Source organism: Oncorhynchus nerka, linkage group LG12 (genome assembly GCF_034236695.1).
Source record: "Oncorhynchus nerka isolate Pitt River linkage group LG12, Oner_Uvic_2.0, whole genome shotgun sequence".
NCBI lineage: Eukaryota > Metazoa > Chordata > Actinopteri > Salmoniformes > Salmonidae > Oncorhynchus > Oncorhynchus nerka.
The window spans coordinates 71,461,227-71,749,584 of record NC_088407.1 but is presented as its reverse complement, the minus strand read 5'-3'; the positions used below and the strand labels follow the sequence as shown (position 1 = coordinate 71,749,584).

The window sequence follows — 288,358 nt, the reverse complement described above, 5'->3', positions numbered from 1 at the left end:
CAGCCAAAGACAATAAGAACAAAATGAACTCAACTGAGGGAGGGAAGCACAATAGGGAAGTTATCCAAATTTAGATGTGTTCTACAAGCCGGATGTTCCATTGTCCTGCTCCCTAACTACACATTAACTGAACATCACCTCCACTACTACTACCACTACTAATACCACTACCACCACTACTACTACCACCACTAATACCATTACTACTACCACCACTAATACCACTACTACTACCACCACTAATACCACTACTACTACCACCACTAATAACATTACTACTACCACCACTACTACTACCACCACTAATACCATTACTACTACCACCACTAATACCACTACTACTACCACCACTAATACCATTACTACTACCACCACTACTACCACCACTACTACCATTACTACTACCACCACTAATACCACTACTACTACCACCACTAATACCACCACTAATACCACTACTACTACCACCACTAATACCACTACTACTACCACCACTAATACCACTACTACTACCACCACTAATACCACTACTACTACCACCACTAATACCACTACTACTACCACCACTAATACCACTACTACTACCACCACTAATACCACTACTACTACCACCACTAATACCACTACTACTACCACCACTAATACCATTACTACTACCACCACTAATACCACTACTACTACCACCACTAATACCACTACTACTACCACCACTAATACCATTACTACTACCACCACTAATACCACTACTACTACCACCACTAATACCATTACTACTACCACCACTACTACCACCACTAATACCATTACTACTACCACCACTAATACCACTACTACTACCACCACTAATACCACTACTACTACCACCACTAATACCACCACTAATACCACTACTACTACCACCACTAATACCACTACTACTACCACCACTAATACCACTACTACTACCACCACTAATACCATTACTACTACCACCACTAATACCACTACTACTACCACCACTAATACCACTACTACTACCACCACTAATACCACTACTACTACCACCACTAATACCACTACTACTACCACCACTAATACCATTACTACTACCACCACTACTACTACCACCACTAATACCACTACTACTACCACCACTAATACCACTACTACTACCACCACTAATACCACTACTAATACCACCACTAATACCACTACTACTACCACCACTAATACCACTACTACCACCACTAATACCACTACTACTACCACCACTAATACCACTACTACTACCACCACTAATACCACTACTACTACCACCACTAATACCATTACTACTACCACCACTAATACCACTACTACTACCACCACTAATACCACTACTACTACCACCACTAATACCACTACTACTACCACCACTAATACCACTACTACTACCACCACTAATACCACTACTACTACCACCACTAATAACATTACAACTACCACCACTAATACCACTACTACTACCACCACTAATACCACTACTACTACCACCACTAATACCACTACTACTACCACCACTAATACCACTACTACTACCACCACTAATACCACAACTACTACCACCACTAATGCCACAACTACTACCACCACTAATACCACCACCACCACTAATACCACAACCACTACCTCCACTACTACCACCACCACGACCACCACTTTAAAAGAAAATGTATTTACCTAGGAAAGTCAGTTACCATTACCATTGCCGCTACCATTACCAATACTACTACCACTACCAATACTACTACGACTACCAATACTACTACCACTACCAATACCACTACCAATACTACTAAGACTACCAACACTACTACCACTACCACTACCAATACTACTACGACTACCAATACTACTACCAATACTACTACGACTACCAATACTACTAAGACTACCAATACTACTACCACTACCAATACTACTACGACTACCAATACTACTACCACTACCAATACTACTACCAATACTACTACGACTACCAATACTACTACGACTACCAATACTACTACCACTACCAATACTACTACGACTACCAATCCTACTACCACTACCAGTACTACTACGACTACCAATACTACTACCACTACCAATACTACTACCACTACCAATACTACTACGACTACCAATACTACTACCACTACTACTACGACTACCAATACTACTACGACTACCAATACTACTACGACTACCAATACTACTACGACTACCAATACTACTACTCCCATTATGTCTTTGTCTGGGAGTCAGGGCACTTGATTAAGTGATTAGTATCATGTTCTACATATCACTATACAAAGTTAAACTGGTCCCAGATCGGTTTTTGCCATCTTGCCAATGCTAACTCCTAGGGTCATTGTCAGGAGTTGGTAGGTGCAAGACAGCACAAACAGATCTGGGACCAGGCTAGTACATAACATAAGCTCTCTTTACAACTACAACTTTCATAAATAGTGGAGCAGACTGATGGCAGCACTAGAATCTTTGCGTTTCAAAATCTGACCTCCAGCGGTAGATAAACTTCTGATATCCTTTTGGATGGGCGTGACCGGTAGTTCCTCACGACGTCATAACGTCCTAGAAACAGTGGAACAATCCACTAAAGCGTTTAGTTTAACTGCCCAGGCAGCTGCCTGGATTGTTTTATGACTAACTTTTATCTGCTGCAACGGAAACAATAAAATCCACTAACCTGGCCAGTGCTTGTCACATGATGCTAGTACAAAAGGTCAGCACTTAGATAGAGTTGTACTCTACCACTGCTTCCATAATGTTGTTGAACACAAATATACACTGCTCAAAAAAATTAAGGGAACACTAAAATAACACATCCTAGATCTGAATGAATGAAATATTCTTATTAAATACCTTTTTCTTTACATAGTTGAATGTGCTGACAACAAAATCACACAAAAATGATCAATGGATATCAAATTTATCAACCACGGGAGGTCTTGATTTGGAGTCACACTCAAAATTAAAGTGGAAAACCACACTACAGGCTGATCCAACTTTGATGTAATGTCCTTAAAACAAGTCAAAATGAGGCTCAGTAGTGTGTGTGGCCTCCACGTGCCTGTATGACCTCCCTACAACGCCTGGGCATGCTCCTGATGAGGTGGCGGATGGTCTCATGAGGGATCTCCGCCAACTCCTGGACAGTCTGTGGTCTGGTGGATGGAGCGAGACATGATGTCCCAGATGTGCTCAATTGGATTCAGGTCTGGGGAATGGGTGGTCCAGTCCATAGCATCAATGCCTTCCTCTTGCAGGAACTGCTGACACACTCCAGCCACATGAGGTCTAGCATTGTCTTGCATTAGGAGGAACCCAGGGCCAACCGCACCAGCATATGGTCTCACAAGGGGTCTGAGGATCTCATCTTGGTACCTAATGGCTGTCAGGCTACCTCTGGCGAGCACATGGAGGGCTGTGCGGCCCCCCAAAGAAATGCCACCCCACACCATGACTGACCCACCGTCAAACCGGTCATGCTGGAAGATGTTGCAGGCAGCAGAACGTTCTCCACGGCTTCTCCAGACTCTGTCACATGTGCTCAGTGTGAACCTGCATTCATCTGTGAAGAGCACTGGGCGCCAGTGGCGAATTTGCCAATCTTGGTGTTCTCTGGCAAATGCCAAACGTCCTGCACGGTGTTGGGCTGTAAGCACAACCCCCACCTGTGGACGTTGGGCCCTCATACCACCCTCATGGAGTCTGTTTCTGACCGTTTGAGCAGACACATGCACATTTGTGGCCTCCAGGAGGTCATTTTGCAGGGCTCTGGCAGTGCTCCTCCTTGCACAAAGGCGGAGGTAGCGGTCCTGCTGCTGGGTTGTTGCCCTCCTACGGCCTCCTCCACGTCTCCTGATGTACTGGCCTGTCACCTGGTAGCGCCTCCATGCTCTGGACACTACGCTGACAGACACAGCAAACCTTCTTGCCACAGCTCGCATTGATGTACCATCCTGGATGAGCTGCACTACCTGAGCCACTTGTGTGGGTTGTAGACTCCGTCTCATGCTACCACTAGAGTGAAAGCACCGCCAGCATTCAAAAGTGACCAAAACATCAGCCAGGAAGCATTGGAACTGAGAAGTGGTCTGTGGTCACCACCTGCAGAACCACTCCTTTATTGGGGAAGTCTTGCTAATTGCCTATAATTTCCACCTGTTGTCTATTCCATTTGCACAACAACATGTGAAATTTATTGTCAATCAGTGTTGCTTCCTAAGTGGACAGTTTGATTTCACAGAAGTGTGATTGACTTGGAGTTACATTGTGTTGTTTAAGTGTTCCCTTTATTTTTTTGAGCAGTGTATATATAGAGTTTAGGCTTAAATAATGTAGCCTGTGGGCTGTCAGTAATTTCCCTACTTTAAATTCCAGGACAAACAAGTGCGGCATCAAAACTGTTTTGTCACGCCCATGCCATAGAGAGGCTTTTATTCTCTATTTTGGTTAGGCCAGGGTGTGACTAGGATGGGCATTCTATGTTCATTTTCTATGTTTTGGATTTCTGTGTTGTTTGGCCGGGTGTGGTTCTCAATCAGAGGCAGCTGTCTATCGTTGTCTCTGATTGAGAACCCTTCTTAGGTAGCCTGTTTTCCCACTATTAGTTGTGGTTGGTTATTTTCTGTTTAGTGTTGGTTGCACCTTGCAGAACTGTTTCGGCTATTCTTTTTGTTATTGTGTATTCAGTGTTCAGTCAGTTAAGCTAATAAAGATGAACACGTACCCCGCTGCATTCTGGTCCAATGACTCCTCTTCTTCCGACTGTCACGTTCTGACCTTTATTTCCTTTCTTTTGTATTTATTTAGTATGGTGAGTTGGGTGGGCAGTCTATGTTTGTTTTTCTAGGTTTTGGGTATTTCTATGTTTTCGGCCTAGTATGGTTCTCAATCAGAGGCAGGTGTCATTAGTTGTCTCTGATTGAGAATCATACTTAGGTAGCCTGGGTTTCACTGTGTGTTTGTGGGTGATTGTTCCTGTCTTTGTGTTTGCACCAGATGGGGCTGTTTTAGGTTTTCTCACGTTTGTTGTTTTTGTTAGTTATCTCATGTGTAGTTTCTTTATAAATTAAAGAACATGAATAACCACCATGCTGCATTTTGGTCCGCCTCTCTTTCACCAGAAAACCCTTACACCGACGAAAGCCGCGACATGTTAATTGAAACCAAATAGAAGCCAAATGCTCCTTGGTAACAATGGTATGAGAAATATGCTGTGTTAAACCAGTCAGGGGGCAGGGTTGAGCAAATTGGGGTCTTCATTATCACTGCCTGTGTTCCCCATCCTCCTGATCTAATGCTATCCTACACCAGTAGCAGCAGCAGCCCACAGATTCCCATCCACACTCCACAGGAAATTGGTTTAAAAATAAACTGTGTTTTATTAAATCCATTCATCACAAGGCTAATTCAGTCAGAGAAAAAAAACAAAGAATCTACTATCGCCCAATGATATGACCTTGACTGTTGTGCTGGTGACTGAACCCAAACATCACAGCCAAATCTATTGCAATGTTCTGGTCGTTTGTAGCTAGTATCTACTCTGTCATCTATCCTGTGTGGAATAGTGTAGGTGCCCTATTCCATCCTCAGCGGTGAGAGGCAGAGGCTCAGGCTAGTGCTCTGTGCATCCTAAATGGCACCTTATTTCATAGACTTACTTCTGACCAGGGCCAAAAGGCCTGGCAGGCATAATTACAGTAGTAGCCCATCCTCCAGCAGCTGTAACAGTTACTGCACTTTGTCAAGAGACCAGAGCATCCGAACCAACTCATCAATTTCCAGCCTAGTGTGTTAACTGTCCTTCCTTGCAGCCCTCTGTGCCCATAAATCACCAGCCCTAGATGCAATGCGGGGGAGTGACTAGTCTGTGTCCCAAATGGCACCCTATTCCCTATATAGTGCACTACTTATGACGTAGTACTAGGGCTTGGGCAACAGTAGTGAATGTTAAAGGGAATACATGAGCAACCAGACACCCAATCCTCACACACACAACTTCAACACTGACTCAATAGCCAGACACCCATTCCTCACATACCTCTTCAACACTGACTCGATATCCAGACACCCATTCCTCACACACACCTTCAACACTGACTCAATATCCAGACACCCATTCCTCACACACACCTTCAACACTGACTCAATATCCAGACACCCATTCCTCACACACCTTCAACACTGACTCAATATCCAGACACCCATTCCTCACACACCTTCAACACTGACTCAATATCCAGACACCCATTCCTCACACACACCTTCAACACTGACTCAATATCCAGACACCCATTCCTCACACACACCTTCAACACTGACTCAATATTCAGACACCCATTCCTCACACACACCTTCAACACTGACTCGATATCCAGACACCCATTCCTCACACACATCTTCAACACTGACTCAATATCCAGACACCCATTCCTCACCTACCTTCAACACTGACTCAATATCCAGACACCCATTCCTCACACACACCTTCAACACTGAATCAATATCCAGACACCCATTCCTCACACACCTTCAACACTGACTCAATATCCAGACACCCATTCCTCACACACACCTTCAACACTGACTCAATATCAAGACACCCATTCCTCACACACCCCTTCAACACTGACTCAATATCTAGACACCCATTCCTCACACACCTCCAACACTGACTCAATATCCAGACATCCATTCCTCACACATCTTCAACACTGACTCAATATCCAGACACCCATTCCCCACACCCACCTTCAACACTGACTCAATATCAAGACACCCATTCCTCACACATCTTCAACACTGACTCAATTTCCAGACACCCATTCCTCACACACCTTCAACACTGACTCAATATCCAGACACCCATTCCTCACACACGCATTCAACACTGACTCAATATCCAGACACCCATACCTCACACACCTTCAACACTGACTCAATATCCAGACACCCATACCTCACACACCTTCGACACTAACTCAATATCCAGACACCCATACCTCACACACACCTTCAACACTGACTCAATATCCAGACACCCATTCCTCACACACACTTTCAACACTGACTCAATATCCAGACACCCATACCTCACACACACCTTCAACACTGACTCAATATCCAGACACCCATTCCTCACACACACCTTCAACACTGACTCAATATCCAGACACCCATACCTCACACACTCCTTCAACACTGACTCAATATCCAGACACCCATTCTTCACACACACCTTCAACTCCACTAAAGCCACACTAACTCAATATCCAGGACCAGCCAGACAGGACACTTATAGTAAGCACAATTAGAACTAAGCTTCATAGCTGGAGTCTTTTGTCATCCGAGCGAGGCAAGATTACCACATCATTGATCCCCTTATCAAATGTAATTTGGTCTCTACCGTTTGCAGTGAAATGGTCAAATAACCCAGCAGGACAGTGTTGAAACAATTTAAACACTTGGACCACAAGCTTGGATAGACAAGACACATGACTGCTTCTCTCCTCGCTGGGGCTGAGTGAGCACACCCTAATCCAGTTTGCATTCCATATGGCATTCTATTCCCTATATAGTGCACTACTTTTATCCAGAGCCATTTGGGCCCTGGTTAAAAGTAGTGCACTAAATAGGGAGTAGGGAGCATTTGGGAGATAGCAGCAGAGTAAAGGAGTGAAGGATGAGCTCATAGACGTCAGGCCCAGGTGCCAGAGCAGAGCGCTGTCTGTCTGAGTGTCTGTATGTCTGTCTCTGGACGTAAGGTGTTATCACACAGGAATGTGTACAGATACAGCAGAGCGGGCTGGAAGAAAGCAGCAACTCTTATCTGGGGTCTGCAGCACAGTGCTGTCCCTCATGCTGCTACTGCTCTGACTAGAAGAGAGGAGGCAGTCATTATCATTTACTTCTTCTCTCTCCCTTTCTATCTCTCCCCCTATCCTCTCTTCATCTCTCTACCTCTACTTGTCTCTCTCTCTCCCTCCCTCTCTCCGTCAGGGATGATAGAGGGCTGTCTGAACTGACTCAGCTATACAGTAAACCTGGGCAGAGACTGGCTAATCATGAGAAGAAGGAAGAGAGATGGGTATTGGAATCCATAATGACAAGTCTGGTAACCTGACCATGTTACCTAAAGCCACCACTGACGTACAGTGAACAGGGTAAAGAACTGAGCAAATTGTTGAGCTCCAGGCCAGCCGTCAGTGTAAAATCATATTCTAGTTGCTGTATAGGCTGTGTCATAGGGCTCTGGTCAAAAGTAGTGCACTATGTAGGGTATAGGGTGCCATTTGGGATCAAGGCATAGTCTATCAATTAACTAAGACCCTTAGTATTAACAGAGCAATAATAACCACAAATTGTCAGACTGATATTGATGGCAAAATGATCTCTACAACAGCCTAACATATAGCTAAGTGTTCATTAAGTTTTCCAGTGGCTTGTTGTTGTGTGTTGTTGTGATCACTGGAGCTTGTCTGAGGTGTTAGCCTGGGACCAATCCTCAAGTGAGACTACGGTCAGTCAGACCCTATTCCCTATACAGTGCACTACTTTTCATAATTGGTCAGAACCCTACGGGCTCTGGTCAAAAGTAGTGAATGCACTTTGTAGGGAATAGGGTTCCATTTAAGATGCATCCAGTCAGACAGCTCCTCCTCCTCCTGTCACAGACGGTAGTGGTGGACATCTGTCCCTCTCTGAGCCAAACTGACACAACCACCATCGCATCATTTGATTCAACTCATCTCAAATTTATCATGAACAGATGGGGCACATTTTAAAAATAGACCCTTTACTTCTCAAACTGTAGCAATTGCATAATAATTTGCAGTGTGTGTGTGTGTGTGTGACAGTAAATGAGAAAGATGTACATCACTGTTCCACTTTCCTTACACCTCTCTCCCTCTCTCTCTCTGCCCCTCTCTCTCCCCCCTCTCCCTATCTCCCACTCTCTCTCTCTACCTCTCTTCTCTCACCAGGGACAGCAGTAGCAAACCAAAGCTACATAAATTATCTTATTGTAAAATATTAACAGCTGTGTGGCCCATTAAATATCCTGGCCTGGATATAATAGGATAGAATGTGATGGACAACAAAAAAGGCTTGTAATAAGAGAAATCTGAATTCCTCTGAACAGTGTATTAAAGTTGACCTAATAGGAACACAGTGTATGATAAGGCCGTGCTGATAATCTACTGAGGAATATACTTCATCATGTTTTGATGACATTAGCCATAGATATTGACGTTGACGTCACATTAACATAATGACTTTCTGATCAACAGCTAGGCCACATTATTTTGCTTCCTTAAACTTTCTCAATACTTGTCTTTTTTGCTGGCAGGTTAGACAAGTATGAGCCTGTAAGTAAGTATTTCACTTTGAGGTCTATACCTGTTAAACTGTGATTTGATTTGAGTAGTTTGGTGGATTTGTCTGAAAAGTGCCAAATGTACTCTCATTCACACACACACACACACACACACACACACACACACGCGCGCGCGCGTCTAACGCTAATCACACTAGGAGTGTTAGAGAGGCGTATAACACAATGATCCGCACATTCAAACACTTCACTCCAGCATCCCTGAGAAGCATTCCTACCTGGGGTGAAGTAGCTATGTTGGCTAACTGTGTGATATGTGGAGGACTACAAGTCAAGCCACGATGCCAGGGCCTCTCAACTTCAAGCATAGAGCCATGAAAACTGTTACATAAACAAGACTACATGTTCTATAGTGTAACAGTGTGTGTGTGAGCGTGGGTTAGTACATCGCTCAGGGTTATTTAGCCCTGGCTGACATACCAACAGTTGTTGAAGAACAGAGAACAGGAACTCTAGTGAACTCTGTGCTTTGGGTGGGTAGGGCTGGCTGATGACTGATGGAGCCACAGTACAGTTACTGCGTCCCAAATGGCACCCTATTCCATATGTAGTGCACCATACTCAACCAGGGCTCTGGTTACAATTAGTACACTATGTAGGGGATATGGTGCCATTTGGGACACAAGCCAGTGTTTAGCGCCTGCTGGCAGGGAGTATTCTGTTCAGGCAGTGTTGTGTTGTTCTGCCATTGTGAGGCTGACGTCACGGGGAGCAGAAGAGGCACACCCCCCCCGGTGCCTGTGGTGGGGAATCACTAGGGAGGGACGGAGACACTGGCAGGCAGCTCTGAACAGGGTTGTGTTCCGTAGGGAGAAAATGTTTTGAATAGGTGTGAAACAAGGAGGCACCACCTGATCTTGTCCAATAAGAATATAGATTTGTGTTTTGTGTTGCGTGTTCTACTGAACAAGACCCATGCCTGCTGTTATACACCGGGGCCTCCTAGGGCCAGCACCAGACTAGAGGAGGAGGAGGTGGAGGAGTGCTTATCACCAGCCAGCCCAGCCTGCTTGCAGCCACAGCTAGAGAAGAACGGGACCTGATTCGTGTAGAGTCGACAGCTCTGTCATATCCAACTCACTCAAGCTCCCTCTGTGACATCCCCTGGCTCCACACTGAGGGGAGAAAGCAGAACACGCTGCCAAAGGGAATAACAGGAGATTGTTTTGTTCAACATGGACAGCTAAGCGTTCGCCCTATCTGCCAAGACCTTGATAAAGCAGCCTGCCGCAGCATCACAAACTTCCCCAGCTGCAGCTGGTCTGTAGCAAGGTGCTTGTGTCACATCCGTCAGGGGAAGAGAAGAGACAACACAACAGCAGCAAAGCAGGGGTCAGATCCTCAGTTCCAGTATTAGTTTAGAGAGAGAAGCCCCAACAATCAATTATCTGGAGCACAGGGCTTGCAATGTCATGCATCCACAGAGCAGAGCCCAGCCCCACAGAGCAGAGCCCAGCCCCACAGAGCAGAGCCCAGCCCCACAGAGCAGAGCCCAGCCCCACAGAGCAGAGCCCAGCCCCACAGAGCAGAGCCCAGCCCCACAGAGCAGAGCCCAGCCCCACAGAGCAGAGCCCAGCCCCACAGAGCAGAGCCCAGAACCACAGAGCAGAGCCCAGAACCACAGAGCAGAGCCCAGCCCCACAGAGCAGAGCCCAGCCCCACAGAGCAGAGCCCAGCCCCACAGAGCAGAGCCCAGCCACACAGAGCAGAGCCCAGCCCCACAGAGCAGAGCCCAGAACCACAGAGCAGAGCCCAGAACCACAGAGCAGAGCCCAGCCCCACAGAGCAGAGCCCAGCCCCACAGAGCAGAGCCCAGCCACACAGAGCAGATCCCAGCCACACAGAGCAGAGCCCAGCCCAACAGAGCAGAGACTAGCCTCAGTACCAGAGCACAAAGCCTGCAATGAAGCTTAACAAGCCCCAGAGGCTACTGCTGGAGCTGGATGGAAGGGAGGCTTGGCAAATAGATCTGATCATGGCCCTACTACAGCTCCTCCCTCCTCTCTCTCCTCCTGGGCCTGGCTCACCACTAACCGGGAAACATGACTCTACAGCTCCTATCTCTCCTCCTGGGCCTGGCTCACCACTAACAAGGAAACATGACTCTACAGCGCCTCCCTCCAGCTCTCTCCTCCTGGGCCTGGCTCACCACTAACCAGGAAACATGACTCTACAGCTCCTCTCTATCCTCCTGGGCCTGGCTCACCACTAACCAGGAAACATGACTCTGCAGCTCCTCTATCTCCTCCTGGGCCTGGCTCACCACTAACCAGAAAACATAACTCTACAGCTCCTCTCTCTCCTCCTGGGCCTGCCTCACCACTAACAAGGAAACATGACTCTACAGCTCCTCTCTCTCCTCCTGGGCATGGCTCACCACTAACCAGGAAACATGACTCTACAGCTCCTCTCTCTCCTCCTTGGCCTGGCTCACCACTAACCAGGAAACATGACTCTACAGCTTCTCTCTCTCCTCCTGGGCCTGGCTCACCACTACCCAGGAAACATAACTCTACAGCTCCTCTCTCTCCTCCTTGGCCTGGCTCACCACTACCCAGGAAACATGACTCTACAGCTCCTCTCTCTCCTCCTGGGCCTGGCTCACCACTAACCAGGAAACATGACTCTACAGCTCCTCTCTCTCCTCCTTGGCCTGGCTCACCACTAACCAGGAAACATGACTCTACAGCTCCTCTCTCTCCTCCTGGGCCTGGCTCACCACTAACCAGGAAACATGACTCTACAGCTCCTCTCTCTCCTCCTTGGCCTGGCTCACCACTAACCAGGAAACATGACTCTACAGCTCCTCTCTCTCCTCCTGGGCATGGCTCACCCCTAACCAGGAAACATGACTCTACAGCTCCTCTCTCTCCTCCTGGGCTTGGCTCACCACTAACAAGGAAACATGACTCTACAGCTCCTCCCTCCAGCTCTCTCCTCCTGGGCCTGGCTCACCACTAACCAGGAAACATGACTCTACAGCTCCTCCCTCCAGCTCTCTCCTCCTGGGCCTGGCTCACCACTACCCAGGAAACATGACTCTACAGCTCCTCCCTCCAGCTCTCTCCTCTTGGGCCTGGCTCCCCACTAACAAGGAAACATGACTCTACAGCTCCTCCCTCTCATCCTGGGCCTGGCTCATCACTAACCAGGAAACATGACTCTACAGCTCCTCTCTATCCTCCTGGGCCTGGCTCACCACTAACCAGGAAACATGACTCTGCAGCTCCTCTCTCTCCTCCTGGGCCTGGCTCACCACTAACCAGGAAACATAACTCTACAGCTCCTCTCTCTCCTCCTGGGCCTGCCTCACCACTAACAAGGAAACATGACTCTACAGCTCCTCTCTCTCCTCCTGGGCATGGCTCACCACTAACCAGGAAACATGACTCTACAGCTCCTATCTCTCCTCCTGGGCTTGGCTCACCACTAACAAGGAAACATGACTCTACAGCTCCTCCCTCCAGCTCTCTCCTCCTGGGCCTGGCTCACCACTAACAACGAAACATGACTCTACAGCTCCTCCCTCCAGCTCTCTCCTCCTGGGCCTGGCTCACCACTAACCAGGAAACATGACTCTACAGCTCCTCTCTCTCCTCCTGGGCATGGCTCACCACTAACAAGGAAACATGACTCTACAGCTCCTCCCTCCAGCTCTCTCCTCCTGGGCCTGGCTCACCACTAACCAGGAAACATGACTCTACAGCTCCTCTCTCTCCTCCTGGGCCTGGCTCACCACTAACCAGGAAACATAACTATACAGCTCCTCTCTCTCCTCCTGGGCCTGGCTCACCACTAACAAGGAAACATGACTCTACAGCTCCTCTCTCTCCTCCTGGGCATGGCTCACCCCTAACCAGGAAACATGACTCTACAGCTCTTATCTCTCCTCCTGGGCTTGGCTCACCACTAACAAGGAAACATGACTCTACAGCTCCTCCCTCCAGCTCTCTCCTCCTGGGCCTGGCTCACCACTAACCAGGAAACATGACTCTACAGCTCCTCTCTCTCCTCCTGGACATGGCTCACCACTAACAAGGAAACATGACACTACAGCTCCTCCCTCCAGCTCTCTCCTCCTGGGCCTGGCTCACCACTAACCAGGAAACATGACTCTACAGCTCCTCCCTCTCCCCAGCTATTCTCTCTCTCCCTGGGCCTGGCACACCACTAACCAGGGAACATGACTCTACAGCTCCTCCCTCTCCCCCTGGGTCTGGCTTACTGGGCCCTATCTGAAAACTCTTGCCTGGATGGGCCGTAACAAATCACCTGAACATTTAATTCCACCGAGGCTCAACGGCAATGTGCTGCAGGGCATTATGGGAGAGAGAGAGAGAGCGAGAGGAGAGAGCGAGATACAGAGAGAGAGACAGAGAGAGAGACACAGAGAGAGAGAGAGAGAGAGAGAGAGAGAGAGAGAGAGAGAGAGAGAGAGAGACACAGAGAGAGAGAAGAAGTCTAACAAAATATATAATAAACCTAGATAAGAATAAGTTAGAATATATATTTAAATCTGTTGTTTGACATTGACGGCTGGCGTGAGTAACTCAGAGACTAGCATGACTGGGGCCTGACAATCATTGACCCATTGAGGAGCAGAGTAATCCCTGAGGCTGAGGAGAATGCTAAACAGGAAGCCGCAGCCCCATCTTCAGATCCAGGGGCTAAGTGTGCACACACTCATGCATACACTATTGTGAAGAGCTGACTGATGCTTTTCCACTCAGCATGAAGTCACTTTGAATCCTGAAAAGCCATATGGTCATTTTAACTGCATCAAATCAAGCTTTATTTATACAGCACATTTCAGAAATGGAATGCAAGCCAACGTGCTTCACAGGAAAAACACATGAAATATTTACTACTCAACAAACATAAAATAAAATCCAAAAGAATGATAAAAACTGAACGATTAAAAGCACCCTAAGGAAAAGCAAAGCTAAAAAGATATGTTTTAAGATCTCTTTTATATATGTCCACAGTTTGGGCCCCCGTCAGGTTCTCTGGCAGGCTATTCCAGAGGCTGGGGGCATAATAACTAAAGGCTGCCTCTCCATGCCTCTTGGTCCCCCTCAGGCTCTCTGGCAGGCTATTCCAGAGGCTGGGGGCATAATAACTAAAGGCTGTCTCTCCATGCCTCTTGGTCCCCCTCAGGCTCTCTGGCAGGCTATTCCAGAGGCTGGGGGCATAATAACTAAAGGCTGTCTCTCCATGCCTCTTGGTCCCCCTCAGGCTCTCTGGCAGGCTATTCCAGAGGCTGGGGGCATAATAACTAAAGGCTGTCTCTCCATGCCTCTTGGTCCCCCTCAGGCTCTCTGGCAGGCTATTCCAGAGGCTGGGGGCATAATAACTAAAGGCTGTCTCTCCATGCCTCTTGGTCCCCCTCAGGCTCTCTGGCAGGCTATTCCAGAGGCTGGGGGCATAATAACTAAAGGCTGCCTCTCCATGCCTCTTGGTCCCCCTCAGGCTCTCTGGCAGGCTATTCCAGAGGCTGGGGGCATAATAACTAAAGGCTGTCTCTCCATGCCTCTTGGTCCCCCTCAGGCTCTCTGGCAGGCTATTCCAGAGGCTGGGGGCATAATAACTAAAGGCTGTCTCTCCATGCCTCTTGGTCCCCCTCAGGCTCTCTGGCAGGCTATTCCAGAGGCTGGGGGCATAATAACTAAAGGCTGTCTCTCCATGCCTCTTGGTCCCCCTCAGGCTCTCTGGCAGGCTATTCCAGAGGCTGGGGGCATAATAACTAAAGGCCTCTGCAGGCCTCTCAGATGATTCTTAAAATTAATTCTAAAACTCAAAGGCAGCCAGTGCAGAGACCTTAAAACCGGTATAATATGTGCTCACCATCTGGTCTTGGTCAGTACCCGTGCTGCAGCATTCTGTATGTTTTACAGTACAGAGACCTTTAAACCGGTATAATATGTGCTCACCATCTGGTCTTGGTCAGTACCCGTGCTGCAGCATTCTGTATGTTTTACAGTACAGAGACATTTAAACCGGTATAATATGTGCTCACCATCTGGTCTTGGTCAGTACCCGTGCTGCAGCATTCTGTATGTTTTACAGTACAGAGACCTTTAAACCGGTATAATATGTGCTCACCATCTGGTCTTGGTCAGTACCAGTGCTGCAGCATTCTGTATGTTTTACAGTGCAGAGACCTTAAAACCGGTATAATATGTGCTCACCATCTGGTCTTGGTCAGTACCCGTGCTGCAGCATTCTGTATGTTTTACAGTGCAGAGACCTTTAAACCGGTATAATATGTGCTCACCATCTGGTCTTGGTCAGTACCCGTGCTGCAGCATTCTGTATGTTTTACAGTGCAGAGACCTTAAAACCGGTGTAATATGTGCTCACCATCTGGTCTTGGTCAGTACCCGTGCTGCAGCATTCTGTATGTTTTACAGTGCAGAGACCTTAAAACCGGTGTAATATGTGCTCACCATCTGGTCTTGGTCAGTACCCGTGCTGCAGCATTCTGTATGTTTTACAGTACAGAGACCTTTAAACCGGTATAATATGTGCTCACCATCTGGTCTTGGTCAGTACCAGTGCTGCAGCATTCTGTATGTTTTACAGTACAGAGACCTTTAAACCGGTATAATATGTGCTCACCATCTGGTCTTGGTCAGTACCCGTGCTGCAGCATTCTGTATGTTTTACAGTGCAGAGACCTTTAAACCGGTATAATATGTGCTCACCATCTGGTCTTGGTCAGTACCCGTGCTGCAGCATTCTGTATGTTTTACAGTGCAGAGACCTTTAAACCGGTATAATATGTGCTCTCCATCTGGTCTTGGTCAGTACCCGTGCTGCAGCATTCTGTATGTTTTACAGTGCAGAGACCTTTAAACCGGTATAATATGTGCTCACCATCTGGTCTTGGTCAGTACCCGTGCTGCAGCATTCTGTATGTTTTACAGTGCAGAGACCTTTAAACCGGTATAATATGTGCTCACCATCTGGTCTTGGTCAGTACCCGTGCTGCAGCATTCTGTATGTTTTACAGTGCAGAGACCTTTAAACCGGTATAATATGTGCTCTCCATCTGGTCTTGGTCAGTACCCGTGCTGCAGCATTCTGTATGTTTTACAGTGCAGAGACCTTTAAACCGGTATAATATGTGCTCACCATCTGGTCTTGGTCAGTACCCGTGCTGCAGCATTCTGTATGTTTTACAGTGCAGAGACCTTAAAACCGGTGTAATATGTGCTCACCATCTGGTCTTGGTCAGTACCCGTGCTGCAGCATTCTGTATGTTTTACAGCGCAGAGACCTTAAAACCGGTGTAATATGTGCTCACCATCTGGTCTTGGTCAGTACCCGTGCTGCAGCATTCTGTATGTTTCTGTATACCAGTGATCTGTTCTGAGTCCTCTCTCTGCTCAGCCTCTTGCCCTGGTGTCTGTTAGTAATGTTAAAGCACCAGTGATCTGTTCTGAGTCCTCTCTCTGCTCAGCCTCTTGCCTGGTGTCTGTTAGTAACATTACAATACCAGTGATCTGTTCTGAGACCCTACTGATAAGCCTCTTGCCTGGTGTCCGTTAGTAACATTACAATACCAGTGATCTGTTCTGAGTCCTCTCTCTGCTCAGCCTCTTGCCCTGGTGTCTGTTAGTAATGTTAAAGCACCAGTGATCTGTTCTGAGTCCTCTCTCTGCTCAGCCTCTTGCCCTGGTGTCTGTTAGTAATGTTAAAGCACCAGTGATCTGTTCTGAGTCCTCTCTCTGCTCAGCCTCTTGCCCTGGTGTCTGTTAGTAATGTTAAAGCACCAGTGATCTGTTCTGAGTCCTCTCTCTGCTCAGCCTCTTGCCCTGGTGTCTGTTAGTAATGTTAAAGCACCAGTGATCTGTTCTGAGTCCTCTCTCTGCTCAGCCTCTTGCCCTGGTGTATGTTAGTAATGTTAAAGCACCAGTGATCTGTTCTGAGTCCTCTCTCTGCTCAGCCTCTTGCCTGGTGTCTGTTAGTAATGTTAAAGCACCAGTGATCTGTTCTGAGTCATCTCTCTGCTCAGCCTCTTGCCCTGGTGTCTGTTAGTAATGTTAAAGCACCAGTGATCTGTTCTGAGTCCTCTCTCTGCTCAGCCTCTTGCCCTGGTGTCTGTTAGTAATGTTAAAGCACCAGTGAGCTGTTCTGAGTCCTCTCTCTGCTCAGCCTCTTGCCCTGGTGTCTGTTAGTAATGTTAAAGCACCAGTGAGCTGTTCTGAGTCCTCTCTCTGCTCAGCCTCTTGCCCTGGTGTCTGTTAGTAATGTTAAAGCACCAGTGATATGTTCTGAGTCCTCTCTCTGCTCAGCCTCTTGCCCTGGTGTCTGTTAGTAATGTTAAAGCACCAGTGAGCTGTTCTGAGTCCTCTCTCTGCTCAGCCTCTTGCCTGGTGTCTGTTAGTAATGTTAAAGCACCAGTGAGCTGTTCTGAGTCCTCTCTCTGCTCAGCCTCTTGCCCTGGTGTCTGTTAGTAATGTTAAAGCACCAGTGATCTGTTCTGAGTCCTCTCTCTGCTCAGCCTCTTGCCCTGGTGTCTGTTAGTAATGTTAAAGCACCAGTGATCTGTTCTGAGTCCTCTCTCTGCTCAGCCTCTTGCCCTGGTGTCTGTTAGTAATGTTAAAGCACCAGTGATCTGTTCTGAGTCCTCTCTCTGCTCAGCCTCTTGCCCTGGTGTCTGTTAGTAATGTTAAAGCACCAGTGATCTGTTCTGAGTCCTCTCTCTGCTCAGCCTCTTGCCTGGTGTCTGTTAGTAACATTACAATACCAGTGATCTGTTCTGAGACCCTACTGATAAGCCTCTTGCCTGGTGTCCGTTAGTAACATTACAATACCAGTGATCTGTTCTGAGTCCTCTCTCTGCTCAGCCTCTTGCCCTGGTGTCTGTTAGTAATGTTAAAGCACCAGTGATCTGTTCTGAGTCCTCTCTCTGCTCAGCCTCTTGCCCTGGTGTCTGTTAGTAATGTTAAAGCACCAGTGATCTGTTCTGAGTCCTCTCTCTGCTCAGCCTCTTGCCCTGGTGTCTGTTAGTAATGTTAAAGCACCAGTGATCTGTTCTGAGTCCTCTCTCTGCTCAGCCTCTTGCCTGGTGCCTGTTAGTAATGTTAAAGCACCAGTGATCTGTTCTGAGTCCTCTCTCTGCTCAGCCTCTTGCCCTGGTGTCTGTTAGTAATGTTAAAGCACCAGTGATCTGTTCTGAGTCCTCTCTCTGCTCAGCCTCTTGCCCTGGTGTATGTTAGTAATGTTAAAGCACCAGTGATCTGTTCTGAGTCCTCTCTCTGCTCAGCCTCTTGCCTGGTGTCTGTTAGTAATGTTAAAGCACCAGTGATCTGTTCTGAGTCATCTCTCTGCTCAGCCTCTTGCCCTGGTGTCTGTTAGTAATGTTAAAGCACCAGTGATCTGTTCTGAGTCCTCTCTCTGCTCAGCCTCTTGCCCTGGTGTCTGTTAGTAATGTTAAAGCACCAGTGAGCTGTTTTGAGTCCTCTCTCTGCTCAGCCTCTTGCCCTGGTGTCTGTTAGTAATGTTAAAGCACCAGTGAGCTGTTTTGAGTCCTCTCTCTGCTCAGCCTCTTGCCCTGGTGTCTGTTAGTAATGTTAAAGCACCAGTGAGCTGTTCTGAGTCCTCTCTCTGCTCAGCCTCTTGCCCTGGTGTCTGTTAGTAATGTTAAAGCACCAGTGATCTGTTCTGAGTCCTCTCTCTGCTCAGCCTCTTGCCCTGGTGTCTGTTAGTAATGTTAAAGCACCAGTGATCTGTTCTGAGTCCTCTCTCTGCTCAGCCTCTTGCCCTGGTGTCTGTTAGTAATGTTAAAGCACCAGTGAGCTGTTCTGAGTCCTCTCTCTGCTCAGCCTCTTGCCCTGGTGTCTGTTAGTAATGTTAAAGCACCAGTGATCTGTTCTGAGTCCTCTCTCTGCTCAGCCTCTTGCCTGGTGTCTGTTAGTAACATTACAATACCAGTGATCTGTTCTGAGACCCTACTGATAAGTCTCTTGCCTGGTGTCCGTTAGTAACATTACAATACCAGTGATCTGTTCTGAGACCCTACTGATCAGCATCTTGCCTGGTGTCCGTTAGTAACATTACAATACCAGTGATCTGTTCTGAGACCCTACTGATCAGCCTCTTGCCTGGTGTCTGTTAGTAATGTTAAAGCACCAGTGATCTGTTCTGAGACCCTACTGATCAGCCTCTTGCCTGGTGTCCATTAGTAACATTACAATACCAGTGATCTGTTCTGAGACCCTACTGATCAGCATCTTGCCTGGTGTCCATTAGTAACATTACAATACCAGTGATCTGTTCTGAGACCCTACTGATCAGCCTCTTGCCTGGTGTCCATTAGTAACATTACAATACCAGTGATCTGTTCTGAGACCCTACTGATCAGCATCTTGCCTGGTGTCCATTAGTAACATTACAATACCAGTGAGCTGTTCTGAGACCCTACTGATCAGCATCTTGCCTGGTGTCCATTAGTAACATTACAATACCAGTGATCTGTTCTGAGACCCTACTGATCAGCATCTTGCCTGGTGTTCGTTAGTAACATTACAATACCAGTGATCTGTTCCGAGACCCTACTGATCAGCCTCTTGCCTGGTGTCTGTTAGTAATGTTAAAGCACCAGTGATCTGTTCTGAGACCCTACTGATCAGCCTCTTGCCTGGTGTCCATTAGTAACATTACAATACCAGTGATCTGTTCTGAGACCCTACTGATCAGCATCTTGCCTGGTGTCCGTTAGTAACATTACAATACCAGTGATCTGTTCTGAGACCCTACTGATCAGCCTCTTGCCTGGTGCCCATTAGTAACATTACAATACCAGTGATCTGTTCTGAGACCCTACTGATCAGCATCTTGCCTGGTGTCCATTAGTAACATTACAATACCAGTGATCTGTTCTGAGACCCTATTGATCAGCATCTTGCCTGGTGTCCATTAGTAACATTACAATACCAGTGATCTGTTCTGAGACCCTACTGATCAGCATCTTGCCTGGTGTCCATTAGTAACATTACATTTACATTACATTTAAGTCATTTAGCAGACGCTCTTATCCAGAGCGACTTACAAATTACAATACCAGTGATCTGTTCTGAGACCCTACTGATCAGCCTCTTGCCTGGTGTCCATTAGTAACATTACAATACCAGTGATCTGTTCTGAGACCCTACTGATCAGCATCTTTCCTGGTGTCCATTAGTAACATTACAATACCAGTGATCTGTTCTGAGACCCTATTGATCAGCATCTTGCCTGGTGTCCATTAGTAACATTACAATACCAGTGATCTGTTCTGAGACCCTACTGATCAGCCTCTTGCATGGTGTCCATTAGTAACATTACAATACCAGTGATCTGTTCTGAGACCCTACTGATCAGCCTCTTGCCTGGTGTCCATTAGTAACATTACAATACCAGTGATCTGTTCTGAGACCCTACTGATCAGCATCTTGCCTGGTGTCCATTAGTAACATTACAATACCAGTGATCTGTTCTGAGACCCTACTGATCAGCCTCTTGCCTGGTGTCCATTAGTAACATTACAATACCAGTGATCTGTTCTGAGACCCTACTGATCAGCCTCTTGCCTGGTGTCCGTTAGTAACATTACAATACCAGTGATCTGTTCTGAGACCCTACTGATCAGCCTCTTGCCTGGTGTCCATTAGTAACATTACAATACCAGTGATCTGTCCTGAGACCCTGATCAGGACATACTGAGGTGAGGCCTCAACATGAAGGCTGACACAGAAGTGCTAACCAGGTCAATATTTCCAAGTATAATTTGGTCTCAGTTACTTGTGTGTGACAAATGTAGGAGTAAATCCGTTATGCTCACGGAATACCAATGCACTCATCTCCTTTACTTACTGTATAACCTACATTTTATGTACACAAATGTTTCTTAGAGAAGACAGGTGTCCTGTATTGTGACCCCTCATCCATCTGTTGTGGGTTAAAGGGGAATTTTACATCAAATAAATGTTCATGTGTATGTGTAGTCTCCAAATATCATAATTTACTGTACGGTTGCATCATAGCTATCGAAACACCCCGTCTGTAAAATAAAGTTGCATAGCCTCGTCAAATCACCATACAAGACTTTGCACTTCGAACCTGCCCTTCTATGCCAGTGATTCTCAGAAAGCTGCACACTCTAGCTGAGCGTGAACTGCTGTTCACAAATGCTCTCCATCCAACCTCACTGAGCTCGAGCTGTTTTGCAAGGAGGAATGGGAAAACATTTCAGTCTCTCGATGTGCAAAACTGATAGAGACATACCCCAAGCGACTTACAGCTGTAATCGTAGCAAAAGGTGGCGCTACAAAGTATTAACTTAAGGGGGCTGAATCATTTTGCACGCCCAATTTTTCAGTTTTTGATTTGTTAAAAAAGTTTGAAATATCCAATAAATGTCGTTCCACTTCATGATTGTGTCCCACTTGTTGTTGATTCTTCACAAAAAAATACTGTTTTATATCTTTATGTTTGAAGCCTGAAATGTGGCAAAAGGTCGCAAAGTTCAAGGGGGCCGAATACTTTCGCAAGGCACTGTATGTAAAAATGCTAGTCATTGACTACAGCGCAGCCATCAACACCATACTACCCTTCAAACTCATTAAGCTCGAGGCCCTGGGTCTGAACCCCGCCCTGTGCAACTGGGTCCTGGACATATTGACGGGCCGCCCCCAGGTGGTGACAACACCACTTCGCTGATCCTCAGCACAGGGGGCCTACAAGTGTGCGTGCTCAGCCCCCTCCTGTACTCCCTGTTCCCCCATGACTGCGTGGCCATGCACGCCTCCAACTCAATCATCAAGTTTGCAGACGACATAACAATAGTAGGCCTGATTACCAACAATGACGAGAGCCTACAGGGAAGTGGTGAGGGACCTGACAGAGTGGTGCCAGGAATATAACCTCTCACTCAATGTCAACAAAACGAAGGAGCTGATCATGGACTTCAGTGGACAGCCGAGGGAACACGCTCCATCCACATCGACGAAGCCACAGTGGAGAAGGTGAAAAGCTTCAAGTTCCTTAGCGTACACATCACTGATAATCTGAAATAGTCCACCCACACAGACAGTGTGGTGAAGAAGGCTCAACAGTGCCTCTTCAACCTCAGGAGGCTGAGGAAATTCAGCTATGCCCCCTCAGACCCTCACAAACTCTTACAGATGCACCATTGAGAGCATTCTGTTGGAATGTGTCACCGCCTGGTACGGCAACTGCACCACCCGCAACCGCAGGGCTCTCCAGGGGGGGTGCGGTCTGCCCAAAGCATCACCGGGTGCAAACTACCTCCCCTCCAGGACACCTACAGCACCTGATGTCACAGGAAGGCCACATCAACCACCTGAGCCACGGCCTGTTCACCCCGCTATCTTCCAGAAGGCGAGGTCAGTGCAGGTGCATCAACGCTGGGGACGAGAGACTAAAAAACATATTCTATCTCAAGGCTTCAGACTGTTAAATAGCCATCACTAGCTGGCTACCACCCGGTTACTCAACCCTGCTACTGCCTCTAAGGTGGAATCACTGGTCACCTTAATAATGGAACACTGGTCACCTTAATAATGGAACACTGGTCACTTTAATAATGTTTACATACTGTTTTAATCATTTCATATGTATAGACTGTATTCTAGTCAATGCCATCCTATTCAACTATTGCTGTGTATATACACTATTCTATCCTATGTATTCTACAGATATACTAAATATTCTATCCACGTAGTGTCCATTATGTCTATAATTTCTATACATCCCATCACATATATACACTTCCTTTCCAAAGATTTGGGTTCACTTTGAAATGTCCTTGTTTTTGAAAGAAACGCACATTTTTTGTCCATTAAAATAACGTAAAATTAATCAGAAATACAGTGTAGACATTGTTAATGTTGTAAATGATTATTGTAGCTGGAAAAGACGGATTCTTTTAATGGAATATCTACATAGGCGTACAGAGGCCCATTATCAGCAACCATCACTCCTGTGTTCCAATGGCACGTTTTGTTAGCTAATCCAAGTTTATCATTTTAAAAGGCTAATTGATCATTAGAAAAACCTTTAGCAATTCTGTTAGCACAGCTGAAAACTGTTGTACTAATTAAAGAAGCAATAAAACTGTCCTTCTTTAGACTAGTTGAGTATCTGGAGCATCAGCATTTATGGGTTTGATTACAGGCTCAAAATGGCTAGAAACAAAGAACTTTCTTCTGAAACTCATTAGTCTATTCTTGTTCTGAGAAATTATGGCTATTCCATGCGAGAAATTGCCAATAAACTGAAGATCTCATACAACGCAGTGTACTACTCCCTTCACAGAACAGCGCAAACTGACTCTAACCAGAACAGAAAGAGGAGTGGGAGGCCCCGGTGCACAACTGAGCAAGAGGACAAGTACATTAGTGTGTCTAGTTTGAGAAACAGAACCCTCACAAGTCCTTCATTAAATTAGTACCCGCAAAACATCAGCCTCAACATCAACAGCGAAGAGGCACCCATCTTAATCTTTTCTTTCTATTGGCCAGTCTGAGATATGGCTTTTTCTTTGCCTCTTCACTGTTGACGTTGAGACGTTGATTTGTGAGTACTATTTAATGAAGCTGCCAGTTGAGGACTTGTGAGGCATCTGTTTCTCAAACTAGACACTCTAATGTACTTGTCTTCTTGCTCAGTTGTACACCGGGGCCTCCCAATCCTCTTTCTATTCTGCTCTCTCTCTATGTGACCCAAGCCTAAGTACTAGTCTGCATGTCAGTCTGAACATGCTTCTTATGCACATATGTGCAGTCAGTCATTATTTAATTATCTTTTCCTATCCTCCATTTTGTGATGTGGAGATGAGAACGTCCATAGCGGCAGGAGAGCGAGAAAGTGCAAGAGAGAGCGAGAGAGAGACATGGAGAGAGAAAATGGGAAGCAACGTGTGTCTGTTAATTGAATGTGATTGCTCAGCATTCCTCAGAATCTTGATGAAGCGAGCTGCCCTCTTCCTGCACTCTGCAGCACTGTGTATGTTATGTTCAGTGATCCGATGATAGCCTAATACCTATAAGAACTATTTTATTAGCACAGAACCTCCAGTCCAGTTGAAACTAAGGCCCCCAGAGCAAAATCCAGGCCCTGTCTGAGTCATGTCAGGCCCTTGTCATTTAAAATTAATAGAAGTCACAGTATTTGGGTGAGCCTGGTCTGTAGGGAAACAGACATTAAAGCAGCAGCAGCAAGGCCTCTCTCTCAGGTCTCCATCCCCATTCTACCAGTTCTAGTGTCCACAACACCATGCAAAGCCCCTCATCCCCCAGTCACTACAATCTAGTGAGGGTCACGGACAGCAAGAAACAAGCAAACTTGTTGAATGAGTAGTATCTTCAGGTAGAGAAAGAAAACATTTAGAAACTAGACACAATGACTGAAACGTGAAGATATATGACAGTGTTTCCACTAGTGCCGGCGTGAAAATGCATGACAGTGTTTTCAACTAGTGCAGGCGTGAAGATATATGACAGTGTTTCCACTAGTGCAGGCGTGAAGATATATGAGTGTTTTCCACTAGTGCAGGCGTGAAGATATATGACAGTGTTTCCACTAGTGCAGGCGTGAAGATATATGAGTGTTTTCCACTAGTGCCAGAGTGAAAATATATGACAGTGTTTTCCACTAGTGCCGGAGTGAAGATATATGACAGTGTTTTCCACTAGTGCCAGAGTGAAGATATATGACAGTGTTTTCCACTAGTGCCGGAGTGAAGATATAGGACAGTGTTTTCCACTAGTGCCGGAGTGAAAATATATGAGTGTTTTCCACTAGTGCCGGAGTGAAAATATATGACAGTGTTTTCCACTAGTGCCGGAGTGAAGATGTATGACAGTGTTTTCCACTAGTGCCAGAGTGAAGATGTATGACAGTGTTTTCCACTAGTGCCAGAGTGAAGATGTATGACAGTGTTTTCCACTAGTGCCAGAGTGAAGATGTATGACAGTGTTTTCCACTAGTGCCAGAGTGAAGATGTATGACAGTGTTTTCCACTAGTGCCAGAGTGAAGATGTATGACAGTGTTTTCCACTAGTGCCAGAGTGAAGATGTATGACAGTGTTTTCCACTAGTGCCGGAGTGAAGATGTATGACAGTGTTTTCCACTAGTGCAGGCGTGAAGATGTATGAGTGTTTTCCACTAGTAAAGGCGTGAAGATGTATGAGTGTTTTCCACTAGTAAAGGCGTGAAGATGTATGACAGTGTTTCCACTAGTGCCGGAGTGAAGATGTATGACAGTGTTTTCCACTAGTGCCGGAGTGAAGATGTATGACAGTGTTTTCCACTAGTGCCGGAGTGAAGATGTATGACAGTGTTTTCCACTAGTGCCGGCGTGAAGATGTATGACAGTGTTTCCACTAGTAAAGGCGTGAAGATGTATGACAGTGTTTTCCACTAGTAAAGGCGTGAAGATGTATGAGTGTTTTCCACTAGTAAAGGCGTGAAGATGTATGACAGTGTTTTCCACTAGTGCCAGAGTGAAGATGTATGACAGTGTTTTCCACTAGTGCCAGAGTGAAGATGTATGACAGTGTTTCCACTAGTAAAGGCGTGAAGATGTATGAGTGTTTTCCACTAGTAAAGGCGTGAAGATGTATGACAGTGTTTTCCACTAGTGCCGGCGTGAAGATGTATGACAGTGTTTCCACTAGTAAAGGCGTGAAGATGTATGACAGTGTTTCCACTAGTAAAGGCGTGAAGATGTATGACAGTGTTTATCCACTAGTAAAGGCGTGAAGAAGTATGAGTGTTTTCCACTAGTAAAGGCGTGAAGATGTATGACAGTGTTTCCACTAGTGCCGGCGTGAAAATGTATGACAGTGTTTCCGCTAGTGCCGGTGTGAAGATGTATGACAGTGTTTTCCACTAGTAAAGGCGTGAAGATGTATGAGTGTTTTCCACTAGTGCAGGCGTGAAGATGTATGACAGTGTTTCCACTAGTGCCGGAGTGAAGATGTATGACAGTGTTTCCACTAGTGCCGGAGTGAAGATATATGACAGTGTTTCCACTAGTGCCGGCGTGAAGATGTATGACAGTGTTTCCACTAGTGCCGGCGTGAAAATATATGACAGTGTTTTCCACTAGTGCAGGCGTGAAGATGTATGACAGTGTTTCCACTAGTGCCGGCGTGAAGATGTATGACAGTGTTTCCACTAGTGCCGGCGTGAAGATGTATGACAGTGTTTCCACTAGTGCAGGCGTGAAGATGTATGACAGTGTTTCCACTAGTGCCGGCGTGAAGATGTATGACAGTGTTTCCACTAGTGCCGTTTGACAGTGTTTCCACTAGTAAAGGCGTGAAGATGTATGACAGTGTTTCCACTAGTAAAGGCGTGAAGATGTATGACAGTGTTTCCACTAGTGCCGGCGTGAAGATGTATGACAGTGTTTCCACAGTGTTTGTTTCCACTAGTGCCGGAGTGAAGATGTATGACAGTGTTTCCACTAGTAAAGGTGAAGATGTATGACAGTGTTTCCACTAGTGCCGGCGTGAAGATGTATGACAGTGTTTCCACTAGTAAAGAAGATGTATGACAGTGTTTCCACTAGTGCCGGCGTGAAGATGTATGACAGTGTTTCCACTAGTGCCGGATGTGAAGATGTATGACAGTGTTTCCACTAGTAAAGGCGTGAAGATGATGACAGTGTTTCCACTAGTGCCGGCGCGAAGATGTATGACAGTGTTTCCACTAGTGCCGGCGTGAAGATGTATGACAGTGTTTCCACTAGTGCCGGCGTGAAGATGTATGACAGTGTTTCCACTAGTAAAGCGTGAAGATGTATGACAGTGTTTCCAGTGTTTCCACTAGTAAAGCCACTAGTAAAGGCGTGAAGATGTATGACAGTGAAGATGTATGACAGTGTTTCCACTAGTGCCGGCGTGAAGATGTATGACAGTGTTTCCAAGATGTATGACAGTGTTTCCACTAGTGCAGACAGTGTTTCCACTAGTAAAGGCGTGAAGATGTATGACAGTGTTTCCACTAGTAAAGTGAAGATGTTTTTCCACTAGTGCCGGCGTGAAGATGTATGACAGTGTTTCCACTAGTAAGGCGTGAAGATGTATGACAGTGTTTCCACTAGTAAAGGCGTGAAGATGTATGACAGTGTTTTCCACTAGTGCAGTGTTTCCACTAGTGAAGATGTATGACAGTGTTTCCATGACAGTGTTTGTTTCCACTAGTAAAGGCGTGAAGATGTATGACAGTGTTTCCACTAGTGCCGGAGTGAAGATGTATGACAGTGTTTCCACTAGTGCCGGCGCGAAGATGTATGACAGTGTTTCCACTAGTAAAGGCGTGAAGATGTATGACAGTGTTTCCACTAGTAAAGGCGTGAAGATGTATGACAGTGTTTCCACTAGTACCGGCGTGAAGATGTATGACAGTGTTTCCACTAGTAAAGGCGTGAAGATGTATGACAGTGTTTCCACTAGTGCCGGCGTGAAGATGTATGACAGTGTTTCCACTAGTGCCGGCGTGAAGATGTATGACAGTGTTTCCACTAGTAAAGGCGTGAAGATGTATGACAGTGTTTCCACTAGTAAAGGCGTGAAGATGTATGACAGTGTTTCCACTAGTGCTGTATGACAGTGTTTCCACTAGTAAAGGCGTGAAGATGTATGACAGTGTTTCCACTAGTAAAGGCGTGAAGATGTATGACAGTGTTTCCACTAGTGTTTCCACTAGTAAAGCGGTGAAGATGTAGTGAAGATGTATGACAGTGTTTCCACTAGTAAAGGCGTGAAGATGTATGACAGTGTTTCCACTAGTGCCGGCGTGAAGATGTATGACAGTGTTTCCACTAAGATGGCGTGAATGTATGACAGTGTTTGCCAAGATGTATGACAGTGTTTCCACTAGTAAAGGCGTGAAGATGTATGACAGTGTTTCCACTAGTAAAGGCGTGAAGACAGTGTTTCCACTAGTACAGGCGTGAAGATGTATCCACTAGTGCCGGCGTGAAGATGTATGACAGTGTTTCCACTAGTAAAGGCGTGAAGATGTATGACAGTGTTTCCACTAGTAAATGGACAGTGTTTCCACTAGAAGATGTATGACAGTGTTTCCACTAGTAAAGCGTGAAGATGTATGACGGTGTTTCCACTAGTGAAGATGTATGACAGTGTTTCCACTAGTGAAGATGGCGTGTTTCCACTAGTAATGACAGTGTTTCCACTAGTGATGACAGTGTTTCCACAAGATGTGTGTTTCCACTAGTGCCAGTGTTTCCATTAGTGAAGATGTATGACAGTGTTTCCACTAGTGCCGGCGTGAAGATGTATGACAGTGTTTCCACTAGTGCCGGCGTGAAGATGTATGACAGTGTTTCCACTAGTGCCGGCGCGAAGATGTATGACAGTGTTTCCACTAGTAAAGGCGTGAAGATGTATGACAGTGTTTCCACTAGTGTTTCCATGACAGTGTTTCCACTAGTAAAGGCGTGAAGATGTATGACAGTGTTTCCAAGATGTATGACAGTGTTTCCACTAGTGCCGGCGCGAAGATGTATGACAGTGTTTCCACTAGTGCCGGCGCGAAGATGTATGACAGTGTTTCCACTAGTGCCGGCGCGAAGATGTATGACAGTGTTTCCACTAGTAAAGGCGTGAAGATGTATGACAGTGTTTCCACTAGTAAAGGCGTGAAGATGTTTCCATGTAAAGGCGTGAGACAGTGTTTCCACTAGTGCCGGAGCGAAGATGTATGACAGTGTTTCCACTAGTGCCGGCGACAGTGTTTCCACTAGTAAAAGATGTATGACAGTGTTTCCACTAGTAAAGGCGTGAAGATGTATGACAGTGTTTCCACTAGTAAAGGCGTGAAGATGTATGACAGTGTTTCCACTAGTGCCGGCGTGAAGATGTATGACAGTGTTTCCACTAGTAAAGGCGTGAAGATGTATGACAGTGTTTCCACTAGTGCCGGCGTGAAGATGTATGACAGTGTTTCCACTAGTGCCGGCGTGAAGATGTATGACAGTGTTTCCACTAGTGCCGGCGTGAAGATGTATGACAGTGTTTCCACTAGTGCCGGCGTGAAGATGTATGACAGTGTTTCCACTAGTGCCGGCGTGAAGATGTATGACAGTGTTTCCACTAGTAAAGCGCGAAGATGTATGACAGTGTTTCCACTAGTGCCGGCGTGAAGATGTATGACAGTGTTTCCACTAGTGCCGGCGTGAAGATGTATGACAGTGTTTCCACTAGTGCCGGCGCGAAGATGTATGACAGTGTTTCCACTAGTGCCGGCGCGAAGATGTATGACAGTGTTTCCACTAGTAAAGGCGTGAAGATGTATGACAGTGTTTCCACTAGTAAAGGCGTGAAGATGTATGACAGTGTTTCCACTAGTGCCGGAGTGAAGATGTATGACAGTGTTTCCACTAGTGCCGGCGTGAAGATGTATGACAGTGTTTCCACTAGTAAAGGCGTGAAGATGTATGACAGTGTTTCCACTAGTAAAGGCGTGAAGATGTATGACAGTGTTTCCACTAGTGATGACAGTGTTTCCATTAGTAAAGGCGTGAAGATGTATGACAGTGTTTCCACTAGTAAAGGCGTGAAGATGTATGACAGTGTTTCCACTAGTGCCGGAGTGAAGATGTATGACAGTGTTTCCACTAGTAAAGGCGTGAAGATGTATGACAGTGTTTCCACTAGATAACAGTGTTTCGTAAAGGAAGATGTATGACAGTGTTTCCACTAGTAAAGGCGTGAAGATGTATGACAGTGTTTCCACTAGTAGCCGGCGTGAAGATGTATGACAGTGTTTCCACTAGTAAAGGTGTGAAGATGTATGACAGTGTTTCCACTAGCGCCGGCGTGAAGATGTATGACAGTGTTTCCACTAGTAAAGGCGTGAAGATGTATGACAGTGTTTCCACTAGTAAAGGCGTGAAGATGTATGACAGTGTTTCCACTAGCGCCGGCTGTCGGCTATACAGCCGGTTACACTCTAGTTTGAAGGTCTGAAGTCTGTCCTGCATCCTGGAACCTGGGTCTGTGTGTTGCAGTCAAATGTCTTTACAAGGAGGGAGAGAGCACGATGCTCCTTCATCGTCTGTGAGTCCATTTGGATGTCCCATATAATGTCGGAAACCACTTAGCCTATTGTTTTCTGGCACATTCATTTATTTTCTTTTGCTTGTTTCAAATGCAGCCACAATGTGCTTGTACATCGGCTTACTGTGCTTTGATTGACGAACAGTAAGCTTGACTAGTTTATAAATGGTGTTGGACTGACTGAATAAAGTCAATCTCATACCTCCTTGCCATTCATAAATCATACAACTTATATGTCCTTATATGTCACATCGGGACATGTCAGCTAAAGATCTCTTTTGTCATTTCCATATGAAGTCCATCAGGACTTGCCAGACAGTAACGTTGAAGTGAGTGACTCATCAGTAGCCTACCGAATTGCATCGGTAAGAGAGACGTTTATTTAGTTCACTAATTTGCACACTGGTAGGCTTTTTGGTCGATTATCTGCAGATAAATTATGAAAACATTCGATGAAGATGGTGAATCCTACTCACTGCAAGGGACAAAACGTAGGCTAGTTTAGAGCGCCTCACTGGTCCAAAAACGATACAAAAAAACTGATTGAATTGTTTTAAAAGATAATGTTACTTCTATGGTATTTTCTAAAATATTGATATAAAGTAGGTCTACTGATTTAATCAACGTGTTGACAATGGAGAAGTCAACAGCTGCTTTCTGTGTAGCAAGGCTCATGATTAACACCTGCTTCATTCTTCAATCATACCTGTATTATAGATAGCTGAGAAAATGCCTCTTAAAAGAAAGCTTGAAGCCTGTGGAAGTCAGCAGACTCTTACAAGATTCTTTAAGAAGAAACCTGTGGATCAGTTGTTAAACAAGTACTTTTTGGAATAAATTACATACTGCAATTCACAAAGAGAGTTGCAAACACTTGCTGAAATCTTTCCACTAATTTAACTAATGTCGTTCTATCTTCTCTTAACATGTATGGAACTTATTTGAGCACCTGTTCCTTTTATTTTAGAGACCAATTTTTTCATTTGAAAAAGTGGCCATCACACAATTTGTTTTGTGGCACACACACACACAATGTAACATTTTATTTTTATTCAAGATCATTTAGGCAATTTAAATTGTTCAGTTGAAATAAAATACATAATTCGAAGAACAAATATAATTGTGGGAAGTCATATCTTGCTGTAAAATACATGCATCTCAAGAGAAGATGGGTTAAATGATTAAAATGTTTAATGTTCTCTTACTTAGAAAATAGTCCTGATCATATAGGCCTAGTTCAAGATGATATAAAAAATTAAAAACAAAACACTGAATTCATACATTTTCAGTCATTTAGATTGTAAACACAATACCACAACAATGTTTTCCAATCTGTGTATTTCGGATGGAATCAAAGCAATAGAATGTAACAGAGAACACCAAAATAGAGCTTGTTCGGCAAAACAATCTTAACTGGCTGGCTACTTTTTCTATTAGGCTGGGTACTCCATGTGCTTGTGGGAAACACTGGTATAATGATGAGGATAACATGGCAATGATTTCTGAAGTCTGACGGTGACGCATGATGGTTGTTGGCATAGCCCTGCGTGCACAAAGGGCAACCTGGAGCCCTGGCCTGGCTTGCAACTACACACGGTGAGGCTAGCAATCTCTCCCAGGCAGATACAACTGGCTCCCGGAGCAAATGACTCAAACACTTCATCACTGTCAGTGTGCATCAGCCATTAACTACTCTGTGGTTCAACACACTCGCACATGTACACACATGGTCAAAGAAAAAATACACACACACACAACATGGTCAAAAGAGAGAAACACATACAGTCACACACACACATGCACCAGTCTATAACCATCGCCACCACGGAACACACACCAGTCTATAACCATCGCCACCACAGAACACACACCAGTCTATAACCATCGCCACCACAGAACACACACCAGTCTATAACCATCGCCACCACAGAACACACACCAGTCTATAACCATCGCCACCACAGAACACACACCAGTCTATAACCATCGCCACCACAGAACACCAGCGGCCAATCGTTGAGTACAGAAATAGGCTCCCACCATCAAACATAACCACAGGATCCAGTCTGGTACCATTTCTGCACCACCAGAATGTGCCCTACTTCCATCTCCAAACATCCACAGGCACCACAAACAGGAACTATTTCATCCAACCACACAGCAGTGTGCTGGGCTTGTCTCATTGCTACACAGCAGTGTGCTGGGCTTGTCTCATTGCTACACAGCAGTGTGCTGGGCTTGTCTCATTGCTACACAGCAGTGTGCTGGGCTTGTCTCATTGCTACACAGCAGTGTGCTGGGCTTGTCTCATTGCTACACAGCAGTGTGCTGGGCTTGTCTCATTGCTACACAGCAGTGTGCTGGGCTTGTCTCATTGCTACACAGCAGTGTGCTGGGCTTGTCTCATTGCTACACAGCAGTGTGCTGGGCTTGTCTCATTGCTACACAGCAGTGTGCTGGGCTTGTCTCATTGCTACACAGCAGTGTGCTGGGCTTGTCTCATTGCTACACAGCAGTGTGCTGGGCTTGTCTCATTGCTACACAGTAGTGTGCTGGGCTTGTCTCATTGCTACACAGTAGTGTGCTGGGCTTGTCTCATTGCTACACAGTAGTGTGCTGGGCTTGTCTCATTGCTACACAGTAGTGTGCTGGGCTTGTCTCATTGCTACACAGCAGTGTGCTGGGCTTGTCTCATTGCTACACAGCAGTGTGCTGGGCTTGTCTCATTGCTACACAGCAGTGTGCTGGGCTTGTCTCATTGCTACACAGCAGTGTGCTGGGCTTGTCTCATTGCTACACAGCAGTGTGCTGGGCTTGTCTCATTGCTACACAGCAGTGTGCTGGGCTTGTCTCATTGCTACACAGTAGTGCGCTGGGCTTGTCTCATTGCTACACAGTAGTGCGCTGGGCTTGTCTCATTGCTACACAGTAGTGTGCTGGGCTTGTCTCATTGCTACACAGCAGTGTGCTGGGCTTGTCTCATTGCTACACAGCAGTGTGCTGGGCTTGTCTCATTTTTACACAGCAGTGTGCTGGGCTTGTCTCATTGCTACACAGCAGTGTGCTGGGCTTGTCTCATTGCTACACAGTAGTGTGCTGGGCTTGTCTCATTGCTACACAGCAGTGTGCTGGGCTTGTCTCATTGCTACACAGCAGTGTGCTGGGCTTGTCTCATTGCTACACAGCAAGTGTGCTGGGCTTGTCTCATTGCTACACAGCAAGTGTGCTGGGCTTGTCTCATTGCTACACAGTAGTGTGCTGGGCTTGTCTCATTGCTACACAGTAGTGTGCTGGGCTTGTCTCATTGCTACACAGTAGTGTGCTGGGCTTGTCTCATTGCTACACAGTAGTGTGCTGGGCTTGTCTCATTGCTACACAGCAGTGTGCTGGGCTTGTCGTTGCTACACAGCAGTGTGCTGGGCTTGTCTCATTGCTACACAGCAGTGTGCTGGGCTTGTCTCATTGCTACACAGCAGTGTGCTGGGCTTGTCTCATTGCTACACAGCAGTGTGCTGGGCTTGTCTCATTGCTACACAGCAGTGTGCTGGGCTTGTCTCATTGCTACACAGCAGTGTGCTGGGCTTGTCTCATTGCTACACAGTAGTGTGCTGGGCTTGTCTCATTGCTACACAGTAGTGTGCTGGGCTTGTCTCATTGCTACACAGTAGTGTGCTGGGCTTGTCTCATTGCTACACAGTAGTGTGCTGGGCTTGTCTCATTGCTACACAGCAGTGTGCTGGGCTTGTCTCATTGCTACACAGCAGTGTGCTGGGCTTGTCTCATTGCTACACAGCAGTGTGCTGGGCTTGTCTCATTGCTACACAGCAGTGTGCTAGGCTTGTCTCATTGCTACACAGCAGTGTGCTGGGCTTGTCTCATTGCTACACAGCAGTGTGCTGGGCTTGTCTCATTGCTACACAGCAGTGTGCTGGGCTTGTCTCATTGCCACACAGCAGTGTGCTGGGCTTGTCTCATTGTCACACAGCAGTGTGCTGGGCTTGTCTCATTGCCACACAGCAGTGTGCTGGGCTTGTCTCATTGCCACACAGCAGTGTGCTGGGCTTGTCTCATTGCCACACAGCAGTGTGCTGGGCTTGTCTCATTGCCACACAGCAGTGTGCTGGGCTTGTCTCATTGCTACACAGCAGTGTGCTGGGCTTGTCTCATTGCCACACAGCAGTGTGCTGGGCTTGTCTCAGTGCCACACAGCAGTGTGCTGGGCTTGTCTCATTGCTACACAGCAGTGTGCTGGGCTTGTCTCATTGCCACACAGCAGTGTGCTGGGCTTGTCTCATTGCCACACAGCAGTGTGCTGGGCTTGTCTCATTGCCACACAGCAGTGTGCTGGGCTTGTCTCATTGCTACACAGCAGTGTGCTGGGCTTGTCTCATTGCCACACAGCAGTGTGCTGGGCTTGTCTCATTGCTACACAGCAGTGTGCTGGGCTTGTCTCATTGCCACACAGCAGTGTGCTGGGCTTGTCTCATTGCTACACAGCAGTGTGTTGGGCTTGTCTCATTGCCACACAGCAGTGTGCTGGGCTTGTCTCATTGCTACACAGCAATGTGCTGGGCTTGTCTCATTGCTACACAGTAGTGTGCTGGGCTTGTCTCATTGCTACACAGTAGTGTGCTGGGCTTGTCTCATTGCTACACAGTAGTGTGCTGGGCTTGTCTCATTGCTACACAGCAGTGTGCTGGGCTTGTCTCATTGCTACACAGCAGTGTGCTGGGCTTGTCTCATTGCTACACAGCAGTGTGCTGGGCTTGTCTCATTGCTACACAGTAGTGTGCTGGGCTTGTCTCATTGCTACACAGTAGTGTGCTGGGCTTGTCTCATTGCTACACAGTAGTGTGCTGGGCTTGTCTCATTGCTACACAGCAGTGTGCTGGGCTTGTCTCATTGCTACACAGCAGTGTGCTGGGCTTGTCTCATTGCTACACAGCAGTGTGCTGGGCTTGTCTCATTGCTACACAGCAGTGTGCTGGGCTTGTCTCATTGCTACACAGCAGTGTGCTGGGCTTGTCTCATTGCTACACAGCAGTGTGCTGGGCTTGTCTCATTGCCACACAGCAGTGTGCTGGGCTTGTCTCATTGCTACACAGTAGTGTGCTGGGCTTGTCTCATTGCTACACAGTAGTGTGCTGGGCTTGTCTCATTGCTACACAGTAGTGTGCTGGGCTTGTCTCATTGCTACACAGCAGTGTGCTGGGCTTGTCTCATTGCTACACAGCAGTGTGCTGGGCTTGTCTCATTGCTACACAGCAGTGTGCTGGGCTTGTCTCATTGCTACACAGCAGTGTGCTGGGCTTGTCTCATTGCTACACAGCAGTGTGCTGGGCTTGTCTCATTGCTACACAGCAGTGTGCTGGGCTTGTCTCATTGCTACACAGCAGTGTGCTGGGCTTGTCTCATTGCTACACAGCAGTGTGCTGGGCTTGTCTCATTGCTACACAGCAGTGTGCTGGGCTTGTCTCATTGCTACACAGCAGTGTGCTGGGCTTGTCTCATTGCTACACAGCAGTGTGCTGGGCTTGTCTCATTGCCACACAGCAGTGTGCTGGGCTTGTCTCATTGCTACACAGTAGTGTGCTGGGCTTGTCTCATTGCTACACAGTAGTGTGCTGGGCTTGTCTCATTGCTACACAGTAGTGTGCTGGGCTTGTCTCATTGCTACACAGCAGTGTGCTGGGCTTGTCTCATTGCTACACAGCAGTGTGCTGGGCTTGTCTCACTGCTACACAGCAGTGTGCTGGGCTTGTCTCATTGCTACACAGCAGTGTGCTGGGCTTGTCTCATTGCTACACAGCAGTATGCTGGGCTTGTCTCATTGCCACACAGCAGTGTGCTGGGTTTGTCTCATTGCTACACAGCAGTGTGCTGGGCTTGTCTCATTGCTACACAGCAGTGTGCTGGGCTTGTCTCATTGCTATTGCTGGGCTTGTCACAGCAGTGTGCTGGGCTTGTCTCATTGCTACACAGCAGTGTGCTGGGCTTGTCTCATTGCTACACAGCAGTGTGCTGGGCTTGTCTCATTGCTACACAGCAGTGTGCTGGGCTTGTCTCATTGCTACACAGCAGTGTGCTGGGCTTGTCTCATTGCTACACAGCAGTGTGCTGGGCTTGTCTCATTGCCACACAGCAGTGTGCTGGGCTTGTCTCATTGCCACACAGCAGTGTGCTGGGCTTGTCTCATTGCCACACAGCAGTGTGCTGGGCTTGTCTCATTGCTACACAGCAGTGTGCTGGGCTTGTCTCATTGCTACACAGCAGTGTGCTGGGCTTGTCTCATTGCTACACAGCAGTGTGCTGGGCTTGTCTCATTGCTACACAGCAGTGTGCTGGGCTTGTCTCATTGCTACACAGCAGTGTGCTGGGCTTGTCTCATTGCTACACAGCAGTGTGCTGGGCTTGTCTCATTGCCACACAGCAGTGTGCTGGGCTTGTCTCATTGCCACACAGCAGTGTGCTGGGCTTGTCTCATTGCCACACAGCAGTGTGCTGGGCTTGTTTCATTGCCACACAGCCCACTGCTTCAAAGGCATGTAAACCTGCCACAAACTAGGCTACTCAGATCCGTGTGAAATTCACCTCTTTGATATTCACCACAATGTTGGCTTGTCTGAGACCTCAGGCTTCTCACTTACTGGGTATTGAGTCAATACCAGTCAATGTTTCCATTGAACATGGCGGTCATGTTCAGGTTTCAAGTGAGTTTTTCCATCATATACACATGATATGCATGGGGCACACAGTGCAATGAAAGATGCCGCTGATACCAATAGCCTAGCAAGCACGACGTTTCCAATAACTACTACTGGAATGAAGTTACTCTATTCCATTGACTTCATAGCAAACAAAAACAATCCACTTTTTTTACTGAGCTTGTTTAATTGGTTTAACATATCTTCAGAGATTACGTTCAACTCCCCAAAAATAAACATTTTAAATTGAGAAAATACATAAAAAATAATGCTGTATTGAGGGTTCACTGCAGTCAGAGATGATATCATTTCCAGTTCCAGACACTAAGGTAAACTGCATATTTACAAATCAGATATCATTACGAATAACCTAGAGGGAGATTTTTGCTGCTGCATTCAAAATATTGGTCGGCATTAGCATTAGGCTAAGTGAGAGAATAATGGCCAATGAGATTTCCAAATGAATCAACATCAAATTCCAGTTAATCATTCACCATGCCCAGTCATCGCCCTCCCCTCTTCTGCCCCCCATTAAACACCATTTATCAGTGGGGGAAAAGGAAGCATTTAATGAAATCCTCAATTGAATGTGTAAGCAGTTAGAGGAGTCTTCTCTCCCCAGTCATGTCTTACATCTGGCGACTGATGCACTTTGCAGAAACTAAGGCGATTCAAACCCTTTGATTCACTGCAAGGGGAAACAATATTGTTACAATGCTACGTTTGACTCGAGTCGATACAAACAGGCGGGGAATCTAAGAAGGAATCATATTATACCTGTAATAAATGAATCCTCTCTTCTTTCTGGAAATCCGTGGTTTGTAATGCAATAACAGTAAACTCAACCACAATGACGTTCTGTCATAAAGGTCATGCCAGTCAGTTGGAGCAGAGGGGTTATCATATTATCACACAACTGAAATCCCAAGAACTGTCAGCTAATCGTGAAAAGGCAGCATGACTGAATGACACATTTTGTTAGCAGCAGCCACAAAAGGCTCAAGTGAATTCCGACCAAATAGCATACATATTTGGGGTAGCCTATGTTTTCACACACACACACACACACACACACACACACACACACACACACACACACACACACACACACACACACACACACACACACACAGGGAGAACTGATATAAAATAACCTACCAGTGCGTTCAATGTAGTCCACACACTTCTCAATGAACAAGGGGATTGGCCGGTCCGGGGTGACCAGATTCTGTAGGGGAACACCAAAGTAGTGGCTCTCCCAATTCCTCCGTGTGGGAGGGTACAAAGGCTTTGTGGGCTTGGATTTTGGCTGTGAATTGAAGGAAAACATTATAGCATCGTTTTCAAAACAAACTACAGAAATAAAGTTTATCCTTTCAATTTCAATTCTTCAAAAGAGTTGTCATTCCCCACAAGACTTAAATCTCTAATTGAAAAAGAAACATGTAAAACACCTTGCAAGAACTAACATTTATTTTTTTGTTAATGTTCTGTTGCCTGATTATCAAAGACAGCAAAATGTTCAAACAACAAGAGTATACTTAATGGCAGTGGTGCTACTGTAGTGAAAACGATTCACGATTCTAATATATGAAGTTTGGCTTTCAACCAAAACATTTGTGTATGATTGTCCTGTTATGTGCAGACAAAATCATTTGTCATCATGAAGAATGAAGCAAGCTCCTTGAAACGTCATTGTGAGTGTGGACCTACTGTACAGTACTGTAGTGAAAATATGAAGTGGACACCTTTTATGTCCCAAATGTCACCCTATTCCCTATATAGTGTATTACTTTTGACCAGAGACCATAGGGCTTTGGTCTAATGTAGTGCACTATATTGGGAATAGGGTGCCATTTGGACCATAAAAGCTGTCCACTGATTCATGCCTCAGAGCACTTCCTCCACACCCTGGGAACCCTGCCTGCCTTCAAATGCCTTTAACAGACTACAATACAGTGGGATACCCAATTCTCCTCTCACTCCTCAACTATGGCGGTCATATTTAACCGTGATTGTGTTGTCATTGCTTGTGTTATATGCCATGTTAATTGCTCAAGAATGGGAGTGCATGCTTGGCCAGGAGAAAGTGATGTTGCAACATTCAACAAAAAGTACAATTCACATTTACTCTCAGTGTGATAGTTCAAACATTGATTTTCTTCAATGCATGAGCGCAGACCATTCTGAATCTGTGTTATAGTAATCATGATGGCAGACCATTCTGAATCTGTGTTATAGTAATCATGATGGCAGACCATTCTGAATCTGTGTTATAGTAATCATGATGGCAGACCATTCTGAATCTGTGTTATAGTAATCATGAGAGCAGACCATTCTGAATCTGTGTTATAGTAATCATGAGAGCAGACCATTCTTAATCTGTGTTATAGTAATCATGATGGCAGACCATTCTGAATCTGTGTTATAGTAATCATGCATCAGAATGCCTACCTTTTTAGGTTCCTTTGTCTTTGGCGTTTTCTTCTTTTTCTTCTTCATGTCATCCTGCTCTGGATCGGAGGTGATGGCAGGGTTGTCTATCCCTCCCTTCCAGGGGTCCGCAGGGGACAGCAGGGGGTCTTCCTCACTGCCCCGATGGGCCCTGCCCTTCTTCTTCTTCTGCATGGCCGGCCCAGACTCATCATCGCTGACGTCGGAGTGGACACGTCTGTGGTACATCTTGGTTTTGCTGAAGAGTATTTTGGAGCGGTGCTTATACTTGGTGGGCCTCCTGCTGGCCTGCGCCTTGTGGTCGAAGCCGTTCTCCTCGTCCCCGTGTGAGACGTGAAGCCCCTCAAACGAGTTGAGCATTTTGAGGGTCCTGCTGTGGGTGTCCTCCGGGACAGCGTAGATGTTGTCGGTAAAGCCCTTTGATTTCAGGAGAGTGTCTACGGGGTCTGCGTAATTGTCGGACGCCTCGACATCTTCACCTTGGGCCATGGGGCTGCGTTGTCGTCTGTTGCTCCTCATCCCAGCCTCAATGGTCTTCAGGAGATTGGGGTCCAACTTCTTGACGTTGGGCTTGGATAGTATAGGCTTGGGTCTAACCGGGGGAGGCACTCTGTGGTTGCGCTCTTGGTCACCGATAGGTGTGCTATGGACAGGGTACTCGTTCCCCTCCAGATCGATCCTGCACTTTCCACGTTCGCTAAGCGTTGGAAGAAGCTGCACGTCGTCCCCGATGGGGCTGTAAGGCGGAGGAGCCTCGGTGTCGTCCTCTGAGTCAGGGTAGTAACTGTAAGCAGGGGAATGGCTGTGGGGAGACTGGGGAAGACATCTTCACACGCACCCGTGCAGTCTCGAGAGCTGTCAAACATGAAGGCGCTCTCGATGCTGCTCTTCTTCTCTAGCACCTCGTTGAAGAATGGCGTGAAGACTTCCGTCTGACGATGGTACTGCGACAGAGAGTAGAGAGCTGTGAATTTGGCGGTTATCTCAGTAGCGATGTGCTCTCCTTCAGTCATGAGGTCTTTGATTGGGTCATTCTCAAAGAAGTCTGCTTGACTGTCTGTGACGGCCACCATTTGAACAGGGATGACATCTTGGACCTCTGACAGGAATGCTCTGAGCATCGCCATGGAGGACTTGCGTTTTGCTGAGTAGACCAAGATGTATCCATGGACGAGCTCGTCCTTCCTGATTCCGATGGAGGAGTGGTAGGAGAGGACTGTGACCTGTATTCTTCTGCGACTGTCGCCAATGATTTTGTTGAGGATCAGAGTGTTACTTTGGCCAGGTTGCCCTGCGCTGCAGGAATGTGAATCCAGGAAAGGTGAGAGGATGAGGTCTACGCTAAATGGATCCCCACACACGGCACACATAACAATCCTCAAGTCGGTCTCTGACATGTCTTTGATGGACGGCAGAGGGCTCATCACATCAAAGTTGTGCTTTAGTCCTTCTAATACTCCTCTGAGAGCCTGTTTAATTTGGAACTCGTTAAACTTCCGTGGAAAGGTAGCAGAAGGTATATCTACAAAGGTGCACTGTAGCTTATTTGCAAGCTGTTGGCCCTGATGCCTTAATATAGGCATATTTTTGCAAACGCTGTCTCTCTGGTTTGCTAGGATTAGAATGAATGGCAATGGCGGAGCGTATCTCTCCCTCCTGTTCTGTGCAATCTCTGCCCTGATTCTCCCTACGCAGTCGCCAATACAATTCAGCGACTCTATGGAGCTGAAGACACAGAAGATTCCGTGAGGTTTGAAGGTCGACGCCCACGTATGACTAAAGAGCAATGTTGAGTTGACATCAACAGGCAGAAGCTCCAGTTCATAGATTTTCCCATCCAGGGTGTACTCGTCGTCTGTGGACTGGGCTCGGATTTCATTTGCAAGTTCTTGTGCGAGACCCTCCCTTCCCAAGAGACACAAATTGACTTTATCAATGTTGGCACTGTTATAGTAGAGATTAGAGCGACCATGGTCCAGCTGAACTAGCCTGTTAGCCAGTACCTGCTCGACATTCATGTCAACGCAGCTCTGTCCGCTCAGACACGTCTCCTTCGTGGGGTGGTAGACGAACCCGATGTGCTTGAGAAGAAGTGACTCCCTGTCAGGGGCCAGTTTCTGCAGAGCTCTGTATCTGGGCTCCTCGTTGAGCACAGTGTGGATCTCGCTCATTTTGTCACAGCTTGGTGTGGCGTTTAAATCAAGGTCATAAAACAGCTCTGCGTGTTCAAAAAGCATTTCCTGAAATTCCTCTTTGGCCCTTTCAACTATTTCCTGCTGATGCTGGCTGTAAACATCCCTGTGATCAGATTCACTGATATACTTGTAGGCCTCGTCCTCCATGACAAAACACATGACCTCTTCCCAGGGTTGTCCAGGGCTGATGAAATGGACTCTATCCAATGTCTTCTTGAATCTATTCTTCATTTCTAACCGCATTTTCTCTGAGAACAGATGCTGGACATGGTTCTGAAAAATCTTCTCCCCTTCCAACGTTTTAAGGAGATCAAAGGGCACTCTTCTGTCATTGACTTTGTCAATTTGGTCCGTCTCATCCCATGGAGTGTGCTCCAGCACCACAAACCAGAAATGAAACTCAGCCCTGCTCTTCAAGATACTTTGAGCCTCCGACCAGCTCAGGTTCTCGAGTTCTTCCAAGTTGTTGAGCAAGTTATTGAGAATTTTTGGCAGGCTCGATAAGTATTCTTCCCTCCTTTTCCTGATATGTTCCTGCTTCAGCTGTTCGATGTGCTTGTTGAGGGTGTTCTAGCTTTTCGGGTGCCTTCCAAGTTGATGTATTCCTCATAGTCGGGGTGGTTTTTCAACATGTTACTCACTGTTTTCCAACTTATGTGATAATCTCTGACGGTTTGTACAATCCTCTTTTCAAACTTGTCGGACACTGTGGCTACTAATTGTCGCTGAACTTTATAGGCCTCCAAATAAGGAATGATTTTGGGTTTGCCTCGTGGTTTGTCCATCTGCTGGGTCAACGCGTTAAAACAGAGGTCTACATTGATTCTCGATCGAGCTGACGTTTCTACCACCAGCAGGTTCTTTTTGCTTGCAGCGAACACCTGAAGGTCCCTTAGATACTGCTCCATGCACTCATCACATTTAGTTGCAGCAATGACGATGGGCTTTTTCGATTTGACCATTTGAGAATAAAGGCTGTTGACAAATTTCATCTGATCCTCAAATTTCCTATTGCAGCCTTTGCTCACGTCTATGCACAATAAAAAACCGTCAATGTTCAGTTTCCCATCGGCCATCTGCTTCTGATCAAAATCCTGTTCCAGGCCAAGCTGGTCGGTGCAAATGTACATCAGCTTCTCAGCAGACTGTAGCTTGAAGGCTGCAGCCCTTTTACTATAGGGCTGCAGGTTTGTGCTGCGATGTGGCAAGAAAGTCTGATCATCAATGAACTCTGTTTGTTCAATGATTTGAATTTTACACTCGAGCCCGTCATCGCTTCGGTGTGGCACTTCACCCCAGTAGAGGAAGTGATCATTGTTCACCACACGACCTCCAAAGTCAATTGTGCTCAACACAGAAGTGTGCTCAGTGTAGTAGCCGTCAGCGTTGGAACACACATATCTGTTGCATAGGCAGGACTTGCCCACGCCACAATTGCCCTTCTCCTTCTCTGTCCCTGAGAGGCCGACAACACTAACAGCATATGTTGGGGGGCGTGCCTCCTTGTTCTTGGCCATTATATTCCCCCTGTCATTGCTTTGTCAATTTCAAGAAAGGTTTCTACCAGCACAGCTATCATTCCACTCCAATTGGTTAGATAGGGTGCTGGTGCACGTTCATGGCTTTCTCCCTTTAGTGGTGAATCGCTGTATCCTCCTAGATCCTCGAGCTGGGATAGGGCAGCTGGTTCTCCATTATTATGACCTCCCTGAAAAAGAAAGAGTGTATAATTGAACTACACACACATAGGAACACAAAAACAGATCATATAGGCCTAATATGGTCTACGTACCAAATGGCACCGTGTTCCCTTTATAGTGAACAACTTTTGCAAACAGTCCACAGGACTAATGATACAATCTGAACAGTTACAGTAGGCTATTTCCGCTCTGGAGACTGTCAGTCATATGAGGCAATAACCTACAACAGAGGTTAACCTGCAAAAAAAATGTTGATAAATCCTGTACTGTCTGTAGGAGTGTAACAGATAAGTTCCTTGTTCAGTGTCAGTGACTCTTTTCATGAGTAATTTCCCCACACAGATATTGGCCATTCCATTAAAAAAAACTCATTTTATGTTATGCAACTTCAGACTTGGAGGCAGTGACCTAGAAATAATGAAAAAAGCATAAGGAGACAAGATCATAATTGAGTTATTTAGCAAATTCCAGAAACCTACTATTCATCATCATTCAATATGGATTATATTTCAGTTTGCTCCAGCAATACTATTGTTGCAGATGTTACTAGAGAACTATAGCACCTGTCATCATTGGACCTTTTGACAACAATACTGGCTATTATTTGTTGCACTTCGCATGTTCGTCACCTAAGAATCACGCAACACACCCCATCATGACATCTTTCAACGCAAACAGTCCAGTTTTGACGTCCGATTTATAATACTGTAGTTACACCGGTCCCGCGCTTCTAGTATTAAACAGGAATTTAGCTATTGCATATCTACTGACTTTTTTGTTATTATCGAGATGTGTGACTAGCACTGCCCAGGTGAGAAGGTAGCCTATCACTAGCAAACCATCGTAGTGCCTGGCTGTGGTTACATTTCTTTCTGATCTGCTACGTTCTGAACGGTGCGCCCTTCTAAACCCCAGTCATTAATGAATGATAATGGTATTCAACCAAGAATGTCATTGCCAGGGAGGCACACCAATCAAAACTCAAAAGCAACCCTCTACCACGAGATGTAGAGGTTATTCAAAAGCACGACGCTGCTCTGGACAACTTGTCAGTAACAATTATCATCTTGCAACAATCCGAGGTTCATTGGTTAGCTAGCTAATGTACCTGTCCTAGCTAGCTAACATTAACTGCGTGCGAACTATCAAGCAAGAAACGTCCAGCAAGTGAAACTGTCACACTTCCAATTAGGTTGCTAGCAAACGTGGTTTGCTTTATCTGCACATGGTAACAATTATAATAACCCATGCAATAAAAGGTTACGTCTGGCTATGCCATTGTAAGCAGAAACTATGACAATGATAACCCCATCATCAATGGCATTTGGTTGGAAGAATGACTTGTATAGCCAACTCAAGGGCCTAAGCTAAAATCGCTTGCTTCCAGAGTAGTCTCTGGCTGAGCTTAGCCCACTAGCTGGCTGTAGCTAACACTGCCTAGTTAGATAGCAAAATAGTGGTAGCTGGTCGAACAATAATACATTTCACTCAGCGCAAAATACAAACGAATGCCGAAATATTTCGTTACGTCCCTTGATCCTTAATTGCAAAAAATGAATTTATTTGACACAGACAATTGTATCCAGGGTGTAGCTAATGAAGAAATTCGATTCAGTCCATTCCAAATACATTCCCCTACCTAACATGGTCGCTCCCAGCTCCGAGACCACGAAAAAAGGTAGCATTCCAAGTGTATTATTTTACTCCAGCAAATTCCATTTTTCAACGGCTCGTGCACTGCAATTCACGGGGAACGTTCCGTGCATCCTCTTTCTATTCCAAATGTGTTTGTTTTTATATATTTTGTTTAATTGGTGGTATGCGTGTAATCGGAGACCTGCTCCCTCCTCTCTCTCATCCCAGTCAGTAATGGCGACTGATACATCCTGCTCTCACCCACTCTCTCTCTCTCTCCAGTAACTTTTCCATTAGGGCTCAAAGCAGGGGCGCGACGCTCGTGCATGGTTGCTATGTAATTGTGTGAATTAATCATGTCTGGAAATAGTATTCGCTAATGCCTGAATATTTGGTGGCTTATTTTTGTGATAGTGATTAGAGACCAGTGATTAGGGATCATGTCCACGAGATGGCACATTGCCAACCAGAATAAACATCTACGTAGAGAATGTAATAACCTACATTGTTCAATCATACAAAAGGTTGGACCATCTACTTTTGCAAGTAGCCTACAGTAGGCTACTGACACATCTTTGTGGTTACTTGTAGTGTGGAGCCAAACCAAGTTATTACATGGTTATAGCAAGTTTATTACAGGGATATGCACATCTGAAAGAAGCCATCTGAAGAATTGCAGTAACATTCATGTGAATTACAATAATATTCCATGAGGGTTTTATGTGACAGACAAACTTAGTTTTTTTTCAAAATAGTGTACAGCTCTCTGGAGAAATTCAACGGCAGGTTTTTAATACTACACAATATGCTGCTCACCCTAAGGCCTTTACTTTCAATGCTCCGCTGGTGGATTCTAGGCAGATTTGCAAAACCTTGTTTGTTAAGCTCTTGCTTTTATCTTGACTTAGAGGGAAGGGGGAATCGCTACAGCTTGTCTCTCACTCAACCATAGTCTACACTTCTACACATTTTTTATACTGTTCTATACACATTAGTGTCTTCTGTTGATGATGAATGCGTCATTGAAGTGGAAATTCATTGTAGAATACATTTCAACCTGATTTGGTTTTATCCAGGAGGTACAGTTAATTTCAACCTGATTTGGTTCTATCCAGGAGGTACAGTTAATTTCAACCTGATTTGGTTTTATCCAGGAGGTACAGTTAATTTCAACCTGATTTGGTTCTATCCAGGAGGTACAGTTAATATCAACCTAATTTGGTTTTATCCAGGAGGTACAGTTAATTTCAACCTGATTTGGTTTTATCCATTAAGATTGACAGAGCCCTAGTAGATAAACTATGCATATGCAATGATGGTACATAATGATGTTCAACTTACATGTTGTAATGTGCATGTAAAATATCTGCATCAAGCATCTTATGAAAAAAATGTGATAGGAAGTAAGTTTCTGAAAAAAATTGTATCAAAGAAAGTGTGTCCCTCACAACTGACAGACACAAAGTTATCAACCCTTTTATACAAGCCTTTTCTACATTGAGTTGGAAATCCAGACATTGCTGTGCAGTTTTATTGTTAGTCATCATAATGCAATAGCCTTTAACAGTGAAGCTGAGAGTCCAAGCTCCATTGTCTGGGTTTGTTTTGGGCTTAACTGTCCCTCTTCAATTGTTGCGACATTAAACACCAGGGACGAGCTGGAATGCTCAGGGAGCTTTGTCCAATTGTTTGTGTCACTTAAGTGTTCATATTTTCATGTTATCCTTCAAACTAAAATCGTGTTTTCAATAGTCCTATGCACTGTTGTTTTGATGATGGCACACTGAAACAGAGTGTAAATATTCTAGTGAGAGTGGGCATTCTCTCCCAACCAACGCTGAATGGTGGAGAGAAAGTGGGAGTTGTTTCACACACGATCCCTGTGTTCTGGGTTGGCATCTATCAATATGAACAGGAACAAGGTATTGGAATCAGAGCCTTAGTTTTATTTTACATTTTTTATTGACCTTTATTTAACTAGTTAGTTACAAACTTAACAGACTCAGAGCCAAAAGGCTCATTGCCTCTCTCTCTCTCGCTCTCTCTCTTTTTCTCTCTCTCTCTCTATTTTTTTCTCTCTCTCTCTCTCTCTCTCTATTTTCTTCTCTCTCAGTGCTTTGCAGCTTACATGTCAAAGGTCAATCAATATAACTTTCGCCCAGTGTCATCAGTGTCATTGTTGTCACAAGTGATGCAGTAAAAAGAGGAGGAGGGAACGTATTTATTAGCCAATGGTTTAATTCAAATCAGTTCCAAGAGCAGACTATGTGTGAGGTTGCCATGCTATGCAAGTGTGAAGCTTGTGATGGAACAAGAACAACCTGTAAATAGATGTGATGATTCCTAGCAACAGGCAGTAAGTAGTGTGTTCTCATCTGATTTAAGTGTTGGTTGAGAATCTTAACTATTGGTCCTTACACCCTCCTTGTCCTCAGAACAATAAGGTAATTGCCTTCTCTTTCAACTACCCTGCACGATCAGTATATTCTGAGTCTACCGCCGCCCTGACTCAGGGGTGTGAATACTTATGTAAATAGATATTTCTGTATTTCAGTTTCAATACATTTGCAAAAGATTCTATAAACATGTTTTCACTTTGACATTATAGGGTATTGTGTGTAAATGTTTGAGAGAAAAATATATATTTAATCCATTTTGAATTCAGTCTGTAACACAATAAAATGTGGAGTAAGTCAAAGAGTATGAATATTTTGTGAAGGCACTGTATAAGTAAGTTGACATTTTCGTTGTCTTGTGGTTGTTATGAAACACTCATGTACTGCTTATGGATGTGGTATGTATGGGTTATAAATGTATGAAGTCCTATACCCTTTAAATAACTGTTCATTCTGCTTTTGGCCCTCTTCATGTCAAGGATGCGGAGTGGTGTTATCATAAGGAACCATAACAATTCATTCATCTTTGAGCAAAAACGAGTTGGGTTTTCCATGCGCGACAGGGTGCCCTTCATAAGGCGTGAAACAGCTGCCTATGGGAGATACTCATGTTAAAAGACCTTAATGACAGCCTCCCACGTTGAATTGGAAGCGTATGCACTTATAAGCTGCTAGAGTATAGACATGCAACTTCCTTCTTACCGATTTTTTTCGCAAATGCCCCCAAAAATGTATATTTCTTAGGATTGGGATGGGATGTTATTCTATACTGTATATATTCCTGTCAGCACAACACCATGCACGTGTCTTAAACATCAATGACACTACAGTACAGCCTGTACAGGAGAAAACTCACAGCATCCAAATGGTTCTGTCATTGTCAGCAACAGGTCTTAGTCTGCATTATAAAACGTATGCTTTTATATGTTTGAAACAGATGACAAATTAGTCAGGAAAATGTAAAGTGCCTCAATGAAAACAACTCACAACAACCCTTTGATATTCAGTTGTGCTTAAGGCTGCATTTGTATTATGTGGCGGGGAGGGGGGGGGGGTTCACTAAAGGCTGCAGCTACTACCAGCTTCAACTCTGTCTGTGTTAGTGAGTGTTTGTGTTCAATTCACAACAATGGTGTCTTCATGCTCTCTGTCTGCAGGTTAAGGTGTCGGTGAGACTTCACTATCAATTGGACCCTTGATCACCTGAGGGAAATGGTCTGTCGCCTCCATTTAACCTCAGTCTGCCCTGCTTGTGTAGATTGCAAACAGGGAGGTAGCTGCTTGTAGCCACCAAGCCACCTGTCACATCCATGTATTTATATGTCCTTTTAGCTAACAGGTGGAAGGAAACAAGACTAAAAGGTTTTTTTCTGTGCATTAGCCAGGAAGGCCACATCATGTGAATAGAAAGCAGTGTTCAGCCGAGGAAACAGTCTCACAGTGGAAACAACGCTTGATTAATCCCTGTAGCTTTGTGTTGTGGTGATGCTGATTTCTAATGGTCAATGTTTGGCATTATTTCTGATCTATAACTATTATCTCCTTAAGTTTCAAAAGGCTATAGCTTCCTGTGAGAGATGAGGGGCATTTCTTGTAACATCCAATGCAGCACTTATGGTGCATTAGTATTTTGGCTGAAACATAACATACCTTAGACAAGGAACTCCTAGAATAACCACCACCATCATATCTGTCTTAGATATGTAAGGTCCATCTGTCTCAAGAATAGGCCTTAAAACATTGCAGAACACTTCATACTATATTGACTGCCTTCTTGCTATCGCTATTGAAACTACAGTGACTATGTGGGTAAATTATTAATCTGAAGATAGTGATGTCATTTACGGCAAGTGTGTGCTATATCTCTTTAACTATGGGCTTGAAAGGTTGTCAAACAAACAATCACAAATAAAATTCCCCTCAAAGCGATGTACAGTGTATGATCACCTCTACGTTGTGGGAAAAATAAAGGCCTATTGGATTTAGTTTTTTGCTTGGATCAAGTACTGGTACAGAAGCGAATGTCCTTGAGAGCTGATGGTGAAGTTGCTACATATTACTATAGCAGCCTAAGCTTAATTTTTAATTGAACACTGAGGTCGAGGCAACATTAGTGAGCTCCTCCATCCCCACCACTGGCCCATGCCTCAGACACACGTCCTTCAGCAGCAGACACAGAGATCAAGGTAAAGACGTTGATGCGCCCAGACCAAGTCTCACACACCACCCAGCTATGCCCGTAGACACAACGTTCCTATAATGGACTTAGCCCCTCAGACCACATCAATTTTAATGCCTCCTCAGCACCCACTGGAATGGGGGTCCCCATTCTAAGAATTACATTTCTATGGGCATGCCCGCCCAGACATCAAAAACCCAGCTGCAGGCCAATACCCCAGCTTTCTTCTGTCTGTCTCTCTAAGGTTGTTTTCCTAAAAAAGTTACAACCACTTTCTGTTTTGTTTCCTTGCCACGATACTAATGAGTATCGTAATACTGGTATGGCCCCGGCTCTACACAGTACCCCTGCTTTATCTCAAATCTCCTTCTCCACAATCATGAATTATTCACCTCACCAACCCTCAAATCTCTCTCTTTATCTCCTCAGATCTACAGTCTCCTGCCAGTTGTGTTTGAGAGTCCCTCTACATCTTAGCCTGTGGCTCACTGGGCTCTTTGGTCCCTTGTTTACTCTGGAGCTGCAGGGGAAGAGGTGAGCCCTAATAAGCTCCAAACCAGGCTTGACACTGAAATAAAGAACTCCAAACTGAAACAACTGAATCAAAGGAGAGTAAAGAATGTGTATCCTGATACCAAAGAAAGCAGTATTTGTATTTGTATTTTCCAATGTGTATCTGACACTGCTGTGTCCTAGGCCTAGGATATCATCCAATTTACATGGATGGTTTCCCCTGTTGTGCACTGAACAGAGATCCTAGGCTCTGAAAGCAAGTCCTTTTTCAGCTCTGCTAGCAGTGTGTTGAGTCTGCATGTCGTTTTTCAGCTCTGTTAGCAGTGTGTTGAGTCTGCATGTCGTTTTTCAGCTCTGTTAGCAGTGTGTTGAGTCTGCATGTGGTTTTTCAGCTCTGCTAGCAGTGTGTTGCGTCTGCATGTCGTTTTTCAGCTCTGTTAGCAGTGTGTTGAGTCTGCATGTCGTTTTTCAGCTCTGTTAGCAGTGTGTTGAGTCTGCATGTCGTTTTTCAGCTCTGCTAGCAGTGAGTTGCGTCTGCATGTCATTTTTCAGCTCTGTTAGCAGTGTGTTGAGTCTGCATGTCGTTTTCTTCTCTGTCAGCAGTGTGTTGAGTCTGCATGTCGTTTTCTGCTCTGTCAGCAGTGTGTTGAGTCTGCATGTCGTTTTCAGCTCTGTTAGCAGTGTGTTGAGTCTGCATGTCGTTTTTCAGCTCTTCTAGCTGTGTGTTGAGTCTGCATGTCGTTTTTCATCTCTGTTAGCAGTGTGTTGAGTCTGCATGTCGTTTTCATCTCTGTTAGCAGTGTGTTGAGTCTGCATGTCGTTTTTCAGCTCTGTTAGCAGTGTGTTGAGTCTGCATGTCGTTTTCAGCTCTGTTAGCAGTGTGTTGAGTCTGCATGTCATTTTTCATCTCTGATAGCAGTGTGTTGAGTCTGCATGTCGTTTTTCAGCTCTGTTAGCAACGTTGAGTCTGCAAAGTTGTAGAGCTCTCAGCAGTATGCAGAGAGCAGAACAGGAAGACAGATGACTGGGGTGTGTGGGGGCGCTGCTGCAGTCCCCCCTCCGCCTCCCTCCACCCCTTCACTCCTGTTCTGAGCCAACACATGCCCTCCCAGTGACACAGCACAATTGCAACCAGCTGCTGCTGTTTACCCAGAGCCCTGCCGTAGCTGCATTGGCATGGCAATGGATCAACGCTAGGGCCTGCCAGGCAGGACAGGGACCCCAAGGTCAAGGGAGATGGGGCCACGGATAGGGGGGAAAGGGGGGGATAAGGAGTGGGGAGTTTGCCTAGAGCTGGAGTGTGAGAGACTTCATCCACCACCACCATGAACACCAACTCCATCCTACCCTGCAGCTAAGCTTTATCTAATTATGATGATGAGGTCTGGAGATTGTTTTATCATGATATGAATCTGTCTGATAATACGTTAAAAGACAAGTTTTTTTTTAGGTCACCGCATACAGCAATAGCAGGGCTCTGTATTTTGAATGGCAGGTTTAGTAACTGATTTTAGAAAGTGAAAGTATCCCTGCCTGCAGAGTGCAAAAAATCGCAGATGTTTTTTTTTTTTTTGGTCTCTAAAAATCCATTCTTCTCTAATTTTGGAATGCAGGATGTGGCTTATACAACAATAGAGAGTTATAGTTAATTTAATTGCTGACAGAAGCAGAGTGAACTGTTGAAATGACACCCAAATGAATTCATGGGTATTTTTAACGGAAAATACAAACCATCTTTTCAATCAGAGATTTTCAAAACTAACCATAGTGTAAAAATATATTTTTTAAAGTATAGCGCTCAAAGAAAAAGAAAAACGACTTAACATAACCTCAATCAATAAAATATTTATGTCTCGTGTAGAATTGATGTTTTCACTTAGGATGATTTACAGCAATAAATATACAGTATGAAGACTTATTTTTACATCTTAAATATTTGAGCACTTTAATTGAGTGCATAGCATGTTATGAGTTATGAGGTTATGGCATTTTAAAACTCTTTAGACACACACATATTAATTTTATTTTCCTTACTGTCACGACTTCCGCTGAAGTCCCTCTCCTTGTTCGAGCGGCGTTCGGCGGTCGACGTCACAGGCCTTCTAGCCATCACCGATCCACTTTTCATTTTCCATTTGTTTTGTCTTTGCATTTTACACACCTGGTTTCAATTCCCCCCATTACATGTTCATTATTTAACCCTCTGGTTTCCCCCATGTTTTTGTGCATGTTTGTTTTATTGTAAGGCTGTATCTGACGGCTGGTATTATTGTTGCCGGGTTTTGTATTTACGTCCATTTATTTCGTGGTATCGGTATTTTTCCAGCACCATAGTATTGTGTTTATACTGGTGTTTTCTTGAATTAAATACCTTGTCCGCGCATCTCAGCTCTCCTGCGCCTGACTCCTTTCACCAGTTACCCACAGCCTTGAGACTTACACTTTATAAGATTACAATTGAGAATCTGTGTACAAACATAAATTCCCAATCAATATATTTTCTTGGGGCTCAGATGTCACTGACACCAGACCCCCTCAGTAAAGACTGAGGATACGTCCCAAATGACACACTATTCCCCCTATTGAGTGCACTACCTTTGACCAGAGCCGTAAATGCCCTGGTCAAAAATAGTGCACTAAAAAGGGAATAGCTTGCAGACTGAGGCAGAGAGAAATCCCCAACCTAGAGAGGGAGATAATTTAAGTCAGCTGAGCTATGTTTAACTATGCTGTTGTGTTTGTATGGGAATACCTTGCTTCTCTCTGCCTAGAAAAGCACCACATGTCTGGGAAAGTGCCACTGGCAGCTGCCCATAAGGAAGAGTGCCAGTCACTAAGGAGTCACTCAGTACTGAATCAAATACTCACTGAATGGATTTCTCCCACTCTCTCACTCCCACAAATACACACACACACACACACACTCTATCTGTCAGAGAAAGAAATCTGGAGGAAGAACTTGGCAAACGAGGCCATCTTCTCACGTTTCATCTGTAAAGCATCCAACCTGTCCGGTGTCTGTAAGAGCCACACCAATAATTACTGTACACAGGAGTCATCATTTTGGACCCTTTGGCATTTTCCTCCTCAGTGCTGGCGTTGTCAGGTGTGACTGTGTAGCCTTGAGCTAGCAGGTCTGCCTTGCAGTATCTCCCTCATTTCACCTCATACAGCCACCTCATACAGCCACCTTTCATCTTTCTCTAAGTCTCACTTCTCCATCTTCACTTTACACCGTTCCCCTTTCAGGAATACATCTAGACTTACTGGAGGGAGATTTGTATTTTTAGAGGAACTTGTGCTTTTCTGATGGACATAAACAAATTATATACTGCCGTATTTAGTTATTTATTATATGGTCGTTGTAATGATATTTTGGGGATCAACTAGCATTATACCGAAAGTTGACCTAAAGTCAATGGACGTTGGTTTGTACAGTAAAGACAGTGTGTTGACTTTTTCCACATTTTGCTAATTTTATTCTAAAATAGATTTGTTTTTAAATGTTCACTCATCAATCTACACAAAATACCCTAAAATGACAAAGCAAAAACACATTTGTAGAAATGTTTGCAAACGTATAAAAAATAACAACTGAAACATCACATTCACATAAGTATTCAGACCCTTTGCTATGAGACTCGAAATTGAGCTCAGGTGCATCTTGTTTCCATTGATCATCCTTGAGATGTTTCTACAACTTGATTGGAGTCCACCTGTGGTAAATTCAATTGATTGGACATGATTTGGAAAAGCACACACCTGTCTTTATAAGGTTCCACAGTTGACAGTGTATGTCAGAGCAAAGAACCCGATGGTCACTCTGAAATAGCTCTGTGGAGATGGGAGAACCTTTCAGAAGGACAACCATCTCTGCAGCACTCCACCAATCTTTTATTTTATTTAACCTTTATTTAATTAGGCACATTTTTTAAATACATTTTAGAATAAGGGTGTAACATAACAAAATGTTGAAAAAGTCAAGGGATCTGAATTCTTTCTGAATGCATTGAATATATGGGATTAAAAACAATATCATGCTGATCAGTGTCCCTAAAAATGAAGGTCAAGTTGAGGTGAAATAAGTGTACAGAACTGAAAACAGGACTTGAATGGAAATAAATTGACCACAATACTGTTCAGTTCTTTAAACAGAACCACAAATAGATGGCTGCACTAGTGGGCCTTCCTCTTTAATGGGGACCATCTAATCAGAAGTGCATCCTATCAACAACCAGTCTCAACCCCAGCCAGTGTCTCCAAACACAGGACATGCCTCAGCAGTGGTGTAAAGTATTTAACAAAAAATACTTTAAAGTACTACTTATTAATACTGTATAAGACATTTGAAATTATTAATACTTTAACTTTTGATACTTAAGTATATTCTAGCAATTACATTTACTTTTTAAACTTAAGCATATTTAAAACCAAATACTTTTAAACATTTACTCAAGTAGTATTTTACTAGGTTAAATGCACTTTTACTTGTCATTTTGTCATCAAGAACTAGTCTGAAGGGGTTTGGTAGGACCTCTCAGGCTGCGTTCACAGGCAGCCCAATTCTTTTTTTTTTTTTGACCAATCACATCAGAGCTTTTTCAGAGTTGATCTGATTGGTCAAAAGACCAATTAGTGAAACAAATATCAGAATTGGGCTGCCTATATAAACGCAGTCATACTTTGTTCCTAAAATATAGAACAGCATGCAAATTAATAACCACAGCTACACAGGAAAAGCAGTAAATGTTCAATGCTCATTGACCTGATAAGACACTGAGCTGTCTGGCTTGGCTTTCATGGTGGCTGGTTTGGTTGAAAGTGAAACAGCTGCTGTAGTTAGATGAGTCTAGAGAGTGACAGAAATATGCGGGAAGTAGTCCTGTTGACGCATGTCACAGAGTGCTCATCCCACTCAACCTGGACTCATGGGTAAACAATAACATAGTAAATGTAAATCCGAGAAAGTCCAATTAGTTTGATATGTTACGATTTGTATGGTATGTATTAATTTGTGGATGTCCATAATCCATTTAGTATATTTAACAAATTGTAAATTCGTATATGTTACGAATTGCAATTAGTACAATATGTTGTTCCGAAAACCAATTCCTGCGACATTTTTGAAATTTGCAAAACGGGATATGTTATGAATTTCTATTTGTTGTCGCTAACGTTAGCTAAGTGGCTAAGGTTAGCTAGGCTAGGGGTAGCTAACATGCGAATTACTTGCAAAGTAGCTAAACAGTAGTAAGTAGTTGCAAAGTTGCTAATTAGGAAAATGCTGAAGTCGCCCATGATGAGATTCGAACATGCAATCTTTGGGTTGCTAGATGTTCACGTTATACGCCTGACCAGCCACCCTACTTTAGTTTTTGACTTAAGTAACCTGTCATATGTAACCATACCTTATGTAATATATCATACTAATTTGAGTGTTCCAGATTTACATTCAATATGTTACATCTAGTCTATGAGACCAGGCTGATACGACTGGTGGTTGGGGATGTTTGATTGGATATGCAGTGCCACCAGGTGTTTATAGAGAGTAACTGCAACTCGTATTAGGCTTCCAAGTCAAGTGGGCAATAGTAGGTTGTATATTTTCATCTCTGACTTAGTAACATGTTGTATTTCATGAAGATGGAAGATTGTGTAAATATTATTTTAAAAAGAAAAGCACAACTCACCAGGCATCAGGTAAAAAATAACATACAACCAAAGCATTCCTTTATTTTCACCTTATGCTTTAGGACAAAATAACAACCAATGAGTTTACTGTGGACTGTACATTGTGGTCTCAAGGCTTAAATTAAACTTGTTGTATTTGAACAGACTGAACACAATCTATATATTGAATACTCACCGGTTTGAAGAGACAGATTGAAACTGAACATAATGTCATCACTGTCACAACAATGAAAGTCCAATATACTGTACATCATTCAATAGAGTAAGTATGTAATATATACACATGTAACCAGATCAGATAACATGGATTTCTGCAGACTCTGCGGCAACAATGGGGGATAAGGAGAAGTGCAGTGTTCTGGTCTATTTTCTGTAAATTACTAGTTGTCCTACACAGTAGAAGACTAGATGTCCAGTTGTCCTACACAGTAGATGGCAGTCATTCAACCAGAGAGTTCTTCTAGACGCTGGACCACGGCAGTCGCCACTTTTCTTTTTGCCTCAGCCGAACACCATAGGCAGATATATATATTAAACAAACCCAGGTAGAAAACTAACATGGTAAACTCTCAAACGTGTAAAACATACACGATGTTAGTGACGAATACACCGTTTGTCTCCCAACATTGCCAATGTTTGTCTTTACTATCTATTGTTACCTCAGGGCTATCAGGCGAAGACACCAAAGGCTGGCCACTGTCTGACATCTCTCTGATGTTCAGGTGTAGAGGAATGTCTCCTAGACAGAGGAGGGAGAAGAAACAGTCTACACTCTATTATCCTTCTATTACACATGAGATTCAGATAAATGATTAACTCTGTAACTCTGTAATGACCCCCAGAGTATCAGCAAGCGACCTTTCTCCGTCTGACTCAAAGATGTGGGTGGTTACACTTGGGGCACTGAAACACGCTCATATTCTGGACTATACCCAGAACCTATGAGATGTGACATAAAGTTGAAGTTGGACGTTTACATACACCTTAGCCAAATACATTTAAACTCTGTTTTTCACAATTCCTGACATTTAAGCCTAGTCAAAATTCCATGTCTTAGGTCAGGTAGGATCAGAATAATAGTAGAGAGAATGATTTATTTCAGGTTTTTATTTATTTCATCACATTCCCAGTGTGTCAGAAGTTTACATACACTCAATTAATTAGTATTTGATAGCATTGCCTTTAAAATGTTTAACTTGGGTCAAACATTTCAGGTAGCCTTCCACAAGCTTCCCACAATAGGTTTGGTGAATTTTGGCCCATTCCTCCTAACAGAGCTGGTGTAACTGAGTCAGGTTTGTAGGCCTCCTTGCTCGCAACACAATTTTTCAGTTCTGCCCACAAATTTTCTATAGGATTGAGGTCAGGGCTTTTTGATGGCCACTTCAATACCTTGACTTTGTTGTCCTTAAGCCATTTTGCCACAACTTTGGAAGTATGCTTGGGTTTCATTGTCCATTTGGAAGACCGATTTGAGACCAAGCCTCAACTTCCTGACTGATGTCTTGAGATGTGCTTCAATATATCCACATAATTTTCCTGCCTCATGATGCCATCTATTTTGTGAAGTGCACCAGTCCCTCCTGCAGCAAAGCACCCCCCACAACATGATGCTGCCACCCCCATGCTTCACGGTTCCCCCTTTTTCCTCCAAACATAACGATGGACATTATGGCCAAACAGTTCATTTTTTTGTTTCATCAGACCAGAGGACATTTCTCCAAAAAGTACGATCTTTGTCCCCATGTGCAGTTGCAAACCGTAGTCTGGATTTTTTATGGCGGTTTTGGAGCAGTGGCTTCTTCCTTGCTGAGCGGCTTTTTAGGTTATGTTGATGTAGGACTCATTTTACTCTGGATAAAGATATATATATTTTTTTTACCCCTTTTTCTCCCCAATTTCGTGGTTTCCAATTGTTAGTAGCTACTATCTTGTCTCATCGCTACAACTCCCATACGGGCTCGGGAGAGGGCTGCCTCTCGGGCTGCCTCTTGGGGCTGCCTCTCGGGTTTCCTTGCTAGCTGCGTACCTTCATATCGTCGTTGTTCCTCTATTCTCCAGTATTTCTCCTCATAGTATCGCCGTTCCTCTTGCGCTGCCTCGAACGCCTCCTTAGGACGGCGATACTCCCCCGGCTGTGTCCAGGGTCCTGGTCCATCCAATATCTCCTCCCAGGTCCATTTACCCATTAAGCGCTGTTCCCCCTTTTCACGCTGCTTGGTCCTGGTTTGGTGGGTTATTCTGTCACGTTCGTCATAACGAGGAGACCAAGGCGCAGGATGATAAGAATACATTCTTCTTTAATAAGCAAAGAACACTAAACAAACTAACAAAACGACCGTGACGCTAATTACAACAAGTGCTGACATGCAACTACACATAGACAATAACCTACAAAATGGCAACCTAAATAGGATCCTCATTCAGAAACAACAATAAACAGCTGCCTCTGATTGGGAACCAATTCAGACCACCATAGACCTACATTTACCTAGACATACCAAAACCCCATAGATATACAAAAACCCTAGACAAGCCAAAACATACCACCCTCGTCACAGCCTGACCTAACCAAAATAATAAAGAAAACAAAGACAACTAAGGTCAGGGCGTGACATAGTGTGACTGAAAAGGCAGGTTCTCCACAAGCAAGATCTGTTCTTCAGCAGTGTCTCTATGCAATGCTTCAAGTCAAACGTGCAGATGATCAATCTGATGCTGAATGGGTGGAGGTACTACTAAATTATGTTCTACTCCTTTTTCAAATGCAAATATGGTCTATACTAGTGAGAATGCATGCTAATAATAATAATTGCACCTTGCCGAAGATAATCATTTGGTGTTTTCATAAGATTTCATGTTTTCAGATTGACAGAGGGATGGTATATATCTGCTTTTTCAAATGTGCTACAGAGGACATTATCCCCAAAATGGGTAGGTGTTCAGCTTTTCCAGTTTTGGACAATACTGCAATAATGCACCTACCTGGGCTTCGCAAGACTGTGAACAGTAAATGTTACTGTTCTTCAATTAATCGTAAAGCAGTATTGCTACTGAGTGGTTATTAATCCCTTTGCTATACTATACTCTACAGCGAACACTCTGTGTGAGGCTGACTCTGGGAAGTATGTGTCAGTGCTGGACCTGCCTGGGAGCGTTCTCATCGTGCCTCAGGCTACACTGGGAGGCAAGGCCAAAGGGAAGGGCATGCAGTACCACAATAACATTGGGAAAGAAGAGGGCCTGCAGCTGTATTCTAACTTTGTCTCCTTCTTTGAGAAGGAACTGGCTTTGTCCAGTAAGAGTAGTAAGATTGCAACCAACATCAAACATGGAACTTATGGGAACAGACAAGTGCTGAAGCTGGATACCAACGGACCATGCACACACCTGATGGAGTTTTGAAACTTCCAATACTAATTACATTTCACATTGAATGACCAATTGCACTCTTGTCCCTAAAATGGTGGTACTGTATGCGTAGCTGGCAATAGTTTTTATTAGAATTTGTGTGTTTGTATCATGTTCTTTGGTTAAATTATACAAAATGTAATACGATAATGAAGTCAAAAGAAAGTCTGAACTCAACTGAAATATTTGTTTTGACATCCTTGTTGCAATTTGTGAAATGGCAACTTGTGACATCTAGTGGGAATTTATAAGCACTGCACCAGCAACACAAAAATATAAATGCAACATTTACAGTTCACATAAGGAAATCAGTCAATTGAAATGAATTCACCAGGCCCTAATTTATGGATTTCACATGACTGGGAATACATATATGCATCTGTTGGTCACGGATACCTTAAGAAATGGGAAGGGGCGTGGATCAGAAACCCAGTCAGTATCTGGTGTGACCACCATTTGTCTCATGCAGCGTGACACATCCCCTTCACATAGAGTTGATCAGGCTGTTGATTGTGGCCTGTGGAATTTTGTCCCACTCCTCTTCAATGGCTGTTGCTAGATATTGGCGGCGACTGGAACAATCTGTCGTACACGTCAATCCAGAGCATCCCAAACATGCTCAATCAACATGTCAAATCAAATCAAATGTATTTGTCACATACACATGGTTAGCTGATGTTAATGAAAGTGTTGCGAAATGCTTTTGCTTCTATTTCCGACCATGCAGTAATATCTAACAAGTAATATAACCTAACAATTTCACAACAACTACCTTATACACACAAGTGTAAAGGAATGAATATGAATATGTACATAAAAATATATAAATGAGTGATGGCAGAACGGAATAGGCAAGATGCAGTAGAAGGTATAGAGTACAGTATATACATATGAGATGAGTAATGTAGGGTATGAAAACATTATATGAAGTGGCATTGTTTAAAGTGGCTCGTGATACATTACATCAAGATGCAGTAGATGGTATAGCGTACAGTATATACATATGAGATGAGTAATGTAGGGTATGTAAACATTATATAAAGTGGCTAGTGATAAATTGATTACATCAATTTTTACATTATTAAAGTGGCTGGAGTTGAGTCAGTATGTTGGCAGCAGCCACTCAATGTTAGTGATGACTTTTTAACAGTCTGATGGCCTTGAGATAGAAGCTGTTTTTCAGTCTCTCGGTCCCCACTTTGATGCACCTGTACTGACCTCGCCTTCTGGATGATAGGGGGGTGAACAGGCAGTGGCTCGGGTGGTTGTTGTCCTTGATTATCTTTTTGGCCTTCCTGTGACATCGGGTGCTGTAGGTGTCCTGGAGGGCAGGTAGTTTGCACCCGGTGATGCGTTGTGCAGACCTCACTACCCTCTGGAGAGCCTTACGGTTGTGGGCGGAGCAGCTACCGTACCAGGCGGTGATACAGCCCGACAGGATGCTCTCGATTGTGCATCTGTAAAAGTTTGTGAGTGTTTTTGGTGACCAGCCAAATTTCTTCAGCCTCCTGAGGTTGAAGAGGCGCTGCTGTATATATGTCCGGCTCGGCCAGGTAAGTATGTCCGGCTGGCCGGTCGGCCAGGTATGTAGGTCCGACAGGCCGGCCAGGAAGGTAGTTCCGGCCGGCCAGGTAGATAGATCCATCCCGCCGGCCAGGTAGGTAGGAATTTTGTTTTTTAAATCAGTTTCTACTGCTTGCATCAGTTACCTGATGTGGAATAGAGTTTTTTTAGCTACTGTTGTATCAACATGTTTTGACCAATTTGCTCAGTTTATTGTAATATGATTTATTACAATATTTAGTTGAGATCTAGGGTTAAGTGAATGATTTATCCCAATACAATGCTTTTAGTTTTTGAACTAAATTATTCCTTGCCACCCATTCTGAAATGAACTGCAGCTCTTTAAGTGATTTCACTAGCTATAGTAGCTGATGTGTATAGTGTTGAGGCCAGTGGCATGTCATTAGTAAAGACTGAAAAAAGTAATGGGCCTAGACAGCTGCCCTGGGAAATTCCTGATTCTACCTGAATTACTTTGGAGAGGATTCCATTAAAGAACACCCTCTGTGTTCTGTTAGACAATTAACGCTTTATCCACAATATAGCAGGGGGTGTAAAGCCATAACACACGGACATATTCAATCTCTCCCTATCCCAGTCAGCTGTCCCCACATGCTTCAAGATGGACACCAATGTTCCTGTTCCCAAAGAAAGTGAAGGTAACTAAACGAAATTACTATCGCCACGTAGCACTCACTTCTGTCATCATGAAGTGCTTTGAGAGACTAGTCAAGGATCATATCACCTCCACCCTACCTGATACCCTAGACCCACTCCAATTTGCTTACCGCCCCAAAAGGTCCACACACTGCACTCTGCCCTCTCCTGTACTCCCTGTTCACTGTCACGAGAATTTTGCTATCTCAATGGTTGAACTCAACTATCACTCAAGCCTTGTCTATTTCCCAGAGGTCGTAAATCTCCGGTTAATAAAGAATTAGACCAAGTCTCAGATTCTGCAATAGATCAATACTTTATTCAGAGAGCGCTCTGTCTTCTAAATGAGAACACAATATTTTTATAGCACACACACACACAAACATACATTGTTTATCACCCTTCTGCAACATGTTTCATCATCTTCTGCAAGCCATTTCTAACAGTTTTTCTCCTCCCTGGGGTGGGGAGACCTCTTTACAGTTTTTAGTTTCACCGTCATCACAAGTCGACAGTTCAGTTGTCCTTAAATGTCTCAACTGTACACAGCTCATATTGTAAAATAGTAACACAATTGCCTAGACACACACCTTATTGGATTATGACTCTAACACATTTCATACAATTATATGGTTTCAGGGTGGAATACTTTAGTCATTATCTTAAACATACAAATTATTCTATCATTCACCCACGACTGCATGGCCATGCACGCCTCCAACTCAATCATCAAGCTTGCAGGCGACACTACAGTGGTAGGCTTGATTACCAACAATGACGAGACGCCCTACAGGGAGGAGGTGAGGGCCCTCGGAGTGTGGTGTCAGGAAAATAACCTCTCACTCAACTTCAACAAAAGAAAGGAGATGATCGTGGACTTCAGGAAATAGCAGAGGGTGCATCCCCCCATCCAGATTGACGGAACAGTAGTGGAGAAGGTGGACATTTTTAAGTTCCTCGGCGTACACATTAACGACAAACTGAAATGGTCCACCCACACAGATACAGTGGGGCAAAAAAGTATTTAGTCAGCCACCAATTGTGCAAGTTCTCCCACTTAAAAAGATGAGAGAGGCCTGTAATTTTCATCATAGGTACACTTCAACTATGACAGACAAAATGAGAAAAAAAATCCTGAAAATCACATTGTAGGATTTTTTATGAATTTATTTGCTAATTATGGTGGAAAATAAGTATTTGGTCACCTACAAACAAGCAAGATTTCTGGCTCTCACAGACTCCTCTGTCCTCCACTCGTTACCTGTATTAATGGCACCTGTTTGAACTTGTTATCAGTATAAAAGACACCTGTCCACAACCTCAAACAGTCACACTCTAAACTCTACTATGGCCAAGACCAAAGAGCTGTCAAAGGACACCAGATACAAAATTGTAGACCAGCACCAGGCTGGGAAGACTGAATCTACAATAGGTAAGCAGCTTGGTTTGAAGAAATCAACTGTGGGAGCAATTATTAGGAAATGGAAGACATACAAGACCACTGATAATCTCCCTCGATCTGGGGCTCCACGCAAGATCTCACCCCGTGGGGTCAAAATGATCATAAGAACGGTGAGCAAAAATCCCAGAACCACACAGGGGGACCTAGTGAATGACCTGCAGAGAGCTGGGACCAAAGTAACAAAGCCTACCATCAGTAACACACTACGCCGCCAGGGACTCAAATCCTGCAGTGCCAGACGTGTCCCCCTGCTTAAGCCAGTACATGTCCAGGCCCGTCTGAAGTTTGCTAGAGAGCATTTGGAGGATCCAGAAGAAGATTGGGAGAATGTCATATGGTCAGATGAAACCAAAATAGAACTTTTTGGTAAAAACTCAACTCGTCGTGTTTGGAGGACAAAGAATGCTGAGTTGCATCCAAAGAACACCATACCTACTGTGAAGCATGGGAGTGGAAACATCATGCTTTGGGGCTGTTTTTCTGCAAAGGGACCAGGACGACTGAATGAATGGGGCCATGTATCGTGAAATTTTGAGTGAAAAACTCCTTCCATCAGCAAGGGCATTGAAGATGAAACGTGGCTGGATCTTTCAGCATGACAATGATCCCAAACACACCACCCGGGCAACGAAGGCGTGGTTTCGTAAGAAGCATTTCAAGGTCCTGGAGGGGCCTAGCCAGTCTCCAAATCTCAACCCCATAGAAAATCTTTGGAGGGAGTTGAAAGTCCGTGTTGCCCAGCAACAGCCGCAAAATATCACTGCTCTAGAGGAGATCTGCATGGAGGAATGGGCCAAAATACCAGCAACAGTGTGTGAAAACCTTGTGAAGACTTACAGAAAACGTTTGACCTCTGTCATTGCCAACAAAGGGTATATAACAAAGTATTGAGAAAAACTTTTCTAGGTGACCAAATACTTATTTTCCACCATAATTTGCAAATAAACTCATAAAAAATCCTACAATGTGATTTTCTGGATTTTTTTTCTCCATTTTGTCTGTCATAGTTTAAGTGTACCTATGATGAAAATTACAGGCCTCTCTCATCTTTTTAAGTGGGAGAACTTGCACAATTGGTGGCTGACTAAATACTTTTTTGCCCCACTGTAGCATGGTGAAGAAGGCGCAACAGCGCCTCTTCATACTCAGGAGGCTGAAGAAATGTGGCTTGTCACCTATAACACTCGCAAACTTTTACAGATGCACAATTGAGAGCATCCTGTCGGGCTGTGTCACCGCCTGGTACGGAAACTGCACCGCCCTCAACTGAAAGGCTTTCCAGAGGGTAGTGCGGTCTGCACAACGCATCACCGGTGGCAAACTACTTGCCCTACAGGATACCTACATGACCCGACATCACAGGAAGGCCAAAAAGATCATCAAGGACAACAACCACCCGACCCACTGCCTGTTCACCCCGCTATTATCCAGAAGGCGAGGTCAGTACAGTTTCATCACAGCTGGGACAGAGAGACTGAAAAACAGCTGCTGCCAACATACAGTCTCAAACCTCTGGCCACTTTAAGATATTGATTTAATAAAGGTATCACTAGTCACTTTATATAATGCCACTTGAATAATGTTTACATACCCTACATTATTAATCTCATATGTATTCTATACCATCTACTGCATCTTGCCTATGCCTGCACGGCCATCGCTCATCCATTTATTTATATATATTCTTAGTTGTTCCTTTACATTTGTGTGTATTAAGTAGTCTTTGTGAATTTGTTAGATTACTTGTTAGATATTACTGCACTGTCAGAACTACAAGCATAAGCATTTCGCTACACTCGCAATAACATCTGCTAACCATGTGTATGTGATAAAATAATTTAAATGTTGAAAGATAATGATGAAATAATTCCACTCTGAAACCTTAGAATTGTATGAAATTGATTAGAATCATAAAATTATAATCTGATGTGTGTACCTTTAGTCAGAATTAGGTTAAACAATGTATCTGTATAGTGGAAAAACACAGACTGTCTGAGCAAGGCGTAGCTTCGGAGCCGCCCTGGCTAGGCCTCTGAGAGATTTGGGAGAGGACAGGGAGTACTTCTCAAAGTCTCAGGTCGGCTAGGCCTCTGAGAGATTTGGGAGAGGACAGGGAGTACTTCTCAAAGTCTCAGGTCGACTAGGCCTCTGAGAGATTTGGGAGAGGACAGGGAGTACTTCTCAAAGTCTTAGGTCGGCTAGGCCTCTGAGAGATTTGGGAGAGGACAGGGAGTACTTCTCAAAGTCTTAGGTCGGCTAGGCCTCTGAGAGATTTGGGAGAGGACAGGGAGTACTTCTCAAAGTCTCAGGTCGGCTAGGCCTCTGAGAGATTTGGGAGAGGACAGGGAGTACTTCTCAAAGTCTCAGGTCGGCTAGGCCTCTGAGAGATTTGGGAGAGGACAGGGAGTACTTCTCAAAGTCTCAGGTCGGCTAGGCCTCTGAGAGATTTGGGAGAGGACAGGGAGTACTTCTCAAGGTCTCCCTAATCTCGGGGGATGGAACTGTCGGCTGGGTAGTGATACAGTATGTGCATAGGATACCTACTGTTTGTGTGTGAAGGTATGTGCGTAAGGAGCCAGTATAAAATGGATGGTTTTGTACAACGGACTAGGACGTCCTCGTGAATAAACACTTTGACTATTGTATGCTGAGAAATCTGTCTTTTTCATTTAAACCAGAATCTTACAAACTCTGGGTTGCGGATTCCAATACCTGTCCCTGTCGTCCAAAGGTAACACGCCGAAGACCGTGCACGGGCGGGTCATTGACCCGTTAATTAAAGAGCTGTCCCCTGACATTGGGGTTCCATAACGGGCCGGTATATATCTAAGGTCGACAGAGACAGTGACGGAATCCAACCAACATTGCTTTTCCCAGCCTACAAGACAAGTTGAGTAAGTCTTTATTCACGAATTTGGGGAATATTTTAAGACATCTTGGACTTGATATTCTAAACACCTAGAATTAATCAAGGATAGGAACTTAGGTATTCTAAACAGATTCACCGGGACGGTCTAATACTTTGTGTATTAACAAAATCATTCAGACCTGAGGTACCTGTGCACTACCACATACAAAATTCTTATAACAGTATGTGACCAATAACATTTGATTTGATATGTTTTTCCATTAGCAGACTATGTTCCATAATGTCAAAACATGCACTGAAGTGCAACAAAACAGCTTTTTATCATAAATATCTCTCAGCCAATCATCAGTCATTTGTTTAAGTGTCATACTTGTTGAATGTTCTTCCCTATAAGCCTGCTGAAAGTCTGTTGTAAATTTGTTTACAGTAAAATAGCATTGTGTCAAACACCATTTTTTCCAAAAGTTTACTAAGGGTTGGTAACATTAGTAAATGGCATAAGCAATTTCATGAATGCGTCAAGTGCAGCATCTGGTTGCTCCTCATTACACACCACGGACCAGCAGCATCTGGTTGCTCCTCATTACACACCACGGACCAGCAGCATCTGGTTGCTCCTCATTACACACCACGGACCAACACATATTCTTTACATCAACAACATAGGAATCATGTCTCTCTTCTCAGCACTTACGATCAATTTTCTGCTCTGAGACGCTTTGTGGTTACGGATCCAGGTAAAAAGAGACACATTTTGCCACATTTGATCACAGCTTCTGTCCATCCACGGCCTGTTATGTAGGTGTGTGTCTTTGTTTGTGGTATCTGTCCTCTGCTATGTGATCAGAGCAGAGTTTTTCTACTGTTTCTTTTCACTCAATGAAGAACTAAATAGTGTTTGTGGGTTGGTGGTTTTCCTTTGAATGTGAAATTCATCTCTCACTTTTTTTCCTTATAGTTCTATATCCTTTTTAGCTCTCTTTATCACAGAGATAGGTTTGATACTCTTTTATTAAACTTTTAAAACTCAATTTGAGTGACTGTGTGACTGCTGTTACAATTATTTTGGCTCTACCTCAGGCTCTAAATTATTCATCTCCTGTATCCTGGACAGGACCCAGATTCTGGAACCGTTTACTGAGTCTCTGAAGCAGTTGAAGGGTTTCCGGCAGTAGACTGTTCAGACTCACGTGACCGCAGCTCTCTCCAGTGTCCTGAAGGTAAACACTCAGAGCCTGAACTCTGACATCTTGGTAGGCCTGATAGAGTTGCCTTTTGCATTACCAACCTATACAATATTATGTTTTCTTACTCTAAAACCCCCTGCTGTGCTGCATGGCTGCTGAGGGCCTGTCTCGCTTGGTACAGGTGGTCAACGACCCTGCATTCACCCTCTCCATGACCCTGCTCAGCTTCGAAAAGTGAGCGAACAACCCCCAACCCCTTACCACACATGATACCAGAGAAAATACCATTGATTTCTTGGATTGTTTTACAGAATGTGACTTAATGTAGCATGTTGACGTTTATTTGAGTTTTTATTTTAGTTTTTATTTCACCTTCATTTAACCAGGTAGGTCAGTTGAGAACAAGTTCTCATTTACAACTGCGACCTGATCAAGATAGCACAACGCAGTGCGACAAACAACACGGAGATACACATGGAATAAACAAATGTACAGTCAATAACACAATAGAAAAGTCTACATACAGTGTGTGAAAATGCAGTAAGATTAGGGAGGTAAGGCAATAAATAGGCCATAGTGGCGAAAAAAATACAATTGAGCAGTTAAACACTGGAGTGATAGATGTGCAACAGATGAATGTGCAAGTAGAGATACTGGGGTGCAAAGGAGCAAAACAATTAATAACAGTATGGGGATGCGGTAGTTGGGTGGGCTATTTACAGGTGGGCTAAGTACAGGTGAAATGATCGGTTTATTGGGATGAGTCTTGTCCTTGAGGTAGAACTGAGTGATTTCCACTAGATGGGCAGCTGTAAAGTCAAAATTGGTTATATTGTAAAACTTCATCAAAACAAAAAGGAGCTTTTTGGTTTTAATTCAAGCTTTGGGTTAGCAGTGTGATTAAGGTTAGAGGTCAAGCTTTAATGACTTTGTAAGCCTTGCCAGGCACCTCACGATAGGATATTATCACTGTCACGGCTGTTGAATGAAGAGGACCAAGGCGCAGCGTGCTGAGCATACATTTTATTTTTATTAGAAAAGACGCCGAACAACACAATAAACACTACAAAACAAACCGTGAAGTTAAAGGCTATGTGCCATAAACAAAGTCAACTTCACACAAAGACTGGTGGGAAAAGGGCTACCTAAGTATGGTTCTCAATCAGAGACAACGATAGACAGCTGTCCCTGATTGAGAACCATACCCGGCCAAAACATAGAAATACAAATAATAGAAGATAGAATACCCACACCAAATCACACCCTGACCAAACCAAATAGAGACATAAAAAGGATCTCTAAAGTCAGGGCGTGATTTCCCCCGAAAGGTGCGGTCTCCGGCCGCAAAACCTGAACCTATGAGGGTCTGGGTGGGAATCTTGGCTCAGGTGCGGGACGTGGATCATCACTGGAGGCTTCAGTGCCAAGGATCATCACTGGAGGCTTCGTGCCAAATCATCACTGGAGGCTTCGTGCCATGGATCATCACTGGAGGCTTCGTGCCATGGATCATCACTGGAGGCTTTTGCCATGGTTCATCACTGGAGGCTTCATGCCATGGATTCACTGGAGGCTTAGGATCATCACTGGAGGCTTCGTGCCATGGAACATCACTGGAGGGACAGTTGGCTCTGGGAGCAGGCACAGGACTCACCAGGCTGGGGAGACATACAGGAGGCTTAGTTCTGGGCGCAATCAACAGGCTGGGGAGACATACAGGAGGCTTTGTCCTTGGCGGAGGCACCGGATACACTGGGCCGTGGAGGCGCACTGGCGGTCTCGAGCACAGAGCTGGCACAACCCATTCTGACTGGATGCCCACTTCCACCCGGCAAATGCGGGATGCTGGCACAGAGCACACCGGCCTGTGAATGCTCACTCGAGACACCGTGCGCATCACCCCATAGCACGGTGCCTGACCAGTCACATGCTCGCCACGGTAAGTACGGGGAGTTGGCTCAGGTCTGAATCCTGACTCTGCCACACTCCCCTTTTCCTCCCCCAAAAACATTTTTGGGGCTGCCTCTCGTGCCTGCTTCGATGGTCAGCCTCCTCATATCGCCGCCGCTCAGCTTTAGCTATATAACAATGTTCTACATGACATAAGTATCCCATCTATATAACAATGTTCTACATGACATAAGTATCCCATCTATATAACAATGTTCTACATGACATAAGTATCCCATCTATATAACAATGTTCTACATGACATAAGTATCCCATCTATATAACAATGTTCTACATGACATAAGTATCCCATCTATATAACAATGTTCTACATGACATAAGTATCCCATCTATATAACAATGTTCTACATGACATAAGTACCCCATCTATATAACAATGTTCTACATGACATAAGTATCCCATCTATATAACAATGTTCTATGACATGTATCCCATCTATATAACAATGTTCTACATGACATAAGTATCCCATCTATATAACAATGTTCTACATGACATAAGTATCCCATCTATATAACAATGTTCTACATGACATAAGTACCCCATCTATATAACAATGTTCTACATGACATAAGTATCCCATCTATATAACAATGTTCTACATGACATTAGTATCCCATCTATATAACAATGTTCTACATGACATAAGTATCCCATCTATATAACAATGTTCTACATGACATAAGTATCCCATCTATATAACAATGTTCTACATGACATAAGTATCCCATCTATATAACAATGTTCTACATGACATAAGTATCCCATCTATATAACAATGTTCTACATGACATAAGTATCCCATCTATATAACAATGTTCTACATGACATAAGTATCCCATCTATATAACAATGTTCTACATGACATAAGTACCCCATCTATATAACAATGTTCTACATGACATAAGTATCCCATCTATATAACAATGTTCTACATGACATAAGTATCCCATCTATATAACAATGTTCTACATGACATAAGTATCCCATCTATATAACAATGTTCTACATGACATAAGTATCCCATCTATATAACAATGTTCTACATGACATGACATAAGTATCCCATCTATATAACAATGTTCTATGACATAACATCCCATCTATATAACAATGTTCTACATGACATAAGTATCCCATCTATATAACAATGTTCTACATGACATAAGTATCCCATCTATATAACATCTATATAACAATGTTCTACATGACATAAGTATCCCATCTATATAACAATGTTCTACATGACATAAGTATCCCATCTATATAACAATGTTCTACATGACATAAGTATCCCATATATAACAATGTTCTACATGACATAAGTATCCCATCTATATAACAATGTTCTACATGACATAAGTATCCCATCTATATAACAATGTTCTACATGACATTAGTATCCCATCTATATAACAATGTTCTACATGACATTAGTATCCCATCTATATAACAATGTTCTACATGACATTAGTATCCCATCTATATAACAATGTTCTACATGACATTAGTATCCCATCTATATAACAATGTTCTACATGACATAAGTATCCCATCTATATAACAATGTTCTACATGACATAAGTATCCCATCTATATAACAATGTTCTACATGACATAAGTATCCCATCTATATAACAATGTTCTACATGACATAAGTATCCCATCTATATAACAATGTTCTACATGACATAAGTATCCCATCTATATAACAATGGTCTAAATGTGTTATTCCCTTCTCATGCCAACATTGAAAAATGTTGCTATCCAAGATTATTGGCAGGAGTCTGTTTTGCCACAGGGGTGTTTTGGGTGACAAGTCTTGTTTCACACCAAATAACTTACGAATTTCATACCAAGATTTTACTAAATTGATGGTACAGGGATTGCTTGTTTTTGTTGATATAGTCTTGGGGTTCCACTTGTAGATAATATTACTCCCAACCTCTTCATTAAGAGCAAACATTTCCATCTGAGTCCAAGAAGTGGCTGGTTCAGTTTCAAATAGGAATGAAATTAATCTAATTTGCGCTGGCCAGTAATACATCTTGAAATGTGGTAGCAGAGACCTCCTAGACTATAATCCCATGTTAATTTGCCCAGGCTCACCCTTGGGGTTTTACGGTTCCATACAAATTGTCTTATGGTCTTTTTAAAGGACTTAAAGAAACTCTTGGGTAGGTATTTGGGTAAAGATTGAAATCGGTACATCATTTTAGGCAGAACGTTCATCTTAATACAGCTAATTCTCCCAAATAATGTGAGAGGCAGATATCTCCTTCTATTCAAGTCATCCACCACCTTCTGAACCAAGGCAGAGTAGTTAAGCTTGTACACATTTCTTAAGTCATTATCAGCTCCTAGATATTTGAACCCCTGTGGCAACCATCTGAACGGACCCGTTCGTTCACAGATGCTATAGTCAAAGCAAGTCAGTTTAAGTATTTCACTTTTGTCCATGTTAAGCCTACTTTTTTATCAGTGTTTTCTTTGTCACCCTGTTGATTTTCACTTTGGTTGTCCTTTTTTGTTTCTTTGAGTTTATCCTCTGTGAGTTTGAACTATTGAACTAACCCGATCAGCATCCACAAGAGCATGAACTGATGCCGTCCCTCCTTCCTTCTTTTTTTAAAGGTCATCTTTATTTAAATAGGCAAGTAAGTTAAGAACAAATTCTTATTTACAATGACGGCCAACCCCGGCCAAACCCGGATGACGCTGGGCCAATTGTGCGCCGCCCTACGGGACTCCCAATCACGGCCTGATGTGATACAGCCTGGATTTGAACCAGGGACTGTAGTGACGCATCTTGCACTGAGATGTAGTGCCTTAGACCGCTGCGTCACTCGGGAGTTGTTCCTTCCCTCCCTCCCTCCCTGCACGAACCCAGTCTTCACTATGAGTCATCCATACATCAATTGTCTTAAATCATTTATTTATTAACTAACTAAACAATCACAGAAGTGCACACACAAACAAACAAAGTAAATATGGTTACAAGAAATGAAAGGGGAATGTGCCGGCATGGTGGCTTGTTAGACAAAAGGGGAGTGGGGGTCAGCTGAGAAGTCACTACATAGTTGATACTTATAACCATTGAAATGCTAATCCTTTACACATGAACGCTCACTCATTCGAGAACAATTGCAATCAATATATATATTTACGCTCAGTGTGTCGTCAAGATCTCTGTTGAAAACTTTGTTTCTGTTGGAGAGTTTGTCCGCCCTCTCTGTCGTGGTTAGAATGGATAGTTCAGAGTGACATTCATTCATGTCGTTATGGATAGATGTTTCGGCGGTTGTCGGTCTTCGCATTCAATGATACCGAATTCCTAGCTGCAGACTAGTAATTAATATCAAGGACTTGTTCTTATTCTGTCGGTATCGATGGTCTAAGAGTTTAACCACGTGGGATGGTTAAAAGAGTCAGTAGTCTGGTCTCAAACCTTGGCCCTCTCCTTATCGAGGTAAGCTGGTCTGCAACCTTTGTCCTCTCGTAATTGAGAGCAACATGGTCTGTTGAGAAATTCTCAAGGTGGGTTTTTTATTCGGAACATCCAAAAGGGCTGTCTCATGACGCCCGGTCCTGTCTGTGCCCCTGGGGACGTGCCAAGGACTTAGTGAAACTTTTTAGGGAATTGGAGTTTCCTTTATTAAACAGTCCAAAATCACATTTCACAATTTCACAAACAGTTCCCTCCTCACTCATTAATTTTATACAACAATTAGATGTAAGCCTCATATCTTAGTCTATTATATAAACAGCGTTATGGTAATGTGGCCGTATTGTCTCCCATGAGTGTCACAAAATTGTACCACACGGACCAGTTCGTAGCTGGATTATTCACCAATCTTTTATACCTTCTCCAGAACATAAATGTTGTTCGGACCTCAAGTTCTGTGAGGTGGAAGAAATTAATTTGTTCTCTATGAAAATTCACTCTGTCTCTGTACTGTGGCCATGAGGAGATAATCTCCTCCAGGAATTTACGACCTTTCTCTGACCACAGCAGCCTGGGTGTAGGAGACAAGGAGAGGGGGATGGGGCTTGCTGTACCCAAAGAGGGCAACGTCATGACAGTAGTGAGTTCTGAAAAATGATGACCATGACTGAATGACCATAAGTAGTAAAGATTGATTGATGACTGATCTAAACAACAAACAACATATCATATGGTCACTGATGCAAGTACAACTATCATTCCCAGTACCTCAGCTGTCAGATCTTTCCCACACTCCTCTGGCTTGGTCCCAGATCTGTTGGCGCAGTCTTGCCAACTTGTTGACAATGACCTAACAATGATTATAGGGGTTGGCAAGACAGCAAGAACTGATCTAGAACCAGGTTAATACTCCTCCCATCTCCTCTAAAGGGGCTTCTGTTGTTTGATATGACAGGATGATTAACAGCATCATGGCACCAGGGAGGACTAGTTTCTAGTCTCCACTCCCAGGGAGCTAATAACACTTTTCTGTTGCTTGTTGTTTGTCTTCTGCTGTGTAACTCACAGTCTGTTCTCTTTTCTGTCAACCCCTGGTTTGATATAGGATTTTCCAGTTAGCAGGCAAAATCATTTGGGATTCAGTTGTTGACACACAAACTTTAAAAGTAATTGCTTGCTGAAATATCCCTGATATTTTGGTTTCACTAGCTGCTCACAGCAATTATTATTTTGTATCCGTTCCAGCATGATGATGAGCTGAACATTTATTAATTATCTATGATAGTGTTTCAACTGGGGTTTTGAACAGTGGAATAGTCACACTGTTAAGATGGACAGACTTGGTCCTGTAATGAAATGTGATCTGACTCACTCTTAGTTCCCTTCTTCTATGTTATGAATTGTTATGTTTCAACCAAAGTGCCAATCACTCCTTTATTATGAGACTCTCCATGTGCTACTATCACTTTAGAACACAGAGGGAATGGTCACCCTCTCTACAGGTTAGGGTCTTGTCGTGTCTTTACTATCATTAAATGAAGACTTTTAGTTTTATCAAAGATTCTCTGTAGTTACTATTACGCGATCAAATTGATTAATCATGTAACTTTAATTAACTAGGTAGTCGGGGCACCAAGGAAAATAATCAGACTACAAGGTTATAATTTCCTAAAATAACTTTTCAGATATTTTATCTGATCAATTAGTCTAGTCATGTCCTGCTAGTGTCCTCACCTGTAGTGCTGTAGTCATGTCCTGCTACTGTCCTCACCTGTAGTGCTGTAGTGTTGTAGTCATGTCCTGCTAGTGTCCTCACCTGTAGTCTTTAGTAATGTCCTGCTAGTGTCCTCACCTGTAGTGCTGTAGTGCTGTAATCATGTCCTGCTACTGTCCTCACCTGTAGTGCTGTAGTCATGTCCTGCTAGTGTCCTCACCTGTAGTGCTGTAGTTCTGTAGTCATGGGAGCTCAAATGCTGCTGCTAGGATGACACAGGGAAAGGTCTGTGGTTAGTCATATCCTATGTGGGGAGGATTCATTAGTGCAAAGTGTAGCAAAACATTTTGGACTGTAGCAAAACGGAAAAGGAAAACAAGTATTTCTTATGGACAAATTCAGGTAGGTCCCTCTCTGTTTCAGCCTGTTTGCTTCCTAGTGAATACACACACCCCTGTTCAATCAGTGAGGGAAACATTAGTTCACCTCTAACCACAGCAGTTTCATTCACATCTAAACTTTGCTTGGCATCCATGAATGGATGTCTACAGTATTTGTTTTGTCATATCATTTGAATGGCTGTCATCATATTATGTAGAGAGGCAGTCTATACATATATTATACAGACATTTTCAAAGCTGAAAGAGATACATACATACATACATACATACATACATACATACATACATACATACATACATACATACATACATACATACATACATACTACTGTCATAATTGTAGATTGTTGAAGAAAAATACATATCTGTGTTAACTTCATTCTTCAACACAATTTAGGTTTGAATTGCCATAGCAATACAGGTCAATCAATGTAAACTACCATGTACTGAAATGTTTTTTTTTAGATGTTTAAGACTAATTGAACTGTACAGAGCAGTGTGTCCACAGAACAATAGAACCACTGCACTGATGTTCTTGAAATGGCATTGCACTTATCATACCGTTTAATGTTGTAACTACATGTCCAGCCAGCAATCAAAACTTTGCTATTAAATTAACATTATAATGGTCATAATCTTAGCACTGTATTGTGGTCACTGACTACATTAAAAGGGCTGCATTGAGATCCATATAGCCAGCAGTCAGTTAGCAGCGTCACTTTATCGCTACTTTTTTATTTTTTATTTTACCCCTTTTTCGTGGTATCCAATTGTTTTTAGTAGCTACTATCTTGTCTCATCGCTACAACTCCCGTACAGGCTCCGGAGAGGCGAAGGTCGAAAGTCATGCGTCCTCCGATACACAAACCAACCAAGCCGCACTGCTTCTTAACACAGCGCGCATCCAACCCGGAAGCCAGTCGCACCAATGTGTAGGAGGAAACACTGTGCACCTGGCTACCTTGGTTAGCGCGCACTGCGCCTGGCCCGCCACAGGAATCGCTGGTGCGCGATGAGACAAGGACACCCCTACCGGCCAAGCCTTCCCTAACCCGGACGACGCTAGGGCAATTGTGCGTCGCCCCACGGACCTCCCGGTCACGGCCGGTTACGGCAGAGCCTGGGCGCGAACCCAGAGTCTCTGATGGCACATAATCTTAGCACTGTATTATGGTCACTGACTATATTAAAAGGGCTGCATTGAGATCCACATAGCCAGCAGTCAGTTAGCAGCATCACTTTATCGTTACTAGCATAACCCTCTCAGTGTTCATGTTAAATTACCCTACATAAATATCCTGGGTTGCTGAGTGTGATAGAATGTATGTCAAAATAAGTTCTGCTCCAAAGAGACACTCATCAGAATAGTGGTTTATGAAATGGATGCATGCATCGAATTTCAATCTAATGCAATTAAAATTTAATTGACAGTATAATATTGGATCAGTCAATCGTGGGAAGGTGGTTCAGAAAATTAACACAACAAATAAAAAAATGCATGCATGCAAAAAAAAAATCTGGTATGGAGGACATTATCCTGCTTTCAGCTTGGCTTTTGCTCGGGCTGTTTAGCACTTTCATACTGCATTTGTGCCTGTGAGGATACTGTAAAATGTTAGCCTGGCCATTTATTTTGTAAACTGTACAAATAGAAATATTGGGTACAATTAACACATTATTTTCTAATGGCAGTGGGTGAATAAAACCAAAATGTGTTGTATTCATTGCTTCATTTGTCATTGTCTATAATATATGTAAGGGTATGATAGCATTCTGTATGCATGTATTCTGCATTTAGCATTTTCTGTCTGACTGACTGCAATATTCATGAATGATACCAATTGAGTATGTACCAGTCAAAAGTTTGGACACACCTCCTCATTCCAGGGTTGTTCTTTATTTTTACTATTTTCTACATTGTAGAATAATAGTGAATACATAAAAAACTATGAAATAACACATATGGAATCATGTAGTAAGCAAAAAAGTGTTAAACAAACCAAAATATATTTTAGATTCTTCAAAGTAGCCACCCTTTGCCTTGATGACAAAGGTCATGATTCAATATGTGTTATTTAATCGTTTTGATGTCTTCACTATTATTCTACATGAGTAGGCGTGTCCAAACTTTTGAGTGGAACTGTAGGTCTATCCTTTACATAAATAAAGTAATTCTTGAAATGGGGTCTCTGTGCTTTTCCACGTATTGTAGCTAGCGCCCCCTGGCATACAGCCGCAATGCTGTCAGCCCGTGAATAGAGAATACAGTAGGACGCTGCGTAGCCTCGTGATGCATACGACGGAGAGCCAACTCCGTTACCTCGACCGCTCTCCATTTCGCCTGAATTTATATATTGCATTACTGTCCACTTTGACCTTTATGGCTCGGTAAAAATAACTGGTAATTAAGTATTTTATTCCCATTAGGTTGGATTGTACCTTAACGCACTATTGTATTTAATCGACCGTCATTTTATTTTTTGTAATCTGAAAGACGGTGAGTGTGTATCTACTATGTTTGTGTTGTAAACCGAGCAACCTAGTTTTTCCTACGTGTTATGACTGACAGAAGTGTTGCGGCCTTGGGCTCTCTTGGAACTGAATCATCGCGGATTATGTGTTGATGGTCAGGCCATGCATTGTAACATTGTATTACGACCATGTTTTGAACTCTTCTGTATTATTCAAACCTCAGAATATACATGTTAGTAATTATTGTAGCAGTTTCATTGTTTGATTTTAGGCGACTAACTACTGTTAATCTGACTCGGTAGGATGAGCTAGGTACGCTAACGTTAATTTAGCTGTCTAGTGATGTACAGATAAACCAAAATAAGACGCAAATGTTGGCGTCCTCCTATACAGTCTGCTGTGTTTGATCTATTATGTCGTTGAGCATGAAGTAGTAGTTATGGAATTAATTGTAATTGACTTGTATTAGCTAACAATTACCGGTTAAATGCTTAAATGCTAACGTTCGCTTAGCTAAATATAGCTAACTGTTAGTCCTCTAACAGTAAGCTAACTACAGCAGGTAATACGTTTTTTGTCTTCGTGGACAGATGGCTAACGTTATGTTGATAGAACTGGGCTAGTTAGCCAGTACCTAGCTAAGTGTAGCCAAGCCTTATAGCAAACGTTAGGTTGTTTACGCTAGCTAGCTATGCAGTAAAACTTGTTTTGTAAAATTGTTATGCTGCCACTTAACTAGCAGTTCGTTCACAACTGTAATGTCAGTAAATTACGTTTGCTAAACTTTTCCGCAGTAAAAGCGAACCAAGTCATGATGGAATTAACTAGCTACTGTAACTAGTTAGTTAGGTCTATATAAAGACCTGTTTACCTGTTTATGTTTGCTGTACTTTCTGGTGTTACTAATAATAATGGAGTTGTGACATTAGCTAGCTACTTGAATAATGATAATGTCAAAAGTAAGGAGATCGGCTGTCTGCACATTATTAGTGTGTCTCCATTGTCAGACTGTAGATGTAAGATAGATAAACGTTACCTAGTACTGGGCTATCCTTTCTGGACATTCAGTTGGTGGCTCAAAATAAATGGAACATAGGCCTAATTCCTACACAAGTACTAGAAACGTCTGAGAGACAATTCGGTGGGAGTCAGTAGTTGCCAGTTATAGAAACCGCAAATGTTCTCTGGTAATTTGTGATGAATCTGTTGATAAGAGGATCTACCCCAAGTATCTTATCCTATAGCCATCCAGGCTCTAACAAATTGACACTGTTTTACTGTTTCAAGTCCTAATGAACATAGTCCAACCCCCAACCGAAAATAGTTGAGCTCCGTATTGTGTGGAGATGATACCTCCAGTCTGCAGCTTGACTCCTGACCCACACTAAATCCTGGCAGCACTTCACCCCTGTCGACTCCAATAGCTCCCTGTCTCCCAATGCATTGATAAGATCCTCCTTCTGACCTACAAAGCCCTCCCTCACCATCTTGCCTTGCTCCTAGGCACTGAAACTCCCTCCCTCCAGCCAATTGTAACTCTTGAGGCCATCATTCTCTTTCATTCCCTCCTAAAGCGCCCCCACCCACATACAAGCAAATAAATACACTACAAACCCCAATCCCGCCCCTAAACCGGGTTCGTATCCCAATCCCGCCCCTTACCCTAAACCGGGTTTGTATCCCAAACCCGCCCCTTACCCTAAACCGGGTTCGTATCCCAACCCCAATCCCGTCCCTTACCCTAAACCGGGTTCGTATCCCAATCCCGCCCCTTACCCTAAACCGGGTTCGTATCCCAATCCCGCCCCCTTACCCTAAACCGGGTACGTATCCCAATCCCACACCTTACCCTAAACCGGGTTCGTATCCCAATCCCGCACCTTACCCTAAACCGGGTTTGTATCCCAATCCCGCACCTTACCCTAAACCGGGTTTGTATCCCAATCCCGCACCTTACCCTAAACCGGGTTCGTATCCCGCCCCTTACCCTAAACTGGGTTCGTATCCCAACCCAAATCCCGCACCTTAACCGGGTTCGTATCCCAACCCAAATCCCGCCCCTTACCCTAAACCAGGTTCGTATCCCGACCGCCTCCTTACCCTAGACTGGGTTTGTATCCCAACCCTCCCCTCTCCATACACTGATACATCACTCTTTCCCATCTTTGAGCCCACCCCTCTTTTTATTCATGTTTTTTTTTAGTCTGATGTTTATTTGACTCCTGTTTTATTTGTTAAATTCTTGATTTCTATGTTGTAAAGTGACTTTGGGTTCTTGAAGTCCCATTTTTTATTATTATTGTTACATACAGTACCCAGAGAAGTGAGGCCCAAAACCTGTTATTTTCCTGAGAGGAAAAGTTACTGTTGCTTAGTTATTTATAGCAATTACCATGTTTCAGATGTCACGTGAACTAGCTACAAACCTTTGTTGCTCTGATTTGCCCAACGTAATCCCATTGGCAACTGCAAGTTGAGCCAGTCATGATTAAATTAAACGCTAGCTTTCGCCCTCTCTCTCTCTCTCCCCCCATCTACCTCTCCACCCCAGGTGAAGGAAGACTACATGACACACAGGAGGGAGCAGTGATTGGACCTGTCCGTGTTTTCTCCATCCGGCGAATGAGTCCCCAGCTCAGCCCACAGCAGTGATTGGGCTAGGTGCCAGATAGGGAGCTGTAGCAGGGGGGTAATCATGGCGGACGTGGACCCAGACACCTTGCTGGAGTGGCTCCAGATGGGCCAGGGAGATGAGAGGGACATGCAGCTGATCGCCCTGGAGCAGCTCTGCATGTTATTGCTCATGTCTGACAACGTGGACCGCTGCTTCGAGACGTGAGTCACCAACACACACTGTCAACTGTCTATCTCACAAACATCTCAAGCATTAGTCATACTGTTGAGAGGACAATGTCGCGCTTATACAAACTGCCTATAATGACGGCACAAGCCTTTTTATTTGGTTACTGTTGAGTCGTTCGTGGATGCTTATGTTCATATAGCTAGTCCTCTCTTGCAAAATAGATGTTCTCATTGAGAATAACCTGTATAAATAAAGGTTATATATTCCCTCTGTCCCCCAGGTGTCCCCCACGCACCTTCCTCCCCGCCCTGTGTAAGATCTTCTTGGACGAAAGCGCCCCGGACAACGTGCTGGAGGTGACGGCCCGCGCCATCACATACTACCTGGATGTGTCGGCTGAGTGCACCCGCAGGATCGTGGGCGTGGACGGGGCCATCAAGGCTCTGTGTAACCGCCTGGTGGTGGTGGAGCTCAACAACAGGACCAGCAGAGACTTGGCCGAGCAGTGTGTCAAGGTACGCTTTTATTTAGAATTTGGGCTTGAAGCATTATTCTATTAAACACTGTGGGAGCATTACACCACTGTGGAGAAGTTGTTTTTGTTCTACTTTATAAAAACAATTCCCTTGCTTTTTTATTTTTATGTGATCAACTGTTTGCTTCAGGGCATAAAATGAACACTTGCCAAATGCGGGTCGATTTAGGTATTGGTGGGTAAGAATTAGAGGTCGACCGATTATGAATTTTCAACGCCGATACCGATTTTATGTATGTATGTATGTATGTGTGTATATATATATATATATATATATATATATATGACAATTACAACAATACTGAATGAACAATGAACCCTTTCATTTTAACTTAATATAATACATCAATAAAATCAATTTAGTCTCAAATAAATAATGAAACATGTTCAATTTGGTTTAAATAATGCAAAAACAAAGTGTTGGAGAAGAAAGTGCAATATGTTCCATGTAAAAAAAGCTAACGTTTGAAGTTCCTTGCTCAGAACATGAGAACATATGAAAGCTGGTGGTTCCTTTTAACATGAGTCTTCAATATTCCCAGGTAAGAAGGTTGTAGTTATTATAGAACTATTTCTCTCTATACCATTTGTATTTCATATACCTTTGACTATTGGATGTTCTTATAGGCACTATAGTATTGCCAGCCTAATCTAGGTAGTTGATAGGCCTGAAATCCTAAACAGCGCAATGCTTGAAGCATTGCAAAGAGCTGCTGTCCAACACAGTAAAGTGCTGTTTGAATGAATGCTTACGAGCCTGCTGCTGCATACCACCGCTCAGTCAGACTGCTCTATCAAATCATAGACTTAATTATAATATAATAACACACAGAAATACGAGCCTTAGGTTCATTAATATGGTCAAATCCGGAAACTATAATTTAGAAAACAAAACATTTATTCTTTCAGTGAAATACGGCACCGTTCCGTATTTTATCTAACGGGTGGCATCCCTAAGTCTAAATATTCCTGTTACATTGCACAACCTTCAATGTTATGTCATAATTTCGTAAAATTCTGGCAAATTAGTTCGCAACAAGCCAGGCGGCCCAAACTGTTGCATTTACCCTGACTGCGTGCTATTGCCTGCTAACTTCTGTGTATTGATTTTAAGAAAGGCATTGATGTTTATGGTTAGGTACGTTCGTGCAACGATTGTGCTTTTTTCGCAAATGCACTTGTTGGCTGTCTTTGTTAGGATGAAATAGCCTTCATACAGTTCGCAACGATCCAGGCGGCCCAAACTGCTGCATATACCCTGACTCTGTTGCACAGAACGCAAGAGAAGTGACACAATTTCCCTAGTTAAAATAAATACATGTTAGCAGGCAATATTAACTAAATATGCAGGTTTAAAAATATATACTTGTGTATTGATTTTAAAGAAAGGCATTGATGTTTATGGTTAGGTACACATTGGTGCAACGACAGTGCTTTTTTTCGTGAATGCGCTTGTTAAATCATCACCCTTTTGGCGAAGTAGGCTGTGATTCAATGATAAATTAACAGGCACCGCATTGATTATATGCAACGCAGGACAAGCTAGATAAACTAGTAATATCATCAACCATGTGTAGTTAACTAGTGATTATGTTAAAATCGATTGTTTTTTATAAGATATGTTTAATGCTAGCTAGCACCTTGACTCCTTGCTGCACTCGCATAACAGGTATTCAGCCTGCCACGCAGTCTACTTGTGGAGTGCAATGTAATCGGCCATGATCGGTGTCCAAAAATGCTGATTATCGATTATGAAAACTTGAAATCGCCCCTAATTAATCGGTCGACCTCTAGTAAGAATGTCTACTTCACCAGTCACGTTGGCGGGAGGTCAATTTTCAGGGCTCTACAGTGCGAGCATTACATTTACATTTGTGAATAAAAAATGGTCAAAAGTCAAGTATGAGCATATGTGTGATTTCTAGCATAAAAATGCTGAAGTAGCTGTTTTCAAAGTATTTCTGCTGTTTTGTTTCATAGCCGCTAATCACGCCAAGAAATACGAATACTACATCCCACCTCGCGCAGCAACAGTTTTCCACACTGTGAGTGAAGTGCTGATAGGTCATTTTTTGGAGGAACAGGCATCAATGTTGGTCTAAATTTACTCATGACCCACAATTCAATGCAAACTGTAGTCGCGTGTCAAACTCCGGTGGCACGGTGTCATTTAATCAACGTGGCTGTATTTTTTTGCATGTGAGATAAAATTATGATGCTGTCTTACAAAAAAAATATGTATAGATGACTTTGATTTTAGTGTTGGCATATTGGCTTAGTCTCATAGTGAGGAGCCTATAAAACGTTGTTAGCTTTAGAAACAGATTTTTGGGGATTCTGAAATTTATTGGAATAAATGACCAAACTATAAAACTAACTAGCCAGCTATAAGTAACTGTAGCTAGCTAACAACCTGACAGGAGTGCTAACTAGCTACGTTAGCTTGCTAGGCACAATAATAGCTTTAGATTGGTTGTTTTTTAAGCTCAATTTCAAGATTTCCACCAAGGACGTTGTCTCTCCGATCATCACTCTCCCTCGCTTGGGCAAGGGACATTTAAGGTACACTCTGATGTGACGATGTAATACGTCATTCAAGGGCCGAGGGTTTAGGGCCAAGTGCTGTCGACTTTTAATTTGGACTGCAGCCACTGTCTACTACTAGTCACATCCCAAATCTCACACACATACAGACAGACGTGACATGACTCCAGTGGCCCCGTTAATCTCACACCTTTAAAGGGGAAGCTGAACATTTTGTCTAATCTGATATTTTGGTTAAAAGAAAATATGACATTTAAATTTAGCACATTACTTATTAATACATGTATTGTTTTAGAAACATTACAAAACATGGTCATCAGTTGTTTAAAAAAAATGTAATTATCACCCCAAAAATATTTTGGCTGGTAGATTTCTTTTCATCTACCTGCCACAGTTGCTGGTGGAAGAAAAATAACATGTTACGCCCTGCAAGAAAACATTCTCTTTCTTTACCTGGGACCTTTCATTCAAATCACAAGATGCGTATGAGGAGTTTATTCAAATTAGGTCTTGAATATGTAGGTCATGTTTCACAACATATATATCTGGTTTAGGAAGGGCTTATGTATGTGGTAGAATATTACAGAACATGCTCATACTCAAAAGTAGTCAGGTGCAGAGTCCTCGTTGTGAAATCCATAGTAAAAAAGATGGGCCGCGCATCATAAATAATCATTTATGAATATATTCTTCTGCTGACTATTTGTGGTGTCATTTGTCAGGTGCTGGAGCTGATCTGTACCAGGGAGTCTGGTGCAGTGTTTGAGGCTGGGGGTCTGAACTGTGTGCTTAGCTTCATCCGGGACAGCGGTCATCTGGTCCATAAGGACACCCTGCACTCTGCCATGTCTGTGGTGTCTCGCCTGTGCAGCAAGATGGAGCCCCAGGACTCCTCTCTGGAGACCTGCGTGGAGTCCCTCTCCAGTCTGCTCAAACACGAAGACCACCAGGTGAATGGCACACCCACTCAGGGGTCATCGGTTGGGGGGGTGGTCATCCATGCACATTGGTGGTGGGTGAATGAGTTTTCCCCATTTCTATATTAAGTGCTTTGAACTACTGGAAAAGTGGTATATAAATCCAATCAGTTATATAAATTGAATCAATTATCACTGGAAAGAAGCTTGAAGGTCTAGTTGCAAATGATTGCATTGTTATTGATGAAAATGCAACCCATTGATTGACAGGTGTCTGACGGTGCTCTGCGCTGCTTTGCGTCCCTGGCGGACCGGTTCACCCGTCGAGGGGTGGACCCCGCGCCACTGGCCAAGCACGGTCTGACAGAGGAGCTGCTGTCCCGGATGGCGGCGGCAGGGGGCACGGTCTCCGGCCCCTCCTCCACCTGTAAGCCAGGCCGGACCTCCACTGGGGCCCAACCCACCGCTGCCGACTCCAAACTCTCCAACCAGGTGTCCACCATCGTTAGCCTGCTGTCCACGCTGTGCAGAGGCTCTCCCCTCGTCACCCATGTAAGGACATTTTACATTTAGTATTGTAAATGTTTTTTAGTTTTTTTTAACACATCAAATTGCCCATTGTTGGTACAAAATACTTTTCTCAATTTGAGTCTTTAAGGACCAGCTCATATCTCAGAGACTACTGAGAAGAGTTTTATTAGAAGTCCTTGTCAAATTATTTCAGTTTGATTTGTGGTAGCTGTATTTGGTGTTATGAGCACTCTGGGACACATTTCTGTATTAGTAAGAATTCATAATGTATTTCATAGCAATTTTATTGGCACAATGTTTAATATATGAACTGCAATATCTTGAAAGCTAACAGTAATAAAAATAACATAAAACGTTGAAAGGATCTAATTTCAGAATATATTAGTGAAGAGAACTGTATTGTAATGAGAGCTATTCTGAAGTGACACTATGACTAGTATAAGAGAATAATGGGATAATAATAGAAGTGGTGTTTTTGTTTTGTCTCTCTGTGTGTGTGTTTCCTGTGTGTGTGTGTGTATAGGATCTGCTACGCTCTGCTCTGCCTGACTCCATGGAGAGTGCCATGCAGGGGGACGAGCGCTGTGTTCTGGACACCATGCGTCTGGTGGACCTGCTGCTGGTGCTGCTGTTCGAGGGCCGCAAGGCTCTGCCCAAATCCACCGCTGGCTCAACAGGGCGCATCCCGGGCCTGCGACGGCTGGACAGCTCCGGGGAGCGTTCCCACCGACAGCTCATCGACTGTATCCGCAGCAAAGACACAGACGCTCTCATTGATGCCATCGACACCGGAGGTGGGTGGGTGGATAGTATTGGCTCAAAAGTAATGCACTGTAAAGGGAATAGGGCACCATTTGGGACCCAGATATATCCTATATGTTGGTCTGTCAGGAGGCTAGGGCACATGATGATGTGGCAGAGGAAGTTTGTCCAATCTGGTGTAATGGTGCAATTTTTCTTAATTAATTTCAGCCGTTTGTTTTGCATAATGGTAAATGTGTCATGTTTATGAAAAGTGTCTGTTATTGCACACGCATATTCAATTGCTTAAAATGGTTCCTATGTTGCAGCTTTTGAAGTGAATTTCATGGATGACGTCGGGCAGACTCTTTTGAATTGGGCCTCTGCGTTTGGCACACAGGAAATGGTAAGCTATTTTAGACTGGTCTCGTATCCCTCCATCTCTTTACAGAGATTACCCAATACATTATGGGGACCATTACACATGCGAACAGAACAGAATGGCTTATTGTTCCAGGGGGATTAAAGATATATTTTGGAAATGAGGCACTGTATCTAGTTCCCCAGAGTCAGGTGAGCTCATGGATACCATTTTTATGTCTCTGCACACAGTTGAAGGAAGTTGTTAACTAGCTCGAGAACAAGTACGTACTAGCGTTAGCGCAATGCAGATACCCATATACAGTGCCTCCGGAAAGTATTCAGACCCTTCGACTTATTCCACATTTTGTTACGTTACAGCTTTATTCTAAAATGGATAAAATCGCCCCCCCCCCCTCGTCAATCTACACACAATACCCTACAATGACGATATAATATCCCATAATGACAAAGAAAAACAGCTTTTTAGACATTTTAGCAAATGTATAAATTTTTTAAAAAACGGAAATGTCACATTTCCATAAGTATTCAGACCCTTTACTCAGTACTTTGTTGAAGCACCTTTGGCAGTGATTACAGCATCGAGTCTTCTTGGGTATGACGTTACATGCTTGGCAAACCTGTATTTGGGGAATTTCTCCAATTCTTCTCTGCAGATGCTCTCAAGCTCTCAGGTTGGAAGGGAGCTGTGCTGCACAGCTAATTTCAAGTCTCCAGAGATGTTTGATCGGGTTCAAGTCTGGGCTCTGGCTGTTTTCTTGGCTGTGTGCTTAGGGTGTTGTCCTGTTGGAAGAAGAACCTTCACCCCAATCTGAGGTCCTGAGCACTCTGGAGCAGGTTGTCATCAAGGATCTCTGTACTTTGCTCTGTTCATCTTTGCCTCGATCCTGACTAGTCTCCCAGTTCCTGCCGCTGAAAAACATCCTCACAGCATGATGCTGCCGCCACCATGCTTCACCATAGGGATGGTGCAAGGTTCCCTCCAGACGTGATGCTCGGCATTCAGGCCAAAGCGTTCAATCTTGGTTTCATAAGACCAGAGAATCTTGTTTCTTTAGGTGCCTTTTGGCAAACTCCAAGCGGGCTGTCATGTGCCGTTTACTGAGGAGTGTCTTCCGTCTGGCCTCTCTACCATAAAGACTTGATTGGTGGAGTGCTGCAGAGTTGTTCTTCTGGACGGTTCTCCCATCTCCACAGAGGAGCTCTGTCAGAGTGACAGAGTCCGAATACTTTCCGAAGGTACTTTGTCATTGCAGTAATGCTAGTTAGCATTGGCTCAGTAAACTACCTCTAACTTCCTTTATACTGAACATAGAGACACAAAAATTGTATCCATGACTTAATCTGACTCCGGGGAAGTAGATAAATGGCCTCATTGACAAAATCCCAAAGTATCCTTTTAAGGACAGCATCTCTTCCCTGTTGTGCTGCAAGAATGGGTTCAGTGCTCAAGGTTCTGTCAATAGGTGTCCATAGCAACAAACTGTATGCATGGCCTAATGCAGACGGATTACTATGGTTTGGTTACATAATGGCTTGTTTGTCACCCCGAAACCAGACCACGACACCATTGTATTCATTTGGCACCAAACAGAAGAAAATGGACTGAAATAAGGAGAGTCCAATAATACACGTCTGTTCCAAAATGTTGTAAAAAGTTGTTCTTTGCAAGCCTTCATTATCAAGACCCTGTTGAATAACCTCTGTTGTGGTTGATGTCCCAGGTTGAGTTCCTGTGTGAGAGAGGTGCTGATGTCAACAGAGGTCAGAGGTCCTCCTCCCTCCACTACGCTGCCTGTTTTGGACGGCCTCAAGTAGCAAAGGTAGCTATGGTCTCTTTAACCTTGAGAGGAAATCTCTTGTAACGCTCAAACGGCTGTTTTTTCCAACAACATCCCTTGATAAAGGCCCAGCAGCTGGACTGTTGGCTGCTGGTGTATATTGAATTCAATGAATGTAAAGAAAACATAGGATAAAGTTTTTGCGTGTGCACCCTATCCTCCTCTATATGTTGTTTGGGAATACAGGCAGATACAGTAAGTTCCCCTAGTAAGCATTTTTCTATGTGTCTATAGACTCTACTGCGACATGGAGCCAACCCTGACCTCCGAGATGAAGATGGGAAAACTCCCCTGGACAAAGCAAGGGAGCGTGGCCACAGTGAGGTGGTAGCCATTCTCCAGTCTCCTGGTGAGTTCTAACAATATATTAACGGCTGTGCTGCCGACTGATTCCATGAAAATCCTTGGTCGTCAGTGGCTCATGCCCATCAGAGAATAAAGGACAGTGGTTATTTCACGTGTTCTCTTTTGTTCTGAAGGAGACTGGATGTGCCCTGTTAACAAAGGAGAGGACAAGAAGAAGAAAGACTTGAACGAGGAGGAGGAGGGCAGCGAACCCAAAGGAGACCCTGAGATGGCCCCTATCTACCTGAAGAGGCTGCTACCAGTATTTGCACAAACCTTTCAGCAAACCATGCTACCTTCTATTAGGTAAGCACAACTTTGAGAGTAACTTGACCAAAGGACCATTGTCTAAACTCACAGAGATGTATATATTACTGAGGTCCTGAATGCAATTTTATTTGAATAGGGACACATACAAATCCATTAACACAGGGTTTCCCAAACTTTGGGTCGCGTGATTTGAAAATGGGGTTGCGAGACAATTTTTGCGGTTGGTTCATAGAACCGTAACCTCTGGTAGCTGCTACATGCTATTGTAATAAACAGAGTGGGTTCTTTTTTCTCCCTACACGTGTCTCTATCTTTTTTAAGCTACAAAATATTATAACCCCATCACTGAAAGATACTGTAAGACTCTCAGGAACACGTACGTACTGTTTCTCTACTATGCCCACAAGCTGTTAGCACCGAGTGGACAAGACCAGGCTCTAAATCAGACTAGGGGGGAAAGAACATCATCAACGATAAGGTTCTTTTCTACATAGAGATCATACAACATTATTGCCTGATGCTCATCTGAACTTCTCAATCCCTTTTCTAAAGCATTTCAGTCACTTCAAACCATAATGTCTTCAGATTGAAATACTGTCAGGCTGAAAAAGTTTGGAAACCCCTGCATTAAAGGTGCAATATGCAGAAATCGTGCCTCCATTTCCTGGTTGGTAAAATTCTAATAGTTTGCCTAATTTCAGTTTCTCGTTCAGAGAATCATTGTACCATCTAAACCTCTGTGAAATATATTTTCATTAATCAAAAATATTGTAGTTTCAGCTGTTTTGAAGCTGGTTTACAAAACCGAAAGCAAAAGACTCAAAAACGACACAGATCTGTTCTATGCATCTTATACTTGCTTTCAATGATCATGACAGATCTATAACTCACATTTCTATGGGCATTTGATCAGGTTGCCCAAAAAGTGACATTGGTGCTTTAACATGTCGTCCCTCTGTCCCTTACAGGAAAGCTAGCCTGGCTCTGATCAGGAAGATGATCCACTACAGCTGTGAAGTGCTGCTGAAGGAGGTGTGTGACTCTGACGCCGGTCACAACTTGCCAACCGTGCTAGTGGAGATCACCGCTACCGTACTGGATCAGGAGGTACGGCACTACACAACATCCATCTCTTTGTGTATGTGTGTGTTCAAGATGTGCGTGTGTTCTCGTGTGTGTGATCCTCTACTATTAACAACGTCCACCTATAACCGAATGCCTGTTAAAAAGCAATTTAGTTGCACCAGCTCTCTAGTAATCCACAGGCCAAGTTAAATTTGGTGTCTCTTCCTGTACAGGACGATGATGACGGTCACCTGCTGGCACTGCAGATCATCAGAGACCTGGTGGACAAAGGGGGAGATGTCTTCCTGGACCAGTTGGCTAGACTGGGCGTCATCAACAAGGTGTCCACTCTGGCTGGACCCACCTCAGACGATGAGAACGAGGAGGTGTCCAAACCAGAGAAGGTGCAATAAGAACACCATAATGCAGTCCAAATATACACTGATAGAGCTTTGTGATTTCTGTGTAATAAAAAGTGTTCCGCAAAGAAAATGTATTTAAAATCTCTGGATAAGAGCGTCTGCTACACGACTAAAATGTAAAGTAAATATCTCTGGTTCCACCAGGAGGATGAGCCACAGGAGGATGCCAAAGAGGTGCAGCAGGGGAAGCCCTACCACTGGCGTGACTGGTCCATTATCAGAGGGAGGGACTGCCTGTACATCTGGAGTGATGCTGCAGCCCTGGAGCTCTCCAACGGCTCCAACGGATGGTTCCGCTTCATCCTGGACGGCAAGCTGGCCACCATGTACTCCAGCGGCAGCCCCGAGGGGGGCTCCGACAGCTCAGGTAGACCTAGCTACATACCTTCTCAATCGACCTGGTATGTTATGACTTGAACTTTCCTCAACTAGTTACTTATTCCTCTCCATCTCTTATTTGGAATTGAGGCCAGAATGAGCTCCCTCCACTCGAATACATGCAGTTGTAACAAGTGAATAACTGTGTTGTACTACCCACCCAGAAAGTCGTAGTGAGTTTTTGGAGAAGCTGCAGCGTGCCCGGAGCCAGGTGAAACCTGTGACAGCCAGCCAGCCCATTCTGTCTGCCCTGGGTCCCACCAAGCTGACGGTGGGGAACTGGTCCCTGACCTGCCTGAAGGAGGGAGAGATCGCCATCCACAACTCTGACGGACAGCAGGCCACCATCCTCAAGGAGGACCTGCCCGGCTTCGTGTTTGAGTCAAACAGGGGCACGAAGCACTCCTTCACCGCTGAAACATCACTAGGTCCGTTAGTTTGAACTTCAGTGCATATAGATCAGATCATTTTGTTGTATTTAATTATGTAGTTAAATGTGCCTAAATTGTTTATAGATTAATCTCTCTCATTTTATTATTTATTTATCTCATCTCAGGGTTTCCGTTATGAAAATGTGTGTCCGGACATTTGACTGGCAGAATTTTAATTTACCAGACGTTTTGAGAAATTGACCATAACCTGATTCTGACACACGGTGCTCAGAATGACAAAAAACACATTTTATATCATGGTAATTAATCTTAACAGAACATGCAAATCGAGGAGGCGATGATGTGTGTCCTTACTGCACACAATTACTTTTCCCCAGTAATGAACAGCAAAATCACTAGCCTATACATAGGCTGGTGTGACTTTCATGTTTCAGGAAGCACGTTTTCACCGTAAAAATGCACCTTTATAATAAATCATTCCATGTATCATCGCATTTGCAGACTTATGTAAGAGCCTACTAATCATAATGTGATTAGATTGGATAGTCATAATTTAGGCTAATATAACTCAATTACTGTTGCATGGCTGAGCGTGTAGTGTAGAGGCCTGGACTATAAGCTATATCAGATGTTTTTCCTGTGCAAAGAAAGAAACCTACGTCATGCAATTCTACTAAACTTTATATGACTGGAGACAGCAGAATCTTTTTTTAGGCCTCTGAGAAGGGGAGATATAATATGACGTCCATCTAAACTGGAAGAGGAAATTATTGTCCTAAAACAGACTTATGTGTCACTGACCCAACAATGATCGAGTGAATATGCGCACTGCACACTCACTGGGGATATGGCCAATGTTTTCTGCTGGTGCCAATGAGATAGACTACAGGCCTACGCTTGTTCACTCAATTAAGTTGATAATTTTCATAACTAAAAGACATTAGTATTTTTGTCATGGTCTTCTCTTTCCAAACTGTTTTTCTTTGTTTCTGTAAAGACAGGAGTATGCTAATTAGGCTATCATTTTGGCAATTGAATTCCATTTACTTAGGGAAAGCTTAGATTCCCCTAGCCTTTTGGACACGCCGCTTATGTCAATCTACTATTTTAATAGTAAAACAGTTTACCTAGGCTATTGGTCAGCTTGTCAAGAAAGAAATATCCCAAACGGACAGTTGTGGGATTATAGATCCCAAATTCATACAACATTTACTAAGCAATGAATCTGATGCAATACATCAGAACGTTTCGCTTAAAATGTTGATCAACTATTTCTTAACATTATTAGTGCAGCAATGCACAAAAGGCACTAGGATATGGACAATGAAATAAAATAATTGCCTTTTTAAGATAGGTCAATGTTTTGTTTCATGAGCATGGCTTTATTTCTATTACAGCATATTGGAGGCCTGTCATTCATATTTCATTCACCCAGTTCAATGTAACTTCAATAGGTTTAGGCTACTACAAAATGTTCCTATCCCCATCATGAGGTTGCTACAACTTAGCCTATGAAAAGTTTACAACATAGGTGTAGAGAGAAATTAGGTGAGACCGTGACACATGGGCAGACAGTGACACATTCAATACCGCCTTTCACACTCCTGCCTGCATCTAGCTGATCTAGGGTGTAATTATTAGTCCAACAGTTGCAAATTAGAGTTTTTATTGGACAAATTCAGATATGTTTATCACTGTTTCGTTCCGTTTGCTTCCGTTTTTAAGAAATGTTTTTCAACAGAATAGGAGGAATGAAATCACCCCTGATCACACACACACAGTTTACTTTCATAGCAGCCACGTTGTATTCCTTCTCACCTCTACACGCTCTCCTCTCACCTTTTCCCTTCGCTTGTGGACGTCAAACCTTATAACCTAGACATAGCCTACATTGTTGTCACCATATTAACTAAAGTAATGTGATAGACAACATAGCTAATAGAACGAACACATTAGTAAACCGACTACAAGCATTCAGTACAGTGTTCAATCAGTAAGCAGTTTAGCAGTTGCACCGGTGGGTCTCAGTGGCAATAAATGAGTAAAACCAAAAGCTTACCATGTCTTGGAAGAGAAATTAATTTGTTTCCAAACTGTTCAACTATTGTCTTTCTCTCTCTTTGGGTCAACTACTCAACCCATGTTATGCACTGCAGTGCTAGCTGTAGTTTATACTCTCACTACTAGATTAATTGGATGGATAACATGTCAGTTCATGCTGCAAGAGCTCTGATAGGTTGGAGGACATCCTCCAGAAGTTGTCATAATTACTGTGTAAGTCTATGGAAGGGGGTGAGAACCATGAGCCTTCTAGGTTTTGTATTGAAGTCCATGTACCCAGAGGAGGATGGAAGCTAGCTGTCCTTCGGCTGCACCATGGTGCTACCCTACAGAGTGCTGTTGAGGCTACTGTAGACCTTAATTGCAAAACACTGTGTTCTAATAAATTATTTGGTGACGTGAACATGTTTAGTATAGTTTTATCTAAAAATGACAATGTTTCACTATAAAGATATATAAATAATAATTCACTGAGGAATTGTCCTCCCCTTCTCTGAGGAGCCTCTACTGCTCTACAGATATGGTTGGGCTTTGCCTAGGCTACTTTAAAGCAAGATGATGTCTCATGTAGTGCCACATTCTGGTTTCAACGATAAGGTAGCCATATGTTTTCTAAATGCATACTGCCTCCAGCTCATTGCAAAGTGTTATGTGGCACGCTGAAACCTCCCTACTGTTGCCTAAGCATTTGAATAGCGAATGAGAAGTGCACTGAAATTGCCAGTTGATAAATTGAGTCGCTTATTTTAATCATGGCCCAAAAATTAATAAGATCCAATTTAATTCCACTAAATTATGCAAATTAACTCATAGCCCAATAAGTATGACCAGTCAAATGTATTTCCATCAATTAATAGACTATAAAGCATTATCTCAATAGGATTTGTTTTCTATTCCTGGACAATTGGCCTTTTTTAAAATAATTACAGCCTAAAGCTGGGTAATACCGGCTAACGGAAACCCTGAAACTATATTAAAAGTATGTGGACACCCCTTCAAATTAGTGGATTTGACTATTCAGCCACACCTGTTGCTAACGGGTATATAAAATCCAGCACACCGCCATGCAATCTACAAAGAAATGGCCTTTACCGAAGAGCTCAGTGATTTTCAACGTGGCACTGTCATAGGCACATTTCCAGTTTGTCAAATTTCTGCCATGCTAGAGCTGCCCTGCTCAACTGTAAGTACTGCTATTGTGAAGTGGAAACATCTAGGAGCAACAATGGCTCAGCTGTGAAGTGGTAGGCCACTCCCCCTGCCCGAATGCATAATGCCAACTGTAAAGTTTGGTCGATGATGAATATTCTCTGGTGCTGTTTTTCATGGTTTGAAGGGGGCTAAGCGCCTTAGTCCTTGTGAAGGGTAATCTTAACCCTACAGCATACAATGACGTTCTAGGCGATTCTGTGCTTCCCCAGTTTGGGCAAGGCCCTTTCCTGTTTCAGCATGACAATGCCCTGGTGGACAGTGTGAGGTGAATAGAGAAATGGTTTGTTGAGATCTGTGTGGAAGAACTTGACTGGCCTGCAAAGTGCCCTGACCTCAACCCCATCGAAAGCCTTTGGGATTAATTGGAAGGCTGACTGCAAGCCAGGCCTAATTGCCCAACATCAGTGCCTTGCCTCACTAATGCTCTTGTGGCTGAATGGAATCAAGTCCCCACAGAAATGTTCCAACATCTGGAAAGCCTTCCCAGAAGAGTGGAGGCTGTTATAGCAGCAAAGGGGGCACTAACTCCATATTAATGCCCATGATGTTGGAATGAGATGTTCGACGTGCAGGTGTCCACAGACTTTTGGTCATGTAGTGTGTATGTGTGTATAAAGAAAAATGTGAAGTTATCCTCTACTATAATGATGTGGTGATGGCTAGTGGAAAGCCAGTAAGTGCATCTTACTAATGTTTTCCTTCTCTGTGTTGTACAGGATCTGAATTTGTGACTGGCTGGACTGGAAAGAGGGGAAGAAAGCTCAAATCCAAATTGGAGAAAACAAAACAAAAGGTGGTTGAGTCCGTCTGCTGTTCAGCAGTATTTTTGTTGTTGTTTAAAGCCAGCTTCCTTCTTCCTGAATTGAGAAGATTACTTTGTCTATTGTCACAGGGACACTTTTTTTGTTGCTTTAGAGCACATTACATATTATCCATCTCGTTTAGCCGTCATATCATTCTTCTGTTTTATATAACAGCGGGTAGGCTTGGGCAGTATCCAGATTGTCATACCTTCATACCAGCCTTGCTCCATACCGGGATATTAGGTAATACCGGCACTAAACACAGGGGGCGCTGTTTTCAAACTCCATTGAGCCTTTGCAACACGAAGATTAGCAATGCTAACAAGTACATATAAAATCCTATAGAGAATGCTAACGATCACATTGCAAACATTTTATACAGTCTCTGACCTAAACTATTTTCAGGACAGACATCCCAGCTCATGATGTTATTACAATAACTAAAAAATGCTACTCCCAGTTTACTGCACGCACAAAAGTAATATTCAACATATTTTGGAAGAAGCTAACCTCTTTGCTAGATAGCTAAGTAGCTACTACATTAGCGAACCAAATGTACAACTACAGAGCATTTGGCACATTTTAGACAGTTAACTTAATAGTTATAAGATATCTAGCTGGCGAACATTTAGTTGTGAATTCCATACCGTAACTAGATCACCTGGCAGGTGCTGCACAACATTGAGCGACTCATAAGGCTCTGGTCTCGTCATTGTGTGCTTGTAAACAAACACTACGTGACTGGGTACTACTACCTGTAAGCTTCATAATGAAAAATAATCTGACAGGTGAAATGAAGAACACAATCTTCTTTATCTCCTAACATATATTTGACAAGTTGACTATGTATTTTACTTAAAAAGTAGCTGCAAATATTCCAATGTATAAAAAGTTCAAATAGTTTCAACAGTATTGGAAAAACCATCCTGTGTATTTCAAAACCCCCGGTATACAGCCCAAGCCTAACGGCAGTTTTATGCTAGTTATCTTTTTCCTTAACACCCAGCGAGCCTAGAGCCCCTCTGTCTGTTCCTGTGATGTGTGGTTGTGTTACCTTAGTTGAATGCACTGATTTGTAAGTGGCTCTGGATACGAGTGTCTGCTAAATGGCTAGAAATGTGAAACGCAGGTGAAGACCATGGCCAGAGACCTGTATGATGACCACTTCAAGGCGGTAGAGAGCATGCCCAGAGGGGTGGTGGTCACCCTGAGGAACATCGCCACCCAGCTGGAGTCTGCTTGGGAGCTGCATACCAACAGACAGGTAGGGGGGAAAAGCACATCAACTCAAACCTAAATTTATGTTAGTCGGATAACATTATGATTGCCAACAGACCGGTAGGTGGGGGAATCTCCCTGATCCACTCACACAACACACACTGACATCAATTCACGTCTACTTGCACTTTATGGAAAGTGCGCCTTAATGCAATTTACAGTTAATCTGTTCTTTAATTTTTAAAAACGAAGTAGATATTTTGATTGACTCACTCTGTGATATGTAGTCGTTTTGTTTTCTTGGTTCTGTCTGAAGCTGTACAGGTTTGATGACTCGGTGAAAGTTAAATATGCTGTTTTGTTTCTGTTGCAGTGTATCGAGGGAGAGAACACATGGAGAGACTTGATGAAAACAGCTCTGGAAAACTTGATTGTGGTTCTCAAGGATGAGAACACCATCTCCCCCTATGAAATGTGCAGCAGTGGCCTAGTGCAAGCACTTTTTACAGTCCTTAATAATGTAAGTAAGATGGGATGGATGAGGTGTACAGGGACCTTTGGCCCAAAGTAGTACTCTATACAGTGAATATGGTTCCATCTGGGCTGCAGATTTCTCTTCCTTTCATACTTTTTCTCAATACTGTCTGGGTAACCAACTTCCTCGTTAGTCCAACTCAGCTCAAATAATGTTTTTCTCTTTTTCAGAGTGTGGAACTTGACATGAAACATGATTGTAAACCATTAATGGAAAGAATAAATGTATTTAAAACCGCATTCAGTGAAAACGAAGATGATGAAAGGTAATAATTCAGACTTTTATATAATTAATTTGTATAAATGTGTTTTTAAATAATAAAAACCTGTCAGTGGCTCACTTCCTGGTTTGTCCCATTAATTTAGCCGACCCGCAGTTGCCTTAATCCGCAAACTACTAGCAGTCCTGGAGTCCATTGAGAGGTTACCTCTGCACCTGTATGACACCCCAGGCTCCACCTATAACCTGCAGGTGAGTCTCCTCCACCACACCTCTCAGTAGTATAGTGGTGATGGTCAGTTTTTGTTTGTTCCAGCGACCTGTTTTTAAAGCTTAGGTTCAGTAAAACTCATTCTAGGGATAAGCATGAGTACTCAAACTAATGTCAACTTTTTTTACCCCCTTTTCTCCCCAATTTCGTGGTATCCAATTGTTAGTGGTTACTGTTAGTAGTTATTATCTTGTCTCATCGCTACAACTCCCGTACGGGCTCGGGAGAGACGAAGGTCTCTCCCAGAGTCTCTGGTGGCACAGCTAGCACTGCGATGCAGTGCCCTAGACCACTGCGCCACCCGGGAGGCCCAAAACTTGATCTTTAACCAGAGATCCCATTTTTTTCCAAATACAGTGTATTCAGAAAGTATTCAGACCCCTTCCCCCTTTCCATATTTTGTTATCTTACAGCTTTATTTTAAAATTGCTTAAATAGTTTTTTCCGCCTCAATCTACACACAATACCCCATAATGACAAAGCAAAAACAGGTTTTTAGAACTTGAAATGTCATTTACATAAGTATTCAGACTCAGTACATTGTTGACGCACATTTGGCAGCGATTACCCAAGAAGACTCGATGCTGTATCACGCTACAAGCTTGGTTCACCTGTATTTGGAGAGTTTCTCCCGTTCTCTGTGGATCCTCTCAAGCTCTGTCAGGTTGGATGGGGAGCATCGCTGCACAGCAGCGACAACTTCTGTGTTGTCTTGGCTGTGTGCTTTGGGTCGTTGTCCTGTTGGAAGGTGAACCTTCGCCCCAGTCTGAGGTCCCCAGCGCTCTGGAGCAGGTTTCATCAAGGATCTCTCTGTACTTTGCTCCGTTCATCTTTGCCTCGAACCTGACTAGTCTCCAAGTCCCTGCCGCTGAAAAACATCCCCACAGCATGATGCTGCCACCACCATGCTTCACCGTAGGGACGGTGCCAGGTTTCTTCCAGACATGATGCTTGGCATTCAGGCCAAAGCGTTCAATCTTGATTTCATCAGACCAGAGAATCTTGTTTCTTTAGGTGCCCTTTGGCAAACTCCAAGCGGGCTGTCGCGTGCCTTTTTACTGAAGAGTGTCTTCAGTCTGGCCACTCTACCATAAAGGCTTGATTGGTGGACTTCTGCAGAGATGGTTGTCCTTCTGGAAGTTGTCGAAACATCGCAAGGATGATCAATGGAAACAGTATACTCCTGAGCTCAATTTCGAGTCTCATAGCAAAGGGTCTGAATACTTGTGTAAATAAGGTACTTCATTAAATAAAGTACTTCAAAAAATATATAACTGGTCGTTTTGTCATTATGGGTGTAGATGTGTAGCTTGAGGGAAAATATTTTTGTCACAAGGCAAAAAATATTTTTGTAACAAAATGTGGAAAAGGGGAAGGGGTTTGAATTAGAGGTCGACCGATTCATCGGAATGGCCGATTTCAAGTTTTCATAACAATCGGTAATTTTGGACGCCAATTTTTTACTCCCTTTATTTAATCTTTATTTCACTAGGCAAGTCAGTTAAGAACACATTCTTATTTTCAATGACTGCCTAGGAGCGGTGGGTTAACTGCCTTGTTCAGGGGCAGAATGACAGATTTTTACCTTGTCAGCTCAGGGATTCAATCTGGCAACCTTACGGTTAACTAGTCCAACGCTCTAACCACCTGCCTCACGAGGAGCCCGCCTGTTATTCGAATGCAGTAAGAAGCCATGGTAAGGTGCTAGTTAGCATTAAACTTAATCAATCATAATCACTAGTTATAACTACACATGGTTGGTGATATTACTAGTTTATCTAGCGTGTCCTGCTTTGCATATAATCGATGCAGTGGGCATTCGCGAAAAAGGACTGTCATTGCTCCAACATGTACCTAACCATGAACACCAATGCCTTTCTTAAAATCAATACACAGAAGTATATATTTTTAAACCTGCATATTTAGCTAAAAGAAATCCAGGTTAGCAAGCAATATTAACCAGGTGAAATTGTGTCACGTCTCTTGCGTTCATTGCACACAGAGTCAGGGTATATGCAAAAGTTTGGTCCGCCTGGCTCATTGCCAACTAATTTTACGTAATTATGACATTGAATGTTGTGCAATGTAACAGGAATATTTAGACTGATTGATGCCACCCGTTAGATAAAATACGGAACGGTTCCGTATTTCACTGAAAGAATAAACGTCTTGGACATTTTGCTCAATTGCCCTCAGCTGTGGTTAGACTGTTGTTCATGTTTTACTGTGTTCTAGTGTACTATGGAATATTTAGCTTTCTTGACACTTCTCCCAGTCATATTTAAAATTAGAACTACCTTTTAGTGTTCTGATACTTCTAGTTTGGAGTTGTATTTTAGCTACAGTATTAGCTACAGTATTTCACCGTTTAATGTGTATAGTATTGCTTACTAGTTGTGTCCAATCAATTGTGTAACCACTCCCTCTTCCAATTAGGGCTAATTGAAAAGCTGTTTAAAAGAGGACCTTGTATTCCTTTTTTCGGGTGTTTTTTTTTTTGTACTCCCTGGCGAAGGCTATGCAGCCAAAACGTCGGTTTAAAAAAAACTTTTTCTATTGAACATGCCATACTAATAAAGGCATTTTAATCAATTATATGAAGAGTGCCTTGGTCCTCCTTTCTTTTTGATGACCAATTTACCCCTTTTACCAAAGAGCACCTTCTATCTACCAAAATGTACTATTGTGTACCTTAGTAGCGCTTCCCTTCCTCCTCTTTCTACTAATAAACGTCTTGTTTTCGAGATTATAGTTTCTGGATTTGACCATATTAATGACCTACGGCTCGCATTTCTGTGTGTTATTATGTTATAATTAAGTCTATGATTTGATAGAGCAGTCTGACTGAGCGATGGTAGATACCAGCAGGCTCATAAGCATTCATTCAAACAGCACTTTTGTGCGTTTTACCAGCAGCTCTGCTGTTTATGACTTCAAGCCTATCAACTCCCGAGATTAGGCTGGTGTAACCGATGTGAAATGGCTAGCTAGTTAGCGGGGTGCGCGCTAATAGTGTTTCAAACGTCACTCACTCTGAAACTTGGAGTAGTTGTTCCCCTTGCTCTGCATGGGTAATGCTGCTTCGAGGGTGGCTGTTGTCGATGTGTTCCTGGTTCGAGCCCAGGTTGGAGCGAGGAGAGGGATGGAAGCTATACTGTTACGCTGGCAATACTAAAGTGCCTATAAGAACATCCAATAGTCAAAGGTATATGAAATACAAATGGTATAGAGAGAAATAGTCCTATAATTCCTATAATAACTACAACCTAAAACTTCTTACCTGGGAATATTGAAGACTCATGTTAAAAGGAACCACCAGCTTTCATATGTTCTCATGTTCTGAGCAAGGAACTTAAACATTAGCTTTTTACATGGCACATATTGCACTTTTACTTTCTCCAACACTTTGATTTTGCATTATTTAAACCAAATTGAACATGTTTCATTATTTATTTGAGGCTAAATTGATTTTATTAATGTATTATATTAAGTTAAAATAAGTGTTCATTCGGTATTGTTGTAATTGTCATTATTACAAATACATTTTAAAAATCAGCCGATGAATCAGTATCGGCTTTTTTTGTACTCCAATAATCGGTATCGGCGTTGAAAAATCATAATCGGCCGACCTCTAGTTTGAATACTTTCCAAATGCACTGTACTGTGAAACTATTTGCTTTTGACTATAGTGTTCATTTGTACATGTGCATTTGCGGGACACAACAACAAATAAACCAAGCCAAGCATCACACAGTTATGTTCTTTAAATTCCATTTTTCTCACTCAATTAAGTTCTGATCGCTCCCTCTACACGTGTGTGTGCTTACAGAAATAAATGCATTTATTTCTGTATCTAACTGATGGGTTACACAAGCTACATTCCTTGCCAAATTACGACAGTTTTATCACATTCTAAATGGACTGGTTAACTGAAGTAGGGAAATATGTGTTCCAGGAATGACGTGCAGTTTTGGAATAAATGCATACTTTTCGGTGCCACAGTCAAAATGTAAAAACAATTCTGAAAACAAAAATACGCTTTTCGATCTTAATTTAAGGTTACAGTTCAAATCCAATTTTGTAGAAACGGGCAGGGTCTATCACTTTGGCAACTAACTGTAGTGATGACCCTACTTTGTAAACTGCTAGTGGCATTTAGAATTGGTTAGCCTAGGCTATAACCCCCCAACATAGACCGGTTCTACACTGAAAATCTGCAAAAACATTAGTTTGATGAAGACTGTGTATTTTCATCAGAATCGTTAAGCTGACCGTTAAGCTAACCAGATGTTCTGGCCATAATTCAAATCCTTGCGGTGTTCAATGTGGAATTGTTAATCGTTTTAGAAAATAACAAGGAACAAGTATAATAAACTAAATTCTAACAGAAGACAGTTTGGTTTGTAACTCTGAAAAATGTATTTAATCTTGCCAAATTGAGCACTGTTTCAAATTATCTCTTTGAGAATAGCTGTTTTAGACACGAGATGCGTTTAACATTCTGCTCTATTTTATTCTGTTTTATTACATCATGGTTATTTTTACTATAAAATGGGTGTTTTGACAGTGATAAGGGCTCGGGAAATAAGTGTTTTGTCTGCTAAATGAACAGAACAATGCTATGCCATAGCAGAGCTATTCTACAAGCAAGCACCACTGCTGTGGTTACTGCCTTTTTTTTTAAAGTTTGTGTTCCACAATGTAATATAACCAGTTGATATTATAGTTTCAATAAATGAATCTTAAATGGCCCTTTATTTATTATATATATAAATATCTCCGTACTAGTCGAGTTTGGACACACCTCATTCAACGGTTTTTCCTTTTATTTTTACTATTTTCTACATTGTAGAATAATAGTGAAGACATCAAAACTATGAAATAACACACATGGAATAATATAGTAACCAAAAAAGGGTTAAACAAATCAAAATGTATTTTATACTATGGATTCTTCAAAGTAGCCACCCTTTGCTTCGCTGACAGCTTGGCACACTCTTGGCATTCTCTCAATCAACTTCATGAGGAATGCAAGTACTCCTGAAAGTACTCGTCAAACAGTCAAAGGTCAAATGCCCATTATTCGTCCTTCCTGTGTGTGTGTTAGATCCTGACGAGGAGGTTGCGTTTCCGTCTGGAGCGCGCGCCTGGGGAGACGGCGCTGATCGACCGTACCGGACGTATGCTGAAGATGGAGCCCCTGGCCACCGTGGAGTCTCTGGAGCAGTACCTCCTCAAGATGGTACCACCCCCTCTTCCTTAACCATGTTTCATATTCTCTCACTATCTGTCCATTCAGCATATTTGAGGCGATCAGTTTGAGCGAACACTCACGCGGTCTCTTTCTCTCCCCAGGTGGCCAAGCAGTGGTATGACTTTGATAGATCCTCCTTCATCTTCGTCAAGAAGCTAAGAGAGGGACAGACCTTCACATTCAGACACCAGCATGACTTTGACGAGAACGGAATAGTCTACTGGATTGGTACCAATGCAAAGTACGTCTCCTCCCATCGTCATCTTATTATACAATACAAGAAAGTATTTAAAAATAACCTTGTATTAATCTTGTGTGTTTCCTCTGTCTCCAGGACTGCCTATGAGTGGGTGAACCCAGCAGCCTACGGCCTGGTGGTAGTGACCTCCTCTGAGGGTCGTAACCTCCCATATGGACGACTGGAGGACATCCTGAGTCGAGACAGCTCTGCCCTCAACTGCCACACCAACGATGATAAGAACGCCTGGTTCGCCATCGACCTAGGCCTGTGGGTCATCCCCTCTGCCTACACCCTGCGCCACGCACGTGGCTACGGCCGCTCCGCCCTCAGGAACTGGGTGTTCCAGGTGTCCAAAGACGGCCAAACCTGGATGAGTCTCTACAACCATGTGGAGGACTGCAGCCTCAACGAGCCGGGGTAAGTCAGCCTTGTCCCAGTCAGAAGGGCCCATATCCAGGAGCCTATGGTCAGGAAGAACTCAGGATCCAAAACCTATATCTGATTCTGACAGTGAGTTTGTGTCCTGTCCTGTTGTGAAGGTCCACAGCCACTTGGCCTCTGGACCCGTCCAAAGAGGAGAAACAGGGCTGGAGACATATCCGCATCAAGCAGATGGGGAAGAATGCCAGCGGGCAGACCCACTACCTGTCTCTGTCAGGCCTGGAGATCTACGGCACCGTCAGTGGTGTGTGTGAGGACCAGCTGGGTAAGAGTCTGCTCCTGGGTTCTCTTGAGGTTTCTTCTCTATGGGAGGTTTGTCCGTGCCACTTCTGCTTGCTCTTTGGGGGTCTAAGCTCTCGCCACTGCTGTCAAGAAACAGTCAAAACACAAGTATTTTAGTAAGGTATGTGCGAGGAGCACTCATTTTACTGAGACACTATGTTTATGAATCATTATTCATTAGATTTGAATGATGCAGAGCAATCTGACCAACCTCCTTCTCCCTTCTACAGGTAAAGCAGTGAAGGAAGCGGAGGCCAACCTGCGCAGGCAGAGGCGTCTGTTCCGCTCCCAGGTGATGAAGTACATAGTGCCCGGTGCGCGCGTGGTGCGGGGCATCGACTGGAAGTGGAGAGACCAGGATGGCAACCCAGCAGGAGAGGGTACGGTGACGGGGGAGGCCCATAACGGTAAGACACTAGTACATCCTGAGCCCCACCATCTAATAAAACATCCCTCTGTGTGGAACTGAACACACACACACAAAGCTTTTGTTTTATATGAAAAAAGTGTTTGTTAAATGTTCTGCGGGACTTCGGCTGACATGACGATGCATGTTTAAACTGCTAAAGCAGGACATAATGCCTAGCTTTATCCCAGAATAATCCCATACGTCACCCCATCATCATCATCACTGGGGCAGTGTTATAATAGTAGTTCAGAGACATTGGGCTACGTAACTATGACGATTGAACATAAGATGTGCAAAAACTAGTGACAAGGGAGTCATTGATAAATATGGTAGACCAACCACAAAACAAATTGTGAACATCAAGTGCATTTATATAATTTGAGGAGCCTTCAGTGCATCTTAACCCAAAGCACCTATAACTAACACTCGTAGAAAAGTCTCACTTTTGTATGTTAAATACTGTGGGGGGGGTCCGCCAGAAAATATCAACCAGCAGTTGTTCATTGTCCTTTCATAACATTATTAGTAACTTGAAAAACAATGTCTGTATCAGACATTGTACAGGTGGTTTGTGGGTGACGCTACTCAACATTTCTAAACGGTCCAGACTTTGTTCCTGGTTTTCCAACTGAAGGCTTTCTCCTCTGCTTCTGACCTCACACCATAGGCCTATTACTTAACCTAATGCTTCTGACCGCCCTAGGTCGACATATTCTGATTTTCCAACACTGATACCGATTGGAAGACCCAAAAAAAGCCGATACCGATTTAATCAGCCAATGTTTAAAAAAAAAAATAAAAAAAATGTTTACATTTTAAATGTTAATTATTATTTTAACTTTTTATTTTTTATAAATGATGACAATTACAACAATACTGAAAGCACTTTTTTATTTTAACTTAATATAATAAATGAAATCAATTTAGTCTCAAATAAATAATGCAACAGAAGTGCAATATGTGCCATGTAAAAAAGCTAATGTTTAAGTTCCTTGCTCAGAACATGAGAACATATGAACGCTGGTGGTTCCTTTTAACATAAGTCTTCAATATTCCCAGGTAAGAAGTTTTTTTTAGTTTGTAGTTATTATAGGAATTATAGGACTATTTCTCTCTATACCATTTGTATTTCATATACCTTTGACTGTTGGATGTTCTTATAGGCACTAGTATTGCCAGCGTAATCCTGGGAGTTGATAGGCATAAACAGCGCAATGCTTGAAGCACAGAGAAGAACTGCTGGCAAACGCAGGAAAGTGCTGTTTGAATGAATGCTTACGAGCCTGCTGCTGCCTACCACCGCTCAGTCAGACTGCTCTATCAAATCATAGACTTAATTATAATATAATAAACACACAGAAATACGAGCCTTAGGTCATTAATATGGTCAAATCCGGAAACTATCATTTCGAAAACAAAACGTTTATTCTTTCAGTGAAATACGGAACTGTTCCGTATTTTATCGAACGGCGGCAACCCTAAGTCTAAATATTGCTGTTACGCCATAATCATGTAAAATTCTGGCAAGTGAATTACGGTGTTTGTTAGGAAGAAATGGTCTTCACACAGTTCACAACGAGCCAGGTGGCCCAAACTGCTGCATATAGCCTGACTCTGCTTGTACAGAACGCAAGAGAAGTGACACAATTTCCCTAGTTTAAAATAAATGCATGTTAGCAGGCAATATTTAACTAAATATGCAGGTTTAAAAATATATACTTGTGTATTGATTTTAAAGAAAGGCATTGATGTTTATGGTTAGGTACACATTGGTGCAACGACAGTGATTTTTCGTGAATGCGCTTGTTAAATCATCACCCTTTTGGCGAAGTAGGCTGTGATTCAATGATAAATTAACAGGCACCGCATTGATTATATGCAATGCAGGACAAGCTAGATACACTAGTAATATCATCAACCATGTGTAGTTAACTAGTGATTATGTTAAGATCGATTGTTTTTTATAAGACAAGTTTAATGCTAGCTAGCAACTTACCTTGGCACCTTGCTGCACTCGCGTAACAGGTGGTCAGCCTGCCACACAGTCTCCTCGTGGAGTGCAATGTAATCGGCCATAATCGGCGTCAAATGCTGGTTACCGATTGTTATGAGAACTTCAAATCGGCCCTAATTAATCGGCCATGCCGATTTAATCGGTCAACCTCTAGACCTCACACTATAGGCCTATTAGTTAACCTACTGCTTCTGACCTCGCACTATAGGCCTACTTCTTCTTTGTCCCCATTGGCAAATAAGGCTATGCTTTGTTAATGAAGGATAAATAATTACCTTTAAATGCACTAACTGTAGAGGCTGACTACAGAGCAGCGTAGTTGTTGTCAGTGCTACTGCTGTGTGACTAGACTGCTTTACGTGATGCTCATCCTCCTATTGCTCTCCTACCGCATTATTTTAGTTATTTTTAACATTTTATTTTTTATTATTATTAAATACAAGGGGCGTGTAAAGGATTTACATGTCTATCTCTGTATGCCAAACGTCTTAAAACCGCTCCCATTATCATTTACGTATTTGACTAAACTTGCAAACTGTCACTACCATTATACCCTTTTTGTTATTAGTTTGATATTTTGAAGTGCAACCCTCTCCCCTCTCCCCCAACTTATCAGGTAACCTTTTCATACTTGTACAATCATTTCCTCCGTCGCTATCTGTTAAATCTCTGGGCAGCCATGTTTCCAGTGTGTTTTTAAATACTTTTTGACTAATTGTCTCCATCAGTCAGCTGAGTGCATGTTGATGTTACAATTTGCAAGCTCTGAATGGGCTCCATTGCAATTTTTTTATATTTACATTGACAACGATATTATTCAGTTCCTTTTTCTCAAGTGGCTTTCAGCTTTGCATTTGCTAAATTCTACTTTGCTTTGTCATTTTCTGTAACTCATGATTTCTATCTGACTGCTTCACCTGGACCAGAGTACTAGACCATACAGTTTCATCAGGACATCCAGTATCTCAATTTGACTTACAATTGGTTTTACTATTCAGCACAATGCTATCAACTTCAGTATAGCTGCATAGAATGGTATACTGATAGTGATTAATGGATCTAGTCTGAATCTGTATTCAGCCCACCTGTAGACAACGTCACAAACATGGTTATCTGGTCCAGTGTTGAGCAGAACTGCTGTCTTGACTTGCTCTCTGCTGGGTCTCACTACATTCATATCCTTTTCCAGGCTGGATTGATGTCACCTGGGATGCTGGTGGCTCAAACTCTTATCGTATGGGTGCTGAAGGAAAATTTGACCTCAAGCTTGCGCCAGGGTACGACCCTGAGTCTGCGCCGTCACCCAAACCTGTCTCATCCACTGTTTCAGGCACAGCGCAGTCCTGGAGCAGCCTGGTGAAAAATAACTGTCCGGACAAGGGTGGCTCCTCCTCTGCTGCAGGGGCCAGCTCCTCCAGCCGGAAGGGCAGTAGCAGCTCGGTGTGTAGCGTGGCCAGCAGCAGTGATATCAGTCTCAGCTCCACCAAGGTAGAGCGTCGGGCCGATAGCCTGCTGGAGCAGGGGGGGTTACTAGGGGCTGGTGGTGGCATCCCTGGGGCAGAGGGCCAAGAACCCATTGTGGTGCTGTCCGAGGCCGGATCCGCCTCCAGCACCAGCACGATAACCGCAGAGGAGGGTGGCGAGCGGAAAGCGGGCGCGGACAGGCAAGCGGCGGCAGATGCCACGGCCATCTCCATGGGACTAGTCAGCGTCAGCTCGCCTGACGTCAGCTCCGTGTCTGAGTCCTCCAGTAAGGAGGCTGCTTCCCAGAGGCCTCTATGTTCCGTGGCCAGCGCCCGTCTGTCCGTCAGCTCTCTGCTGGCGGCCGGCGCTCCCATGAGCTCCAGCGCCAGCGTGCCTAACCTGTCATCACGAGAGGCCAGCCTCATGGAGTCATTTGTGCGGCGAGCTCCTAACATGTCCCGCACCAATGCCACCAACAACATGAATCTGAGCCGCAGCAGCAGCGACAACAACACCAACACACTGGGACGAAACGTCATGAGCGCTGCCAGTGAGTATTCAGCCTCTACTGTCTGCAGGCCAGGGATACATTATTGGCATGACTTGTAGAAGGAGTCTTGTAGCTTTGGTTTAGAGTTTAGATTCAGCTTGTACAGTAATAAGTTATCAAATTGTTACATTAACCTGGAGTAGTAGTCAACTAAATTTGTCCTGGCAATGTAAAATTGTAGATTGTGTTCAATGTTGATATGATTGCTAATCCGACTCTTGATCACCACACAAAGGGAAGAAACAGGACAGACAGACATTCATCTAGCCAAGAAGAAGAAATACTGACTACACATATCTGAATGGTGTTCTTGCTTTTGTGCTGCAGTTTTTTTCTGGTTTTCTTTGCCCTAATATTAGGCTATTTCATTAAACCAAGGAGAATCAAATGCCTCACCAATAAATCATATTATTGCATTGCTGACAGACTATTACTGACATTTTCTAATTACATTTTTGGTCATCCTTGTGTAAAGCGAGCGGTGATCAGTGCATTATTTTCTAATGTTAACCTTTAAAAGTAAGATGCACAGTTTTTTTTATAACTGAACACATGACTTCCAGTGGTCAGAAGGTGCTGACTGAGGCTTGAATGTGACAAGCCTGTGTAGTGGTAGAAGATCAACCAGCATGTGTAGGGGAGAAGAGCAACCAGCCTGTGTAGTGGTAGAAGATCAACCAGCATGTGTAGTGGTAGAAGATCAACCAGCATGTGTAGTGGTAGAAGATCAACCAGCATGTGTAGTGGTAGAAGATCAACCAGCATGTGTAGTGGTAGAAGATCAACCAGCATGTGTAGTGGTAGAAGATCAACCAGCCTGTGTAGTGGTAGAAGATCAACCAGCCTGTGTAGTGGTAGAAGATCAACCAGCCTGTGTAGTGGTAGAAGAGCAACCAGCCTGTGTAGTGGTAGAAGAGCAACCAGCCTGTGTAGTGGTAGAAGAGCAGCCAGCATGTGTAGTGGTAGAAGAGCAGCCAGCATGTGTAGTGGTAGAAGATCAACCAGCATGTGTAGTGGTAGAAGAGCAACCAGCCTGTGTAGTGGTAGAAGAGCAACCAGCCTGTGTAGTGGTAGAAGATCAACCAGCATGTGTAGTGGTAGAAGAGCAACCAGCCTGTGTAGTGGTAGAAGATCAACCAGCATGTGTAGTGGTAGAAGAGCAACCAGCCTGTGTAGTGGTAGAAACCAGATCAACAACAGCATGTGTAGTGGTAGAAGATCAACCAGCCTGTGTAGTGGTAGAAGATCAACCAGCATGTGTAGTGGTAGAAGATCAACCAGCATGTGTAGTGGTAGAAGAGCAACCAGCCTGTGTAGTGGTAGAAGAGCAACCAGCATGTGTAGTGGTAGAAGAGCAACCAGCCTGTGTAGTGGCCTGTGTAGAAGATCAACCAGCATGTGTAGTGGTAGAAGAGCAACCAGCCTGTGTAGTGGTGTAGTGGTAGAAGAGCAACCAGCCTGTGTAGTGGTAGAAGAGCAACCAGCCTGTGTAGTGGTAGAAGAGCAACCAGCCTGTGTAGTGGTAGAAGATCAACCAGCATGTGTAGTGGTAGAAGAGCAACCAGCCTGTGTAGTGGTAGAAGATCAACCAGCCTGTGTAGTGGTAGAAGATCAACCAGCATGTGTAGTGGTAGAAGAGCAACCAGCCTGTGTAGTGGTAGAAGAGAAACCAGCATGTGTAGGGGAGAAGAGCAACCAGCCTGTGTAGTGGTAGAAGAGCAACCAGCCTGTGTAGTGGTAGAAGAGCAGCCAGCATGTGTAGTGGTAGAAGATCAACCAGCATGTGTAGTGGTAGAAGATCAACCAGCATGTGTAGTGGTAGAAGAGCAACCAGCCTGTGTAGTGGTAGAAGATCAACCAGCCTGTGTAGTGGTAGAAGAGCAACCAGCCTGTGTAGTGGTAGAAGATCAACCAGCCTGTGTAGTGGTAGAAGAGCAACCAGCCTGTGTAGTGGTAGAAGATCAACCAGCCTGTGTAGTGGTAGAAGAGCAACCAGCCTGTGTAGTGGTAGAAGATCAACCAGCCTGTGTAGTGGTAGAAGAGCAACCAGCCTGTGTAGTGGTAGAAGATCAACCAGCCTGTGTAGTGGTAGAAGATCAACCAGCATGTGTAGGGGAGAAGAGCAACCAGCTTGTGTAGTGGTAGAAGAGCAACCAGCTTGTGTAGTGGTAGAAGAGCAACCAGCCTGTGTAGTGGTAGAAGAGCAACCAGCCTGTGTAGTGGTAGAAGAGCAGCCAGCATGTGTAGTGGTAGAAGATCAACCAGCCTGTGTAGTGGTAGAAGAGCAACCAGCCTGTGTAGTGGTAGAAGAGCAACCAGCCTGTGTAGTGGTAGAAGAGCAACCAGCCTGTGTAGTGGTAGAAGAGCAACCAGCCTGTGTAGTGGTAGAAGAGCAACCAGCCTGTGTAGTGGTAGAAGATCAACCAGCCTGTGTAGTGGTAGAAGATCAACCAGCCTGTGTAGTGGTAGAAGATCAACCAGCATGTGTAGGGGAGAAGAGCAACCAGCCTGTGTAGTGGTAGAAGAGCAGCCAGCATGTGTAGTGGTAGAAGAGCAACCAGCCTGTGTAGTGGTAGAAGAGCAACCAGCCTGTGTAGTGGTAGAAGATCAACCAGCATGTGTAGGGGAGAAGAGCAACCAGCCTGTGTAGTGGTAGAAGATCAACCAGCCTGTGTAGGGGAAGAAGAGCAACCAGCCTGTGTAGTGGTAGAAGATCAACCAGCATGTGTAGGGGAGAAGAGCAACCAGCCTGTGTAGTGGTAGAAGAGCAACCAGCCTGTGTAGTGGTAGAAGATCAACCAGCATGTGTAGGGGAGAAGAGCAACCAGCCTGTGTAGTGGTAGAAGAGCAACCAGCCTGTGTAGTGGTAGAAGAGCAACCAGCCTGTGTAGTGGTAGAAGAGCAACCAGCCTGTGTAGTGGTAGAAGAGCAGCCAGCATGTGTAGTGGTAGAAGATCAACCAGCCTGTGTAGTGGTAGAAGAGCAGCCAGCCTGTGTAGTGGTAGAAGATCAACCAGCCTGTGTAGTGGTAGAAAATCAACCAGCCTGTGTAGTGGTAGAAGAGCAACCAGCATGTGTAGTGGTAGAAGAGCAACCAGCATGTGTAGTGGTAGAAGAGCAACCAGCCTGTGTAGTGGTAGAAGAGCAGCCAGCATGTGTAGTGGTAGAAGAGCAACCAGCATGTGTAGGGGAGAAGAGCAACCAGCATGTGTAGTGGTAGAAGAGCAACCATCATGTGTAGTGGTAGAAGAGCAACCAGCCTGTGTAGTGGTAGAAGAGCAACCAGCCTGTGTAGTGGTAGAAGAGCAACCAGCCTGTGTAGTGGTAGAAGAGCAACCAGCCTGTGTAGTGGTAGAAGAGCAGCCAGCCTGTGTAGTGGTAGAAGAGCAGCCAGCATGTGTAGTGGTAGAAGAGCAACCAGCCTGTGTAGTGGTAGAAGAGCAACCAGCCTGTGTAGTGGTAGAAGAGCAACCAGCCTGTGTAGTGGTAGAAGAGCAACCAGCCTGTGTAGTGGTAGAAGAGAAACCAGCATGTGTAGTGATAGAAGAGCAACCAGCCTGTGTAGTGGTAGAAGAGCAACCAGCCTGTGTAGTGGTAGAAGAGAAACCAGCATGTGTAGTGGTAGAAGAGCAACCAGCCTGTGTAGTGGTAGAAGAGCAACCAGCCTGTGTAGTGGTAGAAGAGCAACCAGCATTCAGTTTGAACTGGAACCAGTCAAAATAATACCGGCTTCTTTTTCTGTTTGGGAACTAATCGCATTTTGGGTTTTTGTTTGCAGCTTCTCCTCTCATGGGTGCACAGAGCTTTCCTAACCTCACCACCACTGGTACCACCTCAACTGTTACAATGTCCACATCCATAGTAACCAGCAGCAATAATGTAGCCACGGCAACCACAGGTTTGTCGGTTGGCCAGTTGCTCAGTAACACTCTGACGACCAGCCTGACCTCTACGTCTAGTGAGAGTGACACTGGTCAGGATGCTGAGTTTTCCCTTTATGGTAGGCTATACTAGACTTACTATTATTCCTATATTATACATCTCTCCTATCCTCCTCCACTACTCCTCTGCTTCTTCATTTAACACATACGTGTTTCTACTGCCTAACTTCCATCTTGTCATTTCACACTTCTTGACTCATCAGTGTCCTCGTATATTTGGCTAGTGCTTTCTGACTCTATATGAAGTGCATTATGCTCAAAGTTGTTTCTAGTGAGATCTCACCACCTCTCCCTGCAGACTTCCTGGACAGCTGTCGTGCTAACACGCTATTGGCTGAGTTAGATGATGAGGAGGATCTGCCTGAGCCTGATGATGATGATGATGAGAACGAGGATGACAATCAGGAAGACCAAGAGTATGAGGAAGTTTTGGTACGGTCCAGGGTAAACCTTGGTTTCCACATTCATTTTAATAGGGTAAAATATGTTGCAGTTTCTATTCATATAAAGTGTACTTGTCGATTGCATGCTTGCACCCTCGTAAAAAAAATAATTGCCTGAAAACCTCCCTATTTCAGTTTAAGTTCTTGTCAATTTCGAATGTGAAGTGTGTAACTAAATGTATGTGACCTTGTTTTTATGAAAGTTTTGTTTCTCCTGTAAACGTTGATCTGTGTTGCATGTTTGTGTTGTGTGTAATACCTTGCCTGCCACTCCCAGAGAACTAAGGGCTGTTCATGTCCTGTTTTATCAGGAAGAGGAAGAGTATGAAACCAAAGGGGGTCGGCGGAGAACCTGGGACGATGACTTTGTCCTCAAAAGGCAGTTCTCTGCTTTAGTCCCGGCGTTTGACCCCAGGCCAGGCCGGACCAATGTCCAGCAGACCACTGACCTGGAGATCCCTCCCCCAGGTACACAAACACGACACAGTTCAGTTCAATATCCATCTGTGGATGGACTTGGATTGTACATGATTACTAGACAAATGGCAAGTATTTCACACCTACTTCAATTGCACCCTAGGGCATAGTGGTGAGCTCTTTCCTCATGTTTTTCCTTGTCCTTGCAGGTACACCTCGCTCTGAAGTCCAGGAAGAGGTTGAGTGTGCCCCCTCCCCCCACCTCGCCCTCATCCTCAAAGTGGCAGGGCTTGGAACCACAAGAGAAGTTGAACTACCCCTCTCCAACTACAAGGGTACTATCTTTTACTATGTCCAGAAGCTTCTACAGGTCTCCTGCAACGGGAGTATCAAATCAGATAAACTACGCCGGATCTGGGAGCCCACATACACGTAAGTCTGCCAGGCAGGATGCTAGTTTGTTTGGGTGTTTAGTTTTTCCTCAGGATTCTAACTTGACACTATGATGAAACTTAAACTGAAAGTAGCTGGAATTAATAGCAGATCTTTGTTTTGCAGGATAATGTACAGAGAATTGAAGGATTCGGACAAAGAGAAGGAAAGCAGAAAAATGGTAATTAACAAGTTTCACACCTCCCCCTGTCTCCTGCCCATTTTTTTAAATCTTTGCTGTGAATTTTTTGTGGCTGTTTTCAATGTGTAGCGAAATGCTTCTCCTGGAGAATTAAACAGACCTAGTCTCGAAAACCCGACCTAGGCAACAGTGACTCTTTATGGCGTAGAGGAACTGCGTCCCTGCCCACATCACTACCTTATCCGCTTGAATAAAATACTAAACAGTAACTGGCAAGATTGAGATCACTGAGGTTATTTTTAGTGAGTGCATTTCGCAAGTGGCTATCTTCAATAAACCACTGCAAAGATTTTGCCTGAACTTTGGTTTTGAATTGCAACATTCTGGAATGTCTGCATCGTGATTTGTTGGGAGAGTTGTCTATCTGAAGAGGATCCACTCCGGAACAAGGACATTTTTTTTTTCTTATCAAAGTTGCCAAAAAAGTCTGTTATTGAAACCAGACCCTAGTCATTGTTGCCTAGGGTCGGGTTTTCGAGACTAAGACAGACCTATCTCACTAACATTTAAAGCAGCAAGGATACTGTGACTTAAAACCCTATTAGTTATAATGTAACTAGAGTAACTGCACGGGTCTCTTTTTAGTGGTTAAACCAACCTACTGTAATGCATGTCTATTTTCCTTGAGACTTTACAATCAGGAAAGACCAACATTTGGTTCTTCCTGTTGTAGGGTTGCTGGTCTGTAGAGCATGTGGAGCAATACCTTGGCACTGATGAATTACCAAAGAATGACTTGATAACCTACATGCAGAAGAATGCAGACTCCTCTTTCCTGCGCCACTGGAAATTAACCGGCACTAATAAAAGTATTAGGAAAAACAGAAATTGTTCTCAGCTCATAGCTGCATACAAGGTATAGACCGGCATCAAGATGTTGCTTATCTGTCTATGTATCTATTTATTTTCCCTTCTCTGTTTTGATATATTGTTTTCCTTCTTGCTTGACTGTCATTTGTCTAGCCACTTGTTAGACAGTTTTTGCTCTTCTCTTAACTTTATCCAAATGGCTTGTGGCTGTTCTGTAAATTATGCATTACCATGATTTACATAGTGAATCTGTTCCCTTTCATTATTTTGCTGTACGAACATAATTATTGTGAGAATGCAATAACTGGATGTATGTGCAGCAAAATAGCCATGTCCAGTTTTATGCTACTGTCTTCGCTGTTAATCAGAGAGTTTGTAGAGTCGGGTAGCTGAGGAAACCAGGTTTAAACCACGGTCCATATGATTGCTTGCAGGACTTCTGTGAGCATGGGTGCAGGTCGGGGGGCCTGAGCCCTGGGTCTCTGGGTGCCATGCAGACCTGTGACATCCTGAGTGTGGCTAGTGAGCAGGCCCAGGCCAAGGCTGGCTCCAGCCAGAGCGCCTGCGGTGTGGAGGATGTGCTCCAGCTGCTCCGCATCCTCTTCATCATCGGAGGAGACCCCCACGCCCACACACGCACCTTCCAGGAAGGTACAGATACACACCTAATACCACCTCAGACCCCCCCTCCCCATCTCATATCACCTGAAGATAATATGCTACCTTATTTTATTATCCTCTTGCAGTGAAAATGTTACTTGTTGGTGTTCTTAATAACACACGTTGATCAACTGTTTTTTACCATATGTAGAGGACCTCCAATTCAATGCATCGCCCGAGGAATTCACCAGCAAGAAAGTCACAACGAAGATTCTCCAGCAGATTGAGGAGCCTCTGGCCCTAGCCAGCGGGGCCCTCCCAGAATGGTGTGAGCAGCTTACCAGCAAGTGTCCTTTCCTCATCCCGTTCGAGACCCGGCAGCTCTACTTCACCTGCACTGCGTTTGGAGCCTCCAGGTTAGTGCTGCTTGACGTTTAAACAAAAGGGGTGTGTACTCCTGAAACTGGTGCAACGTCTTCTCACATCCACACCCATTTCATGTCTTTGTTTATATAGCATTGAATAACAAACTAATACAGCTCTCGCATATTACAGGGCCAATTATTGCTGTTGATTTCATTGACTTCGTACTGTATTGTCGGTGTACCTCAGGGCGGTGGTGTGGCTGCAGAACCGGCGGGAGGCGACCGTGGAGCGCTCGCGGCCCTCCACCACGGTGCGGAGAGACGACCCTGGGGAGTTCAGGGTGGGCCGGCTCAAACATGAGAGAGTCAAGGTCCCCCGCGGAGACCAGATGATGGAGTGGGCTGAGCGCGTCATGCAGATCCACGCTGACAGGAAATCTGTTTTGGAAGTAAAACATCACGCCTGATTTAAATCAGATTAATTGTACTCCTGGACTAACATGCATGCTCATTGGAGAGTCTGTGTGAAGGGATTATTGATTATCAATGGTACCTGTGAATAAGTGGTCCATGTCATGCTAAATGGTGTGAAATATGTACTCATTCATCCAATTCATAGGCATACATTTTGTAATCTTACTGTTTTTTCCAACTTGGTAATGTCTTCCCCTATTTCTTTGAATGGCATGGCCACGAGAGGTCATAGTGACTGGTTATGAGAGGTCGTAGCGAATGACCAGTCTCTCTCTCCCCAGGTTGAATTCCAGGGGGAGGAGGGTACAGGCCTGGGTCCCACCCTGGAGTTCTATGCTCTGGTGGCAGCTGAGTTCCAGAGGGCATCCCTGGGTATATGGCTCTGTGATGATGACTTCCCAGACGATGAGTCTCGCCAGGTAAGTGCTGCTTCACTGTCACATTATTAAAACGTAGATCTAAACGGTAATATTTGAACCATGTCAGTGTCACCTTTAATTAATATTTTGGGGTTAAGGTCATGTCAATGAAAATGTCCTGCTTCTTATTGATTGTGTGTTGTGTACTATCAGGTGGATCTGGGTGGGGGTCTGAAACCTCCAGGCTACTATGTCCAGCGCTCCTGCGGCCTGTTCCCAGCCCCATTCCCCCAGGACAGTGACGAGCTGGAGCGCCTCAGCAAACTCTTCCTCTTCTTGGGGGTCTTCCTGGCCAAGTGCATTCAGGACAACCGCCTGGTGGACCTTCCCATCTCACGACCCTTCTTCAAGTTGCTCTGTATGGGTGACATCAAGAGCAACATGTCCAAGCTGCTGTACGCCTCCCGTGGAGGCCCTCTCCTCCTCGATCCCACCGAGCAGTACCACCACTTCTCAGAGATCCAGTCAGAGGCGTCTACCGAGGAGAGCCTGGACACCTATTCTGTCGGCAGCTTTGACGAGGACTCCAAGTCCGAGTTCATCCTGGACCCCCCTAAACCCAAGCCCCCGGCCTGGTACCACGGCATCCTGACCTGGGAGGACTTTGAGCGGGTCAACTCCCACCGGGCCAAGTTCCTGAAAGAGATGAAGGAGCTGGCGGTGAAGAGGAGGCTGATCTTGGGCAACAACAGTCAGTCTGAGGATGAAAAGAACACTAGGCTGCAGGACCTCATGCTGAAGAACCCCTTGGGCTCCGGACCCCCACTTAGTGTAGAGGACCTGGGGTGAGCACAGCTACTACCACCACTCCTACTGAGCTTCTTAAATTAGTCAGGCATTCAGTGGATAATATCCTGAACTGGAATGACATTTTTGCTAATTACATTGTTTTGTAGGCAATGATTAATCGCTTTTGAATTTGTTCACTTTTCTTTTGTCAGTTTCCCATGATGCTGATATTGTATTTGATCTTGACAGCTGTAAAATTATGTCATCATTCAACATGGTTAATTTTGAGTCCCTTTTCTCTCAGATTGAATTTCCAGTTTTGCCCCTCATCCAAAGTGCATGGGTTCTCAGCAGTGGATCTGAAGCCCAATGCGGATGACGAGGTAGGTAGAGCACCACTGTTGGCTCTGACCTGAGTTGTATTAGTTAGATGAGTTGTCTGAAACTGTCCTGTTTCCCTCTGTTTATCCATCCAGATGGTGACCATGGATAATGCTGAGGAGTACGTGGAGCTCATGTTTGACTTCTGCATGCACACTGGCATCCAGAAACAAATGGAGGCATTCAGAGGTATGCCTATTAATATGTCTCGCAGATTGTATCTCTTTAGCATTAGTTATCACAAATGAGTTTATTTTCCTACACTACACTTTGGATGTAATGAAATGAACGGTTCCTTTCTCAGAGGGCTTTAACCGAGTGTTCCCCATGGAGAAGCTGAGCTCCTTCAGTCACAAGGAGGTGCAGATGATTCTGTGTGGAAACCAGTCTCCATCCTGGACATCTGAGGATGTCATGAACTACACAGAGCCCAAGCTGGGCTACACTAGGGACAGGTATGATGACCCTCCATCTACTGCAGCTTGTAGAATAGAACTTCATTTGGCCAACTTGGAAATAATTTATTTGTCGTTAGATCTCCTTGTATTGACTGTTAGTCATGTTTTAGAAGGGACTCAAATGGCAAGGTCACTGACATAACCAGAACATGACTTACTTACTTAATGACCTTTGTTTCTGGAGGAACATGAGGCGTGTACTAAAGTACCAGTTCATAAACTGGCGCTATCTAACAGCTGGTTGTTTTCATATTTCTCTGGAGAGTCCTTTTAACGGTTTCATCAGTTCCCTTGTCCTCTCCACAGTCCTGGGTTCCTGCGTTTTGTGCGCGTGCTTTGTGGAATGTCGTCTGACGAGAGGAAAGCCTTCCTCCAGTTCACCACAGGATGCTCCACTCTGCCCCCTGGTGGTCTGGCAAACCTGCACCCACGCCTCACCATCGTTCGAAAGGTAAGGAAAGGGCTCTTTATGATGCAAGTCACTACTGAGTTTAGGAAACTATGTCAACCTTGCAGTACAGTAAGCCATCCTAATGATGTTGACATGTTTCAGAAATGCTGACAGTAGGAATTTGGGGAATGTTTGATATTAAATGTATTCTATTTAGCTTTAAAACATAATATTGTACTATCATCCAAGAATGACACTACCCCTCCATCACTAATATCTGCCACTCCAGACCTCTGGGATTATAGACAGGGTTCAAAGTAGTGGTCAGAGTGTTGGGCCAGTAACCGAAAGGCTGCTGGATCGAATCCCCGAGCTGACAGGGTAAAAATCTGCCGTTCTGCCCATGAGCAAGGCAGTTAACCCACTTTTCCCGGGCACCGAAGACGTGGATGTCGATTAAGGCAGCCCCCTGCAACTCTCTGATTCAGAGGGGTTGGGTTAAATGCGTTAGACACATTTCAGTTTAAGGCATTCAGTTGTACAACTGACTAGTTATCCCCTTTCCCTTCCCTAAAGTGTTGTTCCCATATTTCATGGGCTGAAATAAACATTTGCACATTTGTTTACATCCCTGTTAGTGAGCATTTCTACTTTGCCAAGATAATCCATTAACCTGACAGGATTGGCCTATCAAGAAGCTGATTAAACAGCATGATCATTATACAGGTGTACCTTGTGCTGGGGACAATAAAAGGCCCCTAAAAAGTTGAGGGAGTGTCAATTGGCATGCTGACTGCAGGAATGTCCACCAGAGCTGTTGCCAGAGATTTCTGTTAATTTCTTTACCACAAGCCGTCTCCAACGTAATTTTAGAGAATTTGGCTGTACGTCCAACCTACCTCATGACCAGAAACCACGTGTATGGCGGCGTGTGGGCGAGCGGTTTGTTCATGTCAACGTTGTGAACAGTGCCCCATGGTTGCGGTGTGGGCAGGTTTAAGCTACGGACAACGAACACAATTGCATTTTATCAATGGCAATTTGAATGCACAGAGATACTGTGATGAGATCCTGAGGTCCAGTCATGTGAAATCCGTAGATTAGGATCCAATGAATTTATTCAATTGACTGATTTCCTTATTTGAACTGTAACTAAAATCTTTGAAATTGTTGCGTGTTTTGTTCAGTGTATAGTTTACCGCAAGGTGACTGCAATGCAATTAAACTAATTGTTCCTTTCCATAGGTGGACGCGGCAGACTCCAGCTATCCCTCTGTTAACACTTGTGTACACTATCTGAAGCTGCCAGAGTATTCCTCTGAAGACATCATGAGAGAGCGTCTCCTAGCTGCCACCATGGAGAAGGGCTTCCACCTCAACTGAGCATGCCCTGTCTGCCCCATTCTGACTGACAAACCCCCCCTGCTGGTGAAGCCTATTGTGTTTTGTTGCAGAAAAATAGATCTCTCTCCCCCCCTCCTCCCGAACCCACCAACCACCCTCCCTTAAATGTCTCCTGTTCTGTCCTTTCCCCCTGTGAACTCTAACAGTCCCATGTTGGCTCAACTAGCTACTGATACAGATAAGGTCCGGGGCACCCCCACCTTCCTCCGCTCCACCCACTACAGCTCCCTCCCTCCCCAGGGCACACTGCTGCTTGAAGGACTTGAGCGACTAGAAGACAGTTTCCTCATGGTCTACAGTGTTTACTCTCTCTCATACTCTGGCTGTGAGCATCTGTACATTCTCTGTAGATTTTAGGGTTTTTAGATTGCCACCATCTCTCCACCACCCGGCTGTCAACCCCCTTCCTTTCCCTGCGTGACCTGAGGGAAGAAGGGCATCTGCTTCTGTAGCGCTAACTGTAGTGTGTTTGGGCATTTCTTTACCAGGTTAAGTTTTACTAGTGCCTGCATTGTTTGAATATTAGGATTACATTTTTCCCTCCTTTTACTTAATCTTACGGCATACAATCATGATGCACATGCTTATTATTTTTGCTCTTCATTTTTCTTTCGTTATGTATGTTTTGATTGTTTGTTATCCTGCTATAAGGATCAAAGTCCCTGAGTGCATTTCTTGTGTAATTTTACAATAAAGCTATAGAGACAAAAACACTGGTTCTGTGTGCAAGGCACATTTAAAAAGAAAAAAGCAAGCTATGCTTTCCCTTGTATTTTCTTTGTATATTATAAACATTTATTTAACTCCAGTTGCAATTTGAAGTAAACAGATATTTTCAAATGTGTATGCTCCAAAAAATTAAAATGTTTGCAAAGTATGAAACGTCTTGTTTATTTTCTTAATAAAAGACCTGAATTACATATTCCAGGCACATTCAAGAACCAAATTCAAAACAGGGTTTGTGTGATACCTTAGTCAATCTATTACTACAGATGTCTAAAACCTCCCTATTCTATATTAACAACAATGGGTTGTTGATAAATTCAAGTATGAAGTCCATGCCATCCAAATGATTTAATGTGTCCCCTTTTTCAAAGGCCGACAGTCTTCGTGTTCAAACAACTGCTCAATGAGCCTCAGACATCTGGTCCAGAGCTAGTAGAGGTGCCAGGGTGCGGTTCTTGTTGGTCTCTACTAACATTGAATACATGAATACACATGTAATTCCCTAATCAGTGTAAAGTAGGGCATTTAACCCCCCCCAAATGAGCCCTTTCCATTAGTAAGAAAAATGTTATTGTTAACCCTGGCTACTCTTAGAGGGATCAAAGTTTACTGTGACATTATTTCAGTCATGGATTCTTTGAAAAACAATTAAACATTGAAAATGTCAAACTCAGTTTAATACATGTACAAAATGATTGTCTTTCTGTAAAAGGATGAATTAACTTAAGTTTCAGTCATGGAATTTCAGTCTGCACAGACACCAGTCTGTGCAGTGCCGCATTAAATGCCAGACCTGGAATGGCACAGTCGGCTAGCCACGTGACTAGCCCCTAATGTGAGGGGTGGACACGCAGACAACCCCAGCATCTGTTTCAATGAATTTCCTCAAACTGGTTAATAACAAAACTTATCATTTGTAAAGGATACATCCAATTCACTCTTGTTAGGAGAGAAAAACAAAGCAGTTACATGGTTATTTTTATTGTAGTTATTTAACCTTTAATTTAACAGGGAGTCATGCTGAGACAAAGGACTCTTTTGCGGATGAGCCCTGTAATTACAAGAATATTCACATCAATACAAAAGGCAAAATAGAGATACATTAAGCAAACCAATGATACATCTGCCAATGGAAAACAACTTAAATGTATAGTATTGGCTTCTCTAATGGGGAATGCTCCGTTTAGAGTAATGTGTTTTTGTCCCAGAAAAAGCTGACCTTTGAGATGCTGAGCTATGCACAGGTGGTTGGATAGTTGACATGCAGTAAATCTAGCATACAGCCAGAATGTGCTGAAGTAGTGAACAAAAAGAGACTCTGAACTCACCACATGACCAAAGTACTTGTCAAGAACCTCAACAAAGTTGTCTGACAGTTCATTCTGTGGGAAAGAAAGACATCCTACACCATGAATCATGAATACTCTCAATAAAATCTCAACCTTAATCTAATAACACTATTTTTTACACATGACAGTAAAATTATTAACTCTCACCTCAGTGTCACTGATACCAACAACTATGAAGAGAGCAGCATACTGTCTATATACTAGTTTGAAGTCCATAAAAGAGCACTAGATAGAACATAATAGTTACTTGGATGTTTGAATAGCAGAATGAGTTTTGTGTCACCTGTATAAAATGCATGTGGACTGGCAGTGGCAAACTAACTCAGCAGGAAGAATGGCATAACCAAAATGATAAATTAAAGGGATGGATGTAGGTTATTGAACTGGATTTCTTTCTGTTCTGTATTGTCTCGTCCATGCCCCTGTCACCAGTTATGTACATCTTCTCACTGTTGTGTCCTACCCCTGAATGTAAACAACAAAAAACTAGTTTTTCCAAGCCACTGTGCTTCTGCCTTCACATTGCTTGCTTGCTTTTGGGGGTTTAAGGTTGGGTATCTGTAAAGCATTTTGTGACAACTTCTGATGTAAAAAGGTCTCTACAAAATGCATTTGATTGATTAAGATTTCTAATAGAGTAAAAATAACAATTGAAATAGAGACCTCTTCTTTTTAGTGTGACAGGCATCCATTGACAACATCAGCCTCCAGAGAAGGCCTCTTTCCCGTGTCCACCCGCTCATAGTACTTAGACAGGCAGGTCTGGCCCTGCTTGTTCACCATCAGGAGAAACTTGATCCTGGTGACCTCCTAGTCCAGTGTATCTGCAAAAAAGGAAATAATAATATAAATGGTGTCATAGCAAATCATGCATAAAGTCTTTATGTAATACCCTTTTGTGTTAATGCATCTGTAACCAGACAGTTATATCCAATTCAGCAAAGTCAGGACGACTATGGCCAAGCTTTGAATGCATTCAGTCAAGCTTGAATACTATTTGGCTACTCACCCTAAACCAACAACGTTTCAGATGCAAGTCAGATCTTGACGAGTCTGACAAGATACACATAAACAATATACTCAGGAACACTCAACAATGAGCAGAGAAAGGTCCATGGTGCTGGAAAGAAGGCTCCCTGAGAGTCCCAGGCCTGCCATGCAAACACCTGATTGTTTGTTTTGTATTAAGATATATTTTTCTAATAATGTTTATATTATTTCCCTGGTTCACATGATTTGTCTGTGGTGTAACTGTGCTAACGGCACACATGCCCATGCTCCTGTATTTGGATCATTGAGCTGCTTTGGATGACAGGAAAAAATAAAAAGGTGAGCATGTCCCATCATGCAGTGCGGGCCAATTCTTCCTCACCCCCGCAGTAAGTAGAATAGACTCTCATATCCAAGGATCGGACTAATGGCGGTCGTCAAATCAGTACACTGAGAGCAAGTTCAAAACATAGCCCTGTCTCACTACAGTCGCCGAGGAATTTCAGGGAAAGGCATCGTCAAATCCATACGGGAATACTGAACTGAAAGGGGGAGGGGGCGAAATCAAGCAGCAAATTGTGCTGGGACTTTCCTCTTCTTAAAAATGGATGAACACCCCGGCGGAGGAGGAGTTGGAATGGCCGCCCCAAGACCTCAGCAACAACCGCAGGGGAATAACAACGCTAATCCCCAAATCGGTGGTGGAGGTGGCTCAGGGATGGGGCAGCAGCATGACGAGATGCCACGGCCACAGCAGTATACCATCCCCGGTATTCTGCATTATATCCAGCACGAATGGGCCAGATTCGAAATGGAGAGAGCTCATTGGGAAGTGGAAAGGGCCGAACTTCAGGTAGCAAGCTAACTTGGTTAACGTTACCGTAGCTAACTAAATAAACACTATATTGAGCAACAATGCATTTTGCCTGGATAGTGTGCAACATTTGTTTTACACCCTTTGCATACAGTGGCCATGCTTCGATAGATAAACGTCTACTGTAGTTTGTCCGCACAACTTGATTATGTTAGTTATCAATTACCACCACCAGCTAGCTAGCTAGTCACGGATAACAGGTAACGTTAAATAGCTAACGTTAGCTTAGCACACAGCAGGATGGCAAGCTATGTCACTCTTTTTCTTTTCTTTTTACAGTGGAACATCCGGTTGATGTGTTTACAATGTCTTACACGTGATTTTATTAATACTGTTGACTCTTGTTGTTGTAGTATTCCTTTAGTAGTTTCAATTTAGAGTCGTTGAACTACAGAATGATCTAATCAAACCACTGACAGTCAACTAATCTCCGAGACTAGGAGCCATTTTGGTTTGGTCATTATGGCGACGACTTGGCTGGGTCTTCTTGAGTCACGTTAGGTAACCATCAATCTTGAATAGGAATAATCTTATTGATCATAGAGTTGTGCAATATTTTTAACAAATATATATTTTGAAAGTTTATTTCAATCAAATCGAAAATCTCATAGCCTGATGCCAGTCAGATGGCTCGTGCCTGTTAGCAAGCTAACGTCAACAAAGCCAGCTGTCAAGGCCCCACAGTCTGACAGTGGCTATGCACTTTACGATCGAACGGTGAAAAAACTATCTGTGGCTTTAGACTTAGCTAGTTTGCTATCTAGCTACATTACTTATATAGTTGTTTTTTTGTTTCACGGTGCCATCTTGGCTAGGAATTATTTCTTATTTTTGTGCGTTTTATTTTGCTAGGTTTTGTTATAACAATCTTATGACATCAGCTAAGTGGTAATTCTGTCTTGTAGAATGCAGAGGTTAAAGGGAATGTTGGTTCAGTTTTATGATTGTAATAATAATGAATGTGGAAGTGTTGAAATGCCTGGGACAGCGTAGAGTACTGCTTTGTTTGAACACAACCCATACCAGGCCAGGTGAGGTGGAGGCATATGATAGATAATTGTCTTGTCAACATAAAGTAGTAGCCTATGACCTGCCTAATTTGGCAGAACCATATGCTGTTATATTGTTAAACTTTTTTATTGATAAAACAATATGAATCAGTGTATGCTTTCTGAACTTCTGTCTTGGTCACATAATTTACATTTTAAATTAATGAAGCAAGCTGACAGCCTAGATTATTTTGGTCAGCTGCACCTTTCCTATTGTTTGAGTTGCTTTGCTGTCCAGCCACACCACTCAAGCAGTTAGCCTTGTTAGCACAAATCACTTCAATGTCCACAGCAGTCACATCAGGCCTGGAAGTATCTGGGTTAAATCAGGCTTTATAGGTCACTGAGACATCCAGGGCATATTATGAACCATTGTTATGTGCTCTGTTCTTCCTTTGCCCTGGCTGTAGAAGACAGAGAAATGGTAGACTGACACGGCCCTTTCTATTCAGAATCTGGCTTGGAAATAAAATGTTTATTAACACACAGAGGCAGTGATTGTTCTATCTGGGCTTTATTTTTGATATGTTGATGCTGAGTATTTAAACACCACAATGAAGGTTTGACAGGATTATGTTATCCAACTGATAACATGCTGTTCTCTCTTGATGAAATTGAAATCACTAACTCAATGTAGGCCTATATTCATACTGCACACACAGAAATAATGTATTATTCACGCCATTCTTTCATTGTGCTTGATTTGGTGTGTGATGTATTTTTCCACTGTGCGCAGGTGCTTCCTCAGGATGTGTATGAGCCAGGTGGTGCACAACTATGTCAGCATTCTATCCTTAAAGCATCAGTGTTAATTAGTAGTACAGTGCCATTTTCTTCCATAGTTCTTTCTTGGTTATACATAACATCTATAAGTAGACACGCTGAAAATAGCTGTTCTACTTAATGGACTACCTCGCCTCCTAAAAACGGTGCAAACTGTGTATACATTTGACAGTTTCAGTATTGTCTGATAATAAGGTATTATTTTTAGGCCAGCGTTGTGAAACCTAGATTGTTGAAAATATGAGTTCACTGACTTATGTTTATTTGTTGTTTATTGAAGCAAGATGGCTTTTATACACAAAAACACAAACAAGTAGACAGACAGGCAAATTCAAAATACAGCCCCAAATGTATCCAAATGTGTGAATAGGCCTAAGCGGTGTTCCTTTGCAGTGAAGTGGTAGGTATATGATACGGTGGGGACAACAAAGCTCCAAAAGGCGGCAATGTCTATTCCTGTTCCAATACAGCCCATTCCTTTGTCAGCATGTTAACTTGGGTCTGTGAGCTCACTCTGTGTCCCCAGTCTGACCATTACACATCTCAACACTGTGATCTCACACATACATAGCAGCTAGGCCTATACTGGCTTTGCTAGCTGCACTGGGATTGGTTGGAGGTGGTATCTGAAGTGTGGTCCTTCGTGCATTGGGGATTCCTAAAGTGGTTTTAGCAGTAGTGCTGTAACATCTAAATTCTGATTATAGTCGAGATTTGATCTCTGATTAGTCTACTGTATTTGTAACTATGCCTGCCATGCTCCTATCAGGAATATTGAAAAGTGAGGTTAACAAATATGCTAATTAATATGCCCTCTTAGATTTTAGCTGTATATTAAATCTACACATACAGTGATATTTATTTGAAGAACGTTGTAGCCAGCTGTATCTGCAGAGCTAGTAGCACGCTTGTGTAACAGACTACTCTGTCCACTGGCTGTTGAGTTGGTTCCAGTGTGTACACAGCTGTTCGTTCAGCTGAAACCTTCCTTCTCCCTCTAGCTAACATTGACTGGCCAGACCTCCCATGCTTATGGTAATAGCAAGACGTTCATTTAGCCCTTGGACTTGCTTACCAAGGAAGCAGGCAAAAGGAAGAGAATATCGTACACAAAATATTACTGTTCTGTTTAAGAGACCTGATCTCAGTTGACTGACGTGAATCCTATTGTTAAAATTGACTCCAGTTCTCCCATGTTTTCCTGTAGAGAGTTAAATCTCCTACTCCTTCTCTCCTTGAATGTGGACTCAATTATGTCTTATCTTATTACTGTGAGAGAGTGACTGCACCAGGTGAGTCAATGGTTCAGATCCACCATAGTGTTTTCTTTGCTGGTATGATCTAATACTAGAGAGCAAAGCAACTGTTATGTAAGCTAGCCGGTGGCCCAAGATCTGGAGTCACTATGTCAGAGCCAGGGCACCACACTTTCTCAGTCTCCATGACTACGGAATGGAAATCGGTCTCCAGTTTACCTGTCAATTTACAACTAGGTATGGGCACCCAATAGTCAAGAGAGGGGTTTTTAGGGGCAGCTGCCTAATATTCTATATAGGTGCAGGAGCTCAAGCAGTAGAACATTTGAGGTGCTGGTACTCTGCTTCCATGAGCTCCTGTCCAAGTCGAGCACTGCCCCTGCAGTCAAGGGGCGGCTGACTAAAAATACCCCATGCCTGCTACCCTTTAAACGGCATTGGGTTTCACAGCTGCTCAGTACTCCCTAGCAGTACAGAGTTGAACAGGAGAAGAGGGCCAGCTAAATAGTTCTGTATGAACTGAACACCCCTACAGGGGTGATGGTGCTAGAGAGGCCTGTGTTACAATCTGGGCCTGCTGCTCTGCTGATCTGAGGATAGTCAGACACACTGCTAATTGCAGTCCTACCCTGACCCGCCAGGTCTATACCAAGATTCCCCCAATTCATCTGTGCCTTTATAGCTTTTTGTTAGTTTAGCTCCATTTTTACATCCACAGTGACTCTTAGAGAGAAATTTTAAATATCTAAGGTAAATGTTGTACAGCCGTGGTCACCAACCGGTTGATAACAAACAACTGGTTGATCTCCAAATCAAATTTCATTAGTCAAATGCACTAAATACAACAGGTGTAGACCTTAAAGTGAAATGCTTGCTTACGACCCCTTAACCAACAATGCAGTTAAAAAATATATATGTGTATGTGTATATATATATATATATATATATATATATATATATATATATATATATATATATATATATGTATGTGTGTGTAAAAATAAAAGTAACAAGTAATTAAAGAACAGCAGTAAAATAACAATAGAGAGACTATATACAGCGGGGGTACAGAGTAGAGGTCGACCGATTATGATTTTTCAACGCCGATACCGATTATTGAAGGCCCGAAAAAGCAGATACCGATTTAATCGCCTATTATTCTTATTATTTTTTTATTTTTTTTATAATAATAAAATATTTGTAATAATGACAATTACAACAATACTGAATTAACACTTATTTTAACATAATATAAAACATCAATACAATCAATTTAGCCTCAAATAAATAATGAAACATGTTCAATTTGGTTTAATAAATGCAAAAACAAAGTGTTGGAGAAGAAAGTAATATGTGAAAATGTGTGCCATGTAAAAAAGCTAACGTTTAAGTTCCTTGCTCAGAACATGAGAACATATGAAAGTTGGTGGTTCCTTTTAACGTGAAACTTCAATATTCCAAGGTAAGAGGTTTTAGCTTGTAGTTAATATAGTATTTATTGGACTATTTATCTCTATACCATTTGTATTTCATATACCTTTGACTGATGGATGTTCTTATAGGCACTTTAGTATTGCCAGTGTAACAGTATAGCTTCCATCCCCCTCCTCGCCCCTACCTGGGCTCGAACCAGGAACACATCGACAACAGCCACACTCGAAGCATCGTTACCCATCGCTCCACAAAAGCCACGGCCCTTGCAGCACAAGAGGAATAACTACTCCAAATCTAAAAGCGAGTGACATTTGAAACAGTATTAGCGCACACCCAGCTAACTAGCTAGCCATTTCACATTGGTTACACCAGCCATTAGGCTGATAGGCTTGAAGTCATAAACAGCGCTGTGCTTGCGAAGAGCTGCTGGCAAAACGCCCGAAAGTGCTGTTTGAATGCATGATTACGGGCCTGCTGCTGCTCAGTCAGACTGCTCTATCAAATCAGACTTAATTATAACACACATAAATATGAGCCTTTGGTCATTAATATGGTCGAATCCGGAAACTATCATTTCGAAAACAAAACGTTTATTATTTCCGTGAAATACGGAACCGTTAGGGATGCCACCCGTTAGATAAAATACCAAAGTCTAAATATTCTTGTTACATTGCACAACCTTCAATGTATGTAATAATTACATAAAATTCTGGCAAATTAGTTCGCAGTGAGCCAGGCAGCCCAAACTGTTGCATATACCCTGACTCTGCGTGCAATGAACGCAAGAGAAATGACACAATTTCACCTGGTTAATATTGCCTGCTAAACTGGATTAGTACTTATAACTAGTGATTACGATTGCTTGTTTTTTATAAAATAAGTTTAATGCTAGCTAGCAATTTACCTTGGCTTCTACTGCATTCGCGTAATAGGCAGGCTACTCGTGGAGTGCAATGGTTAGAGCGTTGGACTAGTTAACTGTGCGGTTGCAAGATTGGAACCCTGAGCTGACAAGGTGAAAATCAGTCGTTCTGCCCCTGAACAAGGCAGTTAAACCACAGTTCCTAGGCAGTCATTGGAAAATAAGAATGTGTTCTTAACTGACTTGCCTAGTTAAATAAAAAATTCTTTACATTTAAAAAAAAACGGAAATCGGCGCCCAAAAATACCGATTTCTGATTTCTTATGAAAACTTGAAATCAGCCCTAATTAATCGGATCGACCTCTAGTACAGAGTCAATGTGCGGGGGCACTGGTTAGTCGAGGTAATATGTACATGTAGGTAGAATTATAAAAGTTGATAACAACAGAGAGTAGCAGCGGTGTAAAAGGGGTGGGGCAATGCAAATAGTCTGGGTAGCCATTTGATTAGATGTTCAGGAGTCTTATGGCTTTGGGGAAGAAGCTGTTTAGAAGCCTCTTGGACCTAGACATGGCGCTCTGGTACCGCTTGCCGTGCGGTAACAGAGAGAACAGTCTGACTAGGGTGGCTGGAGTCTTTGATCATTTTTAGGGCCTTCCTCACCGCCTGGTATAGAGGTCCTGGATGGCAGGAAGCTTGGACCCATTGATGTACTGGGCCGTTCGCACTACCCTCTGTAGTGCCTTGCGGTTGGAGACTGAGCAGTTGCCATACCAGGCAGGAACGCAACCAATCAGGATGCTCTCGATGGTGCAGCTGTAGAACCTTTTGAGGATCTGAGGACCCATGCCAAATGTTTTGTCTACTAAGGGGGAATAGGTTTTGTTGTGCCATCTTCACAACGGTCCACAATCATCTCCTTTGTCTTGAACACGTTGAGGGAGAGACAAAGGAGATGATTGTGGACTACAGGAAAAAGACGACCGAGCACGCCCCTATTCTCATCGGCAGGGCTCTAGTGGAGCAGGTTGAGAGTTTCAAGTTCCTTGGTGTCCACTTCACCAACAAACTAACATGGTTCAAGGCATTCTTAGTCCATCACCAAACATTTCTGTTGAAAAGCCACTGATAAAAGCATAAAGGCTTGCTCTTATTTTCTTTGTTTTGCGCGGTTGGTGGTAGATGCACTTAATTCAGAAGCCCTGTGCACCGGGTAGGCAAAGTGTTCCTGTTTTTAACCATTTTAATTTGTCTCCGCCTACCTGGTGGACCAGGAGATCTGTGGCTAAGTCCAGTGCACTTACTGCGTTGGCCAATCGGATAGCACAATCACTGTGCCTACCTACAGCTTCCATGACCCCGGCCACAGCAAAGTTTGTTAGTAGCCTACGTGAGATTTCCTAACATTTAAAACCATAACCAGTGAGAGACTGTCAAAGAATACAGCAAAGAGCTGCTGTTTGTATGAGTGAATTCATGTTTTAAGTTTTATTCAGCACTGTCAATAGTTTTTATTAAACACAATTACAAAACATTAAATGCACTTCTCTACTTCCACTCGCACTGCAATGAGTGAGTAAGTAGCCAGGTGTATCGATAGCCTTGCGTTTGGTTATTATTAGCTATTTTAATATCGAGGAGCATTTAGCTTTCTCTAGTCATAGAAACAACATGAATTTGTGCTGAGGCAGATGCTGCGCCACTCGAGTTTCGCCATAAGGTGGAAGACTGTCTCTCCTCTCTGGTCAATCACCGGTGGAAATGAAGGAGAGGGCAGGGACTGAGGTGGACCCTCTGCTGTTCTCCATCTGCTGCGACTAATGCCATGTTCAAGACAACTGGGAACTCTGAAAATAATAGATCCGACTGGGAATTTTTTGAATGGAATATGAGAACAAGAAGAAGAGTGTGGTAGTACTAGGTGATGAAGTTGTTGCTGCCTCTGAAACAGATCTGATGTTAAATTATTCCGTCGTTTTTGATACACCACAAAATATTACTTTTAATGTGTACTGCTTTCAAAATTGAGAATATAATGTTGACTTTATTGGCAGATCTTTTTTTTCTTCTCGTTTCTTTCAGGCTCGAATAGCATTCCTACAAGGAGAAAGGAAGGGTCAAGAAAATTTAAAGAATGATCTAGTTCGAAGAATAAAGATGTTAGAATATGCATTAAAGCAAGAAAGGTGAGTGTATACCTATTACCTAATCATTTTTACATGAGTCCATATAAGGCCCCTTTCAATCTTAGTCTCATTTACCTCAATGCCTGACATTAATACATTGCCTGTAAATGTTGTGCATAACTGCAAAGTATGCTTTATTATCTCATCACATTTACTAATCTCTTTACTTTGTCTTTACTCTACTAGAGCAAAATACCATAAATTAAAATATGGAACAGAATTAAATCAAGGTGAAGTTAAGATGCCCAGCTTTGAATCAGGTACGGACTTCCCCTCTCTGAACTGCAATAAACTTAATGATGAGTAATAGAATATGTTGACATACAGCTAGCTATACAGCGGTTTCATTAACGTTTCTGTTGTGTTTACAGAAGATACCAAAGACACAGAGGTCCCTGCTGTACCTCAGAATAGTCAGCTGACGTGGAAACAGGGCAGACAACTCCTCAGACAGTAAGTACTCTACAGACAGCACACACGGTTTACAGGGCCTCTCATGCAGCTAACACACTTACTTATCGATCAAGATTAATTCCCATCCGGGCCTGCATCTCAGAATAGGAGTGCTGATCTAGGATAAGGTCCTACTTGTCTATGTCATTTTTATTCCTTATGATCTAAAAGGTCAAACTGATCCTAGAGCAGCACTCCAACTCTGAGACGCTTTAGGAATACGTGCCCAGGCTTACTTAGTTAGCTAAGTCATTTTTATGTGTAATTTTCTGTCCCAACAGATATCTTCAGGAAGTAGGTTACACGGACACAATACTAGATGTGCGGTCTCAGAGAGTGCGTTCGTTACTGGGCCTGTCCGGCTCAGAGCAGAATGGCTCAGTGGAAAACAGGAACCTGGATCAGATCCTCAATGGAGGGGAGTCTCCAGCCAAACGAAAGGGACAAGATATGAAAAGGTAGGTAGGTAGGCCTCATCTGATCATGCATACTGCCACTGACTTCAGTGAAGGTCTGAAGGAATTGGTGTTATCTAACTGACACAATGTTGTTCACTTTTCCTGGCGACTTCCCAGATAGCAGATTTCTGATTGATTCTGTACATTCTGCCTCTGTGCTCAGAACCGTCTGCTCTGAATAGCATTAGATGCATCATCCAGACCTGTGCCATGTATGTGAATAATCAAATCATCCACAGTGATGAATTGCTCTAAATAGTTTTCTACCTGTTTTACTAGGAATCCAGGAGATGTTCTGGAAACATTTAACTTCTTAGAAAACGCAGAGGACAGTGATGAAGATGATGATGAGGAGGGAGACCTGATGGAGGATATAGACAGTGGCAAACACACAATAAAAAAGCATAAGATAAAGGTGAAAACCTCTTTGCTACAGATGATTACATCTGGTCATAAGTGAAAAGACCATTCCTAATGTTGTTCTAAATGTACTGCTGCTGTCATCACTGTGTAAATGGTTGTAATAATGGCTTACTAAGACCAAAGCGGTGCTCTTGACACTAGACTAGTATCTTCAGACCTGATTCTAAATGTTGATATTCATCAAGAGAGAACCTTTAAATGCCTGCTGTGTTAAAGAAGTCAACACAATTAAATTGGTACAAGAGCATATGGAACGAACATACCAAGTACTCGTCTCCTAAAATCGAATATGGAAAATAAAAGTATTGTAAAATATACTTTTATTTTACAAGTATTGTAAGTTTTAAAAAAACTATTGTATATCTGATAATCCCACTGTGCCAGACCTGGTGACTGACTGTATGTTTGTCCTCTGTCCAGGTTGGGAATGAGGGCCTGGCCTCTGACCTTCCAGATGACCCCGACACAGAGGAGGCTCTGAAGGAGTTTGACTTCCTGGTGAATTCCGAGGATGGAGAGGGAGCAGGGGAGGCTCGGAGTTCAGGGGACGGGACCGAATGGGGTAAGAGGATATCAGATCTCTAACTCACTAGCTGCTGAGAGCTAACTTATAGATGTAAAGTCCTCTATTTAGGGGACCTGCATGGTTCTGGTACCAGTTCTGACCGTCATTTTCAATAATAAAATATGTGGACACTGTAGATCGAAATGTCTTGCATTGAGCGATAGCCCTTGTTCCCACTGACAGAGTATGTTTTCTGAGCCTGTGTGGCATAGGATGTGAAATCTGAAACCACTTGAAGCTGGGATGTCCCTCCTACCATTTAATTTGCTCTTCTGACCGTTCATCAACTCCTGGCTGAAGACAGCCACTGACATGTCTGCAATCATTACATTGTTGCACAGCAGGAGAGAGCGCTTTCATCATGGTAGCACATTCAGGGATCGATTTATAGCCATTCATCTACAATAATTAATTGATTTTTAAACAAACACTTTGTTTGTCATAGATGGATAATATTAATATGAGATGAAAGGCAAGTTCCTAAGAAGTTCAGGAAGCTAGAGCTCGATTTTCACAGCAATAGCGGCAGACGTTTTGATCAAGTGAGACCTTCAGAAAGTATGCCCATTTTCTCTAACACTAAAATACAAATATGTATTTTACAGTTATACGGAAGGTTAGTCATTTTATCATTTGATAACGCTATATTTTGAAAGCATATGTCATTTCAAGTCTTATTCATACAGTTTAGTTGAATAGGAAATACATCAATACTGTATTTCATATTTCTATCATTTGTACTGTGTACATGAGCTTGTGTCCTCAGAAGTGACTACACCGCAGCAATTAATAACTATTTTTACAGGAAAGGTGAGATTGTAACCTTTGAGTATGCAGCATTACTAGTTATTGTTTATGGCCCTCTCATGATAAATAATAACCTTTGGGGATTATGTAGATGACATTTACAATGACATTTAGTTACATTAAAACTCCCTAGAGTTGTTTGTCACACCGGTGCGTCAGTCTAAGGTACATAACAAAAATATCCCCATCAAAATCTGTCAGTTTAAACTAGAGGTCTCAGATATTTTTGCACCGGATGTGTCTCAATCCACCGCATCCGGCGGTGTTGCACTTCCACATCTGTGGTAAAAGGTGGCAGAGCCAAAGAGGTGTTTGTCACACCATGATAGATCCCATCTGTGGTAAAAGGTGGCAGAGCCAAAGAGGTGTTTGTCACACCATGAGAGATCCCATCTGTGGTAAAAGGTGGCAGAGCCAAAGAGGTGTTTGTCACACCATGAGAGATCCCATCTGTGGTAAAAGGTGGCAGAGCCAAAGAGGTGTTTGTCACACCATGAGAGATCCCATCTGTGGTAAAAGGTGGCAGAGCCAAAGAGGTGTTTGTCACACCATGAGAGATCCCATCTGTGGTAAAAGGTGGCAGAGCCAAAGAGGTGTTTGTCACACCATGAGAGATCCCAAAAATCGCTCTTCTTAAGAAAATGTCTGTAGCGTAAGTACGGTTTGACGCTCAAGAGAATGGGAACCCACTGTGGAAGAGGAGATTCTCACAAACACATGTTTTGCTCTCCGACCACCACAAGTGTCACAGAACTTGTCTGAAGGTAAACAGTACACGTTTTAAAAAACAAATGAAGGTAGTTTTGTGCATACCCCAAGAAAGGGTTAAATGTGTGTTAATTTAAAAAAGTTTAACCAATTTTTTACATCCTAGATGTTTCTTATGAAGTGTTTTTTGACTGTCCTTTTTGCCATGTATGAATGTGTTATTCAATCCCTTTCTATGGGGTTTATTAGTGAAGGCCCAAATTTAAATATATTTTTTATATACCTAAAGGGGTCCTAAAATTCCAAATCAAATAGCCTAATCATACATAGTATGACCATCTTAAAACAATTCCATATGTCAGTTTAGCACCTCCCACCCCAACTTCTCAGACTCAGAATTGACTGGTTATACCCCATTTTGCACCATGTCCATTTGGCATAAATGCGCCAAGTCTAATTTGTTAACCTATATGGGTGTTGGGTAGAAGATCTGTGGTCTGTGTGTGTGTGTGTGTGTGTGTGTGTGGTGTGTGTGTGTTAGGTAGAGGATACATGTCTATGTGTGGGCCAGTGGTAGATATAATTGAACTGGGGTGGGGGGGTTATTCCGATCTGCAGCAAGAAAGGCCCACCCTGTGGAATCTCAATTGCACCAATGCTGCGTCAGCATTCCTCCTCACTTGTGCACAGGATATTCTGAGCCCTCCCCTGGCCCTGCCACACACACCTCACTGCTGCTGCATGCCCTGTTCTAATCACAGACTCTAGGGTCAGTCACAGTACCCTCAGGCAGCATTACTCTCAGCACAATGCTCCACAGTGGCTAAGAGAAAGGGTTGTGTACAGAGCACCAGTCAGGCTCATTAGTCATGATATTAACCCTGTCCTATACAGTGCTGGTTTATTTGTTTTAGTTTTTGTGCAGAGGCCTTAACCCGTGTCATTGCTTCTCCTCGTTAAAGCTGCAATATGTAATTTTTTGGGCGACTTGACCAGATTCACATAAAATTGTATGTTATAGATCTGTCATGCTCATTGATAGCCAGTCTAAGAAGCAGTAGGTCTGTTCTATGTGCGCTAGTTCTATGCTTCCAGTTTTTAGACCGGGTTAAGTTAAATTTTTGCGCCTTTTCGGTTTTGTACATCAGCTGAAAATATAATATTTTGAGGTTATGTAAAATATATTTCATAGCATTTTAGATGGTACAATAATTTCCTACATTATACTTGCTTGTTTTGTCACAAACTGAAATTAAGCAAACTATTAGAATTTTAGCAATCAGGAAATGGCGGAGCGATTTCTGCATAGTGCATCTTCAGTGTTCGTCTGTTCAGGAAATGTTTCATTGCACGCATCAACATTTTTTGGTCAGGCTTTGACGTCAACCCAGGGGAATACTTCACTTTCTACTAGTGTTTAACATGGCAAGACAATATTTTTTGTCTAGCAGCTTAGTGTGTGCTGCAGTCTTTCCCATTTAGGTGAATGTTTTAGCACCCTGCTGAGAGGAGCTGAGCTCTTTGGTTACCAAGCATCTCTGTCTAGGTGTGGCCTGTATGGTGTTTAATAAAACCTCCTCCTCTCCGTCCTGTTCTTAGCCGAGCCCTTACCGTTTCCCTCAGGCGGGGGAGGCAAGTCCTTTATCATGGGCTCTGATGACGTGTTGGAGAGTGTCCTGGGACTGGGAGACCTAGCTGACCTCACTGTCTCCAATGACGACGCCGACTACAGCTATGATGTAAGCACCACGATTCCCACCTGCCATCCTTGAACCCTGAACACCCCTCTGTTCCTCCCCACCCGCTCCTGAACACCCCCTGTTCCTCCCCACCCGCTCCTGAACACCCCCTGTTCCTCCCCACCCTCTCCTAAACACCCCCTGTTCCTCCCCACCCTCTCCTGAACACCCCCTGCCCCTCCCCACCCTCTCCTGAACACCCCCTGCCCCTCCCCACCCTCTCCTGAACACCCCCTGCCCCTCCCCACCCTCTCCTGAACACCCCCTGCCCCTCCCCACCCTCTCCTGAACACCCCCTGCCCCTCCCCACCCTTTTATGAACACCTCCCTGCCCCTCCCCACCCTCTCCTGAACACCCCCTTCCCCTCCCCACCCTCTCCTGAACACCTACCTGCCCCTCCCCACCCTCTTATGAACACCTCCCTGCCCTTCTATCTCCTCAATCATCCTTGAACCCCTCCCTTCTCTATCTCTTTCTCATTCAATTAAATTAAATTTGCTTTATTGGCATGATGTAACAATGTACATATTGCCAAAGCTTATTTTGAATATTTACAATATTAAGATAAGAATCAAAATTGTCAACAGGACAACAGTAACAACAATAATCAAGGGTCAAAATAACCATACATAGAACAATAACCATAGAGTAGAGGACATGTGCAGGTTGATTGGTCTGTCAGACACTGTCCCTCATCTTATGGCATGCAGCAATGTAGTGCGCTGCCAACCCACAGCTCTCTGCATCCTCCCCCAACAGGACGGGTAGCCTATTTTCATCAGAGAGGTCTTTTGAAACCTTGAATCATTCCCTGAGATCTGGATTTTCTCTGGAAAATCATTATTTTAGCCTTTTTGGGGTTTACTGCCAGGGCCCAGGTCTGGCAGTACTGCTCTAGCAGGTCCAGGCTCTGCTGTAGGCCATGGTGCTGTGTGTGACAGCAGGCATAGGTCGTCTGCGAAGAGTAGGCATTTAACCTTTGAATTATGGAGACTAACACCAGGGGCTGAGGATTTTTCTAGAATAGTGGCAATTTGTTGACGTAAATATTGAAGAGTGCAGGGCTCATATTGCAACCCTGGCGAAGGCCCCGCCCCGCCCTGGTTAAGAATTCAGTTATTTTCTTGCCAATTCTAATGCTGCACGTATGGCCAGTATACATTTGATTGAATTATGTCATATGTTTTACCTCCTACACCACTTTCAATAACTTCGTAGAACAGTCCTGTATGCCAAATAGAATCAAATGCTTTTTGGAAGTCGATAAAACAAGCAAATATTTTGGTGTTATTTTGGTGGACATGTTTATCTATCAGGGTGTGTAGGTTGTAAATATGATCAGTCGTACGATGTTTTGGTATAAATCCAATTTGGCTTTTACTCAAGACATTGTGCTTATTAAGGACGTTTAGAACTCTTACATTTATAATACTACAGAAAACCTTCCCCAGGTTACTGTTCACACAAATGCCTCTGTAATTGTTAGGGTCAAATTTGTCTCCGTTCTTAAAGATTGGGATTCGCTCTGGATAAGAGCGTCTGCTAAATGATTTAAATGTAAATGTAAAATTATGAGTCCTTGATTCCAGATGTCAGGGAAATAATCTACACTCGGGATCAAATTAAACAGTTTTAATATAGCCAATTGAAATTTTGCACTAGTGAGTCTGAGCATCTCATTTAGGATGCCATCAGGTCCACATGCTTTTTTAAATTTGAGGGCCTGAAGTTTCTTATAGAGCTCCTAGTCTGATTTTGATTGTCCTTTATAGCTTTTTCTAATCCATTCAACTTCTCATGAATTTGGCGTTGCTCTGCGTTTGTGTCAATTTGAACGGTGTTGTAAAATGGGTTGTCCTTATGTCACCATTTTGTATCACTAATTCCTCTTGTTTCGATTTATTTAATTTTTTTCTCCAATTTTTCCATAAGTTGTTTGTTTGGACTCCTCAATTACTGTCAGCTGCTTGCTGTTGTAGTGTGATTTTTTTGGTTCTAAGTGTACGTTTATAGAGTTTAAGTCTCACAGTAATGGCGTAATTCAACATTATTTGGGTCTCTGTGCTTTTGGTTCGATAGTGTTCTAAGTTGTTTTCCTTATACTTTTACAATCTGCATCAAACCAGTTGTCATCTATGGTCGTTTTTGTTTGGTTTTTGATTTGTTTATGTTTTTTACTGCTATATTGATGCCTTCTTTACTGTGAGTGAATGTGGTGTCCAGAAAGTTATCTAAGAGGGTTTGGATATTTTGATTCCAGGTTGCTTTCTGGTATTCTTCTGTGCTGTTTTGGGCCCATCTGTATGAGTTTCTGATGTTGTACAGCTTACTGGGGTTTGAATGTGTGGTTGTTTCCATGTCTGTTCTTTTGAGGAACATCGTAATTTGGCTGTGATCAGACAGAGGTGTTAGTGGCTTTGACAGTGAATGAGCTGAGAAAGAAAGGGTCAATGTCTGTACTGTGGCCAAGAGGTGAGCAGTAGGTGAATCTCCCCAAATAGTCCCCCCGTAACCTACCGCTGACAAAGTACAGACCCAGGCTTCTACAGAGCTGCAACTTGTTCTGTCTTTTTCTCTTTCTCTCCTTTCTCTAACTCTCTCTAACTATAACAAGGCGTTGAGAGGGGAAATGTTCTTGCTTTGACAGTTGGTCAGAATCATCACAAGTCATTAGGAAGTGGAAGACATACAGCCCTCCAGTAGTTCTAGTGCAGTCTATTCCCCCTTGCTAACTCACCACCAAGCTGTCTCCATTTTTCACTTCACACTTGTTTAAAGTTGCCCTTCTCTTCCCCTGTCCGGTCTGTCTATTTTTAGCTGCCAGCCAATAAGGACACGTTCAGGAAGACATGGAATCCCAAGTACACCCTGCGCAGCCACTTTGACGGGGTCAGGGCTCTGGCCTTCCATCCTGTAGAGCCTGTCCTGGTCACCGTGTCTGAGGACAACACCCTCAAACTGTGGAACCTGCAGAAGACTGTGCCTGCCAAAAAGTAAACACACACTCCTTTACATGGTTGGATTATCTTGTCATTATGGAATTATAGAATGTATCATTAGATTAAATGGGTCTGAAAACCCTTTTTAAAGAATGGTTTGTTTCCTCTTCTTTAGAAGTGCCTCTTTTGATGTGGAGCCTATTTACACGTTCAGAGCTCATGTGTAAGTATCTAATTACCAGAAGGTGCCGTGATAAAAAAAAGACAACCTAATGGGATAAAGCTGTAATCAATCACTATAACTGTTTTGCATTTGGCTTTCTCTCACTGTATAATAATGATGTAAATGATTAAAGTCCCCTTTCCTCTTCTCAGGGGGCCTGTGCTGTCCCTGGCTATGACTTCCAGTGGAGAGCAGTGTTACAGTGGAGGGATTGACCACACAATACAGTGCTGGAACATCCCCAGCTCCAACGTGGACCCTTATGACACCTACGGTAAGGTTGGCACATTTAGCATGGCCAGTATTCTGTCTCCTCCTTGACCACAGTAACAGAAGTCAGGAATACTTTCATTCATCTGTCATATTATTGGAATTGACTAGTAGACTTTCTCTTCACTTTATTCCAATCACGTCATTGAGTAATCACAGAGCTGTTTGTCCACCCTTATTGAATGGGTATGACTGACCCTGTCCCTCAGACCCCAGCGTCCTGGCTGGAACCTGGCTGGGCCACACAGACTCTGTGTGGGGGCTGGCCTACAGCGGGATCAAGAACCGCCTGCTGTCCTGCTCTGCAGATGGAACCGTCAAGCTGTGGAACCCCCAGGAGAAGAACCCATGCATCAGCACTTACAATGCAGAGAAAGGTAGGAACGCTGTGCACTTGAACCTCCCCAGTAGTGTGATGGAGAGCTTGTTATCCACATGGACATGTGTGGCCAAGGTCAGAGAGTACTGGTGTAAAATCCTCTAACTGACAGGTGTCTCTGTCTGTGTGGCCACGGTCAGAGAGTACTGGTGTAAAAGCCTCTAACTGACAGGTGTCTGTCTGTGTGGCCACGGTCAGAGAGTACTGGTGTAAAAGCCTCTAACTGACAGGTGTCTGTCTGTGTGGCCACGGTCAGAGAGTACTGGTGTAAAAGCCTCTAACTGACAGGTGTCTCTGTCTGTGTGTACGACAGAGCACGGCATCCCCACTGCGGTGGACTTCAACGGCTGTGACCCCGCCCACATGGTGGCGTCCTTCAACACGGGCAACGCTGTGATCTATGACCTGGAGACATCACAGACCGCCGTGGTGTTCGCTGGTCAGGGGGAGAGCAGTAAGTCTACAATTTAGACTAGAACCCTAATCCTAACCTAGTCCAAACCCTAGCCTGGAGCCTTATTTAACATACTAGCAATGCTAACCCTAAGCTCTGTGGTAGGACTGGGGAACTTTTAAATACTGCATTCTGCTATTTGTTGTTGTTCTCCTGTGACCATGTTAGATATATGATATATCCTCCGAGAGAAGAAGTAAACAGTTTTAACTGTCTGTCTTCATTCCAGATGGTGTATTAATAGTGAGTTGTGTTTACCCATCCTCCTCTGTTTTCAGCTCTGCCTGCAGCCAACCACATCAACAAGGTAGTGAGTCACCCCACCCTGCCGGTCACCATCACGGCCCACGAGGACAGGAACATCAAGTTCTTTGACAATAAATCGGGTAAGTGGGCAGGAGGGGACACTGTTTAGCAAGTTACTCTCACTGTTACGTCTCTGTCTGCCATATCTCTGTACTGACTGTTACGTCTCTGTCTGCCATATCTCTGTACTGACTGTTACGTCTGCCTGTCGTGTAGGTAAAGTGATCCATGCGATGGTGGCCCACCTGGATGCTGTTACCAGCCTGGCTGTAGACCCCAACGGGATCTACCTGATGTCAGGAAGTAAGTACAAGCAACACTACTGCTCACTCGCACTGTAGCAAAACGTTTTGTATGGACAAGAAGTCTTCTTTTTGAGTTCAGGTAGCTAGTACCTCTGTTTCAAAATGTTTTCTCCCTACTGAACACATTCCTCCTCCGTAGGCCACGACTGCTCTATCCGTCTGTGGAACCTGGACAGTAAGACCTGTGTGCAGGAGATCACTGCCCACCGCAAGAAGTCTGACGAGTCCATCTATGACGTTGCCTTCCACCCGTCAAAGGCATACATAGCAAGTGCCGGGGCCGACGCCCTGGCCAAAGTGTTTGTGTAGTAGACCTGTGCTACTCTGCCAGGTTGAGTGGGTATACACCGAGAGAACGACTGGACTGCTTCACTGCCTTGTTTAATAAGAGTAGCATTTTATGACACTACATTGAAGCTGCCTCCCTCCACCCCATCCATGTTGAACTCAACACTTGACAGAAACCAGGTGCCAAGGGGACTTATGCCAGGCGTGGTGGTGGAGAAGCGCCCAATCAGTTTTATCCTGTTTTCTAACTAAAACAACAACATTTACCTGTAATTTACTGTAAGTGTAAAAAGCTGGAGTAAAACAAACTAGTGTATGTAGCCTTTTTGACTGGGTTTCAGCTGAGCTAATATCTGTTCTGTCGGTATAGTTCAGTGGCCGAGGGACAATTGAGATTTCACCTGATTCATACTACAGGGCTGACCCCTCACCATACAGGGCTCTCACCATACAGGGCTGACCCCTCACCATACAGGGCTGGCTCTGGTATTTTATTTTCATCACGGTTCCAGTAACTATGGTGGATTTGTAACCAGTTCAGCTCGGTTTCGTTTGGCTTGCTAGTGTGAAAAAGGTATTTAACAGGACATGGCCACAGCCCCTGGTGGGCCGACTGGGAGACCCTGCGGCGTCAGTTCACACTAAACATGAATCAGGCGTGAAATATAGTCAGTCAACTTCACACTTTAGCATTAGTTTCATGACATTTTTGTGTAAAAAAAATATAGTTTTTATAATCCTTTTTATATAAATAAAGTCTGTCGTAACAGCACTGAAAATTATGTATAAAAAAAAAGGGAATATTTATTCCCGGTCTGAACCCTCCTTCACAACTCATTGTCCCCCACAACCCTCATCTTACGGTTCCCCGTCACTGAAAACACTCAGTGATCTCGCCCTTCCTAACCCAAGGATGTGATTGAGACATTGCTTTTAACTGGCTTTGTCACATGAGTAAAGACTGTAGGACTAAAAGAAGCACAGTTCATGGCTTCCTGAGAGCGCTCTCTTTTCAAATAAACTGTATCATCCTATCACTATGTGATATTTTGTACACCTTACTGTATTTGAGTTTATTTATCACAGGTTATTAGACATCTTTATGCTATAAATCAGTGCTTTGAAGCAAGCATGGGGTGTAACCATTTTATTTTTCTTAATTTTGTTTTAAGTGATTGGAATAGCAAACATAAGATTAATCACGACTCAGTCTTTTGTTTGATTGTACTTTTCTATTTTATCCTGCAAAACTATTTTATGTTCAAACATGCTACAATTTCTGGTGTAACTAAATGCTTTTGTTTGTGTAATGCATGATAAATACAATAGTCTTTTTTCTAGTCTTCCAAAAAAAGGTTCTGGTCAGTTTGTGAGTTTTGATGAGTTTTGTAAGGTTTTTGATTTACAAACTATGAATCAGCAGATTTTAAAGATTGTACCACATAGCAAAATGAAACTGTTGAAAAATAATGTATATAAAATGTCTATAATAAATATTAAATGGTGTACCTGTACATAGTCTGTTTTTGTTTGTAATTCATGCAATCTTGTTTTGTGATTGCAAGATAAACAAAAATCTATTGAAAATATGCATGAAAAATGGCTTTATTGAAAGAAATGATAGTAATAAATATAGATACATACAATTCTCAACAACAAAAAATCCCAAATCCCTTTACTTAAAGTACAGGTCAACATGCAAATGTACTGAAGGTATGATGTACAGTATACAAAATAAACTGGAAGCCATATCAAGCTGAGAAGTGATACCGGTTTATATTACAGTGTATTGTTGACGAGGCTGAAAGAGAAAGAATACCTTGCTCATCACTAACCGATCTATAGGTACAGTGCCTTGCGAAAGTATTCGGCCCCCTTGAACTTTGCGACCTTTTGCCACATTTCAGGCTTCAAACATAAAGATATAAAACTGTATTTTTTTGTGAAGAATCAACAAGTGGGACACAATCATGAAGTGGAACGACATTTATTGGATATTTCAAACTGTTTTAACAAATCAAAAACTGAAAAATTGGGCGTGCAAAATTATTCAGCCCCTTTACTTTCAGTGCAGCAAACTCTCTCCAGAAGTTCAGTGAGGATCTCTGAATGATCCAATGTTGACCTAAATGACTAATGATGATAAATACAATCCACCTGTGTGTAATCAAGTCTCTGTATAAATGCACCTGCACTGTGATAGTCTCAGAGGTCCGTTAAAAGCGCAGAGAGCATCATGAAGAACAAGGAACACACCAGGCAGGTCCGAGATACTGTTGTGAAGAAGTTTAAAGCGGGATTTGGATACAAAAAGATTTCCCAAGCTTTAAACATCCCAAGGAGCACTGTGCAAGCGATAATATTGAAATGGAAGGAGTATCAGACCACTGCAAATCTACCAAGACCTGGCCGTCCCTCTAAACTTTCAGCTCATACAAGGAGAAGACTGATCAGAGATGTAGCCAAGAGGCCCATGATCACTCTGGATGAACTGCAGAGATCTACAGCTGAGGTGGGAGACTCTGTCCATAGGACAACAATCAGTCGTATATTGCACAAATCTGGCCTTTATGGAAGAGTGGCAAGAAGAAAGCCATTTCTTAAAGATATCCATAAAAAGTGTTGTTTAAAGTTTGCCACAAGCCACCTGGGAGACACACCAAACATGTGGAAGAAGGTGCTCTGGTCAGATGAAACCAAAATTGAACTTTTTGGCAACAATGCAAAACGTTATGTTTGGCGTAAAAGCAACACAGCTCATCACCCTGAACACACCATCCCCACTGTCAAACATGGTGGTGGCAGCATCATGGTTTGGGCCTGCTTTTCTTCAGCAGGGACAGGGAAGATGGTTAAAATTGATGGGAAGATGGATGGAGCCAAATACAGGACCATTCTGGAAGAAAACCTGATGGAGTCTGCAAAAGACCTGAGACTGGGATTGAGATTTGTCTTCCAACAAGACAATGATCCAAAACATAAAGCAAAATCTACAATGGAATGGTTCAAAAATAAACATATCCAGGTGTTAGAATGGCCAAGTCAAAGTCCAGACCTGAATCCAATCGAGAATCTGTGGAAAGAACTGAAAACTGCTGTTCACAAATGCTCTCCATCCAACCTCACTGAGCTCGAGCTGTTTTGCAAGGAGGAATGGGAAAAAAATTCAGTCTCTCGATGTGCAAAACTGATAGAGACATACCCCAAGCGACTTACAGCTGTAATCGCAGCAAAAGGTGGCGCGCCAATTTTTCAGTTTTTGATTTGTTAAAAAAGTTTGAAATATCCAATAAATGTCGTTCCACTTCATGATTGTGTCCCACTTGTTGTTGATTCTTCACAAAAAAATACAGTTTTATATCTTTATGTTTGAAGCCTGAAATGTGGCAAAAGGTCGCAAAGTTCAAGGGGGCCGAATACTTTCGCAAGGCACTGTATATACACTATACATGCAAAAGTATGTAGACACCCCTTCAAATGAGTGGATTCGGCTATTTCAGCCACACCAACTGGTGTATAAAATCAAGCAAACAGCCATGCAATCATTGGCAGTAGAATGACCTTACTGAAGAGCTAAGTGACTTTCAGCATGGCACTGTAATAGGAGGACACCTTTCCAACAAGTCAGTTTGTAAATTTGCTGCCCTGTTCTACTGTGAGTGAAATTATTGTGAAGTGGAAACATCTAAGAGCAACAACGACTCAGCCGTGAAGTGGTAGGCCACACAGCGGTCCCGTTCTGTGAGCTTGTGTGCTGTAGCATGTAAAAATTGTCTGTCCTCGGTTGCAACACTCACTACCGAGTTCCAAACTGCCTCTGGAAGCAAGGTCAGCACAAGACTTGTTCGTCATGAGCTTCATGAAATGGGTTTCCGTGGGCGAGCAAGATCACCATGTGCAATGTGTCGGCTGGAGTGGTGTAAAGCTCACTGCCATTGGACTCTGGAGCAGTGGAAACGTGTTCTCTGGAGTGACATCACGCTTCACCATCTGGCAGTCTGACGGACTAATCTGGGTTTGGAGGATGCCAGGAGAACACTACCTGCCCCAATGAATGCACATATTCCTCTCATTCCTCTAGAATCCATTTCTTCTTTGAATGGGAAATACTATTGTACACTGGTTCTATAGTATCCACATCCATCATGTGGTACTATGTGTATACTAATAATACAAGGCAGAAAGGACCGATGTTCGTGTCGCATCCCAGGCACGCCATCTCTTTGATGGCTTACATCACATCTTTGGGTTGAGTGAAGTTAATCAGGGAGAATTCTGTCTGAGGGGTGTCACTGGAAAGACAAGAGCACTGTGCATAGTCAGAATTCTGTCAAAGGCTTTTATTGACAATTACATGAAGTTGATGCAAAGAGTCAATATTTGCAGTGTTGACCCTTCTTTTTCAAGACCTTTGCAATCTGCCCTGGCATGCTGTCAATTAACTTCTGGGCCACATCCTGACCCACCTCTTGAGGATTGGCCACAAGTTCTCAATGGGATTAAGGTCTGGGGATTTTCCTGGCCATGGACCCAAAATATTGATGTTTTGTTCCCCGAGGCACTTAGTTATCACTTTTGCCTTATGACAAGGTGTTCCGTCATGCTGGAAAAGAAATTATTCGTCACCAAACTGTTCCTGGATGGTTGGGAGAAGTTGCTCTCGGAGGATGTGTTGGTACCATTCTTTATTCATGGCTGTGTTCTTAGGCAAAATTGTGAGTGAGCCCACTCCCTTGGCTGAGAAGCAACCCCACACATGGATGGTCTCAGGATGCTTTACTGTTGGCATGACACATGTCATGACGTTGGCCTGGGGGTAGGTTTATGACAGTCATTAATACCTCTTCCCCCCTTTTTCCTCTCTCTACCCTACTGATGTTACATTTGCAAACCCCTTTGGTTAACATAGAGATTATGGTAACATCAGAAGGTGGGGGGAAATGAACTATATTCTGGTAATCCGAACATTTGAACATATGCGGTGGTACTTAATGGATATGATGTCAGTTCGGCTGTCATCTGAGACATTCTCATCAATGATAAGATGACAAACTCTACAGTGGAAAGTCTACACATCAGAGTTATCGGATTCACATGGAATTGTTGTTCAATTTAAATGTTTGAATATGAAATTATTTGTGATGGGATGAAATGTGATTTTAGCTTCTAAAATGTGAGATTTGGGTTTTCATAAGGTAGGTCTTTGCTCAATCAGTGGCCCGCCCCTGTGAAGGGACATGGGCTATACAACTTTTCAAACACGCCCTCCTCTCCCTTCCAAAATAAAGCCTTGACGACAATATAACCTCCTGTTCCGAGGATGTGAGGACGACGGTCCGATGTCAGAATGGTTCAGATAATAACTACAGAACGAAGCCAACATCAGCGTGAGCTTTGGTTGCGAATGGTATGAAGTTTGAACTCTTATTCACTACAGAAGTGATACCTCCTAGCCGTTGAGTTAGCAACATCAGCGTTGCTGCTAACCTGCAAACGCAGGTTAGGAAGGAACAGACAGAGTATCCCGTCTACCACACAACGACGTTACTACAACATGCCCAATTTACCAGCAGAGACATTCTTCAAAGGACAAAGGACTCAGTTGGGCAACACGGCCTTCCATCTACCATCAACCTACCAAAGCGCAGCTCAGAGTAAATATTTATTGCATTTTTCTTTTCCAAATGGGCGGTAATTTAGAATGCATAAGATACTGTATTTACGATAGTACAGCTTCGCCCTTTGTTCCTCAGTCTTCTCGCTCTTTCACTCAAACCCAGACCCTTTTCTTTTGTGTAACAAGCTGTCATATCTGTTCCGCCAGCTCGGAACGTTTTCCTTTATGACGTAATTTGTAATCAAGTTACATGTGTATGTGTAATTAGTTAGGTATTTAGTAAATAAATAATTAAACCCAATTTTGTATTCCAGGTTCAACTTGTTAGCCAGGGTTCGTGCAGATAACCAAGAATTTACAACTTTCAGATGAGACTGAATTAAGATGACGATTAATATTGACTGCTATTGATGTAATATATTAATAGGTCTTTAAGAGTTTATTTGGAGATAACAGCTCTATAAATATTATTTTGTGGTGCCCGACTCTCTAGTTAATTACATTTACATGATTAACTCAATCAGGTAATATTAATTACGGAGAAATTATTTTATAGAATAGCATGTCATATCACTTAATCCGGCATAGCCAAAGACACGACAGCCTTTAGCTCAGTGTGGATGTTGCCTTCAATCCATGGCTTCTGGTTGGGATATGTATGTACGTCACAATGGGGAAGACATGATCGATGCTCTTATCAAACCACTTAAGGTCGATGTCCACGCCCTGCGGAAATCTATTTAGCATAACAACAATATCCCCATAAAAATCTGTCAGTTTAAACTAGAGATATCCGATTTTGTTTTTGCATTGGATTTGTCTCAATCCACCGCATCCGCCTAAATCACACTTTCTCATCTGTGGTGAAAGGTGGCAGAGCTAAAGCGATGTTTGTCAGACCATGAGACATCCCAAAAATCGGTCTTCTCACAAAATCGTCTGTAGCGTCCAAACCGTTTTGCCTACACACTCATATAACCCCTCTGTATAAAGGTGAGACTCTCACGAACATGTACAAGACTTGTAAGTCCCCTGGTACCAGTTGAAAAAAATTGTGGATGTATGTATGGAGACTGTTGAATGCCAAAAATATGGGGTTAAATACAGAATTAATAGCACATTTCCTGATATTTTTTAAATCTCTCAGATATACTGTAGCAGACACTTCAGAATCAAATTATTTTTTATATTTTGGGGGAATATCTGCTGAGCTACACAGAACTACACTGGACCCAAATCAAAGGGTTTTAAAATTCAAGATCAAATAGCTAAGTGATTCTTCTTAAAACAATTCCCTATAGCTTAGTAGCAGGTATCAGGAGGATGTGCTCCTCTTCAGCCCTGCTGCCAAACTAACCCTGATTCAGATTACGAAGACATCATTTATAGATCAGCAGGTAAGGGTCCTCTCGAGCAGCTAGATGTTCTTTACCATTCGGTCATCAGATTTGCCACTCATCACTGCACTCTATACTCGTCTGTAAACTGGCCATCCCTGTTCAACCCACTGGTTGATGCTTATATATAAAACCCTCTTAGGCCTCACTCCCCACTATCTGAGATATCTACTGCAGCCCTCATCCTCCATACAACACCCATTCTGCCAGTCACATTCTGTTAACGGTCCCCAGAGCACACGCATTCCTGGGTTGCTCGTCTTTTCAGTTTACTGCAGCTAGCGACTGGAACAAGCTGCAGAAAACACTCAAACTGGACAGTTTTATCTCAATCTCTTCATTCAAAGACTCAATCATGGACACACTTACTGACAGTTGTGGCTGCTTTGCGTGATGTGTTGTTGTCTCTACCTTCTTTATCTTTGTGCTGTTGTCTGTGCCCAATAATGTTTGTACCATGTTTTGTGCTGCTACCACGTTGTCATGTTGTGTTGCTGCCATGCTATGTTACCGTCTTAGGTCTCTCTTTATGTAGTGTTGTGTTGTCTCTATGTAGTGTAGTCTCTCTTGTCGTGATGTGTGTTTTGTCCTATATTTTAATGACATTTTTTATATTTTTAATCCCAGCCCCCATCCCCACAGGAGGCCTTTTGCGTTTTGGTAGGCCATCATTGTAAATAAGAATTTGTTCTTAACTGACTTGTCTAGTTGAATAAAGGTTCAATAAAAATAAAAAATAGAGTTATGGTTTTACAAGGAGAGCCTTGTATGAGTCTCTGTGTGTGGAGTAAAGGTGATCCAGTGTTTTGTCGCCTCTAGTTGGCCAGATGACATGCTGGTAGAAATGTGTGACTTAAAGGATTTCACCTTTCCTGCGTTAAAATCACCTGCCACTAGGAGCATCACCTCTGGATGTGCATTTTCTTGTTTGTTTATGTCCCACAGTACAGTACAGTACAGTACACTCTCAGTAATCCTACTTACCATGACTTTAAAACTTTCATTTATATTTATTGCCGTTCGACTTTCACAGTCATTTAGTTATGTTACCTATGTCTATGTGAGGTTTTATTCCAAAAATCTATTTATCAATTTTCAGAATTGTTGGTAAATTTGCTTTTTATTGTTGAAAGAAATGTAGAAAGAGATAGTGAAGAAAACTACAATCTAATCATGGCATGAGGTTGTTCAATGTTAGATTTTAAACAAATACATCTATCACTAAATGGTTTCATTTCAGAGAGACAATATCCGCCTCACTCAGAGAAATAAGTAATACTGCTTGGTTTTACACAGTCAAACGTAACAAAGAACTACATTTGACATTTTAGCCATTTAGCTGATGCTCCTATCCAGAGATAATTAGTTAGTGCATTCATCTTAAGACAGCTAGGTGAGACAACCACATATCACAGTCAAATATACAGGAAACAAACATTCCATTCCAACTAAACAATGGATATTTAGCATTATATACTATTTAGACAACAGATATGATTTAATTCAGACCCTAAATAGATAGTGCCGCCACATACTGTAAATCCTGCAATTAAATATCAGTGATTCCAAACAATTTAGGTGAGGCTGAAACCTTGGTCTGCTCTTGATTTAAGTTTTTCTGTGGTTGCTGTACTCTGAGTAAAAACTACATGTGTATCGGCCATCAGAGAGCTGGGGAGGTGAATTGTTAACAGTAAAGCTGAGCTACACTGTAGCTCAGTAAGTAGGATGAGAGACAGAGAGACACAGATAGAGAGAGACAGAGAGACAGACAGAGAGAGAGAGAGACAGACATAGAGAGAGAGAGACAGAGAGAGAGAGAGACAGACAGAGAGACAGACAGAGAGAGAGAGAGACAGACAGAGAGAGAGAGACAGACAGAGAGAGAGACAGACAGAGAGACAGACAGAGAGAGAGAGAGACAGACATAGAGAGAGAGAGACAGAGAGAGAGAGAGACAGAGAGAGAGACAGACAGACAGAGAGAGAGAGAGAGACAGACAGAGAGACAGACTCAAAGAGAGAGATAGAGAGAGACAGACAGAGAGAGAACAGACAGAGAGAGAGTCCATAAACAAACAACTTCTAGGAAAATTTGAAAATGTCCACCAAAATGATACCAAAATATTTGCTTGTTTTATCGACTTCCAAAAAGCATTTGATTCTAATTTGGCATACAGGACTGTTCTACGAAGTTATTGAAAGTGGTGTAGGAGGTAAAACATATGACATAATCCAATCAAATGTATCCTGGCAATATGTGCAGCATTAGAATTGGCAAGAAAATAACTGAATTCTTTAACCAGGGCGGGGCCTTCGCCAGGGTTGCAATCTGAGCCCTGCACTCTTCAATATTTACATCAACGAATTGGCCACTATTCTAGAAAAATCCTCAGCCCCTGGTGTTAGTCTCCACAATTCAGAGGTTAAATGCCTACTCTTCGCAGATGACCTATGCCTGCTGTCACCCACAGCACATGGCCTACAGCAGAGCCTGGACCTGCTACAGCAGTACTGCCAGACCTGGGCTCTGGCAGTAAACCCCAAAAAGACTAAAATAATGATTTTCTAGAGAAGATCCAGATCTCAGGGAATTAGACCAAAGTTCTCAATTGGTACAAAATATATAGAGTACTGCACAGACTACAATTACTTAGGTTTAAAAATAAGCTCAACTGGACACCTTAATGAGGCATTAAATGAACTGAGAGAGAAAGCACGCAAGGCATTCTACACCATTAAAAAGCTAATTCAAATTGAAATACCTACTAAGATTTGGCTAAAACTAATTGAATATGTCATTGAACCAATTGCACTTTATGGCAGCGAGGTGCGGGGTCCACTTGCAAAACAAGATTTCATCCAATGGGACAAACACCCCATTGAAACCCTGCATGCAGAGTTCTGTAAGATTATCCTACATGTCCAGAGGAAAACTACAAACAATGCATGCAGGGCAGAATTAGGCCAATATCCACGAATAATAAAAACTCAAAAAAGCAATTAAAATACAGTGACCCCTCTCATATCATTACCAAGCCCTGCAATGCCAAGAGCTGAACAAAGAAAAGAGTCCCCTCATCCAGCTGGTCCTGGGGATTAGTTCACTAACCTGTTCTACTAACACACTGAAGCCTCAGGACTAGAACATCAAATCAATCAGAATAAACCAAATTACAACACAGTCAAAACAAACCTACATTGCTTATTGGGAAACACAAGCACAAAGCAAAATGCAGTGCTATCTGGCCGTAAATCAACAGTACACAGTGGCTAAATATTTGACCATGGTTACTGATCAAAACCTTAGAAAAACCTTTACAAAGTCCAGGCTCAGTGAGCACAGCCTTGCCATTCAGAAGGGTAGACACAGGAAACCCTGGCTCCCTGTAGAGGAAAGGCTATGCAACCACTGCACAACAGCAGAACCTGAGACAGAGCTGTGCGAGAGAGAGACAGAGCTGCGCGAGAGAGAGAGACAGAGCTGCGCGAGAGAGCGAGAGAGAGAGAGAGAGAGAGAGAGAGAGAGAGAGAACAGACACACACAGAGAGAGAGAGAACAGACACACAGAGAGAGATAGAGAGAGAGAGAGAGAGAGAGAGAGAGAGAGAACACACACCGAGAGAGAGAGAACAGACACACAGAGAGAACAGACACACACAGAGAGAGAGAGAACAGACACACAGAGAGAGATAGAGAGAGAGAGAGAGAGAACACACACCGAGAGAGAGAGAACAGACACACAGAGAGAACAGACACACACAGAGAGAGAGTTAACAGACACACACACACACAGAGAGAGAGTGCAGAACAGTGCCCTGAAGTTGTGTCTGAACTTGGAGCTCATGCCCAGCTAGATGAAGGGGTTGTAGAAGCTGGCTGACTTAGCGAACAGTCTGGCCAGGATGTTGTGGAGAGGAGGCCACATTGAGATGAACTTGTTGGGAGACCAGAACATCAGGAAGGCTGAACACAGGATCAGACACCTAGGAGAGGAGTTGGTATAATACACACTACACATGAATAGCCACAAACACTGACCTAACCAATACCTTCTGAAGATGAGAAGATATAACTCTGCATTGGACTAAAATGTAAATGAAATCAAAGCAGTGTATAGCTAAAAGAGCAGGCCATCAGTCGACCCAAATTGGCTTAGTACTTTGAATCCAACAGCATTAACCAGTGTGTAGTATGTACCCAATCCTGCAGCTATCCTGATTTCACAAGAAACAATGACTACAACTGAGATTCTAATCTGATTCTCTCTAATAATAATAGTCCCATCTGATCTGTGCCATCAAGCCAACCTGCCCACCGGCCTTCCGGGAGCACTGAACAGCTTAAGGCCTTGACCAGGAGCTAATGGGGTTTAGAGTGGCTGACATTGACCCAGGGTGCACTGCCATGAGAACCTGGACCACACCCCCTGGCCCGCAACCTTGGCAGGGTCACAGCATAGACCACATGCCATGGCTAGGCTGGCATCCCTTGTTGTAACGATTGACACTGATAGCTGTCAGTGTGTTGATGCTTATGAGCCCAAAGAGCAGGATCGGGAAGCCATCCACCTTGCAGACAGGCACGTACACCTACATCCACACACTTTTACATTAGGATGAAGTGCCTGCAACTCTCTGCCAGCCTGTGGAGGAAGGAATCCTTCCAAACCGGGTTTTGTCATCATTCACTAACCAGACTCTACAAGCCAGGTAGACGGACTTCTGCAGGATAAAAACACATCATTCTCTAGTGGAATGTGATGTTTTTCTTTCTGTCGTTTATTCAATTGTCTGTCAAGTAGAATGCTGGGATAATGGATAGACACGGTAACAGTAGTCTACTGAGGGATTGATTTGATAATATGTGAATGTAGTTCTGTTTTCATATTCACAGATGAACTCCTTGATAAGATCTGGGTTCCTTGTCAATCTATGAAGTGATCTTGAACCTCTTTCAAGGTTTTAGAACAACTACTAACAGGGTTTGGTTCAATTACATTTAGTTCCGTCTGTTTGAACTGGAACTAAATTGGAATTGAAATTGTACATTTCACAGTTGATGGAATTAATACACTTATAAAAAATTGACTGCAGGATTTGTTTTAAATCATTTCTACCTGTATTCTACATTTCCAGTATAGCTAGTTTGTCTGAACAGTGACATTATCAGCCTGAAGGAATTTATGGAATTGTTGGGTTGGGATAATATTGATTGGGAATTTAATTATTGTTATTTACTGAACATTGGAATTGAGAGGAATTGAATTCTCAGAAATCAAAGACTGACCTGGAATTAGAATTTAATTCAATGGAATTTACAGGAATTTAATTTGTGGAATTAACCACAACCCTGTCTCCTAACAAGAGGGTCAGCATATCAACTTCTGTCTAGTAATACACAAAACCACTATTAAAACAGTGCAACTATAACTAGCATTAGAAACATCAGAGGGCCATATAGGTCATCTGAAACATCTAATCTAATTGTTTTGGTCACATACACATGGTTAGCAGATGTTAATGCGAGTGAAGCGAAATGCTTGTGTTTCTAGTTCCGACAATGCAGTAATATCTAACAAATTCACAACTACCTAATACACACAAATGTAAGGGATGAATAAGAATATGTACATATAAATATATGGATGAGCGATGGGAGTACAGAAGAGGGCTGAGAACACACCCTTGTGGGCCCCAGTGTTGAGGATCAGTGGGGCGGAGATGTTGTTTCCTACCTTCACCACCTGGGGGCAGCCAGTCAGAAAGTGCAGGACCCAGTTGCATAGGGCGAGGTCGAGACCCAGGGTCTCGAGCTTAATGACGAGTTTGGAGGGTACTATGGTGTTAAATGCTGAACTGTAGACAATGAACAGCATTCTTACATAGGTATTCCTCTTGTCCAGATGGGATAGGGTAGTGTGATTGCGATTGCGTCGTCTCTCAAAAGCACTTCATGATGACAGAAGTGCTACAAGGCGAGTCATAACACCATAGTACCCTCCAAACTCGTCATCAAGCTCGAGACCCTGGGTCTCGACCCCGCCCTGTGCAATTGGGTACTGGACTTCCTGACGGGCCGCCCCCCAGGTGGTGAGGGTAGGTAACAACATCTCCACCCCGCTGATCCTCAACACTGGGGCCCCACAAGGGTGCGTTCTGAGCCCTCTCCTGTACTCCCTGTTCACCCACGACTACATGGCCACGCACGCCTCCAACTCAATCATCAAGTTTGCGGACGACACAACAGTGGTAGGCTTGATTACCAACAACGACGAGACGGCCTACAGGGAGGAGGTGAGGGCCCTCGGAGTGTGGTGTCAGGAAAATAACCTCACACTCAACGTCAACAAAACTAAGGAGATGATTGTGGACTTCAGGAAACAGCAGAGGGAACACCCCCCTATCCACATCGATGGAACAGTAGTGGAGAGGGTAGTAAGTTTTAAGTTCATCGGCGTACACATCACAGACAAACTGAATTGGTCCACCCACACAGACAGCATCGTGAAGAAGGCGCAGCAGCGCCTCTTCAACCTCAGGAGGCTGAAGAAATTCATCCGGTCACCAAAAGCACTCACAAACTTCTACAGATGCACAATCGAGAGCATCCCGTCGGGCTGTATCACCGCCTGGTACGGCAACTGCTCCGCCCACAACCGTAAGGCTCTCCAGAGGGTAGTGAGGTCTGCACAACGCATCACCAGGGGCAAACTACCTGCCCTCCAGGACACCTACACCACCCGATGTCACAGGAAAGCCATAAAGATCATCAAGGACAACAACCACCTGAGCCACTGCCTGTTCACCCCGCTATCGTCCAGAAGGCGAGGTCAGTACAGGTGCATCAAAGCTGGGACCGAGAGACTGAAAAACAGCTTCTATCTCAAGGCCATCAGACTGTTAAACAGCCACCACTAACATTGAGTGGCTGCTGCCAACACACTGACTCAACTCCAGCCACTTTAATAAGGGGAATTGATGTAAAATATATCACTAGCCACTTTAAACAATGCTACTTAATATGTTTACATACCCTACATTATTTATCTCATATGTATACGTATATACTGTACTCTATATCATCTACTGCATCTTTATGTAATACATGTATCACTAGCCACTTTAAACTATGCCACTTTGTTTACATACTCATCTCATATGTATATACTGTACTCGATACCATCTACTGTATCTTGCCTATGCCGCTCTGTACCATCACTCATTCATATATCTTTATGTACATATTCTTTATCCCTTTACACTTATGTGTATAAGGTAGTAGTTTTGGAATTGTTAGCTAGATTACTCGTTGGTTATTACTGCATGGTCGGAACTAGAAGCACAAGCATTTCGCTACACTCGCATTAACATCTGCTAACCATGTGTATGTGACAAATAAAATTGGATTTGATTTACCTTCACTTTCTTGGGTACAGGAACAATGGTGGACAACATGAAACAAGTGGGTACAGAAGACTTGGATAGGGAGAGATTGAATATGTCCATAAACACACCAGCCAGCTGGTCTGCGCATGCTCTGAGGACGTGGTTAGGGATAGTCTTGGACGGCAGCATTGTGAGGGTTAACATGTTTAACTCATGTTGGCCACAGAGGAGGCCATAGGCTTTGGTAGCGGGCCGTGTCAGTGGCCCTGTGTTTTCCTCAAAGAGAGACACTTCATTAACAAATCACCACTCTATTACCTAGCCTGGAGAGCCACCCTGGAAATGTAAATAACATACATCCCAATTAAACCGTATCCATGAAGACAACTCGCAATGATATCAGAATACAAGTACACTCAAGATTCACCATGTATTTATTTAGTGAAAGTTGTCTTTTCTATATTATCAACAGTGTAGCTCTATAGCAGTTTGACAAGGTAAACATTAGAATAATGACCTAGTATCAACAATGGCAGTCTCCTCCTTGGCTGACACACTGTAGACAGTTACATTAGGAAGGGATATAATGGTGTCCTCCATCAGCACCCTTGTCATCTGAGTGCCACTAGGCTAAGATCCAAACTTTCACAGCGGTCTCATTTCAACCACACACACACACGTCTGAAGAGCCCAGTGTTGTTCTGATTAAAGACAGGTGAAGTGAGTGGTGTCCCAGAGACCGCTCAGGTGGATGGTCGCGTTCTCTTGTCTCTCCACAGGATCACCATGTCTATGTGGCCAGCCAGCCAGCAGCAGGCAGGTGTACAGCAATAGACTGTGGCTGAGAGAACAGGCATGGCTGTGTCTTTCATACATTATTAGCCTAATCCCTTGATCCTGCTTGGTTGATGAGTTCAGCTCCAAAATGGCCCAAGGGGAACAGAAACAGACTAACGGGGCTATATGTAGACTTTTAAAATAATAATCCTGAAGTCTCTGCTAAAACACCCTGTTCTGATCTAGAATAAGATGAAACAAAGGACAAGTTGGAAAACCCTGGTACAAACACTAGACATCACAGCAGTGAAGGACAAGTTGGAAAACCCTGGTACAAACACTAGACATCACAGCAGTGAAGGACAAGTTGGAAAACCCTGGTACAAACACTAGACATCACAGCAGTGAAGGACAAGTTGGAAAACCCTGGTACAAACACTAGACATCACAGCAGTGAAGGACAAGTTGGAAAACACTGGTACAAACACTAGACATCACAGCAGTGAAGGACAAGTTGGAAAACCCTGGTACAAACACTAGACATCACAGCAGTGAAGGACAAGTTGGAAAACCCTGGTACAAACACTAGACATCACAGCAGTGCTGAGTAAGACTGTTAATCTTTATTTGTTGAGAGTGTAAAGATAATTAGGTAAACAAACAATGTAAGTACAGTACACATGATAAAATACATGGAATATCAGAGAGAGAACCTAGAGGTATGATTCTACAGTATGATTCGGGAGGTCTTGAGTATTTAGGAGAAATGGAATTGAAGAAAATAAAATGTTCATATATTTTCTTGTTTTTACTTTTGGCCGAGTGAGGACAGCTGTGGAGATAAGCATGGAGAAATAGTCAAAACAAGAAATCTGAGATCAATTAAGCAGATTAGGTTATTTAACACAAACCCACAATGTGTGTCATAATTTCATATTATGTTTTGGGCTTGTTAATGATTACTGTTGATAAATATCATGATATTATCAAATGATAATGATCAATTATACATAATTAGCAATATTATTATTATTGAATTTTTTAAAAGGCTGTTGGTCCTCCTACCTGCTTGATGAACTGTCCTGCATTGAAGAGCTCACTGCATCCGTACAGCACCCTCTTCCCTGGCTTTGCCTAAAAAAGGGTACCACAAAATACACATGGTTCAATAAAAACTCAACTGGATATATGAAGAGGTTCTTGAAAAACAAACCGATTTAGAGTAATAAGAAGCTACCTTTGTGTAGTCCACTAGGTTTTGATATTCTACGTAGTTCCCTCCTCCCACCATGAAGACAATAGCCTAAAATAGGAGAGAAAGTCTCATTTTGAGACCGTAATGCTACATCAGGCTGCTAGATTCAGGTCAGGACACACAGATGAGATTAGTCTCATTTTGAGACTGTAATGCTACATCAGGCTGCTAGATTCAGGTCAGGACACACAGATGAGATAAGTCTCATTTTGAGACCGTAATGCTACATCAGGCTGCTAGATTCAGGTCAGGACACACAGATGAGATAAGTCTCATTTTGAGACCGTAATGCTACATCAGGCTGCTAGATTCAGGTCAGGACACACAGATGAGATAAGTCTCATTTTGAGACCGTAATGCTACATCAGGCTGCTAGATTCAGGTCAGGACACACAGATGAGATAAGTCTCATTTTGAGACCGTAATGCTACATCAGGCTGCTAGATTCAGGTCAGGACACACAGATGAGATAAGTCTCATTTTGAGACCGTAATGCTACATCAGGCTGCTAGATTCAGGTCAGGACACACAGATGAGATAAGTCTCATTTTGAGACCGTAATGCTACATCAGGCTGCTAGATTCAGGTCAGGACACACAGATGAGATAAGTCTCATTTTGAGACCGTAATGCTACATCAGGCTGCTAGATTCAGGTCAGGACACACAGATGAGATAAGTCTCATTTTGAGACCGTTTCAGGTCAGGACACACAGATGAGATAAGTCTCATTTTGAGACCGTAATGCTACATCAGGCTGCTAGATTCAGGTCAGGACACACAGATGAGATTAGTGCTCTACCCTTCACACAGTCAGGCCAGGCTAAGGGCCAGGACCGTCCAGGGTACTCAGGGCCACAGCAGTTACTGGACATGGAGGTTCTATTTGTGTCTCTCTTTCTGCTGACCATGGCAGGACTCACCTCTTGAAACGGGTTCTTGTTCCTTGGGATGGAGCTGGTTGGAAGGCAGGAGTGTTAGAAACATCTTGCAGACACAGAAAATGTATAGGCCTTAGCTAAGTAACTGCTATCTTTGGACTTCTTTATGGAGTCTTACCTCTCACTGCCACGCAGCATCTTGGGATCAAAGTATCTGTAGTCATCTGTCTCCTGCAGATCATATATCATCAGTACACCAAACTCAATTCTAGAAACCCTCAATTCCTTCCATTGCTTAGAGGTCACCCAATTCCTCTTAGTAACCACAGCTCCTGTACAAGCAGGATGGATCCTGTGAGACACATTTAACTCATTCAGATCAGACAATACCCCTTCTCTCCCTCCCTCCCCCATTTTGCAAAGTAGCTTAAGTATCTAAAAAAGTAATTCTTCACAAATAGTGATGAATAGTTTCTCCACATATCCAGTCAGAAGTGATCTGAACAGAATAGAGGCATGATTGGAGAGGTCTCAGACTGCATACATGAGCCTCCAATCAGGTTGTCCATCTTTTTGCTACTGTATTATGAGCATGCTTCCCTCCAGAATGTGACAGTGCAACACAAATACATAGAGGAATATCCACAAGAAAGAGGGAACAGAGGAGGAGGGAAGAGAGAACTAGAGGAGGGAATAAAAGAGGAGACTCACCGGGTTGGACTTCATCTCCATCAGGTTGTCCAGGATACGTGTGACGGGCAGGTTCTGAAAGAGAAACTCGTTCAAACTCTGTTCTGCTCACCGGATGATATCATTCATTACAGACTGACTAACATAGCAGCTAAGTGAGATAATTATCATACATGTCTCCAGGAAAAACCTTCCCATCAAAACCAATTGACATCTGGACACTTTAAAAACACACACATACAGACAGTATCATAATGAGAGCCCTCCTTGGCCAGCCTCTCCCTCGGCCAGCCAGCCAGTCTCTCAGCCAGCCAGCCAGCCAGCCTCTCAGCCAGCCAGTCTCTCAGCCAGCCAGCCAGCCAGTCTCTCAGCCAGCCAGCCAGCCAGTCTCTCAGCCAGCCAGCCAGCCAGTCTCTCAGCCAGCCAGCCAGCCAGTCTCTCAGCCAGCCAGCCAGCCAGCCTCTCAGCCAGCCAGCAAGCTAGTCTCTCAGCCAGCCAGTCTCTCAGCCAGCCAGCCAGCCAGCCTCTCAGCCAGCCAGTCTCTCAGCCAGCCAGCCTCTCAGCCAGCCAGCCTCTCAGCCAGCCAGCCTCTCAGCCAGCCAGCCTCTCAGCCAGCCAGCCTCTCAGCCAGCCAGCCTCTCAGCCAGCCAGCCTCTCAGCCAGCCAGCCTCAGCAGGAGTAAGATTAGGAGACATTCGGTATCTTCCTACTCATCCTGTGTGTTTCTGTGTGTGTGTGTGTGTGTTTGTATTTCTCCCTTTGTGTGTGTGTGTGTGTGTGTGTGTGTGTATTTCTCCCTTTGTGTGTGTGTGTGTGTATTTCTCCCTTTGTGTGTGTGTGTGTGTGTTGTTTGTGTGTATTTCTCCCTTTGTGTGTGTGTGTGTGTGTATATTTCTCCCTTTGTGTGTGTGTGTGTGTGTATATTTCTCCCTTTGTGTGTGTGTGTGTATATTTCTCCCTTTGTGTGTGTGTGTGTGTGTGTGTGTGTGTGTGTGTGTGTGTGTATATTTCTCCTCTGTGTGTGCGTGTGTGTATATTTCTCCTTTGTGTGTGTGTGTGTATATTTCTCCCTTTGTGTGTGTGTGTGTGTGTGTGTGTGTGTATATTTCTCCTCTGTGTGTGCGTGTGTGTATATTTCTCCCTCTGTGTTTGTGTGTGTGTATATTTCTCCCTCTGTGTTTGTGTGTGTGTGTGTATTTCTCCCTCTGTGTTTGTGTGTGTGTGTGTATTTCTCCCTCTGTGTGTGTGTGTGTGTGTATATTTCTCCCTCTGTGTGTGTGTGTGTGTATATTTCTCCCTCTGTGTGTGCGTGTGTGTATATTTCTCCCTCTGTGTGTGCGTGTGTGTATATTTCTCCCTTTGTGTGTGTGTGTGTATATTTCTCCCTTTGTGTGTGTGTGTGTGTGTGTGTGTGTATATTTCTCCCTCTGTGTGTGCGTGTGTGTATATTTCTCCCTCTGTGTTTGTGTGTGTGTATATTTCTCCCTCTGTGTTTGTGTGTGTGTGTGTATTTCTCCCTCTGTGTTTGTGTGTGTGTGTGTATTTCTCCCTCTGTGTTTGTGTGTGTGTGTGTATTTCTCCCTCTGTGTTTGTGTGTGTGTGTGTATTTCTCCCTCTGTGTGTGTGTGTGTGTGTATATTTCTCCCTCTGTGTGTGTGTGTGTGTATATTTCTCCCTCTGTGTGTGCGTGTGTGTATATTTCTCCCTCTGTGTGTGCGTGTGTGTGTGTATATTTCTCCCTCTGTGTTTGTGTATGTTTCTCTCTCTGTGTAGAGCTACTTACATGCTGTTTGAGCACCAGGTGCTTCACCCCCTCCATGACAAACTGGGAGCCAGAGTTCATCACCCTAGAGAAGAGGCTGTGAGACAGAGACAGGAAGACCGTGTCAACACGGGGGTTAGGAGAGTGTCAACACGGGGGTTAGGAGAGTGTCAACACAGGGGTTAGGAATATGGAACTAGCATGGATTATGTTGTTATTGTAAAAGAAAAATGTGTTCTCAATAACTTATCTGGTTAAATAATGATTAAAACTGTGGTCTATGGAAAGGGACACTCTCTCTCTCTCTTACCCCATAGGTTTTACACCACTGTTCCCATAGTTAGATGGTGTGGCAGCAATCTTAGTGAAAGCCCTGAAAAAAAAGAGACAATATATAAGTAGCTTGTTGTCTAAAACAAAATGTGGTTAACTGTTATGTTTTGTTCTGTATGTATGAAACATACTTTGATGGACCAACTTACTTCCACTGCTTGATGTAGTTGACAGGGGACAGGTCACAGCCTGTGTCTAGCAGAGCCTTCTTGTATTGGTCCAGATCAGTCTACATCACAGAACATAAAGAATGCCTGTTTTCGGCAAGGTAAAACATACAAGTGATCGAGCAGGCTTTCAAGGTCTAGTACCCCGAAGGGATCGACACCCACTGTTCATAAACAGTGTTTGGCCAAGTGTGATGTGTGTGGTGGCATCATCTTTATAGTATGGAATGACGGCAGAGACTGTTTAATGTACCATGTTACACCACATCTGCCAGGTAAAACAAATAACCTTAAGAGCAGGAGTGGACGGATGAACCGGAGAGGGTAATCCCATGGTGATAATCTACCCAGGGAGGGTTCAGGTTCATGGGGACAGAGACGAAAGGAGAAATACCACAGACATTAGTGGTAGAAAACGATTTCCTGCTTGACTTCAGCTGTCAGGCCAGGGAACAGCATGGTGTCTCAGAGGAGAAGGGCTGTTAGGGAGACCATTGATCAACATGATGCTCCAGGACAGCCTGATCCTAACACTGATACCAGCCTGCAGCCGCAGCCAGAAACCTGGGCCCATATTAACAAAGCGCCTCAGAGTAGAAGTGCTGTTCTGGGATCAGTTGTGTCTTTTAGGTGATAATGAATAAGGTTATACGGACAGGGGTGAGCAACTGATCTTAGATCAGCCCTAATCTCACTGAAGAGAACAGGCGGGACGTAGAACCCCCAGTCATTGTGGAGAGCCGGAAGGTCTTCTATACAGAGGGCCTTGAGATGCCCAGAACAGAACAGGCTAGCATTATTGGATTTCTGGAGTAATGATGTTTGGCCGCGGCTTCAAAGGGTTTCAATGTTCCTAGAATCTGCCTCTACATGAGTCATATCGAACAATAAAGATTTTGAATGTTGTCAGAAGAAAAGCATATGAAAAATGTTGGGAATTGGTGTTTTGCTTAATGGTGTTCTACATAATTAAATCCAAGCCAAGTCCAAGGTTTTTCAAAGTGTGTATTGTGTTTTTGTTAAGATTTCTACAGTGAAACCACAAAGTGTCTCCATTCAGGTTGCTAGTGTGTTGTTTTGGTCCATTGGACATGATACTGATATGACTGCAGTGGATCAGCATAGAGTTCCCGAACAGAGGGTCCTGCATCCTGTGGGTCCTCCCCTGACCTGTGATAGTCTAGTTTGGCATGCATTTGATGGGGACAGAACGTGTGATGGGAGTCTAGTATGTTTTTGACAGGGACAGAGTTTAGGCTTAGACCGTTAGGGTAAGGGATAGGAGGGGTTAGGTTAAGGGTAGGGATAGAAGGGGCCCAGGCCTCACCTCTGAAGTGGGCTGCAGGGCTGTGATGTAGAAAATCAGAAAGAGTCTCATCTTGTCCTCCGGTGTTCCCGCTGTTACAAAGAGGAAAACTGTTGGCCAAACCTTCAAAACAGGCATCTCAGGTACTTCCAACCCTTGACAAAGTAGCACACATATGCATGATGCATGTCATTTCTGGCCAAGATAAGCACAGTGGCACATCTACCGTCAGAGTAAGATAAGCACAGTGGCACATCTACCGTCAGAGTAAGATAAGCACAGTGGCACATCTACCGTCAGGGTAAGATAAGCACAGTGGCACATCTACCGTCAGGGTAAGATAAGCACAGAGGCACATCTACCGTCAGGGTCACTGATTATGTCCAGTAAAGACTCCTCCAGGGTGGATTTGCTCATCAGCTTCTCCTCGTACTCAAAGTACACGTCTAGTTTACGGCTCTGTGGATACATCCCATAAGGTGTAGATTAGTTCAAGAGGATTTTTAGGCAGCCCTTTGACAGATGTAGTAACTTTATATGAGATGGTAGAACTGCGATTGCACAGCACAGCACAACAGTCTTCCATATGTGTACAATATCTGAGAATAGTGTTAATGGGACGCTGTTCACTGTGGACATAAAGAGAACCCTCTCTCTCTAGACACAGAGAACACCCTGTCTGGCCAAGACCGTGCTAAACACTGACCTTAATGTGATCCAGAACGGCAGTGGCTACATTAGTGTGGAGGTCAATCAGCCTCTTCTTCTCCAGAAGTTCTGGCAGAGAGCTGTTAGAGGAAACACAGTTTGGTACGGACTGAGAGAAGTCAATAATGGTGCCGTTATGAATAAATAATAATAATGATAAATCCTGTATATTCTACATTGATGCTTACCTGACAGCTGAGGTAAGTTTTGCGGTGTTGTCTGACATACTAATACTACTAATGGGTCCCTCATCCTCACCCTCCAAACCCTGGAGACGAAAATTAAAGTTGTTTTAGTGGGGAATATGCAAGTGTGAGTGTCGTCTTAATGTTTTCAGTGAGACTACTTCGTTGAACAACTCTATAAAACCACCTGTGTGCCACGCTTACCATGATGCTCTTGAGGCGTTTCACCTCGTCCTCTTGGGCTCGGTATGTGTCTAACTCCTCCTGTACAGACTCAGCCACCTCTGGGAACGGGCTGGAAGAGTCAAAACGACCTCTCAGGCAAGAATAACTTCACTATGGCAACACTCCAAATAGATTGTTTCTACCAAATTATAAAGCATCGCCTGCAGACTACCTTCTAAATCAGTAAATGATCACGAGTTCCTAAGAAAGCTTCAAACTGAAACTAGTGCCTGCAACCTGGTTCAGGTTATCAATCAACCTACCAGGGTAGTTAAACAGCACAAGATTGAAATAATCAACATGTATTGATCACATCTTTACTAAATCTGCAGAAATTAGTTTGAAAGAGGTATCCATCGGATGTAGTGATCACAATATTGTAGCCATATCTAGAAAGCTGGGCCTAATATAGTGTATAAGAGGTCATACAACAAGCTTTGTAGTGATTACTATGTTGTTGATGTAAAGAATATTTGTTGGTCCATGGTGTGTAATGATGAGCAACCAGACGCTGCACTTGACACATTCATGAAATGGCTTATCCCAGTTACTAATAAGCATGCACACATTAAGAAAATGGCTGTAATAACTTAAATCCCCATAGATTGATGAGGAATTGAAAAATTGTATGGTTGAGAAGGATTAGGCTAAATAAGTGGCTGTACAAGTAATTGGCAAACGTACTGTAAATTGAGAAATCATGTGACTAAACTGAATAAAACAAACTACACTATGAAACAAAGAATGATACTAAAAAGCATTGGAGCATCTTAAATTAAATTTTGGTCAAAAAGGCCAACTCCGCTCCATCATTCATTGAATCAGATGGCTCATTTATCACTAAACCCACTGATATTGCCAACTACTTTAATGATTTTTTCATTAGCAAGATTAACAAATTTAGGCATGATATGCCAGCAACAAACGCTGATACGACACATCCAAGTATATCTGACGAAATTATGAAAGACAAGCATTGTAATTTTGAATTCCGTAAAGTAAGCGTGGAAGAAAAAATGTCTATCAGCAATGACAAGCCACCTGGGTCTGACAACTTGGACAAAAAATGACTGAGGATAATAGCGGATGATATTGCCACTCCTATTTGCCATACTTTCAATTTAAACCTACTACAAAGTGAGCCCTCAGGCCTGGAAGGAAGCAAGGAAGTTATTCCCTTACCTAAGCATAGTAAAGCCCCCTTTACTGGCTCAAATAGCCAACCAATCAGCCTTTTACCAACCCTAGTAAACTTTTGGAAAAAATTGTGTTTGACCATATACAATATAAATGGACAAACTTTCAGCATGCTTTTGTAGAAAGACATTCAACAAGCACAGCACTTACACAAATGACTGATGATTGGCTGAGAGAAATTGATGATAAAAAGGTTGTGGGGGCTGTTTTGTTAGACTTCAGTGCAGCTTTTGACATTATCAATCATAGTCTGTTGCTGGAAAAACTTGTATGGCTTTACACCCCCTGCTATATTGTGGATAAAGAGTTACATGTCTAACAGAAAACAGAGGGTGTTTTCTAATAGAAGCCTCTCAAACATAATCCAGGTAGAATCAGGAATTCCCCAGGGCAGCTGTCTAGGCACCTTACTTTTTTCCATCTTTACTAACGACATGCCACTGGCTTTGAGTAAAGCCAGTGTGTCTATCTATGTGGATGACTCAACACTATACACATCAGTAACTGTAATGACTGCAACACTTAACAAAGAGCTGCAGTCAGTTCCAGAATGGGTGGCAAGGAATAAATTAGTCTTTTTTTATATTTTTAATAATTTTTATTTTTTACCCTGTTTTCTCCCCAATTTCGTGGTATTCAATTGTTTTTAGTAGCTACTTGCTTGTCTCATCGCTACAACTCCTGTACAGGCTCGGGAGAGACGAAGGTTGAAAGTCATGTGTCCTCCGATACACAACCCAACCAAGCCGCACTGCTTCTTTAACACAGCGCGCATCCAACCCGGAAGCCAGCCGCACTAATGTGTCGGAGGAAACACCGTGCACCTGGCAACCTTGGTTAGCGCGCACTGCGCCCGGCCCGCCACAGGAGTCGCTGGTGCGCAATGAGACAAGGACATCCCTACCGGCCAACCCCTCCCTAACCCGGGCGACGCTAGGCCAATTGTGCGTCGCCCCACGGACCTCCCGGTCGCTGCCGGTTATGACAGAGCCTGGGCGCGAACCCAGAGTCTCTGATGGCACAGCTGGCGCTGCAGTACAGCGCCCTTAACCACTGCGCCACCCGGGAGGCCCAGGAATAAATTTGTCTTAAATATTTAAAAAAAAAACATTGTATTTGGGACAAACTAAATCTTATAATGAATGTGGAAATTGAGCAATTTGAGGACACTAAACTACTTGGAGTAACCCTGGATTGTAAACTGTCATGGTCAAAACATATGGATAACAGTAGCTACTCTGCATTCTTAACAGCACTTTCAACAAGGAAGGTCCTACAGGCCCTAGTTTTGTCGCACCTGGACTTCTGTTTAGTCGTGTGGTCAGGTGCCACAAAGAGGGACTTAGGAAAATTGCAACTGGCTCAGAACAGGGCAGGACGGCTGGCCCTTGGACGTGCAGAGAGCTAATATTAATATGTCAATCTCTCCTGGCTCAAAGTGGAGGACAGCCCTACTTGTATTTGTGAGAGGTATTGACATGTTGAATGCTGGCACACAGCACACAGCTCGGACACCCATGCATACCCCACAAGACCAGAGGTCTCTTCACAGTCCCCAAGTCCAGGACAGACTATGGGTAGGTGCACAGTACTACATAGAGCCATAACTAAACGGAACTCTATTCCACATCAAGAAACTCATGCAAGCAGTAAAAATCTAGAAAAAAATATGAACTGATAACACACCTTATGGAACAGCGGGGACTGTGAAGCAACACAAACATAGGCACAGACATGCATACAAACACACAATAACATACACACACGAACACGTGGATTTTGTGTTGTAGATATGTGGTAGTAGAGAAGGGGCCGGAGGGCACACACTTAATGTTGTGAAATCTGTTGTGAATGCATTGTAATGTTTTTAAAAATGTGTAACTGCCTTAATTTTGCTGGAAAAATGTTGCATAGCAAATACAAACCTGCCCTTGTGTTTCTGCCAGAACATGTCGGCTGATGTGAGGTCATAACTCTTCTTGTTCTTCTTCTTGGGTCTGGCTCCGGCAGGAGTGGATTCTGACCACACAGACTCATCCATACTAACCCTGTTCAGGTGGAAGTCCTGGGGGACACACAAATAAACAGACACCGGTACAGACACTAGTTACTCTGTGTTTGTTGGCTGGCAGAGATCCTATTGGATGTGAAGTCTGGTCATATTTCTACTCAAAACATTAGAAAACATACTGATCCATAGATACCTCTGGGAATAAACATTTATATCTACTAACATCATCATAGCCTACCTTCAAAATAACAACCGTTGTCATACATATATCGAGGCTAAAACAAAGGACATGCAATGCTGAAAACCAATGGTTGGATAGGAGACTGGTTGGTCCACTCTACACCACAAATCATTTTAAGGCACGGATGGTGGAAAATGGTTCCTCACTAATATTTATGACCTCTGACACATGTCATTGCACTGAGCACATACCATAACATTTACCCTCCTCTTCATCTTACACACAAAGTAATTACAGTATCTCAGAAATAACATTCCAAGTTAAATCTGTTTGCTACCTTGAAAAACCACACACACCTTGGTGTACTGTATATACCCTATTCACACTACTGAGCAGACCAGTTCAGTGTAAAATACCATACACCCAACAATTCACCAGGAATGAGTCCAGACTGTAGAGTAGAGGTTTCTCATTAGTAAGCCCTTAGATTTGTCAAAGTGTATGATGTGTCTGTTAAGTCCATCATAACACTGTGGCGGGAGAACGACAAACAGATCTGCTCCTCTCTTTCTCTCTCCCTGTATCCTGTCAGTCTTACCAGCACGTCGTGGATGAGGGCCTGGTAGGTCCATGTGTGGTGGAGGGGGGTGGCAAGATCCAGGTTGCGGTCAGCAAGTACAAATAAGGGTCTCTGGAAGCTGAGAGAGACAGACAGAGATGAAACAGAGGATGACATATGTACCCAGAGTTCCCCACTGACTAGGCTCTCTATGCTCCACCACAAAAGACTTGAAATGGATCCAGCTTAGATTTTCACAGAGGAGGCATGACTGTTTAATCTTCATCCACCACTTAGTGAAGGCCTAGCTAACTGTTCAGTGGGTCTGGAGAGGAGAACAGCAGGAGGGCACATTTCCACCTCAGAGTTAAACAAAGATATGGTGAAACAGTGTGTGTGGGAAGCCATTGTATAGGTTTGTCATATGGAATGGAGTAGGCTTTCCATGGTAAAGTACACAATGGGATGAATGTCTACATCTAGTCTGCTCTCTTTATGGTTCATACCCAGTTTACTAGTCTACAGCACCCTGAACCACCTGAACTGGCTGGCCGCCATGTTGTCCCCAGTGAACAGGCTGTTTCTGGCGTCTCGCAGATTCTCCCGAAGCTTCTTGTCAAGTTTCTGAAATAGAGAAACTGGGTTAAGATGTTTTAGTCTCTTAACTAGCGAGGCAAGAGGCCTTATATCTTCTGAACCAAATAAAGACTAAGCACACAGTCCTGCATTAAGACCACCACCACAACACAGCACTACATGGAACAAAGAGCAGTGTTGTGTGACTAGAGGAGAATCACTCTACCCATGCATTAAGGCCCCTGGAGGATCAGCTTCCACAGACTGCATCAACATTCCACCTGCAAATGCTGAGATTCTGGGGGTGGTTGGATTTGGGGTGGTCCTCAAATGACTAATTTCCCCTTTCACTGTGCCCACGGGGGATGGGTACTACTCTCCCAGGCCTCTCTGCACTGCCAAGACGTAATATAAAGAGTTTTCAGACAGACTACGCCCCTGACAGCGGCTGAGGTGAGGAAACTTCAGATGGTTTTAAATGAGGGAGGGTGATGCTCACCACCGCGACCATCTCCGCAGCATTCCCTCTTGGACAGCGGATTATGGGGACAGTACCTAAGAAAACAAAACACATCTGTTAGCTGCCAATAGAGAGCATTGAAGAGTTTAGCAGAGCTTCTCTATATGTGCTGGAGTCTAGTGGTGGCTGAATCCCATTAGGATAAAACTGAGAATCTTTTAACAGACTGCAAGGTGGGATTGTTTTGTCAAAGACAAAACCCTTTACTTTCAAACAGCTTTCCTCGCTCAGAATAACTATTATCTTGGTACTGCTTCGATTCTTGTGAGTAATAAATGGTAGTAATGCTGCCATCTAGCAGGTAGAAATGGTATAGCCACCTGAGTAAATGCATCTCACAGTATATTTTGAAATACCAGAGCAATGTTCTCTCAGGAGTCTCAATAGTATTGTGACATTGATAACGTTGTGTTGAAGGACCCACCCAGAGTGACAAAAAAGCAGAAGAGACCGTCTACTATCGTATCCATGATGGCCTCCATCTCTGTGTCCATGATGTCAGGCTTGTTAATTGCTAATCAAAAGGGAATAGGAAAACAGGAAGTCAAATACAATCATGCCAGCTAATCAAGAAGACGATCTGAAGGTAATATGTGAATAAAAACAGTTATCTTTAGTTTCATTTTGACAGTATCAAATCTTGCCCGTTTCTGAATCCAATGAACTTACCATGGTAGGAGATGAACTCTTTATTTTGATTGCCGAGGACGAACATATCATCTTCAAGTGTGATGAAGTTCAAATACTGATCGAACACCTACAAAAGCAAAACAAAGACCTTACTCTTAAAGGCTGTCAAATACCCTGTGATGTGATTTATAGAAAATGACTGGGCCTGAGTCCCAAATTGCACACTATCCCCCTTTATAGTACACTGCTTTTCACCAGAGCCCTACAGGCACAAAGTAGTGCAGCATATAGGGAATAGGGTACCATTTGAGATGCAGACTGGCAGAGGGGTAACTAGTGTGTTGTAGACTCACCTTGGTAACCTGTGTGATAGCGTTGGCTGAGAGAGCTGCACTGGCAATATCCTCTAGTTTACTTCTGGATATGGCTGAGATGAAGTTAAAATAGTAAGACTCATACAGCTGGCTACGAAGGTCCTGCGAAAGAGAGACAAAACAACGGAATGGAACAATATACTGACTAGTAGGATGTTACATGTCTGGGATGTTACGTTTGGACAACAAATCATTTTATCTGGGCAAAGCCACCAAATTCATAGACTCGGTGGCCAAAGACATTTATCCTTATCATCTGGCCTATCCAGCGTTTAAACATATCTGACGATGTCATGTTGAAGTTCTGAGTGAGGGATGTTTACTTGGCATATCCGGTCAATGTTCTCCTCTGTCGGCATCACAAAATAGATGGCTGGCACATCGGGGATGGGATCTCTGTCTGAATGAAGCAACCTATAGAGAAAGATAAAATACATTGAAGAGCTTTCTAGATGTCTGTATCCTCTATTGATTGACACCAAGTCAAAGCTGTGTGTGTGTGGACTTATTTGCAATTGCTCAATTCAGTATTGACACAAATTCCTTTTCTCAAAACTGTTGTTGTCCTTTGAAATATACTACACAGCTCCTTCATTACCAAAAGACTCCCCAGTTGATGGGTTGTTACACAAAAAGGTTCAATGTCTTTACAGCCTAATAAATTATTTGTCTGGCATATCATGATTTTAGCTTTTTCTAAATGTACCTTTTGTGAAGTAGACTAATAGATTATTAACAGTGATGTCAAATTGTGAGTTAGGCCTACTCACAAGTGCAACGTGATCCCCATGTCCCGTAGCTCCTTGACTGCCAGTAGAGGAGAGATGATGTCCTGGCCACACCTGTCGTAGATCAGCACCTTCCATACTGGCTCAGCAGCAGTGTTTTTCAAAGGAGGAGCATTGAAATTCAGCATGCGCTTCAAGGCAGCTGGGGACATGGAAGAACCCATGGGACAGTTTATTTTACTTTACTTTTATTTAACTAGGCAAGTCAGTGACGTCCTAGGAACAGTGAGTTAACTGCCTTGACCAGGGGCAGAACGACAGATTTGTACCTTTTCAGCTAGGGGATTCGATCTTGCAACCTTTCAGTCACTAGCCCAACGCTCTAACCACTCTAGACCACCTGCCGCCCCAGCCACCAATTTTGCCCCACTAAACATTGCACAGGTCTGGGGTAAACTGGGACTTTGCTATACCATTTCTGCCACTCAATGTTGAGTGAAATTATGAAATCGTTAGATGAGTGAAATAGTTAACTTGCTACTGTTAGATACCCGTTCACATTTTAATGAGGGGAAATGAGGGGGAACATAGCAGTCTGTCTAGTTGTATTTCAGTGTGTCCGGCGACAACACATTCACTGCGTTGCATTCATGTTTCTTGACATGACAGCCACATCAGTGTCTAGTGAATTCAAGAGTAGAGGTACGTTTAGGCTAGCCATCCGACTTCTTGCTGTTTTATAATACTATTGTAAAGTTAATTAGCCAGCTAGTAAGTTAGCTTAGCATTGCTTTTCTCGTGAACTGGTTGGTCGTCGTGGCAGATCGTTTTTTCCCCCAACATGTAGATAGCTAGGGTCAGATAAAATAGTCGATTTTATTCGACAGCCTATGCTGATTAGGAATGAATAAACTAAACCATTGACAGACCTGCCTGCTTTTCACGGACGGAGGCGGCCATCTTTTCTGTTTATGCAATCACACCGGGCATAGGATGACCGGTCAGGCAAGTCTCGTTCGATGTCTGCTATATCGCTCATTACCGCGATCTCACGTGGTGCTTTCAATGTCGCGTTCAAAACAACCGAGAACTCGAAAATCTCCGATTTCCGTGCGTTCAACATAAATGTGAACTCGGAAAAAAATGAGCTCCGACTGGGAAAAATCGATTTGGACGGCCCCCAACTCGGAATTCCAACTCGGTAACTCGGGCCTTGACCTAGTATTTTTCCGAGTTCCCAGTTGTTTTGAACGCGGCAGAAGACAACTGGGAACCCCGTCAAATACGAGCGCAAATCATGACGTCAGTGATCTTCAGTTCGGAAAGTCGGAGCTCTAGCTTGCAACAATTTCAAATAATATGCTGTTACAGTTCATATAAGGAAATCAGTCAAATGAAATTAATTAGTTAGGCCCCAATCTATGAATTTCACATGACTGGTTAGGGGCGCAGCCATGGGTGGGCCTGATAGGGCATAGGCCCACCCACTTCGGGGGAGCCAGGCCCAGCCAATCAGATGAGTTTTTCCCCACAAAATGGATTTATTAGACAGAAATCCTCCTCAACTCACTAACAGGTTTTTAAACACATTTGTGCACAAAATGTAATTGAGAAATAAGCTTTTTGTGCATATGGAACATTTCTGGGATCTTTTATTTCAGCTCATGAAACATGGGACCAGCACTTTACATTACATTTACATGTTGCATTTATACACTGCTCAAAAAAATAAAGGGAACACTAAAATAACACATCCTAGATCTGAATGAATGAAATATTCTTATGAAATACTTTTTTCTTTACATAGTTGAATGTGCTGACAACAAAATCACACCAAAAGTATCAATGGAAATCAAATTTATCAACCCATGGAGGTCTGGATTTGGAGTCACACTCAAAATTAAAGTGGAAACCCACACTACAGGCTGATCCAACTTTGATGTAACGTCCTTAAAACAAGTCAAAATGAGGCTCAGTAGTGTGTGTGGCCTCCACGTGCCTGTATGAACTCCCCACAACGCCTGGGCATGCTCCTGATGAGGTGGCGGATGGTCTCCTGAGGGTTCTCCTCCCAGACCTGGACTAAAGCATCCGCCAACTCCTGGACAGTCTGCGGTGCAACGTGGCGTTGGTGGATGGAGCGAGACATGATGTCCCAGATGTGCTCAATTGGATTCAGGTCTGGGGAACGGGCGGGCCAGTCCATAGCATCCAATGCCTTCCTCTTGAAGGAACTGCTGACACACTCCAGCCACATGAGCTCTAGCATTGTCTTGCATTAGGAGGAACCCAGGGCCAACCGCACCAGCATATGGTCTCACAAGGGGTCTGAGGATCTCATCTCGGTACCTAATGGCAGTCAGGCTACCTCTGGCGAGCACATGGAGGGCTGTACGGCCCCCCCAAAGAATTGCCACCCCACACCATGACTGACCCACCGCCAAACCGGTCATGCTGGAGGATGTTGCAGGCAGCAGAACGTTCTCCACGGCGTCTCCAGACTCTGTCACGTCTTTCACATGTGCTCAGTGTGAACCTGCTTTCATCTGTGAAGAGCAGAAGGCGGAGGTAGCGGTCCTGCTGCTGGGTTGTTGCCCTCCTACGGCCCCCTCCATGTCTCCTGATGTACTGGCCTGTCTCCTGGTAGCGCCTCCATGCTCTGGACACTACGCTGACAGACACAGCTAACCTTCTTGCCACAGCTCGCATTGATGTCCCATCCTGGATGAGCTGCACTACCTGAGCCACTTGTGTGGGTTGTAGACTTCGTCTCATGCTACCACTAGAGTGAAAGCACCGCCAGCATTCAAAAGTGACCAAAACATCAGCCAGGAAGCATTGGAACTGAGAAGTGGTCTGTGGTCACCACCTGTAGAACCACTCCTCTATTGGGGGTGTCTTGCTAATTGCCTATCATTTCCACCTGTTGTCTATTCCATTTGCACAACAGCATGTGAAATGTATTGTCAATCAGTGTTGCTTCCTAAGTGGACAGTTTGATTTCACAGAAGTGTGATTGACTTGGAGTTACATTGTGTTGTTTAAGTGTTCCCTTTATTTTTTTGAGCAGTGTATTTTTCCTAGTCGGAGCTTGTTTCTTTTCCCCCAGTTCCCAGTTGTTTTGGGAAGTCAGAGATTTCCCGAACTCAAGAGTTGTTTTGAACGGCATCATGTACATGAGGGTGTACCTGGGCTTTGCTATCACACATTTTGATGGAGTAGCCCCTACTTTACTCTTAGATTGTAAATAGGAAATAAAATCTACATCACTGGTCTGCTTGATTTAATTAGGATTCCCAAATCCTCACTAGGAAAGATGATGGCAAAGTGATAGGGTCTACTGAAATGCACATATCCCATGCATTTTGAATACTGATGTTGGGGGGGGGGGGGGGAATCGACCATCGCAGGAATATTTCAGAGTAAATGCAAATGTTTAATTTGGCATGAGTAAAATGCTTGAGAATGAAGTTAATAAACATAGAAAATACATACAAAGCCAAAAGAAATAAGGCATGCAACCTGAAAAGTACATAAAAAACAACAGAACAATCACAAAAATAGAAAATGTAGCATATAATTAACAGAACTTATTGACACACACTTCAGTATGTACAACATAAAATATGTCAAAGAGAATCCCAAAAGAGAAAGAAACAAATATTTCATACCAAACATATCATTCAAACAAAGAAAAGACCATTCAAACAATTGTAGCACCTAAACTAATGCTCTTTCTAACAATTCAATTAGTGTAAAATAGTTTCTAAAAGTCAACAGCTAAAGCCTATAATACAAAACGCATTAGCTCTGTCGTGGTGGAAATACCCTACCCAAACCTGAAACTCTATGACGTGAGTAAATATCAACTGAAGTACAGAATCCAAATGAAATGTGTCCTACAAGTTCATTGACAGTCTATTAAAGTTGAGCTTATATAGATCAATACTGTCTGTGTGTCTGTGATCAAATGATCTGCAAGACTGTGAGTTGGCACACTGCATACTCCATGTGCTTCTTGAAGGCCTGGTAGGAAGGTACCACCGGCAGCAGGAGGCGGTTGGAGCTGGGCTGGCTCACAGGGAAGGCCCCGGCCGGGTCCAGTGGATGGAGGAAGGATAAGGTAGGGCTGGGGCTGAACCCTACAGCTGGTACCACATCAGCTGAGGTGGCAAAGATGAGCACGTCCTCTAGCGATGTTGCACATCTGCCAACTGAAACCAGAGAACAGAGACTGGTGATGATGGGTAATATATGGAGACAGGCGGGGACATCCATGTGATTGTGTTAGTTTTACTGAATATCATTGTAATAGTAGTACACTGTCTGAACGGCCTTCAAGTGTCTGTACGGCTTGTTCCTCTTGGCTTGATATGTACACTACCGTTCAAAAATTTGGGGTCACTTAGAAATGTCTTTGTTGTTGAAAGAAAATGTAAAACATTTTGTACATTAAAATGACATCAAATTGATCAGAAATACAGTGTAGACATTGTTAATGTTGTAAATAACTATTGTAGCTGGAAACGGCAGATTTTGTAATGGAATATCTTCATCGGTGTACAGAGGCCCGTTATCAGCAACCATCACTCCTGTGTTCCAATGTTACGTTGTGTTAGCTAATACAAGTTAATAATTTTAAAAGGCTAATTGATCTTTAGAAAAACATTTTGCAATTATGTTAACACAGCTGAAGACTGTTGTACTGCTTATAGAAACATAAAACTGTCCTTCTTTAGACTAGATGAGTATCCGGAGCATCAGCATTTGTGGGTTCGATGACAGGCTCAAAATGGTCAGAAACAAAGTCCTTTCTTCTGAAACTTGTCTGTCTATTCCTGTTCTGAGAAATGAAGGCTATTCCATGCGAGAAATTGGCAAGAAACTGAAGATCTCGTACAACGCTGTGTACTACTCCCTTCACAGAACAGCGCCAACAGGCTCTAACCAGAATAGAAAGAGGAGTGGGAGGTCCCGGTGCACAACTGAGCAAGAGGACAAGTAAATTAGAATGTCTAGTTTGAGAAACAGACGCCTCACAAGTCCTCAACTGGCAGTTTCATTAAATTGTACACGCAAAACACCAGTCAAAAGGTTTTCTAATGATCAATTAGCCTTTTAAAATGATAAACTTGGATTAGCTAACACAATGTGCCATTGGAACACAGGAGTGATGGTTGCTGATAATGGGCCACTGTACGCCGATGTAGATATTAAATAAAAAAATCTGCTGTTTCCAGCTACAATAGTAATTTACAACATTAACAATATCTACACTCTTTCTGATCATTTTGATGTTACAAAAAAATGTGCTCTTCTCTAAAAAAAAAGAAGACATTTCTAAGTAACCCCAAACTTTTGAACGGTAGTGTATATCTTAAATTATCAAATAAATATTTCAATCATTGAGTCATTAGAGGTCAAATACCTTCACACTCCAATAGGTAATGTCTCCAAAAGGTGAACACAGTGGTCTCCTTCCCTGCGGTCTCTTCCTGGTCTGAAAACTGAACAGTGAAGAGAGCTGCCATGGTGTCAGCAGTCAGCTTGTCATGAGAGGAACAGAACAGACCAACAAAGGCTCCTGGAAACATCTGGACCTGGTCAAACACACCAAGGGTTTTCAGACCCTCACAGAACCTACAAACACAAAGTTAAACAAAATATATTTAACAGAAACCAGGATTACAATGTTTCAAACATAGTTACAGTAGAATACTAGTGACAGTTTAAAATATGTTTGAGCAATGATAAAACATGTTGAATGTGAAACAGTCAAAAAGGCACCCTTTTTCTAAAGGAAATACCCATAGACATACAAACCTTTGGACGGGTAACTGCATTCTTGTTATTAGGTGGAAGCTTACAATGTCTTTAACGAGTGTATCTTTGTCCGAAAGGCTCTCAACTGGTCTTGTGCACCCAGCCACTTCCAGGTATTCTGAAGCTGACTCAATTGCCTCTCTCAATTCCTCCAAGGACTTGGATTCCTGAATCTGAATCAAAAGAGATGTCGTATGAGTTAAAGGATTGGTTAACAATTTTTGAACCAAATCTTTATTTTTGATGTAAATGGCATGCTATAGGGTCCAGACACTTTTTTTTAGCAATTTTACTTGGTTTTGAGGAACTATCCCGACTTGTAATAGACTTCCTCATTGCTCGTTCTGCATTATGGGGTTACGGAAAAACGTGAACAAGCCTCCAAAAACACCCAAATAGGTCCTTTTAGCAACGGCAAAGCTCTCACTATAGTGATATGGGTCTTTAGATGTTGTACACATGAAATTGGGTAATTCAGAATTTATTAGCAAAGTTATGTTCCATTTTGTTTGATTCGAGCGTTCTCCCCTTACTGGCTGTTCTGCGGGGCTACACAGAGAAGAACCTTTCCAAAAGGAATTATTTGGGTGTTTTTGGAACCCTTGTTCATATTTTTCCATAGCCCCCATATTGCAGAACAAGCAGTGAGGAAGTATATTGCGTGTGGGGACAGTTTCTCAAAAACAAGTGAAATCGCTAAAAAGCGTCAAGACCCTTCAACAATATGCCATTTCCATCAAAAATAGAGATTTGGTTCAAAATTGTGAACCAATCATTTAAGGCCTTTGTAACATTAGAAGGTCCAACTAAATATATCTATTCAGCATCTAAGAGAGTAAAGAGACATGTTAAAATATGTACCTTCTTGACTTTGTCTGTGAACACAGTGCTGCCCATGTCTTCCACAGTGAGAGGTGTATCCCTGGGGAAGTTGAACAGACACAGGTAGAGAGCCCTGGAGAAGAAGCCCAGAGGAGGTCCCCCGTGGACCAGACTCAGGGACAGAAGACACCCCACGTCAAAGTAGACGTCCTCCCTCAGAGCTAGGAAACAGGACATAGAAATGAGACAACATAGAGAAGCCAGCACTTGACTTGGTCAGGAGCTCCCCAGAGCTGAGTACCAGCACCTCAAATGTTCTACTACTTGAGCTCCTGTTCCTCTTATAGAATATTAGCCCAAAGTATTGTGGAGCTCCTGCACCTAAATATATACAGAACCCAAAATGAGTACCGGCACCTATTTCAGTCCAAGTCAAGCACTGAGAGAAGCTGAGAACAGATCGAAACCACATCCCCAGTATTTGATAATAAGTCGGAAGTTTATATACACTAGGTTGGAGTCATTAATACTCATTTTTCAACCACTCCACAAATGTCTTGATAACAAACTATAGTTTTGGCAAGTCGGTTTGGACATCTACTTTGTGCATGACACAAGTCATTTTTCCAACAATTGTTTACAGACAGATTATTTCACTGTATCACAATTCCAGTGGGTCAGAAGTTTACATACAGTAAGTTGACTGTGCCTTTAAACAGCTTGGAAAATTCCAGAAAATGATGTCATGGCTTTAGAAGCTTCTGATAGGCTAATTGACATCATTTGAGGTGTACCTGTGGATGTATTTCAAGGCCTACCTTCAAACTCAGTGCCTCTTTGCTTGACATCATGGGAAAATCAAAAGAAATCAGCCATCATGTTGTGGGGGTGCTTTGCTGCAGGAGGGACTGGTGCACTTCACAAAATAGATGGCATCATGAGGGAGGAAAAGTATGTGGATATATTGAAGCAACATCTCAAGACATCAGTCAGGAAGTTAAAGCATGGTCGCAAATGGGTCTTCCAAATGGACATTGACCCCAAGCATACTTCCAAAGTTGTGAAAAAATGGCTTTAGGACAACAAAGTCAAGGTATTGGAGTGGCCATCACAAAGCCTTGACCTCAATCCTATAGAACATTTGTGGGCAGAACTGAAAAAGTGCATGCGAGTAAGGAGGCCTACAAACCTGACTCAGTTACACCAGCTCTGTCAGAAGGAATGGGCCAAAATTCACCCAACTTATTGTGGGAAGCTTGTGGAAGGCTACCCGAAACGTTTGACCCAAGTTAAACAATTTATAGGCAATGCTACCAAATACTAATTGAGTATATGTAAACCTCTGACCCACTGGGAATGTGGTGAAATAAATAAAAGCTGAAATAAATCATCCTCTCTACTATTATTCTGACATTTCACATTCTTAAAATAAAGTGATGATCCTAACTGACCCAAGACAGGGAATTTTTACAAGGATTAAATGTCAGAAATTGTGAAAAACTGAATTTACATGTATTTGGCTAAGGTGTATGTAAACTTCCGACTTCAACTGTAACTCCCAAATGTTACTATGAATGTGAGTTCATGACCCAAAACTTCTAGCAACAAGCAAGTGATGGTGCTAGCGTCAGTTTATGACTGAAAGCTGGAGAGTGTTTTGTATGGGGGTGGTATTGACCTACCTCGTGCATCGAGGGTCAAGGTCTTGGCACCATCCGGACCTTCAAAGACAGTGTTCTGGAGCTGCTGCACCAGGAGCCTGAGGAAGTGCCGGGTGTTGCCAGGCAGGTGTCTGGGCTTGAACTGTGCTTTCTGCTTGTGAATCTCACTGCAAGGGCATGGGACGGGTTGAAGTCACTCCTCTTCACTAGCTCCATGGCAGCCTCCAGGACCTTGTTTCCATTCACCACCACTAGCATGGATGGTTGGTGCTGTGATGTCTGACTGGCAAGCTCCTGTAGGATCTCTCTAGCAGAGCCTCCCAACAAAAATGGCCTGCCAATCATTAAATAATCTATGTTTATCTCCAATGTGTTCTTAGCACAACATATAAGGTAAGACCAAAAAACAAGTCCCCTAGAAAACATTTGGACTTGGTCTATGACGCCAAGTACAAAAAAATTAGAAGTATTTTTCTAAATGTATTTGATAGTTTTTATTGATAGATACAATGGTTAAGTTATTGAGAGGGGACTTGGAATGGAAAGCGGCGCAGTCGGGGCTTGAAGCCGTGCCAGTCAGGTTTTGAAGCCATGCCCCCAGGTGCAATGTGTGGTCACTATCAATAGACTGGCTGAAAGGCGCCAAGGATTTTTGTGTGAAAAAAAATGCTAAACAATAATGTACTGTACCTTTTACAGACTTTGGGTGATTGGCGAGGGGTCAGTGTGAGACTCCTTTTAGAAGTCCTGCTTGTTCTCTGCCCACCGGGCTGTGGAGAGTCAGTGTGTCTGGGGAGTGAAGCTAAACAAGAAATAACAATGATTATCAGAGAGAGAATAGACTTTATAAAGACAATAAAAGCAGTTCTTCATTCCAATCATAACTGGTCTGGTCATAACTTCACTGCCCAGTTAGATCAAAACAGACACAGTACGGCAAATAACCTACCTGTCCCATCCACAGATCCTGCACAGTCCTCACAAGCCCAGTTAGTCTCGTCATGTTTGAGGGAACCACATTTTCGATGGGTGCCACTAGAGCCACAGAGGGCACAGCGCAGAATTTGAAACCATCTGAAAACCAAAAAGACATATGAGTGTGAGACCCAAATTAATTTTAGAGATAAACACATTTTGGTTCGTCAACCATTTCAGCCACACACACACACACAACATTACAGCTTACCCAGTGCGTGAAGAATATGTCCGACCACTGTGGGAGAGACATTTTTTGGCATCACAGTGCTGGTACACTTGCAATAACTCTCCATAGGCATTTTCTTCCAGCTCCCAGGATGCATCTCTATGGCACACATACAGAAAACTTTAGTTAAAACTCATAACGCCACAACACTAATGCAACAGTACTTTATTTGTACTTTAACTGTTACATCAGAAATTCGTCTTCTGGTGTACTGTGACTGCTGTCAACCACGTCCCACAGAACACACAATCAGAGACCCTGGACCATACATACAGTAGAGCCTGGACCATGTATACAGTAGAGCCTGGACCATACATACAGTAGAGCCTGGACCATACATACAGTAGAGCCTGGACCATACATACAGTAGAGCCTGGACCATACATACAGTAGAGCCTGGACCATGTATACAGTAGAGCCTGGACCATGCATACAGTAGAGCCTGGACCATACATACAGTAGAGCCTGGACCATACATACAGTAGAGCCTGGACCATGTAGAGCCTGGACCATACATACAGTAGAGCCTGGACCATACATACAGTAGAGCCTGGACCATACATACCTGGTAGAGCCTGGACCACCATACCATACAGTAGAGCCTGGACCACACATACAGTAGAGCCTGGACCACACATACAGTAGAGCCTGGACCATACATACAGTAGAGCCTGGACCATGTATACAGTAGAGCCTGGACCATACATACAGTAGAGCCTGGACCATACATACAGTAGAGCCTGGACCACACATACAGTAGAGCCTGGACCATACATACAGTAGAGCCTGGACCATACATACAGTAGAGCCTGGACCATGCATACAGTAGAGCCTGGACCATGCATACAGTAGAGCCTGGACCCTGCATACAGTAGAGCCTGGACCCTGCATACAGTAGAGCCTGGACCACGCATACAGTAGAGCCTGGACCACGCATACAGTAGAGCCTGGACCACGCATACAGTAGAGCCTGGACCACGCATACAGTAGAGCCTGGACCACGCATACAGTAGAGCCTGGACCACGCATACAGTAGAGCCTGGACCACGCATACAGTAGAGCCTGGACCACGCATACAGTAGAGCCTGGACCACGCATACAGTAGAGCCTGGACCACGCATACAGTAGAGCCTGGACCACGCATACAGTAGAGCCTGGACCACACAGTACAGTAGACAATTAACAAGGTTTAGGGCAGAATGTTCTGTTAGGTAAATAATACCTCTCAGGTATGTGGACTCCCATCTGGAGCATCTCCTGCTGGAACATGTCCTTGTTGTTGCACAGAGTGCATCTGAAGAAGAACATGCCAGCGCTATGAGCCTGGTTCTGGAGGAATACATAGGAAATAAATAAGAGAATGCATGTAGTTACTTACAAGCCTTCATAAACTCTTTATACGGCCATCATAGATGCTTCACAAAGCCCATATATGCAAATGTAATGCCATATAGAGGGAAGAAATAAGGGTTATGCACATTGTAGCACATTGCAGGGAACTGTTACAACACCCTTTATGTAGTATGAAAAATCATGTATTCCCATATTCACCCAAGATGGCCATTGCTAGTCTGGGATGTAGCTACCTGCACGCAGTCTCTGTGAAACCAGCTGCCATGGCAGGCAGGACACTTGAGAATGGAGTAGGAGAGGACAGGCTCTATGGGGTCCAGACACACTGAGCAGGACATAGGCTCACTGACACAAGCCGACACTGGCAAGGACTGGGTGGGACTGTGATCCTTACAGTAGGACCTGGGGGAATAGAATCAGAGACGCACCATGGTATAAAGCATGGCTTGTTGTTAATGTTTCCAAGAGATGAGAGTACTTCAACCAACTAAAAGTAGAGGCGTAGCCAAAGACTCAATCATGGACACTGTTAATGACAGATGTGGCTGCTTCGCGTGATGTATTGTTGTCTCTATCTTCTTGCCCTTTGTCTGTGCCCAATAATGTGTGTACCATGTTTTGTGCTGCTACCACGTTGTGCTGCCGCCATGCTGTGTTGCTACCATGTTGTTGTCAAGTTGTGTTGCTACCATGCTGTGTTGTCATGTGTTGCTGCCATGCTATGTTGTTGTCTTAGGTCTCTCTTGATGCAGTGTTTTGTGGTGTCTCTCTTGTCATGTGTGTTTTGTCCTATATTTTTATTGAATGTTTTATCCCTGCACCCGTTGCCGCAAGGGGCCTTTTGTTAGACCGTCATTGTAAATCATATTTTTTTCTTAACTGACTTGCCTAGTTAAAGATTAAATTAAAAACAAAAATAAAGTTCACAAGGAGAAAATAGGCACAGCTGTAATTTCATTCTGATGAAGGCGAATATGAATTTACTGTTTTTGAATGAATTATATATTTGTAATCTCTAAAACAAGAGCTGAGCCTAATTATCCCCTGTTACTGCGTTTGCCATGGCTGCTGTCTATTATGTTTAGAATCTCTAGACAACACACACTAGAGCTGGGCAATATGGATCAAAAGTAATATCGTAATACATTTAACTATTTTACTAGATAACAATAACTTTCCATTAGTGGCAGGGCTCTAGATGGGGGTTTTTCAGTGCCAAGTTAGACACCTGAGATGGGAGCCTACTATTTAAACAGAAAGCTATTTCATCTAACATATCCAGGGAATGCATGATTGATATTTTGATATGCAGCTTGTCAAAATAGATCCAGAATTATCACATTTATGTTAGGCTCTTCAGAGAATTTGCCGACATCTCTCTGTATATTGGCCTATAGACTATATTATTCACCAACTGAGGAAATGGCAACTCAAAGACAGCTAGATTGCTAAATCTAAATATGATATTGTCGCTAGATAGCCATGTAGGCTAATTGATTAATCTATCAGTAAATCAGTACTTTCCAGCAGTATTCCTAGGCTATTTATGTAGGCCTATTCACTGCAAATGGCTAGCTCAGCTCCGCGGTCGTATCAAAACCATACTACGGCCTACTCTGGTTGTAAAGTGGTGTCGTCCTGAACTTAATATTAAGAGCTGAGAAATAGAGTATATAGTCACAGAAAGTTGTCTCTCCTCTGTTACTAGAATAACAATAGTTGCTTTGAAAACTGCGTTTCTCCCGCAATTAAATTTTAAGCAACGATCATATGCTTGTGCTTCTGCATCTCTCCCTCCTCAGGAGCGCAATAGTGCGAAAAGGGAGTGAGAGTCAGCTGTCGACAGCGAAACCGGGGTAGATACACACTTTCATAGCAGGAATCAACATAATGCACAGGCTATAACTGTTGACCAAATAATGGTTTTAGAACAATCTACAATAATGTTCTGTAGCAAAATTACCGCCATATGCAAAATGCTTCGGTAAGAGGAAGGCAATGTCGGTGTTGATCATTTTCGGATTACGTCCCAGCTCTAATACATACTGGTGATATATAATCATCGTCACTTACGGAAATAAATCTGTGAATTGAAAGATGAATTGGTGTTGTTTGCCACATGGAAAATGGACCTTTTTCTGGCAGCTTTTGACGTAGCACCCAACTGAAGCACCATTCTTCTTGCAGACTGCACATTTCTAAACACAGGGTACACAGAAAGCAAAGAAGTACATTTAGGACATGATAATGATGTTTTTGAACAAGAATCCAAGCAATCAGAAACGATTGAAGGCAACATCTAAAACATCTGTAATAAAAGTGCCGCTTAGTCTTGGAGTGGACAAATGCTCTAGGATTAGGGTAACCCTAATACAACCATACATCATACTAAATAACTTGTATGGACGGCACTACTGTTGGTGCTGAGTGAGCCTATCAGCCTTAGTCGAAAAGTTTCTGCTCGGTGAGTGATCAAGCTCCTGACCTCTACCTGGTGTCAAGCCACTGTGTAAACTCTCCTCTACCGAAACAGCTGAGGCCATGTTGGCCATGGAAAGCACAGAATTAAATAGAACATATTGTGCATGTCTTATACTATATTTCCATGGTGACAAGCATCACTCAAAGTGCCTGCTGAGCTGAAGAGGTTGAATGGTACCTAGCCCTGTACTCTTAAAGGAGCCTAACGTTACAGTACTGCCCTGTAGCACTCACATCTGTAATCATGAAGTGTTTTGAGAGGCTGGTTATGCCACACATCAACTCCATCATCCCAGACACCCTAGACCCACTCCAATTTACATACCGCCCCAACAGATCCACAGACGACGCAATCTCAATTGCACTCCACACTGCCCTCACCCACCTAAATAAGAGGAATACCTATCTGAAAATGCTGTTAATTGACTACACCTCAGAGTTCAACACCATTGTCCCCTCCAAACTCATCACCCACAGGGGTGTGTGCTTAGTCCCCTCTTGTACTCCCTGTTCACCGACAACTGCGTGTCCACACATGATTCCAACACCATCATTAAGCTTGCTGACAACACGACAGTGGTAGACCAGTTACCTGTCAGTGTGGTGCGAGAACAACAGCCTCTCCCTTAATGTCAGTAAGACCAAGGAGCTTATCGTGGACCACATCGATGGGGCTACAGTGGAGCAGGTCAAGAGCTTCAAGTTCCTCGTTGTCCAAATCACAAAGGACTTAAAATGGTCCACACACACAGTCATGAAGGCGGCGTGACAACGACTCTTCCCCCTCAGGTTTGGCATGGGCCCTCAAATCCTCAAAAAGTCGTACAGCTGACACCAACAGGCTCCTGAACAGCTTCTATCACTGTCTCTGCGCACACTCAAAGGGCCATACACACTCACGCACACCGACACCCCAAAACACACAAAGATTCACTCCATCATTTGCTCACAAACACATAATATGCACATACATTTATACTGACTCTAGCCTCACATACAATAATTAAATATGCTGCTGCAACTTTGTTTATCATATACAGTGCCTTGCAAAAGTATTCACCCCCCTTGGCATTTTTCCTATTTTGTTGCATTACAAGCTGCAATTTAAATAGATTTTTATTTGGATTTCATGTAATGGACATACACAAAATGGTCCAAATTGGTGAAGTGAAATGAAAAAAATAGCTTGTTTAAAAAAAAAATCAAAAACTGAAGTGGTACGTGCATATATGTATTCCCCCCTTTGCTATGAAGCCCCTAAATAAAATCTGGTGCAACCAATTACCTTCAGAAGTCACATAATTAGTTAAATAAAGTCCACCTGTGTGCAATCTAAGTGTCACATGATCACATGATCTCAGAATATTTACACTTGTTCTGAAAGGCCCCAGAGTCTGCAACACCACTAAGCAAGGGGTCCACCACCTTTTCATCGGCAGGGATTGGGAAACTGGTCAGAACTGAAGCAATGATGGATGGCGCTAAATACAGGGAAATTCTTGAGGGGAAACCCGTTCAGTCTTCCAGAGATTTGAGACTGGGACAGAGGTTGACATTCCATCAGGACAATGACCCTAAGCATAATGCTAAAGCAACACTCAAGTGGTTTAAGGGGAAACATTTACATGTCTTTGAATGGCTTAGTCAAAGCCCAGACCTCAATCCAATTGAGAATCTGTGGTGTGACTTGTAAAGATTGCTCTACACCAGCAGAACCCATCCAACTTGAAGGAGCTGGAGCAGTTTTGCCTTGAAGAATGGGCAAAAATCCCAGTGGCTAGATGTGCCAAGCATATAGAGACATTCCCCAAGAGACTTGCAGCTGTAATTGCTGCAAAAGGTGGCTCTACAAAGTATTGACTATGTGGGGTATTTATGCATGCTCAAGTTCTGTTTTTTGTGTGTCTTATTTCTTGTTTGTTTCACAATAAAAAACATTTTTGCATCTTCAAAGTGGTAGGCGTGTTGTGTAAATCAAATTATACAAACCCCCCAAAAATCAATTTTAATTCCAGGTTGTAAGGCAACAAAATAGGAAAAATACCAAGGGGTTGAATACTTTCGCAAGCCACTGTATCCTGATGCCTAGTCACCTCACCCCTATGCATACATCATACAGTGCCTTCAGAAAGTATTCATACCCCTTGACTTTTTCCACAGAAATACCTTATTTACATAAGTATTCAGACCCTTTGCTATGTGACTCTAAATTGAGCTCAGGTGCATCATTGATAATCCTTGATGTTTATACAACTTGATACACATGGTAAATTTAATTGATTTGACATAATTTGGAAAGGCACACACCTGTCTATATAAGGTCCCACAGATGACAAGTGCATGTCAGTTCAAAAACCAAGCCATGAGGTCGAAGGAATAGTCCGTAGAGCTCAGAGACAGGATTGTGTCGAGACAGATCTGGGGAAGAGTACAAAAAAATGTCTGCAGCAAGAAGTTTGGGACAACCAAGACTCTTCCTAGAGCTGGCCGCCCAGCCAAACTGAGGGCCTTGGTCAGGAAGGTGACCAAGAACCCGATGGTCACTCTGACAGAGCTCCAGAGTTCCTCTGTGGAGATGGGAGAACCTTCCAGAAGGACAACCATCTCTGCAACATTCCACCAATCAGGCCTTTGTGGTAGTGGTTGGACGGAAGCCACTCTTCAGTAAAAGGCACATGACAGCCCACTTGGAGTTTGCCAAAAGGCACCTAAAGACTCTCAGACCATGAGAAATAAGATTCTCTGGTCTGATGAAACCTAGATTGAACTCTTTGGCCTCAATGCCAAACATCACGTCTGAAGGAAACCTGGCACCATCCCTACGGTGAAACATGATGGTGGCAGCATCATGCTGTGGGGATGTGTTCCAGCGGCAGGGACTGGGAGACTAGTCAGGATCAAGGCAAAGATGAACAGAGAAAAGTACAGAGAGATCCTACATGAAACCCTGCTCCAGAGCACTCACAACCTCAGACTGGGGCGAAGGTTCACATTCCAACAGGACAACGACCCTAAGCACACAGCCAAGATAACGAAGGAGTGGCTTCGGGACAAGTCTCTAAATGTTCTTAAGTTGCCCAGCCAGAGTCAGGACTGCAACCCGATCTAACATCTCTGGAGAGACCTGGAAATAGCTGTGCAGCAAAGCTCCCCATCCAACCTGACAGAGCTTGATAAGATCTGCAGAGAAGAATGGGAGAAACTTCCCAAATGCAGGTGTACCAAGCTTGTAGCATCATACCCAAGAAGACTCAAGGCTGTAATCGCTGCCAAAGGTGCTTCAACAAAGTTCTGAATAAAGGGTCTGAACACTTATGCAAATGTGATATTTCAGTTAAAAAAATATATATAAATTAACAAAAATGTCTAAAAACCTGTTTATTCTTTGTCATTATCAGGTATTGTGTGTAGATTGATGAGGAAAACAACTTAGAAAAAGGCTGTAAGGTAACAAAATGTGGAAAAAGTCAAGGGGAATGAATACTTTCCGAAGGCAATGTATATACAAAAGTATGTGGACACGTCTTCAAATTAGTGGATTCGGTTATTTCAACCACACCCGTTGCTGGCAGGTGTATAAAATTGAGCACACAGCCATGCAATCTCTATAGACAAACATTGACAGTAGAAGGACCTTACTGAAGATTTCAGTGACTTTCAACGTGGCACCGTCACAGGATGCCACCTTTCCAAAAGGTTAGTTCGTCAAATTTCTGCCCTACTAGAGCTGCCCCAGTCAACTGTAAGTGCTGTTATTGTGAAGTTGAAATGTCTAGGAGAAAAAACAGCTTAACCGCAAAGTCATAGGCCACACAAGCACACAGAACGGGACTGCTGAGTGCTGAAGCGCATAAAAACTGTCTGTCCTCAGTTGCAACACTCACTACCGAGTTCCAAACTACCTCTGGAAGCAAAGTCAGCACAAAAACTGTTAGTCGGGAGCTTTTTGAAATGGGTTTCCATGGTCAAGTAGCCGCACATGCCAAGAGAACGTTACCTGCCCGAATGCATAGTGCCAACTGTAAAGTTTGGTGGAGAAGGAAAAATGGTCTGGGGATGTTTTTCATGGTTCGGGCTAGGCCCTTTAGACCAGAGAAGGGAAATCGTAACACCACAGCATACACTCCAATGACATTCTAGACGATTCTGTGCTTCCAACTTTGGGGCAACAGTTTGGGGAAGGCCCTTTCCTGTTTCAGCATGGCACTGCCCCAGTGCACAAATCAGGTCCATACAGGAATGGATTTGGTCAAGATCGGTGTGGAAGAACTTGACTGGCCTGCACAGGGCCCTGACTTCAACTCCATCAAACACCTTTGGGATGAACTAGGCCTAACCGCCCAACATCAGTGCCATACCTCACAAATGCTTGTGGCTAAATGGAAGCAAGTCCCCGCAGCAATGTTCCAACATCTAGTAGAAAGCCTTCACAGAAGGCTGAGCACACACTCTTGTGGGGCCCCAGTGTTAAGGGTCAGCGAAGTGGAGACGTTTTTTCCATCTTCACCACCTGGGGGCGGCCATCAGACAGTCCAGAACCCAGTTGCACAGGGAGGGGTTGAGACCCAGGAACAGCATTCTTACATTGCTATTCCTCTTGTCCAGATGGGATAGGGCACTGTGCAGTGTGATGGCGATTGCGTCATCTGTGGACCCGTTGGGGCAGTATGCAAACTTTGACTTCTTGGGTACAGGAACAATGGTAGCCATCTTGAAGCATGTGGGGACAGCAGACTGCGATTGAATATATTCGTAAACACACCAGCCAGCTGGTCTGCGCATGCTCTGAGGACGCGCTAGGGATACCGTCCGGGCCAGCAGCCTTGCGAGGGTTAAAAAGTTTAAATGTTTTACTCACGTCAGCCACTGAGAAGTAGAGGGGGGGGCGCCATCTTTGTTAGCAAGTCGTGACAGTGACACTGTATTATCCTCAAAGTGGGCAAATAACGTATTTAGTTTGTCTGGAAGCGTGATGTCTGTGACGTGGCTATTTTTGACGTCCGTGATTTCCTGTAAACCCTGCCACATACGTCTTGTGTCTGAGCCGTTGAATTGCGACTCCACCTGGTCCCTGTACCGGCATTTCGGTTGTTTGATTGCCTTGCAGAGGGAATAACTACACCGTTTAAATGTAGCCATATTTCCAGACCTCTTTCCATGGTTAAATGCGGTGGATCGCGCTTTCAGTTTGCGCGAATGCCGCCATTCAGCTATAGTTTCTGGTTTGGGTAGGTTTTAATAGTCAACATCTCCAATGCACTTCTTAATAAACACACTCACAGAGTCAGCGTATAGGTCGATGTTGTTCTCTGAGGCTGACCGGAACATATTCCATTCCGCGTGATCAAAACAATCTTGAAGTGTGGCTTCCGATTGGTCAGACCTGCGTTGAATGGTTCTCGTCACTGGTACATCCTGTTTGAGTTTCTGCCTATAAGACGGAACGAACAAGATGCCATCGTGGTTGGATTTGCCGAAGGGAGGGCTTTATATGCATCGCGGAAGTTAGAGTAATAGTGATCGAGAGTATTAGCCCTGCGAGTCATGCAATCAATATACTGATAGAATTTAGGTAGCCTTTTTCACAAATTTGCTTTATTAAAATCTCCAGCTACAATAAATGCAGCCTCCGGATATATGGTTTACAGTTTACATAGAGTCCAGTGAAGTTCCTTGAGGGCCGTCTTGGTGTTCGCTTGAGGGGGAATATACACAGCTGTGACTATAACTGACAATATTTCTCTTGGTAGGTAAAATGGCCAGCATTTCATTGTAAGGAATTCTAGGTTGGGTGAGCAGGACTTGAGTTCCTGTATGTTGTTATGATTACACCATGAGTCGTTAATCATAAAGCATACACCCCCGTCCTTCCTCTTCCCAGAGAGGTGTTTATCTCTGTCGGCGCGATGCATGGAGAAGCCCGGTGGCTGAACCGATTCTGACAACATATCCCGAGAGAGCCATGTTTCCATGAAACAGAGAATATTACACTTGAAGAAACGTTCAAAGTTCTTGACTTTTTCCGGATTGACTGACCTTCATGTCGTAAAGTAATGATGGGACTGTAATTTATTTTTGCTTATTTGAGCTGTTCATGCAATAATATGAACTCTGTCTTTTACGGGTTATCTTCTGTATACCACCCCTACCTTTGTTATTTCAGCGTTTTGATGTCTTCACTATGATTCTACAATGTAGAAAATAGTACAAATAAAGAAAAACCCTTGAATGAGTAGGTGTGTCCAAACTTTTGACTGGTACTGTATATTTGCCTAAAACATAATGATTGTCTTGCTCAGAAAACTTGGGCCAAATAAAATCAAATGCAGGCCGCCAGATCCCTGATCTACAGCTATCACTCCAGTTTCCCTACAGATTGTAGATATGGTCCTGGAACTGACTGACCCTATTTATAGTATTCTTACTTACTTTCTCATATTCTTCTTATTTCTAGTTCTTGTGTTTTTGATCTAACTTATGTTATTTGTTGTATTACAATGTTATTGACTATTGCATTGTTGGGTTTTGAGCTCGCAAGAAAGGCATTTCACTGCACATGCGCATGTGACATTACAACTTGAAACAATATGTTATTTTCAGAGGTAGACTGTTGAGTCATAATCAAGGGCTAAATGGTACCTTGCCTATAATGAAAGTAGGTTAAATAAATACGCCCTCAATATGAATGAACACACTGACTTACTAGTCTGGAGGATCTGCGAACCTCCTGTTTAATGTCATCCACCAAGAAGCCATAGATCCCTTCGTTTTCCTCTCCACGCTGATACACGCCGCTTGACATCAGCTGGAATATAAAAACCTATGAATAGGATTGCAAAATTCCATCAACTTTCAATAAATTCCCTGGTTTTCCGGAAATCCCGGTTGGAGGACTGCCGGAATCAGGAGGGAATAAGCAGAAAATCCAGAGTCCTCTAACCAAGATTCCTGGAAAACCAGGGAATTTAAGTTGCCACCTTTCATCTGACATTGTAAACATTCTGTACATTTAAGGTCCCTTCAGTAAGCAACTGAATGATAAAACAAAAACTATTACTGTTTTGAGTAATAGTATTCCGCAATGACAAGATATTTTGGTTTGAGCTAGGCCATAATTCATGAACAATGAGTAATTCTAACACACACACACACACACACACACACACACACACTCTCTCTCTCTCTTACCAGGCAAAAGTAGTGCACAGTGAGTTCCTGTGACTTAAGTGTGATCTTCTCGCCATATTTGTCTGGACAATTCTCACTGCATTTACAAAGTGCACAACCTTAAAATAGAAAGAAGACATTTCAAGTTCAATGTAAATAAACAAGTACCTTAACTTTTGGGTAGGGTTGTTTGATTAAAAAAGGACAACAAAGTGAAACCTCTAAAGAAACAAGAGACCATAATACAAGAAACAGCACTATAGAGAGATAGAACAACAACAACGCAGCCACTGCCAGCTAGCCTACTTCAGCAGTACTGTATCATTTGAATTATTTTAGTCAATAAGATTCCTGCTACGTAAGCTTAACTTTCTGAACATTCGAGACGTGTAGTCCACTTGTCATTCCAATCTCCTTTGCATTAGCGTAGCCTCTTCTGTAGCCTGTCAACTATGTGTCTGTCTATCCCTGTTCTCTCCTCTCTGCACAGACCATACAAACGCTCCACACCGCGTGGCCGCGGCCACTCTAATCTGGTGGTCCCAGCGCGCACGACCCACGTGGAGTTCCAGGTCTCCGGTAGCCTCTGGAACTGCCGATCTGCGGCCAACAAGGCAGAGTTCATCTCAGCCTATGCCTCCCTCCAGTCCCTCGACTTCTTGGCACTGACGGAAACATGGATCACCACAGATAACACTGCTACTCCTACTGCTCTCTCTTCGTCCGCCCACGTGTTCTCGCACACCCCGAGAGCTTCTGGTCAGCGGGGTGGTGGCACCGGGATCCTCATCTCTCCCAAGTGGTCATTCTCTCTTTCTCCCTTACCCATCTGTCTATCGCCTCCTTTGAATTCCATGCTGTCACAGTTACCAGCCCTTTCAAGCTTAACATCCTTATCATTTATCGCCCTCCAGGTTCCCTCGGAGAGTTCATCAATGAGCTTGATGCCTTGATAAGCTCCTTTCCTGAGGACGGCTCACCTCTCACAGTTCTGGGCGACTTTAACCTCCCCACGTCTACCTTTGACTCATTCCTCTCTGCCTCCTTCTTTCCACTCCTCTCCTCTTTTGACCTCACCCTCTCACCTTCCCCCTCTACTCACAAGGCAGGCAATACGCTCGACCTCATCTTTACTAGATGCTGTTCTTCCACTAACCTCACTGCAACTCCCCTCCAAGTCTCCGACCACTACCTTGTATCCTTTTCCTCTTGCTCTCATCCAACACTTCCCACACTGCCCCTACTCGGATGGTATTGCGCCGTCCCAATCTTCGCTCTCTCCCCCCGCTACTCTCTCCTCTTCCATCCTATCATCTCTTCCCTCTGCTCAAACCTTCTCCAACCTATCTCCTGATTCTGCCTCCTCAACCCTCCTCTCCTCCCTTTCTGCATCCCTTGATTCTCTATGTCCCCTATCCTCCAGGCCGGCTCGGTCCTCCCCTCCTGCTCCGTGGATCGACGACTCATTGCGAGCTCACAGAACAGGGCTCCGGGCAGCCGAGCGGAAATGGAGGAAAACTCGCCTCCCTGCGGACCTGGCATCCTTTCACTCCCTCCTCTCTACATTTTCCTCTTCTGTCTCTGCTGCTAAAGCCACTTTCTACCACTCTAAATTCCAAGCATCTGCCTCTAACCCTAGGAAGCTCTTTGCCACCTTCTCCTCCCTCCTGAATCCCTCCTCCCCCCCCCCTCCTCCCTCTCTGCAGATGACTTCGTCAACCATTTTGAAAAGAAGGTCGACGACATCCGATCCTCGTTTGCTAAGTCAAACGACACCGCTGGTTCTGCTCACACTGCCCTACCCTGTGCTCTGACCTCTTTCTCCACTCTCTCTCCAGATGAAATCTCGCGTCTTGTGACGGCCGGCCGCCCAACAACCTGCCCGCTTGACCCTATTCCCTCCTCTCTTCTCCAGACCATTTCCGGAGACCTTCTCCCTTACCTCACCTCGCTCATCAACTCATCCCTGACCGCTGGCTACGTCCCTTCTGTCTTCAAGAGAGCGAGAGTTGCACCCCTTCTGAAAAAAACCTACACTCGATCCCTCCGATGTCAACAACTACAGACCAGTATCCCTTCTTTCTTTTCTCTCCAAAACTCTTGAACGTGCTGTCCTTGGCCAGCTCTCCCGCTATCTCTCTCAGAATGACCTTCTTGATCCAAATCAGTCAGGTTTCAAGACTAGTCATTCAACTGAGACTGCTCTTCTCTGTATCACGGAGGCCCTCCGCACTGCTAAAGCTAACTCTCTCTCCTCTGCTCTCATCCTTCTAGACCTATCGGCTGCCTTCGATACTGTGAACCATCAGATCCTCCTCTCCACCCTCTCCGAGTTGGGCATCTCCGGCGCGGCCCACGCTTGGATTGCGTCCTACCTGACAGGTCGCTCCTACCAGGTGGCGTGGCGAGAATCTGTCTCCTCACCACGCGCTCTCACCACTGGCGTCCCCCAGGGCTCTGTTCTAGGCCCTCTCCTATTCTCGCTATACACCAAGTCACTTGGCTCTGTCATAACCTCACATGGTCTCTCCTATCATTGCTATGCAGACGACACACAATTAATCTTCTCCTTTCCCCCTTCTGATGACCAGGTGGCGAATCGCATCTCTGGCAGACATATCAGTGTGGATGACGGATCACCACCTCAAGCTGAACCTCGGCAAGACGGAGCTGCTCTTCCTCCCGGGAAGGACTGCCCATTCCATGATCTCGCCATCACGGTTGACAACTCCATTGTGTCCTCCTCCCAGAGCGCTAAGAACCTTGGCGTGATCCTGGACAACACCCTGTCGTTCTCAACTAACATCAAGGCGGTGGCCCGTTCTTGTAGGTTCATGCTCTACAACATCCGCAGAGTACGACCCTGCCTCACACAGGAAGCAGCGCAGGTCCTAATCCAGGCACTTGTCATCTCCCGTCTGGATTACTGCAACTCGCTGTTGGCTGGGCTCCCTGCCTGTGCCATTAAACCCCTACAACTCATCCAGAACGCCGCAGCCCGTCTGGTGTTCAACCTTCCCAAGTTCTCTCACGTCACCCCGCTCCTCCGCTCTCTCCACTGGCTTCCAGTTGAAGCTCGCATCCGCTACAAGACCATGGTGCTTGCCTACGGAGCTGTGAGGGGAACGGCACCTCAGTACCTCCAGGCTCTGATCAGGCCCTACACCCAAACAAGGGCACTGCGTTCATCCACCTCTGGCCTGCTCGCCTCCCTACCACTGAGGAAGTACAGTTCCTGCGCAGCCCAGTCAAAACTGTTCGCTGCTCTGGCCCCCCAATGGTGGAACAAACTCCCTCACGACGCCAGGACAGCGGAGTCAATCACCACCTTCCGGAGACACCTGAAACCCCACCTCTTTCAGGAATACCTAGGATAGGATAAAGTAATCCTTCTCACCCCCCCCCTTAAAAGATTTAGATGCACTATTGTAAAGTGGCTGTTCCACTGGATGTCTTAAGGTGAACGCACCAATTTGTAAGTCGCTCTGGATAAGAGCGTCTGCTAAATGACTTAAATGTTAATGTAAATTATGTGTGTTCTCACCATTGTCATCAAAGTCAAAGTGTTGAAAAAAAGTGATAAAATGTTATACTACAACAACATAGTGGCCTTCATACTGATTACTCACAGTCTAAGTATTCCTGCTCGGATCTCCGAATCCTCCTCTTCATTTTTAATAGTAAGAGGACCTCGATTCTTCACATGAAAATTGCCTGAAAAATAAATGTAATAGCTGTATCAGCAAACTTTCAAGATACCAGACTGTGATACATGTCAAATACTGGAGCTGTGCTTAACTTATGCTAGTTTGCCTTGTAGAATGGAACAAGTGGAATAGTCCCAAAAGTGCAAACTACAAGCTGAATTGAGCGAACCTCAAATACCTTACTGTTGCATGGAATGTCATACCTTGGGCACTACAGACAATCATAGCTATTTGCATGAAACTGTCTGGGAATACATTGGCTCCATTTTTTACTTTATGCAGGTGGGCCAGGACCCACTCTCCGGGTATGTTAGCTCTGGTCCATGCACATGTCGGATGAGCATGCAGCGAGAAGGGTGTAACTGCAACCCGCAATTCTGGGCGTTCAACCCCTCCTTTTATAGGTCCAGTAACCTAGATCCAGTAATGCACCGTAACGTTGGATGCCAACCGCCGATAAACTCCAGAGAAGAGGGGTGGACAACCGTTGCTAGCTACCGCCCCCGCCTGTCCGGCAGTTATCCCGCAGTTCTGTTAACGATGACGAGAGCAAGTGCTCAGCTGGCGGGAGCGAAGGACCCAGTGTGCTAGCTTAGCAAGCTAGTCCTAAGGAGGACACCGGTACACAGTAGGCAGGGGCACAAAAAACTCAAAGAGAATACTTGTATTTCCCTTTTGACCCACATCCAAAAGTTTCACACAAGCATGAGATGGAACAAAAGGGATGTTCGAGGGGTGTGGTTCATGAAGGAACCAATGGGATACTCGATTCTTTTTTTCGGGGGGGGGGGGCACATGTGGGAACGTCCACATGTGGGAACGTCCCGAATTGCAGGTTTCAGTTCCATACAGCCAAAGATGGCTCATCAGCTGATAAAATGCCCAAGTCGTTTTAGTGGACAGAGAAAAGTTTGAAATTACTCTAGCAATATCTTCACGTTGGTGAGTTACGAAAGTATACTGAATACAATGACTAAACAAAACTGGGGGGAAACGTGCCAGAGCGGTGAACCAGAGCTATGTATGGGTATGCGTGCGCATTTAGAAATATCTTCAGCTTAGATGCATTTTTTTTTACAAAAGTCTTCCTCATAGTCGTTATCTGCATTATATAAGTAGCAACGAGATCTACGCATTCGTGTTATGACCCAATGACGTTCTCGAATGACGTTCTCGAGTGTTCTCCAAAAATACAAGCCAATGATATGTTAACACATTCGCTTGCTAAGTAGCTAGCTAATTAATAAAGTATGTTACAGAAGCGCATAGCTAAAATCTAGTTATCTACTATACACATTGAATGAAAACGTGCATCTTACTTTTACTTGATTTATATGGACTTAATCTAGTTTCTTTGGTTTTCCATTATTTTAAATTTCCCTCGTCGCCCTTCGTGGAGGGTAAATTTCAAACCGAACCAAAACATTCGGAAATGGGAAGAGTCACAACGTTGATTTCCGGTAGAATCTGCTAATTATTTTCAGAATAAAAGCCTATCTGAAAATGTAAATAAAAACAGAAACGAATGCATATAGTCCACTGATATTCATGTTTCTACAAGATCTGGGAGGGGAGCCATTAAATTTGATTTAATTATAGTCATGTTGAAATATAGACTAAGTAAGCAATACAGGTCCGGCTCCAGTCCGTGATCGTGACCCTCGGTTCCATTACATTACACATAAGTCATTGGACGAAGGCGTCTTATGTAAGGCGGGGTTTTGTTAAGAGCCCTGACACTCGGTGTGAACATGAACAAGCATTGCTTGCGGTACGGTTGTGGAAGCATAAGGACCTTATATTCAGTGCTTGATTTGGGACTGAAATATGGTGCCAGTACTGTTAATATTTAGGTGCAGGAGCTCCACAATACGTTTGAGCTAATATTCTGTAAAAGGAACAGGAGCTCAGGCAGTAGAACATGTAAGGTGCTGGTACTCAGCTATGGTTAACTCCTGCCCAAATCAAGCATTGCTTATCTTTCATACCAATAAGAAACAATAATTTAAAAAAATTATACACATTTTTATAGGGTTAGTGTCACACACGGCCATATCTCAAGTGAATTTCATAAAAATGAAAATAGTGACAGTTTTAAAAAGTTACACATTTTAGCTAAAACTATACTAAATATATTAACGTCCCCAAATAATAGATTAAAACACACTGTTTTACTATGAAGGTCTACATTACCCTCAGCAGCACTCTATAGGTTAGCACCATGGTGTAAACAGAGGACAGCTAGCTTCTGTCCTCTGGGTACATTGAATTCAATACAAAACCTAGGAGGCTCATGGTTGTCACACATCCCATAGACTTACACCGTAGTTATGACAACTTCCGGAGGATGTCCTCCCACCTATCAGAGCTCTTGCAGCATGAACTGACATTATCCACCCAATCAAAGGATCCGAGAATTAATCTAGTAGTGAAAGTATACGCTACAGCTAGCAAGCATTGCAGTGCATAAAATGTAAGTAGTTGACTCAGAGAGTGAAAGATGACAATTTGACAGTTTTGAACAAAAAAGGAGAAGCAAGAGAGCTAGCTAGCTATATTTGGTTGTATTTATTTATTTATTTGTAAACTTTCACTTAGCTAGTGAATGCAGCTACCTAGTTTATCCTACCTGGCTCAGAGAGGGATGCTATGTTAGCCAGCCGGCTATGGCCATCCAACACCGGAACTCTTCCAAGATAAGGTAAGCTTTTGGTTTGATTTATGTATTGCCGCTGTGGCCTGCCGGTGTAGCTGCTGAACTGCTTTCTGACTGTACAAGATACTGCATGATTGTAGGTGGTTACTAATGCGATAGGTCTAGTATGTTGACTATGACGTGACAACGATGTAGGCTGTGTGTAGTGGTTAGCGGTCATAATATGAAGGTTTGGCTTGAAAAGTTTTTTTTTTCTTTTGCCTGTTCACAGACAGCTGATGTGTTGTGCACTGAAGTCCACAAGCGAAGGGAAAAGGTGAGGAGGAGAGCGTGTAGATAGTTACGATAAGGAATTTTATATATACACACAACAAGCAAAGTGATCATACTGTTTTTATGTGGTTGCTATGAAAGTAAACTGTGTTTGCGTGTGATCAGGGGTGTACTCATTCTGCCGATTCTGTTGAAAAATGTTTTTTAAACGAAAGAAGGATAAACATACCTGAATTTGCCCAATAGAAACTCTAATTTTCAACTGTTGGACTAATAATTACACCCTAGATCAGCTAGATGCAGGCAAGAGTGTGCAAGGCCATGTTAATGATATCTGAGTGACAGTGACTAACAAATTCAATGCGGGTCCCGTGGAGTTCAGGGCCCCTGGGCATGTGCCTTGTTGGTATTTGGCCATGATTTAGATAGTCTAGCCAGCTAACTTATCGACTTACCAATCTAAAAATTGTTAGCTAACATGGCTAATTGAGTGACTGACATAACAGAAAAATTGCTGATGCACAACCAAATTTCAATGTTGCACCTTGTGTATTCTACTTTTCCAACTCTCAACAGTAAGTTGACACCCTGACTGAGTTCATACAAATAAATAGGGTCCCTAAGCCGGCTCTGAAGCAACAAAACAAACGGAGACATAGGCCCTATGACTTTCTATCTAGAATATACAATGTTCTAAGTATACTTGATTCACAGGCGTACTCTGGTCTTTTTATATAGGTTTATTCAGGTAAAAAAAATTGTCTGAAATACTGGTACTGGGAACTCTTGTACTGTGGAAAAGTATTGGTGTGGTGCACATGTCAAGGGAAATATTTAATTCAATTAGAGAATATGATTAAATAACAAAAACGTATCTGGGGGCACCAGGTTACATAAAACCAAAATTGTCTATGCTTTAAGAATACATTGCTTTATAGAGCTACATAAAACCAAAATTGTCTATAACGTCTTTATGATTAAATGAATTGTATTTTCATAAGGCCATGTTCTGCATCTGGTGGACAGAAATTATTAACTCCGTATCGCTAAAGGTTTTGGTCTCACTGCACCAATAGATGGCGCTAATAGACAATAAATTCCTTTTGATAGTTAGTTTTATTTCAGGCTTTTGAAAGTGTCAAGGTCCATTCGTTTTTTTTAAGGATGTTTGACAAATGTTAACCTGGAATACTGTATCAGAATATCCTCTTTTCACAATTCTCTTTGTCACATAAAATAGGGTGGGTTAAGTTTCTGAAAGTGTCATTTTTGTGTGTGCATAATCTGAGATGTTTGATCAGAATTAACCAAAAAATGATCTTTGGCAAGATTGATCTTTTGCAAATTCATAAACATCACTTGAACAAAATGTAGCTGAGGAAAGTCAGAGATATGTCCAGGTTTCCCTGTCATGTCCCATTCCCAGCTGGCCACCAGCAGTCTCGTACTGTGGGTACCCTGATAGGCGAAGACCTCCAGGATGACGACACGAAACGTGGGCAACATCTGCCGAGACACTGGTCTCAGAACAGAGGACCTACCAGCTGTCATGAACAACAGAGAGCTATGGCATGCCATTGTCTGGCACATTGCACCTCCATAAGTAAAGTATGGAAGTCCCATTCTAATATAAGATAATACTATAATGATCTCCCCTCCCTGTCCCTCCTTCAGTTTTTCACCTATTGCATTGACCAGATGATGTACAGTAGCCACCCTACACAGTAACTAGAACATGCCATGAATCCATGGCAATATTCTACAGGAGGACTATGCATAGTCTGATTTATTTAATTGGGAAGCGAGGCATGGTATATTGTAATGAGACTCAGTTTAGGCGTCTCAAACACTGAACTATATAGCCTCTCTCCCTCTGACGTGTAACATGAGCATTACTGTACGGCTAACTGAACTGATTTACCTTGTTTGTCAACACCACTATGAGGACACACAAGTGTTCCTTTGCCCCGAGCCTCAAGATTACAGACCGTTACTCTCCTCCCCTGAAAAGTTTCCTACGGGAGTCTAAACAACACCCTGGATTTCTAACATTGCACACACCTCACCCTGAAGTCCACCACTATTCAGAGCTGGCATTATACAAGCTAATTTAGCCAATTATACACAGGTGTGATGCTAATTCCCCTCTCACATACTGTGCTCCTGGCAGTAAAAATAGTATAATTGCACATCTGTCATCTGTTGGCTTCCTGTGATTTTTCACTAGCTTCTGTCTCACAGCAAAACACCTGTTATATGACAAGACCATTTTGTTGTATTGGACTGACAAAATACAATGCTGCCTGCAGAGAGGAGGACGGGGTTGGTTGTGCACTGGAAAGTTTCATGGTTTCTCTTTTGTTTGAAGGATTCAATAGATTTTCTATGATAGACACATTTATTCAGATAAAAATGTTTACTTGACGTGATCTTACCTGTCCAATCATGGTACTGTAACACTGTTCAGCATTTGGATATAATAACGGGGCTACATTGTTCACATGTGCATGCAACTAATGTGCAGAAGTGTTTATAAGACCTAAGCACAATGACTGTTTACATAACGATGGCCAAATAGTCAACACTACATCAACACACATGTAACTGCCAAAATAAAGGAAACACTTGAGTAAATGAGGGATACAAAGTATATTGAAAGCAGGTGTGGTTCCTGAGTTGATTAAGCAGTTAACATCCCATCATGCTTAGGGTCATGTATGAAAATGCCCAGTTGCCCATTATTTTGGCTACCCTGGCTAGAAGAAGGGACCTCAGTGACTTGAAAGATGCATCTCAAAGGAGCATAGGGAGTTTAAAGGGTGTGTGTATCAGTCACCAGATCTCAACCCAATTGAACACTTATGGGAGATTCTGAAGTGGTGCCTGAGACAGCGTTTTCCACCACCATCAAAAATACACACAATTATGGAATATCTCGTGAAAGAATGGTGTTGGATCCCTCCAATAGAGTTCCAGACACTTGTAGAATCTATGCCAAGGTGCATTGAAGCTGTTCTTGTGGTGGCCCATCACCCTATTAAAACCCCCTAGAGTCTATTGGTGTGTCAAACTAAGTAAAAAAAAAAAATCCCCATCAAAATCCGTCAGTTTAAGGTATTGTTATTTTTTTGCATGGGCTGCGTCTCAATCCTATGGCAGCCTTCCGCATCTGAGGTGGAAGGTCACCAAGCTACAGCGGTATTTCTCAGACCCTGAGATATCCTGAAAATCAGTGTTCTCATGGAAAACATCTGTAACATCTGACTGGTTTGGCCTACAAAACTAATATGACCACTCTATGGAAATATGAAATTCTCACAATCTGTGGTGTTTTGCTCCACAGCTTGCATGGAGGTAGTTTTGTGCCTCCCCAAAAAAGGGGTTAAATGTGTGTAATAAAAAGTAGTCTGACCCCTTGAATTTTAGCACATTTTGTTACATTACAGCCTTATTCTAAAATTGATGAAATTGTTTCCCCCCCCCCCCCTCATCTACACACAATAACCCGTAAAGACAAAGCAAAAACAGATTTTTAGAAGTGTTTGCTAATTTAAAAATCAGAAATATCACATTTACATAAGTATTCAGACCCTTTACTCAGTACTTTGTTGAAGCACCTTTTGGCAGTGATTACAGCATCGAGTCTTCTTGGAAATGACGCTACAAGCTTGGCACACCTGCATTTGGGGAGTTTCTCCCATTCTTCTCTGCAGATGCTCTCATGCTCTGTCAGGTTGGATGGGGAGCGTTGCTGCACAGCTATTTCCAGGTCTCTCCAGAGATGTTCGATCGGGTTCAAGTCCGGGCTCTGGCCGAGCCACTCGAGGACATTCAGAGACTTGTCCCGAAGCCACTCCTGCCTTGTCTTGGCTGTGTGCTTAGGGTTGTTGTCCTGTTGGAAGGTGAACCTTCACCCCAGTCTGAGGTCCTGAGTGCTCTGGAGCAGGTTTTCATCAAGGATCTCTGTACTTTGCTCCGTTCATCTTTCCCTAAATCCTGACTAGTCTCCCAGTCCCTGCCCCTGAAGAACATCACCACAGCATGATACTGCCACCATGCTTCACTGTAGGGATGGTGCCAGGTTTCCTCCAGTTGTGAGGCTTGGCATTCAAGCCTAAGAGTTCAATCTTGGTTTCATCAGACCAGATAATCTTGTTTCTCACGGTCTGAGAGTCTTTAGATGCCTTTAGGAAAACTCCAAGCGTGCCGTCATGTGCCTTTTACCGAAGAGTGGCTTCTGTCTGGCCACTCTAGCATAAAGGCCTGTTTGGTGAAGTGCGACAGAGATGGTTGTCCTTCTGGAAGGTTCTCCCATCTCCGCAGAGGAACTCTAGAGATCTGTGTTCCTGAAGACCTTCAATGCTGCAGAAATGTTTCTCAAATATGTGCCTCGACACAATCCTATCCATTTTAGAATAAGGCTATAACGTAATAAAATATGGAAAAAGTCCAGGGGTCTAAATACTTAAAGAAGGCTCTGTATATTTCCTGAGCTTTCTTTTCTCCTAGATATACACTGCTCAAAAAAATAAAGGGAACACTTAAACAACACAATGTAACGCCAAGTCAATCACACTTCTGTGAAATCAAACTGTCCACTTAGGAAGCAACACTGATTGACAATAAATGTCACATGCTGTTTTGCAAATGGAATAGACAACAGGTGGAAATTATAGGCAATTAGCAAGACACCCCCAATAAAGGAGTGGTTCTGCAGGTGGTGACCACAGACCACTTCCCAGTTCCTATGCTTCCTGGCTGATGTTTTGGTCACTTTCGAATGCTGGCGGTGCTTTCACTCTAGTTGTAGCATGAGACTGAGTCTACAACCCACACAAGTGGCTCAGGTAGTGCAGCTCATCCAGGATGGCACATCAATGTGAGCTGTGGCAAGAAGGTTTGCTGTGTCTGTCAGCGTAGTGTCCAGAGCATGGAGGCGCTACCAGGAGACAGGCCAGTACATCAGGAGACGTGGAGGAGGCCGTAGGAGGGCAACAACTCAGCAGCAGGACCGCTACCTCCGCCTTTGTGCAAGGAGGAGCAGGAGGAGCACTGCCAGAGCCCTGAAAAATGACCTCCAGCAGGCCACAAATGTGCATGTGTCTGCTCAAACGGTCAGAAACAGACTCCATGAGGGTGGTATGAGGGCCCGACGTCCACAGGTGGGGGTTGTGCTTAGAGAACACCAAGATTGGCAAATTCGCCACTGGCGCCCTGTGCTCTTCACCAACGAAAGCAGGTTCACACTGAGCACATGTGACAGACGTGACAGAGTCTGGAGACGCCGTGGAGAACGTTCTGCCGCCTGCAACATCCTCTAGCATGACCGGTTTGGCGGTGGGTCAGTCATGGTGTGGGGTGGCATTTCTTTGGGGGGCCGCACAGCCCTCCATGTGCTCGCCAGAGGTAGCCTGACTTCCATTAGGTACAGAGATGAGATCCTCAGACCCCTTGTGAGACCATATGCTGGTGTGGTTGGCCCTGGGTTCCTCCTAATGCAAGACAATGCTAGACCTCATGTGGCTGGAGTGTGTCAGCAATTCCTGCAAGAAGAAGGCATTGATGCTATGGACTGGCCCGCCCGTTCCCCAGACCTGAATCCAATTGAGCACATCTGGGACATCATGTCTCGCTCCATCCACCAACCAACCACAGACTGTCCAGGAGTGGTTGGTTCATCAGGAGCATGCCCAGGCGTTGATACATTTGATTTCCATCGATCATTTTTGTGTGATTTTGTTGTCGGCACATTCAACTATGTAAAGAAAAAAGTATTTAATAAGAATATTTCATTCATTCAGATCTAGGATGTGTTATTTTAGTGTTCCCTTTAATTTTTTGAGCATTGTATATACGACAGACACTTCAAAACCTTATCCGTTGTAAGTCTTTTTTGTCATTTATGAATGTTAATCAATGCATTTCTATGGGCTACATTAGGAAAGGCCAAATGTAATATTTTATAAATGCCTAAAAGTGTCCTAAAAATCAAATAGCTACATGATCCATGGTATGACTGTCTTAAAACAAATCCTTGTGTTGACTATGGATTCACAGATTGGGATACCTGTTCTTCCATAATCTATTCAAGTCTGTTTGCGAGCTTGCATGGACACAGGGTTCCACTCATATACACATACAGTACAGTAGCCTATATAGGCATAGCTCACTGAAATGCACTTTTTATGGGCCAAGTGGAAGAGCATACACAGATGTCAAACCCTTCATGAACTTCAACCATGTTTGATGAGTGACAGTGACATGACTGTCATATGACCAACCGTAACCCGAGATCCAACTTGTCTGAAATAAAGCGAGGAGGAATCCGACATGATTATCATGCTATGTTAGAGCTGGGACCTCAACCAGACCCTGAAATTGAAGGCAATGCTGAGACTGAGGAACAGCCTTTCCCTTCGAAAGGAGTCAAATTTAATTATTTGGTCCCTAGTTAGTTGGAGCTTTCAATATTGGGATTTCGGTGGAAAATATAAAATTGACTTCGAACACTCTCGCATGGATTCCCTGTGCCATTTATAACAGCTTGTAATATCTCATGTGGCTTGAGGAAATGGCTGTCTATACAACCCAAATAATTCTGTCCCTTTGACCCAAAGTCTATCAGTTCTCGGCTCACTAGGGTCCCCATGTCATCCCTCCAGCCCTGCCTGCCTCCTGACCCCCTCAATGAAATTGGTTGTCTTTGGAGTTATACAATTGACTGCTAAATCAGACATTTGAAAAGGCTCTGAGCCCTGATACACCAGGTCCCTTACTTTCTTGCTGTCTCTCGTTCCACTGAATAAATCCAAATCACACTAGGCTTTAGGAAGTCACACTGTTTGCCTCTCCTTTCCTTTCAGAACTCTACTCTTATTACAACCTGTCTATGGTTTCTGTCAAAAAGCATATGTGTCTATACCTGTAGTTAATCACAAGATGGTAAGGTAGCATTGTTTGAATAACAGTAACACATTTTGATAATTGTTCCCAAAACTCCGTGTTTGTGTTTCATATACATATTCTATGTGTACCACTTCATGATGTAGGAATTTATTGTCAGAGTTGTAGAGTAATAGTGAAGACATCAAAACTATGAAATAACACCTATGGAATCATGTAGTCACCAAAAAAGTGTTAAACAAACCAAAATATATTTTATATTTGAGATTCTTCAAACTAGGCACCCTTTGCCACGATGACAGCTATGCACACTCTTGGCATTCTCTCAAACAGCTTCTTGAGGTAGTCCCTTGGAATGCATTTCAATTAACAGGTGTGCCTTAAGTTCATTGCGGGAATTTATTTCCTCCTTAATGCTTTTGAGTCAATCAGTTGTGTTGTGACAAGGTAGGGTTGGTATACAGAAGATAGCGCTATTTGGTAAAATACCAGGTCCATATTGTTGCAAGAACAGCTCAAATAAGCAAAGAGAAATGACAGTCCATCATTACTTTAAGACTTGAAGGTCAGTAAATCTGATGAGGACCACCGCAGGAAAGGAATACCCAGAGTTAACTGCACCTCGGATTGCAGCCCAAATAAATTGCAGCCCCCAGAGTTCAAGTAACAGACACATCTCAACATCAACTGTTCAGAGGAGACTGTGTGAATCAGGCTTCCCTGGTCGAATTGCTGCAACAAAAAAACACTATTAAAGTACACCAATAAGAAGGGACTTGCTTGGGCCAAGAAACACGAGCAATGGACATTAGACCGGTGGAAATCTGTCTTTTTGGTCTGATGAGTCCAAATTTGATGTCTTTGGTTCCAACCGCCATGTCTTTGTAAGACACGGAGTAGGTGAACGGATAATCTTGTGTGGTTCCCACCGTGAAGCATGGAGGTGGTGAACGGATAATCTTGTGTGGTTCCCACCGTGAAGCATGGAGTAGGTGAACGGATAATCTTGTGTGGTTCCCACCGTGAAGCATGGAGGTGGTGTGATGGTGTGGGGTTGCTTTGCTTTGCTGGTGAAACTCTGATTTATTTAGAATTCATGGCACACTTAACCAGTATGGCTACGACAGCATTCTGCAGCGATACGCCATCCCATCTGGTTTGCGCTTAATGGGACTATCATTTGTTTTTCAACAGGACAATGACCCAAAACACACCTCCAGATTGTTTAAGGGCTATTTGACCAAGAAGGAGAGTGACTGAGTGACGCATCAGATGACCTGGCCTCCACAATTACCCGGCCTCAACCCAATTGAGATGGTTTGGGAGAGAGAAGAGGGAAGGAAAAGCAGCCAAGTGCTCAGCTTATGTGGGAACTCTTTCAAGACTGTTGGAAATGCATTCCAGGTGACTACCTCATGAAGTTGATTGAGAGAATGCCAAGAGTGTGCAAAGCTGTCATCAAGGCAGAGGGTGGCTACTTTGAAGAATCTAAAAATCTATTTTGATTTGTTCAACTTTTCTTTTTTTGGGGGGTTCCTACATGATTCCGTATGTGTTATTTAAATAGTTTTTATGTAATAAATAAGTAATTAGAGACACAACCAGTATAGCGTAGAAGACTATATTATGCAGGACTATTTTTCTTAAAAAAAAAAAATTTACAAAAAGGAGCACGTAGGTGAGAGAAATGTAGGTGACCACACAAATAAATTTAGGATGTATTTGATGTAATAACGCTCGAATCCTCAATTTTTCTAGGCACACTGATACTCCCAAATAAAATTCTGGGTCACATAGCAAAATATTTAGGCGTGTATGTGAGTAAAAGGGTTGCACTGTAGAGCCCTGTTCTGATTGGACGTGAGGGAGTATGCTACACATATGCAGCATTAGGTAGATTACTGTCTTATGATTGTATGTGAGGAAGTATTCTACATATCCAGTGTTCTGTTTATTACTGGCATGTTTTGACTGTTCTCATTGGATGACAGGGTTGGGACTGGGGATGTCCTGATGGCAGTGAGGTTTCAGGGGAGTTGAGCTTTGCTTGCTCTCCCCTATCCCTCAACCCTAACTCTGCATGTCATCCTCAGGGCACTGAGTTCCAAAGAGGGTGGAGCCTATGTTTGGGATCTCCAGTGTCTCTCCACGTGATGGCAGGGGTATCACTGACCACTGTTTCCCCACAAAGGAGTAACACCCTCTTTTTTTATTTATTTTTTATATAATATATATTTTTTTTAACTGCCATATGAAAACAAACAGAGGGAGAGGAGCTACACAGACTACTGAAAGCCCAGGATACTGCACAGAGGTAATAACTTTACCTGAGCTTTAACTAACTACTTATTAATTTTGTGATTATTATTATTTTTCAACATTTCTGCTTTTTTTTCTGTTTTTTCCGAATATTTATTTTTTTCTGTTGGTTTGAGAAGGTGTGAGTGGGATTTATTCAAGTATGTCATCTCAATTGAGAAGACTGGAGAAACACTTGGTTAGTTAAAGGTTTGGCAATTAATCAGTTGGTGTTTTTTTCCCCCACACATTGAAGTATAGCAGTTGAATATGTTAGCAGTAGATTTGACATTTTTGAATCGTTTACCCAGATATGTACTAGTTAATATAATTTTCAGTTCAGATCCAAATCCCCAGAGTCATACCAGCTGTTTTGTGTATGACAGAATTCATAGAAGCCACCATTTACCTTTTCAACCTTTCAAATTTATAATAGAGGATATAGCTTTTCCCTCCTTTTGCCAAATTTGAATCGCTCTAGATTTAGTTGTCACTCTGCCCTCATGCCTCTTCTTTATAATAAATGAAAGGGGAACAACTTTGATAACGTGCCTTTGAATTTTACAGCACAGTGCTTCAGTTGAAATCTAATTTGAGAGAAAATGGCAACCCAGCTGTTCTTTTGATGGAGCACAACCAAAACATGGGTTCTTTCAGAGCAACACACACAGGCCATCTTCATCTGCACATCAATGGGCCTCTTGGTGCATCATGCAGGGTTGTAATTACAGTAGTGTGGCAGTGCTGGGGCTAATTCAGTCTCTATCTGGCGCGTCTATAACATCAGGTATTGGGGGGAATGATTGCATGGAGAGGATGGACATGGGTGTGTGTTCTGCCTCTCTCACAATAACACTGCTTTGTGTTGTTCCTGCCAGCAGCGTGCGTGCAGATGAGCTCCCATTAAATATCTACATTTATTATGCAAACAAAGGGGGTTAATTGTCCACATATTTGCATGCAGCTTGGTAAATGAATTATGCAAGATTGTTTCATAGCAACTGCTCCGGGCCAGGCCGAGGGAGGAGTTGAGCTGGGATTGGTGGGTTTGGGGGTTGACAGGTTCAGGCTTGGAGACAGACAGGACTGTAATGCCCTTTCACCATACTGAGCCAAGCTGAAGAAAGCCAAGCTAAGCTTTACTGTGCTGGCCTAGTTGCGCATTCAGCATAGTTGCTGGAACTATGCTGGAAATAACAATGCAAAAAATAAAATACCTGAGCCAACACAGTACGGTTCTGGTTGGCACAATGGTGTGAACATATTTATTGAAGTAACAATCACTAAGACTAGGTCCTCCTGGCAGTGAAGAATTATGATAACAGTTGCCCTTGTTATGGCAGATAGAAGTTATTCGAAGTTAGTAAATATACAGAAAATCTTATTCAGACAATGAGTAGGTAAATAAATAGTTTTTAAATGCAGATAATTGTTGTGGCTCCATGCACATGCCATATGCAGCTCTGTAGGTATAGCAGAGTTATTAGAATAATGTATTAGGCTACTATTAATTTATGCCAAGCCTTAATTGGTTCAGCTTGTCAATTAGCCATACGTGTTAACACCTGTGCAATCCCCACAGAGAAAGGAGTGAAACACTTTAAGGACTGTAAATTAATATTCAAAGACATAATTTATTATTGTCAAAATGTTTTAAGGTGTCAAATGGTTAAAATATAATTAATTTAACAGCATGCATGGTGAAAAAATAGATAAGCTCTCGTATAGAACTAGAATGAACGGCAGCGGGTCGGAGCCTCTGGGAGAAGGCATAACTTGCTATACATTTATTGTACCATATAGGGAGAAGACTGCTACAAACCTGAATTTAATCTCAGGGTACTTTTCAACATTAGAATGTATCTGTTACATATACTGTAACTTCATGCTCACATTGCATTACATTATTAATTAATGCACACAATACACTATTTCCCCAGAAAAGGCTGAGGGCTATTGTAAAGTGCTTGTTAAATTGACTCTGCATTTGACATGTATAGTCCCTCAAAAGACATAACATTCCCAGTCCTATCATGCTGGATAGACAGCAGCTGTGGGACAGTCTGTAGCATCAGGGCTGGATTACCAACCTGGAACGCAGGGCCCTTGCGTCGGGGAGATCGGGGTGCCCCCAAATAGCATATGAACACATCATAAGCCATTGAAAAATGTGTAGAAATGTAGGACATTTGCTTTAAAACTGCTACATTTGATCTTAGCCTCATGGCAAAATGCAGAATTGTAGGAAATTGGCTATAAAACAACAAAAAATGACCTGTGTATCTTTTTATTTAACTAGGCAAGTCAGGGCTGGGCGATATGGCAAACATATCATATCTCTGTATTTTTTATTATTACATTTTTGGTGTTTTACATTATTTTGTTTTTCAATAATACAATAATAATACAATAATTAAACTTCAACCAAAAACAATTTCCTGTATTTTCATCTATTTCTGCATTTCCTGCACTCATTTGAGATCATTTCCATAATGCCATGTAGGGCTGCATGATATTGGCAAAAACATCTCTGCCGTCTTTTTAACCAAATATGTTCCAATTGCGATTTGACTTGTGATTTTAGATCAAAACACTTGGGTGAACTTTTGGAATCATGTAAATATGTTTATTCTAATGATATAGTTCTAATATAAGTAATAGTGAGCTTTTTGTTGTTTGACATGCCAGGGAGAAGTTATTGCTACAGGGTAGGAACCATAGTGTTGGTCGGTGTTTTCTAGGGGACCAGATAATCTTTGGCTACATTAAATTTTTCTTCGTGGCTGCATTCCAAACACATAAAATATGCCCTCAGCCCTCCAAGTGGACACTTCTAATGATGTATCATTATGTATGATGAGTTGACACTTGCAGGGCGAGGGAAGAATGAATTAATTTTGTCACTCGTTTGTCTCATGGTTGGGTTTTCAGTTATCATTGAACCACCGGTAGCTGCTGTGTGTTTTTTGTGTGCGCTTCAGTCAATTATGATTGCATTTCATATCTTTGCTAGAAGACAATGCATCCGAAGATGTCGAATTTTAGTCATCCGACGATATCAGGTAAATTGAGTGTGATGTCAGGGAAAGTTGTATACACTAGCTAACGTTTCCAAAAGCTAACCAAACAAAAACATAATTACTTTTACAATACGTGTTTGTGCCATCATGTGTATCAGTAGCACAATTTCAAACTTATTTACATACATTTTTACTTACACTTGTATGTTGACTTCTCCATATTGATGTTGGTTTTAAGTTTTGGAAGACTTTTCTTAGCGTATGTACAATCATCCCAAATTGAATTATAGGGTGTTTCAGGCCCCGGAGTGAACATAATTGTACACTCGCAAACTCGATCATAAATGAGGGCTGAAGGGCATACTTTGCCAACATCCCTTGCTTGGCTAATTGTGGCAGCCCATGTAGGCAACATATTCATGCTTCGCCTATTCCTCTTTGTTAGAAGATACTGTCACACAAGCAACATGCTGATTTAGGCCTACACCATCACTGGTATCGAGCTGTATTAGCTAGCTACATTTGATCTGACTCAGAACATTTTATTAGCTAGCTAATTAGCGGTTGAACTAAAACTTGTTAAGGAAATACAAATGAGCTGTTTGCAGATGTAAGAAACACAAACAAAGTTTAATTATTGAACACTTGTGGATTTATATTAGGAAAGGTGGTAGCTGCATCATTGTCATCAACAAGGTTGCATATGCTGCATTGACCATGCAGACTGAACGCAAGTTTCTCGTGGTTGAGGAACAGCAAATGCGCTCCTTCAGTGGCATGAGTTGGGGCTAGGTCTGTGGAAAGCGGCATGGATAGAGAGTGGAAAGGGATGACTCAAGTAAACGACCAAAATGTACATTACACATGGCATATCACATTTAACAAACCAAATATTCTAATACCGTCAAGAAGTTAAAGTAAAAACCCGAACCGGTCCGTGCATTAATACCAGTATACCACCCAGGTCTACTCATACACTTTCACATTCTTTCCATATGCTGCTTGAAAAATAGGGTTATGGTCTAGAGAATCGAAGGATCGTGAATGTAATAAGAAATCTTAAGTGCTGGCTTAAGACTGGTAGTAACCACTACAGAATGTCCGGTCAGAACAAGGATGAGGTGGATGTCCAGCTTAAGGGGAGTTAAATGGAAGATGTTCACATCTCACACACATCTGACTATTCATGGTTCAGATAACTGAGAATCATGTTCAGTGAGAACTGGCATTAACTATGTGCGGTAGTTTAGATGCACGCACAATTAAACATCAGACATACAGGGATTCAGTCCACAGGAGGAAAAGTTCAGCAGGAGGGAAAACTGTGGATGTGCTCATCAGGATGGGGAAAGCACGTTTCTGACCACAAAGCGTGCGCTGGGGTCATAGACTAACTGAAACTGAAGTCGCGGGAATCAAGGCTACTGATAGGCAGAAGGAGATGTGATGATAAGAATTTGGCGTGACCTTGACCAATGAGACACTAACAAAAGTGGGGGTCCTCAGAATGGGAGACTAAGCTGCCCGACTAGAACTAACCAGAAGGGATTGCTAGAATCACCTGACTGAAGCTTGCCGTTTTAACTCTCCTGCTACTCTGTTTGTTTACCCTTATTAGTCACTTTTACCCTTACCTACATGCACATATAATGTCAATTACCTCAACTACCTCATATCCCTGCACATTGACTCAGTAGATGTGCGCCTTGTATATATCCTCGTTATTTTATTGTTACTATTTCCTTTATTTTTTCTGCAAAAAAATCATATTAAGCATTTTATATGAATGTCTACACCTGTTGTATTTGGTGCATGTGATACAATATATTTGATTTGATATATTACACTGTCGTTAATAATCTATCCGCAAGCATGAGAGCTTATCATTCATCATAAGTGACAGTCATCCACAGACGGACTACAATCGTCCAGTCGTATTTTTTCTCGTCATCAGTTGTATGGGTGATGTGGGTCGGTTCGGTTGGCTTACGTAGCATTAACCATTGGGTCTGCTTGTGCTAAGCAGACACCCTCTTTTGACAGCCTACACATTAATCATGACCTTGTGACCCCACTGTACTGCAGGCCCCCTGCTTAACCCAACTCTCGGCTGCCATGTGCTCCTGGTTAAACCCCCTTTGGTTCAGTGTCGTGACCCCTGTGAGCATTGAGCCCCTTAATCAAAATCCACAAGGAGATCAGCATATGGCCTGCACTTGAGCTGGCATGTCCTATCCCTGTTGATTTAAGCTTTATCGGGTTAAAATCCTGCCTGCCTGCACCACAGCAAATCATGCAGCTAGACAGGACTATTTGGTGGTATAAATATTCTGCCCATTCTAATATCAGAAACAATGTTGATTTTCTTTTTTGAGGTAAATATTTATGTTTATTCAACAAGCAAACTGTAGCCCGAGATGTAAAAAATATAGTTATTGTAGCGCATTCTTTTTCCCCCCCAATTTCGTGGTATCCAATTGGTAGTTAGTCTTGTTCCATCACTGCAACACTGACTCGGGAGAGGCGAACGTTGAGAGTTGTGCGTCCTCCGAAACACGACCCAGCCAAGTCTCACTGCTTGCTTAACCTGGTAGCCAGCCACACCAATGTGTCGGAGGAAACACCGTACACCTGGCCACTGTGTCAGCATGCATACACCCGGCCTGCCACAGGTGTCGCTAGAGTGCGATGGGACAAGGACATTCCGGCCGGGTACAAACATTCCACTAACCTGGAAGACGCTGGGCCAATTGTGCGCCACCCCATGGGTCTTCCGAGCCTGGACTCAGACCAGGATCTCGAGTGGGACAGCTAGCACTAGACATGAATGTTTGATGGAACCGTGGCACAGCCTTTGTTTCAGGAGTCCTCCCTTAGTATTTATCTTGGAGCACAGTGGAATATTTCTTCAAGAACATAGTTTGATATCAAACTGTGGGAAAAAGGATGAATTGTCTGTGCCAGAAATAAAGCTGATCTCAAACCCCTGCTGTAGTTGTTAGGCTTTTGTTATGTCATAAGGACATAAGACTGTTAGAACTGTTGCACTCACTACAGTGCCTTTTTGTAGGGAGATTTTCAGTTTTGCAAATGTGTTTTCATTTCCCCACAGAGTACAGTAGTAACCCTTAGATGTTAACAGACTTTGTATGTAGTATGGACAATGACATACAATATTGATAAGTAATTTCTTGATATGGAAATTTCAACAACGTTGACAAATGGAGCTGTTACACTTACTACATTTACAACTGCTAAACTTACTAATGTTGTTACCATATCAAGACAAAACGATACTCACTAATATTTATAATCAATAATATTTATACTGAATAATCAATCCAAGAATATTAGGCACATAGTAACTACCGTAATAATATTAATATAGTTTATTTGAGAATGAGGATGTTTATTTGTAGACTATCAGTGGTACGGTTTGAAGTGCAGAACTATGTTGCCTAGAAACTAATGGAAGGATGAAAACCCAACTTGCCCCTGTTTGAACTGTTGGAGGTAACCATTGGCAACAGCTAAATATTTCCCAGCTATTGTGTTTTACTTTCTGGATGAGAGGTGCTGACAATATCGTACTTTTGTGATGAGCAGCATTGTATAAGCCACAACAAAAGCAATATTGTCCATATGTCCATTTAATTGAATGTATTGTTGTTGCCACAAGCTATTGCTATTATTCTCAATCCTACTAGTATAGAATGCATGTTCTTATTATTGTGTTTGAGTGTTGAATTTTTCCTGCTTTTCTCTCTAGGAGCAAGAATCAAGTTGGATAAACCAAGGAGAGGTACCTTGAACAAAAAAGAAAATCATTTAAAGAAAAACATCATGTCTTATTCAACATTGAATGTTTTGTCAAGTTATTGAAATTCAAGTCATTAACATGGGCATCATATTTGTCTTTCATTTCACTGTCATACTTCATCTATAGAATAAAAAGATTGATTGGTTGACTCTAGCAGTACTACTACTAGTTATTATTATAATGACAAATTTGCTAGTTCCTAGATTGAGGTCGTTCCAAGGTCATCGTTCAAGACAAACATTTAGAGGAGCACCAATCAAAATCAGAATGTTATTCATTAACGACGCAGCTAGCTACAGCCCCTAATAGCCTAGCCTTCCATCCCTCAGCCATCTAATGAATAGGGCAAAGTAAAATGCGCCCCAGTCAGGGAAAATGGCCCTTCTCTCTATTTCTTGCTGCTTTCCAATCACATAAATGCTCTATAAATCCAGTACCAACATAGCAATGCATAATTAACCAGGGCTCAGTCTTCCAAGCGTGCTTCCTTCCACACAGCAGGGTAAAGCCAGGGATGCTTAGTGCGAAGCAGAGGTTAGGTTAAGTTCGCTCCACTTGGGCCTTCGAGTTGGCAGGCAATTCCCTGGATTATCTGGGCTTTCAGAATCAGGCATTATGTTCTTATTGACAACATTGGAAAACTAGCAACACCCACAGCTTAAGCTAGACGCCTGCCGGTTGGAAAACAATGCCACACAAGTTCTGTAAATTGTTTGTTGCCATTGGGGTCATGCTCAACAGGAAGATTAGACACTTGTACAGTGAGATGGTAATACCATTATTCCTGTGTAAACTCATCGACTGTGATAGTATGGAATACCATGGGAAATCCATACTTGGGATACTGTTTCCAACACCAGTACCATTCATTTTCAAATACTCTACCTACTAAAATAATGGGTCAAACTTACAGAATTCTGTTGATCTATATACTTTCATGTCATTGGGATGGGAGCCCGACGAGCCGGCTGAGGCTTGGGTGCCGGACGAGGTGTAACGTGGGATGGGAGCCCGACGAGGCGGCTGAGGCGTCAGAGCCAGACGAGGTGTAACGTGGGATGGGAGCCCGACGAGACGGCTGAGGCGTGGGAGTCCGACGAGGTGTAACGTGGGATGGGAGACCGATGAGACGGCTGAGGCGTGGGAGCCGGACGAGGTGTAACGTGGGATGGGAGCCCGACGAGGTGTGACGTGGGATGGGAGCCCGATGAGCCACCTGAGGCGTGGGTGCCCGTCGTGACGTGGGATGGAAGCCCGAACGGACGGCAGCCCGACGAGCCGGCTAGGCATGATGTGGGATGGGAGCCCGACGAGACTGCTGAGGCGTGGGTGCCCAACGAGGCGTGATGTGGGATGGGAGCCCGACGAGGCGGCTGAGGCGTGGGAGCCGGATGAGGTGTAACGTGGGATGAGAGCCCGACGAGACTGCTGAGGTGTGGGAGCCCGACAAGGTGTAACGTGGGATGGGAGCCCGACGAGACGGCTGAGGCTTGGGTGCCCGACGAGGCGTGATGTGGGACGGGAGCTTGACGAGCCGGCTGAGGCGTGGGAGCCCGACGAGGTGTAACGTGGAATGGGAGCCCGGCGAGACGGCTGAGGCGTGGGAGCCCGACGAGGTGTAACGTGGAATGGGAGCCCGACGAGACGGCTGAGGCGTGGGAGTCCGACGAGGTGTAACGTGGGATGGGAGCCCGACGAGACGGCTGAGGCGTGGGAGCCCGACGAGGTGTAACGTGGGATGGGAGCCCGACGAGACGGCTGAGGCGTGGGAGTCCGACGAGGTGTAACGTGGGATGGGAGCCCGATGAGCCACCTGAGGCGTGGGTGCCCGGCGTGACGTGGGATGGGAGCCCGAACGGACGGCAGCCCGACGAGCCGGCTAGGCATGATGTGGGATGGGAGCCCGACGAGACTGCTGAGGCGTGGGTGCCCAACGAGGCGTGATGTGGGATGGGAGCCCGGAGAGACTGCTGAGACGTGGGAGCCGGACGAGGTGTAACGTGGAATGGGAGCTCGGAGAGACGGCTGAGGCGTGGGAGCCGGACGAGGTGTGACGTGCGATGGGAGCCAGACGAGGTGTAACGTGGGATGGGAGCCCGACGAGGTGTGACGTGGGATGGGAGCCCGACGAGGTGTGACGTGGGATGGGAGCCCGACGAGGTGTGACGTGGGATGGGAGCCCGACGAGGTGTGACGTGGGATGGGAGCCCGATGAGCCACCTGAGGCGTGGGCGGCTGACGAGGCGGCTGAGGCGTGGGAGCCGGATGAGGTGTAACGTGGGATGGGAGCCCGACGAGACTGCTGAGGTGTGGGAGCCCGACGAGGTGTAACGTGGGATGGGAGCCCGACGAGACGGCTGAGGCTTGGGTGCCCGACGAGGCGTGATGTGGGACGGGAGCTTGACGAGCCGGCTGAGGCGTGGGAGCCCGACGAGGTGTAACGTGGAATGGGAGCCCGGCGAGATGGCTGAGGCGTGGGAGCCCGACGAGGTGTAACGTGGAATGGGAGCCCGACGAGACGGCTGAGGCGTGGGAGCCCGACGAGGTGTAACGTGGGATGGGAGCCCGACGAGACGGCTGAGGCGTGGGAGTCCGACGAGGTGTAACGTGGGATGGGAGCCCGATGAGCCACCTGAGGCGTGGGTGCCCGGCGTGACGTGGGATGGGAGCCCGAACGGACGGCAGCCCGACGAGCCGGCTAGGCATGATGTGGGATGGGTGCCCGACGAGACTGCTGAGGCGTGGGTGCCCAACGAGGCGTGATGTGGGATGGGAGCCCGGAGAGACGGCTGAGGCGTGGGAGCCGGACGAGGTGTGACGTGGGATGGGAGCCAGACGAGGTGTAACGTGGGATGGGAGCCCGACGAGGTGTAACGTGGGATGGGAGCCCGACGAGGTGTGACGTGGGATGGGAGCCCGACGAGGTGTGACGTGGGATGGGAGCCCGACGAGGTGTGACGTGGGATGGGAGCCCGACGAGGTGTGACGTGGGATGGGAGCCCGACGAGGTGTGACGTGGGATGGGAGCCCGACGAGGTGTGACGTGGGATGGGAGCCCGATGAGCCACCTGAGGCGTGGGTGCCCGGCGTGACGTGGGATGGGAGCCCGAACGGACGGCAGCCCGACGAGCCGGCTAGGCATGATGTGGGATGGGAGCCCGACGAGACTGCTGAGGCGTGGGTGCCCAACGGGGCGTGATGTGGGATGGGAGCCCGGAGAGACGGCTGAGGCGTGGGAGCCGGACGAGGTGTGACGTGGGATGGGAGCCAGACGAGGTGTAACGTGGGATGGGAGCCCGACGAGGTGTAACGTGGGATGGGAGCCCGACGAGGTGTGACGTGGGATGGGAGCCCGACGAGGTGTGACGTGGGATGGGAGCCCGACGAGGTGTGACGTGGGATGGGAGCCCGACGAGGTGTGACGTGGGATGGGAGCCCGATGAGCCACCTGAGGCGTGGGTGCCCGGCGTGACGTGGGATGGGAGCCCGAACGGACGGCAGCCCGACGAGCCGGCTAGGCATGATGTGGGATGGGAGCCCGACGAGACTGCTGAGGCGTGGGTGCCCAACGAGGCGTGATGTCGGATGGGAGCCCAACGAGCTGGCTGAGGCGTGGGTGCCCAACGAGGCATGATGTGGGATGGGAGCCTGCCAAGCCAACCGAGGCAAGGAAACCTCTCAAGCCAGCTAAGGCGTGGAAGCCCGACAAGCCAGCTGAGACCCGACGTCACCTACAAAAACAAAAAACTCCCTGATTCTTCAAATTGTGGTGTCAGCATTCTATAAGGACCAACGCTATGAGTTAAGAAGCAAGTACAGGGAGTGAACATTTTTTATTAATAAACAAACATGAAACAGGACAGCATCTTGACATGGAAAACATAACATTAATGCTGACACCGGGAACAAACAGAGGAGCGGACCGATATAGAGGGGCAATCAACAAAGTAATGAGTCCAATATTGCGCAGATGCGTGTAATGATGGTGACCGGTGTGCGTAATGATGGGAGCGGGGCCCGGCGTGACACCAAAACTGTTCAGAGAATAGGCACTGAAATCATGAGCGTCATGCGTGTGAGAAATGCCTGTCTGAATCAGGGCTGGATCACCAGCCATTTGTAATTGGATTATACAGTATATTCCTCTTCCATCCTCCTCTCCAGCCCCAGGTCGCAGCCTCCCTTTACCCTGTATTTTAGGACTGGTCTTTTCAGCCTTGTTAGGTTGAATTCCTGAGTATTATTAATCAGCTTTTAGGAGATTAGTGAACCACAGCTTCATCATGGGTAAATTCACATGCAAAAACAGTCCGACCCGTGCCCCAGAGCGCAATGCTGCGCTCTTAATCCAACTTGACATCAATAGCTCTGAGCTGTGGTTGAGGAGCAGACTTGGTGCAAACAGGGCAATTGTTTTCATGCTCTTTTAATGGTTTGGTTCAGGCAACACATCATAGTGCAGACGTTTCTCAACAGTGAGTGATTCTGTCAACGGGGGAGCATCTGCGCCAGCCCTCTTAATTGCTTTAATGAAATATTGAGGGTTGTGGGAGGACCATCATGCATCCGAGGCACTCAAGGTCTCAACCAAAGGCTTCAGAGTGTTCCAGTATAGTGGACAAGCAGTGTCATAATTATTAGGGCACACTATTGCAAAACGGAAAATGAAAATGATCACTTCTTATTGGATAAATCCAGGTAGTCCCTCTCTGTTTCAGTCCTGTTTCACCTGTTTGGTTCCTAAATAACACAACCCCACAACCAACGTGCACAGCTGTGCCGCCTCCTGCACTGAAACGAAACTGATGCATATCCAAATCTGATTTGACACTTGAACAATTTGTTGTACATGCATTATCGTTAGTGTTATGACAAGTGTTGGCGGAATCAGTAAGGTTTCTGGGGGAGCATATGCACAACATGGTGGTTAGAATGAGGAGTAGTTCAGGCAGTACAGCATCCCTATGTTTTAGAAAAAAGTTTGAGCAAAGAAATCCATTTGAATGGTGAGAGAGAGTTGAGTGTTGAGCTCATTCTGGATGAAAATATGTACTCATTAATAAGCCGACCAAGCGGGCCCCAGCCAACCTGACAAGATGGATCCTGGGTCTTAACCTGGCAGGGGGCCTGCAGGTGGACTAATTTGTTCTGCCAGGTCAGGCTCTGCAGGCCTGGATCGGTGCTAATGATGGGAAGAACACGGATCAGAGCTCCTATAGTGTATAAACCCCAACCACTCAGGTCTGATGCCCCGCTGGAATTCCTCTCTGGATTATAAAATGTCCAGGCTCCCTGACTTCCAGACCTTATTAGGCTGGGCTAGCCCGACCCGCTTTCCCCCTGGTTTCTCCTTTCTTTCCACCTGCTTCCCCCGGACTCCCCTGCTTCCTCCAGTCTCCCTTGCCTCTCGTCTCCCTTGCTTCCCTAACTCGTCTCCCCTGCTTCACTCGGACTCCCTTGATTCCCCGCCTCCCCCCCTGGTCTCTCCTCGACCTTCCCCCTGGTCTCTCCTCGACCTTCCCCCTGGTCTCTCCTCGACCTTCCCCCCTGGTCTCTCCTCGCCTTCCCCCTGGTCTCTCCTCGACCTTCCCCCTGGTCTCTCCTCGACCTTCCCCCTGGTCTCTCCTCGACCTTCCCCCTGGTCTCTCCTCGACCTTCCCCCTGGTCTCTCCTCGCCTTCCCCCCTGGTCTCTCCTCGACCTTCCCCCTGGTCTCTCCTCGACCTTCCCCCCTGGTCTCTCCTCGACCTTCCCCCTGGTCTCTCCTCGACCTTCCCCCTGGTCTCTCCTCGACCTTCCCCCTGGTCTCTCCTCGACCCCCCTGGTCTCTCCTCGACCTACCCCCCGGTCTCTCCTCGACCTACCCCCCCGGTCTCTCCTCGACCTCCCCCCGGTCTCTCCTCGACCTTCCCCCTGGTCTCTCCTCACCTTCCCCGGTCTCTCCTGTCTCCCCTTGCCTCCCGCTTCCTGCCAAGGGGCTTTCCTGGGTGAGAAGACCACATACCAGTTTTGGCTGGAGCCTAATGAAGCATGGATAAGAGCAGAGACTCGACTACTCTGAACCCCCTCACACTACAAAATGGACATGTGTTTATAATACAACACGCCTCAGAGAACACACAATAGAGGGAGAGAACAAGGGACATCTCTCTCTCTTTTTCCCCTCCCTTTGATAGTGTCTGTCAAACAATATTTCCATCAGGAAGAGCTTGGTGAGTTGTATGGCTTGCAATGTTGGTATAGGTCCTCCCCTCTTCAAATTAGAAACACTGTCTTAGACAGAGTTCTGTAGACGATTCTCTCTGTCTATCTTTGACAGAACATGTTCCTCATCTGTTTTTGAAAATCATCTACTGTGTAAAGAGACAGGGACACAACACAAGGGCTAATTTAAAAAATATCTCAATTAAGTTAAAAGCAACTGCCAATTGAATAGTAACAAGCTGAGTTTTGGCATCTTGGGATTTGTGCACGGACAGACAAGAGAGCAGGATGTCAACCATCCTCCAGCCTCTGTCTAGGATGTTTGCTATCTGAGTCCCCGGGACAGCTGCTGTGTATAAACTGGGCTGCATCTAAAATTCAATATGTGCTGCATATTTTATAAGCGTGCGTGCTGAGGGGTTGTGTTCAGGGCCAGAGGTGGTTGAGGAAGGATTTTCTGGCAGCACTGCCCTCTCAACCTCATTATGCATGTTGACATGTTATTCTATCATTTGTATCTACCCATGTAAAACATCTTTGAGTTTAAAAAAACTAAACAAATGACCTATTTTTCTATCCAGGTTTATAATGGCAATAAGGCAGTTAGAGCAGTAAAAATAAATGTTTTGTCATATCTGAGGTATACGGTCTGATATACTACAGCTGTCATCCAATCAGCATTCAGGGCTCGAACCACCTAATTTATAATGTTAATCAATGATAAAAATGTCTGTTTGACTCTGAAATATGATTAAAAATGTGTTGGCTGGTGGCAGTATGGCCCAATAAGCTGCCTTCTACCGCCTTTTCCTCAACCCAGATTCCCAGAAAAATCTTTGAACTTGGCAGAGGAAAGTTCACTTGATGGGTGGGCTGACACCACCATCAGAACTAGCAATTAGCCAACAACCAGTCACATGAGCATAGTGGTGCTTGTCTTTTCTTTTTTACTGTTTCTCACAGATTTCTGAAATCTGAAACAGTGAATTTGTGACAATGTTTTTGTAATGTATATTTGTAGTTATCATTTAGTTTTATACCAATAACGACTGCATGCAATAATGTTTGAAGTGTACTGTAGCAATAGGAATGTGTAATTGTGTTTTCCCAAATCCCAGATAACCGTTTGTGTGAGCACAGGGGATATCATGTTTGTTTTGGATATGAAGGTGTGTTGATATGGTCAATGCTGTAACAAGCAGCCTTCCCCACCAATAGACATTATCAGTGTGTATCAGGACTGTGGGGATGTGATGGCTGCCACACACAATATCCTCCACCCCAACAGCTCACAGAGGGGGGAGAGACTGGTGGAGAGAGGAGGCGGCACTGGGACTCAGGTCACACAGCAAGCCCCCTGTTTCCATCGCCAGTCCACATAAAGCCACTGGGGTTTAATACAATCTATAAACTCATCTGTCTGTTTACATAGCAGCTAATGATACGTTTCTCCAATCCACTCTCGTCTTGGGGCATAATGTATACACAGAGCATGGACGTTGTGTACACAAGACACCGAGATAGCTGGGAGCTGTGTGCTGTCCCTGCTTTCACAGCAGACTGTCACTTTAATAAATAAAGCGCTCGCTCCAGCTAGCCACTCCATGAGAGCAGGCAGAGCCACATTGCGTGCAAACCCAGCTCACTGCATAAGCCTGGCTGCCTCTGAGCCTAATCCAAACGGACATGTTACAGTAAAAGTACTTTATAAAATCAATATTAAATTCACAGCCTTTGACATCCTGGGACATCTAAGATAAAGGGGAAATAAGGCGTAGAGTAAATAGTCCTGCAGCTATGTCAGTGGCTGATGGAGGAAGGTAGGGTAGGACACAGGGGACCACGAGGGGAATTAGTGCAGTGCTAGTCATGTTTTATACCAAGGTCTTGACATCAATGAAAACATTATAAAACGGCACGCAAACTCTGACAGAAAAAAAAAAGCAAAGCATGGCACGGGAAAGACCCAGAGCTGCAGGAGCCTGACTGCATGCTTTATCACTGCTTGGCCATTCAGACAGAGACCCAGAGCTGCAGGAGCCTGGCTGCATGCTTTATCACTGCTTGGCCATTCAGACAGAGACCCAGAGCTGCAGGAGCCTGGCTGCATGCTTGATCACTGCTTGGCCATTCAGACAGAGACCCAGAGCTGAAGGTGCCTGACTGCATGCTTTATCACTGCTTGGCCATTTAGACAGAGATCCAGAGCTGCAGGAGCCTGGCTGCATGCTTTATCACTGCTTTTACTATTAAGACAGAGACCCAGAGCTGCAGGAGCCTGACTGCCTGCTTTATCACTGCTTTACTATTAAGACAGAGACCCAGAGCTGCAGGAGCCTGGCTGCATGCTTTATCACTGCTTGGCCATTCAGACAGAGACCCAGAGCTGCAGGAGCCTGGCTGCATGCTTGATCACTGCTTGGCCATTCAGACAGAGACCCAGAGCTGCAGGAGCCTGACTGCATGCTTTATCACTGCTTTCCTATTAAGACAGAGACCCAGAGCTGAAGGTGCCTGACTGCATGCTTTATCACTGCTTGGCCATTTAGACAGAGATCCAGAGCTGCAGGAGCCTGGCTGCATGCTTTATCACTGCTTTACTATTAAGACAGAGACCCAGAGCTGCAGGAGCCTGACTGCCTGCTTTATCACTGCTTTACAATTAAGACAGAGACCCAGAGCTGCAGGAGCCTGACTGCATGCTTTATCACTGCTTTCCTATTAAGACAGAGACCCAGAGCTGCAGGAGCCTGACTGCATGCTTTATCACTGCTTTACTATTAAGACAGAGACCCAGAGCTGAAGGTGCCTGACTGCATGCTTTATCACTGCTTTCCTATTAAGACAGAGACCCAGAGCTGCAGGAGCCTGACTGCATGCTTTATCACTGCTTTCCTATTAAGACAGAGACCCAGAGCTGAAGGTGCCTGACTGCATGCTTTATCACTGCTTGGCCATTTAGACAGAGATCCAGAGCTGCAGGAGCCTGACTGCATGCTTTATCACTGCTTTTACTATTAAGACAGAGACCCAGAGCTGCAGGAGCCTGACTGCATGCTTTATCACTGCTTTACTATTAAGACAGAGACCCAGAGCTGCAGGAGCCTGACTGCCTGCTTTATCACTGCTTTACTATTAAGACAGAGATCCAGAGCTGCAGGAGCCTGACTGCATGCTTTATCACTGCTTTACTATTAAGACAGAGACCCAGAGCTGCAGGAGCCTGACTGCATGCTTTATCACTGCTTTACTATTAAGACAGAGACCCAGAGCTGCAGGAGCCTGGCTGCATGCTTTATCACTGCTTTACTATTAAGACAGAGACCCAGAGCTGCAGGAGCCTGACTGCATGCTTTATCACTGCTTTACTATTAAGACAGAGACCCAGAGCTGCAGGAGCCTGACTGCCTGCTTTATCACTGCTTTACTATTAAGACAGAGACCCAGAGCTGCAGGAGCCTGACTGCCTGCTTTATCACTGCTTTACTATTAAGACAGAGACCCAGAGCTGCAGGAGCCTGACTGCATGCTTTATCACTGCTTTACTATTAAGACAGAGACCCAGAGCTGCAGGAGCCTGACTTCCTGCTTTATCACTGCTTTACTATTAAGACAGAGACCCAGAGCTGCAGGAGCCTGACTGCATGCTTTATCACTGCTTTACTATTAAGACAGAGACCCAGAGCTGCAGGAGCCTGACTGCATGCTTTATCACTGCTTTACTATTAAGACAGAGACCCAGAGCTGCAGGAGCCTGACTGCATGCTTTATCACAGAGACCCAGAGCTGCAGGAGCCTGACTGCATGCTTTATCACTATTAAGACAGAGACCCAGAGCTGCAGCAGCCTGACTGCCTGCTTTATCACTGCTTTACTATTAAGACAGAGACCCAGAGCTGCAGCAGCCTGACTGCATGCTTTATCACTGCTTTACTATTAAGACAGAGACCCAGAGCTGCAGGAGCCTGACTGCATGCTTTATCACTGCTTTACTATTAAGACAGAGACCCAGAGCTGCAGGAGCCTGACTGCATGCTTTATCACTGCTTTACTATTAAGACAGAGACCCAGAGCTGCAGGAGCCTGACTGCATGCTTTATCACTGCATGCTATTAAGACAGAGACAGAGCTGCAGGAGCCTGACTGCATGCTTTATCACTGCTTTACTATTAAGACAGAGACCCAGAGCTGCAGGAGCCTGACTGCATGCTTTATCACTGCTTTACTATTAAGACAGAGACCCAGAGCTGCAGGAGCCTGACTGCATGCTTTATCACTGCTTTACTATTAAGACAGAGACCCAGAGCTGCAGCAGCCTGGCTGCATGCGTTATCACTGGTTGGCCATTCAGAAAGCCAGGGAGAGTGAGAGAGGCTGGGAAGGAGGAGAGCTCTGAGAGACTGCAGGAGCTGGCTACAGCATAGGAATAGCAGAGTTGTGTCTCTGTATATTTAATATATTTAATATATATACTACAGTAGATATTCTTCTCAGTGTGTATATATATATATATATATATATATATATATATATATACTACAGTAGATGTCAGTATATTTACTTGAAGTCACAGTTGAAGTTTACATACACTTAGGTTGGAGTCATTAAAACTCGTTTTTCAACCACTCCACAAATTTCTTGTTAACAAACTATAGTTTTGGCAAGTCGGTTAGGACATCTACTTTGTGCATGACACAAGTCCTTTTTCCAACAATTGTTTACAGACAGATTTCACTTATAATTCACTGTATCACAATTCCAGTGGGTCAGAAGTTTACATACACTGAGTTGACTGTGCCTTTAAACAGCTTGGAAAATTCCAGAAAATTATGTCATGGCTTTAGGAGCTTCTAATAGGCTAATTGACATAATTTGAGACAATTGGAAGTGTACCTGTGGATGTATTTCAAGGCCTACTTTCAAACTCTGTGCCTCTTTGCTTGACATCATGGGGAAATCAAAAGAAATCAGCCAAGACCTCAGAAACAAATAGTAGACCTCCACAAGTCTGGTTCATCATTGGGAGCAATTTCCAAACACCTGAAGGTACCACGTTCATCTGTACAAACAATAGTATGCAAGTATAAAAACCATGGGACCGCGCAGCCGTCATGCCGCTCAGGAAGGAGACTCATTCTGTCTCCTAGAGATGAACATACTTTGGTGCGAAAAGTTCAAATCAATCCCAGAACAGCAGCAAAGGACCTTGTGAAGATGCTGGAGGAAACGGGTACAAAAGTATCTATATCCACAGTAAAACGAGTCCTATATTGACAACCTGAGAGGACGCTCAGCAAGGAAGAAGCCACTGCTCCAAAACCTCCATAAAAAAGCCAGACTACGGTTTGCAACTGCACATGGGGATGAAGATTGTACTTTTTGGAGAAATGTCCTCTGGTCTGATGAAACAAAAATAGAACTGTTTGGCCATAATGACCATCGTTATGTTTGGAGGATAAAGGGGGATGCTTGCAAGCCGAAGAACACCATCCCAACCCGTAACGCAAGGGGGGGGCAGCATCATGTTGTGGGGGTGCTTTGCTGCAGGAGGGACTTGTGCACTTCACAAAATAGATTGCATCATGAGGGAGGAAAATTACGTCTCAAGACATCAGTCAGGAGTTAAATCTTGGTCGCAAATGTGTCTTCCAGATGGACAATGACTCCAAGCATACTTCTAAAGTTGTGGCAAAATGGCTTAAGGACAACAAAGTCAAGATATTGGAGTGGCCATCACAAAGCCCTGACCTCAATCCCATAGAACATTTGTGGGCAGAACTGAAAAAGTGTGTGCGAGCAAGGAGGCCTACAAAGCTGACTCCGTTACACCAGCTCTGTCACGGGGAATGGGCCAAAATTCACTCAACTTATTGTGGAAGGCTACCCAAAACGTTTGACCCAAGTTATACAATTTAAAGGCAATGCTGCCAAATACTAGTTGAGTGTATGTAAACTTCTGACCCACTGGGAATGTAATGAAAGAAATACAAGCTGAAATAAATATCTCTACTATTATTCTGACATTTCACATTCTTCAAATAAAGTGGTGATCCCAACTGACCAAAGACAGGGAATTTTTACTCTGATTAAATGTCAGGAATTGTGAAAAACTGAGTTTAAATGTATTTGGATAAGGTGTATGTAAACTTCCGACTTCAACTGTGTATATATATACTACAGTAGATATTCTTCTCAGTATATTTACTATACCTACTCCACTACAAATTATTCGCCTTGATTTATTTGTTGGTTTGTTGGTTGAATGTTTACATGTACATTTTGCACATACATTTTGATAAATCATCATAGATTGATTTGGTAACTGTAAATATTACACAAATTGGAATGGCACGTAATCTGGGAGCTGCAGTTAGGTACATATTTCAGTGGTTCTATGAGCGCTAGAATTGTGTGTAATTTTAAGGATCTTCAATATCTTCGATCTATAGTGATACCATTTTGGATACATCAAAATGACTGTATATAATGCTATTTTTGCTATTTTCCCGATCAATGTTTTTGCTTTTTTGGCCAGGTACTGGCTTAGCATATATCACAGACCAGGCAAACCACAGAATAAGAACACCTCATGTTTGTTCAAATCAAAATCAAATTTGATTTGTCACATACACATGGTTAGCAGATGTTAATGTGAGTGTAACAAAATGCTTGTGCTTCTAGTTCCGACAATGCAGTAATAACCAACGAGTAATCTAACCTAACATAGCCACAACTACTACCTTATACACACAAGTGTAAAGGGATAAAGAAAATGTACATAAAGATATATGAATGAGTGATGGTACAGAACGGCATAGGCAAGAAGCAGTAGATGGTATCGAGTACAGTAGATACATATGAGATGATTAATGTAGGATGAGATGATTTAATGTAGGGTATGTAAACATAAGTGGCTTAGTTTAAAGTGGCTAGTGATACATGTATTACATAACGATGGCAAGATGCAGTAGATGGTATAGAGCACAGTATATACATATGAGATGATTAATATAGGGTATGTAAACATAAGTGGCTTAGTTTAAAGTGGCTAGTAACACTTTCTAATGAACTCGCTCACCGAATCAGCGTATTCGTCAATGTTGTTGTTGGACGCAATGCCGAACATATCCCAATCCATGTGATCGAAGCAGTCTTGAAGCGTGGAATCCGATTGGTTCGAACCAGCGTTGAACAGACCTGAGCGCGGGAGCTTCTTGTTTTAGTTTCTGTCTGTAAACTGGAAGCAACAAAATGGAGTCGTGGTCAGCTTTTCCGAAAGGTGGGCGGGGGAGGGCCTTATATGCGTCGCGGAAGTTAGAATAACAATGATCCAGGGTTTTACCAGCCCTGGTTGCACAATCGATGCTGATAGAATTTAGGGAGTCTTGTTTTCAGATTAGCCTTGTTAAAATCCCCAGCTACAATGAATGCAGCCTCAGGATATATGGTTTCCAGTTTACATAGTCAAATAAAGTTAGTTCAGGGCCATCGATGTGTCTGCTGGGGGGGAATATATACGGCTGTGATTATAATCGAAGAGAATTCTCTTGGTAGATAATACAATGTGAACACTGCATTATGTGCCAAATCTCATCATCACACTGTATTAGTAAAACACATGCACTCTGAACATGTTTTTACTGTTATACGTGGATAGAGTTACTAATGTATAATGTACATGTAGATAAACCATGAGTGTGTTTAACTTTTTCTGATGTTACTGTAGACGCATTCCTTTCAGTTCATTAATGCGCAATGACCTCCTGAATTCACTCCAACACAGATGGTGGTTATGAGAGGACTTCCAGTCTTGCGTCCCAATTTGCACCCTAATCCCTATGAAATTCACAACTTTTGAGCAGGGACCATAGGGCTTTGGTCAAAAGTAGTGCCCTTTATAGGGAATAGGGTGCCACGTACTGTCGAGTTACGTCCCACAACTGACTGGGGTGCCAGGATGTTGAATAACCATTCTTCAGCAGACTACAACAGTACAGTAAGTCTACCATGAGGAGGATGTGTTAAGGATGTCTGGCAAGTCTAAAAGGAAAACACTTTTAAAGGGAAAGCGAGATCCCTTATTTCAGTGCAGTACAGTATTTATTTCTACATGTTCGTTCTATAACAGTCATTTCATATGCAAATGAATGTCAGAATAGTGTCCGTTAGGATGTCACAACCTCAGGTATATACCAAACTACCTGCCCTCCAGGACACCTACAGCACCCGACATCACAGGAAGACCAAGAAGATCATCAAGGACTGATGACCAGCTGAGCCACTGCCTGTTCACCCCGCTACCATGCAGAAGGCGAGGTCAGTACAGGTGCATCAATGCTGGGACCGAGAGACTGAGAAACAGCTTCTATCAGACTGTTAAACAGCCATCACTAGCACAGAGAGGCCGCTGCCTACTTAGACTTGAAATCATTGGCCACTTTAATATATGGGTCACCAGTCACTTTAATAATGCCACTATAACATTGTTTACATATATTGCATTACTCATCTCATATGTATATTCTGTATTTTATACCATCTATTGCAATTTGCCTATGACGCTCGGTCATTGCTCATCCATATATTTATATGTGTATATATTCTTATTCCATCCCTTTACTTAGATTTGTGTATATTAGGTAGTTTTTGTGGAATTGTTAGATTACATCTTAGATATTACTGCATGGTCGGAACTAGAAGCACAAGCATTTCGCTAGACTCGCAATAACGTCTGTCAACCATGTGTATGTGACCAATAAAAATTAGATTTATACCCAGATCATATTTAAAAATTCCTAGTTCCTCTTTAAAGGAAGTAAGGGAATCTTTATAATCAGAAACCTGCCATTTGTAGTTGAGGATAAACAGTTCTAACATTGGGCCTGGCTCTGTCAGTTAACCCAAACTGGCCTCTCCTTGCTCCGCGATCCATACTGAGATATACGGGGAGGATTATCCTTGCCCCAAATACATTAGGCGCCTTAATTCCATCAATGCCAAGTGTGTGTGTGCTGGATATTGTGCTGCCTGGCCTGAGCTGCCTAGAGAGAGAGAGGGAGAGAGAGCGAGCCTGCCTGAGCCAGGGGAGGGTGGACAGAGGAGTAATAGGTCATAGCCCAGAGGAAATGTGCTGTGACAAGGACGGCAGTTCTAAAAGGTCAGGGGAGAGGGAGCATGTCAGGTAACCCAACTACAGCCCCCCCAGAGCCCCTTAATCTGGCATCATGAAGGGGGGGGGGCATATGTGTTTGTTCCTGGATTTATTTATGATTTGAAACTGATCCTCAGTCGTCAAGTTGATAATGGACACTACAGACTAGGGTTAGGCCATCAATGTTCGTCAGTGATTTGACCTGTTGATTCATACAGTGACAGAGATGTTTCGGTGTGTACAGTAGATTACATGGACCCAAAAGAGGGATCTAATATATAGTAAATATTCTACTAGTTTTCCATATTTTCTCAAAAGTGGTGCCTCAAAAATAATTTGGTACAAGTTGCACCCAATTTATTCAAACTGAAAATGTATTTCATTTAATTCATTCTGAATTGATTTTATATTCTGTGTTAAGGGTTCCTCTTCAACACAAGCTACAGTTTACTTGGGTCACCCAACTGTGTCAGATTGCCATAACAAATGTTGCCTCAATGCTGCCTGCCTCAGCACGTGGGGGATGTGTTAGATTGAGTGTTCATGTTTGATGTGACTTACACTGGCAATACTAAAGTGTCTATAAGAACATCCAATAGTCAAAGGTATATGAATATATGTATATAAGGTATATGTATATGTTAAAAGGAACCACCAGCTTTCATATGTTCTCATGTTCTGAGCAAGGAACTTAAACGTTAGCTTTCTTACATGGCACATATTGCACTTTTACTTTCTTCTCCAACACTTTGTTTTTGCATTATTTAAATCAAATTGTACATGTTTCATTATTTATTTGAGGCTAAATTGATTTGATTGATGTATTATATTAAGTTCAAATAAGTGTTAATTCAGTATTGTTGTAATTGTCATTATTACAAATACATGTAAAAAATCGGCCGAATAATCGGTATAGTCTTTTTTTTGTCCTCCAATAATCCGTATCGGTGTTAAAAAATCATAATTGGTCGACCTCTAGTTGAAATACTGTAATAGAAAGTGTGCTTTTGAAAACAAATTGTTTAAACTAAATTTAATCTGACTCCCTTTAGCCCCTTTAAACATTTTATTTTGTAGAAATTCTAGACACACTCACAGGCCTAACTAAGAACTGTTGACTCGCCCATCAGCAAACAATCAATTTCCCAGTAATGTACAATACAATGACAGGCTCATCCTCAATAAAGTGAAATAGCCTACATCCAGTCAATGCATCCACCACAGCTATAGGATCCTCACACTGAATGATTTCCTGTTCAAGCCTATTCTGATTTGCTAGTTGTGAGAGTGTTGTTTGGTGGTATTGTGGGCTATCCTGGGGTTTGTGCTCCTTCAGTGCCTCACCCCCCACCCAGTCGGCCAGACTAAGCAGGAGGGAGAGCAGGGAGCACGAGGAGAGTTGCCGCCCGGCTCCCTCTGAATGCATGAATGACCTGACCTGAAAATCAATGCCAGCGTGGCTGCTGCTGGGTCCTCTTACAACAGCAACACCGTGTAGAGCTGTAAGGGGATCCAGACACGCACTACAGTAGCTACTTCTTTTCCCAGGCTTATTTTGGTGTTGTGTAGGGTGGTGGACGAGGGAACTGCGGGGACGGCCTGGATTGTGGCCTGCAAGTGACTCTGAGTGGAGGGGATTTTGAAATATTATGTCCAAAAATAAAAGATTCAATTTCAGTACTGCCTTAAACAATGTCTATAGTCTATAATTTGCATCATACATTGTTAACCTAAATGCAGCCTAGCTACATGTCCATTTGGGGACAGAAGAAGGCCAGTGTTGGACAGATGAGAATATCCTTGTTTCGTCATATGGTCAATGCACAAAAACCATTAGCCTCTGAACTATGATTCAGCCATGTAGTATTAAAGAGAATCAGTGTTAAACTCCCTTGGCTTGAACCAGCCCCTTTAAGACACCTGAGAGGAGAGTGGAGAAAATAATATGGACTTCTGGGTGAATTCACCATCTCAGCTAAGGGATCAACCTACCCAATTTAAAAATACACCACTTTTAAAATCACACCATATTTTTTTCCCATTGAGGATAACAGCTAAATCTGGGTGGTCTGTAATATATTCTTCAGGGTCGTCAATTGATAGGCATTCAGTTATACATGGTGACACCATTTTTCATTGACATTTTCTCATTACTACCAGTGCATAATTTGTTCCAAAAATGTCTATGGAATTAAACGTAGAATTAAGCCCTCTATTTCAATTTGTGTCCAAGTGGCAAAATGGTTAATTTATCTGTCAAAAGAAAGTGTCTGAAACCTTGACATGGCAGTGTGTAGTCTATGTAAGACAAAACACTGTTCGACCACGATGTCATTTATCACCACTCCTTCCTGTCACTCCTCTTCTTGGAGAGTCCCACCATGTAACGATGGAGAGGGGGGTGTCAATCGTGCTTGTGGCCCTCATTAGCGACAGGCCCTTTCTCTGTGGAGTGACAGACAGCTTGTTACTCTCAACCTGAGGCTGAGGCTCGTTAACACTGCTTGCCTGGAATATACAGACATAATGAAAGAACCTGGCAACACATCTCACTTAGTCTATTAGCCTCTCAGTTTCCTCTCTGGGAAACTGCTCAGGGCCTCCTTTCAGACCAGGGCCAAACAAAGACCTTAGTTCTTAAATGACAGACAGCCCCATGGATGGACAGCTGGGTAAGAAATGTCACACCGTGTGCGGAATGCCCATTATCAAACAGTCATTTGTGCTCGCTGTCTCTCCACCCCCTGCTCCATCAATGCCTGTACCCCTCCTTCTCCCTGCTCTCCACCACCCGCTCCATCAATGCCTGTACCCACCACCCGCTCCATCAATGCCTGTACCCCTCCTTCTCCCTGCTCTCCACCACCCGCTCCATCAATGCCTGTACCCCTCCTTCTCCCTGCTCTCCACCCCCACTCCATCAATGCCTGTACCCCTCCTTCTCCCTGCTCTCCACCCCCACTCCATCAATGCCTGTACCCCTCCTTCTCCCTGCTCTCCACCCCCACTCCATCGATGCCTGTACCCACCACCCACTCCATCAATGCCTGTACCCACCACCCGCTCCATCAATGCCTGTACCCCTCCTTCTCCCTGCTCTCCACCCCCGCTCCATCAATGCCTGTACCCACCACCCGCTCCATCAATGCCTGTACCCACCACCCGCTCCATCAATGCCTGTACCCCTCCTTCTCCCTGCTCTCCACCCCCACTCCATCAATGCCTGTACCCCTCCTTCTCCCTGCTCTCCACCCTCACTCCATCAATGCCTGTACCCCTCCTTCTCCCTGCTCTCCACCCCCCCGCTCCATCAATGCCTGTACCCACCACCCGCTCCATCAATGCCTGTACCCTCCTTCTCCCTGCTCTCCACCCCCACTCCATCAATGCCTGTACCCACCACCCGCTCCATCAATGCCTGTACCCCTCCTTCTCTCTGCTCTCCACCCCCACTCCATCAATGCCTGTACCCACCACCCGCTCCATCAATGCCTGTACCCCTCCTTCTCCCTGCTCTCCACCCCCACTCCATCAATGCCTGTACCCACCACCCGCTCCATCAATGCCTGTACCCCTCCTTCTCCCTGCTCTCCACCCCCCACTCCATCAATGCCTGTACCCCTCCTTCTCCCTGCTCTCCACCCCCACTCCATCAATGCCTGTACCCCTCCTTCTCCCTGCTCTCCACCCCCACTCCATCAATGCCTGTACCCCTCCTGCTCCCTGCTCTCCACCCCCACTCCATCAATGCCTGTACCCCTCCTTCTCCCTGCTCTCCAACCCCACTCCATCAATGCCTGTACCCACCACCCGCTCCATCAATGCCTGTACCCCTCCTTCTCCCTGCTCTCCACCCCCACTCCATCAATGCCTGTACCCCTCCTTCTCCCTGCTCTCCACCCCCACTCCATCAATGCCTGTACCCCTCCTTCTCCCTGCTCTCCACCCCCACTCCATCGATGCCTGTACCCACCACCCGCTCCATCGATGCCTGTACCCACCACCCACTCCATCAATGCCTGTACCCACCACCCGCTCCATCAATGCCTGTACCCCTCCTTCTCCCTGCTCTCCACCCCCACTCCATCAATGCCTGTACCCCTCCTTCTCCCTGCTCTCCACCCCCACTCCATCGATGCCTGTACCCACCACCCACTCCATCAATGCCTGTACCCACCACCCGCTCCATCAATGCCTGTACCCCTCCTTCTCCCTGCTCTCCACCCCCACTCCATCAATGCCTGTACCCACCACCCGCTCCATCAATGCCTGTACCCACCACCCGCTCCATCAATGCCTGTACCCCTCCTTCTCCCTGCTCTCCACCCCCACTCCATCAATGCCTGTACCCACCACCCGCTCCATCAATGCCTGTACCCCTCCTTCTCTCTGCTCTCCACCCCCACTCCATCAATGCCTGTACCCACCACCCGCTCCATCAATGCCTGTACCCTCCTTCTCCCTGCTCTCCACCCCCCACTCCATCAATGCCTGTACCCCTCCTTCTCCCTGCTCTCCACCCCCACTCCATCAATGCCTGTACCCCTCCTTCTCCCTGCTCTCCACCCCCACTCCATCAATGCCTGTACCCTCCTGCTCCCTGCTCTCCACCCCACTCCATCAATGCCTGTACCCCTCCTTCTCCCTGCTCTCCACCCCCACTCCATCAATGCCTGTACCCACCACCCGCTCCATAAATGCCTGTACCCCTCCTTCTCCCTGCTCTCCACCCCCACTCCATCAATGCCTGTACCCCTCCTTCTCCCTGCTCTCCACCCCCACTCCATCAATGCCTGTACCCTCCTTCTCCCTGCTCTCCACCCCCACTCCATCGATGCCTGTACCCACCACCCGCTCCATCGATGCCTGTACCCACCACCCACTCCATCAATGCCTGTACCCACCACCCGCTCCATCAATGCCTGTACCCCTCCTTCTCCCTGCTCTCCACCCCCACTCCATCAATGCCTGTACCCCTCCTTCTCCCTGCTCTCCACCCCCACTCCATCGATGCCTGTACCCACCACCCACTCCATCAATGCCTGTACCCACCACCCGCTCCATCAATGCCTGTACCCTCCTTCTCCCTGCTCTCCACCCCCATTCCATCAATGCCTGTACCCACCACCCACTCCATCAATGCCTGTACCCACCACCCGCTCCATCAATGCCTGTACCCCTCCTTCTCCCTGCTCTCCACCCCGCTCCATCAATGCCTGTACCCACCACCCGCTCCATCAATGCCTGTACCCACCACCCGCTCCATCAATGCCTGTACCCTCCTTCTCCCTGCTCTCCACCCCCACTCCATCAATGCCTGTACCCCTCCTTCTCCCTGCTCTCCACCCCCACTCCATCAATGCCTGTACCCCTCCTTCTCCCTGCTCTCCACCCCCACTCCATCAATGCCTGTACCCACCATCCGCTCCATCAATGCCTGTACCCCTCCTTCTCCCTGCTCTCCACCCCCACTCCATCAATGCCTGTACCCTCCTTCTCCCTGCTCTCCACCCCCACTCCATCAATGCCTGTACCCACCACCCGCTCCATCAATGCCTGTACCCCTCCTTCTCCCTGCTCTCCACCCCCTGCTCCATCAATGCCTGTACCCCTCCTTCTCCCTGCTCTCCACCCCCTGCTCCATCAATGCCTGTACCCCTCCTTCTCCCTGCTCTCCACCCCCACTCCATCAATGCCTGTACCCACCACCCGCTCCATCAATGCCTGTACCCACCACCCGCTCCATCAATGCCTGTACCCTCCTTCTCCCTGCTCTCCACCCCCACTCCATCAATGCCTGTACCCACCATCCGCTCCATCAATGCCTGTACCCCTCCTTCTCCCTGCTCTCCACCCCCACTCCATCAATGCCTGTACCCCTCCTTCTCCCTGCTCTCCACCCCGCTCCATCAATGCCTGTACCCACCATCCGCTCCATCAATGCCTGTACCCACCATCCGCTCCATCAATGCCTGTACCCACCACCCGCTCCATCAATGCCTGTACCCCTCCTTCTCCCTGCTCTCCACCCCCACTCCATCAATGCCTGTACCCACCATCCGCTCCATCAATGCCTGTACCCCTCCTTCTCCCTGCTCTCCACCCCCACTCCATCAATGCCTGTACCCCTCCTTCTCCCTGCTCTCCACCCCCACTCCATCAATGCCTGTACCCCTCCTTCTCCCTGCTCTACACCCCCACTCCATCAATGCCTGTACCCACCACCCGCTCCATCAATGCCTGTACCCCTCCTTCTCCCTGCTCTCCACCCCACTCCATCAATGCCTGTACCCCTCCTTCTCCCTGCTCTCCACCCCCACTCCATCAATGCCTGTACCCACCACCCGCTCCATCAATGCCTGTACCCCTCCTTCTCCCTGCTCTCCACCCCCACTCCATCAATGCCTGTACCCCTCCTTCTCCCTGCTCTCCACCCCCACTCCATCAATGCCTGTACCCCTCCTTCTCCCTGCTCTCCACCCCCACTCCATCGATGCCTGTACCCACCACCCGCTCCATCGATGCCTGTACCCACCACCCACTCCATCAATGCCTGTACCCACCACCCGCTCCATCAATGCCTGTACCCCTCCTTCTCCCTGCTCTCCACCCCCACTCCATCAATGCCTGTACCCTCCTTCTCCCTGCTCTCCACCCCCACTCCATCGATGCCTGTACCCACCACCCACTCCATCAATGCCTGTACCCACCACCCGCTCCATCAATGCCTGTACCCCTCCTTCTCCCTGCTCTCCACCCCCACTCCATCAATGCCTGTACCCACCACCCACTCCATCAATGCCTGTACCCACCACCCGCTCCATCAATGCCTGTACCCCTCCTTCTCCCTGCTCTCCACCCCGCTCCATCAATGCCTGTACCCACCACCCGCTCCATCAATGCCTGTACCCACCACCCGCTCCATCAATGCCTGTACCCCTCCTTCTCCCTGCTCTCCACCCCCACTCCATCAATGCCTGTACCCCTCCTTCTCCCTGCTCTCCACCCCCACTCCATCAATGCCTGTACCCCTCCTTCTCCCTGCTCTCCACCCCCACTCCATCAATGCCTGTACCCACCATCCGCTCCATCAATGCCTGTACCTCCTTCTCCCTGCTCTCCACCCCCACTCCATCAATGCCTGTACCCTCCTTCTCCCTGCTCTCCACCCCCACTCCATCAATGCCTGTACCCCTCCTTCTCCCTGCTCTCCACCCCCACTCCATCAATGCCTGTACCCACCACCCGCTCCATCAATGCCTGTACCCCTCCTTCTCCCTGCTCTCCACCCCCACTCCATCAATGCCTGTACCCTCCTTCTCCCTGCTCTCCACCCCCACTCCATCAATGCCTGTACCCACCACCCGCTCCATCAATGCCTGTACCCCTCCTTCTCCCTGCTCTCCACCCCCACTCCATCAATGCCTGTACCCACCACCCGCTCCATCAGTGCCTGTACCCCTCCTTCTCCCTGCTCTCCACCCCACTCCATCAATGCCTGTACCCCTCCTTCTCCCTGCTCTCCACCCCCACTCCATCAATGCCTGTACCCCTCCTCCCTGCTCTCCACCCCCACTCCATCAATGCCTGTACCCCTCCTTCTCCCTGCTCTCCACCCCCACTCCATCAATGCCTGTACCCCTCCTTCTCCCTGCTCTCCACCCCCACTCCATCAATGCCTGTACCCCTCCTTCTCCCTGCTCTCCACCCCCACTCCATCAATGCCTGTACCCCTCCTTCTCCCTGCTCTCCACCCCCACTCCATCAATGCCTGTACCCACCACCCGCTCCATCAATGCCTGTACCCCTCCTTCTCCCTGCTCTCCACCCCCACTCCATCAATGCCTGTACCCCTCCTTCTCCCTGCTCTCCACCCCCACTCCATCAATGCCTGTACCCACCACCTGCTCCATCAATGCCTGTACCCTCCTTCTCCCTGCTCTCCACCCCCACTCCATCAATGCCTGTACCCCTCCTTCTCCCTGCTCTCCACCCCCACTCCATCAATGCCTGTACCCCTCCTTCTCCCTGCTCTCCACCCCCACTCCATCGATGCCTGTACCCACCACCCGCTCCATCGATGCCTGTACCCACCACCCACTCCATCAATGCCTGTACCCACCACCCGCTCCATCAATGCCTGTACCCCTCCTTCTCCCTGCTCTCCACCCCCACTCCATCAATGCCTGTACCCCTCCTTCTCCCTGCTCTCCACCCCCACTCCATCGATGCCTGTACCCACCACCCACTCCATCAATGCCTGTACCCACCACCCGCTCCATCAATGCCTGTACCCCTCCTTCTCCCTGCTCTCCACCCCACTCCATCAATGCCTGTACCCACCACCCACTCCATCAATGCCTGTACCCACCACCCGCTCCATCAATGCCTGTACCCCTCCTTCTCCCTGCTCTCCACCCCGCTCCATCAATGCCTGTACCCACCACCCGCTCCATCAATGCCTGTACCCACCACCCGCTCCATCAATGCCTGTACCCCTCCTTCTCCCTGCTCTCCACCCCCACTCCATCAATGCCTGTACCCCTCCTTCTCCCTGCTCTCCACCCCCACTCCATCAATGCCTGTACCCCTCCTTCTCCCTGCTCTCCACCCCCACTCCATCAATGCCTGTACCCACCACCCACTCCATCAATGCCTGTACCCACCACCCGCTCCATCAATGCCTGTACCCCTCCTTCTCCCTGCTCTCCACCCCCGCTCCATCAATGCCTGTACCCACCACCCGCTCCATCAATGCCTGTACCCACCACCCGCTCCATCAATGCCTGTACCCTCCTTCTCCCTGCTCTCCACCCCCACTCCATCAATGCCTGTACCCACCATCCGCTCCATCAATGCCTGTACCCCTCCTTCTCCCTGCTCTCCACCCCACTCCATCAATGCCTGTACCCCTCCTTCTCCTGCTCTCCACCCCCACTCCATCAATGCCTGTACCCACCACCCACTCCATCAATGCCTGTACCCACCATCCGCTCCATCAATGCCTGTACCCATCACCCGCTCCATCAATGCCTGTACCCCTCCTTCTCCTGCTCTCCACCCCACTCCATCAATGCCTGTACCCACCATCCGCTCCATCAATGCCTGTACCCCTCCTTCTCCCTGCTCTCCACCCCCACTCCATCAATGCCTGTACCCCTCCTTCTCCCTGCTCTCCACCCCCACTCCATCAATGCCTGTACCCCTCCTTCTCCCTGCTCTCCACCCCCACTCCATCAATGCCTGTACCCCTCCTTCTCCCTGCTCTCCACCCCCACTCCATCAATGCCTGTACCCACCACCCGCTCCATCAATGCCTGTACCCCTCCTTCTCCCTGCTCTCCACCCCCACTCCATCAATGCCTGTACCCCTCCTTCTCCCTGCTCTCCACCCCCACTCCATCAATGCCTGTACCCACCACCCGCTCCATCAATGCCTGTACCCCTCCTTCTCCCTGCTCTCCACCCCCACTCCATCAATGCCTGTACCCACCACCCGCTCCATCAGTGCCTGTACCCCTCCTTCTCCCTGCTCTCCACCCCCACTCCATCAATGCCTGTACCCCTCCTTCTCCCTGCTCTCCACCCCCACTCCATCAATGCCTGTACCCCTCCTCCCTGCTCTCCACCCCCACTCCATCAATGCCTGTACCCCTCCTTCTCCCTGCTCTCCACCCCCACTCCATCAATGCCTGTACCCCTCCTTCTCCCTGCTCTCCACCCCCACTCCATCAATGCCTGTACCCCTCCTTCTCCCTGCTCTCCACCCCCACTCCATCAATGCCTGTACCCCTCCTTCTCCCTGCTCTCCACCCCACTCCATCAATGCCTGTACCCCTCCTTCTCCCTGCTCTCCACCCCCACTCCATCAATGCCTGTACCCCTCCTTCTCCCTGCTCTCCACCCCCACTCCATCAATGCCTGTACCCACCACCCGCTCCATCAATGCCTGTACCCCTCCTTCTCCCTGCTCTCCACCCCCACTCCATCAATGCCTGTACCCCTCCTTCTCCCTGCTCTCCACCCCGCTCCATCAATGCCTGTACCCTCCTTCTCCCTGCTCTCCATCCCCACTCCATCAATGCCTGTACCCACCACCCGCTCCATCAATGCCTGTACCCCTCCTTCTCCCTGCTCTCCACCCCCACTCCATCAATGCCTGTACCCCTCCTTCTCCCTGCTCTCCACCCCCGCTCCATCAATGCCTGTACCCCTCCTTCTCCTTGCTCTCCATCCCCGCTCCATCAATGCCTGTACCCCTCCTGCTCCCTGCTCTCCACCCCCTGAGCTTTACAACCTGATTATGGAATTGATAAAATCAAGTCGTGTGTCTGTGACAGAATATAATCAACCTGAAAGTGCATGGGAGCCAAGTCCTCCAGCACCCATTCTGCTCAATCTCATTGGTTTTCGGCATCAAAGATGTCACTCAATGAGAGACTCCCCCTTTTTTAGGCAATCTACTCCCTCGTCATGGCCCTGGGTCTGAGTTCCCTTTCTAGGTGGACCATCAGTTCCCCATACAGAGGGAAATCAAATGGGGAGGTGAAGGTAATAATGACCTTTTTCATTTGACGAAGCATTTCTCTCGCCATTTAATCCTTGACATCCCAGGTCACGTTTTCTCACAGTCTCTGGCTGTCTCGACCACATGGCAGTGACATTACATCATGTCTCCTCCAGAGGGTTGGGTGGATGCTCAGCTCACGCAACTATATGTTCATTCATGGACAACCTCTGGCAGGTGAATGGTATAGATACACCTACGAGTAGTAATGGTAAAAGGACATCCAAGACATCAAACACGCTAATGTAATGCAATTTCAATGCATAAATATGTCATTTTAGATATATGATCATGTTCTCAGAGGCTCCAGGATTGGAGTTGTCGATTCAGGTCCGTGACACAGAGACAAAAGGTCCTACACCCACTGAGTGAATCCATAAATGTCATGAATCAAATCAATCTAAACAATTACTTTAGCTGAATTCAACTCTTCTCAACATTTGAACTTGGTTGAAGCCCTCCTCAAGCAATGAAAATAAATTCAATTTGTATTTACAATTTACAACCCACCCACCAGTTGTCAGGTCAAAAATATACCACAATGTACACAGTAGCATTGGATTACATGTTAGTGTGTAACTGAATGAACTAAAACACCATAAGGATTTTGGAGTATAAGCATTATGACAAGTGTTAGCAAACATGGTTAAAGAATCATGAGCCATTTTTAAATAACATGCCACAAGCATTTAGCAATACAACATGTCTAGGTTGTATTTGTAGTGGTATTAAAATCACTATATCTGTGTACCATGGTTGTATTGTATCAGTTACTATTACTACCTGATCTTATGCTTTGTGACAGTATAAATGGAAATAATGCCTTTTTGGACATCACAAATCTTTGTGTACATGAAAGGACCAGTTCAATCAATTTCACGCAGATAAAGTGAAAGCTCTGCAGGCTCACCAATGAATCCCTCCGAATATTTACACAACATTTCAAACAGCAGCATAAAATACACTAACAACTTAAAGCTACAGTAAAGTCCAAAGAGAGATGGAAGGCATTCTGGAATGAGACTAGCACAGAGAACCTTGTTGTAAACACAGCTCTCTTTTTCAGTAGTGGTGTGTGGGTAAAATCACTGAGTAAGCAAAGCCAGTAGAAATACCATATTACAATCTATGTTGTGATAATTGTGTTGTTTGCTCTATAACCAGTTCATACGCCAGCGTGATAAACAATAAGCCGTGACAACAAAAAGACAACAGTCACACAGTGGCAGAATAAATTAAACTACACACACGTTTGTTTTATCACAAAACCGGAGAGCAACATCTGTATTATATTGCATGTACTGTAACAAACAGTTATATGAGCAAGATAACGTTTTCGACTAAACAACTACTGATTTAGAGTTACCGCAAGTCAACACAAAGACAACAGGAGCACTACCTTCACTATTCCAGCACCATTTCAACTTGAACATTTAAACATATTAAAATCAACAAGGCTGTATACGCTTAGTTTAATACACTGAAAACAAACTTAAAGATACCAAAAACGATTTAGTCCAATCAATGTTGCTAAAAATCATGTGGCTGTCCATGGTGCGTGCATATGCTCATCCTACTTGTAGACTACTGTAGTTGATCGCCAAATAAAAACACATTTGATTTGTCACATGCGCCGAATACAACCTAGACTTAACTATAGACCTTATAGTGAAATGCTTATTTACAAGTCCTAAACCAACCATGCATTTCAAGAAATAGAGTTAAGAAAACATTTATTAAATAAACTAAAGTGAAAAGAAAGTAACACAAGAAAATACATAAGAATAACGAGGCTATATTCAGGGGGTAACGGCACCAAGTCGATGTGCGGGGGTACAGGTTAGTCGAGGTCATTTTTAAAGTGACTATGAATAGGTAATAAACAGTGAGTAGCAGCAGTGTAAAAATAGAGAGGGGAGGGTCAATGTAAATAGTCTGAGTTGCCATTTGATTAATTGTTCAGCAGTCTTATGGCTTGGGGGTAGAAGCTGCCTTTTGGTCCTAGACTTGGCGCTCCAGTACCTGTTCGGCCCTCCTTTTCCTATAGTCCATAATCAGCTCCTTTGTCTTGCTCACTTTGAGGGAGAGGTTGTTGTCCTTGCACCACACTTCCAGGTTTCTGACCTCCCTATAGGCTGTCTCATCGTTGTCGGTGATTAGACCTATCACTGTTGTGTCGTCAGCAAACTTAATGTTGGTGTTGGATTCGTGCTTGGCCATGCAGTCGTGGGTGAACAAGGGAGTACAGGAGGGGACTAAGCACGCAGCCCTGAGAGGCCCCAGTGTTGAGGATCAGAGTGGCAGATGTGTTGTTACCTACCCTTACTACCTGGGGGGCGGCCGTCAGGAAGTCCAGGATCCAGTTGCACAGGGAAGGGTTTAGCCCCGGTATCTTTAGCTTAGTGATGAGCTTGAGGGCACTATAGTGTTGAACGCTGAGCTGTAGTCAATGAACAGCATTCTCACATATGTGTTCCTTTTTGTCCAGGTGGGAAAGGGCAGTGTGGAGTGCGAATGCCATCCTCCTCTCTTTCATGTTGGAAAAAGGTATATGGCTTTGTCATACATATGGATTTTAGTTTTTGTTGTCATAGGCTAGCAAGCATTTTAGCTAGGTAGCCTATCTTCCTGCAACAATGAACCAGGTAAGTTAGCTAGCTAGTTAACATGAGCCTGAAAAGGCTACATCTTGGCTATATATTGAACTTCAATCGTCTCAGGCCAGTGGCACAACATATTAATTTCTGGTTGGATCAGAATCGTCGTCATAATCATTGGCCTGGACAGAGAATTAAGTCAAAACCACAAGTCCAAATCCCCATCTCCATCCATGGCTTAGGAAAGGGCCAATTTAGCAAGGTAGCTACTGCAGGACAACAACACAAGCAGACCAGAAATGAAAATGACATTTTGTTTAGGATTTGATTGGTGAAAAGCCAAACTGGCCTCCCTTGGGGGGCGTTTTGCTGCACCAGCACAACCCACAGTTGAGCTCAGGCTAATTATTATTATTATTTTAAATATCAAGGAAGACTAAAGGCTTGCAGGCATCAATCAATCAAATGCTACGGCCGCAACATGTTATACATACTCTTTTGGTCCAGACAGCATCGGATACATGAGCTACACATACTGAGACCGAGGGGAGCTTTCCCTCGGTCTGATGATTTCTCAGGTGAGATTCAGCCACTTGTGAATTGACAGAAATATATGGAAACAAAGAGAGAGTGTTTTAACTTTTATATTTGGGGAAGCCTGGCTTCCCTTGGCATCCATGAATACAAGCCACTGTTCTTCTCAAGAGCTGACTAACACAGTACTTGTGAGGACTTTTTGGGGACCAATCATTGATTCCCATTCAAAATCTTATTTTCCCTAACCTTAACACCTAACCCTATACCTTAACCCTAGTTTAACCCTAACCCCTAAGCCTAAAATTGCCTTTTCACATTCAAAATCCTATTTTCCCTAACCTTAACTCCAAACTCTAATTCTAACCTTAATTGTACCCCTAAACCCTAAGCCTAAAATAGCCTTTTTCCTTGTGCGGACTGGCAAAATGTCCCCACTTGTCCGAATGTTCTTTATTTGACTATCCTTGTGAGGAACTCTAGTCCCCACAAGGAGGGTAAAACCAAACACACACACCATAACAATCACATGCTACTGTATGAATGGAAACAAAGACCTTTGGAGAGGGATAAGGACTGTACGTGGCTGTAATAACCATACTCCTCCTCCCCAACTTTCACTAGGTCAATAACTGAATACCTATTGTGGAATGCATGCAGGTAAAGGCATACACTTTTAATGAATCAATATGCGTACTAAAATATTTCATATCAAAATGTATTTGGCGTGCAACAGAGTACAAATGAAAGATATATCTAATAAAAAAATGTGCTATCATAGTTTGAAATATTTTGAGAAAAAAAACTTCTCTGAGGTTGAGGAAATTCCCCCAAAAGGAATGTCCTGCTCCCCTGTTGTTGATGTTTGCACAGGAAGCAACAGGAAGCAGAGTGTATTATGGGACATTAATGTGCCTGTGTGCTCAGTACTGTAGCTCTATCTCTCCCAGACACCACCTGCTGTTTCTGGGCCAGTTTTCATTCAGTCTGTCATTCATAGCAACATATAAAACATAAATAACCAGAGAATACATTCATTAAAATAATGTTACATACTAGAAAATGTGGCGTGTGTGTGTGTGTTATACTGTAGATGTAGTGATTCAAATGGAAATCAGAAATCTTGACACTCTGACACATTTTCTTTTAGAGATTTTTTTCGTTTTCAGCGTTTTCCTCATTCTGTTTCTAAAGCTCACAGCTGGACTTTTGTTATATGTCTGTTTCATGACATGTTTCGTTTACTTTTCTCATTTCTGGGGGACTTGCGGTACGAGGCAGAATCCTGGAGATGTCAAATCCAATTCAAGGCTTTATTTATTTTACACAATAACTAGTCTGTCCGAAATGCCACCCTATTCCCTATAATATGAGTGCACAAAAGTAATAGAGTGCCATTTCCGAGCTGTTGACAGATCAGAAGTTCACCAGTTAGTATAATCCTGATTGTGCTAATCTACCATCAGCTAGCAGAGAAAGAGGACATAGTGTTCTGGGTTCAAATCCAGTATCCTGAACCTGGGTCGAAGCCCCTTCGCTCTACTAAGCATATAAGCCATTAAGTGGGTGTGAAATTGTGCTGCTTAGAAATAATGACAAACTCTCACATTATGCCATGATCACAAGTCGGCAAGGACTGGAACCAACCAGTGGTTTAATAAGGCATTTACTGTATATTGTAATTTCAAATACTTGCTATTTTTATACTGTAACATTACATAACAACAATAGCAACATCCTTTGTTAATAATACCTATTTTATACTTTATATAAGTCAACTTGATGTACTGTAGTTCTGTCCTTGAGCTGTTCTTGTCTATTAATGTTCTGTATTATGTCATGTTTCATGTGTTGTGTGGACCCCAGGAAGAGTAGCTGCTGCTTTTACAACAGCTAATGGGGATCCTAATCAAATACCAGAAAAACACATTCTACTTCAACCATTGTAAACTCACATAGCCATGGTGTGTACAGTAAGGTAGTTTCTTACATGTTATATGTGTTGCTGATTCGATATTCGCGTCCGTTTCTATATCAACGGTGTGATGACAGGTCCACCCTTGTCAGAGGGATATCTTCATACAATGGATGGGTGGTTGTGGTTGCCTTTCTGTGTGTGTGTGTGTGTGTGTGCATGCGTGCTTTGTTCACGCACACGTGAATGTGTGTGCACATGTGTGAGTGTGTGGGCTGCTGATGGCTGCTGTCCACATTCTGACCTGAGCCACCAATCCTCAGGGCCTGGGCCCTGTTGACATGCTAACATGGCAGGCATGTCAGCTATAGCTCTGACTGTAAGTTAACAGTTTATTTTAGATCAGTAGCATCTCAACAGCATGCATTTAGCCTTTCAGTTGCATCTCAACAGCATGCATTTAGCCTTTCAGTTGCATCTCAACAGCATGTATTTAGCCTTTCAGTTGCATCTCAACAGCAAGTCTTTAGCCTTTTAGTTGCATCTCAACAGCATGTCTTTAGCCTTTCAGTTGCATCTCAACAGCATGTCTTTAGCCTTTCAGTTGCATCTCAACAGCATGTCTTTAGCCTTTCAGTTGCATCTCAACAGCATGTCTTTAGCCTTTCAGTTGCATCTCAACAGCATGTCTTTAGCCTTTCAGTTGCATCTAAACAGCATGTCTTTAGCCTTTCAGTTGCATCTCAACAGCATGTCTTTAGCCTTTCAGTTGCATCTCAACAGCATGTCTCGAGATGTATAGCATCTACAGATGGACTATCCAATAAAGTGTGGCCTAATTTGTTTACAAGCATGATAGCTGGACTTTTAGTTTATGGTTGTTGGCCATTATCCAATCAGTGTTTCTCAATGAGTTCAAAGCAAGTGAATGCATCCAACTGGTATTTACGACTTCACCGCACACTTGGCTGCATAACAGGTTCCATGGTTTCTTAAGATATAGGCTGTGAGCTCCGCCCCAGTTGCTCTCTAGCCACACGCATAGTCACTTCCTGGTTTGAGTTGGGTCTGTCAGAGATGGGGGGGCCTTTTATCAATTAGATTTCCTCACCTCCTGCTTCCTCTCTCGCTTCCTTTTGGAAAAGGTTACATCAAGGTGAGTCGGCGAGGAGAGTGAACGTGGACGAGACAGTCCTTCTCTACTAGCAAGTCATTAGGCAAAATAAATGTGTAAATTGCTTAAAACAAATTACGTTTGTTTTGTGCAAGACATTTTATAGATAAAACGATAAGTAGCATGTTGTTTTTAAATGTGTGCATGTTTTTCTCCTCCGACAAAACAAAAACTGATTCAAGTGTCAGGTTTCAAATCTCTTTCACGAAGGACTCACATGACTATCGAGGAGGGGAGGACACTCTTCCAGTTAGCCTAACAGCTGACACAATCCTCAACCACTTATTGGTTTCCGGGTCACGAAGGAAAGAGGACGTAGGATGGTCTTTTGCCCAAACGAGAATCTCCCACTTTATGTAATGACAAGATGGTCTTGTCACAGCCCTAACAGTGGGAGTCGTTGTCCTAAAGGCAGGAAGGCAGGTGGTCTGCTTATAAGCCTGCATATTGGTATGCTTATGTGGACAGATTCTATTGGAGTAAACCCTCTCGCTTCACCTCTTCCTTTCTGGGTCTGTCAGGAGTCATTTTGTTTTGGTCAGAAATGTTTGATTGCTAAAAAAAACTGTTTATGATTCAAAAGCGTAGTTTTCACACGCCATACAAGTGAGAACTATCTTAAAGACTTGTATGGGATATTGTCTCTGTTTATCAGAATAAATCATTTATTGTTGCTGGATTAAATCGATTTTTGCTTGTTGAATGTTTTATGGATTTTGGGATTGAATTGAATTTGTACCAGGCCCTGATAGCTACTATAGATTCATTTTATTTCAAAACCCTCACTAGCTTTAAGCACCAGCTGTCAGAGCAGCTCACAGATCACTGCACCTGTACATAGCCCATCTGTAAACAGCCCATCTATCTACCTACCTCATCCCCATACTGGTATTCATTTATTTATTTATTTTGCTCCTTTGCACCCCAGTATCTCTACTTGCACATTCATCTTCTGCCGATCTACCATTCCAGTGTTTTAATTGCTATATTGTAATTACTTCGCCACCATGGCCTATTTATTTCCTTAACTTACCTCATTTGCACTCACTGTATATAGACTTTTTGTTTTCTTTTGTTCTACTGTATTATTGACTGTATGTTTTGTTTATTCCATGTATAACTCTGTTGTTGTATGTGTCGAATTGCTACGCTTTATCTTGGCCAGGTCGCAGTTGCAAATGAGAACTTGTTCTCTAGCCTACCTGGTTAAATAAAGGTGAAATAAAAAATACAAATATACTAATTGATGAATTGTTCAACTGAATGTTAATTGTTAACCCTTTGGTGAAACACTAACAAAAATTACACCAACAATGGACTTTCATGAAAATGCATGACAGGACAGGACTCATGCATGACAGGACTCAAACTTAGCAAACAAACAGACTTGTCAACAAAATAGCTTCCAGAGCTGCCTGGCTGGATAACCTTGAAACAAGCAAAGAAAGCCCAGCCAGTGGAGATTTCCATAGAACTGTGTGTGCGTGTTACTGTGTGTCAGCTGCCCAAACATAACACAAGTCTTTAACAGGCCACTGCTCATTGATGTAACATCACTGATCATCTAGGTCACACAAACGAGTAAAAACTCATATGAGGAATTCAAATCCTCCTGAATGCCGTTAAACTCCTGGAAATAACTCGATGAGAGGGAAAGGGGATACCTAGTCAGTTGCACAACTGAATGCATTCAACTGAAATGTGTTTGAGTAACTCACCTTACTGTAAATCCAATATTACAGTTAACTCCCTATTCCTGTAGATCTTAATCTTAAAATATACATATTCACACGGAGCCTTTGTACAGTAAATTATTGTATAATTCAATAATTATAACCAGTATTGGTTTCATGCTGTTTTAGACAGTCCATACATTCTAAATAATATTTAAGAGTCAGTCATCTTACACCTTGCATTTGTACTGGAGGCTTGCACCTGTGTGTCTAATCTATTTCCTGTCTGACTTACCTCTTCTTTTATAGCTGTCACATTTTGTCACCAGGACCTCACAGGACCTGACAAAGGTGCATTGTGTTTTTCACACGTGGGTTTTCACATGATTCATGTTTTTTTTCCTTCACATATGGATTTCTATATGTTAATAGTTGTTTCCTACATAAAGGGCAGACCTGCAACAGCTGTGTCTAAGGGGTGGTATCTTGAGACATGTAGGATGCGGGTTAAATTCTCAAGTGGTGTGATTCTCAAACCTATATAAGTCACACAGGTTGAGAGACAATATGGTGTTCCAGTGTATAACAATGTGTAGCCACATTATTATAGATGCTATGCAAACCACACAAGTTAAATAATATCTTGATTCCTCTACAGAGTTTTGGCCAGACAACCAATGTACCAAACAGGTATGAAGCATAATATTAATCCCTTGACTATTTTTGTTGTACATGCGTGTTATGATGCTGTTGATTCTGTCAGGGTCTAGGAAGGTCTGTGAGATACTCAGTGGTAAATTAACTATGGAAAACAGTGCCCCCTGTTGGGGAGGATGCCTCAGAGCAGAGACATGAATTACTGTCAGCAATAGGTTTGGGCTTATCCAGTAATCAATATTTAAACAAACCAACTCCTACAGGAGGATACAGTCCAAATAATATTGATCTGTTATTGTGCAAAATTCTGAATGAATAAGTATCTAGGTGTCACCAGATGAATTAGAGATATAACCAAACACTCAGTACTGTACGTGTGCTCAACAACAGACAGTAGATGGCAGTGCAGAACACAAATTGAGTGACAGCTATGCTTGGCATAACATTTATATAAATTATTGAAGAATACCAAATCAAGCAACATTATTTACAACAACGACATCTTAAATCCCACACGAAATAACGAAATAAATTCCTCACTAATTCTATTAATGGCTTTGTATTATCACTGAGTGCAATACGAACTGGGAAATGGAACTAGACTAATTTAAAGGTATCTAATTACATCTGTTTAGCATAGTGTGATGGCGGTATAGATGGTAAAAAAAGATGATTAACTCAGTCTAAAAAAGATTAATTTAATTGTATTTATTTAATGTATTTCATAAAGTCCTTTTTACATCATCAATTGTCACAAAGTGCTTATACAGACACCCCAAACAGCAAGCAATGCAGATGTAGAAGCACAGTGGCTAGGAAATCTCCCTAGAAAGGTTGGAACCTAGAAAGAAACCTAGAGAGGAACCAGGCTCTGAGGTGTGGCCAGTCCTCTTCTTGCTGTGCCAGGTGGAGATTATAAGAGTACATTACCATTTAAGGGTAGATATACCCATCAGTTCGGTGGAGTGAGTCACTAATGGCTGGATGACTGAATCTTCAAATCCTGTCTCCCCTGTAGATGGAGCTTCCATATAAATAAAATGCATTCTAATTATATGGACATAACATTCTTCTTGGCTTGAGCAAAGCTACATAGGCTGTACTACCACTGTATTGTACATGACTTGCCTAGACATAGCTCTTTATGGTTGAACATGCACAACTATCACTGTGCACGGGGCAAACACTGGAATTAAACAGGAAATGATACACAAGGATCTGTGGTTTTCATTAGCAGTGTGCGGTCAGTCCTAAATCTGCCTCACTCAGACTCAGCCTCTACCAGACATCGACTCATTTTCAGAAATTGTCTCTGTGATTAAGTTGCTCTATTTACCCCCATTGTGTCGTGTGAATAAAAAGCCCATGGAGGTGGCTGTCGGGCAAGAAGCGCGGTGTAAAATGCCAAGTAGACAAATGGGGGGAGGGAAGACTGAGGAATAAAAAGGGATGCAGCTTGCCTTGCAGTAGTATGAATTTGGTTAGGTCAAGTCAAATACTGGGTTGAGATCCTGGTTACTGAACAGAAGATATGTGCTTCAATCACCTTTATTGGTTTGAGTCTAATTATACTAGCTAGTAGCTACAGTATGATGAGTCTAACATTTATTTTATTTTATTTATTTATCCGTTATTTTACCAGGTAAGTTGACTGAGAACACGTTCTCATTTGCAGCAACGACCTGGGGAATAGTTACAGGAGAGAGGAGGGGGATGAATGAGCCAATTGTAAACTGGGGATTATTAAGTGACCGTGATGGTTTGAGTGCCAGATTGGGAATTTAATCAGTCCAATATCAGTACTGTATCTTCATATTGCCTCTATGCAAATCAAGGCAGCAGGCGTGGACTTATGTTAGTTCATCTCACACTACCTCATCATACAAGTCCGTGAAAGCATCCATACCCAGGGCCGACTCTAGCATTTTGGGTGCCCTAAGCAAAACTTGGTTAGTGGTCCCCCCACCTTATGACAAAACATTTTAGTGGCCCCTCTCTTGAAGGTGGAGAGAAATATGTTTTAAATTGAATTTCCTGCAATTCTACACGTTGCAATGGGGGAAAGACATTTTTCAGTTTAAAGCTAATTTCCTGCAATTCTACCTATTTTCTAAGACATATGCCATGTTAATATGAGTGAGAATGACTAACAAAATCAATGGGGGCCCCTAGCGACCGGGGCCCCTAAGTGACCGCTTATGTCACTTATGCCTGCAACCGGCCCTGTCCATACCACATACACACTCTTATGTCTTATTTATTTCTATCTAAAATGACAAACAATAATTAAGCAAGCTGTGTTTATGGGGGACACTGATACGAGAGATCCTAAACATTCAAACATGGGTATTGGCATACATATTGTGAACACACACACAGCCTTTGAAAGGCAGGGAGCCGTTGTCATGGTAATAGAAGGAAAACACACTCCAGTCAGTCCACACTACTCTATGAGTGAGCCAGGCAGCCTCTGAGACACTGGCAGACTGCTGCTGTTTGCCTGCTTGGGTCAGAGTAGAATTTGTGATGATGTTACCATTTCTTTCTGACTCCTTGTTGTCGATCTCGATCTTGCCTGACCTAAGGAACATCATCTACTGTCTACGCTACAGATGTGTGATGTTCCGCCAATGTGCATTTCACCTAATTATTTCTCTCAGTACCATCCTCATTCAGTTACCATGTAAGAAGACTGGTGTGTCTGTTTGAAACAGGAAAGATGTCTCTACTATATGTTTTATTCACTTGAAATATGTGATCACTGGTGTGATCTTCCTGTCGGTGTTGACTTGGGTTGTGCCGTGGCGGAGATCTTTGTGGGCTATACTCGACCTTGTCTCAGGATGGTAAGTTGGTGGTTGAAGATATCCCTCTTGTGGTGTGGGGGCTGTGCCTTGGCAAAGTGGGTGGGGTTATAACCTTCCTGTTTGGCCCTGTCCAGGGGTATCATCGGATAGGGCCACAGTGTCTCCTGGCCCCTGCTGTCTCAGCCTCCAGTATTTATGCTGCAGTAGTTTATGTGTTGGGGGGGCTAGGGTCAGTTTGTTATATCTGGAGTACTTCTCCTGTCTTATCCGATGTCCTGTGTGAATTTAAGTATGCTCTCTATAATTCTCTCTTTCTCTCTCTCAGAGGACCTGAGCCCTAGGACCATGCCTCAGGACTACCTGGCATGATGACTCCTTGCTGTCCCCAGTCCACCTGGCCGTGCTGCTGCTCCAGTTTCAACTGTTCTGCCTGCGGCTATGGAATCCTGACCTGTTCACCGGACGTGCTACCTGTCCGAGACCTGCTGTTTTCAACTCTCTAGAGACAGCAGGAGTGGTAGAGATACTTTTAATGATCGGCTATGAAAAGCCAACTGACATTTACTCCTGAGGTGCTGACTTGTTGCACCCTCGACAACTACTGTGATTATTATTAATTGACCATGCTGGTCATTTATGAACATTTGAACATCTTGGCCATGTTCTGTTATAATCTCCACCCGCCACAGCCAGAAGAGGACTGGCCACCCCTCATAGCCTGGTTCCTCTCTAGGTGTCTTCCTAGGTTTTGGCCTTTCTAGGGAGCTTCTACACCTGCATTGCTTGCTGTTTGGGGTTTTAGGCTGGGTTTCTGTGCAGCACTTTGAGATATCAGCTGATGTACGAAGGGCTATATAAATATATTTGATTTGAAATACAATAAAGCTGTCCTTTATCATCAGGGAGGAGTGTTTAAACAGTGACATGACATTTCAGAGGAGGATTATACAACTATAATACACTTAGAGTAGACCTGTATGAATTCCAGACAATAAAAAATAATACGCATAGATATCTGAATCTCAATAACATTTCATCTCTATAAACAACTTGGTGAAATGTGTTCAACTGTTCTAAAGGGAACAGACCTAGATTTAAATAGTAGGTCCTATTTGTCTTCCTTTAATACTTTAGCTTCACTTGATTGAGTTTAACTAGTGCAATGGAACCAGTGGAATAGTGCAAACCCAACCCAGAGCCTTATATTGAGAGAGTTGGGACAACTTTTCGAATTTTGAATATTGTTCTAATTCTGGACATTCAGTTACATAGCATTGCACATGTTATGTTAATGAGGAGCTAACATGGCTGCCATAGAATGTTGTAGTGTCATGGAAATGCACCATAATGCAAAACCTGAATGTCCTAACCATAGAGATCCTATTCTGGAGTGGCTATTTCATAAACCATAAAAGTTCCATAATAAGGTGAAAATGGCAGCCATAACAGCCAGGGAGGAATCCCAAACCAGTCTAATTGGAATGAATGCCAGTAGAGGAATACAGTAGGTGATGCAGTTCCTGCTTTTACCTATGCAGGAAAATAAAAGTAAGGCATGTTGTGTATCAGAAATTGTGTGATGGAATTATAGTCAACATAAATATAATTATTACATTTATATTTTCCAGTTTATACAGGTTTTATACCATTTTAATGTCTCAGATTTTGTTTTGTTGGAAAGTTGTGAGTGCTATTATATGATACAATATCAGTACTTGTTGTATTTCCAACTTGTCTATGTCCTGTCATCAACTGGTTTCAGTCAGTGTACAGCTGTGGATTGACTACATTGTTTGAATGGAATGTTGACATATTGGCAGTTAATTTGAAATATTAATGCAATCATTCTTCTTAAACTGTCTGGCTAGCTATCTAATACACATACAGTACAGTTACATTCTTCACATTCATTGTTTTACGCCATATCTTATCACAGCACTGGCAAACCATAGTCCCAGTTGGTATTCACATAATAAGAAGGAATTCCCCTCGACCATTTCCACAAATTGGGGGAAACAAACATTCTTTCCTATTGACCCTCGTTGTAAAAGATCCTACTTCGGCGTAGATTTGTTGTGATACAGAAATAACAAAACATGCTGAAAAGCTGCTGTGTTATTGAATGTACATGTAGCCAGGTGAAAAATCCCTACCTACGGTTCGCAATGCTTCCATGTAGGGAAATAGAGCCTGCGAGAAGAGCCCTGTGGCTTCAGGCTATTTGGTGCAGGAGAGTGGGAAATGTGGGGACGCAGTGTGCAAGTAGGCTACATGTAGTTATGTGTGTGTGGAAAACATTTCATCACAGGTAAGACATTTAACTTGTTTAGTACAGTATGTTTGTAACTTCACTCACTACTTGTAGCTGTACAGTCCGTTTGTTTGTGTTGTTGGTCTTGGCTAGCTTAATGTTCCGGTTAGTAGCCAGCTAGCACTCACTCACTCAAGTGATGAAAAGGGGCATGAGGGAAGCACTACAGTATTATGTGTTTCTGAGTAGTGAGCACACTTAGGAGAAGGCGTGTTGACAAGTCATCTTTAGACATGTTGTACTTTTCATAACCCTAGGCGCCTCAAGAATGCATATGCCCGGATCAAAAGAATCCGATAATGTAATATCTGTGTTTTATTTATATGGGTCTAAAATATTATCCATTTTGTGGAACATCATTATTTTTAGTGATTTGGACCTTTCAATGATGATTTTATTGTTTGAAATGTTTTTAATCATGGCAAGGCAACCGGAAACATAACCGAATACAAACAGTGTAGCTATTCCCTCCGCAAGGCAATCAAACAAGCTAAGCGTCAGTGTAGAGACAAAGTAGAGTCACAATTCAACTGCTCAGTCACGAGATGTATGTGGCAGGGTCTACAGTCAATCACGGACTACAAAAAGAAAACCAGCCCCGTCGCGGACACCGATGTCTGGCTCACAGACCAACTAAACAAACTTCTTTGCTTGCTTTGAGTACAATATAGTGCCACTGACACGGCCCGCTACCTAAACCTGCAGGCTCTCCTTCACCGCAGCCAATGCGAGTAAAACATTTAAACGTGTTAACCCTCGCAAGGCTGCCGGCCCAGACAGCATCCCTAGCCGCGTACTCAGAGCATGCGCAGACCAGCTGGCTGGTGTGTTTACAGACTTATTCAATCAATCCCTTTCCCAGTCTGCTGTTCCCACATGCTTCAAGAGGGCCACCATTGTTCTTGTTCCCAAGAAAGAGAAGGTAACTGAGCTAAATGACTATAGCCCTGTAGCACTAACTTCCATCATCATAAAGTGCTTTGACAGACTAGTCAAGGATCATATCACATCCACCCTACCTGACACCCTAGACCCACTCCAATTTGCTTACCGCCCCAATAGGTCCACAGACGACGCAATCACACTACACACTGCCCTATGCCACCTGGACAAGAGGAATACCTATGTAAGAATGCTGTTCATCGACTACAGCTCAGCATTCAGCACCAGAGTACCCTCCAAACTCGTCATTAAGCCTCGAGACCCTGGGTCTCGACCCCGCCCTGTGCAACTGGGTCCTGGGCTTTCTGAGGGGCCGCCCCCAAGTGGTGAGGTTAGGAAACAACATCTCCACCCCGCTGATCCTCAACACTTTGGCCCCCACAAGGGTGCGTTCTCAGCCCTCTCCTGTACTCTCTGTTCACCCATGACTGCGTGGCCATGCACTCCAACTCAATCATCAAGTTTGCAGACGACACTACAGTGGTAGGCTTGATTACCAACAACGACGAGACGGCCTACAGGGAGGAGGTGAGGGTGTGGTGCCAAGAAAATAACCTCACACTCAATGTCAACAAAACAAAGGAGATGATTGTGGACTTCAGGAAACAGCAGAGGGAGCACCCCCCTATCCACATCGAAGGGACAGTAGTGGAGAAGGTGGAAAGTTTTAAGTTCCTGGGCGTACACATCACGGACAAACTGAAATGGTCCACCCACACAGACAGCGTGGTGAAAAAGGCGCAACAGCGCCTCTTCAACCGCAGAAGAAATTCGGCTTGTCACCAAAAACACTCACAAACTTTTACAGATGCACAATCGAGAGCATCCTGTCGGGCTGTATCACCGCCTGGTACGGCAACTGGTCCGCCCACAAGCAAGGCTCTCCAGAGGGTAGTGCGGTCTGCACGACGCATCACCGGGGGCAAACTACCTGCCCTCCAGGACACTTACACCACCCAATGTCACAGGAAGGCCAAAAAGATCATCAAGGACAACAACCACCCGAGCCACTGCCTGTTCACCCCGCTATCATCCAGAAGGCGAGGTCAGTACAGGTGCATCAAAGCTGGGAGAGAGAGACAGAAGCTGTTTTTCAATCTCAAGGCCATCAGACTGTTAACCAGCCATCACTAACATTGAGTGGCTGCTGCCAACATACGTAATCAATCTCTAGCCACTTTAATAATTTAGAATTGGATGTAATGAATGTATCACTTAAACAATGCCACTTTATCTAATGTTTACCTACCCTTCATTACTCATATATGTATATACTGTACTCTATACCATCTACTGCATCTTGCCTATGCCGTTCGGCCATTGCTCATATGTACACATTCTTAATCATTCCTTTACACTTTTGTGTATAAGGTAGTTGTTGTGAAATTGTTAGATTACTTGTTAGATTATTTGTTAGAAGCACAAGCATTTCTGCTAACCATGTGTATGTGACCAATTAAATTTGATTTAATTTGACATATTTATGAAATTTCGTAATGGCTATAGAAAACATTAGCATATTTTTCTTACAATCAAAGTTTCACATTCAACCTGTTAGTCTGAAGAACAAAATCAAACCACCTTAAGCATGTTTTATAATATTTCAAAACCTTTATTTGAACATCATCAATATTTTATTTATCTGTTATTTTACCAGGTAAGTTGACTGAGAACAAGTTCTCATTTGCAGCAATGATCTGGGGAATAGTTACATGGGAGAGGAGGGGGATGAATGAGCCAATTGTAAACTGGGGATTTTTAGGTGACCATGATGGTTTGAGGGTCAGATTAGGAATTTAGCCAGGACACCAGGGTTAACACCCCTACTCTTACGATAAGTGCCATGGGAGCTTTAATGACTTCAGAGAGTCAGGACACCCATTTAACATCCCACCTGAAAAAAGGCACCCTACACAGGACAATGTCCCCAATCACTGCCCTGGGGCATGGGGACATTTTCTTTTGATCAGAGGAAAGAGTGCCTCCTACTGGCCCTCCAACACCACTTCCAGCAGCATCTGGTCTCCCATCCAGGGACTGACCATGACCAACCCTGCTTAGCTTCAGAAGCAAGCCAGCAGTGATGCAGGGTGGTACGCTGCTGGCATATATAAAAGACAACACTAACAATTGTGAATTTAGAAAACATGAACATTAAAATGAACAAAGTGTGCATGTGTGTGATGCTTACTTATGCTGTTTTAATCCATGCATTTGTTACAAACCACAAGCATGTGACTGTGCTATTTGCAGACCGGAGTGTTGCACTGAGAACACCTTTAGAGAAGGCCTTTAGTTCCTCTTTGTTGACCTCTCTCCACTCTGTCTCTTTTTCTGTCGCTATTCTCCGTGCTTCTAATTTTGTACACTTTAGGACCTCGTCAATAATGTTGTCACTAATGAACAGCTCCCAGGCAACCTTTGGTGACACAACTCTCCTCAGAGGAGGAGTCCTCCCCATCTGTAGAATCATCTAGGACAGCTGGACTGCCAGGTGCATCCACAACTCCAACTTGACCCACAGGCACATAGTCTGCGTCATCTGAATTGGATTCCTCACATTCTGAATCAGAGGCACCAATAGCTTCCTCATCCAGCATCTGTAAAACCATTTTGGTTGTATATCTGGCAACAGTCTTATGAGCCTCCTTATGAAACTCCTTCTACTCAATGAGTTAAAAAGGAGAAATGAAAATGGTGATTAATGAACATTAAACACCAGATAATTAATAAATATGTTATTAATTACTTTGATTTTATTGCTGTAGCGAAAAGAAAGGGCAGCTTGACGAGTGCAATGCCGTGAATTCAATAGGAAATACATATGGGCCATATTTGATCCACATATGAAAACTTGGGGTAGTGATACAAAAACAATTTTTACTTAAAAAACAAAACTAGGATGTTAGAACATTAAAGATACATTATTCAACGAATTCCTGGAATATTAGACGATAACATTTTGGGGGGGATCAATACAGCAAAAAAACATTATGCCGGGTCATTTTGACCCATATACATCCTAGGGTTAAATGTAGTTTTGTAATTGACTAAAAACAAAAATTGCATTTCAAAAAGGTCAGGTTTTTGCTGTGAACCTACAGTTGAAGTCAGAAGTTTACATACACCTTAGCCAAATACATTTAAACTCAGTTTTCACAATTCCTAACATTTAATCCTAGTAAAAATTCCCTGTCTTAGGTCAGTTAGGATCAACACATTATTTTAAGAATGTGAAATGTCAGAATAATAGTAGAGAGAATGATTTATTTCAGCTTTTATTTCTTTCATCACATTCCCAGTGGGTCAGAAGTTTACATACACTCAATTAGTATTTGGTAGCATTGCCTATAAATTGTTTAACTTGGGTCAAACTTTTCGGGTAGCCTTCCCACAATAAGTTGGGTGAATTTTGTCCCATTCCTCCTGACAGAGCTGGTGTAACTGAGTCAGGTTTGTAGGCCTCCTTGCTGGCACACACTTTTTCAGTTCTGCCCACAAATGTTCTATAGGATTGAGGGCTTTGTGATGGCAACTCCAATATCTTGACATCTCCAATTTGTTGTCCTTAAGCCATTTTGCCACAACTTTGGAAGTATGCTTGGGGTCATTGTCCATTTGGAAGACTCATTTGCGACCAAGCTTTAACTTCCTGACTGATGTCTTAAGATGTTGCTTCAATATACCCACATAATTTCCCCTGCCTCATGATGCCATCTATTTTGTGAAGTGCACCAGTCCCTCCTGCAGCAAAGCACCCCCACAACATGATGCTGCCATCCCCCTGCTTCACGGTTGAGATGGTATTCTTCGGCTTGTAATCTTCCCCCCTTTTCCTCCAAACATAATGATGGTCATTATGTCCAAACAGTTCTATTTTTGTTTCATCAGACCAGAGGACATTTCTCCAAAAAGTATGATCTTTGTCCCCATCTGCAGTTGCAAACCGTAGTCTGGCTTTTTTATTGCGGCTTTGGAGCAGTGGCTTCTTCCTTGCTGAGCTGCCTTTCAGTTTATGTTGATGTAGGACTCATTTTACTGTGGATATAGATACTTTTGTACCTGTTTCCCCCAGAATCTTCACAAGGTCCTTTGCTGTTGTTCTGGGATTGATTTGAACTTTTCGCACCAAAGTACATTCATCTCTAGGAGACAGAACGCGTCTCCTTCCTGAGCGGTATGACGGCTGCCTGGTCCCATGGTGTTTATACTTGCTTACTATTGTTTGTACAGATGAACGTGGTACCTTCAGGCATTTGGAAATTGCTCCCAAGGATGAACCAGACTTGTGGAGGTCTACTATTTTATTCTGAGGTCTTGGCTGATTTCTTTAGATTTCCGCATGATGTCAATCAAAGAGGCACTGAGTTTGAAAGTAGGCCTTGAAATACATCAACAGGTACACCTCCAATTGACTCAAATTATGTCAATTAGCCTATCAGAAGCTTCTAAAGCCATGACATCATTTTCTGGAATTTTCCAAGCTGTTTAAAGGCACAGTCAACTTAGTGTATGTAAACTTCTGACCCACTGGAATTGTGATACAGTGAATTATCAGTGAAATAATCTGTCTGTAAACAATTGTTGGAGAATTGACTTGTGTCATGCACAAAGTACATGTCCTAACCGACTTGCCAAAACTATAGTTTGTTAACAAGACATTTGTGGAGTGGTTTTATTGACTCCAACCTAAGTGCATGTAATCTTCCGACTTCAACTGTAGGTAATCACAGGTTGTTTTCCCCACATGCGGGCAGGGTCATTCTATTTAATACCGACTGGGACTATGGTTGACCAACTCCTTGACCAACATGGCTGACCTTTGGACAATCATAAGAAGATTCATGTCCATTCTAGTTTTCTAATTCCTAATTCTATGGTCCCAACCCTCTAAATGCATGGCTCTGCCCCAACCCATCTGGCACTCCAGGCAGACTCAATTAGACACAAAGTATTTTGAAAGAAAATCAATACTATTTGAACCCAGATCTGATTCATGGATGTCAACATGGTTTCAGAGGAGCAGTCTGTTTGTTAGAGCCCACTGTGCCAAATGACCCTAGCACTGAGCACTGCCATGACGTCCCTGTGTCACTGAGTCACACTGACGTCACTGCAAACATACAACCACCTATGTTGCAAAATGTTTATTCCAGCAATTGTGGAATATTTCTGCAATCAGGAAGAAATAATCAGGAGATCCTCCAACCAACATTTCTAGAAAACCTGGGAATTTGGGGAAAGTTAATAAAATTGCGCAACCCTTTCACCACCACACGCACCACCATTTTACAAACACTGAGGCTGCACTGAGCAGATATAGACCATTCAAACACTGTGGCTGCACTGAGCAGATATAGACTATTCAAACACTGAGGCTGCACTGAGCAGATATAGACCATTCAAACACTGAGGCTGCACTGAGCAGATATAGACCATTCAAACACTGAGGCTGCACTGAGCAGATATAGACCATTCAAACACTGAGGCTGCACTGAGCAGATATAGACCATTCAAACACTGTGGCTGCACTGAGCAGATATAGACTATTCAAACACTGAGGCTGCACTGAGCAGATATAGACTATTCAAACACTGAGGCTGCACTGAGCAGATATAGACCATTCAAACACTGTGGCTGCACTGAGCAGATATAGACCATTCAAACACTGAGGCTGCACTGAGCAGATATAGACCATTCAAACACTGAGGCTGCACTGAGCAGATATAGACCATTCAAACACTGAGGCTGCACTGAGCAGATATAGACCATTCAAACACTGAGGCTGCACTGAGCAGATATAGACCATTCAAACACTGAGGCTGCACTGAGCAGATATAGACCATTCAAACACTGAGGCTGCACTGAGCAGATATAGACCATTCAAACACTGAGGCTGCACTGAGCAGATACAGACCATTCAAACACTGTGGCTGCACTGAGCAGATATAGACTATTCAAACACTGAGGCTGCACTGAGCAGATATAGACTATTCAAACACTGAGGCTGCACTGAGCAGATATAGACTATTCAAACACTGAGGCTGCACTGAGCAGATATAGACTATTCAAACACTGAGGCTGCACTGAGCAGATATAGACTATTCAAACACTGAGGCTGCACTGAGCAGATATAGACTATTCAAACACTGAGGCTGCATTGAGCAGATATAGACTATTCAAACACTGAGGCTGCACTGAGCAGATATAGACCATTCAAACACTGAGGCTGCACTGAGCAGATATAGACCATTCAAACACTGTGGCTGCACTGAGCAGATATAGACTATTCAAACACTGAGGCTGCACTGAGCAGATATAGACCATTCAAACACGGTGGCTGCACTGAGCAGATATAGACCATTCAAACACTGAGGCTGCACTGAGCAGATATAGACCATTCAAACACTGAGGCTGCACTGAGCAGATATAGACTATTCAAACACTGAGGCTGCACTGAGCAGATATAGACCATTCAAACACCGAGGCTGCACTGAGCAGATATAGACTATTCAAACACTGTGGCTGCACTGAGCAGATATAGACTATTCAAACACTGAGGCTGCACTGAGCAGATATAGACCATTCAAACACGGTGGCTGCACTGAGCAGATATAGACCATTCAAACACTGAGGCTGCACTGAGCAGATATAGACCATTCAAACACTGAGGCTGCACTGAGCAGATATAGACCATTCAAACACTGTGGCTGCACTGAGCAGATATAGACTATTCAAACACTGAGGCTGCACTGAGCAGATATAGACCATTCAAACACTGAGGCTGCACTGAGCAGATATAGACCATTCAAACACTGAGGCTGCACTGAGCAGATATAGACCATTCAAACACTGAGGCTGCACTGAGCAGATATAGACCATTCAAACACTGAGGCTGCACTGAGCAGATATAGACCATTCAAACACTGAGGCTGCACTGAGCAGATATAGACCATTCAAACACTGAGGCTGCACTGAGCAGATATAGACCATTCAAACACTGAGGCTGCACTGAGCAGATACAGACCATTCAAACACTGTGGCTGCACTGAGCAGATATAGACTATTCAAACACTGAGGCTGCACTGAGCAGATATAGACTATTCAAACACTGAGGCTGCACTGAGCAGATATAGACTATTCAAACACTGAGGCTGCACTGAGCAGATATAGACTATTCAAACACTGAGGCTGCACTGAGCAGATATAGACTATTCAAACACTGTGGCTGCATTGAGCAGATATAGACTATTCAAACACTGAGGCTGCACTGAGCAGATATAGACCATTCAAACACTGAGGCTGCACTGAGCAGATATAGACTATTCAAACACTGTGGCTGCACTGAGCAGATATAGACTATTCAAACACTGAGGCTGCACTGAGCAGATATAGACCATTCAAACACGGTGGCTGCACTGAGCAGATATAGACCATTCAAACACTGAGGCTGCACTGAGCAGATATAGACCATTCAAACACTGAGGCTGCACTGAGCAGATATAGACTATTCAAACACTGAGGCTGCACTGAGCAGATATAGACCATTCAAACACTGAGGCTGCACTGAGCAGATATAGACTATTCAAACACTGTGGCTGCACTGAGCAGATATAGACTATTCAAACACTGAGGCTGCACTGAGCAGATATAGACCATTCAAACACGGTGGCTGCACTGAGCAGATATAGACCATTCAAACACTGAGGCTGCACTGAGCAGATATAGACCATTCAAACACTGAGGCTGCACTGAGCAGATATAGACCATTCAAACACTGAGGCTGCACTGAGCAGATATAGACTATTCAAACACTGAGGCTGCACTGAGCAGATATAGACTATTCAAACACTGAGGCTGCACTGAGCAGATATAGACTATTCAAACACTGTGGCTGCATTGAGCAGATATAGACTATTCAAACACTGAGGCTGCACTGAGCAGATATAGACCATTCAAACACTGAGGCTGCACTGAGCAGATATAGACTATTCAAACACTGAGGCTGCACTGAGCAGATATAGACTATTCAAACACTGAGGCTGCACTGAGCAGATATAGACCATTCAAACACGGTGGCTGCACTGAGCAGATATAGACCATTCAAACACTGAGGCTGCACTGAGCAGATATAGACCATTCAAACACTGAGGCTGCACTGAGCAGATATAGACTATTCAAACACTGAGGCTGCACTGAGCAGATATAGACCATTCAAACACCGAGGCTGCACTGAGCAGATATAGACTATTCAAACACTGAGGCTGCACTGAGCAGATATAGACTATTCAAACACTGAGGCTGCACTGAGCAGATATAGACCATTCAAACACTGTGGCTGCACTGAGCAGATATAGACCATTCAAACACTGAGGCTGCACTGAGCAGATATAGACCATTCAAACACTGAGGCTGCACTGAGCAGATATAGACCATTCAAACACTGTGGCTGCACTGAGCAGATATAGACCATTCAAACACTGAGGCTGCACTGAGCAGATATAGACCATTCAAACACTGAGGCTGCACTGAGCAGATATAGACTATTCAAACACTGAGGCTGCACTGAGCAGATATAGACCATTCAAACACTGAGGCTGCACTGAGCAGATATAGACTATTCAAACACTGAGGCTGCACTGAGCAGATATAGACCATTCAAACACTGAGGCTGCACTGAGCAGATATAGACCATTCAAACACTGAGGCTGCACTGAGCAGATATAGACTATTCAAACACTGAGGCTGCACTGAGCAGATATAGACCATTCAAACACTGAGGCTGCACTGAGCAGATATAGACTATTCAAACACTGAGGCTGCACTGAGCAGATATAGACCATTCAAACACTGAGGCTGCACTGAGCAGATATAGACTATTCAAACACTGAGGCTGCACTGAGCAGATATAGACTATTCAAGAAACACAACTGCTGGACAATACAAAGGCTTGAATTCAATTGAAACTGGCCTGCCTTACTTGTTTTATTCCCCCAGATAATCACATGTAGATGTAGTGTGTATGCATGGTGGTAGAAGTTTGTAAACAAAGACATTTGCTGTGTAAATGTGCTATGGTGGGTTGTGTAGAATTCCAGCCAAAGTAGTCCAGATTGAGAAAGCTACGCCTCTATGGATAGTGTGGTGGTAATCATGGCAGAAAATACAAGCACCCAGAGTCATACGTTAAATATAGTGATCAGGAGATGATGCTGTAACAAGGTTCTCAAAGTGTCTATACTTCACTGACTTGTTTCTGGATATAACTTGTTGGATTCAACACAAACTGCAGAAAGTGTCTAGAGACCTCTCATCCCCGCTCGTTACCCTCTCTTCTGATGTCAAACACATTACTGTTGCCAAAACCTGATTTACCAGCTATTCACTACATTAACTTCAACATTTATATATTTGTAAAAAATTATTTTACTTCATCTAGTTTCCCATTTTCCCATGCCATCTGTTGAAATCACCAGGGTGAAATGAAAGAAGTTGTAAATTAACAAGTTTCCACATGTTGAAGGTGAAAGTGGCAGCATTTTTAATTATACTTGGACGGGTGCTAATTCTAAATACTTAATATAACAAATGGCAAATGGGCTCTTGCCAGTTCCCCTGGTAATTGGGACTTTGTGTTCTTAGTGTCTGCTACATTCATTAACGCTGCAATGAGCCCAGTTACAATATGTTCTTTATTTGTTTAAATTGATTCCCCTGAGTTTTGGGGGGAGGTGTGAAAGCTGCTGCTGGTGGTGGTGATGACAAACAGCCTGGTGCCTGGGGCACTTCATTAGGGCCTTAGTCAGCTTAGCTCCTCCCCGACTGGCCAATGGCTGTGGTACCAGCACCACAGATAGCCTTTTCTATGTACTGCACCAACACCACATCACAACATCAAATGCTATTTGAAATCTTTAAAATACTTTGAGATTTTGCTCTAGCATGCCTGGAGTGCCAGATGGGTGGGGTTTGTACTTCTGGACTATTCTATTGATCCATTATACCAGACAAGGTCAATCCGAAGACATTGACTGTCAGTCCAAAAACATTCTAGGGAGTTTTTCCTAGCCACTGTACTTCTACACCTGGGGTTTTAGGCTGGGTTTCTGTATAGCACTTTGTGACATCAGCGGATTTAAGAAGGGCTTTCTAAATACATTTGATTAAATTGGATTGAATCCAGCATATACATGATTTGAAACGATCAAATAATATTTGAACCCAGGCCTGGACTCCAGAACAGGACCAACAGGATTGGATTCAACCAACACTCCCCAGTCTGATACTTTTACCTCATGCCCTCTGGGCAATGATATTGCATGTTCTCTAATTACTAAAGGTGAGGACATGTGGATAGTCACATGTGAATATATCTAATAACAAACCTTTCCAAAGAGGGAAAAGGTCAAGAGAGAGGCAGTCTACATTTTTATTTCATGCTCACAGGCACACACACACAACACACACAGACACAGACACACACGCATACACAAAGCATAGATGACACCTGGGATAATTGCCCTGGTCTTTGGTACAGAGTGTCCTTGTATCTGCCAATCATATCCCCACTTATAGCCTCCACCACTCCCATTCTCGAATCTGTGCATTTCTTTCAAATAAATGTCAGCGTATCCTATTCTTTCTCATCCCTTTTAAAACAGTATTTTCTCCCATCACTCTTTCCAATGGGAAATACTGGCTCAAAGGTAGGATTTTGAAATGTATGGCTTTACATTTGATCAACACATTACAGTGGGTCCATACTAGCGAACATAAGCAATCATTTAAATTTAAACAGGTACTATGGCACAAAATGCGAATCAGCCAATTCAAATCTGTGATTTACTTGCATGTGACATAATGCTAAATTGTAGCTGGTCCCATCAGATAACATGGCACACGTTAGCCCTATGCTAACCTCAACAGGTGGCACTAATTACGTATATTCTGGCACACATTCTTCATCAACCTATCAAAGATCTTAGACTTTATATCCACCAACCAATGGCATTTCTTAAAACAGGTCAACTCTGGCCACTAGAGGGATATTTTAAACCTACCAATTGTTCCGTTGGTCTGTAACAAATGTTGTGTGCCGTTATTGCATTGATGCATCCTTGACTAGGATACTAGCTACTACTAACATTAGTTGACATTTTCATGTTTTTGCATATATGACAAAATATAGTGTTTTAGTTTTTGATTTATACACAACCATGTGCTTTTATGGAACAAAAATATAAATGAGGTACTTACATGTATGTTTATCGTACATCGTAAAAAAATGAAGAGCCTTATGGATTTGTCAAATAGCAGTCATGTAGGCTATTATTGTCGTAACTTTTAGGTGGCACACACTGCTAAAGTGGCTGATTCTAAATTGATAGTACACTTAAATGGGTGGGTTCGAGCCACCCTCGCCTCAAGCTTTTTTGTTGAGGAAAAAACTGTTCACTGCCGGTCCTTGGTGCTCGATTCAAAACATGTGACGAGGTGGATAGTTATAGTAATGCATAGCCGATAAAACCTTGTAGGCATGCATGTACAGTATGTGTAGCCTACTTAAGCAATAAGACCAGAGAAGATGGCCAATATACCACGGCTAAGGGCTGTTCTTAGGTACCACGCAATGTGCTGTGGTATATTGGCCATATATCACAAACCCCTGAGGAGCCTTATTGCTATTATAAACTGGTTACCAATGTAAATAGAGCACTAAACCTAAATGTTTTGTCATACCCATGGTATACGGTCTGATATAACATGGCCTTCAGCCAATCAGAATTCAGGGCTCAAACCACCCAGTTTATAAATAAGAATATAATAGTAACAGCCAAGTGTCTTCCTAGACTAAGACTGTCAATTTCGGACTCGTGATTAACTTATTTTAAAAGAACTGCAGTACTGCCATCTGTAGAACGATATCGAGAGTGCAAACTACAGTCCTACTGTACGCTTTGTAATACTCATCCTCCTCGAGTCAAATAACCCATCTGTGACAAAGCAAATGATTATAAAAATGCATACGAAACGTTGTAGGCCTACACGTCATTGTAATATAGCCTATGCACTAACACAATACACATACATCTACATTTTAAGGGGGAGGGAACTCGTGAGATTCGAACGCCAGCCACAATCTGAGATAATTACGTGGACTAGGCACTTTACACAGAGAGCCATCTGAGCAGTCAGTAAAATACACGCTATAGTTGCTTTGATGATCAGAACGTGCTGTTGGACTGAGGTACAGTATGTTAAAGACACTTCCATGAACAAGTGTTGGAACATGTCCAACCACATCAATGATTTTAATTGGCTGATGCAGAACTCGTGCCAGGATATAATCAGTGACACCTGGTGAGGTTAGCATAGGGCTAACATGTGCCATGTTATCTGATGGGGCCAGCTACAATTTAGCGTTCTGTCAGGTGTAAGTAAATCGACACTTTTAATTGGATGATAAAAAGTATTGCTTATGTTCGCTAGTATGGACCCACTGTAATGTGTTTATCAAATCATTTCATAATCCTACCTTTGAGCCATTATTTCCCATTGTACAGAGTGATGGGGGGAAAATAGATTTTGTGTGGGCGGACAGCTGGCTTTTCGGTAAAATCCTGTTTTAAAAGGAACAAGAAAGAATAGGTAAGCTGAAATTCAAAATAAAATAAAGGCACAGATTCTTGAGTATGGACCCTATAAGTTCCCTCTTTGTTTGTGTAATGTGTATGTGAGGGAAAGAACAAACACCATTGTAAATACAACCCATATTTATGTTGGTTTATTTTCCCTTTTTTACTTTAACTATTTGCACGTTGTTACAACACTGTATACAAGATATAATATGACATTTGAAATGTCTTTATTCTTTGGAACTTTTGTGAGTGTAATGTTTACTGTTAATTTGTATTGTTTATTTGACTTTTGTTTATTATCTATTTCACTTTCTTTGGCAATGTAAATATATGTTTCCCATGCCAATAAAGCCCCTTGAATGGAATTGAATTGAATTGAAAGAGAGATATGGAGAGAGACAGGGAGGAAGAGAAAGACACACAGAGAGGGAGAAAGGTGGGGACGGTAGTGAGGGAGGGAGCAGCATTAACCGGTGTGTGTGTGTGTGTCTGATAGTACGTGACCCTGCATGCTTAGTAGTTGTGTTTTGAGAGCTGTTAGTTATTTTTTGCCCAAAAACAAGACATACAGTAAATGTTAATGATACACTCGATAATGACTGTGTAAATATACACAAAAAAGGAAGCATCTGTGGTCACCCAGCTGTGTAGACTAGAGATGTTTTTGTCGAGACTTATGCCTGTGACTCAAATGACACTACGATATATGCCCAGACAATGTCAATGTAGCACCACTTTATTGGTAAACAAGAAAACTCAGTTTGGTCAATAAATGATACACTACATGACCAAAAGAATGTGGATACCTGCTCGTCGAACATCTCATTCCAAAATCATGGGCATTAATATGGAGTTGGTCCCCCTCTTTGCTGCCCAAACAGCCTCCACTCGTCTGGGAAGGCTTTCCACTAGATGATGGAAAATTGCAACTGGGACGTGGTCAAGAAAGGGCCTTACCCAAACTGTTGCCACAAAGCTGGAAGCACAGAATCGTTTAGAATGTCATTGTATGCTGTAGCATTAAGATTTCCCTTCACTGGAACTAAGGCGCTTAGCCCGAACCATGAAAAACAGCCCCAGAACATTATTCCTCCTCCACAAAACTTTACAGTTGGCACTATGCATTCGGGCAGGTAGTGTTCTCCTGGCGTCAGCCAAACCCAGATTGCCAGATGGTGAAGCGTGATTCATCACTCCAGAAAATGCGTTTCCAATGCTTCAGATTCCAATGACTGCGAGCTTTACACACTTCAGCCTAACACTTTGCATTGCGCATGGTGATCTTAGGCTTGTGTGCGGCTGCTCGGCCATGGAAACCGCTTACATGAAGCTCCCGACGAACAGTTATTGTGCTGACGTTGCTTCCAGAGGCAGTTTGGAACTTGGTAGTGAGTGTTGCAACTAAGGACAGATAATTTTTCCGCGCTTCAGCACTCATTGATCCCGTTCCGTGAGCTTGTCTTGCCTACCACTTCGCGGCTGAGACGTTGTTGCTCCTAGACGTTTCCACTTCACAATAACAGCCCTTACAGTTGACTGAGGCAGCTCTAGCAGGGCAGAAATTTGACAACTGACTTGTAGGAAAGGTGGCATCCACGTTGAAAGTCAATGAGCTTTTCTGTAAGGCCATTCTACTGCCAATGTCCGTCTATGCAGTGTGCTTGATTTTATACACCTGTCAGAAACGAGTTTGGCTGAAATAGCAGAATCCACTAATTTGAATGGGTGTTGCTGTACTGCAGAGAGCCTTGGTAAAGACCTTCAGGACTACCCTGGTGTGGCTCCTTTAAAACACACACAAGTACTCCTTAATGAGGTGCTTCTCTTCTCACTCTGTGGCGGGCCAAACGCCCCTTTGTTATTTACTACAGCTATTTTCCTGATACACTCGCTCGCCCGGCCCTGGAGTGGTAAAATAGCAGTAATTGCTGGATCGTTTGCAGGTTGTTTAGCTTGTGCACCAAGCCAGATGAGAACCACTAATGAGCACAGCTTCCAGCAGCAATTAGTGAAGCAGTCGTGTACATCACAGATGATTTGCAATTAACCAGATACATATCATGTGTGCGTGTGTGTGTGTGTGTGTGTGTGTGTGTGTGTGTGTGTGTGTGTGTGTGTGTGTGTGTGTGTGTGTGTGTGTGTGTGTGTGTGTGTGTGTGTGTGTGTGTGTGTGTGTGTGTGTGTGTGTGTGTGTGTCGGCTGTTTGAAGGGGGGTGGGCCAATGAACATGATATACAACCCTGTGCTGAACTAAGGGTAAGGTTTCTGTTATCTTAGGTCCAGTGCATTTTAGATCACATGGACTGTCAGAACTTTCATCCATCTTTGAATTTGAGAGCGGTTACATTTTCCCAAGCCACTTGCCTCTGGCAAGGCTGCCGTTTAGCTGAGACACAAACTCAGGATTGTGGCCTTAAGTGGATCACTCAGTTCAGGATAAACAATACCTCATATGATATCAAAGTGATTGAGGCTCTATTATTCTCATGGTGGACATGACATATGCTATGAGTGAGAGACTGTCAGATCAGACAGCTTTCTCTCTCCACTACACACCTTCTTGATCTTATGCTGCTAAAGTAGTCACTGTAGCAACCAGTGGCCCAACAAAACCATTAGAAAATCACTGTCAGGATATTGCACCAATTGTTACGATTACAGGTTGCCAAGGCAACAGAAGAAACCACAAGGCCAACATCCAATCAACAAAGGACAAGGAGACCCTGAATTGTGGTCCTGCTGCCAACCCATTCATTTGACTGGTTTACAACATTGAATATCCTCTCTGCTACATCTTATATATTATTTCTACAAGCTTGAGTTCAATGTGTCTGGATCTGTTAGTCAATTGTTTCTTGACTGAAAATGCCAGACACATTACAGTGCATTTAGTGAAGATCAGAAACATTTCAAGCTCTACATTCCTAAATGACCCCCCCCCCCCCCCCCCACACACACCTTTTTTAAATGTATTGAATGATAAAAGCTCTATAGAGACCCTCTTCCTCCAGTGGACAGTTCAATTAGCAGGTTTGAAACTGTAGATGGATATAGTGTGTCTCATAGGGGTTTATTATCAAGTTTACTGACCCGTGCTCTGATGGAAGACTCCACCCACCGCCACCGCCACCACCACCCCTCTTGTGGCCACACCCAGGCAGCACACCATCCAATTACTGTTATCAGTAGCCCTGGGCAGAGTGTGCCTGCCTGCCTGTTGGGGCCTGGCCTCAGCTAACGAGAGGGGTGACAACAGGGTCATTATCCGCCTGTGACTATGTAGTCACAGAAAAGATCTGTTAGGGGACAGTAAAATCCCTAATGAACACAAGCCAGTGTGTTGGCAGTCCCTCCCCTGCTTCCTCCGACTCAATTAAAGTTGTTTGTGGGAGACACAAAATAATTAAAGGTGCACTTTGTTGTTTTTTATTTGGGTTGGGTGAGGGCTGCCCCTGGCACTGTTGCAATATGTTTTCTTCTGTTTGCTATTCAATTTCCCACTTAAGTATCAAAAATAGGCTTCTAGCGTTCATTGCCCCCTATTATGAAAGCTGGAGAGTTTGTTGTTATTCCTCATGTGAGAGAGAGGTGCAATTACGTGGAGAATTTACATTCTACACCAATCACATTTAATCACACACATCTTTATGGTGGGGGAGAAACAAGGCATATGTTTATATCTATGTAGAAGTATGAGAGGATGGCAATATTATGTTTCACAACTGCCAGTGAGTAAACATTGATGAGTGTGTAGACCCACGGAGAAGGCGAGGTTCATCAACAAGATGTTATGTGTGGTGTTTTTAACAGAGCTGTCAGCTGTCATCAAACGGCAAGTTAGGTTATACACTGATTATAAATGTGGGGCTTCTGTACATTTATCTTAACTAAGGTTCAGAGTGCTCCCATAATTTGTTTTCTTGTAGTATACTATTCACATATCTCAAAGTAACAGGAGAACTTGAAATATTGTTAATGTTGTGTTTCACTAGCCAATCTCTCAACCAACATCTGCACATGCAATAGCAATGACTTAAAATGACTTCTACAGTAATTTTGTGCAGGTCTGTGCTCTTTTGCATTGGCGGAAATGTCTCCCCAAATGTAATATTTTTCACATTTCCATAATCAGAAAAAGCTACATGATTCACATATCCCCTTTGCAGCTGAGCAATATACCAGGGTTAATGAAACCAAGGGTACAAATGACTCAAGTTTAAGACATTATCCCTTGTTTTATTCTTACCCCGCCAATATAACATGGCAATAACATGTTTATCTACTTAGTTGTGTGGATCAAACCTGTTGGCTCCATAATCATAAACAATGGCTGTGTTTGAGGATGCAGTTTTACCTCTGATCTACGGATGGCTGTATGGTATCAGCCATTGATGGAGGAGAAATGCATTCTTGTGGTTTAGCTCAAAGAAGCATTCCCGGTGCAGCAAATTAAGTCAGCCAACAGTTCCAAACACACGTGACTTGGCTGGAGCATACGCACCATACAGAAGCATCAGTCTTCTAGTCCCCACAAGTCACCAGCACACACTCTGTCTAGTGTGTAAATGCTTAATGTTCAGTATTAAAGTCTGTATAAAAGTAGGGTCTGTTTAAGGGTCTGTGATCTGGGATATAGAGTGCACAGACATAGTGTTTCTTACTACTATGCTGCCCTTTGCATCTTGTGTGCATTGATGACAACAAGTAAACAAACTTCACCCAAAACAACATAGCATCAAGTGCTATGACGTTTTTACACCTAAATGCATGCTTCCCATTGTGCTCTGCATATCACCCATGGTAAGAATAACAATGGCAGACAGTGATAACTTACAAACAGGAACTGTTTGTGCTGTTACCACCAATGTGTCATAACAGATAGTGTGTCTTCACCATAGGGATTTAAAGTAGAGCCAAAATGTACCCTTGTAAGGAAGATACAACACTATAGGGATAGTACAGTACAAGATAAACTCATTGCAACGTCAGCCTTGCAATAACAGGGTATGGCCAGAGGAGACACACTCTGATAATCTCTGACTTTTTCCAATGTTGTCATCTTACAGTAATCACAACCTTTGTATGGCAGTTGGTGTATTGGGTATTGTAGTTGTAATATACTTTAGTTCTAGGTCCAGATCTTTGCTAGCTTCATCTCCAGGCGTTATCGGCTGCATCACAGGACATGAGGCCCTCCAGCGGGTGGTGAAGACGGCCCAGTACATCTACTCAAAACGGTGCCTGAGGAAGTCCTGCAGCATCATCAAGGACCACACACACTCCAATCACAGACTGTTGACTTCTTTACCGATGGGCAGGTATCGCAGCATCGGGTCTCGGACCAACAGGCTCAGAGACAGTTTCTATCCACAAAGCTTCCGACTGCTGAACACTTGAACTGGCCTGACCACCTGCTCTGATTCTCCACACCTTAGAACACATGCACCTACTCAAGCACACACACACACACACACACACACACACACACACACACACACACACACACACACACACACACACACACACACACACACACACACACACACACACACACACACACACACACACACACATCCATCAATACATACAAACACACACATACATACACAAACACCACATCTCTTTTATTTGTCCACAGGGCCTGATTACACAGGGAATGTACACACACACAAAACATCCATGCTACACACACACACATGCATTCATTCAGGTTCCCACTGGACAATGCAACTGTCACACCTTGATCTGTTTCACCTGTCTTTGTGATTGTCTTCACCCCCCTCCAGATGTCGCCCATTTTCCCCATTATCCCCTTTGTATTTATACCTGTGTTCTCTGTTTGTCTGTTGTCAGTTTGTTTTCGTGAAACCTACCAGCGTTTTGTTCCCGCTCCTGCCTGTTTCTTGTTCCTGTTTTCTAGTCCATCCTGTTTTTAACCATTCTGCCTGCCCTGACCCTGAGCCTGCCTGCCGTTTCTATATCTTACCCCACTTTACTGGACTATTGACCCCTGCCTGCCCTGACCCTGAGCCTGCCTGCCATTCTGGACCCTTTGCACCTTCTCAGGACTATTGACCCCTGCCTGCCCTGACCCTGAGCCTGCCTGCCATTCTGGACCCTTTGCACCTTCTCAGGACTATTGACCCCTGCCTGCCCTGACCCTGAGCCTGCCTGCCATTCTGGACCCTTTGCACCTTCTCAGGACTATTGACCCCTGCCTGCCCTGACCCTGAGCCTGCCTGCCATTCTGGACCCTTTGCACCTTCTCAGGACTATTGACCCCTGCCTGCCCTGAGCCTGCCTGCCATTCTGGACCCTTTGCACCTTCTCAGGACTATTGACCCCTGCCTGCCCTGACCCTGAGCCTGCCTGCCATTCTGGACCCTTTGCACCTTCTCAGGATTATTGATCCCTGCCTGCCTTTGACCTGTCGTTTGCTTGCCCCTGTTGTAGAAATAAACGTTTGTTTCTTCAACACTGTCTGTGTCTGGGTCATACCTGAAACATGATAGTAACAACAATAAGAAATAAGAAAATATGGAAAATGTGACCAACTAGCTCCGCCAGCTAGTGAAATGTTGTCTTTTCAAATATTGCATGGCACAGATTTTGGAACAAGGCTTCTAAAAAATTGCAGTGTTCAAGCCTGGCTGGCCAGCGGCCAAAATCCTTAGTTTCCATCCCTGCATGCGTACACTCTAAAAGTAAAGGTTCCTGGACGGTCCTTTAGGGATTCTTCAAATTGAAACTGTGCGGGAACCCCAAAAGGTTTTTTGAAGAACCCTTTTAGGGTTCATTTATGAAGTGCCCCCCCCCCCCCCCAATTATTATAATAAAAATAACAATAACAAAAATAATTTAGTTGTTAATGTTTATTATGATTTTAGTGGCAAAGCAGAATTGAAAAATCTAAATACTACCAGCCCCAAGTCCAATAGCTACTGTATATCCTCTGGCGTGTTGTGATGTTGATGTCCTCTGTAGGCTATCCATAGCCACAATGATTTTGCACTGCAGGTTAATAGGTTTCCTGTTATAGTCATCAGAGGTGTAGGGAGGGTGAAGTCTGAATACAAAAAATATATAATTATACAGAGATGATAAACAGAACGTGCACACAATAGTATTCATATCTTGGTGTTTGTGGCAAAAATTATGTGAATGAAAAAACTGTTGACTTTTGACAACAGTTTTCATACACACACCTTGTCCATAATGTTGAGGCCTCTGGGATCTTCAGTGAAAAGGCAAGGGAGGAGGAAGATTGCTGCTGTGACTGAGTCCTATAAGGTTTCAGAGAAACCATTAATTCAAATGAATTGTAGATGATACATGTGATCTGCATAACATTATGAGACAAACCAATACCAATTGTACATACCTTGTGCCTCCTCCTCAGTATCAAATCAAATCTAATTTTATTAGTCACATACACATGGTTAGCAGATGTTAATGCGAGTGTAGCGAAATGCTTGTGTTTCTAGTTCCGACCATGCAGTAATATCTAACAAGTAATCTAACCTAACAATCTCACAACAACTACCTTATACACACAAGTGTAAAGGAAATAATAAGAATATGTACATAAAAATATATGAATGAGCGATGGCCGAACGCCATAGGCAAGATGCAGTAGATGGTATAGAGTACAGTATATACATATGAGATGAGTAACGAAGGGTATGTAAACATGTCCTTGAGATAGAAGCTGTTTTTCAGTCTCTTGGTCCCCGCTTTGATGCACCTGTACTGACCTCGCCTTCTGGATGATAGGGGGGTGAACAGGCAGTGGTTGTTGTCCTTGGTGATCTTTTTGGCCTTCCTGTGACATTGGGTGGTGTAGGTGTCCTGGAGGGCAGGTAGTTTGCCCCCGGTGATGCGTCGTGCAGACCTCACTACCCTCTGGAGAGCCTTACGGTTGTGGGCGGAGCAGTTGCCGTACCAAGCAGTGATACAGGCCGACAGGATGCTCTCGATTGTGCATAAAAGTTTGTGAGTGTTTTTGGTGACAAGCCAAATTTCTTCTGCCTCCTGAGGTGCTGCGCCTTCTTCACCACGCTGTCTGTGTGGGTGGACCAATTCAGTTTGTCCGTGATGTGTACGCCCAGGAACTTAAAACTTTCCACCCTCTCCACCACTGTCCCATCGATGTGGATAGGGGGCTGCTCCCTCTGTTGTTTCCTGAAGTCCACGATCATCTCCTTTCTTTTGTTGACATTGAGTGTGAGGTTATTTTCCTGACACCACACTCCGAGGGCCCTCACCTCCTCCCTGTAGGCCGTCTTGTCGTTGTTGGTAATCAAGGGTGTCAGGTAGGGTGGAGGTGATATGGTCCTTGAGTAGTCTCTCAAAGCACGTCATGATTACGGAAGTCATTTAGCTCAGTTACCTTCGGTTTCTTGGGAACAGGAACAATGGTGTCCCTCTTGAAGCATTTGGGAACAGCAGACTGGGATAAGGGTTGATTGAATATGTCCGTAAACTGGTCTGAGCATGCTCTGAGGATGTGACTGGGGATGCCGTCTGGGCCAGCAGCATTGCGAGGGTTGACACGTTTAAATGTTTCACTCACGTTGGCTGCAGTGAAGTAGAGCCCACAGGTTTTGTTAGCGGGCTGTGTCAGTGGCACTGTGTTGTCCTCAAAGAGAGCAAAGAAGTTGTTTCGTTTGTCTGGGAGCAAGACATCGTGGTCCGCGACGGGGCTGCTTTTCCTTTTGTAGTCCGTGATTGACTGTAGACCCTTCCACATACGTCTCGTGTTTGAGCAGTTGAATTGTGACTCTACTTTGTCTCTATACTGACGCCTAGCTTGTTTAATTGCCTTGCGGAGGGAATAGCTACACTGTTTGTATTCGGTCATGTTTCTGGTCACCTTGCCCTGATTAAAAGCAGTGGTTCGTGCTTTCAGTTTTGCGCGAATCCTGCCATCAATCTACGGTTTCTGGTTGGGGAATGTTTTAATCGACGCTGTGGGTACAACATCACGATGCGCTTGCTAATAAACTCGCTCACCGAATCAGCGTATTCATCAATGTCATTGTCCGACACTATGCGGAACATATCCCAGTCCACGTGATCGAAACAATCTTGAAGCGTGGAATCAGATTGTTCTGACCAGCGTTGAACAGACCTGAGCACGGGCACTTCCTGTTTTAGTTTCTGTCTATAGGCTGCATCAAAATGGAGTTGTGGTCAGATTTTCCGAAAGGAGGGCGGGGGAGAGCTTTATATGCGTTGCGGAAGTTAGAATAACAATAATCCAGGGTTTTGCCAGCTCGGATCGTGCATTCGATATGCTGATAAAATTTAGGGAGCCTTGTTTTCAGATGAGCCTTGTTAAAATCCCCAGCTACAATGAATACAGCCTCAGGATATGTGGTTTCCAGTTTACATAGAGTCCAATGAAGTTCTTTCAGGGCCGTCGAGGTGTCTGCTTGGGGGGGATATACGCGACTGTGATTATGATCGAAGAGAATTCTCTTGGTATATAATGCGGTCGGCATTTCATTGTCAGGAATTCTAGGTCAGGTAAACAAAAGGACTTGAGTTCCTGTATGTTGTTATGATCCCACCACGTCTCGTTAATCATAAGACATACACCCCTGCCCTTCTTCTTACCAGAGAGATGTTTGTTTCTGTCGGCGCGATGCGTGAAGAAACCAGGTGGCTGTACCGACTCTGATGACGTATCCCGAGTGAGCCATGTTTCCGTGAAACAAAGAACGTTACAGTCTCTGATGTCTCTCTGGAAGGCAATACTTGCTCTGATTTCGTCTACCTTGTGGTCAAGAGACTGGACATTGGCGAGTAGTATGCTCGGGAACGGTGCGTGATGTGCCCGTCTATGGAGCCTGACCAGAAGACCTTTCGTCTGCCCCTTCTGCGGCGCCGTTGTCTTGGGTTGCCGGCTGGGACCCGTTCCATTGTCCTGGGTGGTGGACCAAACAGAGGATCCGCTTCGAAAAAGTCGTATTCTTGGTCGTAATGTTGGTGAGTTGATGTTGCTCTTATATCCAATAGTTGCTCCCGACTGTATGTAATAAAACATAATATTTCCTGTGTAAGAAATATAATGTAAGAAATAACACATAAAAAAACTAAATACTGCATAGTTTCCTAGGAACGCGAAGTGAGCCGGCCATCTCTGTCAGCGCCGGAAGTCTACCTGCAGACACAGACACAAACAAATAAGTGAGCAGTTCAGTCATCTGCACCCTATGCAGCTATAGCCTTTGACATATTCTTAAAATATTCTTACTTCTTTGTTGATTCATATCCATTGAATTGTGTCCATTTAAACATAATAATTTTAAAAAGGGAGAAATTGTCAAATAACACAACTATTTGCACAAATATGAAAACAATATACATTTGGATCATATAAAGAGAGAAACCCTGAATTGAGGAGATCTTAACATTTTTCAGTTAAGTGCCTGGGCAGTTAGGTTCCAGAAAGAACCCCCAAGAACTAAAGAGGTTCCTTGATTAACCCACCTCCTATGGGGTTCTTGGAAGAAAACTTTGGGGAACATTTTCAGTGCCAAGAACCCTAAGGCTCTTCAAGGAACTTTGAGGGTCTTAGAAGAACCCTTGTTGAACCCCTAACCCCTTGTTGAACCCATAACCTCTGCAAGCACCATGCTCTACCAACTGAGCTACACAGGACTTCTCAGCAGCAGCAGCAGACTAACTACATGTCTTCTCCACTCCGATGTACAATGTAGAGATGATCTTGTACCTTGTGATTAATGAGAGCCAAGTTATTTGCTAAGTGAGAGGACAGCAGTGCTACCACTAGAGAACACTGAAAAAGGGAGGCTCTTAACTGAAAACTGTCCTAACAACTCTTTCTCCTTTTCTGCATGCTTGCAAAACTCTCTCCTGCTTATTACATCAATTGTAATTAGGAGTCATCACGACATGGAACAGGGGGTGTTGACCGGTAATTTCTCATACACAGAGAGGCCTTATTATCCTCCGTGAGATGCTTTGACAAATGTTGCCAATTGACATTGCATTTGGTTCCTGTGTGACATGCAAAGATAATCTTTTGATTCCGATCTACTGTAATGTAGACAGATTTCAAACATTTTATTTCACGTATTTATCAGTAGAATAATGTTAGTTCCTGTTGTTGGGGAGAGAAATTATATGTAATTGCGGAGACTTTATGGAATTAATCACCTATTGTTTACTTGGATCAAACTGAATACTATGTTGTTTAATGCCCATGTAATGTTCAAAACCAATGAGTGGAAAATCGAACTGAACTACACAAAATTATCGATAAATACCCAACATTATTCACCAGACTAAAACAGAAAGAACAACAATCATTTAATGTGTTTGGGCTCCCGAGTGGCGCAGCGGTCTAAGGCACTGCATCCCAGTGTTAGAGGGGTCACTACAGACACCCTGGTTCTAATCCAGGCTGTATCACAACCGGCAGTAATTGGGAGTCCCATAGGGTGGTACATATTGGCCCAGGTTTGGCCAGTGTAGGCTGTCATTGTAAATAATAATTTGTTCTTAACTGACATGCCTGGTTAACAAAAAATATATAGTTAACTACAGTGGACTGAACTCTACTCCATGGTGATGAAAGTTTCTGATGAACCTCACCAACGGTGTGGAGACGAGAGCAGGCTTTGTGGAATGGAGTTGTCATCTTAAAAGCAACAGCCAGTGGCGATCCATCATTCAGGACCTATTTTGAGCCCCACATTCTTAGCAAAAAAAAAAAAAGAATGTTATTTTGGCCTTAATACATGTCACATATCAGTTTGCAAACAATGTAAAAATAAAAAAAATCATTGAGTTAATAAAGCCGCATACAAACATGGTATCTTTTTTACTTTCTTGAGTAAGGCTGCTCTGAAATGCAGCTGTTTCAGCCTAGCTAAGTGCTTTCTGTGGTGGTGGTGGGGCAGCTAGCGGAAAATACGGAGCGTAGGTGTTGGTAATGTTCTCTAGTTGCACCATGATTAGCTCAGTGTTCTGTCACTCTTGGGGAGAGTACGTCACCACCAAGTCTAAGGGTAGACCTCAAAGATTCAAGCCCTTTGGGTGCTACCATAGAGTTACATTAAAAGTGTCCATCCAAGATGGCTCAAGGTAATTGGCCACAGATAACATTACATCAAATCACATTATATCTACAGTAGCGAAAACTTGACTTCAGTGAGTTCAAGACAACTGGGAATTCCAGAAAAAAACTAGCCCCGACTGGAAAATATGTTTGGAATGGTCATCCAACTCGGACTTTGAAAGTGGGGAACTCGGGCCTCTTTCTAGAGCTACGACCTGAAGATCAATGAAATCATCATGATTAGACCTTGTTTTTTTCCCCGAGTTCCCAGTTGCCTTGAAAGCACCATAAATCCAGAGAATGCCAGACTTGATGACAAAATTTGCCCACGAAGGACCGCCGTTCCAGCTTCCTGTTCAAGTGAGCACAGCACAACAAGGTGAGTCTAAAAATGTCTAAAAATGTATTGTATGATGCTGCATAAAATATTTAATATGCCAGGTTGCCAGGTTGATATGTATACTGTAGCTAAGAAAGTAATACTAAGTGTATGTTGTTTTTTAAGCTGTTAGTAGCCCATGTGCCTCACCCTAATAATGTAATCTATTTACCCCTCTTAATTTCACCTACTTTTCTGACTTGGTGGTACACATGTAGCCTAGAACCATTTTTAGAGAAATGTAATCATCAAATTTTGTTAGAGCTTTCATTGTCTGCTTATATGCACCCATTATTTATCCTACAGTTCTGACTTTGTGTACTGTAAGAATGGCCCATGTTCTGAATTCTGTCACTGTACATTTCAAAGGTGCTAAACAAATAGTTAAATTGACTATGTCTGTCCTAGCTCGCTCATTAATGTCTTAAATGAAATTACGGATTGTCTCTTATCCGCTTGTCGTCCCCTTATGCCATAGTTTGTACATCTCAAATGTCATTAGAAACCACATTTGTTTAAACAAGTCAGCCATATCAGATATGTTTTTTTTAAAGTCAGTAAATGAGGCTGAATTAACTGTTTCACTGCCAGACGAGAGTCTGCTGATAGCCAGGTGTAGCAGTGGTAAAATGTTGGGACTGCTGTTGGGACAGCTTTATGTAGGCCATAACAATTTGTGGGCACGGTTTGTCACTGTTATAGTGCAATTCATGTATTGTTTAGCTTTGTGTTGTGTAGTGGCTTTGCTGGCATGCACCCCACTTGTTTTTTTGTTTGTTTTTTTGCCCACCCAGATTTACAGTTGAAGTCAGAAATTTACATACACCTTAGCCAAATACATTTAAACTCAGTTTTCACAATTCCTGACATTTAATCCCATTAAAAAAATCCCTGTCTTAGGTCAGTTAGGATCACCACTTTATATTAAGAATGTGAAATGTCAGAATAATATTAGAGAGAATTATTTATTTAAGCTTTTATTTCTTTCATCACATTCCCAGCGGGTAAGAAGTTTACATACACTCAATTAGTATTTGGTAGCATTGCCTTCAAATTGTTTAACTTGGGTCAAACGTTTTGGGTAGCCTTCCACAAGCTTCCCACAATAAGTTGGGTGAATTTTGGCCCATCCTCCTGACAGAGCTGATGTAACTGAGTCAGGTTTGTAGGCCTCCTTGCTCGCACACATTTTTTAGTTCTCCCCACAAATTTTCTATAGGATTGAGGTCAGGGCTTTGTGATGACAATTCCAATACATTGACTTTGTTGTCCTTAAGCCATTTTGCCACAACTTTGGAAGTATGCTTGGGGTCATTGTCCATTTGGAAGACCGATTTGCGACCAAGCTTTAACTTCCTGATTGATGTCTTGAGATGTTGCTTCAATATATCCACATACTTCTCCTCCCTCATGATGCCATTTATTTTATGACGTGCACCAGTCCCTCCTGCAGCAAAGCACCCCCACAACATGATGCTGCCACCCCCGTGTTTCACGGTTGGGATGGTGTTTTTCAGCTTGCAAGCATCCCCCTTTTTCCTCCAAATATAACGATGGTTATTATGGCCAAACAGTTCTATTTTTGTTTCATCAGACCAGAGGACATTTCTCCAAAAAGTGCGATCTTTGTCCCCATGTGCAGTTGCAAACCGTTTTATGGCAGTTTTGGAGCAGTGGCTTCTTCCTTGCTGAGTGGCCTTTCAGATTATGTCGATATAGGACATGTTTTACTGTGGATATAGATACTTTTGTACATGTTTCCTCCAGCATCTTCACAAGGTCCTTTGCTGCTGTTCTGGGATTTATTTGCACTTTTCGCACCAAAGTACGTTCATCTCTAGGAGACAGAACGCGTCTCCTTCCTGAGCGGTATGACAGCTGCGTGGTCCCATGGTGTTTATACTTGCGTACTATTGTTTGCACAGATGAATGTGGTACCTTCAGGTGTTTGGAAATTGCTCCCAAGGATGAACCAGACTCGTGGAGGTCTACTATTTTATTCTGAGGTCTTGGCTGATTTCTTTTGATTTTCCCATGATGTCAAGCAGAGGCACTGAGTTTGAAGGTAGGTCTTGAAATACATCTACAGGTACACCTCCAATTGACTCAAAGGATGTCAGTTAGCCTATCAGAAGCTTCTAAAGCCATGACATCGTTTTCTGGAATGTTCCAAGCTGTTTAAAGGCACAGTCAACTTAGTGTATGTAAACTTCTGACCCACTGGAATTTGATACAGTGAATTATAAATGAAATAATCTATCTGTAAACAATTGTTGGAAAAATTACTTGTCATGCACAAAGTAGATTTCCTGAACGACTTGCCAAAACTATAGTTTGTTAACAAGAAATTTGTGGAGTGGTTGAAAAACGAGTTTTAATGACTCCAACCTAAGTGTTATGACTTCAACTGTACATGCTAAAATCCCCTTTTGTCATTTTGTTCACCTGACCTAGAATTCCTCACAGTCAAATACCGACCGTATTATCTCCCAAGAGAATTCTCTTCTGTTATTGTCACAGCTGTGTATATCCCCTCTCAAGCTGATACAACAACGGCCTTCAAGGAACTTCACTGGACTTTATGCAAACTGGAAACCATATATCCTGAGGCTGCATTTACTGTAGCTGGGGATTTTAACAAAGCAAATTTGAGAAAAAGGCTACCTAAATTCTATCAGCATATCGACTGTAGCACTCGCACTGGAAAAACACTGGACCATTGTTACTCTAACTTTCGTGATGCATACAAGGCCCTCCCCCACCCTCCTTTTGACAATTCTGACCACGACTCCATTATGCTCCTCCCTTCATATAGGCAGAAACTCAAACAGGAAGTACCCGTGCTAAGGACTATTCAACGCTGGTCTGACCAATCGGAATCCACGCTCCAAGACTGGAATATGTCCCGGGTAGCCTCAGAGAATAATATTGATGTATACGCTGTTTCGGTGAGTGAGTTTATAAGGAAGTGTATAGGAGATGTACCCACTGTGACTATAAAAACCTACCCTAACCAGAAACTGTGGATGGATGGCAGCATTCGCGCAAAACTGAAAGCGCATACCACCGCATTTAACCATGGCAAGGCGACTGGGAATTTGACAGAAAACAAACAGAGTAGTCATTCTCTCCGCAAGGCAATCAAACAGGCACAACATCAGTATTGAGACAAAGTGCAGTCGCAATTCAACGGCCCAGACATGAGACATATGTGGCAGGGTCTACAGACAATTATGGACTACTACAAAATTAAACCAACCACGTCGCGGACACCGACGTCTTGCTTCCAGACAAACTAAACACCTTCTCTGCCCGCTTTGAGGATAATACAGTGCCACCGATGCAGCCCGCTACCAAGGACTGTGGGCACTCCTTCTCCATGGCCGACATGAGTAAGACATTTCAATGTGTTAACCCTCGCCAGGCTGCCAGCCCAGCCGGCATCCCTAGCCGCGTCCTCAGAGGATGCGCAGGCCAGCTGGCTGGTGTGTTTGTGGACATATTCAATCTCTCCCTATCCCAGTCTGCTGTCCCCACATGCTTCAAGATGGCCACCATCATTCCCGTACCCAAGAATGCAAAGGTAACTGAACTAAATGACTATCGCCCCGTAGCACTCACTTCTGTCATCATGAAGTGCTTTGAGAGACTAGTCAAGGATCATATCACCTCCACCTTACCAGTCACCTTAGACCAGGGGTGGGCAAACCTTTTGGCTCGAGGGCCACATCGGGATTTTGAAATTAAACGAAGGGATCGATTTTTTGGGGGTTCAATTGATTGTTAAAATCAATTGCTGGAGCCTCCCGAGTGGTAAAGCAGTCTAAGGCACTGCATCACAGTGCTTGTGGCATCACTACAGACCTGGGTTCGATCCCAGGCTGTGTCACAGTTGGCAGTGACTGGGAGACCCATGAGGCGGCGCACAATTGGCCCAGCGTCGTCCGGGTTAGGAGAGGGTTTGGCAGGCCGGGTTTTCCTTGTCCTATCGCACTGTAGCGACTCCTGTGGCGAGCCAGGCGCATGCACGCTGACACGGTCACCAGGTGTACGGTCCTTCTTCCGACACATTGGTGCGCCTGGCTTCCTAGTTAAGCGGGCATTGTGTTAAGAAGCAGTGCGGCTTGGCTAGGTCAAGTTTCAGAGGATTCTCGACATTCGCCTCTCCTCGACCTTCACCTCTACTTTGTTCCCCCCCTTGCCCTAGACCCACTTCAATTTGCTTACTGCCCAAAAAGGTCCACAGACGATATAATCGCCATCACACTGCACACTGACCTATCCCATCTGGATAAGAGGAATATCTATGTAAGAATGCTGTTAATTGACTAGCTTAGCATTCAACACTATAGTACCCTCCAAGCTCATCAATAAGCTTGAGGCCCTGGGTCTCGATCCCACCCTGTGCAACTGGGTCCTGGTCTTCCTGACGGGCCACCCCCAGGTGGTGAAGGTAGGAAACAACAACGACGAGACAGCCTACAGGGAGGAGGTGAGGGCTCTCGGAGTGTGGTGTCAGAAAAATCTCTCACTCAACATCAACAAAACAAAGGAGATGATCGTGGACTTCAGGAAACAGCAGAGGGAGCACCCCCCTATCCACATCGACGGGACAGCAGTGGAGAAGGTGGAAAGTTCCTCTGCATACATATCACTGACAAACCGAAATGGTCCACCCATACAGACAGTGTGGTGAAGAAGGCGCCAAAGAAATGTGGCTTGTCACCTAAAACCCTCACAAACTTTTACAGATGCACAATTGAGAGCATCCTGTCGGGCTGTATCACAGCCTGGTACGGCAACTGCACTGCCCACAACCGCAGGGATCTCCAGAGGGTGGTGCGGTCTGCACAACGCATCACCGGGGACAAACTATCTGCCCTCCAGGACACCTACAGCACCCGATGTCACAGGAAGGCCGAAAAGATTATCAAGGACAACAACCACCCGATCCACTGCCTGTTCACCATCCATTAGGCGAGGTCAGTACAGGTGCATCAATGCTGTGACCAAAAAACATACAGACTTGAAATCATTGGCCACTAATAAATGGAACACTAGTCACTTTAATAATGCCACTTTAATAATATTTACATATCTTGCATTGCTCATTTCATATGTATATACTCCATTCTATTGCACCTTAGCCTATTGCACCTTAGCCTATTGCACCTTAGCCTATTGCACCTTAGCCTATTGCACCTTAGCCTATTGCACCTTAGCCTATTGCACCTTAGCCTATTGCACCTTAGCCTATGCCGCTCTGACATTGCTCATCCACATATTTATATTTATATAATCTTATTCCATTCCTTTACTTAGATTTATGTGTATTTGGTATTTTTTGTGGAATTGTTAGATATTACTTGTTAGATATTGCTGCACTCTCGGAACTAGAAGCACAAGCATTTCACTACACTCGCAATAACATCTGCTAACCATGTGTATGTGACCAATAAAATGTCATTTGATTTGATGATTCGGTAATGGCTGAAGTGGAATGAGTAGAATGGTATCAAATACATCAAACACATGGTTTCCTCTATTCCAGCCATTATTATGAGCTGTCCTCCCCTCAGCAGCCTCCACTGGGACAAACATAGGTACAAGATGGACGTTTCATATTTTTTAAGTATTGACCTTGGGTGAATCAATATAATCGGAGCTAGATTCCACAAAGCCTAGTTTTGGCTCCACGCCGTTGATGAAGTCTATAGGAAACTTCCTTCACCATAGTGTGAAGTTTAGGTGACCTATGACCTAAAGTGACACACACACATCTATAACTGGAAACAGATTAGACACTTACATCTCTTGAAATAGGTCAAGTGCAAGGGCTGAAAAACATCTCTCTAGTCTCTTTCGATATCTTTTGGCATAATCTATTTCAACAAGGGGATCCATAATTATAATCCAGATGTATTTGTACTCATGAAGCGGCAGAAATGATTATCTAATCTTGCCATGAGATCAGGGTAGGTAGGCATTTTCTTTGGACCTTTGCATGTACAGTAAGCTGCACACCATGTTCAACAGTCTGTACAGTGAATCACGTACAGTGAATTACCTGATGATAGAAATTCATATTGAAATATTCACTGTATGCATAATGTCTAGCTAACTGTTCCCTATTTTTTGTGTGAACAATTAGTATGAAACATAAATAAATACTGACATTAAGACAGATGATAGTCTTGTCCTGTATGATTGTAGAGCATGGCTTTTGCAACGCCAGGACTGTGGTTTTGATTCCTGGGGCCACCCAAAATGTACATACAGTAGAAATATATGTCTGTTAAATTATATATATATATATATTACAATAGGCTTCACAGACAAACTTTGCAGATGTACTGTGTATGCTGACAGAGATAATATAATATATCTCCATCAAAAAGACGACAGTCTCACACTGTGTCAGCCTTCCATACAAACACACAGAAACACATCCTCTTAGAGGATTCATAATGGTTCTGTTCCTCTCTTTTTTCTGGGAGAATTACAATAATCAGAGTAATTTGCTGCCACGGTCAGCAGGCCTGAAATGATGGAATCCAACCATCCATCCATCCATCTCGATGAGAGTCTAGCATGGCTTTCATATGACACACAGTATGTCACATATTGAAGTTGACATAATGGTGGAAACTGTAACGATCTTCTTCATCTGAGGAACAGAAAAGATCGGACCAAAACGCAGTGTGGTAAGTGTCCATTTTAATGTAATATAACTGAACACGAAATACAAAATAACCAAGTGAAACAACGAAAATCAAAACAGTCCTGAAAGGTGACACAACACAAAACAGGAAACAACTACCCACAAACACCAGGTGGGAACAGGCTACCTAAGTATGGTTCTCAATCAGAGACAACGATAGACAGCTGCCTCTGATTGGGAACCATACCAGGCTAAACACATAGAAAACATAGAAAAACAACATAGAATGCCCACCCCAACTCACACCCCGACCAAACCAAAATAGAGACATAAAAAGGAACTAAGGTCAGGACGTGACAGAAACAGGACTTTGTAAGAGGACTTTGTTTTCTGTCAAAATGTAATACTGTAAGGTGGATACTTTAGTTAAATCTCCTTATGTAATATATCATGATGCATTATGCTAGCTATTAAATCACGTAATGCTACATATATTTGTATGCAGTTTGACCATGAAAATGGGTTGAGGTTCAAAGTATAATTGTGGATACATTGTTCATAGAGATAAATCTCTATGGCAGTGTCACTCGGGGCACTGTAAATGTACTGCTGTGATGTCTCTATGCCTTAATCAGCTGCAAGCTGCCCGTAAAATACTCAAAGCTGATATGATGGAAAAGCATATCTGCTGGTGTAAATGTATTACAGCTGAGCTGAAGCATTAATGTGTACAAGGTTGAAGCGTAGGAGGAGAAGCATCAGCTGTCCTCTCTCTCTCTCCTAGCAACCACTAGTCTTGAGCTCTCCCAGCCTGTTACCAACATGCCAGCACACATGCTGTTCTAGGAACACTGTTTAGCAAATCCACAGTATTTCTTACTGTTCTAAGAACACTGTTTAGCAAATCCACAGTATTTCTTACTGTTCTAAGAACACTGTTTAGCAAATCCACAGTATTTCTTACTGTTCTAAGAACACTGTTTAGCAAATCTACAGTATTTCTTACTGTTCTAAGAACACTGTTTAGCAAATCTACAGTATTTCTTACTGTTCTAAGAACACTGTTTAGCAAATCCACAGTATTTCGTACTGTTCTAAGAATACTGTTTAGCAAATCCACAGTATTTCGTACTGTTCTAAGAATACTGTTTAGCAAATCCACAGTATTTCTTACTGTTCTAAGAACACTGTTTAGCAAATCTACAGTATTTCTTACTGTTCTAAGAACACTGTTTAGCAAATCTACAGTATTTCTTACTGTTCTAAGAACACTGTTTAGCAAATCTACAGTATTTCTTACTGTTCTAAGAACACTGTTTAGCAAATCCACAGTATTTCGTACTGTTCTAAGAATACTGTTTAGCAAATCTACAGTATTTCGTACTGTTCTAAGAATACTGTTTAGCAAATCCACAGTATTTCGTACTGTTCTAAGAATACTGTTTAGCAAATCCACAGTATTTCTTACTGTTCTAAGAATACTGTTTAGCAAATCCACAGTATTTCTTACTGTTCTAAAAATACTGTTTAGCAAATCCACAGTATTTCTTACTGTTCTAAGAATACTGTTTAGCAAATCCACAGTATTTCTTACTGTTCTAAAAATACTGATTAGCAAATCCACAGTATTTCTTACTGTTCTAAAAATACTGATTAGCAAATCCACAGTATTTCTTACTGTTCTAAGAATACTGTTTAGCAAATCCATAGTATTTCTTACTGTTCTAAGAATACTGTTTAGCAAATCCACAGTATGTCTGTCACATGTGCTCCCTCTCCGGCCTCCCTCTGTCACCAGGCTGCTCGTTATGTCGCACACCTGTCACCATTGTTACGCGCATCAGCATATTATGACACTCACCTGGACTCCATCACCTCCTTGATTACCTGCCCTATATACAGTTGAAGACATTAAAACTCGTTTTTCAACCACTCCACAAATTTCTTGTTAATAAACTATAGTTTTGGCAAGTTGGTTAGGACATGTACTTTGTGCATAACACCTGTGGATGTATTTCAAGGCCTACCTTCAAACTCAGTGCCTCTTTGCTTGACATCATGGGAAAATAAAAATAAATCAGCCAAGACCTCAGAAAAAAATGGTACACCTCCACAAGTCTGGTTCATCCTTGGGAGCAATTTCCAAATGCCTGAATGTACCACATTCATCTGTACAAACAATAGTACGCAAGTATAAAAACCATGGGACCACGCAGCCGTCATACCGCTCAGGAAGGAGACGCGTTCTGTCTCCTAGAGATGAATGTACTTTGGTGCGAAAAGTTCAAATCAATCCCAGAACAACAGCAAAGGACCTTGTGAAGATGCTGGAGGAAACAGGTACAATATATCTATATCCACAGTAAAACGAGTCCTATATCGACATAACCTGAAAGGCTGTTTAGCAAGGAAGAAGCCACTGCTCCAAAACGGCCATAAAAAAGCCAGACTACGCTTTGCAACTGCACATCGGGACAAAGATCATACTTTTTGGGGAAATGTCCTCTGGTCTGATGAAACAAAAATAAAACAGTTTGGTCATAATGACCATCGTTATGTTTGGAGGGAAAATGGTGATGCTTGCAAGCTGAAGAACATCATATTGTGGGGGTGCTTTGCTGCAGGAGGGACTGGTGCACTTCACAAAATAGATGGCATCATGAGGGAGGGGAATTATGTGGATATTTTGAAGCATCATCTCAAGACATCAGTCAGGATGTTAAAGCTTGGTCGCAAATGGATCTTCCAAATGGACAGTGACCCCAAGCATACTTCCAAAGTTGTGGCAAAATGGCTTAAGGACAACAAAGTCAAGGTATTGGAGTGGCCATCACAAAGC

The 288,358-nt window shown here is 43.8% G+C and overlaps 6 protein-coding genes and 2 long non-coding RNA genes across 17 annotated transcripts in view; 4 read left to right on the top strand and 4 right to left on the bottom strand.

The window, feature by feature from the left end:
• LOC115138825 (rho GTPase-activating protein 5-like) overlaps positions 1–45,454 on the bottom strand; it is a 90,250-nt gene extending 44,796 nt beyond the window's left edge. The window contains 5 exon segments of the mRNA XM_065025784.1: positions 38,380–38,530; positions 39,676–40,490; positions 40,493–42,442; positions 42,445–43,578; positions 45,210–45,454. Coding sequence (XP_064881856.1) covers positions 38,380–38,530; positions 39,676–40,490; positions 40,493–42,442; positions 42,445–43,387 — 3,859 coding nt within the window. The 5' untranslated portion in view covers positions 43,388–43,578; positions 45,210–45,454.
• Positions 45,455–49,743: 4,289 nt separating this feature from the next.
• LOC115138824 (D-aminoacyl-tRNA deacylase 2-like) lies at positions 49,744–59,389 on the top strand. Its single transcript, XM_029676018.1, has 5 exons — positions 49,744–49,787; positions 50,210–50,314; positions 58,605–58,716; positions 58,852–58,918; positions 59,079–59,389. The coding sequence occupies exons 1-5, from the start codon at positions 49,744–49,746 to the stop codon at positions 59,387–59,389; spliced, it is 639 nt and encodes a 212-aa protein (XP_029531878.1).
• A 17,550-nt stretch (positions 59,390–76,939) lies between these two features.
• LOC115138689 (E3 ubiquitin-protein ligase HECTD1-like) lies at positions 76,940–119,624 on the top strand. 7 transcript variants are annotated; one of them, XM_029675809.2, is made up of 41 exons: positions 76,940–77,066; positions 79,689–79,972; positions 80,221–80,455; positions 83,742–83,969; positions 84,207–84,488; positions 84,991–85,261; positions 85,538–85,614; positions 87,314–87,412; positions 87,665–87,779; positions 87,910–88,081; positions 89,014–89,152; positions 89,344–89,514; positions 89,677–89,899; positions 90,075–90,338; positions 94,292–94,368; positions 95,508–95,642; positions 95,970–96,116; positions 96,302–96,396; positions 96,497–96,602; positions 101,729–101,863; positions 101,977–102,116; positions 102,210–102,533; positions 102,656–102,822; positions 103,070–103,246; positions 106,452–107,276; positions 111,055–111,276; positions 111,516–111,694; positions 111,972–112,128; positions 112,287–112,509; positions 112,636–112,690; positions 113,385–113,567; positions 113,956–114,172; positions 114,333–114,537; positions 114,734–114,935; positions 115,242–115,379; positions 115,533–116,164; positions 116,413–116,491; positions 116,585–116,678; positions 116,794–116,944; positions 117,254–117,398; positions 118,584–119,624. In XM_029675809.2, exons 2-41 carry the CDS (start codon positions 79,833–79,835, stop codon positions 118,719–118,721), a joined length of 7,764 nt encoding a protein of 2,587 aa, XP_029531669.2. In that variant the 5' UTR covers positions 76,940–77,066; positions 79,689–79,832; the 3' UTR covers positions 118,722–119,624. The 7 variants fall into 7 exon arrangements, with proteins under 7 accessions (XP_029531669.2, XP_029531671.2, XP_029531670.2 ...); XM_029675811.2 differs by having other exon boundaries at positions 76,940–77,162; positions 106,593–107,276; XM_029675810.2 differs by having other exon boundaries at positions 76,940–77,162; positions 111,516–111,649.
• A 503-nt stretch (positions 119,625–120,127) lies between these two features.
• On the bottom strand, positions 120,128–122,185 carry LOC115138693 (uncharacterized). The gene is made up of 2 exons (XR_003864984.2): positions 121,827–122,185; positions 120,128–121,641 (listed from the first exon to the last, which is right to left on the bottom strand). It is a non-coding gene; the product is annotated as an uncharacterized LOC115138693 (long non-coding RNA).
• Positions 122,186–122,411: 226 nt separating this feature from the next.
• Positions 122,412–142,083, top strand: LOC115138691 (striatin-3-like). 2 transcript variants are annotated; one of them, XM_029675814.2, is made up of 16 exons: positions 122,412–122,660; positions 130,148–130,251; positions 130,438–130,511; positions 130,623–130,704; positions 130,986–131,162; positions 131,442–131,577; positions 132,006–132,147; positions 135,265–135,404; positions 138,223–138,398; positions 138,520–138,567; positions 138,720–138,841; positions 139,047–139,214; positions 139,530–139,670; positions 139,949–140,056; positions 140,193–140,279; positions 140,421–142,083. In XM_029675814.2, exons 1-16 carry the CDS (start codon positions 122,412–122,414, stop codon positions 140,588–140,590), a joined length of 2,124 nt encoding a protein of 707 aa, XP_029531674.1. In that variant the 3' UTR covers positions 140,591–142,083. The 2 variants fall into 2 exon arrangements, with proteins under 2 accessions (XP_029531674.1, XP_064881855.1); XM_065025783.1 differs by lacking the exon at positions 122,412–122,660 and adding an exon at positions 123,100–123,182.
• Positions 142,084–156,352: 14,269 nt separating this feature from the next.
• LOC115138688 (sec1 family domain-containing protein 1-like) lies at positions 156,353–171,474 on the bottom strand. Of its 3 annotated transcripts, XM_065025779.1 has the most exons (24): positions 170,964–171,470; positions 170,077–170,236; positions 169,630–169,720; positions 169,286–169,408; positions 168,972–169,059; positions 168,727–168,816; positions 168,282–168,337; positions 167,745–167,830; positions 167,246–167,345; positions 166,381–166,520; positions 163,238–163,328; positions 163,037–163,116; positions 162,847–162,928; positions 162,503–162,599; positions 162,162–162,232; positions 160,817–160,896; positions 160,645–160,707; positions 160,356–160,431; positions 158,594–158,647; positions 158,061–158,113; positions 157,925–157,958; positions 156,986–157,051; positions 156,814–156,882; positions 156,353–156,580 (listed from the first exon to the last, which is right to left on the bottom strand). In XM_065025779.1, exons 1-24 carry the CDS (start codon positions 170,992–170,994, stop codon positions 156,557–156,559), a joined length of 1,905 nt encoding a protein of 634 aa, XP_064881851.1. In that variant the 5' UTR covers positions 170,995–171,470; the 3' UTR covers positions 156,353–156,556. The 3 variants fall into 3 exon arrangements, with proteins under 3 accessions (XP_064881851.1, XP_064881852.1, XP_064881853.1); XM_065025780.1 differs by lacking the exons at positions 162,162–162,232; positions 162,503–162,599 and having other exon boundaries at positions 170,964–171,472; XM_065025781.1 differs by lacking the exons at positions 156,353–156,580; positions 156,814–156,882; positions 156,986–157,051; positions 157,925–157,958; positions 158,061–158,113 and adding an exon at positions 158,135–158,234 and having other exon boundaries at positions 170,964–171,474.
• A 194-nt stretch (positions 171,475–171,668) lies between these two features.
• Positions 171,669–195,681, bottom strand: LOC115138687 (G2/M phase-specific E3 ubiquitin-protein ligase-like). The gene is given in 16 exon segments (XM_029675804.2): positions 171,669–174,248; positions 175,463–175,674; positions 175,858–176,030; positions 176,719–176,900; positions 178,362–178,499; positions 178,502–178,674; positions 179,031–179,142; positions 179,290–179,414; positions 179,527–179,643; positions 180,767–180,873; positions 181,131–181,299; positions 182,971–183,095; positions 190,082–190,198; positions 190,567–190,664; positions 194,175–194,259; positions 195,572–195,681. Coding segments are annotated over 15 exon segments (2,139 nt in total). The 5' UTR covers positions 194,218–194,259; positions 195,572–195,681; the 3' UTR covers positions 171,669–174,000.
• LOC115138686 (uncharacterized) lies at positions 195,067–213,329 on the top strand. The gene is made up of 6 exons (XR_003864983.2): positions 195,067–195,194; positions 196,851–196,953; positions 197,180–197,224; positions 205,279–205,488; positions 206,178–206,398; positions 213,172–213,329. It is a non-coding gene; the product is annotated as an uncharacterized LOC115138686 (long non-coding RNA).
• Positions 213,330–288,358: the final 75,029 nt, after the last annotated feature.

Coding starts and splice junctions, on each gene's coding strand:
- LOC115138824 (XM_029676018.1), top strand. CDS start 49,744: ATGCCTCAGACACACGTCCTTCAGCAGCAGACACAGAGATCAAG. Junction 50,315..58,604: donor CTGGAGCTGCAGGGGAAGAG/GTGAGCCCTAAT, acceptor GGCGTGACATAG/TGTGACTGAAAAGGCAGGTT. Junction 58,717..58,851: donor CTGATGCTGAATGGGTGGAG/GTACTACTAAAT, acceptor TCATGTTTTCAG/ATTGACAGAGGGATGGTATA.
- LOC115138689 (XM_029675809.2), top strand. CDS start 79,833: ATGGCGGACGTGGACCCAGACACCTTGCTGGAGTGGCTCCAGATGGGC. Junction 89,153..89,343: donor CTACCGTACTGGATCAGGAG/GTACGGCACTAC, acceptor CTTCCTGTACAG/GACGATGATGACGGTCACCT. Junction 112,691..113,384: donor AGAAGGAAAGCAGAAAAATG/GTAATTAACAAG, acceptor TTCCTGTTGTAG/GGTTGCTGGTCTGTAGAGCA.
- LOC115138691 (XM_029675814.2), top strand. CDS start 122,412: ATGGATGAACACCCCGGCGGAGGAGGAGTTGGAATGGCCGCCCCAAGA. Junction 130,512..130,622: donor GATGCCCAGCTTTGAATCAG/GTACGGACTTCC, acceptor TTGTGTTTACAG/AAGATACCAAAGACACAGAG. Junction 132,148..135,264: donor AGGGGACGGGACCGAATGGG/GTAAGAGGATAT, acceptor TCCTGTTCTTAG/CCGAGCCCTTACCGTTTCCC.
- LOC115138688 (XM_065025779.1), bottom strand. CDS start 170,994: ATGGCCGCCTCCGTCCGTGAAAAGCAGGCAG. Junction 169,409..169,629: donor ACATTGACCGGATATGCCAA/GTAAACATCCCT, acceptor TCTCTTTCGCAG/GACCTTCGTAGCCAGCTGTA. Junction 168,817..168,971: donor AGAGTTCATCTCCTACCATG/GTAAGTTCATTG, acceptor CCTTTTGATTAG/CAATTAACAAGCCTGACATC.